The sequence below is a fragment of the Aphelocoma coerulescens genome, chromosome 2, assembly GCF_041296385.1.
Source record: "Aphelocoma coerulescens isolate FSJ_1873_10779 chromosome 2, UR_Acoe_1.0, whole genome shotgun sequence".
NCBI lineage: Eukaryota > Metazoa > Chordata > Aves > Passeriformes > Corvidae > Aphelocoma > Aphelocoma coerulescens.
Genome location: NC_091015.1, coordinates 80,236,550 through 80,524,907, shown reverse-complemented (window position 1 = coordinate 80,524,907; position 288,358 = coordinate 80,236,550). Strand labels below are relative to the sequence as shown.

General features: G+C 41.7%; 2 protein-coding genes and 4 long non-coding RNA genes across 12 annotated transcripts; 3 read left to right on the top strand and 3 right to left on the bottom strand.

Annotated features, from left to right (window-relative positions):
* Positions 1 to 11,823: 11,823 nt before the first annotated feature.
* Positions 11,824 to 17,155, bottom strand: FOXF2 (forkhead box F2). Its single transcript, XM_069005882.1, is given in 3 exon segments — positions 11,824 to 11,990; positions 15,948 to 17,130; positions 17,132 to 17,155. Coding segments are annotated over 3 exon segments (1,374 nt in total).
* A 15,582-nt stretch (positions 17,156 to 32,737) lies between these two features.
* LOC138105794 (uncharacterized) lies at positions 32,738 to 43,298 on the top strand. Of its 3 annotated transcripts, none has more exons than XR_011148693.1 (5): positions 32,738 to 32,901; positions 38,045 to 38,172; positions 38,268 to 38,438; positions 39,172 to 39,300; positions 40,712 to 43,298. It is a non-coding gene; the product is annotated as an uncharacterized lncRNA (long non-coding RNA). The 3 variants fall into 3 exon arrangements; XR_011148692.1 differs by lacking the exon at positions 38,045 to 38,172 and adding an exon at positions 34,180 to 34,204; XR_011148694.1 differs by lacking the exon at positions 38,045 to 38,172.
* A 7,952-nt stretch (positions 43,299 to 51,250) lies between these two features.
* On the bottom strand, positions 51,251 to 53,696 carry FOXQ1 (forkhead box Q1). The gene has a single exon (XM_069005881.1). It carries the CDS (start codon positions 52,893 to 52,895, stop codon positions 51,663 to 51,665), a length of 1,233 nt encoding a protein of 410 aa, XP_068861982.1. The 5' UTR covers positions 52,896 to 53,696; the 3' UTR covers positions 51,251 to 51,662.
* Positions 53,697 to 74,550: 20,854 nt separating this feature from the next.
* LOC138106889 (uncharacterized) lies at positions 74,551 to 96,298 on the top strand. Its single transcript, XR_011149182.1, has 3 exons — positions 74,551 to 74,717; positions 93,418 to 93,552; positions 93,862 to 96,298. It is a non-coding gene; the product is annotated as an uncharacterized lncRNA (long non-coding RNA).
* A 31,413-nt stretch (positions 96,299 to 127,711) lies between these two features.
* Positions 127,712 to 265,144, top strand: LOC138106887 (uncharacterized). Of its 4 annotated transcripts, XR_011149178.1 has the most exons (7): positions 127,712 to 127,796; positions 166,244 to 166,362; positions 222,469 to 222,552; positions 226,287 to 232,851; positions 233,239 to 233,380; positions 263,142 to 263,228; positions 264,977 to 265,144. It is a non-coding gene; the product is annotated as an uncharacterized lncRNA (long non-coding RNA). The 4 variants fall into 4 exon arrangements; XR_011149179.1 differs by lacking the exons at positions 263,142 to 263,228; positions 264,977 to 265,144 and adding an exon at positions 257,886 to 258,012; XR_011149176.1 differs by lacking the exons at positions 263,142 to 263,228; positions 264,977 to 265,144 and adding an exon at positions 253,235 to 255,123.
* LOC138106888 (uncharacterized) lies at positions 188,907 to 196,937 on the bottom strand. Of its 2 annotated transcripts, none has more exons than XR_011149180.1 (3): positions 196,896 to 196,937; positions 193,480 to 193,645; positions 188,907 to 189,408 (listed from the first exon to the last, which is right to left on the bottom strand). It is a non-coding gene; the product is annotated as an uncharacterized lncRNA (long non-coding RNA). The 2 variants fall into 2 exon arrangements; XR_011149181.1 differs by lacking the exon at positions 196,896 to 196,937 and adding an exon at positions 195,332 to 195,593.
* Positions 265,145 to 288,358: the final 23,214 nt, after the last annotated feature.

Below are 288,358 nucleotides of genomic sequence, written 5' to 3'. Positions count from 1 at the left end.
GTTACCTCTCAGGACTAAGTGGATGTCATACTTTCCCCAGACTTATTTTCCAGGCAATTTTGGGTCTGCAAAATGTAGAACTGCAAGTCAAAAAGGAAAAAAACATGTCAGCTGTGAAAAGCTTGTTCACATCAACATACCACAGCCCCAAATTATGATGAGAGCCAATATCCATCTGCCAACGTCAATGTGGCCCCTCCATGGCCAATGTGCCTGCTGCTTTCCCATGCCTCTGCAGCCTCTCCATGGACACCCCTTCCCTGTGCTCTCCATCATTTCACATTGGGACCACGCCTTTCAGACTAGATCTTTGGTTTCAAATCCCCACGTCTCCTCAGTTTGCTGAGCCGGTTCGGACCTTGGCTGGAAGTTCCCCACTCTTGGGAGCTCTGTAACCAGACAATGCATCCAGTGACGCAGTTTGGCCTTTTCAAAACAAAATAGGGTTTAAAAATCAACAGGAACACATTGCTTCGATAACTGGGTTAAGATAACAAAAGAAGGCCTGCACGCGTGAATATGGCTTAAGCTTCATTCTTCCCTTCCAGATTTTGGTCAAGTTCCGTATCATCTTGGCACCTCTGCTCTTGGGCTGGGAGAGGCAGGACACAACTCTCTGTTTTTCTGTCTGAAATGGTGTTAGACTGGAATGTCTGGCAGCTCTGGGTCTGGGTGGGGGCTGGTGACATGCCAGCTCGTGGGCCAAACAGGCCAGTGCTGGGATGATCAGCTGCTTCCCAATGCCCTGGGGTGGTGTGCACTATTTCTGGAGGAATCTTAGAACCTCCATTATTTAATTTCCTGTGCATTTCCTCCTACCCACCTCCTTTGTTTTGCGCTGTACAGAAAATAACAGCAAGGAAAGACACAGTGACATATAACAATTTTTTTTTTTAAATTTTCTTTGGATTCTTCATGTTTGCTGGTTTTCTTTCTTATTCTCATCTCTTCTTACTGGGTTCTCCAGATCACTGCTACTGCATTAACATGTGCATTCAGTAACAAAGTACTGGTATCTGCAAGTATATAGTGTTTCCAGTGCATTGGACAAGGTGATTTTATAAATGAAATTGTTATTGAAAATACTAGCTTATTATATTTATAATATGGTGTCTGATCAGACTGTAAACTTCTCGAAACACTTTTAGCAGGTTTTTCTTTCAGTTAGGCTAAGTCTGCCCAAGTAATCAGCCAAAACTAACAAAGCTGTTGCTTGATTTCTTAGTTTGCACCGGTGTAACTAAGATGAGAAGAAGTTTATTCATGGACTTGAAATGCACTGCATACACTCTGGGAATGGATCTTGCAATTGCATCTATGTATTTCCATCCTGATTTCTGTACCAAAAAATATAAAAAATCTGAACCAAACAAGTAAAAATCACCAAACCAAAATTCCAGCATTCCACATCCTTCTATTAATGAACTTTGATAAGATCTTGGTTAAGTGTTTACTAAAGAAATTAAGGCTCTCACATGATGAGAAGCCATAAACCAAAAGCTATCTAAGAAATTGGAGGCAAGAGACACCAAAAAATAGCAAACTTTTGTGTCTGAAAAAGTGTTGGCACAGAAGTGTCAAGGTCTAATGTTGTTTAACAAATGTATTGGCAGCCTGGAGAGGGGAATGGTAATAAGGAAGTGAAATTGATGAAGTTATTTATTTTAGTTGAAGCCTGGTGCTTCACTGAGGGCAACATGTCAGTGAGACTTCAGCAAAGCAGGCAAAGGCCCAATACAATGGCAGATAAAGCTAAATTATTGGCACATTCAAAATAAGATATAGTAGAGGGGCAGGCAAAATATTCATGTGACTTGGAACACTTGATACGAGCTCTGAAAAAAGACTTGGGTCCTACTGAAAGCAGCTTGATAGAAACTTCTGCTCCCTGTGGAGAGTGGTGGTAACTACACAGCCTCACTTTAGAAGCCAGCAGTGCAATTTTGTCTATTACTTGTTGTTCAGGATTTGGCATCTTGGCCAGGTTTCATCTCCCTTAACCACAGAGCAGACATCTTCACCTGAGCCTGTCATCTGAGCTCTTTTATAGCCAATGGAGAGAAGTGTGCATGCAGAGGCTGAGTTATGTTCTTCTAAAAAATACACCTCCAAGAGATCCCATCACTCTTCCTCAGATGCCTATTTTGACTTTTTCTGTAAAAGGTGTTTTGTCAACTGGTATTAATATGTATGCTATAGAAAAATGCAGTCTCCTGCCCAAGCAGTTTTCATTTTCTGTGATGTGGGAATTAAAAGGATCACAGTAAGATGCTAGGGACTAGGATATCTGGAGATGGTGGTGAGCTGCCTCAGGAAGGGGACAAGTGCAGATGTGATAAAATCACTTAAAAATAATAAAAACCTAATTAAGATGAATCAAGAGCTTCTGTCTTGGCATTTAAGACAAAACAAACATAGACAAAGTGCACAGAAAGAAATGTGTCTGTAAAATACTGACTAGCAGCTTCTGGTATCCCCCAGCACAGGATGCTAGAGAGGCCGAGAGCTGAGTTCAAATCTGAGTGCAAATCTCACCCCTCAGAGGGGTTGGTGTGGACACATACTTGCCTGCTGCAAGATTTCTTGCATCTCCTGAAGCACCTGGGGCTGGTGGAATAGGTTGAGCAGGTTGAATGTCTTATATGTGTGCAGCATTCACCGATGGGCTCAGAAAAGAAATCAATGCTGAGTTCAGTCGGAAGTTCTTAGACTGCGAAGTGGATATCTTGGGAAATGAGTGCCCCAGCAAAATGATGTGTGATGACTTTGTCCTTGAAACAAGGAAGGACATTCAGGATGTAGATCACACCCTCCAGGGACACTTCACAAGGAGCAAGCAGGGGATGTTAGGCTGTTAATGCTTTGTTTAAGTCCACCAATTTTCTGTTCCTCTTTCAAACACAGGATCCTAGACCATGTGGGCTTTGAGACTGGACTGATGAGGAGCTTGACATGATCCCACCTGAAAGAACATGTAAGCATGTGCACTTCATGGACAGATAGGTTTTTTGTAGGCTTCTACCTATAACACTGCTTGTGTCTGTAAGGCCATGAGAGAGTTGTCAGGTCCTCTTTCTGGTGGAAAAAAGTGACCTTGTGAATGACAGCTGTGCAGGCAAGAGGCAAATTTATTAACATCTCCACAGAGCAGACTATGCAGAACAGATGCTGTAAGTGGGGGCTTTCCCAGCTCTGGGGGGTCTTCTGTCTGCTCTCCCTGTGTTCAAGTGCCTCCTGAAGTGCTGAGCTTGGAACTTTTGCTAACGACATGTTTCTTCTTCTGTTTTTATTTTACTCTGCATTCAAAGGACTAAATAGTGAGAAAGGGCTCTGGCTGCTTCAAACAGTGTACAGGAAATGAACAAGCTGTATAGCATGTTTGCCAGCACACGGCCCTTTTTGGCATACTCAGAGTCTATCTGGACTATGGATTTGTCTAATTTTTAGCCATTACTAACCAACCATCAAAGGCTTTTCCCTATAGAAGGAGAGCCATGTTTTGTTGTGGTGCATGCTCCTGACTAATAAATATGTCCTGAAATGCCCCTTGATGGGATGGTCTGTTTCACATGACCATCTGTTTTCTGTTTCTCACCCTTGGAGTGTGGCTCCTGCCTGGGGACCCTGGGGGTACTTAAATCCAGAATCAACTATGGGCAGGTGGAAACCACTCAGATGTCTGCACTTCTGCACTTCTCTTAGATACATCCCTGGAGAGGCAGCCAACCCAGCCAGTGGTGGTTGAAAAGGAAGACAGGACTCTCCTGGAACTGACAAATGTCAGCTGCTTACAGTAGCTGCTCTTCTACTCAGTGAGAACACGGAATTTTGATCACATTTCCCTCCAAGTCTGAAGGATGGGGCCAAGAAGGATCTAACCAAACACAGCACTGGCAAGTAAAAGAACTAGCCCACTTCTACTGGGCTAAATCAAATGTTTGTCCTTCTCTTGCTCCTCCCTACGTCTCCTGTGGGTCTGATGGGCTGAGTTGCTACAAGTCTGCCCTCATCTATTCTGACCATCTTCTCTCTTGACCCCTTCCTTCAGAAATTGAGTTAGAGGAAACTGGTATTTCCTTTAGTGAGTGGGAACATAGAGACTGATAATTCAGAATCAGCAGGCTACAGTTAAAAAAAAAAGGTTTTGGGAAAACTAGTTCTTCTCTTCAGATTTGGAAAACAAGTACATGTGGATGTCTTCTACTGAGGGATGTCTTTAAACCCTGGTCCTACAGCAGGACTGCAGTGCAAGCAATTAATCAGTAACAATAAGGAGGAAATCAGTGGGGAAAAGTAGAAGAAATTTCAAGGGCTTGCAGAGGTCTGCATATCTGGTGTTATAATGCTAGAACAGAAATAGTAGTGTATGAATCACCACAGTCATTCCTTGCCTCCATGGTTTTGGTAACAAAGGCCATTTTCTGAAGTAGTATGGGAGCAAGGTTTGTGTCCCAGGATTGAAATAAACTCATTTGGCAGGCAGAGAAATCTGGGGTAATCAACAGGCATGGAAAGGTGAGAGGGGACAGCAAAAGAAGGTTAAAAAGATGAGAGTTTGAAGGCTAAAGCATGCTGGGGGAATACCTCCTGCACTCTGTTGGCCAGGTAAGGCTCTTGCTGCTGCCACCTTCCTGGATATTCACCTCTGTTACCATCACAAACACATGGACACCAGGCGTAAAGTGTTCCAGCTGAGACCCATCCTTGTCCTCATTATGGTCTTCCTGAAGGTAAGCACAGAGCTGTGCTCCTTTCCTTTCCTGGGTGCAAGTTCAGGCTTCACTCTGGAGGCTGCAGTGGGCTGCAGTGTGCCAGATGCATTTCCCAGCATGTTGGCAGGGCTGAGCATTTGCCATCTTTGGGGAAGCCTGAAATGGCACATATCCAGGGATAAAGTAGTCTTCTGAAATTCAGACTATTGGTTGATTTCCAAGGAAAAAATAATGCTTTTAGAAAGAAGAAATTTGAAGGACTACCATCTCTGCATGTCTCTCCATACTGCCTACTGCTGGAAGTTTGAGCAAGGCTGGACTGCTTCCCATGTGCCTGTGTCTTAGATAGGCTTCACCAAACAGTTTCTACTGCTTTATTGACAGAGCCTCTGAGCCTGCTGAGTAACTTGGCTGCATCCTGCACTCTGGTAGTGCTTGTTCAGACTACTTTGGACACCTTCAATGGGTAGTCAAGCCAGAATCCTCCTACCCCCTGCTTCTCTGCTGCCCTGGAACAAGCTTGTTTGTTTACCAGAGGTCACTTATCTTGAGCTATTCCTTTTTTCCTATCTACTTCTCCTAGCTGCCTCACACTAAGCAAAACCAATATACTGATGTACTGAATGTTCCCACTTCCCAGTGCAGCTTTGTTTCTGCTTTAGAAAGGAAAAAGGCATACACTGCAATGAAAGGAGTTTCTCATAAAATCCTTCCAAAGAAGTATATGAGGAGTGGAACTTGATGTCTATTTTTTAAGGGACCTAATAATTCTGCCTTTCATTATGACACAGTGGACTGTCCCATGGTGGCTGCAGAAGCTACTCCTGTTCTTCCACCTCTTTTCTCGATGATTACCCCAGCTTGGTAACATTCACATCGCACCCGGGAATCTTCACCCTCTCTATTACCTCTCTGCTGGTTAAGTCACCTGGAATCAAAGTACACTCCTCCAGTGCTTTTCTGATGTTTTTTGTTCCTCCCTGGTGAACAACTCTGCTCTCCCTTCATTAATGGCCAAGAGACCATCTGGCATTACCAGCGTTAAGAGACCATATGCCGAAGGGGAAGTGGAAGAACCTGGAAACATTTTTTAATTTGTCTTTAATTTGAGCCTGTTGAAGGCTCTTTATTCCTTTTTTTAAAAAGAGCGAATCCTTTTGCTGACTCTAACCTTCACTGCATCTTCCCCCTCCCATTTTTCATATTCTCACCAGCACAAAGGATGAGAAGCACTATCCTGTAACCAAATAACTTTCTCTAAGCCAGCAGAAAATGTTCTGCAAGCCACCAGGGGTCAACAAATCTCTGGCAAGGGAAGATACAGATAAAAAACCCCACAAAAAAAAACATTAATTCAAGAAGGCCCAAAGCCTGATTTCAAGGTCGTGATTCCATAAATAAGGCTGTCCAGGAACTTATAGTATTGATCATGCTTTAGAACCAGTTTCTAACATTCAGCTATCTCACAAGGAAAAGCTGCAGCCCTTTAACACAAGGATTTCCAAGGCACAGACACTGCCCTGTTTAGTTTCAATCAGCTTTGGGGAGCTGATACCACTTTAAAGTTGGTTGTATTGGTGCAGCTTACATCTGTACATGTATAAATGAGGGATTACAGTGATGGAGTGTCCATAAACACCAGTTATGCAGTTTGAACTAAATCACACTTTTCATCGTATCAGAAAATTGTTGTGCATGGGACCCAGTCTCAAAGAGTAACTTTAAACTAGTTTGAGAGATTTTTCATCAAGTAAAATGTGTTTGGTATATGTCAATTGGGACAGGTATAAACCAATCCAAAGAGGATCTCTGAAAATGAGATAAGATTGTGTACAGAAGGGATTTCAGTAGCTCAGCTAAATCAGTTATAAAACTTCTAATTTAAACTAATGCTACCTATATTTGGACAGTAAGAATTAATGGGCTGCAACTCTACTGCAAGGAAAATGTTACCAGTGGGGATCCAGTCCAAGAAATCCTGTTCCTCAGAAGCAGCACAGTCTCTCTGAATTACCCTAAAAACACCAAACTACCTGTGAACTCGGTGGTACTTTGCACACCACCACAAATTCATTTTGCAATGCTTAAAATAATCGATGTAATGCAGTTAGCATTTCTCCATAATCTCCTAAATAAATCTAAATCCACTGTTAAAATATCTCTAATTTCCAGCTGCAGTTTGGTAGCCGTCTCCCAACATATTTTAAAACCTCCTCCTCCTCCCTGCATATTTCTTTTTAGAAAAGACCAGTGGAGAAGCCAACAGATTTCTATAAATCACTGTTGGATGAAAACAAGCATAAAAAGGAGGCTTGAAGTTGTTTAATATTACAGATGTTTTGGAGCTCTATTCAGTAGTTGGCAAGGCACATGAAGCTGCTCTGAATTCTTTATAATCTAGACACAAAGATCATTGAACTCTGAAAGAACCTCTGGGCTTTTATTCAAAAATATGTTGGCTTCTATTTACCTCTTTCTTCATTTGTATCTATCAAATGGCTCAATATATAAATAAAGCCCGGGTGTTCTTATTAGCTAAGGCAGTATTTCATGCAGATTAATGCCAGCAGGTTTTGTAAAATACATCTCTATTCAAAGCTGGAGTATGTTTTGAATTAATTTTCATCCTGTGTATGAATCAGGTATATTCTACTCCTTTTCTTATACAGACCTCAGCTGCAGCACATAGGAGGAACCTCTAGTGTTTAATTCTAGTCCCATCATCCTTCTTCAGCAAAGCACTTTTAACTCTAAGCGTCTGCATAATCCCATTGACTTTAATGGGAGTACTCACGTGCTCAGGTATATTAAAATTATAATTGAAAACAGCACCTTGCTTTCTCGGGGCCTAAGTGACATACCTAGCATTTTATTGAATAGTCTTATTTAAATATTACCTCATGTATATGTTATGAGCAAATCTTTCTAGTTCAATAAAATCAGGCTTATTGTTATTGAGTTAAAAAAAAAAATCTTTACATTTCTTTGCCTCCAAAGCAAGCTAAAAGTCTCACACTAAACTTAAAATATTGTGTTGGCTAAAAGTACTTTTGCCAGCTGAGCCAAAACGCAGCAAGATATTCATCTAATGTTGGTCTTAATAGAATAATGGGCAAGAAGATTTAATGGGATTGATAAATTTATTTTTTTAAAGAATGCTTTGGTCCACTACCAGCTAGAAATTCAACATCCCGCATAAGATATCTCAGCATTTGGCTAATTTTACCAATGTTAAAATGATTGCTCAAATGATCCCAGCTTTCAAGTAGTTGAGTGGGGTTTCTTTCTCTGTAATATAAACACCCTCACAAGCAAAATCCCTCCACTGAGGCAGTAAGACTGTGATGAAACCAGAGAATGGAGAAAATATATATATAAGATTATAGTGGATCACACGCAAACTGTTTGAGGCGCTCCAGAGTGATTTCATTCCCATCCCACGGAGACTCTGCCTAGCGTGTTCTAATAATGGAAATGTTTGGATTAGTCTATGTTCAATCCATTTACCTCAGCACCTCACCAAAAGCAAGCTATGCCATCAGTCTAGATGACTAATTATTTGTAATTTACTTGTAGCTTTCTCGTAGCTGTGGCAGTCCGAGGTCATTAGGGAGGCACGGTTTGCATTACTGATGCATTAGACCGACTGATCTGGCTGGGAAAGCTAATGCAGCTTTCTGGATATGCAAGCTGTTCACTGGGATAGACCAGAAGTCTACCTAGAAGTTCTCTGCTCTCATCCTCCTTCAAGTCCACCTGAAAGGACAAAGTAATTGTGGGGGCTGAAGCCCTGGGCTGAAAGTCAGCGGTGACTTTGTTTTCAGACACAGCAGAGGTGTGTGACTGTTGTTAGGTGCTACTTGGGCTATAGCACAGCTAAAGGGAAAAAAAACTATCACTTAGGCTTCTTACAATCCGCATATAGAGAAAAAAGCAGTCAGGGACATGTTAGGAGGCAAGGAATGCAGAAACAAAGAGGAAGAGAATAGAGTATTGTCAAAGAAAAGAGCAGTAACTGAGAGCTGCAGAGACACAGGTCTTCCCATATTTTATAACAACTGGTGCTCATTTCAGCATAGCAGCTACAGGTTTCCCTACAAGGTGAGAAGCAAATGCATGCATGGGTCTACCTTCTTGAACTTTTTCACAATGCTGAGACTAAATATACACATCTAGATTTCTGGGTTTGTTATAATGCTAGAAATTTCAGCTTTCTCTGATACTTTCTCTGATACTGTAAGTCCCCAGAAGTCTCAGAGATGAGTGCTGCGTTGCTACTGCTGTGATTAGAAGGCTTAGTGTGCTGGTTCTCTAACAGAGAACTTCTTTTTCTGAAATGTGAAGTATTTGGGTATGTTCAATGGCTCTTAACAAATGTTAAAAGACGCAGGGAATTTTTAACTCTATGGCTAAAATGTAAATACCTTGTTCTCACAGTGGCATAGCTCTTGGTCATGACTCTCACTGGCTCTGCGGCCACTGGAGTTCTTTAGACTAAACAAGGGCTGAATTCCTAGGGTAGAAGGTACAGCAATAAAATCAAATATCAAAACAAAATCAGATCAAATTAACTTAAAAATCTGTCCACTTTTTTCCTCCCTGTCATTTAAGTCACCCTTAAATTCAGAAGAAAGATGTTGAGCTCGTTTTGCTGGCAGCACCCAGAAACATATTGATGTCTAAAGAGTACTGCTTCTGAAACGTCCCTTGTTTGAGAATTTTTAAGGGGAGAAAAGGGAACCTTAATAGTCTTAAATCACCAAGGGAGAACACAGAAACCCAAAAACAAAGGATGCCCGAGCAAATCCTTCCCCTTTCTTAGGAGAAGAGCCACTGAGAGCACTACTCACGTCTTATGGTATATAACAGCACCCAGAAAATTGGGAAAATAATAATAATAATAACAATTCAAAAAAATTCACTGTGACAACATTGTGCGAGGCTGCGGAGCTGAGGAGCTGGCGGAGCCCGGCGGCCGGGGCGCGCTGCAGTGCGGGGCCGCTGGAGGGCACTGGCGCCCCGCGCCCGGCCGCCGGCAGGGAAAGGCAGTTTTTTTCTCTTTGAGGTCCTGTCATTCCTGTGTAAACAAGTTACGTTCAAGTGTTTAGGATATAAATTACGACCATGCAGGCTTGCCTCGGAAAGAATGTAAACACAGCACTGTGGTCGGAGCAAACTCTGAAACTGACTTTATAATTTATCACAGGCCCTGAGAAGCTCAGGGAAGAAAAGGGCATGTCTGAGCATAAATACGTATTTAAAAGATGAAGAGTTTTATCTCTATGCATAATTACATAGATATAATTTATATATATATGTGTGTGTGTGTGTGAGTGCGTGCACGCATATATATACACACACACACATATGTGTGCGCACATGCACAGAGCATTTTGCTGAATCTCTCTCCGCCTTTTTCAGCGCTCGGGCCCGGGGCAGGGCAGAGTCGGGGGTCGGGGCGCGTTGGGGTACGGGGACGACTCTGTCCCCGCCCGACGGGCCGGGCTGCGCGAGGGGTGGTGGCCGTGCCGAGCTGCCCCCGGGCCGGGCCGGGCCGGGCCCTGCGGGGTGGTTTGGGAGCGCACCCGCCGGCCGTGGGGCTGGCGCGGCCGTGGGCTCTGCAGGACGCGCGGCCGAGCAGCTCCTGGCGCCCGGCTCCGACTCCTGGCCGCTCGCCATCCACGGGGCACGGCGGCATCGTGAGGACAGGAGATGCTTTGCCTGGGGTACTTCGGGGGCCCCTTTTAGTTTTCTTTTGTACCTTTTTTTTCCTTTCCCCCCTTCGGCCCCGTTCGCTGCCCACACCTCTGTCAATGCTTCCCCCACACCTTCTCAAGCCACGGTTTTATCACGGATCCTCTCGCCGCCCACCTGTGACATGTCCAACCCAGCACTGCACGGGGGCTCCTGCCCCCACACCTGGCAAAGTCCCGTGGGGGCACAAAGCGACTCCGAGGGGGCTGTGGGGAAAGGCGACACGGGGACACCCGGACGCATCCCTAAAGAACGGGGCGGGCGTTTCAGACCTCGAGGCGCCCTCGAAGAGAGGATCATGAAGTCGGAATCCTCCGGCTTTTGCGTCCTCTGCCTCGGTTATTTCAAAGTCTATCCAGCAGCGGTGAAAAGCAGGGTGGGAAGTGGGTGACGGCGGGACGTGCAGCCCAGAGACCACGGCACTGGCCTCCTCGAGTCAACCTCTCGCTCCCCTCCTCCGACTGGAGGATTTGGGGTTGCATCTTTAACTGTCTCGGATGCTGGGATGGAAGAGTTTTCTCAGAAGGAGGCAAGGGAAAATAAGCGCCTGTCCAGTGATAGTCGTTTATATACATTTTATTGGAAAAAAAGAAATTTACATCAAAATATTTTGGCAAACTGTAAAAAGTATACATAAGTGCAAATATATTCTCCTTTTAAAGCAATAGTGTGTGAGTATACACGAGATTTATTTAAAATAATTTTTTTTAAAAATACTGTGGTAGAAAACAACTTTTGTAAAAATAAAAAACAAACGTTGTATTGCTGCAATACTGGAAAAAAAAATTGAACTTTTCTTACAGTCTATACACGAAAGGGCTAAACAATACTGTTTTAATAATATCAATCGGTCGGTGCTGAAGTCCATACAAAGTGTCCTTGGTGGGGCTCGGGGAGAGAGCACAACAGAAAAAGTAAATTTCCCACTAACGCAGTAACAGAAGGGGGAGTCCTCGCAGGTGCTGAGACATTTATTTTTCTTATGCAAAGACACTTTCTCGTATAAAAATATATCGAATTGTTCCCTTTCCCAAAGCTCGGTTCTTTAGGAGATCACAGAAAGGCGGTTTATGATTAAGGTGGTCAGACTTGGCATGAGGACACTTATGTCCCCCCTAACCCAAAACATCACGCAAGGCGTTTTTCTTTTAGTAAGGTCTTTGGAGCATTATATCGGCTGTACGTGTCCTTCAGGGTGTGGAGCGGGACCGAAAACACTGCTTCCTTAGGCAAATTTGCTAAGTGACTCGTGTACTATCAATTCTATCAGAGTGCACATTATATTTAATCTGTGTGGGTCCGTCTACACCTCGGCTCTGTTCAGTGACACCTGATTGTCTCTGTTGGGGCGCTGCCTTCACATCACGCAGGGCTTGATGTCTTGACAGACGCTTTGGTGGTGGTGATGGTGGTAGTAAGATCCACTAGCAGACGGGTGAAACGAAGAAATGCCATTAAAATTGAGGACAAAATCTTTCCTGTCACACACCGGGGAGGGATGGTGCTGGTAGCGAGGCAGTCCCACTGCAAGAGAAGAAAATAACAAGAGCTGCTCAGAAGTCGGAGTGCTTAACCAGGGTGGAGCAGCCCTTCCTCCCTCACCCGCAGGAAGGAGAAGCTGCCTGCACAGAGCTGGCACACCACTCCCTTTACCCCCGGTCTCGGCTCCCCCTGCAAGGTTTGATAACCTCTCTTTGGCTTTCCTGGAAGCGGACTTGGACATTCCCCCGGGGGCAGAGTCTGATCCGCTGCAGGGCAGAGGCACCTGGGGTCCCATTGCCCCGAGCGAGGAGGAGAAGTGGATTCCCCGGAGTCCCTCACCGCCCGCAGGTAGGCTCGGGGCTGCACCCGTGTTCGCACGAGTCCCCGAGCCTGCTCTGCGAGGAGGTTCTAGACTACAGCGCGGTGTGGCACGCAGGCTGAGGACAGGACGGCATGCGGAGGTGGAAGCTCACGGACACGTGCCCGGCCGCATCCCGGGCACACGGACATCCCTGAGCATCCCTCCTGCGTGGGCACACACGCACTGCTGTCTGTCTACCCTCTGCCTGGGAACTTAGCAACGTGGAGGGGTAGTTCAGCCCTCTGTGTGGGGGGTAGATGAGGGAGTGTGTGTTTCGTGCGTGTGTGCGAGAGAGAGAGAGAAGGAGGAGACGGTGCCACTTGTGTGTTTTCCTGCGTGCACCACAGCCATTTGAACCTGATTGCCACCTTCCCTTGCTCTTCCCGATCCCTACCCGGTTCCTGGGAGCATTTTGCTTCTAGCTTGAGCGGCTGCAGGTTGGATTCCAATCACGATCCATGTGTGTGTTGATACAGTATATATTTATTTATGTGTGTGTGTGTAAGAGCGTTCACGCCTTTTCACGTGTGCGCTTTCCTAAACATAAGATACACCCTACGGTTCGTCAACAACAAGCCAAGTACATCCGTGGCATCGACATGCAAATGACCTTGCAAATTTCCATTGTAATTTCCCACAGCCTAAGGCAGCCTTTCGGGGGCCGCAGGGGAAACGTCACCCCACCCCCAACACAGAGCCTTAGGACAGTGCTGGGATCTTTGGTCTGGCACGATTCCTACTGGATCCGACGGGGAGGGGAGCATTGCCCGAGCAAGGCCTGCAGGGTAGAGCCAGAGAGGGTTTTGGTTTGGCGTGTGGATGTCAAACTCGGCTAGCGGGATCCTGTCAAATATGACCGAGGGTCAAGGGGAAAAAAAAAAAAAAAAAAAAAAAGCGAGGAGAAAAAAAAATCAAAAGAAAGAGATGGAGAGTGAGGAGGTAGGAGGGGGAAAAAAAAGCGGGGGGGGGGGGGGGGGAAGAAAAAGAAAAAAACTGGAGGGAAACGTCCCCGGTTTTCCTCAGGATGACGGAGCCGAACCCTTTGGCGGCGTCGGCCGGCGGCGCGCACAGCCCGTTCTCCTCCGGCATTGTCCCCTCCTTCACCCCGCAGAGCTCACTTTATAAAAGTGATTATTTCGCTGGATTTCCTCGGCTTTCTAATAACCCTGCTGGTATGCTCACCATAAACTGGGGCACTTTATTACAATCCTGATTCAATCATTTAGCAGGATTTAATAGTCTGCGAAAAAAATCCGGCTCCCCCCGCCCCCCAGCTTCAAAATCCTTTTAGCAGAACCCAGCCTCCTGTTTCTAATTTTTACCTCTCTTATTCTTGGGTCTGATAGAAATTCACGGTTTTAAGTCCTCCCTGACGCTGTCATGGGCAGAGGATTATTGACCGATCAACACCGATTGCCACGCAATTTGCTTTGCATTTAACTAAGAGAAAGGAAAAGGCGAATTTCACTTGCTACTGCTTTAGTGGGGAGAGGAGGAGAAAGATTATTGCTGGCTATAAGTACAAATAAAAGAGCTCGGATCCTTTTTCCCCTTCTCCTTTCACTCTTCTGAAATATTTGTGCCACAGAGATTTTACGTATCGTGCACAAATAAGGATTGGATCCACTCAAAAATTTAAAAATAAAAAAAATAAAGGGTTTGGTTTGAATTTTTTTTCAGTTAATCAAGGACTGGGTATGGCTTTCACTAAAGTCCTGGGCCCAGATACGGAAAAACAAGCGGAAAAACACCGTTTTGCACAGTGGTGGCATTAAATCTGAGCTGCTGGAAACGGACGCTCGTGGTTGGCATTAAGACAGCGTCCAGCGGTCCGTATGCGTCTGTACCCGTCCTTGAACAAAAACAATTCGGATTTAAACCGCCCAGGCCTCGGAAACCTCAGTGGAACTCCGGGAGGACCAGCACCCTTGCTCTCTCTCTCCCTCTGCTTTTCGTCTTGAAGAGGTATTCTCGAGCTGCTTCTGGATGAAAATTTCTCTTCCAGGAATCAGCTTTCTTACCTCAGGTGTCTGGCAGGAGGAGGGGGCAGCTGCCTCCCAGTCCTGCTCCCCGGGCCAGTCCCACTCCTGCACCACTCGTGGCCTCACAGGCCCTGCGTGGCGGACTGTGTGGCCACAAATAGTCAAACAAGCAGCGGAAAAAAAATCCAAAGAAAGAAAAAGAAAAAAAGAAAAAAAAATCCAAGCAAAAACAACAAAGCAAAGCAGAAATTCCTAATGGAGAAGGTACGTAGTTCGGCGGGGGATGCCCTTGTGAACCCGCCGGCCTCACGCCCCGGCCCTAAAAAGCACGTGGAAGGACTCCCTATGTCTCCGAAAAGTTGGTTTAAACCTCAGCAGCAGAGCCCTGTGGGCACAGTGGAGCCCACCTGGGGATGCATCTCGTCCCCTCTCTCCTCTGCGCCGAAACGCCGGTAAGACGGCGACCCGCTTTGCAGTCGCCTCTCCCCAGAAGGCACATCAGGGTTATTCAGGGTTTGGGTTTTTTGTTTTTAAGAGAGCAAAGTTTGCAATTGCTTTCTTTCCCCTGACAGCCCACGTCCCTTCTGCGGTGATGGCAAAGCGACTTGCACGGCGGCCCGCCCTCCCCACGGCGACAGCGGGCTCCGGGGAGGCCAGGGCAGGCTGCGGCGCTCGCAGAAGGACATGAGAGTGATTGGCAGGCGCCTTGGGAGGGGGCGGGAGGGGACCCTGAGCTGAGGGTCGCCTGTATTTGTTACTTGTTGAAATTCCCATAAAATTGAACAAGACCCCGCTCTCATAGGGGTTAAGTCAGGCTAAAATCCTCTTCGGTGTGGTCCAGCCCAGACTGTCTTTGTTTGCTTAACCTCTGGGACCCACGTTTAAAAGGGCTATTTGGAAAAATTCCCCGTAAGAGCCCAACATCTTTTACCCATTTTTGTGCTCGGATTTTTCTGAGCAGACATTGTCTGTAATCACCGGCCGGGGAGGGGGTGAGGGGGTGGGAGACAGCGACCAGAAAACTCTTTCCCTCTGGTTGCAGAAATATACTCGATCCGCTTTAATCTCCCTAGCATTTTTTAAGATAAGCGGGTGGTTTTGGTGTTAGAGGTTGTTTTTTGTTTTGTTTTGTTTTGGTTTTTTTTTTAATTCCCTTTTTTTCCCCCGTAGGGTATAGAGGGCAATATCTGATGCCTTTATTTGATTACTCCCGCGGCGCGTCTCCGCGGAGCGCGGTTTACCGGGGCGGCGGCGATGCCCGGCGGCGCTCCCCGCGAAGCGAAGCCGCAGCACGGGGCGGAGGGGCCAAACCCGCTGCCGCCGCCGCGCACATGTCGCTGGCACCGGGAGGGGGACGCGCGAGCCGGGACAGAGCGGGGACGGAGCCGGGCTTTCCTCGGAGTGCTCCCTCTTGGCACTGGGCAAGCAGGAGGGATGCTCGCAGCCGTGCCCACAGCCGCCCCCCTCAAACAGTCCCCCTGTCCCGAAACAGAACAGCTCCAACCCACGCGTATTTTTTTCCCTCTCGCAGACAATGCACCTCTTTTTTCCGACACTGTGGTGGTCCGGGCTTCCCCGCGCGAAACCTTTGTAGCCGGCGAAAACCCCCTCCGGCGCCGCGCTCCCCGCCGCCCCCGCCGCCCCTCCGCGCCCTACCTGAGAGGTCATCGCGGGGGCTCTGGTGCAGGTATCCCTGCTCCAGGGAGTAGGAGGGCACGCTGGAGTGGATGCCGGAGGAGGCGGCATTGGCGGCGGGGAGGCCCTGCTGCTTTATGTAGGGCGAGGCTCCCGAGGCTGTCCAGTGAGCCGAAGGGCTCGTGTAGGGCGAGTGACACTCGATGGCGCTCGCCATAGCCGGCGAGGAGGGCACGGGGCTGCTGCTGCTGTCGGGGCCGTAGTCCCCGTTGGCAGTCACCGGGCAGCTGGCCATGTAGGTCGAGCCGGGGTTGGGAGACATGTGTGGGACGTGGTGGCCGCCGCTGAGTCCCTCGTAGCCGCTGGCCATGGCGTTGGGCACCATGTCGAGGTTGTAGCCGCTGGAGTGGCAGGCGAGGGAGGCGGGGGGCGCCTGGAAGTCGAAGCCCTGCGGGAGGATGGAGGCGCCGAAGCCCAGCCCGTTCATCATGCGGTACATGGGCTTCAGCGCCTGGCATTTCCTCCTGAAGCCGCGGGGCCGCCGTCGGAAGGAGCCCTCCTCGAACATGAACTCGCTGGCCGGGTCGATGGTCCAGTAGTGGCCCTTGCCCGGGCGGCCCAGGCCCTTGGGCAGCTTGATGAAGCACTCGTTGAGGGAGAGGTTGTGGCGCACGGAGTTCTTCCAGCCCTGATAGGAGCCGCGAAAGAAGGGGAAGCGGGCCTGCAGGAACTGGTAGATCTCGCTGAGGGTTAGGCGCTTGGAGGGCGAGCTCTGGATGGCCATGACGATGAGGGCGATGTAAGAGTAGGGGGGCTTCTCCGGCCGCCGCAGCCCCGAACTGGCCTTCTTGCTCTTGGAGGACGCCGCCGCCGCCGAGGAGGAGGAGGAGGAGGTGGAGGTGGAGGAAGAGGAGGTGGAGGTCTCCAGGGCGGAGGAAGGCGGCCGGCTCATCTGGAGAGCTCCGGGAGCCGGGCTGCAGGAGCGGAGAGGGACGGGGGGCTCCAGCCGCTGCTGCCCGCTCTCGGTGGTCATCTGGCGGAGGGAGGGGAATGGGGCAGGGTGGGGTGAGGCTTGGAGGGAAAGGGGGGGAGCCGGGCGGGGTGGGTACCGGGGCGGGAGGTGCCCTGAAGGGGGGGGGGGGGGGGGGGGGGGCTGTGGGAGCCGCTGTCCTCCGGGCACCTCCTCAGCGCGGCGGGCGGCGGTGGGGCTGCGGCAGCGCCCTGCGCATCCCTCCCCACGGTCCCTTGCGCAATGGCTCCTCTGCTTTCCGCCGGAGCCAGGCACTGGGCGGGATGGACCGGCCCGGCCCCGGCCCCGGCCCTGGTCCGGCCCCCTCCCTCCCTGCGCCGCGCCGCCCGCGGAGGCTCCGCTCAGCGCCGCTCCGCTTCCTCCTCTGCCCCCCACCTGGGGACCATCCCGCTGCCTAATCCGGCAAGAAGAGGAAGCGCAAGAGCCTGCCCCCCGCCCCCCAATCTCTTCCGCACTGTTACTCTTTCATATATACTTTTTTTTTTTTTTTTTGCGTAAAAGGCACAGCGCGATCGCCTATCAGTTCCTTCAATCTTGCTATTATTTTTTTCCCTTTCCCCGCAGACCCCCCTAAATCCGGCCGAGAAATCAGCAGAGATAGAGAGAGGGAGAGGGGGAGCGAGAGGGGGGAGAAAGAGACCACCCCTTTTCCAGCTGGCCTCTGTCCACCCGTCATCTGGGCAAGAGGCGCTGCTGCTGCTTCTGCTGCTGCTGCCGCTGCTGCTGCGGCACCAGTCCCGGCTCGCTCCCGCTGCCGGCCTCGCACTGGTCCCTCTTACCGCCTTCCCGGGGTTCCCTCGGCCCCACAGGCACCGCTTTGCTCTCTGCTCCCGACACGGCCCCGAGGCGACGCGAGCGGCTGCCAGCCCTTAGTTCCGCCGGTGCGTCCCGGGACACACGGGCGCTGATCCGCTCGGGTGCGGGTGTAGATGGGTGTGAGGGGGTCGCCCACCCTGCGGAGCCCGAGGCAGCAGTGTTTACTGCTCCTCAAGCCTGCAAGACATCTGGTTTTTAAGGCTTTTCGCTCCCCCTTGCCACCTCCCATGGCCCTGTAAAATGTCATTCATTTAATAGAGCAGCAGGGGTAGAGTCCGAGGACCAGGGATGCGCCCTCCCTCCACGCCCCGGGGACGTTCCCCCCGTGCAGCGGGTGGGTCACGCGTGGCTCCGGTGGTTGCCGGAGGAAACGGGGCGCCGGAGGGGGCAGGCCGGCGGAGGCACAGGCCTGCTCACGAATGATGGAGGAGGCTCCAGAATCAAACTGGAGACTCAAGGAGGACGGCGGCAGGACAAGAGGCAGAGCAGACAGGGATGCTGGAGCACAGGAACGGGGGTGGGAAGGACGCGAGCAGAGCGGGACGCCGTGTCAGCGTGCCTGCAGTGCTCTGTGTGTGTCTGTGTGTCCGTCTGTCTCCAGTGCAGCTCCGTGCTGAGAGCTCGCTGGTGGGTACGGGCAAGGAGGGGGTGGGGCTGGTCCCAGACAGTGACCTGCAGTTGAGTGGAAGCAGGCTTTTTCCATCAAACTCTGCCTGGATACCACACACAGAGCCCAAGTGTCAGTTTACTGCCCTGAGCCCGGCTCCTTTTCCCTAAGCTCCACAGTAATTAGACAAAGAAAACCTAAATTAACTGAACAGGCGTCGACAGCTTCCTCCAGATCACCACTGCTACATACATGGGAATGTGTCCGAAAATGGCTTGATTGTATCTGAGGATAAGCTAAGAAAAACACTACCAAGCCCGGCAATGTTTACGACACATTTTTAATAGAAAAAATAATCGCTCGGTCCATAGACCATGTTTACCTTTCCCGAGGCATCGATTTAAATTGTTCCCATAACTAAAAAAAAAAAAAAAAAGAAAAAGAAAAATAAGAAGGAAGATAATTGAATTTTATCTGTCTATCTATCTATCTATCTATCTATCTTCTTACTTCTTATCCTTTTTTTTCTTCTGTTGTTCCCTGGAAAGGCAGGGAGGCCGATGTGCGATTCCTGATCTCGTTGTAACGACTTATTCTGCCTTTTTTTTTTTTTTTTTTTTTTTTAATATCCGTGATTTTCTATATAAACATCTTTCCTTGCTCTAGATAGGCGAGGGAGGGTGCTTTTTCACCTTCCTCGGCGGGATGTCTGTCTAAATGTCATCTTCAGGTGACGCGTCCAAATAATCTCTGCGATCTTTAGGAGACCAAAGGAATTAAAGGCAAGGGGAAGGATCGTTGCCTGTAAATCACTCTATCCTGCCCCCGATTCAGACAGTTCGTTTCGATCATCACTTTTAGTCGAGCGGGAAAAATCGTTTACTCCCAACACAAGATGTCACGATGTACCAGAGTGTCACTGGTTTCTCCGCGGTGCGAGACAGGACAGACAATGAAGCGAAGCCGGGAAAGGCAGCCGTGTGGCAGAGCCGCGTGCTGCTTCAATCCTGACTCGACACAGTTCTGATACGAGAATCGGGGTTAACACATTCCATCTTCTACCTGTAAGCAACGTCCTCTTCCTCAGCAGATACTTGTTTGAAACACACCATTTAAAAGTCTCCAAGACGTGATCCTGATACTTTAAAAAATGATTTAAATTGCCTGTGATTAAACAGAAGTACATTTGCTGTTTTGTGGAGATGTTTATTTTGGTTGGTGTATCCATTTCTGAGCTGATCCTAGTTTCGGAGCACAACTGGTTTGTTTTACCAAAGTATACGGAAATTAAACTTTTTGGCAGATTTGGTTACTCAGATGTTGTTGTATAATCATAGTTTTTATTCTAGGAAATCTCTTCATTATTGCGGTTTCAGTTTCATGTTCATAACACAGTACCCTCTGCTTCGTGAGCTAAATGAAATAAGTTAGACTAAACCAGTTAAGAAAATGGGAGACAAATATGAAAGATAAATGTTTACGGTTATCTTGGAGTCCCTTCCCCCCCCCCTCCCTTTTTGTTCTTTTTCTGATCTTTTCCTCCGTTTTTTAACTGCGTGCTTCAGGCTCTTTCCTCTCCTCTGAGGTTCTGCAGATGAGAAGCGTTTTTTCAATTAAAGCCGAGACTGAAACTTAAACAAATCCCTCCAGTATTGTAAAAGTGCGTTTCCTTAAGCCCTGGAGGACTTTCCTCCAACTGTCAGTTCCAGGGTGCCTGGATTTAGATCTCGATCTACAGCGACTGACAGAGATCCCTTTCCGCATGAGGGGCATGCGGGCATTTTAACGAGCTGGAAGGAGCCTTGCGGCCGCCGGGGAGCGCCCAATTCCCTGCCCCGGCGGCCCGGGGCGACCACCTGGAGGGTGTGGAGGGGGGCAATCGCACCGCGGCGGAGGGAGCAGAAAGGCCGGGATGGGAAGGGACTCTCAGCGGTCTTGTCCCGTCCTTTGTGCTGCTCCCGGGACCTCTTGACATCTCGGGACCTCTGGCAGTAGCCGTGCGATCCCGCTGTTTGTTTAGAGAGGTTTTTCCGCTTTTTTTTTAACGCCCCCCCTTCCTTTTTTTTTTTTTTTTTTTCTTTGCATACGCAATGGGCAGCAGGCGTGACTCTTTTTATAGACATCTCCCTGAAGGCTGCCATCAGGACCCTTCTCCGCAGGTCCTGTTGAAGGGTCGGTCTCTCCTTTCCCGAAGCAAAGGGAAGATGATCACGACAATCCGAGGTGTTGAGACACCTCCCATCTCAAGGGCAGACAAGGACATTCCGTGCAAACGCACTGCATTTTCCCATGTGGAAAAACCCAAAACATCAGCCCAACTCCAAAAGCTCCAGACAGGCTCCTTGCACAGAACGGGCGCTTCTCGTAGCGTTTTACAGGGGATCACCTGGGGTATCGCTACATGGATTTGGCTGGCTTTCCGTGAAATACCTTAAGAAATCTTTCGGCAGTGTCTGAACATGGGAGAAAGCTAAGCCTGGCACAGGACATCTACATGAATGTGGTAATCGTAAAATCGTAGGGCCGCACCTTTCCCATTCCTCCCTGCTACACAACTCTCAGGGCCGGGACAGCTTTGTTCAGTGCCCGAGGACGGAGAGAAAGACCAGGCGGGAAACAAAGTTTGGGCGAGAAGCCAGCCGAAGAGCAGAATCTATTTGCCTTTAGGGAGCTGTGTTCCAGGGGAAAATCGGCCTCAGCAGGTGGGAGAAGAGGCTCCACTCAACTCTCACACGCTGGACCCGCAGGACCCTGGCTCCTGGGGGCGTCCCGCAGGGAGCCGGGACTCCACGGGCCTCAAGGGCCGGAGGACCCCGCGGAGGGGAAGTGCAAGCATTGAACACCGGCGACGAGAAATATCCGCCCCCCGCCGCCCACCTCATCCTCCCCCTCCGGACAGGTCTTGCTTTCACAGAGGTTTGGTCTCTTCAGCGGGCTGAAAAAGAGTTTCTCAGCGTTTAGACTTTCCGGGGGACACCTACGCCTAAGATTTTGTTGCATTGTTAACCCCCCAGCCCTGCCTCTCCAAGATCTCCTGCATCCCCTGCATCCCACCCCAGCCTCATCACTGCCCGGGAGCCGTATCAGACAGACACCCTTCGAGTCTGAGGTGTCCGCATTCCGTCTGAGCTCCCTAAACCCAGGATTCAGCCAAGTTGAATTCCACCAAGTTGCGAGGCTGTTCCAGGGGTACCGCCGGTGGTCTGCTGGGTCCCAGGGACCAGCTTGTCCCGCAAGCCCTTCTGTGCTTTCCCCGCCATCCCAGGATGGTGGGACACGGGAGAAAGGGGGCCCCCAGATGCAGGGTAAAGCAGGGGCTCCGACTGATGGAGGGGACCTGGCCGCCCTGCAAATAACGTGGGTGTTTCTGCCCGCCGGGACTGCTCGGACACCGCGGTGAATAAACCTGCACAGAGACACGCTCCGCGTGTAGTAACAGCGCTGGTTTTGTGACAGCCCCGAAGTACTTCCACCGAGTGTTTTTGTGCGTAGACTTTGCGTTTCCTATACCAGATGACAATGTTAAAGGTTTTATCCCCTCCCATCTCTGCACAGCTCCAACTGAACTTCCCGGAGCATCAAAATAAACCCCCTACAGCGGTCAGGATATAGGTCACCTCTCTAAAAGGAAACACAACCCTTCCAAAAATATAAAACATCTTTGACGTAGAAAAAAAAAAATACTCTTTTGTCTCCGAGCATCCTCTGTCGGTGTAAATAAAACGTGACAGGCGCGGGGTAAAATAAGAAGCGGGATGTTTCGAGATCAGAGGAGAGGTGAGGTCCCGGCGCAATGCGGGCAGCCGGGCGGCGGCAGCAGAGCAGGCGGCTCCGGGCAGGTGGAGGCTCTGCCGCGCTCCCGGGAAAGAGGCAGGCTGAGGGCTCGGGCAGACCTCCGAAGGAAGGCTGCAAAAGACACGGGTGCGGGATGCGATACCCTCCACCCCTTCACATCCTGCTCGGTTCCCAGTGGTAAAGGTCGCGCAAGTGCCAACAGCGCCAGTGCAAAAAGTGTAGGGAGCAGCCCTTGTAGGGATTCATCGTGTCTCTGCAAGGCTGTAGGGAAAGGCCCCCCCCGTCTCCCGATCCTGCTCTGCATACCCTGTTGACAGCCGCGAATAAGGGCAAACACGCTTTGGCCCGAGATCTGAACACACGGCACCTTTTTGACTGGCTTCTCCCCCGCCCAAGTTTACATTCCGATCAAATGAGATTTCTAACTTTACACATTGTCAATAATTTTCATACATGCGCCGACCTTAATTACTTTCCATACCATTTGCAGCAGACAAATAGTTTCAGTGGGGCGAGGGAGCCAGCGGTGCCCCCGGCCCTGGCAGAGGGCTGCGCTTTTCTCCCTGCTCCCCGCCGCCCCCCAGGAACTCCCCCCTCACGCCGAGCCCTCCGGCCGCCGCCGCCCCCGGCGGGCCGGTATCCTCTTCCCGCAGAAATCCGCGTGAAAAGCTCCGCGGGACGCCCCCGGCGCCAGACAGCGGGGCCCTTCGGGTGGGCAGGAGGGGGGGAGCCCTCGCGGGGGCTGGCTGGGACGGCAGGCGTATCGGCAGCATCCGAGGGGGTGTGAGGGTGTTTTAATTTCGGAGGAAGAAGGGTTCGGAGCGATGCGCGCAGCCACCAAGGCGGCCCCTCCGGGCGACCCTGCGAGCCCCTCACCCGCGGCGCGGCGGTGCCCGTGGGCCACGGAGAGCGGCTCGCCCGCAGCCCCGGCCCCGCTGCTGGGGAAGGCACTAATCAGGAGCAGGTTTCCCCGCTCTCTCCTTTCCTCCTCGCCGCCTACCCCCCGTGCCCCCCTCTCCTTTCGTGAGAGGTTTGCATTAATTTTTAAGTAAAGCCCATAAAACATAACGACCCACTCAAAGGTAGGGCAGAGTTACTGAGTGCCGGATTATTACATGATTTACGAACATAGTTTGGAAAAAAGTAATAATCCAAGATCGCACCTCAGGAGAGAGCCTGCTAGGGCCGGGCACGGCTGCTGTGGCCGCGGTCCCGCTACCTCCCGCCTCGGCGACCCTCAGCAGGACCGGTTCGAGGTGCGGGAGCAGGAAACCATAAAACCGATTTTAAACTTTTTAAATTTTAGTATTTTTTGTTTGTTTGTTTGTTTTGGGTGTGCTTGGATTTACAGGATCCAAGCATCTCCTCTCCTCTCCCCCCTCCAAACACACCTTTTTACACCGATACCTCCAAAGCCCCGTGTCTGCTACGATCCCCCCCGCCACCAGATCAAAGGGGAAGGGGGGAGCAATAGTGCCTCCAGGGTCCATGTCCTCCCCACACCCATCACCCTTTCTCGCTTTCCCTCCTCTATCCGGGAGGCTTTTATTGATGAGCTGCCTCCGAGCCCCCGCACGAAATGTCCCTGAAGGGTTTAGACAATTCATCAGCCATCACTTTCGGTATCTGCTTCCTCCCTTTCAAATACAATCCTCGCACACCACGCTGGGAGGGGAGGGGAGCGGACTTGAGACCAGAACAGCTACATAATCAATGTCAAAATTATACCACTGACCTTGCGGCTCATGAAGTGCCGGCCAAAAAAGCCCTCCTCACGATTTATTTTTCATTTTTAATTTTTTTTTTTCTAACTTTCACTCTCACACCATTTACACCATTACTGCTTACTTTCCCAAATTCATTAGGGCTTTGCAGCTTGGCAGATCCAGCTCCTCCACCGCACTAGAGGAGCAGAAAAAGGAAAATACAAAGTGAGGTTTCAAAACGATGTCCTTGCAGGCTGTCCACCTCCTCCCCGCAGTGTGTCCGGGCGGGGAGGGAGGGACCGGGGGACCGCCGGGGCACCCGACCTGCCTCGGGAGGGGACCCCCGGCCCCGCGGCGGCGGCCCGGCCTCTCCGCTGGGTGGCGCTGGGATCCTGGGAATGGGGGCTCGGGCGTCCCTCCCCTGCCGGGACAGGGCGACCGTGGACCCCTGCAGCCCCCAGCCCACTGCTCCCAGCCTCGCCCCCGCTGGGCACCTTCACACAACAGCTCCTGAGCCCCACCGTTTTAAAGATATGTTTTAAAGATATTTTTTTGCCCCCTATTCAGATGAATTACGCCACTCCATGGAGAGGAAGAGCAGGGACCCCTCCTATTTCCAGTGCCCCCTTGTTTGGCTCTCATGTCATCCCTACCGATAACGCCAGCCATGCCTGCTTTTTGCCACGAAAATAAATTCCCAAGCTGACAGGCGGAGAGGGGCGGCCCCCACCCGGGTCCCGGTCCTTCTAGCCGCCAGGCTGGGTTTAAACATCCCACATCACTCCAGAAGTGAAAACTCTCGCCTCGGATTTGTCCCAGGGCAGAGTAATATCCTCTGCTTATAAAGACCTGCTATGTCTTTTAAACACGAGACTGACATCACACATACGCTGTATGTTCGTCTTTATTAAAACTGAGAGAAATTTTTATTGTTTGGACCGAAGGGAGACGAAGGGTGAGATTTGTTGGGAGGAATGGTGCGGGTTATGTGGACCTAAGCAAACCTCTTACTCTGGGTCTGGGTGGTGAGCAGGGAGCCTGGGGCTCCTTCTGCCATCGCCAAAGGGGGAATCTGGATGCCAGGCACCCTGGGCAGTGCACGGCCTGGGCAAAGGCTGCTTCTTCCCCGAGCTCTCTCAGGGGCAGCCTGGCACTGACTCTGGCTGGAAGGAAAAAACGCTTGTGACTGCTTGGGTGCAAAAAGCCATTTGAACGGCACCAGAGAAGAGGTAAAAAAATGTCCAAGTCAATGAAGTCATGAAGGCATTTTACTACACTGCTGCAAACCCAGACAGCCTTTAAAGCTGCATGTGACATGCAAAGCAATGGCTCTTTTCCAGCACTAGATATAGTTAAATTCCCTTCTCTTCCTTCTCTTCAGTCTTCAGAAAAACAAAAAGGCAAATAAAAATAGGATAAAATGGATTTGAGGAACAAATTTTCTTTACTCTTTCTTTATTTCCTTTCCCTTGTCTTCAATCTTCCTCATGAAGAGAAAAGAAATGAAAAGAAAATACTTTCATCTTCCCACCCTGCTTGAGGGCTGCTGATGAGGGAGCCTGTAGATGATGAAGACAGACCTCCCAGAAGCAAAGCAGGGTCTGTATCAGAAGGGGCAGCAGAGTGGGCACCCACAGGCATGCTGACTGAGGGAAAATGTCAGGCTGAGTGATACAAGGAGGTGGGCAGAGGTGTGGGAAGGAGGTCTGGCCAGCAGACCTCAGGATGGAGGGTTAGCTCTCATGGTCAGAACCTGGCTCCATCTCTAGCTGTCACCCCAGAAACCCAGTATCATTCACAAAAGATGCTAGGAGGGCAAATTAATGCTCTGGGAGTTTACAGCTTTCTGGATCTCATCACAGTGCTTCCCAAGCCATGTCCAAGGAAATACACTCTACTCACCATGTAGAGGAGTCCTCTCCTAGTTGTTTGTCCAGCCACAGGGCAATGCAGCTATGGAGAGCAGCGGGAAATGACAGATGCTCTTGTAGCACAACAAATACTCAGTGGGGGAAATTGCTTGGAGTCTCTGATTCAGTCTGCACATGAAAACAGATCTCTGTCCTGTCCCCCCTTTTCCAGAGACTCTGCATTGGAACAACCAACCTTCATGGGATTGAGGTTTAGTTTCCTGCATTCTGGGAAGACATTAGCTAAAGCATCTTATGGTTAACCATGCATGTGATTATTTCAACATATCAGACATACTGGCTGGGAGGCTCTGAAGATATCTAAGAGAGAGCCAAGAAATAAGTGAAACAACAGCCATGAAGAGGATGAGAGGTAGAGATTTCCCCCAAGGAAGGCAGCTCTGCTGCGCCATGTACAGAGGATAGAAAGTCCTGTACTTACTCAAGTCCACTTATTCAAATTCTGCTTAATTTTAATTCGGCTTTTCCCCTCCTTCTACTACTAACTGTTCTATTCTTTCTGTTCTCATGAAAGTGACAGAAAGAAAAGAAAAATAAGCCCCATAGGCCTTAACAGAGAAGGAGCATATCTGTTTGACAGAAAACATCATATCTTTTGCTCTCCAAATTGAATCTTATTACAAACTCACTCCAAGAAACATCAGACCCAAGAGGACATGGCCTTGTCTCCGGGATAGAAGAATGCTAGTGAAGCAACTGATTGGGAGATGAATCCATTGCCAAAGTTGTCCTGCCAGTAACTAATTTATTCTCCAAAGCATAACTTATTCCAGCTCTTGAAATGTGCAGCGTGGATCCAAGGGGAAATTGGCTCACAGGAGGCAGCAGGTTCAAGTCTCTGAGCTGCACACAGAAACATGGATCTGGTGCTGAGGGTGAAGACATGTCATTTTCTTTAAAAACTTGAGCACTTGTATCACTCTGGCACATTCATCCCACCAGAACATCTGGGTGTAGAAATACCTAGCAGTGATATTTGTGCACATCCGGATTGTATTTCAAGGGCTTTCTTTTCAACCTCTCTCTAATTTTATCTTAAAGTTATTTGTTCTCAGAGACTGGACCTACCCCTACAAAGAGGCACATTCCCAGCTGAAAGTCATGAGCAACAGGATTGTTATCAATTACTATGCTCCTAAATGGAAAACCATAAAAGATTTTATATATACTGATGTAAACACGTATGTCTGCACGCACACACAACTTCTACCTTTGTATCTTTATACAGGCATACATACAGCATATACCTAAAATACTTGTATAAATTCACCAGCAAGTGCAGTCCAGACAGGCTAGCTATGTGTTAAAGGAACAAGTGCCATGTACAATTATCTTTCTTTCCCTGATGTTCCCCTCAGCTGTGGCTCACTCCAAATCCAACAGAACTACTGAGTAATGTCAGAGTGACCAACACCGAGGTGAAATCTTAGCTCTCCCATTTTGATAATGGTATTTATGCATGAGGTGGGCCTGATATGACTGCATTTGTCTCGGCAGACTGGATGCATTGGTGATCTCTGCTACAGGTGAATAAGATGTGGCAGCATAAGTATTTTCTGCGTAAGTGAATGGGTGATGACTTTGGTTTACAGGGTTGGAGGGATGTGATAGAAACTTGCCTGGTTTGTGCCTTGATCACCTTCTCCATGCATACTCTTGCCTTTTGAGACTTCCATGTTTTGATGGAACAGAGGAATTCTCAGATCTGAAGGACTTTTTTAATCTTGACATTCATTTTCTGTTGCCATCTGAGTGGATCACTAAGTACCTTGAATTGCTGACAAATTGCCTGCTGCCCCTGGGTAGATCTAGTGAAGAAGGAAGCCCAACAGCAGACGGAGGGAGGAGAGATCAAAGACTAAGAAAAGAGTGAACTTACCAAAATGGAGAGCAAGGAAAGGTGTAAAAGCCTAGGTGACCAAAGAAGCCAGTGATAAAACTAAACCTCAATTCTAAAACCAGAGCAATCTTGATGGACAGGATAATAGGATTGTTTCTTATCCTATTGACCTTGACTTTCTGGTCAGTCCTGCTGCAATAAACAAGGAGTAATCCAGATAAGTTAATGAAGCTGTGTTGGCGCTAGTATGGTATATAGAGCTTATTGAAGCCAATGGAAATTTTACTGGAACATGAGTAAAGGCAGGAAAAAAAAAAAGAAAAAGAAAGCAGAAAGCTTTCCTCCATTTTGCATATTATTTATACAGCAGAATTAATCAGTAGTAATATCTCAGTGTGACTGGAACAATGCAGGCGCATTGAAAAGAGTGGAAGTGGTGGGGTTATTTTTGGGCTCCTGCCATTGGGTGCAGTCCATTTCTGAGGCTGTGAGCTGGTTCCCCATGAAACCACCATGAAAGGGTGTTCGATTGGCCTTGCTGTCAGGAGTTGGGGTGGAGTTTGAAGTAGCTGACGAGTGCATTAGAAAAAATAAATATAACTGGAATGCTTGGGAAGTTACCTCATCCAGAGCTAGAAAATAATTTGGACTGCTGCAAGAAGGAATATTTGAAAAAAGATTATTCAGTAGGGAAATTCTTGGATTGGCTAATAATCCCCAGTGCTGAGCATATTTTTCTCTATTTCTGTAATTATATTATTGCCAGCTACTGTGGGACAATTGACAAATAACATCTGGTCACAAAGCCTGTTCAGGGTGACGGAAAAATCACTATAGCAGCAATTAAAATGCTTAGAGCCAAAGAATAAAACAGCATGCAGCAATCAAGTGAAACAGAGCATACTCTACAGTCAACAGTTTTTCTCCCTCAGTTTTAAACACAGCAGTGCCAGCCCTGGTTGTAACAGACTCAGACTCACTGCTTTCTCAAGTGGCTCCTGCAGACTCTCTTGACACATTAAACTAACCAGCACTTTTGCATCAAATTCTGCTTGATCCTAGATGGAGCTTCATGCATCCACAGTTGTTCTGTTAAGAAATACATGCTTCAGTCTCTTTGATATTTATATTTAGCAAGCTGAAAATACGTTTGTTCGTTTGTTCATTTCTGGGTTTCATTCTTTGCTGTCCCTCTCTTTTCTTGATTTCTTTCTTTTTTATTTTTTTAAGTGTGTGAATGGGGAGTGAAAAGAGGCCAGTGACAATTGCTTTCAGTTTGTCTTATTTCTGAACACCTTATGCATATGCTTAATTTATAAGTTAGCAGATAACTTGTGCGTAAAAATAAATATCTCACAGTTACCCCTGTAGATATATATAACTCTATACGTAACACATATGAAGAAACATGAGTGGATGTTTACAACTAAAGCCATATGATTTTTTCAGTTTACAGGAACTGTTTCAAAGATCTGTTCAATAGCTGAGGTGTATACATCAGTAGAATGATTACCTTTAAACTTTTGAAACAATATTTCAGCAACAATTTCCTTGTCTACAACTTTACAAGGCTGTAAATAGCCCCCGTGTGCATAATGAATTCTGACATCATAGGCCAGGCCTCTTATACACAGCAGGTTTTCCAGAACTTTTATGAGTAAGTTACACCTTGAGGCAAAACTAAACCCCCCAATTTCTATTATAAATGTTACAATAAAATGTTCCTTTGAGTTTTCCTAGAGCTCAATGTTCCGTCTTTCTTCCCGTTCCAAGTCATTCTTTCTGTGCCGTACACGGATTTGATACATGAAAAATGTGTTTTGCTGCAGACATATTGGATATTAGGTATTGTTACAAGGTGTTTTTTTATGTCTAGGCTTGCAGGACCAACGTAACAAGGTGATAAAGAACAAAATCTCTTGCTCTTACAGTACTGTACTCACGGCTGTTGCTGTTCCTACATGATCCATTTGTGGTGATTTTATTTATCCAAGTGCTGGGTGTAACAAAGCCCCAGTATGTCACAAGCAAGGACTGGGAGGAGAAGGAGTCAAATGATTTTTTCAAAAGATTGAATAGAGACAGGCAGAGATAGGCTTGCAATGAGACTATTCCTTGTAGCCTGACTGTGTTTCTCTTTACCCACTACTGTGGTGAGCCCACCTAACAGTGCTGTTCTAGGTTCCCTCATGTTCCACCACAAAGCTGATGCAGCTGTAAAGCTCTTTCTTTCTCCTCAGTTTTCCCACAGTAAGTCCAGGCTTTAAAGACACAAACAAATTGAACTAGATAAAATACTGATGCATGCAATCTCCTTTTAATCACTAGAGCCATTCCCAGCAGCTAAAAGTGATCCTGGTTTTAGAAAATGAAGGAACATCCCTTCTGTCCGCTTCATCATCACTGGGCAAGTCACTTCAACATAGATTTCTGAGCAGTAGACTAGCTAAAGGGTGGGGACAGTTGAATTAGCCAAGAAAGCACTTCCAAAAATGCAAGAAGACTGCATGCCTAGGTGAAAAATGCAAATGGTATCACACCCTCACTGTGTAGCATCCCTTCACAGAAAGGATTTAGTGTGCAGTGTGACCAACACCTGACTGTGCACAGGAGAAAGAATCCTAGGCAAGATGAACTGAAGGTATTTATACAGTCAGATGCTTACTGAATGTGTGCTGCTGTCAAATAGCCATGCAAACAATGCCATTCCTGCTTTTCACCCTAATTTCCCCTTCACTTTCAATCCTGTGTCTGCACTTACATTTCTGGTATCCCCTGGTATGAATTACCATATTCCACACTGAGACTGCATATCTAAGGCAGAAGAGCTTGATTTGCATGCTCCCGCTGTGCCTCCAGGTTGAAAAGCTGTGGACAATGTGGAGCTACTTTTTCTTTGGATTCCATTTCACCTTGGTCTGTGGAAAAGCAGAGTTCTCAGGTAAGAGGATCAAGGCAAGTGGAGGCAGCACCACTTCTCAGTGATAGTGCTGCTAGGGCAGAAAAATTCACTGCAAATCTCTGTCAGGAAACAGCTTTTTTAGCAAGCTGATACTCTTCTCCTTTTACAGACCCATCAAACGAACATCAAAATGATGACAGAGTTTTCCTTGGCCCATTTCCTATGGCAGCAAAGCATCTTCCCAGTGTTGCCCCTCCACCTCTCCAGCACACTGTAAGTCTCATTGTTGCTGAAATAGGTTATCTAGAGGTCAGTAGGCTAACAGGGTGTTTGGATTTCCTAAAATTGTGCCTGTCCTTAAACGTGGCAAATTGGATTGTTTACACACCACTCCGTGAGCCTGGACTGCACACTAAAAGCTGCATACAATGCTGCTATTTCTGCTTCCCTGCTCCCTTCCCCCTCAGCGTAGGTATTTTGGCTTTCCGTGGGGGGGCTCATTAAGGTTCATAAAACACAGTAAAGAACCTGGCTGGAGACACTTGTAATTCTACAGGTCCACCATGTGGGATATGCAATAAAAAAAATTGCATGGCTGGGAAGAGATGTCCTCAATGAAAGGCTTAATTGAAAGCAGCCCTGATGGTCAAAGTGGTATCAAGAGGAAGGAACTACCATGACACTAAGGTTTGAATTTGTTTCCTCTGACATTGATTTCCTGTATGGCTTTGAGCAGCAAGGCACTTAATTTCTTCAGAGCTCTGTTTCCTACCCATAAAATGGGGATAAGAAGATTGCTTTTGTTTTATTGCATTTTGTCTTACCTATTTGGACTGTGAGTCCTTCAGCACAGAACCTGTCTTTAGCTAGCTAACACTATCCATGTGGGTGGCTGTTTAAGGTGCCAGCATTACACTGTCAAAAGACAGTCAATATCTCTCTTGTCTTCTGAAATTTTGAGGTTCAAGAGGGTTTTATTATGAAGTGCAGGAGTGGGTGTTACATTCTGCTCTTCTTCCTAGATCAGCAAAAAAGCCCCTTTGCAAGAGCTCACTTGAATTATTGAGGGCCCTCTTGGGACTTCATTAAGAACTACTTTGTTCCTATTTACCCCAGTGTACTTCCAATGAGATAATTTCACTGTCTTCACAGGTATTTTACCTTCTGCTTTTTCTCAATAAAAATATATTCATAAAAGAGAGACTTAATTCATATTCTAAATTGGAAGCTTTCCATTAATGTCAACAGCTTTGAACTGAGTATGAGAAACAAGGAAGAACCTCCAACAATAATTTTTTACTTCCAAAGTAGCAATAATAATAAAAAATTCCCAGTTCTGGTTGAGGGAGTGACATTTCTATGGCTTTTTACTCTTCTTAAACACAATATTCAAATTAAATCTTAAGTTTGGCTGCTGTTCACTGAAAATACAGCATAGCATGAACACTTAATACTCCTACTACGTTTTCTTGCCCATTTGTATCATGCGGATATTATTAGAAATCACACAATGCTTACACATTGACAATAAAACATTATATGTAAGACAGGCCTTAGGTGCATGGTGAAATTTTGGGCCAGAAGAGGACAGTTTTAGAGAGGCTGAAAAATCACACGAATTTTCAAAACTTTTATGTCTACCTCAAGGGTACAGAAAGTTAAGGAACTCTTACCGGAATATTAAAATATATATAACAAACTGAACTTATAAAGTATATATCACTCTTTTTGTCATGGCTTCATATTGTCTCCCTCCTTCTGTGCATGCCTGGCACCCATCCTGGAAACCACCACTGGGCTGAGCAGCAACTAGTGTGAGGGATCCATCCACGTGTAGAAAAAGTAGACAAAACAACAGAGTAGAACCCATTCCAATAACTAATGCCCATCACACCACTTCCAATTGTGCCTGTGTCAGACAGCTGCAGGAGAGATACCATGGCACTAAGAACTACACTGGGGACAACAAGACTAACATCCACCCCAAACCCATGCTTGTAGAAGTATGAGAGACCACCTGAAGGATGACCAGCACGTGCCTGCTGCTCTGAGGGAATGTGATGCCAGGCTGAATGCTGCAAATACTCCGAGCCTGAGCAGCACAGTTCTTTTCAATATACTGCTGATTAAGGCAACCATAAAAGCGAGGGTGGCCCATAGGTTGAGGTAGTGGTGATAATTGGGTGTTTTCTGTGGCTTGCACACAGGAAGGTTGCTGTAGCACTTGCTTTTTAGAACAACTAAATATTTGATGAGTAGCTGTAGTGTGAGTTGTTCCAATCCCTCTTGGGAAAGCTGGGAGAGAAAGAAGAAAAGGAGTTGAAACCTTTAGCAGAAAGCAATCCGATGTATGCTTGAACCTTATTGTTGTTTGGCTTTTGTAACCTGTGGGTTAGTTCTTGGTATCTTTGAAGCTAAAGTTGTGTGATTCTTTACCAATGTGCTGTTAATCAAAAGCAATTGAGGCAGAGGGCATGGATAAGGCAAGCTGTGATTTTGTATATGAGCCTGTGAATGACTTTTTCTAGAAGAAAAGGCAGAAGGTGTCATGAGTGCAGTGTCTAAGATACTGAGAGATGAGAGGTCATTGGTGGTCAGAGAAGTTGTTGATGATCAGTGGCAGGCTTCTGAAGGGCACAGAAATGGTCCTCAGATTGCTTCCCCTGTTGATCTGTGCAGTAGGAAGTGCTTAAGTTGGAGACATCATGGGAAGGTGAATTGCGATAGAATTTCTCTGACTGCTTTTTCTTCTCTCAATAGAGAGGAGCCACAGCCAGGTGTGACCTTACCTAAATGGGAAATAAGTTTGGGGCTTCCAGGAGTCACAGCTCCTGTCACTGCCATAAATAGAGAGATAGGTAGGTGCCAGAGGGGAATGTGTGGCTGAGCAAAGGGACTGGATGGAGTTACTCTGTGTCTGCTGGTCATGAACTTTGTGTGCTTTGAGAAGGAAGAAGTAAAAGATGATGTCCAGTTGGTTAAGCAGGGAGAAAGCATTTCTAGACAGAAGTAGGCTTGAAAAGACTTTTGTTGAGAGTCCACCAATAAATGAGTGTCCCTACACCTGTTGAGGGTGGAATAAAAGCCATCCGAGAAACAGGACTGAGAATAATAGGGCAGTGAAGCAAGTACTTGGGATCTCTCTACACTAATGCTAAGGCTGTGGCAAATAAAACAAAAAGTATCCAAAGCCTTAGACCATAGCCAAAGATAAGTTATAAGAGGTATTGCAGAAACTTGGCAGATGGATTCTATGACTGCTCTATCAGAAAAAAATTGCTGTGGAAGGGAGACAGGGAAACAAAAGAGAAGGATTGCAGTACATGCCAAGAATTTTAGACTTTCTCCAGAGAAGAAGAGATGAGTACCTACTTTAATGGATGCTTCTGGGAAATAAAAGTAAAGGTCCATAAGCCTTCGGAGGTCACAAAATTGAATGGAGGGGTTAGAGAAGAATCTGGTTTTGAGTAAATACTAGAAGGATTTAAAAGGCAATCCATGGAGGAGTTTTTAATAAAAAAATACTATAGGACAAAACTAGTCAAAATTTTGGAGTGTGCTGAGAATATTTAACTTAAAAAAGTTAAAAAGTAAAAGAAGATGCTCTTTCTGACTTTTATTTGAAGCTGACAAAGGATCTGAAGTTCTGAGGTAATTTAAGTGAAGAGGATTACCTGAAATAGCTTGAAAATGGTGGTGGTAAAGCACCTGAGCTCCAAGGACGGGAATATATTAAAGCAATGGAGGGGGACAATAGACTTGAAAAAAGCTGCCCTCACCAGGCTGCTTAATGGGACCTTAACAAGGTATCTGGCTTCTAAATCAAAGAAAGGTAATGAGTTTTAGCTGGTTTGGTCCCCACTTGTGTGTTCCTTTTCAGTCCCAAGTCTCTATTTCTCTCTTATTCTCCCAGTTCTGTGTACAATTACATGTACTGTTCATAATCTTGAGGTATTTAGTGCTTCCCATACACATAAACATCCAAGGTTAAATACAGAATTCTACAAATAACCTTCACCAAGTCCTTCAATTATTGAGAAAGGCAGAGGGGTGGGGAAGGAAAGGTAAATAATGATTTCCTTCTAGTTAGGAACACAGCCTGAATAATTTATCTTGGTGTACTTAATACATAGCCCATTAAAGTGACTTCAGAAGATCCTCTAGTCTGTCACTGCCAGTGTGCTGTTCTCTGGGAGTGGAGAACAGAGGAGTCTCCAGGTGTGTCCTGGTGTTATCTTAAAAGACACCTGCAGGCTGCAGTGTTGCCTTGATTATCTGCACACCTCTACAAAGGCCCTGCTTTGCTTTTGTTCTTAATGGTGTGCCGATCACCAGTTGTAGAAACTGGAGTCAAGAGAAAGTCAGCAACCTGGCTCCAGGCTAAGACAATACTAGTTAGACACTTCGATTGGAGTTGCTAAGGCTAATGGTGGAGAAAGAATAATGTGGGTGTTTTGTCAGTTCTAATAGTAATGTGCCTCTTCCTATCTAGATCTAAGAGACACAACGTTTGTAAGGGCTGCTGATCTTTCTGTTGAAAGATAAACCCATCTTGGCTTAGAAAGTGCCTTTTCCTACAAGTACCTACAACTTCCCTCATATTAAAAGATGTTTAGCTTTGTGTCCAAGAAGTAATATCAAATTCTGTCTTATCCTTTCATTTGAAAGCATGTGTCTCAAGAATAGAATGAGCGCCAAATATGTTCTGTAGGAATAGTTCCTCCTTTTGTAAGGGTGGATGATAGAAAAGGGAAAGTTTTGAATCTGAGATTTACAGTCTGTGTAGAAAAGGGTTAGCATGTCCGGGGACTGTTGCTGAAGAAGAAGACAGGCTCTTAGGAAAGGCAAATTGACACGCTAATTACTTGGGTAGGGGGAAGAGAAGAATCTCTTCTTAATTGGGGTTTATGTGGGTGTGAAGTTTTTTGGTCTGATCCTTGGTTGCAAAGTGACTTTGCCTAGTGCATGACACAGATATCACACTTGCTGGGTCAGATTTGGGCATCACAGAACCAGAAGATGGGGCACCTCCAGTGCCTCTATGGAGGTGGGCTCTGGGGCAAGTCCTTGGTAGATTCAGTCCCCAGACCTACTGCAGGCATAATTCAAGGCATGCAGACCAGTACCTCCTTGTGTTACTGATCTCTGCTCTGCTGAGTTCCTACTAAAAGGATTTAGAAACAGAGTTTGGATGCTTTGGCAGGACCCTTGGCCGTTCAGAGCTATGAGTCCTTCTATCTAGAAAGCAGTTAACAAGAAGAAATTGTGCCCTACTGAGAGGTGCCCACTCTTAGCGTTGACCTGATTAATTAACCAGACAGTGTGTCTGTGGAAGGACTAAGTGTGTGTTGGAGAAACACTGTGCAGCTCTTGGTTGATGCTGGGCTTAGGGCTACAAACTAGGCTGACAGAGCTGTGGGCTAAAGGAGAATTATGAGCCTGGAGAGACCAAGGGTGCTCTGCCAGTCCTGGGTGGTGTTACTGTCAGAGGAGGACCTGGAGATGTGGATGTTGCAAACAAGTTCAAGGCACAGAAACCAAGCAAAATTCCAGGTTAGTCTGCTCACAGGGACTGTCCTCAGTGGCAAGGAGACTTCTCTGGGATATATTAAACTTTTTCATTTTTTCTGGAAGAAAAAAAGCACCTGGATCCTGCAAGACTCATTTAATGGTTGTTAAGTTTTTAGGAAAACTTAACAATTAACAACTGGGCCGTGTCCACATTCACCCCTCATTTCAAGACTCTGTAGATTTCTGTTGTATTCTGAGGTGATTTTTCTCCCCCACCCATCTGTTGACTCTGGGTGAATTATGTTTAACTCCTGCAGAGCAGCACTTCTACAGTGAGATATTTTTGAACCTGATCCTGCAGACTGTTCCCTGTCAAGTCAATTCAAAGTCTTTGTTTTGCTTCTTATGCAGGAGTCTTACGTTTCCTAGGTCAATATATATGGCTATATGTGGGAGAATTTTTTTATTTTATTTCTTTTTGCTCATAGTATCTCCCCACTGAGTTGTGTGCCCTCCACAGTCCTTTAATCTGCCTGGAGGAAGTGAACAAGTAGAGTCCTCGCCTGCAGCTTTACAGATAAACTGTCTCACTAGGGTGTCCGCTCTTATCCAAAGGGACTTCCTGATGGATAGAGCTAGACTTACAGCTGAGGACTCTATTCCCATGTTACAGATGTAATTTTCCTCTTGTAACAGTACAGCTGGTCATGTGTTTTGCATTTTTCTTGACATAAAAGTGCCTAGGGATAGATATATCCACTTGTATCTGAACTGCTTCAGATGCTGCCTGCAACTCTTTCTAGGGCTGTCTGCATAGGTCAATGTTTCCAGAAGCGAAACACCTAGAAAGAATTCAAACCTATATTTGGGAATCTGAATTGATGGCCAGCATTTTTTTTTTTTCCCCTGGAAGGATGTCAAACAGATGCTACCACCACCAAAATCATTGCCAGCTTTGATTTCTCAGCTCTGACAGGAACATATGCCTGCTTTAATTTGCTCTATGGTTCCAGTCCTTTAGTTCCACAGAAGCAAAAAAGGGAACATGGAAAATACTCAATGTCTGATCCAAAGCATGTTGAAATGTATGCAAATCACTATCGTGGGCTTTGGATCATGTCCTAAGTAAACTGATTCTTGGATTTTCACCTCTGGTCATAATGACCCTTTGTTTTGCCTTTTTAATGATAAATGATTATGTTATAAAAAGACTTATGTAATTTCTGGCATGGTTAGGCATCATAAGCGAGGTGTGTAATCTTAGAAATGCTCTAGCTAGTTTCTTGGGTTGTGTAAGAAATAATTATGGAATCTCGCTGAGTCTTGCTTTATTATTATACAGCTCCAGGCTCTTACCCCCAGTGGCTTTACATGCTTGTTAATATTTAGCTATCTTGTAGCTTGGGTAATTTGTAATGAGCTTTTTTTTGTTGTTGGTACTGAGCTAATATTAAAAAAAAGCAGTTGTTGGGGGAAAGGGGGAAAAAGTGTGATGGATGATTTGTTCTTCTGAAAGTGCTTCTCATTGTTTTAATACCTTTTGGCTCATTCACAGATACAAATATGAAATAGAAAGCTCTTCCAAAGCCTTCCTTTGGTGCTTCTCTAGCTAATCAGGAACACACAGCACCGCTTCTTCTCAGCAGATTGGGCAGTGGTGGGCACGAAGGTTTGACATGAAGAATACTTCTGTATAAAATATAGGTCACTCTTAAAGATGGTGGTTTTGCCTACTAAGACTAAAGCTCTTAGACAAAGACTGTTAAAACAGAGGAGGTCTTCTGACTATAGAAAGTATTCAGTCTCGTAGAAAGGACACAGAGAATTTGGCCAACCTTTGCTGTGAAAAAGATGGACACAATAGCTCTTGTTCCTGATGTTTTTGCCCCATCCTGCATAACCATTAAATCTTTGCCAGCTCTAGTCAAAACCCAAGAAATTTCTAGTTACTTATTCAAGACATCTGCAGTCTGTCTTTAGGGTCAGAAGAACAGATCAAAACCAGGAAACTTTTGTGTAGAATTGGAGTTAGTCTTTGGCAGGCCAGTGCCTCTGCTTACATATGTGATAGATGAGGTTTCAAGAATGGAATGTGCTACTTACTCCTGGTATGGATGGAGTGGTGGGGGATCGCCTGGTGGGGTTTCAAGCATGACTTATTGTTAACCTCACCCTCTTCCACCGGCTTTTGTGGTCTTCACAGGGACCTGAGGACAGTGTGTGCTGCATGATCTACACGCTGCTTACTCAAAGGAACAGAGCTACACAGCCTAATACTGATGATGTACATAGGTCCAATCTTACCTACCAAAGCTGGAGTACATCTGGCTTTTTGATATACAGCAATTTTAATGGCGAAAAAGAAAAGCTTCAGGTAGGCTCTGAAACAGCACTTACCGCACAGGAGTGCTGCTTTGATTTTTCTAATGAAAAACAAGTCTCACCAGATTGAGCTGCACTCGGAGAAAACAGCAGCAACCAGTAAAGATATTTTGTTCATGACTACTGGTTCACTTGTGTTTGGACAATATGGGTCCATGGTATACTCAGTTCTCAAATTCTGCCTGTGGTTGGAGGCCTCCGCCCCCCTGTACACTTGCCCACCACCTCTACTTTGCAAAGCAAGGTACAGTAAAAGTAGAATAAGGTTCACAAGTATGATCAGGATAAGGGATGAATTTATTATAATTCTGCAAGAGATTTCCCCTAAGTGGATTCAATGCAGGTCTGAAGTTGTGAGTGAAGAGCTTAGGGAAATTTTCTCCCAGATGACTACTACTGTTGATCCTGTGGCATCTTATCAAGAGGCACTTTCAAAACAAAATAGCAAGAGGTGCTCCTTCACATGACACGAATCTGACTGTGAAATTGAATTGAAAAAGTTGGCATGGGCTCAAAAAAGTGACAGGACAGATTTGCTAAAGAAAAGTTTTTTCAGGGCTATTAAACAAAAAAATTCTGTTTTGATTTAGGAATATCCTAATCTTCATGCAGAAGTAGGAAATATTTTGGGACTGTTAACCTGCTGCTGACCATTTCCTAAGCTATGGAGAATAGGTGTACTGGAGGCAAGACCTTGGGCAAACCAAATTTTCTCTTTGATATAGGACAGGCAGATTTTCGTATCGGACATATCTGAAGGGATTTTGGAATTACATGATGTCCTATGAAAAGATGCATAACAATCCTCACAATCTGGCTTGGTGCTCTTCATGATATTTTTCCACCAATTACAGGTCAGTTGGAGAGCTCTATATAGGTTGGTTCTAAGTTTGGATTTTTAGTAAGATATGTTTAAGCTGCATGGAATGTGCTGGAGTTCTCCTGGACAAAGCAGCCAGGGAAGAAGTAAATCACTTGGCAGGGTATGCTGGTGGTAGTCCAGCAAGCCTGTCTGCCCTGCTTGGGTCTTTCAGCATCCCATATGGGTACAGGCTGGGAGATGTCGCCAGAACTCACTGGTTCAAGTGAAGCTTTTGGGCCCCTGGGGTGGTGAACAGCATAGTGTCCCTTTCATTTGTGGTGCAGATGCATGCTACTGTCCAGAAAGAGACATTCCCTTGCTTTCCCACATCAAAAGGATGGATTCCTTTTCTCTATAGTGTGCGGGTCTTTCTCTGATTGCAGAATCAGAAACTGGCTCTACAAGTCTTTTCATACAAAACCTTTATTTTTCATGCTCCCATTTGCATCAGTGAAACTTCGAGGTGTAAGACCTGTTTGTTTCTTAGCTTTGAGCCCTGTGTTCATAGTGCAAATGTGGCCAAATGTAATCCATATTTCTACTCTGTCATATTATACAGCTTTTCACCAAGACACACTTGTTATTTCAGTGAATACCAATATGCATTTATCTCTGCAGCCATAAAAAATGTTCTTTTTATGTGTGTAAATGGTAAATTGCCAAATAATTGAGGATTTTATTTGTAGATAAAATTTTGATGTATTATTCAGATTGCATATTGAGTGGCCCTTTGCTATCAGTTTTAGCAGATGATATCCATAAAAATTTTTTTTCTGCTTATTTTGTGCCGAGTTACTAAGTAAAGCAGATACTGGAGTAAATCAAGCAAATGAAAAGCAGTACTATGTTTGACAGTGTTGATCAGGTCTTTGAAAAATAAACCAAATTAAAGTTGAAATGTGAATAATTTCAAATAAGATTTTTTTTTCCTTCCTGATTGAAAATCAGATTCTGGTTTTGTTCTCACTATAACTTAATTTTAATAAAAAAATATGAATTCTAGTTAAATATTGAGGTTTCCTGTATGTTCAGTCTGTAGAACTAATAGAGTAAGGAGAGAGCCTTATGCAAGCAGGGCCACCAGTCAAGCTTCTCTACCAGTCTGTACACATAAACATCTTGGAGTTCAGGTATGTTTTCAGCCTGATCTGGATGATCAACACTGTATGATTATCATACATCAGGGCAACTTGAACAGTAGTTGAGTTTACATGATAGCAAATGATGATAACATATCTATGCATTGATGGGCAGAAGGGAACCCCAGGGCTCAGAGCTACACATGGTGATAAGAGTGTTTAGGTTGGAAGCTTATAAACCTCTAGACTTGTGACTGATACGGTGTCAGGCAGAGCTGCAGCAAGGCCTTCAGGAGACTAAGTTGTTTCCTCCTCCTTTCCCAGGCTCCTTCCAGTTGCTGCTGAGTTTTCCAGTTGATCGTCCTGAGAGGCAGCAGGGATTGGCAGGGCTTGGCCAAAGCTTCTATCTCTGCAGACATCCTGTGGAGTAGTTTTGGTTGGAAGAACATGAATCCATGACTCTTGGGACCTCAGGATTGTCTCCAAGGTCCCAGTTCTCATAGATGTGGGAGCAATTTTACCCTACTTTACTAAAGAATAATGTGTCCTTGTCCATGAGTATCCGACTAACTCCTGCCTATCATGATCCTCCCTGAAGAATTAGTGTGTATTTTGAAGGCTTAAGGGATTTTGTTCTGCCCATTAAGGGGATGTGCCCTTGCAAGACCTGGTCTGTCAGACATTCCAGGTGTTGCTCATTGATTTCACCTCCCACTGGAGTGAAAATGCTTCTTCTATCTAAGGTAAGGATGGCATTGTTTGTAGTTCTGGATGGAATTGTATGAGATGGAATTGTCTGTTGCATGCTTAGAACCTCAGAAGAGCTGGATGCTACCTGGTCCGTGGCAAGCTGAGTACCCTGAAATCCCATTGGATCATCAAAACTTACAGCAGCTGTGGCCTTAAGGTTCTTTGAAATAAGTTGAAGATCAAGGAAAACAGTTATTATGCAAGTAATCAGCCTGTTCAGTGTCTTAAGATCGCAAATATGGCTCTTATAAGGCAAGGTTAGAGAAATGCACTGAAAAAAAATGAAAATACACAACAAACTATCAGATGAAAATGAGTTTCATGATTTTTTGGCTTTATGCAAAAATAAGTCTTTTGCTCAAAAAACAGTTTGATCTCAGTGTTTGAACGTTCTAATTTGAACACCTATTTGGCCTTTTAATAATGCAGGGGACACAAAAATACCCCTTCATGCTTCTGGTTGCTCAATTTGGCTGGGGTTTCCCATTACCTTCTCTCCCAGACTATTTATAGAATAGCAATTAAGATTAATGTATAGCTGCTCACATTTAGTTCCTGGCTCAGCTGGGTTTTGAGCCACTCCCAACAAGAGCTGAATGACTGAGATATTTAATGTCCATGAGAACTCCTGCTGAAATCAGCTGGAGCCATCTGTCATGTAGATAGATATATGCATATCTTGAAAATACATGGACCTTTTTTATTTTTTCTCCACTGTGAAATGAAATTTTGAGGCTGAAGTCAAACAGAACATACTTCTCAGTCAATATATGGAAATATGTTTTCAGTTTTTCTCAGTCTGTTCTTGCCGTTGAATGGGAAATTTATCAAATAAATAGGAGGGAGCTCATTACGTGCATCCATTCCTAACCCAGCCCTTTTGAGGGGAAATAGCCATACAATTGAAGTGTTTTACAGATTTTATGAAGTGATGAAATACAATGATTGGTTTGTGAGATTTTCTTTATTGTCTGCAAGCTTTTTTGGCTTGTATTATGAGCTCAGATGTGACTGGTTATCAGTAGAAACTGGTATCACTGACTGGTATCGGTGTAGGTATGGTCTGAGGGCTGCATGCGCCACTTCGAGGAATGTACTCTAGTAATAAGTGTACAGCACCAACCTTCTTTTTGTGATGGAGATCCCTGTGATAGTCCTGTGCTGCACTTTGTGTAGTGGTGGCTGATAGATCCAGGCTGTTGGCACAACCCCTGATCATAGGATGTTACTTGCTGGCCTTCTATCAGAGGATGTGGATGGATGGTGCTTACAAAAGCAACCAACCAAAAGAAATTGAACTCAAGCAGTGTTCAATCCTGTTTTGCAAGCAATTAAATAAGAATGAATAGGATGATATGGTTTTGTCAGACCTCATCACATCTGGGAGACCTGTAGGCACCAGCCTGTTAAGCCAGACTTCTTGTCCTGGTAAAGAAGAGCAGAACTGTGCCAAAGGGAAGGGTCCCACGGCTTAGATTATTATCTGAGTTAGATTCAAGTCTGGGTGCATGTGACTCCTCAGAAATTGCAAAACCTCATTTCTTAAAGGATACTATGACAGGCTGTGCAAGTCTGCAAAGAGTCCTGCTTTTCAATTGCAGTGTCCCCTGTATTAGAATAGATTCTGGTAAAGTAACAACTGCCTGTGTTGCTAATAAAGCTAACCACCAGAAGTACTCCAAATGTAAAAAAAAATACGTCTTAGTTTACTACAGGTTTATATACATCCTGACACCAATCTGGCTGAAAAGAATTAAAGACTTTAGTTCTCCTGTGTACATGCACATCTATAATACTATGACTTAAATATTTAAAGCATACATTCTTTCCCAGAGATTCTTCTTCTGACTTGGAATAAACCTCCTAACTTCCACTGAATCAGGGCCCTGAGAACAATTTTCCTTTTAATTGCACAAGACAGTTGCCTTTCCAAACAACTAGTTATATTGGATGATGCAGGAATCCTATAGGAGGAAAAAGATTGTGGTACTTTAATTTAAATAGTTCACTACAATGATATGTGCACTGAATTAAAGGGTGCTAAAATAATGGTGTACAATGGTCCAGTTTTTAATTTATTTGCTTTAAAATGTTTTATTGTAGGGGCTTTTTTTAATGTAATACACATATATGTGAAAATAATTACTTATTGCTAATACCACACTGGGACCTGAATAAAAAGGCTTTTATGGTGTCTTAGAGTAAGACAGTAAACTGCAGCTTTGGTTAATTAGCACAAGCACTAGCCCTAGAACTATATCCCATGCTCTTCTCTGTTATACTGATTGACTCCTCCAACTAACGGGCCTTTGGCACCCCTGCAGTATTCCCAAACCTGTGGGTGACCTGATTGACTTCTAGCTGCTTCAGCTGTTTCCCAGTTTAAGGAGTCATCTAGGCCCTGTAGGAAACCCCAGCATAATTCCCCAACATTTAAATCAAGCTATGAAAATGTATACCTTTCACTTTCTTTTCACACAGAGGGTCTCTTGGTCTTGAGATTTCAGTTGTACAAGGAACAAAAAGGTGTCTAACATAAATCTTCCTGATGCAAACATTAATAGAAGTTTGGGTAATCTTACAGTCCTTGCTCTGGTTCTTTGCAGTGGAGAGGAAGATACTATAATTACAAGACGATAGTAGGTGCTGAGTGTGTCAAGTCCCCTGCTCAGATTTGAACCTCCCATCTGTGGTGCTAGAAATAATAATGCAAAGAGGAAATTCTCCCTTGTAGCCATTGGTAACAGTATGGGATAGGGAAAACTTAATCCCAGCAAAGAATAAAGCTAATCTCCTTTGTATGGAATAAAGAAATTGGGAGAAGTCCTTAGTTCCTGTGAAATGGGAAAATTCTAACCTGAATTTTCCTTGGGAGCTCTAACAAGTATTTTATCTTGCCAGCTGTGGAAGACCAAAGAATTGCCCAATGTCCTGAGGAAATGGCACAGCCAGTGCTATACTTTAATTTTGTTTTGGCCAAGGTCTCAGCAGTGACTTTGCTACAGGATGAGTGGGCTTTGGTTTAGGAGCTCTGACCATGCAAAATACAGTTTATATGCTTTATCCTCTCAATTTAGGATCTGGAAGAGATGCTGTTTGTAAGAGACTTGGGGCAGGTCCTCTTAGCAGAGGATGCTAAGGCATCAGAAGAATCTATGGCAAGTTCTGTCTTTTTGTGCTCAGTGTTTTGTAGACTAGATTGGAGGGCAAAATTGTTTCTGTTTCCTTAAGGATAGCTTTGGATAAGGGCAAGTAAGATAAGGGAGCAGAGGGAAGTGAAAAGGGTAAGGCTGTTTCTCTGACTGAACGAGGTTGCTTAGATGTTACACTGAGGGGTTTTTTTGTGGTTATTGCTGAGAAGGTTGAGTAATTGCAGTCTGTACTCTGCTGTCATATGTTAGCCTGGCTGCTTTGAATATAATTTATAACTCCTTTGTCCTTTTTTAACCTGCTTCTTCTGGAACTGGGGGGTGTGGGAAGAACCTGACATGACTCCAGTTATTGTGACACACAAAGCTATGCCTTCACCATGTTCTTACGATTAGTCAGAAAGAGATGATCCAGAGAAGTTCAGAGAAACACAGAAATGACTTGGGGGCTTCCTGGACTGACTTACGAGGAAAAAATTGGGAAAGTTGCTGTTGTACATCTGTACAGTTCTGCTAAATGATTAATGGGGAATGTGATGATAACATACAACTAATTGAGGCTTGCGTATGCCAAAGAGAGGGGAATTACTTTGGTGTTGTATGAGGATGAGTACTGGGCACATGATACTTTATTGAAGATGGCTGCATGAAGTGCCCAGCAGTTGTTTGATGGTGAAAGAGAATTGCATTAGACTCTTGTTTTAAGAATGATACCAAAAAATCTGCTATCACCTGCTTATGCGACTTACGGTTTTCTTTGTGAGATGAGCTATCTTTGTAGGGTTCCTTCTTCATTGCTTAAGTTGCTTTAAACAGAGCTACTAAATACTGCCTTGCTTCATATGTTATTAAAAATAAACAAATAAACTGCACTGGAGAGAAAGTGAACTGGGCAATTCCAGAAGACTTTCATGTTCACATCTTTACACATTCTTATTAGAAATCTTGTGGAAATATTTCTGTAGAAAGATGCTGTGATTTTCAACAGTAAATGCTGTGGAAGGAACTGAAATAGACAGTTTGGTGTCATAGATCTGGTTTGAAAGACCATAGGTAATCTCTGAGGTTTTACAGACAATTGTCTTTTCAAAGACTAAAGTAAGATTGACAACTTCTACTTGGAATGTTGAAGTTCATCTGCCTGCTTGTAACAGCTCCTGAATAAAGTAATAGGCCAGGAAATTGGAGTCCCATGTTTCTGCTGAAATGTTAGGATCTTTAAGGCAGGTACCTGAAAGAGCTACTAAATAAAAAAATGAATTTCACAGAAGCAGTATTGTTGAAGAGTCTTCCCAGTGAGGTATCCTGGGACGTCTCATGGGGCCACAGAATGACTGCAGTTAAGCTCAGTTTGGCTCAGGTATGTTATTCGTTAACACTGTTTCTCTACAGTGGACTAAAACCACTTCAGCAGTATTAAGGATAAACATGAAATACACTATTTATGTGAAGGGTTATTAGCTGACTGTCAGATGTTATTGGAATTACACTCCAGTACCAAATAATTACTTAAAATAATAACAGCAATTCAAACACAGCTAAAATAAACCCATTGGACCCTAAACCACCTAAATATACTTATTAAAACATTTATTAACACATACTGCTTATAAACATGTACTCCATGAGTAGTTATGATCAGGAAGCAACTACAGCAGAATTTGGAAAACTAGGTATCACCTATTTTGCCTATTTTTCCCCTCTTATGTGTTTTCCTACCTTGTGGTTCTGGGTCCCACATACTCTGCTCAAGACCTTGTACTGAAGAGTTGTATTACTCCATCTTGAATGTTCTCTGCTATTAAGGAGGGGAAAGAACCCACAAAAACATTGTTTTTCCCCATAGCAAAGGAGGCTATTAGTGTGCCATGCTGCTTGAAAGAGCTCTGAAATTTTGAAACAGGCCATAACAAGGAAAACAATAGCATGGTGCAAGAGCACAAATGTGTAATGACAGTGTGTTCTCTCAAGCCTTCCTCATACTCTCTCCCTCTGGCTCTGGAAAAGAAGACAAGGGCCTAGTCCATCCAGATGTGTGGAGGTATAACTTCCTGAAGGCAAAAGCAATGTTTAGCTCCTATGCAGGGCTGGAGACTATGAATTAGTAGCTTTCTGAAGCTATCAATATGTTTGGATGTTTAGAAAGGACTAGGTGCTCTGTAGCCATCTGTCTGACTTTATGATGGGGTATTTGCACTCCGTAGATGTCTTTTCTGAAGCTGGTTTTGAGACTTCTGAGAGTCAATGAGGATAGAAAAATCCAGTCAAGTGGAAAAAGCTTCCTCTTCAGGATGTAAACAAAAGATGGAACCATATCCACCCCATCATTAAAGAGCTGCTGTGGTGCTCAGCAAAGTTGCAACAAGCACTCTTGCCAAAATCACAACTTAGTGCTGTGAATTTGGCTGGAGGTAGATTTCAACTTTGCTTTCATCTGCTTCAGACTTAAAAGGCCAAAAGCCTGGCACAACAAAGGGACTGACTCTCCTGCTTGTTATTAAGTTAAACACCTCCCCTAGCCCAGCGAAGAGTTGTGCAAAATCTGGACTTTGGTGAGAAGCACTACCCTCCTATGTAGGGGTGCGGTTGTTCTTGCTCTTGTGTAGGAAGTTTCACCTTCTTAAGGCACGGTGTAAAAAATGAAGGGCCTATCGATCTGAGTCCCTCGTATGTGCCTTTTCTGGGGTGAAATTTCTTTTTCCTAAGGGTCCTCTGTGCCTGAAACATCCAGCCCTTAAGAATCCCCTTCTAGAAAAAGGATTTGGGGTAGCAAAAACCTGCAACTTCCCAGGAAAAAATTCCATCCAACTTCTTTCAGTCTTCTCAGCATCTAGTGTGATACCAAGGGCTGCACTTTTTTGCTTAGAAGCTTTCACTAAAGATCTGCATTGAACTGAATTTTGTAGCTAGCACTGCTGTGCTGAGATGGCTGTTGAATAAAATGACTGATTTCAGGGGATTCCTTCCTGAGTAGCATTATGGATACTGACGGGCTGCTTATGCCACCTTATGAGTCATTTGGAAGGCAAGCTGAAAGCCAATTTCAGGTTTCATCAGATCTGGTTGGTGAAAATTTGGGTTATTTCATCTGATGGGAAAGTAACAATCAAAATGCTCTCCTGCTGGCATGCCTCCACTGAGATACAGGAGTTTTGCCTCTACTACAAAGGAGAATAGGCACAGTATTTTTATATTGCCCTGCTGCATGGACTCTATGTACTATATGCAAGCTGTTATCTACAGAGCACTTTTGCAAGCTTATTTATTCTACGAGTTCATGTTTGGCAGCCATTAATTCCTGAAGTGCACAAACTCCTGCTTAAACATCTCCTTTGTATTAATTTGATCTTATTCCACTAAGATGAAGTTTATGCAGTTCTGCTGCTCAGCAGGTTAAAATTTGAAGAGATTTAGGAAAGTGGTTAGGACTGACATTATCCAGGTAACCATTTTAATCACTCTCTGCCACAGCTGGGGCAGGATATGGAGAAGCTGCTGAAAATATTTTATGAATATAAAATATTCATAAACTTTAAAGCAAGTTAAAACATTCAGAGCCTAAAAGAGATGAAAGAGTTATGGTGGTGGGGGGTTTGGGGGGGAGGGGAGGGGAGGGGAGGGGGAGTCTCAGGAACAAAAAATATATTTATTTGGACAGCCAAATCTCTCCTCAGAAAAGCACTTAAAACCAGAGCCCAGTCTGAATCTGAATTTATGTGCAATTCTGCTTAGGCTGGTGTTTCCAGCAGGCATATGAAGAAACTGCAGCAGGGTTGGAGCAGCCAGCATGGGATGTTTTCAGGTCCTCTCACATGCTGATAGAGATTTGTTTTGCTCCCTGTTCCTGCCAGGCTTTCTGTGCTATTGACCTAATTTTTGCCTGTGCAGTGTGCAAAAATCCCTCAAGTATCACAAACTACACCCATTCAACAAACATGCTGTGGGTGTTGCAGACACTGGTAGGGCTGAAAGGCCATGGCGCCAAAGTGTTGGCTTGCTGCTGATGTGTCAAATATCACAAGTCAAAAGGCTTTGTCTCTCTTCTGTCATCCTGATTTATTAGACGTTAAAAAAGACAAAGTACCCAGACATACAAACATGGCTGTTTTGGGAAGGTCTGTGAAATGGTTAATGCGCTTGTTCCACACAAAAACGTAAAGTGTCGGTTCTCTGATTACCTGCTGCTGGAAAGTGTTTGGACAGGTGCTGTGTTTCAGCAGCCGTCTGTCACAGCTGACAGCTCGGATTTATGGCTGTGCACCAGGGCCGGCCGTCCCCCTTGGCCGAGTCCGCTGCGAGTCCCGGGCGGAGGCGGCGGGCTGCTCCCTGTCGCCGCTGTGCCCGCGCGGCGGGGCTGCGTGCGGTGCCTCTGCCGTGTGCGCCGGGCGAGGTGACAGCACCCACACAGCCGGCTTTTTCCTCCCCACGCGTTCATTCGCTCGGAAGCGCCGGCGAGGTCTGAAAAGTAGCGCGAGTGGGGCAAATTCCACCCAAAGGTCAACAGGGATTCGTCCTTTGCCTCATCTTAGGAGGATGATGCTCAAGCACAAGGAGGCGGAGAAGACCCTACCTTTCAGCAAGAGAAAGCCTCACAGCCTCGCCGCCGAGAGGGCTCAGGACAGCAGGCAATACCTGCCCCCCGCCCCCATCGCCCCGCACCGGGAACCACTGAAATCCTCATCTCGACCGTCTGAGGAAATCCAAACAAGAGCTAGGAAAGGACCGCGAGGACACAGATATCCCTGCTACTGTAGTGTTGACATACTCTCTCGATGCGTCCAAAAATCGAGTTTCATAGAAGATAAATATGTAATAGAATACCTATTAACAAGGGATATCTCGAGCTCTGCCGTCTTTCTTCTTTTTTTTTTCCTTTTTTCTTCTTTTTTTTTCTTTTTTAACGTACTTATTTTCTAAAAGTAAAAAGCTCAATGTCATCCTATTAAGCATACGTTTACACACAAATCATCCCTACTCACACTTAAATACATCCGATTAAAATACACTCTTGTGGCTATAATAACAAATTCCACTTCCCATCAAGATGCCTTTAACATACCCTGAAATACGACCTTTACAGATCGACAGAAGCAAAAGATACTAGGACATGTGAACTCCTATAAAAAAGAAATGGTAAAATACAAGCCAGAGGAAAGAGCAGATTACAGAAGGGTAGATTAATATTTGCACAGAGCCTTGAAGGCAGAATGATGTCGAAATAGTGCGTGTGTATGTATGTGTGTGTGTGCATGCGCGTGTGTACATAAAAAGCAATTCCTTCAAAGGTTGGATTACTTCATACATTAGTCACTAATCTCTCGCAATGTTCTGATGGATGTTATGGTCTGAGCTAAACACACCGTGAAATCTGCTTGAGCTGTATTGAAACAAATCGCTGGTTTCGGCCGCCGATTGTTCTGTTTGAAGCTTTCCTTTCACAACACACCTTTGCTATTCGGAATAATTTTTGCGCATAGGGTAGAAGCTAGTCAGTGGCTGAATCTCGGCGCTGAGGGAAAAAGAGGTGGGAGAGAAACTCCAAGGTCAGACATATGTCTAATTAGAAAGAAGAACATTCAGCGCCCAAAATTCTCCTTGTCATCGTTTGTTTAGGTAACCTGTGCTTACAGAAGACTTTAAGAGCCCGCCGATTTTCAACAAACAACCGAACCAACGAACCCCGAATGATCATTTCAGCTTTTGCATAAACTCTTCGAGTTCGGGGGCGGCACTGATTTGTGATTCAGTAGCACAGGCAGTTAGCCCCCCAACCTTTCCTTTTTCCGACTTAGCCTTTCTGAGGCTTTGCTGTTCACTTTTGACAGTACAAATCAGCCTTAACATAACGCCCGTAGGGAGACGGCAACGCGTGTAAACTTTCTATTACCAGCAGATACTCCCCAGCCTTCACCCCGCTGAGGATTCGCCCGCCGTAGGTGTTAGCGGGGATGCCTCCACCAGAAGCAGCCGGTGCCTGGTAATGCCTACGACCTTCCTGAAGCGAGTTTTCCTTGGACCGAGAGATGACAGCAGGATTACATGTCGTCTGCTGTCCTTCGTAGAAAAAAAAATAAAAAAAAAAAAAGAGAGGAAAAAAAAGGCAGGCAGATGTACACAGGATTTTCACAGGCTGCCCCTACATCAGGCAGCTTGCCTGCAAATGGCCAGCATTTCTGCAGGGCTGAGTCCCGACGGGAAAATCTGATTTGACTCGAGGAATTGCAGAGGACTTTCATACCTGGCGGCAGCCCAAGAGGAGAATCTCTCATCTCCCGTGACTAAAATAAGGCGGGTCCATAGGTGGCACCTCTACCCGCCGGCGGGGATGCGGATGAAAGGGCAGGCAGCCCTGCTGCCCCCGTGGCCCTAGCCAAGCTTCTCGGCCAAGGCTGTCCCACAACAGGCTTCCCTCCCTCACGCCAGCACAGACATCACGCTCTTCTCCTTATTACCGCCTTTATTTAGGGGGCAGTTTTTATTCGGGGGAAAGGAGAAAGGAAAAAAAAATGGAAAAACATGGTGGCCGAGCGTCAATAAAATGCACACGTACATATATTACATACAAACACAAAAATAAAATATGAAAAAAATTACTCTTCTTTTTCCAGTAGCAGTGGTCTTGGCCATAAATGTAGAACTCCAGCCAGTACAGGAGACAACATCTGACATTTCCTTGAGCCTTTTCCCCTCTCCCGCCCCCTCCAATAATTAATTAAAAAAAGCTGCACTCTCTTTGTGTTAAAAACACTACTTTTATAAATAATTTAATATCCTCCCTTCCCACGAAATGCTAGTTGCCGGACAGGAGAAAAGGTTTCTTTTGGCACAGTGATGCATTGCTTTGCAGTACAGACCTACGGCTCCACAGCAGACCCCGGCCCCCTCCCCTACTCTCTCCCTGCTGGTTCCCGGCAGGCTCCCCGGGCCCCCTCCCTCCTCCCCGCCCTCCCAAGCGCACAGCGCATCCCCCAGCGGCCGCCACCGCGCCCCTCCGCGGGGCACCTCCGCTCTGCTGGCCAAGGCTTCGGTAGCAGGACATGTGGGGACAAGAGAGGGGGATAGAAAAGGGATGGCGAGGGACTGGCTTAAGTCAAGTAGTCTCAACGAACAGTAAGAAGCACTTGAGGCTCATGGCTATGTCCAAACTGACAGTTGTTTGATTTTTTCTTTTTTTTCCCTTTTTTTTTTTTCTTTCTTTTTTTTTTTTTTTTTGGCTTAAGTTAAACCCACTGTCATTTCACTAAGGCACAGTCACCGAGGCTTTTGCTTGGAGGCTGTGGTCGCCTCTGGAGTTAAAGTGCGGGATCCAGAGCCTCCTCCTTTCCCCCTCCACGCCTCCCCGAGCAGGTCCCTCGCAGGGGAGGAGGGGGGCTCCATTAAGCCAGAGGGGTCTCCACGGCGTACGGCTGGAACGAGGCCGATCCCTCCGCTGCCGGCGGCAGTGGCCCTGCGAGCCGGAGGGCCCCGTAGAGCGGGGAGGCGGGCGGCAGCCCCCGCCCGCCCTTGGGGAGGCCGGCCTGGAACAGCGGCGCCCGGGGCCGCTCCGCCAGCGGCGACGGCTCCCCCGGGGCCAGCGAGGGCCGCCCGCCCCCCAGCAGCAGCGGCGGTGACGGCTCTCCCAGCCCGTAGGCGCAGAGCTGCAGGAGGCCCCCGCCGTAGAGGGCGGCGGCGGCGGCGGGCGGGGGCTGCGCGGCAGGTGGGTAGGGGAGCAGCGGGTAGGGGCCGGGCAGCAGGTGCGGGGGCGCGGGCGGCGCCGGCCACAGGAGGCGGGCGTGCGGTGTCGGCGGCGGCTGCGGGGCGGCGCGGGGTCCTGCCGGCCGCTGCAGGAGGCTCTCGATGGCGAAGGAGCTGGAGAACTTGGCGGCGCCGCCGCCCGCCGGCCTCGCCCCGCCGCCCCCCGCTGCTGCCTCCTTGGCTCCCGGCACGCAGTGACAGGGCGAGGAGGCGCAGCAGCACCGCGGGGAAGCGCCGGGGGACGCGGCGCCCGCTCCGGCCGCCTCCTGCGGCACTTGCGGCGGGGCGCCGCCGGCGGGGCGGGCGGGCTGCGGCGGCGGGGCGGCGCGGCTGAGGCGCTTGCGGCGGCGGCGGAAGACGCCGTCGGCGAAGGTGTACTCGCTGCTGGGGTTCAGCATCCAGTAGTTGTCCTTGCCCCAGGGCCGCGCCGGGTCGCGCAGCACCTTGACGAAGCAGTCGTTGAGGGAGAGGTTGTGGCGCACCGAATTGCGCCAGCCGGTGTAGGCGCCGCGGAAGAAGGGGAAGCGGCTCATCAGGTAGTCGTTGATCTCGGCCAGGGTCAGGCGGCCGCCGGCCGAGTCGCGGATAGCCATAGCGATCAGCGCGATGTAGGAGTATGGCGGTTTCGGCCGCCGCGTGTAGGGTTTCCCCTTGGCGCTCTCGGCCGGCGGCGGTGGCGGGGGCTGCGGCGTGGGGGGCGGCGGCGGGGGATGCCCCGGCCGCCCGGCCCCGCCGCCCGGGCTGTTGGCCGCGCAGTCACCGTCCGAGCCCAGCTCGCTCTCAGCCGGAGCAGGGGAGAGCGAGCCGCTGCCTTCCTGGTCGCTGCCGGCGCCCAGCTTGTCCTCATAGTGCTGCGAGAACACCTCCAGCTTCATGGCGGCGGCGCCGGCCCCCCCGCACCCCGCGGCTTCGCTGGGCGGGCGCGACCCCCGCCCCTCGGCGCGGCCTGAAGGGAGGCGGGAGGCAGCGAGGCGACCCAGGGGCTTTCTGTGCCCTCGCCGGCTTGGACAGCTCCGCAGCGGCAGGCGAGACCGTCAGGGCAGGGCAGCGGGGCTCGGCGCCCTCCTCAGCCCGCCGGCCCGGGGTCGCAGGCAGGGGCTGGCCGCTTCGCGGCCGGTGGGCGCCGGGGACGGGCGGCGGTGCCCTGCAGCCCTCGGGACGGGGGATTCCTCCGGGCTTTCACCTCCTTCTCCCCGACCTGGGCGCTCGCTCTCCTTTCGCCCCCTTTTTGTCCTTCTCGCTCTTTACTCTCGCTGCTCCATGGGGCCGAAGGAGAGGGGCGAGGCGGCCCCCGTGGAGCCGGTGCGGGATGAGGGCGGTCGGCTGCCGGAGCCGGCACTTCTCCGTGTCCGCCCGAGCTCGGTCCTCCTCGGGGGCGCTGCCGCTGTTACCGTTCGGCGCTCCCCGGGCGCGGGGAGAAGCTCTCGAGGGCTGTCGGGGTTACTCCGCTCTCTCCGGCTTCGACCCCTGTCAGTGCCGGGACGCCGGGCTGGCTCCTCGCTGCGAGGCGAGCAGGAGACGAGTTATTAGGGTTATTAGTGTTATTGTCATTATCTCTCCCTTCCCCTGTGGTTCTGTGTCTCTCCACCACTTTCAGACCAGCCCATTATAACGCCGGCGAGAGGCGGAGCCAGGACAAAGATCTGAAAGGGTGGTGGGTGGAGAAGCAAGGTAGCAAAGGTGGGTATGCCTTAATAAGCCGTATCAGAGCCGTAATTAGCCAAGATGACAGCAAGGTCTTGTTGGAAAGTTATTTTACGAAACTTGTTTGTATTTTCTCCTGCCAGGTCCCTCCCCTTCCCGGGTATTTCGAACGAAGCCGCAGTTCGGCGCGATTAAGCAGAGCCGGCCCTCCTCCCAGGTGTAAAATGCAGAATGACTTATAGGTGGCAGAGCTGAACCTGTTACGCGCGGTGATTTATTTTAATAGTGCCGTATAAAGCAACAAGTTGTAATATGACAGCTCAACAACCTGTTGGAAAATAGTACACGACTTCGCAGTTGTGAATTCCTAATGATTTATGTAGCCTGACAAAATAGTTTCAGTCCTGGTCTCTCTTTCCTTCTGTCATAAGCACACCTGGTGCAGAGGTAGAATGGGAACAGGTAGGCAATGCTTTGGAGTTTTGCTATGAGAGAGTTAGTCAAAGCCTTAACCTTAGTTCTATGTGTGCTACTGTTTCTGTAGCAGCATTGCTTGTCCTCTTCTGGATGGTGTGTTTGTAACCTCTGTCTTACAACTGCCACTCTCTAGTAAAATCATATATTGTGTAGGTTTTGGTTTGTTTGGTTTTTTTTAAATTGTAACTTTAATTTTTTAATCACCATGAATCTGTAAATTTCCCATAAAACTTGAGACAAAGTATTCTGTAATTTTACCTAGGCACTTTTCTTTCTAGAAAAATTAGTCATCATTTTTGGGTTTATTTTTAGGTTTAAGTTGTCTTAAGGTCTTGCCTTCCTTCAGAGTTGTTGTTTTTTTTTTTTTTCTCCTTAAAAATTATGCTAGATTGAACAACTCAACGAAGAGAGCTAGCTGGTAGTAGCTTCTCTGAAAACTCCTGTTCTGCTCACTGTTCAAAGTCAATTGCAAAATGCTATTTGACTTCATATGGCAGTAGCGCTGGCGTCTGCAAAACAGTAACAAAAACATCAGCAGAAATCCAGTGTGGTGCTTATGTTTTATTTTTTCATATGTATGCTTCGAATTTTGTGTCCTGGAGTAAGAGTTGGATTGCTCCATATTTTCCAAAACCAGTCTTTCTAAATCTTATTTTAGAATAAATACATAATGCAGAGTCACTCTGGTTAGGGCTATTCCGTTGTGGTCTGGCTCTCAAGGAGTATTGGAGAGGAAGATGAAACAAGACAGGTTTAAAAGGCTGAGAGGAGAAACAAACAGCCCTACTTTCTATCTTGATCTCTCTTGAATAGAATATATGTTCCCACACACACACCTGCATTTTGTTTCAAAGCTTTGCCATTTCTTCTGTCTGCGTGAGTCTTACATGGTGAATAGTGAAGAGTGAGAAGTTCTTCTGTCCCTCTGTTTGCATTCTTGACAACTTTAATAGAAATAACAATACACTGAATGTCTCACTATTCTCACAAAAGCTGTACCAGTTAAGAAAAGCAGGCAATTCGGAAAGACAAAAATAAGAGGAGGGAGACCTCTCTTGGTTCCTTGTTGTTGTTGTCTCCATGTAATGTAAACTGAAATCTTTCAATAAAGTGTTGTCCTAGCTGTAGGTGCCAATGTTTGTGTTTAAGGGTATGGGAAAAAGGTATCATTCCTTCCAAAACTCATATTTTCTACGATGATGCCAATGGCAAGGGTAGGTTTTTTCCTCTTCCTGCTTTTGTTGTAAATAGCAGTGAAGTAGCGATGATTTGCTAGCTTGCCTTTGATGTTTATTTTATTACCGTTCCACTATTCGTGTGGAAAATGTACACATTGTCTCTTATCTTTATTCAAAGAACTTAAAAAGTCATTCAAATGCTGTAGGTAAACAGGTCAGACATAACAGAAGCTTTTTCACAGCCATACTTCAAGACCAGGAGTGGATGGCAAAGCTGGTTTTGCAAGATTTAAGAGGGGACAGAAGCTTGTACTCAAAATAATACAAAGATAGCTATTAATGGCTGGGAGCAGGGAATCTTTCAAAGATCAGCACTGATTCTTGCTGTGGCTCAAGGCCCCTCTGCTATCTCTGAGCCAGCGCCTGTTGTAAACTGTCCCTTGAAATCTCTGGTGGCTCTTACCTGAGAAAATATATGAAGCTGCTTATGAAAGGTCCGTGAAGGGTTTAAATAGAGCCTTCCGGGCCTGAGTGAGAGCAATATCAAGCCCGTTGCTAACGCTGCCCATGAAACACAAGCAGAGTTGTAAGAAGTGGTGAAATAATCCAACTGCTCCATCTCTCACCACTGAGAGTATATGTAACCTCAAGTCTTTTCCTGCTATAGTTTTTTAAAAGGCGCAGTATCGCCTTCAGGTTTATAAAGATTAACACAATTATCGGAAAAACTGATTCTGTTAAGTAAACTTCACATCAAAAGCACTTTGATGTGCTGTATTATAGCAAAGCCAAACACCCCACCCCCATCACCCCAAGAAAAACCTCCAAAAACCTCCAGTGAAGCAATGTAAAAAAAATCTAATTCTTTGTTCTAAAGTGAAATGTCTCTTCCTCTTTAGATCAGCAGAGCAGGACTTTTTTTGATGTATGATCCCCTCTTTTCCTACCCAAAACAGTACCCAGTCAATGACAAACGGAGAAATGTAAATGGTTGCTTGAAAATCACACAGTCAACTTTGCTTCCCATTTTCTCTAGTATTTTACTCATTTAATTCAGAAGTAGTGTGCCAATGGGTATTTGGAGATAAGGTAGTATAGTCCTTTGCAGTTTGCTCAAGCTACCAATTACAAAAATATTCCTTACTAAATGTAGCAAAATGCTACCCTGTCTGGTGATTGTGAGTGTATTTTTGGTTGATCCAGTTATGTTGTCTCCATGGTATTTTAAACCATGGAGACATGGGTTTTTCAGTTCAGCAAACATTGTGCAAAGGTGTGTCACGATATGTTCTTGGTTTAAATGTTTAAAAAAAATTATTTCTTCTAATTTCTTTTTCACCCAGTGCTTTCCTACTTATCTTTTCCGTCTTCTGTCTCTCCAGACCACTAACTATAGATTAGAGAGGGTTTTCAGTTAAGGTCATGTAAGAACAACTGGTCAATAAAGGTCTCTGTGGTGACTGGGAAAGTCCCATAGTTAGTGGTAGGCAAGCTTATTTGTGCATCTGAGATGTCCAGCACACCAGCTGGACAAAGTGCTCCATCATCTCTTCTCCTCCTCCTGTGGCAAGCTGCAGGAGTGCACTGCCTTGCCAGGAATGATCAAACTGGACAATGCAATACACTTCGTGAGAAACAATAGACCAGTTCAAAGAGTTTGCTCTGGATGGGCTGCTTGCAGCAGGAGATGTGCCTAGCATGCATAAATGAACTACAGTCTGTGAAGGTTGGCTAATTGCACTATGTATATTTTTATAGCTGAAGGAAATCCAGCTAGAGACCGATCTGTAAGAAAGGAGGCTAGTGGAAATTCCTTTAGACCTTGAGAGGAAGAGTTTGATCACTGAAGCAGAATGCATGTCTGCGTGAATTCCCTCATTGGGAAAGATTGGCACTTTTTCACAAGGACAGCCATTCCCTGTGGGTAGAGATTTTTTCATGTCTTTGGCAGGTACTGAGCTGAATTTACAACGGGGAGTTCCATTTCAACTTTGTTTCATGCAGTCTTTATTTCCTTGGGAGACGTTTCTCAGAATGAAATTTTCCCATGCTGAGAGCTTAGTATCACTTCCTCTCTGTGCCCACTTCATGTTCCATAAAAAAAGTCTGCTTCTAAGCAAATTTTTTTCTCCAGAGCCCTGGATTGTGACAGAATGGGCAGGGACAGATTTTCTCCTGTGAAGGAAGTGACATTATTGCTCTTGTTACTAATGCTTAGTACTGGAGAAAAAATTCCAGATTCTTACACCATCCTGGTCACAGAGAAATCTCAGAGCTCTCCATTTTACAGGTGACAAGGAGTGGAGTCCTGCTGAAAATAATTTGGTAAGTCAGTTGTAACCCTGTCTGTGGAACTGAGCTCTCTGGAGCCCTTGTCCTGCACTGTCCCCACTGAGGTATATCCACCACAAGGGCTCACTGGAAAGCGCTGTACCATTTAGCAAGGAGCTGTCAAAATAGAGGTTGCTCTGTCCCAAGACTCAGGTAATTTATAGCTAGTTCTTTCTTTTTACTAGTGCTGTGTTAAGCCTCCAGGGCTTGAATGAGGTTCCACACTGGTATAAGGTGAACCTCTCTGGAATATATTGCCGGTTTGCAGTCTGAGAAATACGTGACATAAAAGAGTGCAGGGTGAGGTTAGATCAACACAGTATTTACGACATATTTTGTGATGTCTTAATTCAGTAACTGTCCCCATAGGCTTTTCTCATGGCTGATTACCTGGTTTCATGTAACTGCACCAAGGGAGAGAAAATCCAAATGGTGATGGGCTTACAGGCTTGTGGATCTCTTCAAGGAAATTTTTCTTACAGTAAGAAAGCAACTGGCATTGGAAGGCAGAACATGTATTGATAATCCTGGGTACAATTGTCAGGACAAAATTGCTTGCTAAGGGACAAGCTCCACCGCAATTAGAAGTTACGCTGTGTTATGCCTGCTACGAAGTTATGATGCAGAAGCCATTTGGTGAAATTCTGTGGCTCTCTGCCAAGCATAGTGAATGGTTTTTGCTACTGGTGCCAAACAAACTTAAAAAGAAACCATCATAGCTTGTTATTGCTGGTGCCAGACCAAATATCTCTTGGCATCAAACTTGGTATTGATGCCAGAGGCTTGCTATCACTGGCCCGTGATATGAGGAAACACCAGCTGAGCTGTTACAATAGCCTCTCACTGCCTTCAAGTCCATGCATTGACAGAGTAGAGTGAAAAACTTTGTGAGAGAACTACAGCAAAATTAACCCAAGGATGAAGGGCTTTGGATATGTGATGGAGACTCATTGAACTTTGCTAGCCCTTGCTGGAGTACACCTAAGCCAACTCAAAACCACATATATTTTACATGGGTAAACAGTGACTAGAGATAGGAAGGATAAGTTTCAATTCAACGAAGTTAAAGTACTATTTATGGCACCATGAATCAACAAATTAATCACTTTGCCAATAATATTCCAGTTGAACAGCAATAAGTGTTTAACATTCTTACTTCTGGGTTGGATTTCTTTTGTTGTTTCTTTGTTTTCAAAAAGCTATTTCTGGGTGAAATCACATGATTTATATAAGCATTAGCCAAATCTATAAATAAATAATGGTGTGAAAACCTTCCTGATTTTTATTTTTTCCAAGACCAAGTGAAATGCATTATAATGGAGTTATTCGGGAGCAGGCTGTTCACAGTGAGACTTTCCTGTGGTAGGCAGGATTTGGCAGTATTACTCCTAAATTGTACCTATCTTGCGCATTTTCTGTCCTCCATTTGCTGTGTTCCCTTTTCCTTCTCTGCAACCCCCTGGACAGCTCCAGAACCATTGGTATCTTTGAAAATCTGGTCCATGCTGCTGTTGGCTTACTCCTGGAACAGGGAGCACAGTTACAGCAAGGGTACATCCACTGCAGTACCTCAGGGGTGGGAGATGGGGATTTATGTCCTGCAAACTGGTTCCAGAAATCGGGTATATTTTCACCACTTTTCAGAGGGCAGAGAAATGAAGTAAAAGCTTGGGGAGCTGGTCCTTCTGTTGCTGCAGATGTAATAAAATCATTAATTTTTGAGTTGCATGCACTGTGTACTTGGTTTCCAGTTCCTAGGTGAGTTCTTAAGGGATTAGCTGAGTTTCAGTCTCTTTAAGGTGTGAATAAACATCCTGTTGCCTCACACCCATGAAATTTCTTCCCTACAGATGTCAAAGTGCTTTGTGCAGAGTGTTGCTATTTTGGTTCTCTTAAGTAAAGGTTCACAGGTTTTGCATGTCTTGGCCGAACTTACATGATCTAAGATGGGAATAGGACATGGGTTTCCTAATTCCTACACTACTGCTCTACTTACTAACCCTGTTGTTTCCCTGAACCTTTACATATACTTTAGTAGATTAATAATTAACCTCCAAGTGGGGCACTTTGAAGCAAATGTAAAATGAAACCAAACACTTGTCATGGTTTTTAGTCATACCAGATTTGCAAGTAGGGTGTGTTTAAATGATGCAGGTAGATAAAGTCTTGTTAATTTAGATTAGAGTAGAAGTCAGTGCCTTATCAAAGCAAGTGACTAATTAGGAAAACTATTACCTTTTGGAAAAGAAACAGTTGAACTATCACTCAAAATTACTTTAACTAATTGAACTGTACTAGTATTTAGAATAAAGGCTCATGCAACTGCTGGGAAAGGAGAAAGACAGAGAGCTTTTCCCAGGGACTGCCAGTGTTCTGTTGATTTTTTTTATTAATAATTTTGCTTTTAGAAAGTTAACAGTACTTGTCATCACTGTGTAAACATGGGCAAGGGAGGAGAGTCCCATGAGTCATCAGGGAGCCAAACATACAGAATCTAAGCGAAGAGCTGGAGCATTTGTACTAAATACACTGCCTTAATTCTCTTCACCTTCCCAGGCCAACATTGCTCCTGAGTGGTTTGAAATGATGAAGTGACTCTCAGGTCTGTAATAACAGACACTGGGCATTTGGGAACCTGCAAGGGTGGAAACACTAGGGCAAATTCATGGTGTGAAAAGAAAGATTACGATCAGACTGTATTTATGTTCAGACAGATACATGCAATTGTGAAGAATCATTAAATAACTGTTAACCACACCTGCACAGAGCCTCTGGCAATGCTGGCTTATACAGAATCTCAAGAACTGCCATGTGCCTGACATCATACCTTTGCAAGGAGAGAAAAGTCCTGGGTGTTAGGCCAAGACTGGTAAGTAAAACATATTCCACAGCCTTGCACCAGTTCAATGTCTGCAAGTGATTTTCTGGTGTGTCACACCCAGTATCTTCTGCCCTGTAAACCTGTCAGTAGTCCTGATTTGTTTGCTTATGACCAGGTCTTACTAAGCATCTCCAAATCTGCTTTAATGCAATGGCTCCTTCTCTCTAAGTCAGCAAGGACCGTGAGGAGGGAGTAAGTATGTATGCACAGAGGGAGTCTAGCACAAACAGGATCTTAACTTCTCTGGGATTGTAATTGCTGCTGTGACACACAGCTGCTTCTTTGGGTTTCTTTTTATGTGGATCATTTTCCCTTTTAAAAGTATTGCTAAGTTTTGACATTTTTTCATCGTGGAAATGACATTTCAGAACCTTTTTATTTTTACTGTAAAAAATAAATAAATGGAAGTGTATGGGGGAGGGAACCAAGCAGGGTAAAGGTAGCAGAGGAAAGGGAAAAGGGAGCAAAGCTGAGATGAAGATGGGGAGAAAGTTGGAGTAGAGAGCTCCAACTGAGAACCCATTGCAGTGCAGTTCTACCTAGACTGTAGAAAGTTTTCAGGATGCCCAACAATCTCCAATTCTTCTGCTTCTGCTGGTGGAATTTTTGGACTGCTCACCTCTACAGCTTTCCTCAGGCTAGGGAGTTCTCTGGCTTTTCGTTTCCCATGGTGCTTTTGGAAGCAATTGTCTTTCATCTGCATTTTCTCTCTTGGAGTATACTTTTCCAGTCTTTCACGGCTAGGGGTGGTTGAGGAGTGGAGGGGATTTTTTTGTGGTTGATTTTGGTTTTGTTTTATTTTAAACTGAATAAAAATCATTAAAAATGTGAAAGTGAAAGTTGAACATCAGTGTGTAATTCCTAAAGGGACTGGGGTGCATCAGTTTGAAAGTTCTTTCTACTTGCAATTTCTGTACAAAATATTTCCTCTTATTTTTTTTCCTAGTGAAAACCTCTAGCAGCTGTGAAGAATAGGAGATTATGAAAGAGAAACAGAGCATGACTGATACACAGTGGGATTCAAAGATTTGCAGACTTCAGTATTCATATCTGAGAAGTGTCAGCTCTGGCACCTGACACTGATGGATCAGGCAATGGAGATATTTACTCATCCCTTACAAGAGTCCTTATTCATAACTTGATTTATTTATGCCATGAAGGTTTGGAAGGCAGTCCATTTCATGTTCTCCATTTGACACGCAGTCAGTGCCAAGAAGCTTAGCAAGGCCCAGCACAGATTAAAGCTTTTTTAAAGAGTTATCAAAGTGTTGTGGGAAAAATGGCCTCCTCCAGTGCTACTTTAAAAAATAGTCATCTCTGTGAGTAAGTCTTGGTGACTTGGACAGAGTTTATTTTGAAGGCAGGATGTGACACCTGGTACCCTCTTACCCCTGCTTTGGCCTTTAAATGTACTATCATTAAAGGTTGGCCCCTTGAGGAAAATAGGTGTAGTCAGGTGCAGAGGCAAACTGAATAGGTGGGGCTTTCACTCCAGTGGGCCTGAAATCAAACCTTCAAAACTTTGGCCAGGCTCATGACTATTCCCAGTTGAGAGTTTAATTAAATGGTGTTGGATATGACAGTTAAACGTGGAAACTGTATTCTATTATACTGGCTTGTGTTGCTGAAAGAAATAGAGCCGTGCTTCTTGATTGAAGAGACAGAGTCAAGTGAATAATTCGCAACAAATAATTAGTCTAAATGTTTCTAAATGATTCTTACAGAATCTGAGTATGGTTGAGAAAGATCCCTATTTATTAGTGCCATAGGACTCCCTTTCACAAGGGGAAAGTTTATTTATATAAGATGAATGAGTTAAAGTATAGACTTGCAAGTTCTTCTTGAGTCATCAGACCCAGAAAACATGTATTTGATATTAAGGTTAGTACAATCTTTCAAACAAAAACATTTATAAGTGTGCTTTAACTGATGGGTATATGATGACTGACATTCCAAAACCTCTTCTGTGCACACCTACGCTGGCATACTTTTATACATAGGAGTAATCCTAATTAATTTGGGAAAATTACTCTTGTGCATGAATGTATTCATTAGTATTTGAAACACCACGGTATGGTGAGTCTTCTAGATACAATCTTGATCATACACTTAAAGGTGCCCACAGTGTCCCATCCAGTCTTTAGGGCTACCTTAGTGCTAGTAAAAACAGGCCAGTTCCCAGTCCTTCCCCTGAGGGCTTTAGCATGGCTAAATTCTCTTCCTTACTAAGAAGTGGCCTCATCTGTGCTGTCTAGAGGGAGCTGTCCTTTGTCTGTGTTATCTCTTGAATAGAGGCCTCTGTGTGGCATGAGAAAGTACTGGGTTACAGGGGACAGCCCATGTCAGGAAGCTTGTTGCTAGTTAAATAGCGTGGACAATCGCAGACCAGCTCTTGAGTGCAGGTCCTGGCTCTTTTTAGTTTGCAAGGACAAAATGTAACTTAAATGAATATTTGTGTTCACTTTACACCTTGAAGCTTTGAGGAGGTATTATTGCTCTCACCTCCTTTTTACAGCAGGAAAGAGCCAGCGCTGTTGTTCCCTGCAGCAGTGTACTTTTGAGGGTGTATTGGCTGGGTTTCTCTCCCAGTGATGTTGAAGAGTTTTGCCCAAGAACATTGCAGGGAAACAGTCTTTCTCAGTGTGTTGTGAGTCTTCCCTTTCAGAAGTAAGATTTGATGCAGCCTAAGCAATTTTTTTTTTTTTTAATAAACACTGTTTCAGTTTGTTATAAGGAAACTATTGGCTAGGGTATTAAAGAATTGGAAATTTCTAGCACTAAGAAGAGTGGTTTTATTTTAAACAGTGGAGAACATTGATAATTTCATAGTCAGCAAGAAAATAAAGCCAAAGAACCAAAGACACAATAGTGTGTTTGAACTGAAAATTTGTAACTTTGAAGATTTCTAAATACGTAGATTCTGCTTTGCAGATAATGGGTTTTCAGTGCTGCTGCCTGAAATTTTAAATGCCTGCATGTATTGTCACACCAGGGAATTGTTGTAATCTCATCCCAAAACAAGTGACTGTAGTACATGAAGTGATTTTCACCCTGTAGTACCTATTTCTGTTAGCTGAAAGGAAGCCTAAGGCTTCCCAGGTGACCACCTGGCATGTATTACAGAGCTCTGAAAAGTATTTAAGGTGAATTCCAGGCTGTCTGTCTTCTCTTAGGAAGCACCTAAAATGAAGGTGCTACAGTTTTTAATGGTTGAGATACTCTGCTCATTTATTAAGATTATTTATGCAGAGATTATTTATGCAAGGTAATTGATTGTGAAAAGAAAAGCTACTTTCGTCATTAAATCAAACTTCATCCTGTGATAGGATAGGATTTAACATATTGAGCTAGACAAAAAGATCGTATAAGGTGAGAAGGATTGCCCCTCAAAATTTATTTGCTGCTTAAAAGCTGCACACTGTGTTCCACCTCGAGCACTGCAGGTATTTTCTTCCTTTACCTGGCTGCCACTCACTTATCCTCCTTTCTGATGCGACTCGTGCAGAAGAACGTTTCCTATTAGGCTATTTTGTAACATCTTTCTGTGAAATGCTTGAACATTAGTGCTTGCTCCAGGAAAAGGTGAGTAAAGACGTGTTTTTATGTGTCCTGATAGCTGCCTTGCTTCATCAATACTGAAAAGGATGTCTTTATTGACACTGAGTGCTTTCCAAAAGTGTTCTTTCCACCATTACTGATGTGTTGCTTAACAGAGCCAGCTTAAGCTTGCCACACTGAGTTTTGTGTTGTTTGTGTTGCATTGGTTGGTTACCTCTTTCTGTTAACTTTCCACGCACAATTTAATTAAGTTGTGAATAATGGGATGTGTTATCAGATAGTATGGCATTATTAACTTCAGTGAAGTGTTGTGTGATGAACCAGCTAAAGATCTGGACAATAATTTATACATTCTTCACATTTAACTGTCAGTGCATTTTGAATGAAGATAGATACCAGCATGTGTGATTGCAACCCTGCTGCTGAAAGAGGTGTGTCTGTTTATGCCAGTGAAGTGCTTGACTGTTGGTATAAATATAGTGGCATGGTAATTACTGGCTACAGATACAATGAAGATCAAACTCTTTTTTTTTTTTCCCATCCAGAATGCTTTTGTTATCCTGGAAGTATGCTTCCTGTCTTTTCATATAGAGAGTATGACATTTCAGAGTTAGAAAACTGAGTAAAGCAAGTCATAATGACTAATTTCTGCAAATATTTTTCTATGTATTAACTGCCCACGCGCTGTGAACAGTGTTCTCAGGTGCCCTTCTATACAAGTTATTCATTACTTTAGCTAAAAAACCACAGTAACTAAAAGGACCCCTTTATAATGTCTGTAGTGTGCATACTTGCTATTGGTATAAGCAAAATGGTATGGTTTCTTTTCTCTAATTAGATAACTTGTGGAACAAATTAATCTAATGCACATGTGAATAACAGGGAAAATTAGAAATATGCCAACAATATCTGGTTTTAAAGTTGTTTTTCTTGTGTATCTGAAAATTTAGGTAGTCTAGTCTGATTTCTTAGTAAAGCAAATAAAATGTACATATCAATAGAAATCAAACTGCTCACAAATGTTTTCAGATGGAAGTTGGCTTTCAACAGCAAATGGTAATGCAAAGTTTTCTTGGTCTTTTCAGCTCATACTTCTGGCTGAAAGGTGTATGCAGTGTGACACAACATGTTGTGACTCCTCAGAAAAATGTTGCAATACATATTGGTCAAAGTATGTAGTGTTTCAGAGCAGTGCATAATTTGTGATTGCAACAATCTCAAATAGAATACAAGCAATGAGAGCACATAAAAGATGTTCAGTGTTTCCATCTCATTCATAATTTTGACTCAGCAGTTCCAGCTGACTATTAGTAGTTTCTCCAACCAGCCTGGATTGGCTAAGGGAGTTCACTTTAACATACTGAAGTGTTTTCATTAAACTTGCCCTGTGCAAAAGTGGCTTTCTAAATTGGATTCACTGAACTCATCTTGGTGCCTTTGCTATTGTCTATTGCATCAGGAAACAAAATAAGCAAGAAAAAAAGTGGTAAAAAATATTATTTAAACTGGAAGTGAGACAGAATTCATTAAAAGGAGAATATGGACCATGCTCATTATAGGATTTGCTAATGCTCATGAGTTCTTCCAGCTAAATTTAATGTATGCAAATCATTATTTATGAGCAGTTATTATCAACAATACTAGTAACTTCAATAGTACTAATAATAGCTATCTGGACTAATTAACTGTTTTAAATTGAATTTTGTAATATTTGCAAGTTTTCTTACTTTTATGGGAACTAAATAAATCAGCCCCATTGCTTAACACAAAACTCCATTTCATACAGGACAATTCTGGTTTTGGAGACATGTTTTGAAGCAGAATAAAGTGGTGGTTAAGAAAGTTCCCACTCGTGCCAACAAAATAGATAGAGGAATAATTATTGTTCAACATAAATTAATTGAGCATGTTTTCTCTGTTAGTATGAAACCGATTCATTCTAGTGAAGTGCAAAAGGCCCACGTGAGAGTTTTGTACTGGAAACACTGTGTTTAGATGTTTCCAAATGGTGTGAGAGAATGCTGCTCTTGTGTTGGTTCTTTTCTGTTTTTCTGGTTAGAAAGAAAATTATTTTATGATCTATAGGCAGTTGTTTGGGGTTTTTTTATTATTCTTTCCTGTTTGTGAGGGGAAAAAAAAAAAGAGAAGAAAAATTTTGACATAGCTATAAACAGAAAGTAGAAGGCAAGTTGATGGGAGCACAGAAAAGGGGATCTCCTAGCTTTTACAATGACCTATTGAAAATGGTTTAAGGATGGCAATATTGTGTGTTAGTCTCCAGATTCCATGGCATCTTGTTCTGTTTGGGCAGTGAGGTACCATGCATACGAACCCTGTGTAACGCATAAAAATAAGTGTGAATGATAGCGATGCAGATAATATTGCTTCTTATAAATAATAATTAATGCTAATTAATGTTGACTCTATATGTTGTGGCTTGGATGAAACTCTGGCAGGAATTGGCAACCATGCTGATATGAAATCTCCACCCACAAAGATCTGCTGAAAGAGCAGTATCTGGTGTAAGGGGATCTGCCCTTTTAAGTGCAAAGAATACAATGTTTTTCTAATTGTTTTTCCCTTTTGCAGAAAAAACAAGCTTGTAGCTTTAGAGTCAGTCTGCATGCACATGTCTCCAGAAGCTACAGAGGTGGGACAAATGCAAGATCAGATTGTGTTCCTTATGTAAGCTTATAAACAGTGTTGCATGTTCACTGGAAATAGCACATGTAGTGCAATGTTCTCCAATAGTACCGGTGCTATCCCATGTGAAGATGTAGATGCCGACACGTTTGTTGAGGACAGGCAATGCCCTTTCCCGAATTGGGTGGGAGGCTGCAGAGCCCTGCTGCTGTGTGGCTGTTCCACAAGAGGCAGGAAGGCAGGCTACCCAAACTGGTGCCGATAGGGAGGCTGACGCCTCCTCACTAGGCTTTGGTAAATCAGTATCTGCATGTGTGCCCGCACATACGCATGCTATTTTCCCTCTGCCACTTCCCTCCCACTCTGAGCTGCCTTCCTCCCCACACTGCCCTTGAGTCAAGAGGTCAGTGCTACCACTTCTTTTTTCACCAGTCACACTTTTCCTTCTGTATTTTATCCTATGGTTGTTACTTTCCTTCTTTCCAGTGGAGGGGGCAGCAAGAGCCATTCAGCTGATTTAATGTTTTTCTGGGAAGGAAAGGATAATACTTAAAAAAGCAGGATGCCTTCAGACAAAATGTGATTTTCAATCAAAATTCTTTTTCTTAAGGGAGGGGATTTTTCTTACAAGGGAGAGAATTTGCCCCAACAAAGCAGTTTTACCTGCATTCCTCTGAGGCACTGGAGTCTGTATGCTGTCGATGTCAGGGAGAATCAGGGACTGAATGACCAGTTGCCATCATAAGATAGTCCAGCTTCCCAGAGGGAGAGAAAAAGAAAGGGGTTGCATGTGGTTAGAAAACAAGAAGGAAAAGGAGAGGAGGAAGTGCCTGGTTGTTCCTGTCTTGGTGGGGAGCACTGCAGGGTCCCTGGTGACTGTGTGACCAGCATACACCCTTGCCGAGAGCTGTAGACCAGGACATTTGCAAGAGCAGCTCTGTGTCTGCAGCAGCTGCCTTTTGGGGGATGTATGCTAGGGAAGAACTGGGCCTGTGGAGCTGTATCAACTGGCATTTCCAAGGTGAGATATTCTGTTTTCTTGTTTGTTTATTTGCTTCCCACTGGGGGATCAGTTATATGTTGAGATGACTTGACTTGGTACACACCTCCTTAGCAAATACGTTGATTCAACATTTAGAGGATCATGTTTCTCTGTGGTGCAGAGTTATTTAATACAATATTTATGGTAGGCTGATGACACTTGTGATGGTGAAAAAGAAGAAGTTGTGTACTTTTTAAAGAATGTGTTAAACCAGTTCTGTCAAAATAGAGATAATAAATACCAGTAATTGTTTAGTCAGTTGAAAAGGAATAATTCCCCCCATTTTTTGAAACACAGTAGGTAACGTTTTGGCTGAATGTTTATGAAGAACCTGTACTTACCTCTACATTTCTGAAGCTGAGCATAGAGTACTGTACTTGTTTTGTATGATTCTGGAATCTGAAAAACTGGACTATTTCCCTGGTCATGACAAAGAATGTCTGCACATAATAGACTAAATTTAAATGTTCAGATTTCATCTGCTAAACTACTCTGGCAGGAGTGAAATGCTAAGATAGCAGAGGTAAACTACACCTTCCTTCTTAAGCTGAGGAAGCTGGTAGGAAGGTGGGCAGGGACCAGGGAGATGGCACAGGTTCTGCCAGTTTGGTGGAAGCTTGTTAGTGGAAATCCTAACAGACCAGCTTGAGACTGATGTTTCTTAACATTTTCCTTAATGCCTTGGGTGTAGAAGGTTGGAACTGACTGATGAAATTCTCTGCTGACACAAAACAAGGAGGCATTGTCAAGGTAGAGATAATGTCCAGTTCTTCCCATATAGGGAGTGTGAGGGCAGGAGCAATGAAAACTGACTAAACGTTTAATAGCTGAGGGCTTCTGCTTTTAGTGGAAATGGTTCTTCACTAGAAGACAATGCAGCACGAGGTGGGAAAGAAAGTGGCAGAGAAAGATTTGCATGGGCTAATTGACTACAGAATAACTGAGCTTCTGATGCAATCTGGGAAACCAAATGGAAACAGAGTGGTCATTAATGGATTAGGTTTGCAATTAGGAGGTTACTAAAAATGAGATTCTGTTATAGTCTTATAGCTCAAGTAGGAAGAGCAGCCAACTTAACTGGACCTTCATGAACTGATGAGGAGGGCTCTTGATTCAGAAGTTAACAGTATCAGGGGGTAGTATAATGACAAAAGGCTAACACAGACCTTATTTTCAATCAAAAAGGCATCTGTGCTTTATTTAGCTCTATAGTGCGTATAGAAAGGGAAATTACTGTAGACATTGCTGATTAAAAGTTTGAAATCCAATAAATTTTAATATTGAATGATGATGATGTACCACTTTATTCATCTTAATTTTCATTAATTTCCCCATGTATGACATATTTTAGACTTTATGGAACTCATTATTTATAATTGGTCTTGTGTCAACAAGCAGCAAAGATCAGCCTGTCTGCCTTTACTGACAGTTGGCTTAATTTAGTAGTAGTACTTAGCAGTTATGTAGTGCTTTAAAATTTCAAATATTAGCTAATTAGTCATCACACCAATTGCTTTGAATATTATCAGCCTTCTATAAAGATGAGTAAATAGCTGTTATCCATATTTCAGAGATGAGGAAATGCAGACACAGATGGGCTGGTTATGTCCCTGTGCATATTTATATATAGGTATTTCAAAGGCACATATCATTTCAAGGTCCAACAAGTCTATCTGCTTGTTAGACCTGATTTGGTGTCCACTGGAGCCAATGGAAGTCGTTCTAGCAGCTTCAAAGAGTTCCCTTGCTGCCTAATTGAATTACCCTGCAAAATCCAGTTTCCAAATATTACCCTAGCTGGTATGGTACACTTTGAGATGGCTTGTGATGAAAAGTACATCTGCCCTGGTGGTCAGAACCCTTACTGTGGCTGTAGGGGACAAACAAGCACCAAAAATGATGAAGTTTGCTCAGCACCCAGTGAGTGAGTCCTAGAGGTGAGACTCCATGAGGGCTCTGTTTTCTAGGAAAATAATTTAAGAGCTTGAAAATATTGATTATAAAATGATGAGATTTTTCATGTGTTCCTAAGCAAGTATCACCTGTTGATTTTTGGAAGAAGTAGCCAGGTATTTTGACAGTCCCAACATATATTTCTCAGTCTGTATTTCTCATCAGATGACTTTAAAAACCTATCCCTACAGTTCAGTGCTATGTGGGAGTTAAAACTTAGATAGATACATCTGTTGACCTTTTCCTGAAAACTCTAAAACTCAGCAACATTATTTTTTTATATTGCTTTTCAAAACCTGAAGTTCTATGGAGAAGAAAAAAGGAAAAGGAAGGGAAAAAAAATCTTAAAGATCATAGAAATCCGTAATGAAGTGGCCAGCAGCTCTGTAGTGTCACCTAAATGTGACATACCTAGTCAAAGTTTGACCAGTTATGTGCAGTCTTATAAATCAGTTGTGTTCCTTGAAAGATGGAAATAACTCTTCACAAATTCAGGATTGTATTGTCATGTGTATTAATTGAGAGTTCTCATTCCTTGAGCATTTCCGATGCTTTACGTAAGAATTGTTTCTGCAAATGTTCCTGCCCTTAAACTTTTTTTTTTTTGTTAGGACTTGTGACAGCATAAAACGAGAGTAAACCATACAGAAAATGCGCTTTTATAAAAATATATTATTGAATTCCTTTTGATGTTAACATTTACTTGATCCTAGTAGTCAATAATGCAGAATAGCCCAAGCTTTGAAAGATGAGCTTAGAGTGGGAAAGCAGCAAAGACAGCATTTTCTTCTCTGTCCTGCCACATGCTGCTAAATATGTGCTTCTTTTGCCTGCCTTCACAGCCAGGAATATCTCTCTATATGGGGAATATCACAGTAATAAGAACATACAGAACAATCCTCTCTCTGGGTGTAAGCCCTATGCTGTGCTCCCCAACAAAGCTTTTTATGTTTGTTAATTGCTACTCAGCAGCAATTGGGAAATGACAGATGCTGAAAGGAAGACCCCTCCTTAAACTTATTTCCGTAAAGAAAAAATGATGAGAAAGAGAGTCGTGTTCCTCCACGTGCCCCAAGGTGTCAGATATTATTGGGGCATTGCACTCAAACCAGTGTGTTTACAGCAGATCAAAAGGTGAAATGAGCCAGAGATGAAGGCTGCTGAGCCAAAGCCCCCCTGCTGCTGGCATGTTGACTGCACGTGTTGTCAGGTTTTACACTCAGCAGTGTGGGATCAATACTAATGCAGTAATGTGATAGCTGTAGTGCTCAGTTTCTGTTTTCAGGTAACCTTCAGCATGTGAGGGGTTGTTTCTTTCTCACCTCGTGAATCTTAGAATAGAATAGTAGAATACAATAGAATCATAGAACGCCTTGGGTTGGAAGGACCTTAAAGATCATCTAGTTTTTTAACCCTGCTGCCATAGGCAGGAACACCTTCCACTAGACCAGGTAGCTCAAAGCTCCAACCAACCTGGCCTTGAATACTTCCAGGGATGGGGCATCCACAACTTCACTGGGCAATCTGTTCCAGTGCTTCACCACCCTCTTAGTAAAGAATTTTTCCCTAGTATCTAATCTAAACCTGCTCTCTTTCAGTTTGAAGCCATTCCCCCTTGTCCTGTCACTACATGCTCTTGTAGAAAGTCCGTCTCCATCTGTCTTGTAGCTGCCTTCAGGTACTGGAAGGCTGCAATTAGGTCACCCCAAAGCCTTCTCTAGGCTGAACAATCTGAATTCTCTTAGGCTTTACTCATAGGAGAGGTGCTCCATCTCTGTGGTCATCTTCATGGCTCTCCTCGGAACTCACTCCAGCAGCTCCACGTCCTTCCTGTGCTGGGGCCCCAGAGCTGAATGCAGTGCTCCAGGTGGGGTCTCACCAGAGCAGAGCAGAGGGGCAGAATCCCCTCCCTCTCCCTGCTGCCCACGTTGCTTTGGATGCAGCCCAGGACACCATTGCCTTTCTGGGCTGCAAGCACACGTTGCTGGGTCATGCCCAGCCTCTCATCCACCAGCACCCCCAAGTCCTTCTCACAAGGGCTGCTCTCCATCTGTTCATCCCCCAGCTTGTGTCACTACCGGGGTTGCCTCGACCCAGGTGCAGCACCTTGTACCTGGCCTGGTTAAACCACAAGGTTCCCATGAGCCCACTTCTTGAGCTTGTCCTAGTCCCTCTGGATGACATCCTGTCCTTCAGGTGTGTCAACCACACCACCAAGCTTGGTGTCATCTGCAAACTTGTTGAGGGTGCACTTGATCCCACTGACTATGTCATTAATGAAGATATTAAGCAGTAGTGGTCCCAATACGGACCTAAGGGACACCACTTGTCACTGATGTCCTTTGGGACTCTGGGCCATTGACCACAACCCTCTGGATTCAACTGGGCAGCCAATTCCTTATCCAACTAACACTCTACCTGTTGAATCCATCTCTCTCCAATTTAGAGATGAATCCTCATTAGCTACACCTCCCAAAAAAGAAATCTGAATTGGACCCAGGGTCTGTATGGCCACTGGCACCAGCTTCCAGCACAGGAGCAGAGGAGGGCCTGGATCTCCTCACCAGGAGGGCTGCTTGCTCTCCAGAGCAGCTTCTTTCCCTGTTTTCCCTTACTTCTGGCTATGATGTTCCTGTTTCTTGGTTGGTGTTCCAGAGGAGACCATGCAGTGGAAATTCAGTATGGAAGATGTTTTACTTTGTGTTTGACAGAGGAGTGGCAGCTATGGTCTGGCTATGCTGGCAGTTTTATTGGCTGTTTTGCCACTTCTAACCCTGTTCTCCTTGTTCTCAGCCCTGGAGGGGAGATACCCCTTAATTCTTTTAGGTCCACTCAATTCCCAAATTTCTCCAGATACCTTTACATTCTTTCCTTACAGCTCATATCTGTTTAAGTATTTTTGTCTGATTGGCTTAGGAATAATTTAGATCCAGGTTTCATTTCCTCAGTCCACCATTCTGCCTTTTTTTAGCTGTGTGGGGTTTGTTCCTCCTCCTCCTGTGTTTTCTTATTAGCAATATTGTTGCTTTTTGCATGAAGGGTATTTAGGCAGTCAGTCTCAGTCCTGTCACCGAGACACAATATGCGTTTCAGACACCAGAACCTCCTTCCAGAGTTCCCCTCTCCCCTCGTGTTCCTGTCCCTGTGATAAATAGATTTGTTCAGACAGAGCATCAGAATTGCAGTGGTGAGACAATTTTTAGTTTGGCAATGTGATGGCGTATGGATGATCTAAGGGAAAAGCATGGCTTTGGAACATGGCTAAGGTTCAAGAATCTGTTTCTTAAACCTGGCTTCCTGTTTCTCCCACTCCTTGAGTTGAGCACAAAGCCTAACTCTGTGCCCCACTTTTCCAACAACCTGAGGATAATGGTAAGGATTCACGTTTCACAATGCTTGGAATGAAAGTACAATACAAATGGCTCCTTTTCCAAATGAAAAGGAGATCTAAATCATCTGATCCTTCTATGGCCAGTTTTAGATCCTTCTATGGCAAATTTTATGCCATTAAAAACCATTGAAATTAGGTTTATTTTTACTATGAAATCAAAGTCACATCATGAATTGTAGGGAGGTGCATGAAAAGTCAGGTGCAGTTCTTGCCCTGGCATACTGTGAAGTTAACAAGATTGGTTTTTGAAAAAATTGGCTATTACTCCAAATTGTGCAAAAACTGTTAATGGATAATAATTTCTGGGTTTCTTTGGAATGAAACTTGCTGAGGGCAGTCTCAGGCTGTCTTCTGTAGTCAAGCAAATTTCTTATTAAGAAAATGAATAGGAGTTTATTGAAATTACTAGATTGGAGTCATCAGTTCTTTCTTTTCTGGTAGTCCTTCAATTCCTCTCCTCACAGTGCCGGAAGCCATACTTAAGTTTCATGAATCTACATATGCAGAGAGAGAAATGAGATTATTGTGCTAAAGATCACTGTCTCCATAGAACACAAAGAAATCTTACACACATACACATACTCTGAGATGAATATGCATAAAGAAAGATGATGGCTTTCTGTGAATTAGCGTAGCTTAATTGAAGTCAATCAAACTGCTAATTTGATTTAGTCAAACAGTACTAATTTACACCAGCAGCTGAGATTTTGGCCCGTACTGGTTTAATTTTATACTAATCTGTTTATAGCTTTCAAATATTTGGAGCCAGTTGATTGCTAAACTGTTTATTGGGTGTGGTTCCAGGATTACAACAGTAATTATTTTACTGAAGCCCTTTATTTTCAAAAATGCATGTTTCAAATTTACATAATAGGACTAGACAATGACTAAGGGGCAAATTATACCAAGATTATTGCAGGCACTTACGCATGTGTTATGTTTTTATGACTCAGAATGGAGCTTGTTTGTGTTCCACCTTTGGACAGAGGTCTCTTTGGGGGGGGGAACCAACATGGTAGAGTGCAGAATTACAAAAGAGTCTCAGCCTGTGGAATTCTGTGCCAAGACACGATGCTAGACGATAAAATATTTCTTAAGTGTGAAGGTGGGGGACTGGGTTATGAAATGCCAAACGGTTTTCCACGGCTCTGCTCCCTCCATGTGGTGTTTATTACATCCTTAGAGCTGAGGCCTTCAGTGATAATCCTCACTGCAAAACACTTCTCTTTGCTACCTGATATCAAGTTCTGGCACAGGGGCATTCAGAATGGTATTTTGGATGGTGTTTGCCTGGAATTGCCCACTACGAGTGCCTTTCCCCATGCCAGAGGATGGTGTTGATAAGGACAGTGGCATGGTGCTTTAAACAAGCTCTGAAATGTTGTTTTTCCTCATTTTCCTTTGATTTGCTCCACAGAATAATTTGCATCCATTTGATACTGAGGAAAGCTGCCAGCAATCTTGTCTGAAGAGCCATCACAGCAAGAAGAGTTTCAGTTCAGCACAGTTCCCTGTGCCTGCGTCGGGATTGATGGATCCCAGTGCTCCGCCCTGTGTGGTCTTCCACTTCCCCGTGGAGCCTTGTCAGTCAGTGAGCCAGTGAGTTGTTACTGGGTTTGATGGGCACTGATGGTGGGAGGACACTTCAGTATAGGACTGATACTTGAATAAACCTGTTCAGCCTGGTTGTTGGTAGGATCTGCAGTCTGAAGGTGAAAGGCTTTAGACTCTTACCTTTCGAGCTGTGCAGCTTCTCTCCTGGCTTCTTGGTGTTTACAATAATTACCTTAATGAAACAGATCATCATCTGCTTGCTGTCATCAAGTGTGCAAAATGTTTGTTGGAGAGTTCAGGACTCCAAGATTTGTTTTCTTGCAGCCAGAAAAGAAATTAATGAAAACATTGCTCTAATAATCCCCATCCCTGACCTCTTTAATGCATCCTCAAAACCAAATGCATATAAATAATTACCTGGGTTTTGTAAACAGATCTAAGTAGAAAGATACAACCCACTTTGGGTTCACCAACTCTGACAGCACTTCTTAAAAAAAGAAGTGTCTGTGAAACAACTTACTGTAACTCTTACAAGTTTGCAAAATGACCTCAATCTTCACAAATGCTTGTTAAAGGATTTTCTAAAAAGAGCAGCAACACCTGGAGACTCATTTATCACTGTCTCTGCCTACTGGCAATCCCACCTACACGCTGAAGAATGACTGCTAACATAATATTTATGCAATAAACCAGCTGAAATGTGTAAAAAGAAAAGTCTTCTGTAGGGATCGTAGAGATTAAAGAAGTATTTGAAGTCACTGGTTATTTTTTACTGCTTGATAAACAGGGAGGATTCTTTTGGTTTCATGGCACAGTTCTTTTGAAAAGAAAAAACTTCTTGGTATTCATTCTGACATAGGAAAGCCACCTAAGACCAAGAAGATTTTCTTATTATGAAAAAGTTCTTTTTTCCCCCTCATCTTCATGATTATAAACTATAGTTTAATCTTCTATAACTCAACTATGGAGCAGGGCCACTGAAAATTTCTTGAAGCCATTTGCTGTCTCTCAAGCCTCTTCAGTAATATCCAAAGGTATCCACCATGCAAATACCAGCCTCATCAATCTTAGTCATATTAAACTTCTCTAACTGAAATATGGTGTGAAGACTTCACCTAAGACCCAGGTGTTTAAATTGTCCACTATCAGAGGTGCAAGGCTTATAGAGGATCAAAGCCACAGACAGAACTGAAACCCTGGAGGTGCATTTAGTAAGCACAGGGTCAGCCTGAAACCTACAGAACTGAGTGAAATGATCTTGTGTTAACTTCAGTCAGTCCAGTAGCTTTGATTATGAGTGACAATTGGGTTTGTAGAATACTTCTTTCTGCTTGCAAGCATAAGGCCTCTCTCTCTAGGCTTCTGTCTCTCCTGTTCAGTGGCCCAGTGCATTGAAATTCAGGAATGTTCATGGAACCCAAATTTTATCTTAAATCTCTGGGTCATCAAGCTGTGGAACTCTTAAACAATGAGTACTGTTAGTACAAATATACAGTAGCTATGCTGGTCAGCTAAATGGGGACTACCACCTAGGATCACATTGGCCAGTCTAGAAAAAAAAGGACTTTCTCTTCAGATCTAAGAAGCTGGTCAGCACAGGACTATCACTTTAAAGTCATGTATGATAACTCTGTTGGGTCAAGCATTCATGCCCAGTGCAAGTACATGGATTGTACAAAGGAGGAGCAGTTTGTATGCAAATGGTCAGCAAAAAATGGTTCTGTCAGAGCAGAGGGAACAGCCACCAAAGATGAGCTGAGGGACAGAGTCCTCATGGCCTCATGAAAGAGTTTGTGACTGAGCACGCAGCAGCTATGCAAGCATGTTGTAGTCAGCAAGGCCACTTACTGAATGGCATGATCCTTCCTCTGTATATTCTTCTTGCTCACCAGCTTTGTTCTAATAGAATGCAAAGACCCCAATAAAACTAAAACAAAGCACAATAACAAAAGCAAACAAAGAAACCTGCCAGGACACACAGAAGTAACATGTTAGATCTTTGCATCAAGGTTTTGACCAGGGTTAGTTTGCCCTTTAGTTGTGTCACTTTAGCACTGTTTGTTAGTGAAGAACACCACCAAGTCACTACCTGATGTAAGTAAGTGTCTGGGAAATACTTCTTCAGAATAAAACCTTGCAGCTTGTAGTGGATCACATGTGTGAACATGAGTTGGGAATGCTGTTTAAAGAGGAAAAATAAAAATAATTGCCATCCTGGGACAGGAATACAGCTGACAAGACATGAAGTAATCTGCTTCACTCAATGCTGATAAGGAATCAGCTGGAGCACTTGAACTGATTTTGGGCTGTGCTTTCCTAATAGGATGTGAGCTCATTAGAGAGAATCCAGAGTGAAAAAGGGAATGATCAAAAATCTGCAAAATCTAATAGTAAGAAGAGATTGGGCCAAAACCCCTAATTCATTCAAAGAATGGAGCATTTCAAAGGGAGAGAGAGTTTAATAAGGGTCCTCAAATATATAAAAAGCTCTGCCAAAGAGGGGACCAATTGGAATATAATTTTATCTTGTATAATCCTACTCTGTTCATATCAGGCTCTAATAGCATTTTTTTAAATGGTAGAGTAGGAATTTAGGAATAATAATAATTTTATTTAGGAATACTTTGTAGCAATAAGGATAGTGATTGCCTGGAGTAGTAGCAGAGTTTCTGTAAGTGGAAAGAAATAGTTTAGAAAAGGTGGGTAAATATCTTTGAAGAAGGATGTAGGAGCAGATGCTTTTGCCTTGGAGCACCAAAAAGAAAAAGTTCATTAGTTTGGTTTTAGGGCTGCTTTTGCTACTATTTTATGGGAAAACTAAACAACAGAGAAGATAACAAGACTGCCAAAGATGCATTTCTAACACAGTGCCATGTTTATAGACAGCCTCATCATCATGTTACATGATGGCAATCCACACAGACCTATCCCTCTGATGCACCCAGCTGTCTATCGGGGCTGGTAAAGGAGGAATATGGCAGGGTGGTGCCTGGCACAGCACAGAAGATGTGGTTTGGGTTAGTCTCAGTATGTTGTAGCTCAGCCAGTTTTGTCTAGATCATCTCCATGTGGTGTAGCTCAAGGAATTTTCTTTTTCCTTGTAAGAAAATAGATAAGGATTTGATTGAAACTGGTGGAGGAGAGATTGACTAGATACTGGCCACATGTGCATGAAATGCTACTTCCAAGTGCTACTAGGAACTCGTGTTAAATGCATAGAACCATCAATTTAATGCTTAGTGTCAGCAACTAAGGGAAAGGCAGAACCTGAAACTAAGCAGCCTTAGAAACTTACCCTCACTTCTTTTTTATTGCAAGATTAGGAATAAGGAGAGGAAGAAAAAGGTGATAGAAGTTAGGTTTTGATTAAAACAGAAAGAATTGAAAATTTACTGGAAAAAAAGGTTTAATAGAAATCTATTTGAGTTTTCATTTTCAGATAATAACAGCAAATTGACTGAACATGGAAAATGTTATGTCATATTCCTCAGGACCTGTGGGGGCAGGTACTTCAGTATACTCCATTATCCATTGGAATTGAAGTTTCTGGACAAATGTTTCTGCCCTATGGTGCCCTATGATGTGCCACCAGAAGGTGAGATCATGAGGTGTTACCAGAGAAGGAGCCTGGCCAGCCAGTCTGATTGATAAAGCAGAATGCATACAAGTACCAGGAAGTATAACCATAAAGTTCTATGTCAATAAGTCAAAATTTTTAGTATTCAGATGTAAGTTGGAAGGTTTTTTGAAAGATGTTATTTCCTGTAAGGAAAACAATTCTCAGGTCAGCTCAAATGGATAAGAAAAAGTGAAGATAATGTGGCTGGCTTGTAGGGCAAAAGGCTTCTCCTGCGTGTGTGACTAACTGTTTTTCTCTGGGAGACAGTAAAATGGGCACAGGGGGCACAGTGCTGCACAACCGTTGTCAGCTGTTCTGTTTCTCTTGAAAAACATACAGGGGTGAGAGTGAGCTGTTAATTTTTTCACATTTCTAAATCATTCTGTATCGTGCACTACTGATACTGGAAATAACTATGTATCACCCTTAGACCTCTACTTTGCTATGCTGAAGAGATGCATTTGTCTGGCCTAACAGAAAATGCCAGATGGGTCACACCCATTACAGGGGATCCTGTGGAAGGTTAACCCTGGCCAGCAGCCCAACCCTCACCCTGCCTCTTGCTCGTTCCTCTCTTTTGTGTGATAGGAAGAAAAAGAAAGAATGTGAAGAGACTTGCAGATTGAGGTAATGATAGCTGAACATGGAAAGCAAAAGCCGAGTGTGCAATCAAAGGGAAAAGAGGAATTTATTCCTTACTTCCCATCCAAGCACCTCAGCATGAGTAATAGTTGCTTGAGAAGGTAAGTGCTGTGATAGCCAATGACCCCCTTCCTGCTCCTTTTCCCTGAGTTTTTAGATGCTGACCACGGTGCCATATGTAGGGAATATCCCTTTGTTCATTTGGTGTCCTGTCTACATCCCCTCCCAACCTTGTTCCCACTCTCAGCCTACTTGCTGTGTGGGGAAGAGAGTAAAGCTTTGATGCTGTAGGCACAGCCATCGCAGTGCTGCACATGCAAAAGTGTGGCACCACAAGAGTAGCTGTGAAGGAAGTTAACTCCATCCCAACCAGAACCAGAACGGATCCTAAGAAGAACACTGGTCCTGTGGCTATGTACGTCCTTGCAGTGTTTGCATCAATGTTTCAGTTGTTTGGTATCATAGTTATAGCTTTTAATTTTTTTCTTTTTTTGATGAGGTGTGGGTGGAGAGGCCTTGAATGCGTGCTAAAGATCTATTCACTACGAGTTCAGTATACAAAATGTATTTGCGGGACGCTCCAAATGTGATGAAATGGCAGAGACAAAAGAAAACCTGCTGCAGAACTTGTCCTTTAAATAAACAGTTGGGAAATGCCAGATACTGAAACACTCTTGGTTTCTTCAGAGATTAGAATAACTTTTTAAAATTAAGAGATTTGTTTTGGGTTTTTTTCAATAAGGAAACAGTTTGTCTTGCAATTCTCTGTGTGCAAAAGGAGAAGGGAGCTTAGTTTTAACCTCAGTTTCTGTAGCAACACTGCTAGCTTTTCAAATTGGTTGAGCTCTGAACATGATGAAATGCAATTATCCAAAGGGAAGCAAAAGTGTTCCAGGAAAGGTGGTGTGTGTATGTTTCTAATCCTATGGCAGAATGGAGTTGAACTCAGCATTAAACACCAGCAATATCATGATGTTATCCTCTATAATTAAGTGGTTAGGGTGCTAAATGTAAGGATCTACTTTTTTGTTACTGTTTTAGCCTCTCTAAAACAACTTCACTGTGGGGCTGAGATAAACCAATTTATCATATTGTGCCAAAAATAAGCAGAAACAGCCATATTTTCCTGGAAAGGCAGGTTTTGGTAAAACATCAGAGCATTTCAAATGCGTTTTTTCTCTCATTTTTCCGTTAATCTTTCTGTGAAGGTATATCATGTATTGTAGCTTTTGCCTAGAGTTTTTGAAAACCCATTATAAAAGAAGAAAAAATTCAATAAAATCTGAGACTTACACATAGAGGGCAGAAAAAAGGCTGGTGGATACTTAAGGAGCTAATGTAGGACATTTCTGCTCTGCCACAAGCTTCACCTGTGAGTTTAGTCAGGGAATTTAATTTTCCTGTGCCTCCGTGCTCAATCTGTAGATGGGATAAGAGCTTTGTTTCCTCACGATCATCTACCTGAATGTTTCATGGGGTGATGACTAGAAAATCTCATTTGTCCCCCTGAAACTGCTACATTGCACATAGATACGTAAACAGTGGAAATATTTGAAGAATGTACTCACCTATGTGACAAAATGGGATTCTTCTTTTAGAGCAATTTCAGTTTGATAATAGGTCTTTTTTTTTTTTTAATTGCATGATTTACAATTTGCAGCAGCAACAGTGGGTATTCTCAGGCCATTATTTCTGATGGAAGTATAAATGGGGATATAATTTTAATTTCATAATGAAATGATGACAGATAGACATAAACATATAGTAACACAGTAAAAGTTCCCACAGAATTGTAAGTCAAGTGTCATCTAGAAGAGGCCAGGAGAGTGAGCTACCATGTTATTACAGGCAGACCAGGTAATGACACAGATAATTAAGACTGACTAACTTTATTCATTATATGATTTTTGCTGCAATGCTGATAAGATTGCCAAAGTTTAAACCAGTGGGACTCAGATTTTCTGTGCCAGCTGAGATGGATTTTTGTTGTAATTTTTTTAACATTTGGTAAAAAATGATTCAACCATTTCTGAGAATGAAGTAAGGAGGAAAATACACTGCTTTTGAGCAAAGACTTGAATCTTAACTTGGAAAACTGGCCTGGTCTGACATATGTGTTTAATTGACCTTGTAGGAAGACCAGATAGAAGAACAGGGATGAAGACAACCTGCAGTTGGACGTGAAAGTTAGAGAGCCTGAAGACAAAAGCATGGACAGAAAAGTTCTTAAAAATTTGACCAAGCCAAACTTGTCCTAGTCCTCTGTTATCCTTCAGTGGCTGCATAACGTGCCTGCAGAGAAGTGCCTTGATCAGCTCATACTGAGGACAGCAACCAGCCATCAGTTATCCATAACTCCCTGCTAAAATTGCAAAGGTTTGAGCTGCAGGCTGCAGAAACAGAACAGATCTGTGGGGTAAAAGTTCAGAAGTTCATATCATGTCTCCAGAAGCACAGCCTGTACAAAGAGAGGAATGTACCAAAAAATAAAAGTTAAAAGTATGGAGGGTTGCAAAGTTAAGTGTTGGAGAGGTAGGGGATCTTTGAGCAAGGGTTGTCAGCACAGTGCTACAGCAGTACCAAGACATATGTGTGTTCTGAAGTAATTTCTAATCCCATGACTGCATGCTGTTCTCTTCTAGTGAGTGTCCATCACATGAGACAAGGTGTGTAGAGGTCCATGGAATGGAATGCTTCCCTGGAGTGGTCCCTATGGCAATAGCAGATAAGCTTTAAACATAGGAAATCTTGCAAAAACATAGAAAAAAATGTTTATGAGCGGGGAATGCCACATTAGGGGGCAATTTTCAGATACACCAGTATTTCAGCTCTGGTCTATATGATGGATATAGAACAACTCTTCCTTTCTCAAAGGAAAGGTGTTTTGTGACTATAAATCCATCAACATTTGGTTGCTGCTTTTTTTCTTTTCTCCTTGGAAAGCCCTTAGATGCTCTAATGAAAAATATGACACAGAAGCCTATTAATCCATTAATGAATGCTGGTTTAGTGTTGTTCTAAGAGGTTGTGCTGGCAATTCTGGGTACTGAATGAGGCAGAAGTCCTTGGGAAAATCAGCTATCATGTCACTGCAGAACGGAGATGTGCAAGGAAGGCTGACATTAATTTGCATGAGCAACCATTAAGCCTGATGCTCTCAATCCTATTAATTTTTGCACCTTCATCTTTTCTTTAATGCATTTTATCATTTGTGGTAGGGAGGTTACGAGAAGTTTTCAACATGACATTGTTGTGTGACAATTGAATGAAACCCTAAAAAGTTCTCCTCGTGGTTAGGATTAATAGAATAATATTAATATAGCCTGCAAGGGTTCCAGCTCTGGCTAAATTCAAGTTTCAATTGCATGTGATGGGGAGGTGGGGAGTGGACTTTTGGAGCACCTCTACAGATCCCACCTGTTTCATGTAGTGGTTTTGTGTTGTGTTATGTTATGCCATGTATTAGGTGCCTATTTGGTTGTAACTCACCCATTGGTGGATTCCCATCTGTGTATGTGAGATCAGAATAGACCTTCTCAGAAAGCTTAGAAAAGCCACCCAAAGGCTGTCCCTTTACACATTGCCTTTATTACTGCAGCTTGCTCCGATGGCTTGTGCTGTGCACAGTGGAAAAACAGTGAAAGTCAGTCCTTCTCTCAAAGATTTCTTCTTGTCAAGCAAAAGACAAAGGACAACAGGTGGACACAGATCAGAAAGTAAAGAGCAGAGGACAGCTGTGGAGAAAAGACAATGAGGTAGCCCTTGCAAATGTTAGAGAGATCTTCTTAGAAAAATGCAGCAATGTGAGAAAGCCCTGAATTATTGGTTTGGAAACCTACCAAGTACAATGGTGGAGTCTGGTCTCCTGGGCTAATGGCAGGCAGAGCCATTCTGCATGAGGGTGATGAGAAATCTCTGGTGAAGCTTTCACAGCCTGCTAGTAGCTTTCTTCATGAAAAAGAAAAGGTCTCTGAGAGAAACAGCTTCTCTTCCATTTAATTTTGGAATTACTTGATCTTGCTGCAGCAGGCTAAATCCTTCTGCTGGCATGAAACATGTAATAGTGGCACTGCTTTTCAGGAGCAATGATACGACAGACATTGAACACTGTTGGTTTTGAGGCAGTGCACCACTGAATTGTGTTCCAAGAGGAATGAAGAAGTGTTTGCAAAAAGGTGGCAAGCAAGAAAAAAAAAAGAAGAAAATATATGAAAAAGGAACAAACATAGATAATGCGGAAGGTGTTATGAGAAAAAGGAGTGTGTCAGATCTTCAAAGAGTACCATGCTTTGTGGAAGATTAGCTTCTGGAGGTAACAGAGGTGTAGAACATTTCATTTTATTTACTTTGATGTCTTTCATTCATGTAGAAAAATGTTGATTCTTCCCCTTTTAATTGAACTACCTTTGTAAAAAATACAGGATTAAGTTACAAAAATAAGGTCTATTGTAGTCAAACAAGTTTTGCAGACACAAACATTACTCAGAAGCTTGCAAAACCTGGAACTGTGAACGATTCATATGTCTAAGTGAAGACCTTTGCAGTATCTCTTTTGCCTTCTGAGTACAGTTTCGACTCCTCTGCATGGTTTTAATGTGATTATCCTGCAGACAGAAAAGTCTCTTTGGTCATTGTCTCAAGTGATGATGAATTTATTTTTTTTGACCAATCATCCACTCTGTCTTCTCTGAAATATTTGTATTATAAATAATTTTAATGAGCATTAGCTTTAGCAGTCAGCCCTGTGCTGCATGGGTTGCTTGGAATCCTAGGCCTTTTCCTGTAGCCCCAAATATTCCTTTACTGTTCCTCTGTTTTGCATAGCCTGAGTGAATCAGGCCCATGTCAGTTACTAGGCACACAGCGCTTACCAAAGTCAAGGTGATTTAGTTTTCTATATTCTAGATTCCGAGATTAGCATCTTTTTCTGCACCAAGGAAGACTGGCAGGTATTTGTAAATATATTAAATTGAGTTGACCCTGCTTCTGTTCCATAGAAATCAGTGGCCAATCCCATGACTTTCACGTACTCAGATGCTCCTTATGGAAAAGTTTGTGTTTGATTTACTTCTGTGTCCCATACACTGTCTCGAGCAAAGACAACATTAGAGCTGCTGCAAGTGACTTATATCTCCCATCTGCCTGTGGAGTTACCAGAACTACCAGAGCTGCCAAAAGTCATAACTCTCATGAGAATGGGTGTGGGCTTGGGGGCTCAAAGGGTGAAACTGAGAGCATGTATTAATTGTTTCATAAGCAGTCTCAAAAATTTCACGTAGAAGATGGCCAGACTTTCCTTCCTCCTTCTTCAGTGCTTGCTATCACTGACCTGTGTTCTGTTGTGCACGTATTCATTTGTTTCTTTAGCACATTCTTTCATCAGCTTGGCATACACCCTAGCTTCTGGAGCACTGCAAAAATTACCTGTTAAAGTGGCTGTAGGAGGAGAGCTGAGGCAAATAGGTTTGTGCTCCTGTTTGAGGCTGAAACAGAAGAGGGTAGAGGAGGGAAGGAGATTTAATAAAAATTAAGCCTGATTTTAATAAATGTTAAAATACATTTTAATTAATTGTAATGTGAGAGAATGGGAAGTGAGAAAGCATAATTTCTTTGTTTAACTTCTTGTGCTTTTAAATTGGTACACTGAATTCTATGTGTACAATCTTTAGTATCATTTTTAAAAAAATGTATCAAACTGGATAAATGTGTCACATTGCCATGACAGGTATAACCAGGCTATTATTTTGCATTAGAATTAACTGGAGTAGTCATAGGTAAGAAGAAAGTTCAAGATCTGGGAGCAGAGCTAAACAGAAGAATGGAAGGAGGGACCTCATATGACGATGCAAGAGAGAAGAGGCAGGGGAATTATGAATTTGTCCGTCCACAGCGATGATCTCACACTTTCCCTAATAATGCATGTAATGTGTCTTTGTTTTTCACTTCAAATATGTCATTGCTAACAATAGGATGAACGTGGTATCAGTCAGCAGGGTTGGACGGGTTTTTTTGCTCACCATACTTTCCACCAACGCATCTTTGCATATGGCTTATTTTGTAGGAACATGGGGAATGAAACATTCTGGATCTAATTCACCCCAACTATAAATCTGGTTGACATTAAGTGATTTACAGCATGGGTGTTCTTCATTCAGTATAGCTACTGGAAGGAAATTATTTGTTTATTTTAGACTTATTTTTCTAAAAAATGCAACAACCTTATCCTGACGGGGAGGTAAAGCACGATTCTCTACCCACTTAAGTCAAATGCCTGGTTTGCTTTTAGTGGGTACTAACTTGGATTTAATTTCTTAGAGGAAGAAATTCCTTGGTAACCTAGGTTTGTTCATTGGTTTGCTCAGAGGAAAGTTTTTTTCAAAAAGAAGTGCTGTCTGCTTTCCTTGTCTAATGTGCTCTATCTCTAAGCAGCTCTTTAATTTCAACCATCTGTTCTTCTGCCACTACATCAACAGACAAGGGGAGGAAATGACTTCAGATTTTCAGCTATATGTATTTTTTGATTAGTATGTCTGTGTAAGCAGCTATTAAAAGCAAGAAAGAATATAGAAATGTAGCAAGATACTAATACGATTTAACTAGGTCATCAAAAGAGATGAGTTTTCCCTTAGCCACAAAACTACCTAGAAGTCCTGTTTCATTTTACAAGGAAAGAAAAGAAGTGCAAGTTGCTTCTGGAGACATTAATGGCCCATATATGAAGAATAGGTCTAAAGAAATTTATTTATACCTAGTAAGGTGGTAGGTACTTGCACAACAGAAACTTCAGCTGATGTTAGAATATTTCATACATGCTTCTTACCTTCTGAGAGGTTATTTGATTACTATTACCACATTAGATAGTCTCCTTTTATTATTTACATGTACAAGCACATGTGTAGAATCCCATGCTGCCCAGAAGGAGAAAGTAAGTGGAATTAAATGAGTGTGTGAGCTCTATGAACTGTCGGGATGTGCAGTGGCACCTCTTGCTTCCTTGGGCAGTAAGCTCTCCTAGCACTTACTCAGTGCATAAGTCAAGCAATCAAGACTTTGTCTCCCCCCTTGAGTATCTTCTGAAGTCACTAGCTTATAATTTATACCTGACTTTTGAAAATTCATTAATTCATCTAGTTAGTTCACTGGAGTAATGCATTCACTGGCTATTCTCCTTTATGTACAGCAGGGATGAGTGTTTGAAAAATCAGTCTTAGACAGGCTAAGACCTCTTTATCTCAGCCAGATTTCTGCCTGGAAATGCAGCAGCCCTTCCTGGTGCTGCATGCCCACTCTCCACATTGACTCTAGTGATGGTTACAGGTAGTTAATTTGGGGGACTGTGTTAGGAAGCAAATTTATGGGTTTGAACTGATGTGTAAAAACTAAATTTTATCTGAGTTTATTTGAGAAGGTCAACAGGTTTTCCTGCCTGACCCATAGACCAGTCTACTGTTCATCATCTGTTTCTTCTGAGGAAAATGCAAGTTAAACAACAGCTGTGATTACTGTTAGTATTCCCTATTAGACTTGTGAATTTGCTGGTTTTGCTCATGGATCTGTGGGGAGAAACAAGAAGACAGAAGACTGTACTATTTCTGGGTACCTTACAAAAATCTTTGGAGTTCACTAAGACTTACTCACTAAGTCTTTGGAGGTGAAGTAAGGTGAACCTCACAGACCAATGACTTGCATACACAATTAAGGTAAAGTGTTTGCAGCCAAAAATAAAGGGTGTCGTCTGTGGTGGCTAGCACAATATACCAATATACATGTAGAGTCAGTTTTGGAGATGAGCAACCAGAACAGTCGCTGAAGGCCCTGAAACCTGAGGACATCCCTTCAGGTTGAGTTAAGAAATTATAAGTCATCTAATGTGGGAATGAAAAGAAGGGTAGCCTAGCCTCTGCCTAGAGCCCCGACAGGTAAATGGCTCTGCATAAATGTCTGGATCAATTAAATTGCTTAACAATAACTATTGTGGCATTGCTGCTTTTGTTAGGCTAGAGTCAGTTGTTACAGTAATGAGCATCACATACGGTTTTAAATCCTGACATTATAAATTACCTCTGGTAGCAGCCTCAGGCTCAATCCAAAGTGGGACTTTGATGCTGCAACACTGAGTGTTATATTGCCGAGCTTTTATGTGGCTGGCCCAAGGTAAGCAGACACCTCTCTTAAGTGCCTTGGCCCCATACAGGCATGTGGGAAGAGTGAGGTGCATCAGGATCAAGTGCTCAGCTTTCTATTAGGAAATGCTGAGGATACTGTGGGATCTTCACCAGCACGTAGCTACCTGTTACACCCTTTATTCCAAAAACAGAGCTTGTCTCTCTCTTTTTCTAAAACATGGCAGAAGAGTAGGTGGGGGTGGCCTTTTGAAGAGGAGCCTAGCGATTAAAGCACTCCCCCAGGTTGTGGGAAATCTCTCTCAGTTATTGCTTTTGCCTGAGGGAACTCAAACTCACCTCCCAGAGAGTTTCCTAAATAGTGTGTCTATCTGCTCTCTGCAGTGCAGATACTGACCCTGCTGTGGGATTAAAGAGAACTGAAAGTGAACTGAAAGAAAATAAGAAAGTGCTTCCAAGGAGCACAGTGACTCTCTCTCCAAGGGCTGTTTCAGTCAAAACGCCTTTGCTGTGCATAAAGTAGGAACCTGACTTCAAAATTTTCTTTTCCCTGTTATAAGAGGAAAGCAAGGGCTTTCCATTGCAGCGAGTGAAACAACTCCAGTGAGAAAAAAAGGAGAAGAGTATATCCTTCAGAAGCTGGGGGGCTTTCAAAGTAGATGCTTAATGTGCATTTGAACTCTCTAGGGTGTGGTGGTGGTAGGCAAGTTTATTCCATGCTAGCAGGGTAATCTGAGAATTGGACTAGGAATGGTATGGTGTCTGTATCTAGAAAGAAAACAGTAGCTGCTAATGTGTGTTATGTGGTGCCTGATGTGTAGGGATGCCCTGCAGACTCTTGATGGATCAAAGCAGTGAGGAAAGAGGAACAAAAGAATGACCAATTTTTGGATTTTGGTTGATTTAAGTGGGAGATACTCAGTGCTGTTGAGGCTGGGGTGCCTTGTGGCACGAGGAAAAGCAGAGCTTTAGGTGTCCTGAAAACTGAAAGTTCCTGTATAGAGGCACCTGTACAATACAGGTAGCAGCTGAAATGGAAGTTATGGATCCACTCGAATGTGGGTGGAATTTAGGCATTTTGGTCCTTTTTGGGTCTATATTCTAGTCCTGTATCTGGTAATTTTAGTTACCTTTTCTACTGTGTAAACAAAACCACTATGTCATGAGTAAATTTGTCCCATGATATTTGGGGCACGTAAAGCAGTGTAAGCTACCAATTGCTCATGATGCATTTCTACACACACTCTGGAGCTCTCAGAGCAGCCAGTGTTGGCAGTGGTAAATGTGAACACAACAAGTGTAGATGGACATGTCTTTGGGCAGTTTTAGGATGATTTCAGTTGTTTGTAATTCAGTCGGCTTTCAGCTCAAAGTCCACTGGAAATTGTACCAAGCTGGTGCTATGAATTTAGCATTCTGTCCTCATCACCCGTCTATGTTAAAGCATTACCACTTCTTTCATTCCAGTGTCTGAATGCAATCAAAGTGAAGGTAGTGACATCTCCAAAGAGAATGGGCTGGTCACTGTATTTAATTTTGAATACTGTAATAGACAGGACCAAATGGCAAAGGTTAAATCCACACCTTTGGCTCTGTCCATATGTCATTATGAGATGATCTGTCATCAGGTGTTTTACTTCCTAGGAGAAATTTAGATCATGTTCCAAATATCAGTGCTACCTGGAAGAAATATTTCTTCATTAGCAGCAACTAGAAATTTGTACTGATGACAAGATGAAGCCTTTAAACTGCCTTTAAAGCATAGCTGGAAAACAATCCTTTACAGGTAGGGCTAAGCAAAAATAAGAATGGTTTCTCCTTGTGAAAATTTACATTTAGTCAGAGCAGAGGCAAAATAATTATTCCGTTCTCAAGGAACAAAACGATCCAGGAAATGACATTTCAAAATGCTGTGTTGCTGGTAAAGACATTACAATTTCTCAGGTTCTGAAATGACACAAAGAAGTTGTAGCACACTCATCTGTGTGGAATCCAGCTGACTAAATGTCTGATCTTATGATGAAGGCAACTTCACCTGAGTATGTGTCCTGGTTCTAGCCAGGACAGGGTTAATTTTTGCAGTAGCCAGGAGGGACATGGCTAAGACCCAGAAGTTATTCTGTACCACCTCACATCATTTTCCAGGGATGGGGGAAGTTGTTCTTCCCAGGTCGGCATAGCATGGTGGAGGGAGCAGTTGAGTATTGTCTAATTTTTGGGGAGTTTCTGTGTGAATTGTTCATTTCTGTTATTAATACTGTTGCTCTTACTGCTCATTTTCCTAGGCCATTGCTGTCTCCAGTAAATTGTTCTTATTTTAACCCATGATCTTTACCTTTTGTGCCTCCAGTTCTCTTCTCTGTCCCACCCCAGGGGGAGGCAGAAGGGGAAGGGGGAGCATGTGAGTGGTGCTTGGTATGGAGAGTCTCAGTGGGAGCACTAAACTGGGGAGTATCATTCATAAACCACAACAGTATGTCACTCTGGCATCTCTTTTAGTCACTGTACAGAAAGACTCATTTCTACAATGACATTCATTTCATGTTAAGCAAACTTTTAAATAGGTCAGATGAATCACACTCTGGAAATGTAGTTGTCCAAAGTGGTCTGAGATGGATCCTACCTTATACATACTCGCTGCTATCCCATAGCCAAGGAGAAGTACCTCTCCTTTGGTGTAGGTGCTGTTATGGCTCCAATAGCTCAGTCAGAGGGAGGGCCTATGTTTCCTAGTTGGAAGTGTTAGCTGACCAGAATTACAGATAACTGCAGTTACAGATGAGATAGTAACTACAAAGTCATCTTCTCTTAGTAAAACACTCCTAAAACCACCACAATCCTGCCCACCCCATCAACCTCACCATACTAATTGTCAGACTATAGGCCACTAAAGAAGATTCTGTTCAAACTGTTGCTCTTTGCATTCCCTGCTGGGTCACACCACTTTTTGGTTTGTTTGTTTTTTTTTTTCCCTTCTTTTTAAGGGACAACAGCAAGTACAAGTGAGGTGGTTCTGATAGAAATTTTGTGAGAAACTATCATTCATGCTAAAATTTATAAAAATTAAAAAAAAAACAAACTTGGCAATTGTCCAAATACTCTTAGGAAGAGAAGAAATAAAAAGGGTAATGTGATTTCACAAATCGTTGTTCAGCTGAAGCCAGCATTCTGGACTTGAAGTTTTTTGTTTCCCACCAAAATTATTAGACATACACTACCTTGGATCCTCTTGTGATAAAGACTCAAACTTGCTTCTTTCAGGTGATTCTTACATTTCCAAGTTAGTGAACAGCTTCCAGGCACATGCTTGCATTTGCATGAATCTTTGATAACTATAATTAACAAATATATTTGAAGTATAGGGTAACTTCAACAAATGCCCTACAAGTTCTGTTAGCTTCTTTTAACCAAAAAATTGTTTTTAATGGTTGGATCTTCTTTAATATAATTTTGTTTATGAGCTTATAAGTAAAGTGTGAATGCATGTTGGGCAGTAACAAGTTTATGGTTATGCCTTACATCCTTGGAATGGTAGCTTTATGTTCACTTGAATTAAGACCTTGGATTAGGATAAGTATTTTAATGATCTCCATGCTGATAATATACAGACAATTACAGTGATGCTTCTTGTCCACACTACATAGTCAGGAATATTCAGGTATGAATTTAGCAGTGGGGAGACTCCCACCTCCTGACATCGTAAACAAGCAGGTAAAAATCAACCAAATTGGGTAGTTCAGGCTAGCCAAGGCTGTATGTAGACTACTCTTGATCAAGTGCATCATTATTAAAAATAATAAAACACAAATGCATTTTTAGGAGATTCTTGTATGGGAAAGCCTTTGGACATTTCAAAAAATACAACCAAAACCAAGAATTTTGTTTTCCATTAAAAACTGCAGAGTACCCTATTGAAATTGGAAACTGGCAAGAGAGCAAGAAATGCCTACTAAACAACTAACAAAGCACAAGAGACAGAGCAATCACCCACAATTGGTTAGATTTCACTACATGCCCAGTGCTCCTGACATCAGAGTGAGATTTTTCACAACAACAGTGGGAGAAAGATCAAGCTCAAAATGAACTGTAGGAAAGGTCTCAGTGAGGGAATAAGGGCAGCAGTGCTCTCAGCTGTGCTTGCACAGATTGAACTAAAAGATGCCCTTCTCTGAGCCAACAGTAACTGGAATAAAGATATTACCACTTCTTAGAGTTTAAACTTCCTTTTGCTGGAGGAGGATGATGATATGGGAGCCCTCTGTGTTGATGTTTAGACCTAGGCTGAAGACTGAGATCTGTATTTGAAATATCTTGTGGTGTAAAAGAATTCTGTACCATCTCTTTATGGTTTCCCTTGATGTTCTCCTCTTTGTACATATTCTGGCAAACTCTTCTTATCTCAGCCAAAAGGTGATCAAAATAAGCTTTGATTTTTTTTAAGGGAGTTCTTTTCAAATCTGCAGAGTTGATAAAAATGCTGGGTTTTTAAAAGGGTTGGCACAGTGGAGATCTAACTATCTTTTGGGGTGGATTGAAAGGGAGCTAAACTGCTCAAAAAATCTTGTGTTACTTTTAAAATGTCTGCAATTCTTCCTCAGGCTTGTAAATCCTCATTTATGTAAACCACAGTCTTTTGTGGTGAAACTGTTCTCTAAAAGAGTTTTTCAGCTTTGCAATACACTGTTTCTCTCTCAGTTGTTTTGGGTAAGGATATGGTCTGAATTACCATGCTATCAAAAAACACACCCACAAACAGCTTTCACTTCCAGCAATCATAAACTGCATAGTTTTTCCTATTTTGGCAGGCAGTACCTTCACAACATTGCATACTAGATCAGATCAAAGCTAAAAAACCCCATTGCTGCCATGAAATGAAAAGGAACAGATATCACAAAGCTTGCATTTGTTCAATTCAGAAGGGAGAATAAAGATTCCAAATGAATTGGAGAATAAAAGCATGATCATTAAGAAGGGTGGCCTTTGGTGTGGTCACCTCAGTTAAGATTCAGTCTAACAGAACGTTGTTGTTGCCTCTACTTGTTCTGTAATGGCCCCACCCTATTCATTTCTGTAAGAGAATGGATCAAAGTGTTCTTGAAGATAGACAAAGTTTATAAAAACAGAAAACTCATTTTCTCATACGTTCTTTGGTGCCTGAGGCAAAGGTATTGATTGTAAGGCAACCGAAACAAGCTAAGCTATTCTTGCCTCCTGTATGCTTGAATACTTGTAATTGTGCAATATGCAGTGAAAAAAAACAGAATGACGCACAAAATGCAGTACAAATGAGAGACAAAAGGAGATGAATTGTTTAAATAAGGCAAGGCTGTGAAACCAAGATTCAGATGGGATTCCATCTCGTCGATGCTTCACGGAAAGGATAAAAAATCATTAACTTGCTTGGTGGTTTTGTCTTAACTGTCAGTTCATATGGCAACTCTATACTGTATAAATAGAAGTATGTTTGGTTTGGATTTTTTTTAATGTGAAAAGTCAATGCACTTTGCACAGGCCCATTAACTTGTTTATTACAAAACTGGCTTGTGCTAGATCCAGGTGTAGAATGTTAAGGAGAAAATGAAAAGGATCTTTCGTAATAGAGTGTGATTCTTTTGCTCTGCTTGGGGCCAGTGTGAATCTCTTAGGCAGGACTGACGGCTCAAAGAGGGACTTTGGTGATTTTGAGGACTCTAAATAAATAGGTTCTCTGTGTTGGGTAATGGTATTTCCCATGAGGAGGTGTTGTTCAAGGCTGTTTGCAAATCACTTAAAATATATGGGGCTGATCCATGATGTATGTATTGCCTAATCCTTAATTGATTTTTGCAGTTCTGTCTCTGTTTGCCTGCACACCATCTTAACTGTAGCAGCACGTGTCTCCTGCTCGTCTTATGTCCACAGGACTGGTTTGTGGACAGCCTGTCAGACACGTTTGGCGGTCCGCTAACCTCCTCCGTTTGTCCAGGCATGCTCAGGTCTGCGTGTTTCAGCTGTGTCAGCACCTCTGGGTGCTGGTTTGCTGCTTGTATGGTCAAGAAGCTGGTTTTGAAGAGGGCTTTGAGGTCACCCTCTGTGGTGTGAATTGTATACACATGGTGGACAGACCTGTCCAGAGATGAAAGTGCTTCTCCAGGGATATCTTATTCTGTTTGAGGGAGTGGAATTAAGTTCTGCGTGTGTGAGATGCCCTGATACTGGTGTAGCTGTATCCTTGCTGGGATTGGTGTGCTTCTGTTGCTGGTTTTCTGGTACTGACCAACAGTAAAGAGACTTGCACTGCTGTGGTAGCATAGAGGAACCACAGTGAGGGAATAAATACTGTTTACAGCCCACTGAAGGCTTCTCTTTAATCCTAACACAGCAGAGAGCAGTAAGAGCGGAAGGAGGAACAAGGCTTGCAACTTGTGCAAGGAAATGTTCATTACCAAACCTCTCCAGCTCATTACCAAGTCTCTCCAGCCCCTCCCTTGGATTCACCTGGACATGTGCTTCTTCAGTAAGATAAATTATGTTCACTTTCCAATGTGATGACTTTGGGGTAAGGGGGAAAAAAAGTCAAATCAGATATGTTCTTTTTTTTTTTAATTAAGTCATCTGTATTTGAAGGTGGTGACAACTCAGCTTCAGGCTCCTGTTGTTCATCCCGTACTCTGGGAAAAGTTCCAGTCTGATTTTAGCTTTGCACATAACAGAAAGTTTGCATTGGTTTCCTAGGCCTATAATAAATTGTGAATTCTGTCATCAGCTCTAATGGTATAATGAAATTTCAACAGTTACATAATGTGCAATGTTCTTGTCTCCTAAGGTCCCCAGCTGAATGGCCAGCTACTGCTGGGGAAGATGAGAGCTCCATACAACGTGGAAATGTTCCTTTGGATGAGAGTGGATTTGCTGTTGCTGAGAATTCCTATTATGCCTCAAGGGTCCCTGCCCTGCTGTTTGTTTTCCCTAGCAATGTGAATTCTGCCACGTCAGTGCAGATCATTAAGATTTCAGTGCTGGTATCCTGCCTGTAGATAAATTTAAGGCACTGTGGTTCAGAGACCCACCAGTCCCACTGGTTCAATCTTCCACACCTCTATCTCTGCTGTAGTTAACTTTGCCAATGCTATGACCGCTGTTCTCCACTCCTCCCTGGTCACTGAATGTGCAGGGAATGCTGACTTAAGTGTTGCTGGGTGTAACGGGAAGAATGTGCAACTTAATTGTTCATGACCATGGACATGAGGAGCAGCCCTTTCCAAGCTTTTGGGGGTGGATTGCTTTACACCCTTGAATAAGAAGCCTAAATTCTCCCTGCAGATCTCATGCATAGAATGAGTCCTCCCTTTCTTAAATCCATCAGTAATATTTATCTTCACATATATGATTTTAGTGAGCACCCAGTCAAACTCTGGAATAAATAATCTATTGCATTTTATGGTCTTGTGTTTCCCAGCCATGTCACTGAATTAATCTTGTCATTGAGTTTTTAATATAACAGGCTGATTGGAGTTTGCATCTTGATGCTTTCACTATTAACAGTATTAGGCTGTTATTCACTATTCTCTCTTTCAGTTTTGTCACCTCATGGCACTGTGAAAGGCAATCTAAAGCTGACTAATGAGAAGTTCTTCCTGCATAGGTGGATGTACCTATATATTCCACTTCTCTGGAGCATCTCAGGAGATACAGAGAAGATGATCACAGCCTTACACTCCAGTGGTGCTCAGATGCTGGAGTAGCAGTAACTTTACCAGCTGTTCAAGTGACTTAATCCTGCGTTGTGAATCAAGCCACAAAATTCAATAGCTGCAATGAAAATATAAAGGCCTTTCTATCCTCTTACCTCTCTCCTGCAGCTAAGAATCAAAACTATTCTTGTGTTGACATTTCTTAAGGTTGTCTCTGCATTTCATTGCTGACGTTTGATGAAATCTCTTTGGATTTGTGAAAATCATCTAGTCAACACTGCATTACTGCTTATTAGGACAAGCAGCAGGTAACATGGATAGATAAAGCATCCAAACTGTAGTGCATGAAAACTAGGAATGTTTCAGCCATCGGAGCTTCTGCCTCAGTTTATGGGCACCAAGGACAGGATTAAGTCAAGATTTGCCATTGTAACAACATTGCCAGGAAACATTTATTGCCGCAAGGAATAAAGAGTGTAACACAAGTGTCCTTCATCTGAAAAAATGAAGAACCTCTTTTTCTGACGGAGATGGCTGTAAACTTTGATGATCTTAGTTTGCAGCCATTTTGTGCCCTTTTCTGATTATCCTGTTTTTAATACAGTAGTACCTAGAAACACTGAATAGCGTTCTGGATCTCATTGTGCTGGATACTGTATAGAAGGTAAAGAAAACCCCAACACCAGAAGGTAATAAATTTAAACCTTAAAGTATCTTTCAGCTGCTGATTGATAGACTTCTAGAACTCTGGTTTTGTCACCTTCCGTTTTTATACTTTCTATAGGAGACGTTCTAGCAAGAAATTCACAGTTTTCATTTAAAGAAACTTGATCTGTGGAGTTTCTGATGGGTGGTGCAATTCCTGTTGGATCCTGTCAAATTTGTGGGTGCAAAACACCTTCCTCAGTTAAATCTTTGCTGACTAGGTCTTCTCCATTTTTTCCCTTGCCATCTGGAAAGTGCTGTGCATGATGCTCAGTCAGAAGAAAATGCACTTTTTTCTCTAACACTTGGTAGGGAGCTGGAAACAAGAAACTTTTGTTGCCAGAAGCTGTGTTCTCTGTGGGGGTGGCTCAGATGGCACTGAATAAACTCAGAGACTTAAAAATGAAAAGTATGTATGAAAATTCTTATTGATGGTAAGTAATTAATCCTACCTCTAGGGAAACTAAGCAAATTAGCTTTAAGAACAGGAAAATAGGATTCTCTGAATGGCCCTTGGAGTTTGTTTTTGTGAAGAGATTAATTTGTCCATTCCATAGTAATTCTTCTTCAGCTTACATAATACCTGGTTCCTAGGAATCAAGACTTTATGGAAAAAGGCATATCCCTTCTGTACAGTTTTTTAATTTCTTGGTCTTGTTAGATAGGGAATAAAGTCTTGGGGCAATAGACAAAGAGACTGTAGGTGTCTAACTAGCATTAATGATCAATCTCTTACTTAGCCTGAGACCACAGCCCAATGACCAGTCAGCTCGTGTAGCTCCAAATCAGATGGAACATGCACTGCTGCTTGTGCAGGCTAACAGATGAGCACTGGGAAGGGAACACAGGGGTTTTGGGATTGTAAAGGAAAGCTGTTTGACGTGGGGGGTGTGGGGCATACATCTGCAGGAGACTCAGCTACATCAGTTGTGTTGCTCATGGAACAGCTCATTGACCTTATGCCTATTAGTTCCCTAATTCTCCACCCGCTTCTGTGAGGGCTCAAGGAACAATAGAGAAAATATCAACTTAGTGAATCACTGTTGACTGTGTCCTCCACATTTCCCTTATTTGGGCAGCCATTTTTGCTCAGGTATGTTGAACATCCATAAAGTGGCCAGGTACTCAGCCCTCAGACACTCAGACAGGTGCCTCAAAAGACGTTCAGGAGAATTACTCCAAGGTTCCTGAACTAGATTTTTAAATAAGTCTAAAGAATTTGGATGTGGGATGTGGGATTTGGGACCAAACTTCCTTAGGCTTTATTCTCTAAAGGCAAGATATTCAAATAAACTTGACCAAATTAGGATAATTAGAGTCCTTCATCTTACCCTTGCAGCATATCTATTATACTTGTCTGGTGAGTCTACTATTCAACCGCATCAGGGATCTTTGTTAATTTAGTGGGAATAAAGGATATCATCAGTATCTATGCTGAGAAGGTTGTGTTTACCATCAACATGCCCAATAGATGTGCAGATGTTAGCCTGATGTGAAATTATAGTTAGACTTCGCCTTCCACTTGGCCGGTTCATTAACCCATGTCTTACAGGCCTTTGTGACTGCATTTGGCATGGGGTTAGAGATTTCAAGATGCGCTGGTGTTTGTTTACAGTAAGTGTTTGGGATAACATACCAAAGAGAGAGAAGTATAATTTGTGCTTTGGTTTACTTACAGACTTGTAGCTTTTACATGCCCTTTAGGTACAACTGCTCTCGTGGATACCATGAAGCCTCACCTCTCACTGATATATTTGGGACAAAATCCTGTGTCAAGTGATGCAGCATTGCCAGACAGCTGTCACAGTGGAAGAACTAGGTAAACTTGGATTCCTTTGATTTTTTGCTGAGTTACCTAACAGCCTTAAGAACCTTAGAGCCTGCAGTTCACTGGACCATCACTTTTGTCTCTTTCTGCAGCAGGACTTGCAGAAGTAAGAGGACTGCTTGTTTTCCTCATTTGTCGTTATTCCCACATCTGACTGACAGAGAAGGAATGCACAGTGAAGTGCCAAATTGGACAAAGCACAACAGCCAAACCAAACCTCCCAAAACTTCCCCAGTTCTATTCTCCATGTTTGTCTTTGGAGGAGTATATGAATGAACTACATTGTTGACTTTCCACTCAACTCTTTTTCAGTGGATTATATTTGAAAAGGTTTTCTGGAAGAGATACTTCTATTTTGTTTAATTGTTTGTGTCATTCTCATTTTGTTCATCCAATGCCAACATCTCATCCAGATCCAACAAGAGGCTAATAAACAAATCCTGACTGTTCTGTGGCAAAAGCTCCAAGATGAGCAAAATCCAAGGAAGTCTTGAAACTATTAGCAGTGTTTAACTGTGGTTTCAACACCTTTTTCAGTTGAGAAAATTGACTGAGATTGCATGATGGTTTGTGAGAAACTATGATATTAGTAGTTTGCAACTGACTACATAGCTTTGAGGAGGAAAAGACAGATCACCTCACCTAACTGCTCATCTCTGAATATTTGCCCAGGTGGATATTATATGAAACACAGAGGTGTTATATGGATTTTTTTTTCATCCCCAAAAAGGTGTTTTTTCACTAGTGGCATGGTTACTCACAGGTATTGAAGCAGTATTTTAGAACATCATCTAAAGATAGATTATCCATCAGATTAATGAAAAGGCTGAGGGTATAAAACCTCTCTGTTACTTTGAAATGCCATCTTACAAGACACTAGCAGCTATGCCTTTTATACTATTTGGCTCCTTCATGTTGCTTTAGATTTGCAAAGATTTGGTCACAAAAAGCATCACTTGAGTTTCCGGAGCAAACTCTTCTCTGCCGTTCTCTTTCTTGCTACTGCCTTAATGAGCGTTTCTTCATGAGAGATCATTAGGTTTGTAAGCCAGATTGCTTCTGGTGTAACGAGGCAGTTACACCAGGAAGAGATTTGGGACATTTTAACTGTACTCAGTCACATGAGGCATGCAAAGACAGCCTTCCCACGCAGAGCATTTGCACAATGCTTTCCTGGAATTTGAGGTTGAAACACATCTTGCCTGTTGTGCTTCAGGCATTTCACCCAATGAGACAGAGCCCTGCCTGCTAGATCACATTAGCTGGGTTAGATCAGCAGTGACAGCCCTTCAGCTGTATTGCTGGGGCTTTGTCTTCATCTTGTACCTGCTGATTGTCATCCCGGACAAGTTATTGGTCCGCGTGTACTTTTGCTTGGCCAGATAAAATACTTTTATATTTTTTTGAGCAGCTGCTATGCTTTTAAATAGACCATTTGAGGATGTGCCAGGAAAATTGATTTAGAGAGTGTCTGAAATGGATTGTGAAGAAAATTCCTGAAATGCAATGGCTGCTGATAACTTGTGATGACAATTATCACTGTCTGAGTATTATTGCTGTGATCAGTTTTTACGTGGTCTATTAGGCTGAATGGATCTAATCAGTTTTTCCCCTAGGCACGTCTCCCAGGATTCCCTTTACTGACCCTTATTTGCCCTGGGTTGAACCAGGTTGCTGAAGGCCTGCTGTGTCCCCTTGCTTTTGTCCTTAATACTTGCAATACTAGAGCTGTTTGAATAGAAGTGTGTGTGGGGGGACTCATCCCCTTCCCTCCTTGGTGTGGAACTCAGCTTGGAAGCTCCCTAGAGGTTTTACCTCTTTGTTGTTGAGGTCACAGGGGAGCAAAGCAGTTGCTAGTTATCAGCTGCTTAAATCAGGACTGATCTGCAAAGTAAATGAGGATGAAGGCTCTTCATCTTTCCAAGAAGTGGAGCACTACTGTTTTGGGTTTTTTTTTGATAGACTTCATCCATAGTTTGAAAGCTGTCATTGATTTATCACTTTTTTTTTTTCATTGCACCTATTCAGAGCTCTGGGAAACCATGCCCTGGGGGATTTCTTTTCCACTGTGTTCCCTCCTTGAGTATTTTAAACACATGCCTCCATTCCAAATAATCTAGTAGAGGGAATTTCATCTTCCTGGTTCCTCCCAAAGTCAAGTTCCATCTTTGCCCTTTTGTTGTCAGGTGCTGAAACAAAATCTTTTCAGAGGCTGCCAGGCAACTGTTCCATTTGAGGCATACTTGGGGGAAGTAAGTGCCCAGGAAAGAGGTAAGTGGGTCGTGGGTCTAGAACTCATTCAACCCTCTTGATAGCTTTAAGTTATCTGAGTTATGTGAAAGCATGTGAGAGAATCACAACGCAATCTGCTGACCAATAGAGATGATAAATGATGAGGTGTTAATTTATCCAACACCTGATTTATTTATTTACTTGCTTAATCCCTGTAGAAGATACATTTTGGTGATAAATTAACCTTAAACCTTCCCGGGTATCTCCCTTGGTCAGTATCCATTAAATTTCTGGTGGTCACCATTATTTTTTACTCCCTTGTTAAAATCAGTGGAATGTCACACACCCCAAGGGATTGTTTGGTTTGGGGTTTTTTGTTTCTTTGTTTGGGTTTGGTTTTTTCTCCACTAGGTTGTGGCAAGAAAAATAGTATAGATTACTACATCTCAGTGTTTTTAGCTGATCAGGTCCATGGATCCTACTTGTCTGCACAGCCCTCTTGCTAAAGTGTGTAGCTGGTTTGGTCAGACAGAATCCCTGTCCTTTATGTAAACTATACTTCAATAGAGTATTATTTTTGCTTATAAAATGCATGCAGTCACACAATTTATACTGGGTTTCATGCTCCACTTCCTAACATTCTCATCTCTTTCTTCCCAGTGACGCTATGAATTTGTTTGCTTTTTGGTTAGTTAAGCTTAAAACTATGAAACTCATAAGATTCTCTGCTTATACAGGCCTGTCTTTGGTTTTGCTTTTAGTTTTAGGAAAAAACCCAGCTGTAAACACCCATTGCAAACTGTGAAAAGCATAGGAATAGCTCTGCTATCCTGGAAAGAGGATGTACTCTTTCTTGAAGTGTTTTGTTAATGAGCTGGCTCATTAAATCTATCATTCAATATGATGAGGTTTAAGTGGATTTGCTTCTTGTGATATTTGGTCAGTATTTAAAGACGGAGAATTCCATTAAAAAGGGTTCTCTACTAAGCTATAGTTAGCAGGTGTACTTATGAGTCTGAGCTGCAGTCTAGGACTCTGAAAGACATTGGTAATGAATATTAACAGCTTCATTTGAAAAAATACATTTAATTGCACTCATAATCAGTGAGGGAAGAAACAGCCTACCTAATATTTAAGAATTGAAGACACGTGCTGGAGCGATTCATACCTCACTCATCAAAGGAAACACACAAGAAAAATAAGTAGAGGGAAAGAACAGCAAGTAGTCATCTTAATACAGGCTGCATTAAAATGTTGGTGTACAAGAGGTACACATGAACATTGCATGGCTATTTTTTTAAGACCCTAGGTCTTGGCTTTACCAGCTGAAAATACTTACTTGTTTTTAACATCAAGAATTACAGTTAAAAGGTGGCTTATATTTTGAGGTAGAATAGAGAAAAAAAAATGCTATAGTGTGACATTAGGATGATACTCCCGTGCAGCTTGTTCAGGGTAACTCCATACCCTGGCCTTTGCCGCCACATGCATCTCATCTCCCAGTAGTACTAGACTGGTATTATACCTCTCCACCTTTTGTCCTCCACTGCCTAGCTCCTCATCCTGGGCTCTGATCAGCTGGCTGTGATCTTTTTTCTTCCCTTGTGTTCGGTGTAGCATATTCCTTCTACCAGCTAACCTGATTCTGGTCAGGCCTTTTTGTTTACTACATTCCAACTCCATCTCTTTGCCCAAATGCAATTTCTCTGTCTCTCACTCTTCTGCTGTTTGTCTTCCTCCTCTATAGTTTGTTTTATTTGGGTGCTTCCCACCCTCCCCTTGTTTTTGTCCAAAAGCTGCTTCTTCCAAAAGCTGCCTGGCAACGAGCAACATGGATGATGGAGGATGCTGGATCTGATGCAATGCCTATCCATATTCCAAAGTAACCAGGACCTTCAGCTGTAGAGAAGAAGAAAAAGAAAGAAGAAAGAAAAAGAAAAAAATCATCTGTATTTTATGATGAAGGATTTTCAGTTATTCTTTGTGACAGGGTCATGAACAACCTGAACACAGTAGGGCTCCATTAGGTTGGAAGATGCTTGATGAAACTGCACTGGAGGGATATAATTATTCAGTGTGTTCAGCTAGCAGCTTTGCTAAAAATACAGGAAAGATAGAAGGCAAAATTAATTATGTAGAGCACAGTAAATCTTCTCTTACTCAACACCTCCATAGCCTATATATGGCTCCCTTTTTAGGATTCAGCGTGGGCTTATTGTAAAGCTTAATGGCTGAGTTACCCAATCATAATGAGCCACTGTGTGCAAGAGCTGAGCATGATAATGCACTCCTAATGTGTCTACAATGCAAGGCATTTTAATTCTGACATGAGTGCTGCAGGAAGACACGACAGTCTTCCACACAAACACATGGACAGACTTAGGTGGGTGGTAGTGCTGCTGGTGGAATAAAATTCCTCCCAGGTGGTAAAGTTTTTCTCACTAGTCCTAAATATAATATCTGAAAAACCTAACTTATATTTGCCTAGCTTTATAAAAGTGCCAGTCCTTATTTATATCAGAAAATATAATCACAGAATAATCTGAAGTGGAAGGCACCCAGAAGGATCATCGAGTCCAGCTCTCAAGTGACTAGCCCATACAGGGATTGAACCCACATCCTTGGCATCATTAGCACCATGCTCCAACCAACTGAGCTAATCTCAGGGTCCTGTTAAATACATTTTTATGCCCTTAGCAAAATACATAATTCTTTGCTCCTTTTTAGGGTCTCTCAGTGAAGAAAGTATTTCTGTTCCATTTACAAGCTAAAAACTGCAAACTTAAAACATGAGTCAATTCTCCAGAGTAAGTACTAAAGCACCTGTTTAATTTTTGTCATGCAGAGAGGCTTCTCAGATTTCAGTGTTGTGGGATCACTCTTGACTCCAGAACTACTCAGCTGTTTTACAGCAATTTGGCCCCTTTATGTTTGTGAGGATTCTACTTTTAACAGGTGCTTTCCAGTTCCCTCTTCCCAGGAGGAGCAGACATCTGTAGCACAGCTCTACCTTCTTTCCATATCTCTGGGCCACATCTCTCCTGGCACTCCTTTTGTGTCTTCTTTTCCTACCTGATCATTATCCTTCTGGGTCTCAGGCATTGGAGACAGCCAATGTAATACCAGGAAAAATTATTAGGGAAGTGGGATTAGGAGCTCATTCCCCCAGGTGTACAGGCCTAGAATAAAACCTGTTGCTGTTCAGCAGGGCTGGTCTAGCCTATGAGAGGTATTTCTTCTGTACTCACCACTTCAATATCCATGTGTTAGCAATCTGGATAAAGAGAGAGATGAGACACAGAGGAAGCTCAGGAGCGAAGAACTGACGCAGTTTCCTAAATCATGTGGTTGTGCCAAACCTGTTGGGTTGTTTAGACTGAGGCTTGCGGAACTGAGAGCTGAGATGGTGCTGGGAAGAACAGACACAGATCATTGTCTGTCTGGGTGCAGTTGTTGGCGCCATGCTTGGCTCTAGGAGTGACTTTTCTATCTCTTTGCTTTTCATGTACCTCTTTGCCTTTTTTCACAATTTTCTTCTGCCCAGCCATAAATACACTATTCTGGGGCAGGAGAGATACATGTTCTTTGACTTCTGAGCCTCTCAGGTTAGATCAGGCCTCTGTCCATCGCTTCTGGTTACTCCTTTGCCCTGTTGTAGCACCTATTGAGCAACATGTAAATACCTATACATTTGTAAAGGTCCTGTGTCCCTGCCTCACAGTTTATAGTGTAAAATGGGGGTGCGAGGGGATGCAAAGGGGATGGTGATTATCACCCAGTATGGTGAGCTTGCTGGAGGGAGGGCCTGTGGCCCAGGCCACACATAATGAAAGGTGTGTCTCCTTGTATGAGGGAACCCTCCTAGGCGGCATGAGGCTGATGTGACTACGGGTGTATCCCTCAGTAAATTTAATTCTGCATTCATCAGTTCAGTGCTGTTTACGTGCATGGCAAATATGTTCCTTCAGGAGGTGGGGGGAAAACATCCATGCTTACTGATAAAGAAGCACAGGACACTGTTGGCACAATGATATCTGAATCTATTTAGAAGTCCTATCATGCACTGTTGTAATAAGATAGTGGGAAGATAGTAATTTTGCACTTGGTGGAAAAACATATTGTAGAGCTTAATGAAATTTCATCATGCACTCTTAATTGATTTCAGCAAGGAAGGCCTTTATAAAGCAAATATTGCTATTAATCTAATTAGTGTTTCAGCTAGTATACTGAAATTATATTTGTATATCAATATATCAGACAAATATTTGTATGAGATAGGCATTTCAATGACTACGCAGCTGAAATGAACAAATTAATTTCTTTGATTATAAGGGCCTTGTTTCCTACAGGTGTACTTTGCAGTTCATTTTCTAGTGTGAATGCTTAAATTAGGCTGTTAAGTCCACAGTTAATCTGAAATAATTGGTTTTCATTTTCTCCCCAAGTGATCTGTGCAGTGGGAGAACTGAGCAATATTGCTTGTTGACTCTGCTGCCTGGTTTTCCTGAGGGCCATGCTAATGGATCTGTGTCACTGGGTCTGTGCAGAGAATGGTGAGAGCCTTTTGGAATGGGGTGTTGTCTGATACCATATTATCCTGTCTGGAAAAGATGAAGCTGAGTGCACAGCATGACATGCTCTCTTACCCTGTTCTTCTGACTGTCCAGCTTGTGAAATAATTTTTTGTCTTCTTTGAAGCAATCATGATGCTGTTAGGTGTTCATATAATTCCTAGATGGGGCCAGGATAAGGCTGAGACCTGAATGCCAAAAGCATTCCAGGGTTTGCTGCTTTGGCTAAGGTGTCCCTTTTCACCCATCTCAGCTGCTACTGGACAGCTTTCAGTGGGCATGAATACACAGAAAAATAATCATACACAGTCATAATCATACACATAGGTCCTCACTTGGTGGTTGTGTTGACCTCTGTGGAGCATACTAAGAGCTTCATTGAGACTGGAGTAGTTTGGTTCCAGGCCCATTCAAACCTGTGGCAAAGCTCTCAGTGGAGTGGAGGATCAGGCATAGAATCACCTTGAGTGCAATCCAGACCTTTGGATTATGCCCTATATAGTAATTAAGGACAGTTAGACTCTTCAGAACGCGATCCAAAACAGACAGCAGCCTCTGGATGTGCTAGGTACCAGCTAAAAGAAATACTGAGAAGATATGTCTGAAATGTTATCACTTTCTTGGACTAGGGAACAAGGCATAACACTCTAATCAAACATGATTCCAGGCACTCACCTGATATCCTGAAGAAATAGGTCTGGAGACATGAAGTGTCTCCTGCTGGTGGGTATTCACAGTTTTGGTCTGAAATTGCTGAACAAAACTCATTCCTCTCTCTTACACAGGTCTTTTGGTCAAATTTTTCTCATGTTTTGTATAACACCTTAGTGGCTAGACATCATCCAAGATCTGTCAGATCCAAGTCCAGTTTCCTACTTTGTTTGAGGTGTTCTTACTGTTGTCTCCTATCTTCAAGGGAAGTGTTGGAACGTTCTCCACTTTGCCTGCAAAAGCTATTCCACTAGTCAGGCAATAATTCAAAGGAGTCATTGAGGGTATGTAGGGAAGTTTGTCTGTGTACCCTCCTGATTAAGGAACTCACACAAGATGGAATATAGGATTTTGATCCCTGTTTCTAGGATTGTTCATGTACTTTATTGCTTAATGTAAAGCTCAGGAGGAAAGGCCACATCTCACTCAGGGCTCCCCTTCTTAGGTAAGTAAATTCATTCCAAGTCCCACCTTTGATACCCAAGTCCATTATCAGATCTTTAACAGTTTTGGAGTTCAAAGATTTTTCACAAGGCTGTGTCATCTTCCCTGTACCTCTGGCAGGTGTACCTCCTGGAAATTAATGGATTCCATCTTTGGACAGAAAGACTACCTAAATTTTTCTACCAAACTCAATTTTGAATCTTCCTTTGAGTTCTTTGTGAAGTCATTCACCTCAGAGGGCATTAACTGCTATGTTGAACTTTAGTGTAGTTATGGCAGTTCTCATGGATCCTCCATCATGACTCCATCATAGTATCATGTTCTTTCTTTTGTGTCTGGCAAGTAGTTGACAAATTCTGCCCAGCTATGGCATAAAAGAAACTGAAATGCTCTATTTCAGGTGGACAGAATTTAGGATCCACACTGCTTGTGACTGAAGTTACTGGCATCACAGAAATCTTATCCATACACTGGATAGGACTGTGTAAAGGGGAGTACCTGATGACAGCGTTGAATAGAAATTGGGATTAAAGTAAATGAATAGAAGGGATGAAAAGACAAATGTGAAGTGAACATATCTGTACAGGAGCCTAAAAAACCCAAGCTGTACTGGGACTTCCATTCCTTTTGCATTGTGACAGTTTATTTGTTATTTCTGCTGGGAAAGGTTAGAAATACAATTTTCAGGAGTGATGAAAATACAGGAATTTGTCTGTGTGATGAGACTCTTGCAGTGGTACAGTTACAGGTAGCAGTTGTTTGAGTTATCACTATGATAACTCTTTGCTCTGGTGTACATTATAGTAAACAGAGATGGCAACAGAGAAAATGTACATTAGCCATCAGATTTTGTGATAAGTTCTAACACCACAGACTGCTAAAAATAAAAAGTAATGTCAAATTACATTTATCTGTTGGTTTTGTTGCTACCCTCATTACAGCATGTGAAGCAAAAGGTAATATCAGCAGAAACTTGGAGTCACTGTTGTGGTAGGGATACAGATCTGCCATCATAGATGCTTTGAAGGATCTTCATTATGTTTCTTAAGAAAAAAAATCGCTGCTGTTGGAAAAAAGGGATGGAAATATTTTTCTAGTCTTACATTTTGTTGCTTTCATAAAAGCCTACATTTTGTCTTGAGGATATGGACCTTTAAATGGTGTAAACTACTGCCATTATTAAAAACACCTTCCTGGAAAGAATTCAGAGATGTTCAAGCCTATTCTTTTTTTTTCCCTGGCACAGTATTCTAATTAACTCTCAACCATTTCTTGAGTAATGTTTTTAAGGTCACTAGCTTGGCTGGGTATTTGGTAATAAAATTACACCCCATGTCTGCAATAGGACCACTAATTTAAAATAGCCATTTGATTCAAACTGACCTGTTTGCCAGCATAACTAATGAAGTGTCACTTTAATATTTAAAGTACTGTTCTTTCAAGGTAATTGCTATTTACTGGTAATTCTTCTTCATTTGATGGTTTATTAGGTACCTATAGGAATTTAAATTGGGCAACTGAAAAACTGTAATTGTCTAACTAGCGTAATTCTTTGCTATAAATAAGCCTGGACACCTGCTTAAGGAAGGTTTTCTGTTTCTGTTTTTAAGGAAGTTTTTTATTTCTGTTTTTTTTATACCATAAAAGAATGGGGAAGGTTGATTTGGAAAAGAGATTTTACCTATTAATAAGATATTAGGAAAGAGCCAACAGAAGGTGCTGACATCCAAAGGAATGCAAGGACTTGTTTTGGCTAATTCTGCACCCACCCACGTGGGCGTCAACATTCCACTTAAACGTGGCAGGACATTGCCTCTCCTTGTGTCAGGGGGGATAGATCTGGGGAAGGAGACACAGGGAAAACAGCCAGGAAAGAATTGATCTTAAAGGTAATTGCAGAAAAAGCATGAAACCAGTGTTCTCTTGGGGAAAAAAATTGTAGTTGGAAAAAAAGTAGCTGGTAAAATAAATACATCATTTGCTTGTTCCTTTTCTGTTCTAGCTTGTTATTGAATATCTTCTTTTGTTTTCAGTGCATCCTAAGGCTTTATTTTGTCCATAGAATATAGCTATATAAGTTAACCTTCTTGCTAAGAAGATGTGGAGTTTTGTCCTCCACAATCTGAAAAATGCATTAGAAAGGAGACAGCAAACACCTCTTTCTGAGAAATTCCTACTTTTGTTGATACTTGCCTCTTAACAAAAGCACTTTCTGAGTGAGCACTGCAGGTTGCACTCTTATTAACCTTTTCTTTCTTCCTACTTGAAACTGGTTCTTTTTTGTTAAAGCTCAAGTCCCCAGCTCAGTGTTCTTTAATAACTTTTAGGATTGTTTCTGTGACACAATTCTGTTTTGCTGTTAGCCTTCACCAGTAATAGCTGTTGAACAATGTTTAGATTACATGACCCTAAAAGCAAGAGTTCTTGTATCTGCCTTCATGCTTTCTTGCTATAATGTGAGTTTTTCAATTATTAGTGAATTTATCCTTTTCTTATCTGTAGATTGGGAGCTAAGAGGCAAAGCAGCCCATGTTTTATTAGCTTATGCAGATTTTTTTCATAAAGTGGGTATCTCCATTTCCCAGGATTAGGAGATGATTTCTTTTCCCATCTTAATTTCCAAAGGAAAAAAAAAATAGTTGGAAGTAGATCTTGCCATGGAAATGCCACACCTGGTACCTTATGTTTAGCCAATATAAAGTCAACCAAAAAGGAAGTACTTACAATGGGAGATGTTAGGTAACCCTAAATTTCGGTAGCTTTACCAGTACTTTTTTTTTCTGCTAGAATTTGAAGTTAAGAAAGATAGCAATGGTGTTCCTTCCTCCACAGATACAGCACATTAGGTTTGATTTGTGGCTTGTCCATGCTTGGGCAATGGGGACCATTGAAATATCTGTCTGCACCTGAATTCCAGTCCAGTGGTGTATCCAGTGGGTGGTGTGAAGATGCTATGTCATTTGCTCCTAGGTGCATCACCCTATGGAGATTTGCCAGGTGACTTCATCATCCCACTCAATCTTGCTACTGTATTCTATACTTTTGCAGCATGGAGACAGCACAATACCCTGGCAATCTGTGCGTGCATTAATGAAGTGTCTGCCCACAGTTTTTAACGTAGGGTTAGTAACAATGCTTGCTAGCATAATGCACTATTTAAATGGCCTGTGTGGTCTAATGTAGCTATGCAGGCTATATACCTGCATAAACCACAAATTATTTTGTCATGGTTGCTATACTTTGTGCAAGCATTTAATGAAAAGCACTGTTGCAATACATCAAATACTCATATTTTTTGTGACTGAAGAACTTAGTTCTTCGTTGCTGTGTTACTGTTTTGGTTCACAAGCTTCATGAGCTAATCTTGACACAACTGATCTATGACAGATCCAAGAAAAGCCCAGACACAGTACTTTTTTGTGGTCAGGCCCAGGAGAGGATTGAACCAGAATTCAGATTTGCTGCTGAGGCCTGTTATTATTTCAGACCCAGTACCTGAAAACTGATTCAAAAGTGGATGTTCTTACTGAAAAGTGCTGTTCTCAAAAACACAGATGAAACTCCCCTAGAAAGAGTGGTAGTCACCGCCTCTGGGCGTGTGCATATGTGAACGAGATGTGTGTTTGTGTACATGTTCATGCATGCATGTGAACACACATTGCTTTTGTGTGATGGGTCTCATGCTGACTCACAGCCAAAGCTGTGTACTTTTTAGTTTTCCAAATGTAGAAGCTTTTCTGTATGCTAATTGAAAACTCAGTGTGAAGAATTAAGAGAGTTTCTTTGCATTATTAAACTGTTTTTCCCCCTCTTCCTCATTCTTCTGCTTCAGGGAAACCCTCTTTCAGAGTAAGAGGGCAACAGGCATGTAAAGTGAACTGCTGTGAAAGGAGCCCATGATATCCAAAACTGTCGTGGTGTTTGTTTTTTCTCCTGTCATGGCATGAGCTCACAAAAGCCATTCTGAGCTCTTGAGGCTCTCTCTCTTCATTGACTTATCTTCTTTTATGTGTAGAGTCAAGAGGAAACCTTGTGAAGGCTTAAATAAATACCTACATTCAAACTGAAACCAAGCTAGCTTCCAACAGTCAGGGTTCCCATTATCTCATCTTGTTTCAGTCAAAACGCTGGTATGAAGCAATCCAGTGGTATCAGAGTAAACATCGTTGCATACAAATTTATACTCTGCCTTGCCCACAACAGTTCTGTGCTTGAATAAGGAGCTTCCCTGCCTTGAATGGATACTGTGTCTTGGAGTACTGAGTCAGTGTCGTTTCTCTCATGTAGGTGGTTTTATTGTCTGTGTAAGCTATGGGGGGAAGGTGCTGAGAAATATCACTTCTGTCCATCCTTGGTTGATATTATGTTCAGAGAAAGAAAAGTAGAAGGATATTCACTAGGGTGACAAATGCTAGCATGGAGAGCTGCTAGAAGATGGTTCACAGGAGCATATTCGTCTCATGATGAACAGTGCAAGTGGCAGTTTCTCTCTCGGGAGGGAGGGAGGGAGGGAGGGAGTGAGTTCATGAAGAAAATTTGTCTTTATCCTTCCTTTTTCTCTTATGGACACTTGGAGTTTTGTACCATTTCCCAGTGGCTTCCCTTTGTGTAATCTCATGTATCAGAGATCTGTGCAATCCTCTCTCACAACATGGAAGACTGGCACAGCTACATTCCTGCAGCATTTAGCTTCTGTTAAGTGGAAAGCTGAGACATGGCAGGCCTAGTCAACAGGAGGCTGCGTGAGGGATCTGCAGAGCATGGAGGCTGGTGTCAATGGATTTCTTGACAGTAGCTTCTAAGGAAAGTTTTTGCTCTGGGACTCATCCACAGGAGTCTCAATCCATGCTGGAAGAAGAGAGGATATGCTTGGTGTTTGGTGTTGGAAATTCTCCTGTGAAGCAGCTGTTGCCTTCTGCTTTCTAACTACTGTAAGGTCCTGAGATTCCCTATTCTGTTGCAGAGGGAATGAAAAGTTCTAAATATATTGGTAAGCCCTTGCTTAATTGTCATTTCTTTCCCCTAAGCACCTGGGCCCTTTTTCACAGGATTTCTATGCTTTGATTTCTCACCATGCCTCACACTTACAGGAGTTAATTGTGTGTCTCAGATGTTCAGCCAGTCTTTGGCTCCTGCCACCTCTCTCTAATCCTGCTCAGAAAGCAGTGCTTTTGAATGTCAGCTCCAGTTCCCCCTACTCAATATCAAATTAACTCAGCTTAAAAGATACTGAGATTTTTTGGCTTGTACACACAGCACCATCTCCCAAACCTGTGACACAGGCAAGTTTTCATTGCAGTGTTTGCTCACAGCAGGAGCATGTGAAAGGAGCGCGTTTTGAGAATGACTAAACATCAAAGTGGTTGTGCATGAGCTGTCCTGAGAAGCATAATGCTTATCCTGGAAGATGGAAGAAGTGTTTATGTTATGCTAATGGCCAGAGATCTCAGTTCACATTTAGTTTCCTCTCTACCACAATTAATAGAAATAGACATGAGAAACCTGTCTTATGCAGATACAGATTTGTTGATCTCTCTCTGCTTAATTACAGTAAAGAGAAGTCAGGAGTATCTGTGATTGTCCTTCCTCCCTGGCTGCACTCTATCATCTCTCAGAGAACTGCATTTTTGCAACTCCAGAGAGAAAAGGCTTTTTTTTTTCTTTACCCCTATGGGCTTGCCTAGGAAGATACCCATCTTTAATATGAAGCTTTGAAGCATTATTATGGTAATGTCAGGTAACTGCTCTTCAACGTAGATTGACAGCTAGCTATTAAATAAGGGTAGGGAAAAATGTGGCATCTGTGTAGTGAGTGATGCATGTGGTTATTTTAAAATGTTTTTTTATAAGCAGAGACACGGCAATTGCAGGTTTTCTTTGCCTTTTTGATTTAACAGCATTTCAGAGTCTTTTGCCAAACCACAAGTAAAAGCAACACTCAGATCAAACTGCAGTCTCAAAATATTTTCCTCACCCTGATTCAAGCATAAAGGATTTGATTTCTAATCAATTGCAAAATGGGCTGCTGGAAGACAGTATCTTTTCCATGTGCCCATTTGAGCCTCTGAAACAAGCAAAAATGTATACGTTTCTAAAGTCATTCAATTTCTGACCAGTTTTCACTAGGGTTTAAATTGACTGGTACCTGACAACTGTAATGGATTCATTTTCAATAACACGTTGAGCTCTGAATTGCTGCTCATTGGCACTGGCAAGGATACCATGATGAGCACACAGAGCTCAGTAAATGTGCTCCTTTTCACAGTCAAAATGACATGTTCTGCCAACCCAAAGAAAATTGCCAGCAGCAGAAAATAACATTTTCCTCCCTGCCATGGGTTTTGGGGCTAGAATCTTTTTCCCATGCCTGGTTAATATACTTATATATACTTATTTTTTCTTTTTTTTTTTTTTTCATGTAGCAAAAGGTATGACAAGGAACAGGACTGGACCATGGAAATGGTGGCCACCTGCAGACAGAATATTAAAAATGAGATAGTGAGAGTTGTTAGTGACATGCTTCCCTCCTTTGATTCCAGAAGACTTCTGTGAAGAGCCAGCTGCTGCTCACATATCACTTGCATATCCTTGTGTAAGTCTTCTAAGCATAAGAATGTAAATTCTGTACTCATTATTTGGCTAAGAAAATTGTGAACTCCTGAACCTTTTTCCCTTACCATTTGAACAGAATTTGACCTAAATATAAAAGTTGAAACTGGCATTAACTTTTTCTTCTCTATAGTTGAGGTCAAAAAAGGGAAGGCAAAAATATCAGAGTTATGGCTTGTTCTTGCAGCTTGTCCAGCCTGACAGGCTGATGGGAATGCCCGTCGGTCTCCCACCCAGCTCGCTCGTTCCTCGGGGCAAAATATGAAGCGGGTCTAACATGGTGTAACTTGCATTCCAACCAGCGAGCAATTGCTTACTAAAGTACTCCTGAAGTTGTTTGTTGAGTTTTCCTTGTTAGCAGCAACTTTAACAAAGCTTGCAAAGTCTCCTTTCAACTCTGTAAGTCACACCATTTCAAGTTCCACTGCAGAACAAAACAGGTATAAAAGCAACTTCAAGGGAGTCTCCCTTGATTTTTAGAGTGGGATTTGTTAGAGCATGGGAGTATAATGAAATATCACTGCATATGTTCACTGCCGGGTCTGGTTCAAGAGAATGACTCCTGAGAGATCTCAGGCCCATTGCAGACAAGACTTCTTTCTACAGGTTTCTTTGATTTTTTTTGGCATTGCCCATGGATGCGGCACACTCAAACACTTAAGAGATCCAAAGACAAGGAGTGTGTTGAGAGATTTTAAAAATGAAACAGATCAGAGAATTGGCTTTAGGGGTTTTTTCCCCTCAGGAAGAGAAGAGAAATATGACCATGATTAAAAAGTCATTATGAAAAAGTGATCAATCTTTAGTTGTGTCCACTGAGAAGAGGAAATACTGATTTTGTTAGCAACGAATTCAATTGAGAAGTAGTCATCTACTGAGAGATGTTTAAGCATTGCAACAGGCTACTTGCACAAGTAGTTGGTGCTCTCCCTTATGAGAGAATTTAAGGGGCAAGTTAGATAAACCTTTGCTTGGAATGGTCTAGGAATACATGTTTCTTTTTCCTGAAACTTCCTCAGTTTTGTTTTGGTCTGGTATTCCCATGGGCTTCAGCTTTAACCCTGTAACTTCTGAAAAGGAATCATCAACATATGCCAATAGAAAATTGCCCAAATAAATACCATTAACACAACAGGGCATTTAAAAGACCTCCCATGAATACTCATCCTTGTACAGTGGAAAGCATATCAATGTGTACCCACAATGCTTTAGAATGCCTCTAAAGTTTATTGGAAAATAAAGCAACGATGGTATCTAATCTCTTAAGCCTAACAGAGAATCTGTTCCTCTGCCTCAAATTGCAGGCATACCACGAAGCGCTGAGATTGGCATGAGCAGCACACATTTTTATTTGAGGGGAACATAAATCCTAAGTATCTTGTTTGTGTATAATTATTCTTGCCCTGAGGTTGCAGCATCTTGTGCGCACAGCTGCATTGTGAACATTTTTCCAAGTTTATTTAGCACTGAGTGCAAGTACTTTGCATGTCAGAGCTGGGAACGCTCCTGTTTCAGCTGACTCCACTCCTTTGGGGTGTTGTAGAGCGCTTAGGTGACTAAGCGAGAGGCGGTTGCACAAGCCTGGAGAGACAGGGAGCTTATTTAATCACGGTAGAGAAAGAGAGAGTAGGCGCCTGGGAGCAGACAGAGCTAATCTGCGAGGAGAAGCGAGAGTGAGCAAGCATGTCTTACCGAAAGGCTCGGGAGGTCAGTGCACTGCCGAAGCCAGTGCGCCTTTAACAGAGGATTGCTACATATTTCTCAGCTCACATATGTCCATACCTAAGAATCTAGCTAAGGGACTCAACTCAACACACACCAGCTAATGAGCTAAAACTGCATTCCAACAGGACAGTTTATTCCTTGTTTTCTTTTGCTCCTCACCCACCTCAACTTTAAAGAGATCAGCAAATGTATTGGTGGCAGTGGACTGTGATTTGATTAACCAAGTACGCTGGTGATTTCCTGTCCTCTTTAAATTGCTTTTTTCTTGTTAAATGGTGCAGAGGGCAAAGAGAACCTACTGTGTGGCAGGGATGCCATCTGCAAACAGAGATCTCAGCAGTAGCATAGGGATTTTTGAGGCTCTCTACCCTCAGTTTTACTGAGGATACAGTGGACAAGTTGAGGGGCTGGGATGTTACTTCACAGAATCAACCCGTACTGTCTGTGCTTTGTGGAAACAGACACAAGGTAAAGATGTGATCTCTGTGGTTCTGACTAAATGCCTGAAACAGAGCACTTCTGGAATGCCTATATGTATATTGTAGAATCATCTAGGCAGTCACATGTTATGGCCCTTTCAGCTTCCACTTTGTTTTTTTAATATTTCAGGAGTAATATTTTTGTAGTAAGTGATAAGTGAATTTTATTCTTCATTCAGCCCTTTTATAATTTGTTATTAATGGAAGTACACAATATGGCCAGACCAGGTGTACCCCTAGACCAGGTCAATATATAGTGGTGTATGTCCACTGCAGGCAAAAATGGCCAGTACAGAACGCAGGAAGGTGAGGACAAGGAAGAAATTCCAACTGTGTATATGCATCCTTAGTAATGCTGCTGGTTATGGTTTGTGTTCCTCTTTGTTTTCAGTCAGATGTGGGACATAACCTGTAAATGAACTCCATCTTTCACTCCCTTTTCAGTGTAGAGCTTTGAGGGAATCTCCTTTCTTTGTGTATATGTGTATAGCATGTGTCACTTCTTGACCTCCAACCTGCAGGCAGTCCAGGAATAGTGTAATTAATTTAGACTTGTTTGGGAAAAAAATTGATCATCATTAGATTTTATGAGGTGACTGATCTGTTGGATGATGATAAGGAGCCAAAATGATAGAACATCTCACAGAATGCCAGCAGGTCTCATCTGGAAGTTCAGGTGTGACTCCAGACATTTTTTGGGTACAACATATAGGTCGCAGTTGACCACAACTGACCTGCAGTTTAACATGCAATAACAAAACAGTCCAAATTACTGCCAGCCACGTGAGCAAGATACCATGTTCCAATATGGCTTTGGAAGTAGAGGGAGCAGTCAGACCTGTGTTGGAAGCAATGTTGTTAGAGCAGGTATGAAACTGACTCACAGTTCAAAGAGCTGAAATTCAGAATCTGACTTGTGGCTCATTTCAAACAGCAGCAGTTCCTTGTAAAAAAGAAATAAGGATGGCTACAACAGCAACAGGTGTGTAACATGCAGCTCTTTAAAATTCCCAACACAGTTTTCTGCAGGTGTCACTATTGGAAAATCCATTCCTGTTGCTTTTCTTCAGGGTATCAGAAGGACCAAGGAGGTAATTGTATAAAGCAATTGTCATAAACATTCAAACTAGATGAATCTCCATGTCAGGTTTTGTTACAGCCTTGCAAATTGGGCTAGGTTCTCTGAACTCTGCTAACCTTGGCAGATCTACAGGGAAAGCCTGCAAAATCCTTGAGTTCAAAGCAGACAAAATATATGACACCTTTTGAAAGTTTGGCTTTGAGCATTGAGTTTATTTGAACTTACATTAACCAAAGCCAATAAAAAACGGCTTGCATGAGCTCCCGCAAGGTGAAATTCCAGCAGAGAGAATGAGAATAGACAACCTGTTTGCCAAACACAGTTATTTTTATTTGTGTTAAAGGAAGAAATTCGACAGAATTTGAGTACTTTTATATTTGATTTAAAGTAGGAATAAGGAAGATTGTACCTTAAGGATATTATGTAAAAAATATTATCTCTCTGGGAAGATATCCCAGTCAACCTGGACTGTACCTATTAGATAGATAAAAGAGTCCTCTCTCTGGGCAGTTTGTATTTCATTTTGCTAATACCTGGGAATACTGAGGAAGAAAATAAAGCACAGAGGCAGAGATCAAAATATGAATAGCTGGTACCTATATTTTTAAAAAAATAAGTACATTAAACAGAAATAAAATCTGGCCAAAATTCATTGCAGTTTGCTGTGGCAGAATCAATCTGTGGACAACATCACACTTAAGTGAGGGGTGAGGTTTTACTAGGTAAGAAATGAGCTGAATAGCCAAGAGTCAGTGGTAGAAATAGATTCTATGGGTCCAGAATTAAAGTCTGGGTACCTGGGGAGTGAGAAGGATTCCTTTTTAAAATTATTTTTAGTAAAAACTCTGTCAAGGAAGATAGATGATAGATGAGTATGTCTACTGAGGTGCAACAGAGATGGCAAAGCAATCATGGACTAAGATGCTAAGGTGGTTGCTGACTGAGGAGGCACTTCACATAAACTTTCGGGCACGGCGTGTCACTGAGCGTATGTGCCGTAAATCACTGGGCTGAAGTTTCACGGGGAAATGGTGGGAGGGGTTTAAGTGAATATTTAAGGACATGGCAGAGAAGGTTGGGCAGGGGCTGTGTGTGTATTTCTCTGTCTGGAAACAATTACTGAAGGAGAAGATGAGGAATAGCTGAAGCGCAGGTACTGAAGCACACCTGACTTGTGAAAGACAGAAGTAAACAGTCTCATGTTACTGTAAGCCTTTAATGAGGTAAATAAGGAGAGATAATGAGTCAAATAACCAACCTAATAGAGCCACAGATATTCTGGGGAGTCTGATTGCTGAGGAAGTGCCAATGACCTCAAGAACTGGATTTGGTAGATACCAATCTTGCTTGTTAGAGGTCTGTCGTTATTGGAAGCTTTGACTTCCTGGATTATATAGGGGAACAAATAGCTAAATTCAGACATTTCTGAATGCAATAACCAGCAGGGTTCCTTACCAGTCACTGAGACAGCAGGAAGCAATACTTTTTTAGATCCGACACTGAGTTGTAGAATGAAGTAGAAAATAACCTTGCTTTGAGGGATTTCAGTTTCAATTAAAATGAAGGATAAACAAGTGCAGATCTATAGCTTAACTTTTCAGCTCTAGATGGATGGCATTTGATACGTTTAGGAAATTAGCTAAAGCCTGAAGAGCTCAAGAGGACTGAATTGTAAAGCAGAGCTGGTCCTTCTTTGAATCAAAGGTGCAAAAATTTTCTGGAATAGGCATGTCTTGTGAATTGAAAAACATGGAAGAAAAGTTATCAGATATGACTGAATAAGGAGTAGAAAAAAGAACAGGTCAGCAAAAAAAGCCACATGTAAGAGGTCAGGAGATATGTGGGTATAATGAGAATTGGCATGAGACAAGCTGAGTTTGATTCTGCAAAAGAAATTAAATAGCAAAAGGTCCTTCAGCCACTTAAATAAAAGGGAAAAAAGAAAGTAGTTTGTCATGGCCCAATAATTTATCAGATATTTTGTTTCCGTCTCAGTTAGGATGCTGATACTGAATATTCAGGCATAGCAGGTTTTTAGTGGCTATGAAAACCTGGAAAATGAAATGGCTTCAGCCAAAGTGGGAGAAACAACTCAAATCAAATATTGGAGAATGGCTGGACTATTGTCATCTTGGTATCTTGAAGGAACTGACCCATGTAACTGCAGGCTCGAGAACAATATTTTCAATAAAACTTAACAGAGGAAAAAAGCTCCTGTTCAGCTGCAGAATGTGAGTCTGTCTTTGACAAATGGGCAAGGATGGCCCTGTTGGGGTACAGGCTATTCATAGCAACTACTCTACTCTTTTAAAAGTAAAAATAGGACATAAGGTAGCAGAAAAAGGAAAGAAAACACAGGAGGCAAGATCAAGCATGATCTAGGTAAACCTAGTCACTTCAATAAAAGCACTGGCGTTTCTAGTCATGGAAATGCAGTCCTCCTTGCTTAGCTCCTAGCATGGTGTAGTGTGCGAAAATGAGAGACATGCTGAGTAGTGCCAGTAAAATTGTGACTAATAGGTAAGCTAAAGGGCAGATTTAAGTGAAAAAAGACCTTTCCAGCTGGAGGGAAGCTGTTATTGAAAGCTCTTCTTAATGATTGATTTTGGGACCAGTCTTCTGTGCTTGTTTTATTAGAGACTGTTGCCTAGAAAATGGAAGTGTGCTAGTGAAAGTAGTGAAACTAGCTGCAACAGAGTTGGGAGGTAATGGTAGAAGGACTAAACACCTGGACAACACAAGGCATAAAATGAGAGATGCAGAGAGAAATAGGTTTGAGATTAGTTATAATAAGTAAAAGTAAATGGAAGGCCCTTGCTAAAAAATTTAGTAACTGTGGGATTCACCTATCTGGAGTGGCTGAAGAGGAGGAAAACGCTGCTACACCTGAATGTCTCCAGTGCTCTGTGTGTGTCAGTGAAACAGCCATCCAGGTCCTGGAGTGGGGAAAGCAGGTTATTGTCAATGTGCACAGGTATAAATCCTACTTTGCTATGTTATGCTATGTTATCCAGTCTGAATCCTAGGGTGGGATAGAGGCCGAGGAATTTCTTTAATGACAGACATTTCTGATTTGTGTTCAAATATGAATGCAGCTCTTTGCATGCATTACTCACCCTGTTCCTTCTCCTTTGTTGCTGATCCTGGGATTTAGAAGAGACCTGTCCAATGTTTCTTAATCCAAAATTTGGTATAGACTCTCATTGGCAGGCTGTATTTTTAAGAAGCCTGCTTTGGAATGTCGGATCTTATCCTAACTGAAATCCTCTTACCTGTTACGGGATTTTTCAGACCAATTCACTCAGGATGTCTTGGCATGAGAAGGTGTACCACTGTTGCCAATGGAGAGGAGTTCCCTGGGCTCCAGCAAGACATAGATGAAGAGAAGTCAGCTTTAGTGCTGTAGCCATTCCTTTTCTCTGCTGCCCTCTCTTCTTCATAGGACTTTTTTTTGTTCCTTTCCAGTACTATCTGTCAAGATATGTGAGACTGATAATATCTAGAGTTTATCTTTTCAGTGTTTCATCACATTTTGAGATACAGGAATAGAAACTCTTTCTACCTCTATCTCTCTAACTGCTGGCAGCATAGTCCCTCCCCATGGGCTAAGACAGTGCTTTATACTTAGAGATTTACAACATCAGTTGCAAAACCAGATTCTGCCACATACTGGGAATTAGCTTCCATTTGCATCCCTTTTCCCTTGGATGTGGATGATGTGCAGCGTGGTAAATCTGGTCAAGGATCTGCAAAGATCTACTTCACTGCTGGTTTTCATTTTTGCTTTAGTGATTGATTATGTTCACCACAAACATTCTGTGTTTGAGCAAGAGTAGTTTTTTTAACAGGAAGATGAAAGGGATCAAGCCTGGCTTGTGGTGCTGTGTAACTTACTGCCATAATAGGCCTATGATGGAAGGGGAGAATTCTGAGTTAATTTCTGATCCTCTTGTGCTTTGGGAGAGGAGGGACATTTTCTGGTTTGAGAGATGGCTGAGATGGCACCTGAAAATGTCTGTCACTTTCTCTGTGTTTAGCAGCAGGCCTGTTTGTTCGCAGTCTGATCAGCTGCCATTGCATGCCGAGCAGGTACAGCTGAGAGGAATGCAGAGGATTTCAGTTGTTTGAGAAGAGGTGGGTGGGGGCCTTCAGAGTCCATGAATTCATTAAAATTCCATGTTGAGTTGCAGTGTAAATGCGTGGGCCTTAATATGCAGGGCTCCAACAGGTAAATACTCGAATCTTGGATACAAGACGTAGCAAGTTTTTACCTGCCCTTCATCCAAAAAGCTCACCAAGTACTCTATACCCACCCAAAAGGCAGTGCTCACCGCTACCTGAATATAATGCAAACTGATAGAAACAAGCACAGATTAGGGGCAGCAATCCTCCTTAAGATGGATATCTGCCACAAGAGTGTGCATTGTTTACACTTAAGAAAACTCAGAAGAAACCAGACACTCTTTACATTGCTGTTTTCTTTGAGCACACTTTACTTTGCTGACAGCATCCATTTGTGCTGTGCCTTGTATAAACCACTCTCAGTACCTCAAGCTGCTCTCTGAAACCCCAAAAGTCACAAAGCCTCCACTGGGCAAGTAATCTCATGGATCAGAAGCACAGAGAATAGGGTCAAAAGCTGCCTGCAGGCGTCCTGCCTTTGCACACTCCAGTTGAACCCTGTGAGGTAATTTGGCCCTTTTCAGGAGCAGTCTGCTCCATGTGCCATGATCCTCTCATACTGAAGCTGGTACCTTTGCTCAGAGCAATTTCACCATAGACCTGACTCCACAGCCACCAAGCCCAGGGCAGTGCTTCTTGCAGCAGGTGTGGGATGAGGGAGCCATGGTGCTCTCTGTCCTGTCTCATCATCCAGATGCAGCACAATAACTTGGAAATGAATTTGCCCTTCTGGCATGAAAAGCTGTGAGTGTGCAAAGGTGACTCCTGAACCCCCACAAAAAAGGAACTAGGCACCCTCAGGAGCTATGACTCTCATCTGGTTATCTGCAGCTGCAGTTCTCTGCAACTTGTGGGGTTTCTGGAGGGCTCGTTCTTCAGTCAGCGCTCCTCTTTCCCAGTTACTTGCTCCTTTCAGTGGACAAATCAACTGGGGGATATGAAACCACACAGCCTTAAATCTCTTTCATTTGTTTCTCTTTTTAAAAATAAAATGTTAAAAGAGAGCTGTGGTCACAGAAAAAAAAATAATTTCTCTACTGTAACAAGGGAATGAAAACATCTGTATGAAGAGAAAACACAGAAAGTAGAGAACTGTGTTATTCTTTGGAGAGAATGTTGGGATTAAGGTTTAAAAAAACTTTTTTCTTTTTAAGGCATCCAGTTTTTACAGGTCTCAGTTACTTCAGGGATCAGACATTTAAAAGATATTTTCTTGATCTGACTCTTTTGCAGGACCTGAGTATTTTGAAAGACTTCCTGCACATACATGCCAGTTATTTGATCTGATCATTGTTTTAATAAAACTGTTATTTAACTAACCACGAGTTAATTTCTTTGGCCCTTTGGGAGCCAGCCACAAATAGTAGCAAGTTATTGTGTAACCTGGCTAAAGCTGAGCTCCTTGTCTTCCTTGCCAACTCCCACCATTGACAAAACCACTTACAAATGGATTTTTTTTCTTAATGGAGTTAGACTATTATGAAAAAAAATCTTGTGAGATCCTTAAAAGTTGTCTTCATGTAACCTTTTTCTAATCCCTTTTAATCTGATTATTTTCTGCTTAAGGATGTAAGTAGATGCTCTGTAAGGACAGAAGGGATTGTCTAAGATCTGTTGTGTGAAACGATTGGCACAGAGAAACACTAACCATAACTGGAGTGTGCCTGGCCTATACTTCAGGGAGAGGATATTAGAAAGCTCACTGAATTTTTTTCCTTACAGTAACCTCCAAATTGGGATAACTTTCAAGGAATTTTCCAGGAGGGAAAAAAGTTACTCAAAATTAAAGCGTGCTTTATTTAAACTATTCCAGAAAATTTCAGAATTTTGGTTCAGGAGCGGGTAATTTTATTTTCACTGTGACATGAAGTGTTCCAAAACTTCCTTCTCTTTTACTAATGCAACTTTGAAACCAAAAAGATGGCTGTGCAGATAAGCCAGTGAGAGAAGAGCAATGTTTACTGGGAATGACTGTGTGAGACTATTAAGTTCCACAGTGATGTGTTAGTAAAATATGCCTGACATACAAAAGAGGCTGTATTTGTAGCAAACACATTCCCCTGCTCACAAGCGTTAGCTCCAGTTTACTGCTCGCTGAGTCAGAATGATTGTAGGCTACAGCTTGATTTCATTGGGACATCATAGCTCTTGCTCCCGTGACCTATTCTGGCTTAGATACTTAGTCTAAATTCATAATAAACTAATAGTTTCCAAAAAGATGAGACAGCTGTTGTGTGGTCTGCAAGTGGGTAGTGTAACACAGGAAACTGTGGCTTTGTTTTAAGGAGGACAAGGTGTGTAGAGTCACCAAGACTCCTTGTGAAACAGCCTTGCACGTGAGTACAGGCAAGTGCAAATGGAAGCACCTGGGAAAGAGAAGTGCTGAGCCAGGATGATGAAAGGGATGTTGGGGTGGGAGAAGGAGTCTGGAGGACAAGGATTTCAGATCAGCAGGCAACTGACCTCAGAGGCCTACCTAGGCTGGTGTCATAGCCAAAAGGATTAAGGCAGCCTTTGAATATAAAAAACAGGTAGGAGCAGTAAAGAGAGGCCTAAGTCTTGTTTTTACCTGGGTGAAGAGTGCTTCACTGGTGCAGACTACATGTAATGGGATGTCTTCTGCTGCAGCTCACATCCATAGAAATTTGAAAAACAGGCCAGGGCAGAGAAGACCAAGAAAAGACCTGTTGGGATGGGGAAGTGGGAAATACTAGGGAAAGATTTTTTCATGTTTCTCTGTGGTTGAAGTCATCTGGTAATCAAAAATTTTCAGAACAGTGTTAAAGTCTTCATCTCCAGAGATGGCCAAATGAAGACAAGGAGGTACTGCTTCTTTGTCACAAGCTGTTTCCCAGAGATATTTTGCAGTTGAACAGAGCATTTAAGCTTAGTCCAGTGACAACAGAGAAAACCTTCTCAATCTTTTATACAAAATGCCATTTGCAATAAATATTTTTGGCTCAAAAATATATCAGCTCTAGAGATGGAGCTGGTAAATTTATTTAGGCTAGCATTTTCAGGGTGCATCTTTTGCAAAAGTAGCCTGGAAGTATTTTCAAATAACTGCATAAGGCATTTACTGGCCTTGCAGCTGTCTCAGTCAGACACCGGAGAAAAGAGTTTTCTCTTACCTTTGGTCAAAGCTAGGCAGACCTGCCTGGTTCTGTGCAGTAAATGAAGCTGATCAAGGAAATGTGAAAGATCAATGCTATACAACTTGTCCCAATACTACTGGGCTTTAAGTAAACCATAAGCATTCCCTGGAATGGCTTATGAGTAGGCAAATGAAAAACAATTTAAGGGTGATAAAACTCTGTTGACATGAATACTGTTCAGGTGAACCACCTTGGACATATTTACAAACAGAAGCCAGCACCTATTTAACTTTATCCCAGGAGAATGAAGCTGTTCACACAGGAGGCTTTTCAAGTATGGAAGGTCTAATTCACTTACAGACTCTCCTGCCTGACAGCTGTCCTTGACAAAAAACCCTGTTTTTTCAAATCAGTTGGAGAAATTCTGCCTCTGTGAATGTTGCTGTTGAGCCTCAGTTGGGAGGGAGATTTTGAGAGCATCACTGCCTCTGCACACTGTTGTCTGGGGCCAGTGCAGGTGCTGAAAGGATCTGTGCCCTTGGACCTCTTCTCATCAGTGTCCTTGAAAGCTTTGTTTGGATTGAGAGGAAGAAGTAAGACGTTTTTGACAGACAGATTGTCTTTGTGAGAAGAAAGGAGCCAACCTTGTTGTACCTCTTTTTGAGGGTCTTCCAAGGGCTGCTGGGGGACCCGAAGCCTTTCCAGGTTTAGTATCACTTTTAGGTACTTCTTCTTTGTTACAGAAGTACAGAGAGCACAGTAGGAATGAAGATGTCCTTGCCAGGCCCTTCAGCTCTAAGAGAAGGCCCAGCACAGAGACAATGTCTGTAAGTTTTCTCTCTTAGCAGGGTAGAGCTGCCACTGGAGTTTCCCACTCTGACAAAAGTGAGGGTATTTTGTTTTTCAGCAGATTTCAATGCCCTGCTCTAATCTTCAAGTGAGGCTGCTTCTCCTGGGAGTGCAGTTCACACCAAAGAACTCCCTACACTGGGAACCATGGCTCTATTTTAGCGTTGTCTCTCTTACAGGTAGCATGATGGATGGGGGTAGATATTAGAGCCCTGTTTCGTGTATGTTGTTTCCCTGGGTGAAGATCTAGTGTAGCTTCACTGCTGCTGGGGAATGAGTCTACAACTCATATTCAGGTAAATGGGTTTGCCTCAGGATGCTTTCCCCTGAAAAAGGGCAGGATAATGAACACATACACAGTGGCCCATACATATTCCTTTCTGCAGCCATTGCTGTGATCTTACTCTTCTGTTCAGATAAATAACGTAGAATTCACCATCCTTTTAGGTATCATGAAAAATTAAAAACAACAAAAGCGTGGTCTCCTTGATATACAGAAATTGCCAGGATAATTTTTCCTCAGGGACAGGAATGACTGATGGGTGAAGTTTAAGATTAAAAGGGCAAGCACATTTTGGGCAATGAAGAAATTATTTTGTGTAGTAAAAAGAGCTGGCTTGTTTTCTTGGTTTTGGTCCTCCTTACCTCTGCTTATCAGTTCATTATTTTTTCTGTTCTGAAGGGATACAAAACCAACCCCTGGGGAGAAATACACCTTTTGAAAGAGAGCTAGAAATTGAAGTGAATGCAGAATTTGCAAATGCACCTACCATAAACTGTACTGGTGCACTGGAACAGGTTTGGGTATGGGGCATATTCAGAGGCCTTTAGGAACAAGTATAGAGAAATATACCCAGTAAATTACCCCACCATGGGGTACTGAAATGATATCTATGATTTCTAGGGGTTTTCTGAGGGTCTATTCCTTTCCTGCTAATAGCAGAGTCACACAGTGATCTCAGTACCTGAAAATCTTGACCTGAGGTAACAAGGTGGTCTTTTTATTTTAATCTTTACATCTCCTGTCCTCATGGTAAAGCATTTTTTTCTTGCAGACTTTATTTCCTCATCTATACAATGGGGATATTTACACCACTTCCCCAAACAGCTTGGACTAGTGTCCTAGAATAGTGCCAGTGTCCCAGCTGTGCAGGGATTAGAGTCCTGCTCACAGGCTGTGGCTGCTGCTGACCAAAACAGGGTCAGGCAGGGAGCTCTGGGCTGCTGATTTCTCATGATGCTCCCCTCTTCACCTCCTCCTGGGCTTCATCTGGGCCCACACCACCCATCTAGAGCCCTCTGGGACAAGTCCCTGACTACAGCCCTGACTTCATTGCCTCTGCTTATCACTCTCTCACTGAACTTGTCTTGGGCTTGGCTCACAAGTATGTTGATGCAGTCCAGCTTTGCTGCAGGCCTGCTGAAGTCACTGATTTGGAGAAATACAGTGAACAAAATTTTTAACAGGTTGCCTTATCATGCTGGCCAATACTTAGCAGAACAAATATTTTAAAGCAAATTTTATCTGCTAATGGCTGGCCACAAATAATTCTGATAGTACTATGTTCTGGACTCTTCTTGCTGTCCCTCTAGTGTTGGTGGCATACTCAGTCCAGAAGTTTCTTGTAAGAGCTAGTATACCCCATGCACAATACTAAACTTAGTGGAGAGACTGGAATTTTTTTGGCCTAACAGTGAAAACAATGCAGCCAGAGCTGTATAGCTGGTGATTTAAATCCCATGGCTTTGTTCATCTGCCCTGATTGGCTAGTAAACTTTTGGAGGATTTTTGTTAAAATTCTCTTTTTCTGACATTTTCCCCTTTGATTTGATGCATTCTGAAACCTACAAGAGACAGTAGGCAAAATATTTTTAGCATGACACAATTAGATATACCTAAATATACTAAAATATATATTTTTTTGTGGACAAATACATAAAAATATGTCACATGTATGTTGAAGGCATTTAAAAGATATATGCAATCTGAGATAGTAATTATAAATTGCATATAAACAGAGACACACACTTACTGATTTGCCTAACTGCCTGTTTGTGAGCATCTGTGCAAATTTAGAGGTGAAGAAAAGAATATTAATGTCAGCATGCATGTGAAGAGAAGATATGAAGGGTGTCATGCCAAAATGTGTTCCATATTTATTAATTTGTATTTTGCTCTATTTGGAAAAGAGTAGCTACAATGCACATATTAGATAGTTTATCTATAATCCCACTCTGCTGGTGTAACACTGGATCTGGGTGCATAGGTGGGTTTCTTGCTCAATTCTGCTACTTTAAGACACATCTTGGTAATTCTCCATAATTCCTCTTTGGATTTCAAATACTAAAGTACATGAGTGCTGATACAAAGAGTGTGTGCGTGTGTGTGTGTGTGTGTCCTGAAGTTTTGGTCTTGCGTACGGCATGGGGAGAAGGCAGAATCTGCAGATATGAGAAGGGTATGGGTCAGAATGCAGGAAGAAAGTGAGCTACTGTCTCTCTTCTAACTTAAGCCAGGCTGCTGTGAGCACAAGAGGCTGTATATGCAGATCAAGGTTACCAAGGGACATAGACACCTCTGGCTTAAGTTATTTTCCTTATTAAACTGGCAGTGGAAGAAGTAAGTGATGTAAAATTCTCTAGATCAACTCAAAAGCACTGAAATATCATCCATGCCCTAGAAAATTAAATTGGCTTTATGGTCAGACAATGCCCAGCAGTGTAATCCTGAGACACAAGAGGATTTGGATTGTAAAGTACCCAAATTAAAGGAGTGCTTATATTCTGGGAGTTTGATTCTTCCTACCACAAGTGGTGTTTGGTTCTGGGATTTTTGTTTGGACCTGCCTGTGCCTCTTACAAAACCAAAACAGGCAAGCTGTCATTTTTACAAAAGCCCAGATGTATTTTTACTTTTTGCAAAGACAAACAAATATCAGTACAAGGTATTTAAAAACATAGCTACTAAAATGTGTTGCAGTTCTGTCTGTTCGTTTCCCCCCTTTCTACATTTGCCTGCTTTTTTGTGCCGTTCAACTTGTTTGCTTGTAAAGTCTTCCTTGGAGCCACATTCGTGCAGACAGACTAAAACATTTTTTACTCTGAATGAATCCCCTGAGGTAAAATTTACTCAGATAATATCTTGGTTACTACCTAACCTGTTTGGGTTATTTTTGAACACTATAAAGCGGTAGCACCAACAAAGGAAAACTCTGCATGGTACATACCAGTAGCAGCTCAGTTCAAGTAACTTAAGATCTCTGCTTTTGCACAAAACACATCTTGTGGCTCTCTGTAGATGTCAGAAATTAGAAACTGAAATGTTTCAGGTGATCCCCCCAACTCCCCATCCAACATTTTTTTTCTTTATGCAAAAGCAAAAAACCCTTTTGATTTACCTGCTCACAGACATAACTGTTAGAGAATGCCAAGTGTACATAACAGCACAGATGTGAATGAACTGGACAAGCAGTGCTGAGTAATCACTCTATAACCAGCTGTGATTAGGCACAGGTCCCAAAGCAAAAGCCAGGCTCTGAACAGGCCTGACTTTTCTGGTTCAGATCAAAACCTCATGGCTCTTTGTTTCTATAAAGCATTGAAGCAAGTCCCCAGTTCTTCAGTTTGGAAAAAAATTCAGATTTGGATTCCAAACCTGTAGCCTAGCTTCATCTCTAATAAAGCTGATGTTCCACAGATTTGGATTTCCAGCCCTTTTTCCAAATGCCTGTTGTAAGACAGATGCTGTTCCAGCGGAGGCTGCCAACCTGGCAGCACTGCTCTTTCTGCTGTGTGCTGCACGTGGGCTGAGAACAGCAGCTCTGCTGACCAGCTCTGCCAGCACTTCCTGTTGGGGGAAAGGGGGGAAAGAGATAAGCAAGGATTTCCTTGCCTGATAGAGAAAATATATTTTTTACTATTTGCTGCTGCAAACTTAGGAGAGATCATAAATTAAATTTTATCTACTTAGGAAGTGCCAGACAGATCCTAAAATGGTGGGAAAGTTTTGAGAGGGAAAGCAGGTTAAAAGAAAAGCTATTGGGCATAAAAAAAGACCATGGGGAACAAGTTTGGACACATTAGTCAGAATGAATTGAATTATAGCCATGCAACTCTTAAAAAAAATAAATCTCTATTAACCTCTACAGACCTATTCCCTAAGAGGAATTTCTCTTTTCCAGAAGATTTTGGGTTGTGTTAGGAAGACTATAAAGCACAGTCTTGTCTGTCTCCTTTGTGGTGCTGAGGCCTTTATCCATCTGCTGGCAGACAAAGAACTCAAGGCCTGGGGAGCTCAAATGACTTGATGATGTTCATCTGCTGAGTCCTGCTGGGGTAGCAGGGGAGAGCCAGCTTCTCCTGCAGAGCTCTCTGAGGCCTCTGAGCAGCACCTCTCCTCCTCAGGGTCAGCATGGACACCTTTTCAAGCATCAAGCATGTTCTGTTGTGTAATGATGGTGATAATGAAGTTTTCAAGGAGAGCTGCTGTCTTGGCTCTGTGCTTGAACAGTGCTGGCAGGTTCAGGAGAAAATGGCTTGGTCCTGCAGCAAGAGAGGTGAGTAACAACTGGGTGCATGAGTAGCTGCATGCGATGGCAGGAGCTGGCCTGGCCAGATGTGAAGGCTTGTCAGCTGGGAAGAAGTTGGGCTTTCACTTTTTGGTGAGTTTTTTAAAAAAAGGGGGATTGATCCTGCTCTTGATTCAAGTAGTTTTTAACTTCCCTTGATTTAAAGGCTGGAGAGGCAGCACAGTGTATGTAAGGATTTAGAGTCAGCTTCAATTTCCTTTCTTTTTCATTGTATAAGGACTTTCTCAAATAAAATCAGGGAACAATTTGCACAGTAAGAAGCTGCTCCTCCAATAAGTTGCTGCTAAAGATAGGATAAACTCTACAGTTTTGAATATGAAAAGAAACCTCCAAGGATGAAGTGTGCTAAGAGAAATTCAGAGAAAATTTTAGCCCAGAGCATTTTTTAAAGCTACTTTATCTATCAAAACCTGTGAGCAGTAATCCCTCCTGGTCTGATGCTAGGGCTAGTTTTAAAATCTTGGCTATATCTGTTCCCTGTCAAATGTAAATAATTTTTTTCTTCTCATATATAGGTCCTTTTGCAAAGATTCTGTGCTGGTCTCCCCTCCAATTCTAAAGTTTTTGGGGTTTTTTTTCTTCTTAGGAGTCTAGATTAGAAGGACAAGAACCCACTTTTAGGATTGGAATGCTCTTAGGATTATTTCAGGGATTTGGAGAATTGTCAGAGTTCAAGCTGTTCCTACTTACTAATCTCTGTGTGAATTTAGGGAGTTAAATTTAGGTGCCCATCATAAAATATGGGAGTCAGCACTAGCCAACAGGATAATGACACCAATTTTTCAGGCACACTCAAGCTCTCTGAAGTTTCACAGAAGGTCTTGTTGAAGGTCTACAATGTGATTCAAAGCAGAAAATAAATTTTAAAAAAATAAAAAGTATTTCAGTTGATAAAGTGCTTGGTGTAAGCACCAAACTATTGTAATTTGCTGAACAATTAAGCTCTAGTTCTATAAAGCCAGTAAGTGTGGATGTGTTTTAAATGACCTTAGTAAGTGCTTACATGCCTTGCTTGTGTCTGTTGTTCAGTCAAGATCTTCTGGCTGTTTTGTGTGCTGAACCTGTGAATGCCCAATTCAGCAGATACCCTGACACTCTGTGTGTGTTCATGCCTTGCTTACTAGTCAAAATGGGCTGTTTTATTTAAAGCTGAATTAAATTGTATCAGTTTTGTTTATGCTTTCAGGAGCAGTCTGAGATACGTGCAGAGTGCATTACAGACGTTGACGTACTCCGTGTTTTTCTGTTCTTTTATTATTTCTATCTACCTAGATAAATTCAGAGTAAACTTCTCCTCCCTCTTGAGGAACTTGGGCAGTTCCTAAGATTACTGTGCCTTGCTTTAGCTGGGTGTGCCTTTAGTTTTTAATTAAGGCTGTTAAATAAACAAAACAACCAACAAACAATTCCCAAAGGGAAGTAAACCACAAGAACGATGTTGAAATGCTCATAAGAGCTGAACCCTGAGTCTCAGGAGATGCAATGTTATGGCCACGGCTCTGCCCTTGACTTCTCCTTTGGCTCTGAGTAAGAGGAGGTGTTTGTTCCTGAGCAAAGGGGGAAAGGTGGTTTAAGTTTCAGTGTAGGAAGCAGCAAAAGCTTCTCGATGCTGTTTCAGGTACAGATCATTACTGCCCTCCCAAAATCTGCAGGTGGGCATTGGCTTCTTTTTCTCAGTTTCTCATCTGGCAAAAGGAAATACTGCTACAAAAGTCCTGTAGGAAATACTTGGAAACACTGATGTTCTTCATTTCTGTGTTTTGGGAGGAACAGAAAAGTGTTCTCCCTGCCTTCTCCCCTTGCCCCTCTGCAACATCAGGTTAGGAGGCAGCACAGTGAGTAGGTGCCATGTTGAAAACAGCCAAGGAGAGGTGACTCCTCAGGCTCCCATTTCTCTATAGGTGGATCTGTGCCTCCCACCAGTCCCCCATGTGAAGAAAGAAATTCCCTAGGCTGAACTTGGGGTGTCTTATGCCCAGAGGGGGAATAAATCCCATTGAATTGATAACCTGAGTTTTGGTTGTTATTAGGCACACGGAAATAGTGCATCAGACCTGAGCACTTCTGAGGCTTGGTGGCAAAATCCTGGAATAAAGCGGTAGGCTAAAGTTTCCAACTTAATTGCATTTAATTAGTCTAACTTAAAAACTTAAACATGTTGCTAGGATGGATTTTCCTTTGTTTAGCTTCTTTTGGTGTGGCTTAACAAATTTTAACCGTCTAAAACTGACTCTTGGTTGGGGGGACCATAGGTGGTAGAGCACATATCCTTCGGTGGAATAATGAAGTGTTTACATTATGCAGTCCTATTGTGAGATCAATCAGGCTACAAGGCTGGATATATAAACAGAATCTGCAGGTGGTCCCTGCGTCTCCTTGCCCAGAAGACATGCTTTAATCCTCAGGAAGTAGGCAGAGTAGAGGTTCCAGGAGGCAACCAGCCCAAGCAAAATAAAAGAACAAAACCAGCCTGAACAATGCAACGCATGTCAAGCTCATAGCGCAATCACTGCAAATAGCAGCTGACAGGAAACTTCACGACAATTCACCCATCAGCTAAAATTGCCAGACTCGGGATCCTGGGATTAATGAGCATCTTACTCAGACAGTACAAGCATGAATGTCAGGCAGAAAGGGTGGGTGATGCATCTCATGTGGCCTCCAATTGGTTTGCTCCCTTTCCGGCTATTTCTTACCGGGCAAGTTCTCTTGTGGGAATCTCTTTCTCTGTGTTTTTGCATTTTCTCTGTTTTCCTCAGCTGCTATAGCCCCTAAGTATTTCTGCTCCTTGATGATGTAAGCAGAATGCTAATTACTGAGTTACTTGGGCTGCAGGGTGGGAGGCAAATGGAAGAATTGAGCATCCATATATGTTAGTACCTTTGGTGTGGGAATTGTGCTAATAACTCTCTGGCATATAAGCACTCAGGGGGTGTGAGCAAAAAAAAAAACATAGCTCAAGCTTGTTCAAGAATGACCTCTGAAAAGTTTCTAACAATGTTCTTGTAGGGCTCAGTGGAATGGAGGAAAGTTGCTGGAGTAAGGGCAGAAGGGTCTGACACAGTAAAAAGAGGTAGAAGGAGAAGATTTTGAGAGCAGAGAATAATGAAAGAAGTAAATGTCAGTTCAGAGGAAAAATAATAATACTAAAAAATCCCTAAACCCACATAGTTGGGTTGGCTTAAATGTAGTTTGCTATAGGGTTGTTTTAATTGAATTTGTGAAGCAGGGAAATGCCAACTGGGATGTTCTGCAGCAAAAAATAAGTAGTTTTCAAGCTGAAACATGGCACATAATGGAACAGAGTTGTCCACATGGGTGCATTCTCTTCCTCTTTTTGAAGAGGGCACCTAAATCAGTTGAGTCAGAAACTAATGAAGGGTAAAGCTCAAGATGTCTGGAACTCTCCTGTCTCTTTAGATTCTTATCTGACGTGTATTTAAGCCTTTGGAAAAGGGTTGCAACCTCATGAGATCTTGTTTTGTTCCCCACCCCCGAAGTGTTCACACATTTCCTGATTATGAAACAGCCAGTCATCCCTCAGGAATGGGTGGGTGGTGGGAGATGGGGAAAGCTTTATTTATTTATTTGTTTATTTATTTTAGAAATTTTGCATTTCATCCTGTCCAAAAGCATGAGTCAGGCATTTACAGTGTGTGGAAAAGGGAAAAACGTAAGTCAGCTCCTTTGCTGCTAAACTACTCCAGGTGAAATTACCTGGGAAGAGGTGGGCAGTTTTTCTGCTTGCGAAACGAGTCCATCTCAGCTCTGTGCAGGTGACCCTTTTATGGGCACAGAGAGCAAATGTTGCCCGTACACCCAGCAAGATCGAACTTGCCTGATTCCTGAGGCAGGATTTTTGTTGACAAACAAACTCTCCATCAAGACTTATTTCCACTTTCAGCTACTCTTGGATCTCTGCGTCTAGCCCCTTTTAATCTGTGTCTCCCTCCCTGCCTCAGTTTTATTGTATGCAGGACAAGAAGTACAATTGGAAGGTAATTTCCATGCAAAGTCTGTCCCCTCTTCCAGGGCAGCATTACATTTCTTCTCCTGTGCTAACCTATTATCACATTTAGCTATCAAGTAAAATTTGTTCTTTTCAAGCCATTTTAGAGGTTTGAAACCAGTGATCTCATTAATTTCTAGATCATATATTTTTGGGTTTGCTTCATTACATAGAACTTAGGGAAACCTTGCATGGATTAATCTGTGAATAGTAGGCATAATTGTGGGGGTGGTGGTGAAGTTTTTTGGGCAGGTTTTGCTGGGTTTTTTTCTGTATAAATTCTTGTCCTTGCTATTTATTTACTTACAGGAGCATTTATAGCATCTGAACAACCCTAGCCCAAAATCTCTATAGGACAAATCTTGAAGATGTTTTTGGTATTGTTTGTGGCCTTCTGCTCTAATCCTACAGAAGCGTTTGAATTTTCTTCTTTGTGAGCCAATTTGAAGAGACAGTAAAACTAAAAGATTGTAAAGCTAAGTTCATGCCCTTTCTTTGTGATCATTTTTGGGTTTTTTATTCTGCTGATCATGGAGACTCTATTTCACCTGTGTAAAAACTGGTATTAGTGTCATAGCCTATATTGAGCTGTGTTTCAGTTAATTTAAGCATTTCTGTTAGCCATTCTGACCAAAAAGGGGACTGTGTCAGATGAACAGGGTCTCTCAAAACAGTGCCTTTATGGGCATATCTAAAAATGATCAAGCTTAAAAAACTGTCTAATTGTCTCTAGAAGACTGTCCCTGTTGCTCACACTCCTCTCAAGAGAATTTGTATACAGCTCTTGCATAGTTTATGCTTGACTTTTCATTCCTGGTTATCCCAGAGCTGCTCAGTTGTTGTTGTTCTGATACAGAAGTTCTTTGATGTGTTTGGAATTAATCCATCAGTGGTGACATGGGAATATGTTCTCCTGAGCTAGTGATGTGAACATCATGTACATGCAGACACAAAAATGACAGCAGATTATTAACTGAGATCCTATCTTACCATCTGCCCTTCCCATTCATCATGGAGTAAGCTCCGAAGGAAGAGGAAGTGGTAGATTTAAGGATTTTCTTCAATGAGTTGTGCAGAGATGTTGTGCGTATCAGTGCTTGGAAGAAAGTGACAAGGGGGTGGCAGGAGAAGTCTACAAAAAGGTTTTCATGGAATAGACAGCACAAACTTAATTTATCATGGACTTTCCATGTTAAGAGTCAAGGCAAGCCGGTTGTGTGTGCCAAATGAGGAGGGTCAGGTGAGCATGGCGTGGGTGAAGCTGAGAAAGTGACCAAAGCAACTGTTCTGACAGATGTGGAGGGCAACTGAGATGGGAACAAAGGCTAGGCAAAATAGACGATGGAGTACAAAACAAAACATAGACTTGTGAAGGTTAGGCTTGGCAGGCTGCAGGGGTACAGACTAAACAAAACGAGGCATCATGTGGCCATGATGTGATTGGACTGTGAAGCACAAAGCTTTCAGCAGGCAAATCTGAATAAAAGGAGTAAGGCCATCAGAAAGTTAAATTGGATACCTGGAGCAGTGCTGGTACTGGTTTGCTTTTTTCAAGAGCTCAGAAATTATGATTTAGCCTTAGAAAACTAAAACTAGAGACAATGTACAATGAAACACTTTTCTGAACTGCTGAATTAAGTCTGATGTTTAAATAGCTTCACTTACGGGCTTCAGAGTAATTTGGAAAATTTTATTTTTCTTACCTCTTTTCTACTCCTTAACCATTGAATTCTGAAGATGCTTGGCTTGTCTTAGATTAACTCATCTGAAAACAGAGACATCACTCATCTCTTCCTTTTCTTCATGCCCTCCTGCTTTCATCTTAATTAAGACACAGAGCAGAGAGGCATTATTTCACACTATCTTCCCCAGCAAACAACCATTATACCAAAGCCATGCTAGTGTGAAGAGGGTATATTTGTTTTAGCAACATTTTTGTGCCTATGTACTTCTGTCATTCACTTAAAAAAGATTGGGATATCTCAGATCATGAGGAGCTACTTTGCCCAAAAGGCTACATGCAGCCCCTGGGTTTGCAATGTCTCTAAACCGCAGATTTCCAAAATCCAGAAGAATAACAAGTTGGGTGTATGTTGCTGTATGTTTGCCTTGTTCTTACATTCTTTCACAAATAACTGCCACTGGCTATGAGATGCAGTGCTCTGATATCCTATGCTATCAGATAGAAGATAGCAGCTGAATGTCATACAGCTTTTTTTCCCCATCTGTGCACACCTAATCCAAACACACCTGACCACGGAAGCATGTTAAGTAACATAACGTGTTTTTTTCAGAACAGTGCACTGAGGAAGTCCTCAGATTCTTCCCAACTCCTGTGTATCATGGAGAAAAAGATTATAGCAGTAGAAGGTGGGGGTAGTTTCAGTCTTAGCCCCTTTCTCCTCCCAAGCAACAAAAAGCTTCTCTCTAAGGCAAGATCATTCAGCAAGGCTTACAGGCACCATTTAGCTGCTCACGCAGGGGAGGGAAAGAAGCCAGTGTTCCTTGGAGTGTGATCCATGTAAGGAAGGACATACCTAATGTAGCAGGATGGTCCTGCAGCTTGGAAGTACCACCATGCAATGGAAGGTCCCCTTTCTAGTTTTTCATGGAGAAACCAGTTTGGGCTAAAGCCCTCCCTGGGACATGTAAATGGAGGCTGATCAGCTACTGGTAATAGGTCACTGTTACATACATAACCAGTTCATGGGGAAAAATGGTCAGGATTTGCCACTGCATCCTACAGGTGTGGAAACACAGACATGTGGAACTGAAATGGCTAACATGAGAGCACAGAACATATGAATGATGGAGCTCAGCTTCTCCTCTAGAGCAGTTGGCAAACCCCAAGTAAGTAGAGAGCTTTCAGTATGTAGAGAGCCGGAAACACCTATTGCTATTTGACCCATAATCAGTTTACTATTTTCTGCTTCTCAGGCAGACTGTTTATTTGTTTCAGCTGCTTTTCAGGATGACGAATTGTCTAAGAATGTGCTGGTATTTAGCAGGAAGGGGGGTTGTCTTGTAGCATGCCCAGCTACCTGAGAAGTACTGAAAATTGAACTGCATCACTGAGCTTGAACCTTACCCACGGCCTGATGAGCAAAAAAGAATTGAAGTGTTGAGTAGTGCCTGACCTTGCATCTGTAGGTGTTGCCTGTTGTATGACTGCATTGAAAGGGATGACCATGAATTAAATAAAGTCTGGTAACAGGGCTGGCTCAAAGAAATATCCTATCTCTCCGGATCCATAATTTTTAGAGTCTTCCTCACACTTATAATTTTAACTCTTGTAGTAATTTTGTTACCTAAATGATGATGGCTACTTGGGCAATGAGGTCTATGGCCCTTAGAAACATAAAAATTATTACTTGTGTAGAGAGATGTGAGTCAGGCTCTGTAAGTACAGTAAGATCTCTTTATATGTAAGTAGATATTATGAATTGCAATACAGAAACTAATTCTCCCAACAAAACTTTCTTGCTGAAGAACCAGGAAGAGAATGTATAAACAAAGGTTTACGTACAACCACTTAGATTTATGACTTCTGACTTCTCTGCCTTTCAGTCATACTGTGCTAGTGCCCCTTTTGCTTTGAGACCTAGTAGGTTTAGGGGAAGGAGCTATGACTTTATTAGGAGTGGAGGCTGTGATCAGTACAGGAGATGTCACTTAGAGTCACCACAACATAAAAGCACTCCTGCATCTGCTATGAAAAGAAAATAGACTCCCAGTGCTTTCTGTTCTTGTTTCTTCTGATTACAGCAGCCTCAAATCCTTTTCCATTTTGCAGGAAAGGGATTCTCCAGTGCAGAAGGTTATAATGGCTTCAGGGTATGCTGTATTAACTTTCTTCCATCATTCTCCCTGTAAACAGAGATTCCGAGTCAGCCTTAATCATGAGATGTACCTGGTTTGTCTCCAGCCCCTCCAGAGCACCCACAGAGCATGTAGGAACAGCCCAATGTTCTGTGTTTTCTTTGCCTTTAGATTGTGCCTGGTGTCAGGTCAGAAAACAGGAGGGATGACCCTTGGGGAAGGGTCCTCTGCCTGGACAGCAGCATGAACGCACTGAACGCTCTCCTGCTTGGGACATGCTGTCCAGGCAGGAGTCCTGCACAAGACTCCCAACGCAGAATTCCACTCAGCTGACCTGGAGTCAGTGGCTTCCAGAAAGGGTGCAAGATCTGGGTAAAGTTAGCTGTGGAAACTTGGAGACCATTAGTGTTACTTCTGGCTTTGTGACCTTGAAATGCAGGCTGTACATAGGACAGTGGAGTGGCCAGGAAATTATGGTGATCTCCCCCTTTTTCAAAGAAAGTGCCTGTCCAACAGAATAGTGATTTTCTCCAAAATTTCCTCTAAATTAAAATGAAAGGAGAAAGGAGGATTTTCCCTACAAGTCTTCTTTCACATGCCAAAGAAAAACAGATAAATATAACTTAGTTCAAAGAGGAGGCGAAAGATAACATATTTCAAAAGTCTTTTCGCTTTCCAGATTGTGACCATTACAGAGAGGTCAGTGCCAGTGGGGGTATTTCTGCCACTTTAAATTTGCATCCACACAAATAAGGTCTTGTGCTGCACCAGGTGATATGCTGGCCGCCTGTGTCATGTCCTAGCACAAGAATAGTTGTTTTCAGAAATATTTGGAACCTTAAGCTTTTGGAACAACTGATAATTGCTGGTTCAGACATTAAAGTCTTATTTCCATTACTTCTATATGGTAAAATTTTCTGAGAAGATCAGCAGTCTGAGAGAAAAGATAAACAGGTTCACCTGAGTGTGAGCAGTCCACAGGCAGATAAAATGTATGATTTTCATTAACCAAAGGAGCCAAATTAAGTGATATGGCCAGAGCTGGCTCAGGCTACATTTGGTTCCTGAACGTCAAAGTAACTATTTACAGCAGCATTGATTTAAGGTAGTTTTAATATGAGCTTATAATACACTATTTGACTTCCAGTTTCTTAAACCTGCTCTACTTTGATATGTGCTTAAAGTAATGTGAAAATGCAGGTCTGATGGTCATTATGATGATTTGCAACAACCTTGAACTATTGAGAACAGAGTATATGGAAAATGTGCAGTTTTTCTCTTGAAACTACTTCATCTTTTTCTGGTGTAACTACATTTTGTACTGCTTTCATCCTATTTGTACTCTGGCTCACTCTGGCAATAAGAAACCTTTTAAAAGTAATAAATACATAATAAGTTAAAACCAACAATTTTTTAAATGCACAGGTAATAACGTGACTAGAATCATTTGATTATCCTGTTCTTTCAGTCCCATTTGTTCCATTAGCAGTGTATTTTAGTGTACACCAAATAACGTGTTCTACTGTGTCACAGCCTACATGAGAGGGAAGGAAGAAGAAACTCACAAGATCTATCTGGTGTTTTTTATAAGCAGGAGCAGGTGTGCAGAAGCCTTTTTACAGCTAGGCAGATGTCATGAACTTTGTCAAGCTTCCTTCATGTGTTCTACCTGGGCTCAGGTTAATGTTCATGGCTGCTACCATTAAAGTACAAAGCAGCTCTTCTCTGTAAAGTAGATCAATCCATTAAATATGAATTAAAGAGAATACTTCAAGATAAGAGTCATTGAAACACCATGAATTTATTTCTTACTTGAACTGAATACAAAAGTGAAGGCCCCATTTAAAGATGGAGTAAAGCAAAAGCTAGCTATTCGCATTAAAATCCAACACACATCCCTCAAACCCTAACAAAAAAAACCCACCCCATGGATGTGCTGTGATTAAAAGAACACTTGTTACCCATTCTTTAGGTCTTAGTCTTGGGGTTAGAAAAGGTTGTTAGACTGTGTAAAGTCACTGAGATCACCACAGATATTTTAGATAAAATTCTCAAGTCCTTAACACTGAATTAGGATTGAAAAAAACAACCAAACAAAAAAGACCGAAAGACAACCTTTCCTTTCCTCTGTCTGTACTTCAAATATCTGCTAATTACAGGAAATAAAATCACCTTTTTTTCTCATAGGCAAGCTGGGTGTGGATTTTTCCAGATCGATCCTTGCTCTCTTGGCCACCAGCCAGGGTGGGGAGCATGCTTATTGCTGCACAGCACCCCAAGCTTCGCGCTGTGTTAAGAAGTTTTAATGAATGTTTAATGAATGCAATGAATGTAATGTGTGTAGCCTCTCCCAGTCTGAAGAGGATTGCTGTTGAGAGAAATCTCTACGTGAGCTAAGTGTGCCTTTGCATGCATAAGCATGATCTGCTCACCTTCTTTCAATCTATGTAAATGTGAAGTTGGACGTGTTATGGTGCTCTATAAAATTGATTTCAGATTGTCACATGTTGCCTCAGAATGACTGTCTCTGAAACAAATTATGCAAGTGTAAATTAATGTGACACCACTAACAGAACTGCACTGATCTACACCTGCACTGCTATGGCCTTAAATCATTTTTTTCCCTTGTTTTTTAAGGGTGGTTAAGCTTCTAGCCTCCTCTCCAGACAGATTTGCATGAAATTACCTTTAAAACATTAGATTATAAGGACTTGAGAAATCAGTTTAACAGTAGAACAGTGTGAAATTTCCATTACAATGGAGAAAATGTAAACATTTTATAGCTATTTTCATTACACAGATAGGTGTGGTTCTTATATTGCTGTTTCCCCGTGGGGGGAGGAAAAAGCTGCATGAGATTTTTAACTACAGAACTATGAACATGTGCAGTGAAATCAGTTGGGAGATTTGAAATCCATTTTTTCTTTTATCTTTAAACAAAGCAATTAAATTAAACACATGTACATTAATATAAAGCTAAAGTTACAATTATGATCATGAGAGTCTTTGAAATCAGTGGCAGAATTCCCATTCTGTAATGATGAAAGGCAACACTCAGGATAAAAAGTAGCAACAGGCGACTTGGCAAAAATCTCTGTTTTCCTCTTGGGACTCTAAGGGGAAGCAGCCTGAAAGTGTTATCACTCTACTGCAATGATGGATAAAAGGCACGCTTATGCTTGCAATAATATGATGACTGATTTTTCTTTTGGAAGTATTATAGAAAATTGTTCCTTATTACTGCCCCTTCTTCTCCCTGTTCCTTCCACCCTGGCTTTTGGGTTGGGTTTGGGGTCTTTTTGTCTTTTTTTTTTTTTTTCCCTCCATGAAAGATGTTCTGTATTTAATTTTTTTTAGAACTGTTGTACTTGTTGAGAAATTGATTGTTCTTTGGGAATTTGTAGCTTGTGAGATTCACAATCTTACTCTCTCAGATGGATCAGGCACTTTTGTCATTGCACAGAGTGCTATCTCCATATCCAAGGCCTAGTCTTATTGGGAAGCTTGATCAGGGCTACAGAAAAGAGATGAGAGCTGTTTTCTGGCTTTCTAAAATACAAGGATTCAATCTGCTCCTAGAGGTAGCTCTTTGCACTGACTAGAGAGGGAACCTGGACAGCTGGTTTAACCCAGACATCTTTTAAATGGTTAAATCCAGGTGAGATGAGTCTCACTATTAACCTCATCTGTATATCTGTCCCTGTATTCCAGAGGGAATCCATTTAGTTGAAAAGCAGACGTCTGTGGAGTGGGGAATGCAGTGGCTTGAGTCATGGGACATCTTCTGATCAGCAGATGTTTCCTTACTGAGATTTCATGTAGGTTTCTTGCAAAGAACCTTCAGTAGGATTGTAGCCGATTGTAGCCAGACTGATGATGCAGAGGGGAATGTGGATAAAAGTGACACAGCACTGGATTTCTTGGCTTACTGCCCAGGGAAGAGCCTCAGTAGCAGCCCTTTATTTGTGGTGTTTGGGTGAGTCAAACTAGACCAGTTTGATTTATTATTTGTTGCAAATTAACATCTACTCTGTGGTACCACCTTAAGGTCTGACCAGGTCAGGAACTCAGTGTGCTAATCATAAACATAAAGCAAATGACTTTCTTTGGTTCAAAGTCTCATTAGAAATTTTCAACAAATTCTTTCTTTGTGTTCCAGCTCTTCAGTGTGTGTTTACTCTTCAGGGATGTTTAGGAAAGCTGTGAGTGTTTAGCACAGATGATGAATGCAGAACCATGAGTATTCCCACCAGAAGCCAACCTCTAGGAGTTAATTCATCAGGGAAGAGAAGCATAACATTCCAGATGACCTGTATATATAGGCTGAATTACAAATACCAGCTAGTTACAGCAAATTGTCCACATGCTCTGTCTGAACAGGACAGGGAATACCCAGGTGTAAACCACAGCCTGTTTGTGGGCAGACCAGGGTAAGAGGCAAAACCTAATCTAAATTTCCACCCCATTTATCACTTGATTATTCATTCATCCTAGATCAAAAGGGGAGAATGGCCAGGCTTCAGTGCCCTCGAGTACTTGTTACTGGCTTTTTAGCATTAAAAGACACAAAGAAACTGGGCAATAAATGATAAAAGCCTTAAGACCACAACTTGCTGTCTGTTTCCCTGTCCAGGGAGACAGTGAAACTTTTTGGGCATTGGACAGAACATAACTCAAGGATTTTGGTAATTGTGGCAGAGCAACCCCTGAGAAAACCCTTGAGTTTTCTCAACTCCAGAATCAGGAAAGTAAAAGTTATGGTGAAGTTTTGGGATTGCAGAATGTTCTGTGTTTGATGTGCTGTCTAGGAGAGTGTGAGCAGTGATAGATACTGCTCTGCAGAGCCTAGTCCCTGAGCTTCCACCCCCTTACTTGGGAATGCATGTTCTCAGAAAGAAGTGCAGCATCATATGTAGGTTTCAGGAGAGTATGGTCTTTTAGGCAGTTATTATAGATTAGATGCCTTTATATATATAATATATGCATATATAATTTATGCATTTATGCTTGTTTGTCTATTTCCTCTCTCCCTCTCAATCTTACTATACCTTTTCTATGGTGTCTAGATTGCAGATCCAGTCTTTGGATTGAGTGTTGATCAGAATTTACTGTTTGGACTTGTAGCCTAATGCCATTACCCAGTTTTCCACCAGTCTTTTTGTTTTCAGAAAGAGTCGTGGTATACCATAGCTAGAACAGCCACTTGTATGAGATGTGTTTAGTGGAATGCATCTGTGAAGTAGTCCAAGGAGGATAGAATCATTCTACGATTGTATGAGCTGTTTTTGGTGGAGAGTACATCTCTGGAGTAGTCCAAGGATGATTAATACTCATTTACCACAGAGGGAAGTTAATTCTTTTGTGTATATCATAGCTGACCAAATGAAATAGTGTCAGTCTGTGTAAGTCCAGGGGATTGTTGTAGAGCTTGGAAAGCTATGGAACATGTAGAAGAGTTTGTGCCTTGAAGAAATCTATAGTATTTCTCCATCTCTTTCAAGCAGTTACAAACACTTCTGTCCTAGATGAATCTAGGCATAAACTATCAGTTTGCACAAAGATTTTAAGTTTTTACAAAGTCTTTAAAATCTCTGCAGCTGAAAATCAGAAGATGGATTTTCTACTAGGATAGCCAGTGTTAATATTTCTCTTTCTGTGGATGGTGAAATATTGCACACATAAACAGCTCATATTCTTAGGCTGAAGAGAAGTAGTTCCTCCACGTGGTCTTGCAATGTATGCTGTGAAACACTGATGCAACGTGCCTCCGGAACACATCATAGATGGTTAAGCAAGGACATTTCAGGCAGTGAATTTGGGCGTTTAAATGTCTATTCTTCATTTTCAATTACGATTTTCTGTGATATTTTCTTTTTGCTCTCTTGCATGGTACTCAGATACAAAACAGGACCTTTGTACATGAAGAGTAAATCCATGTACACATTCACACATGTGTATTATCCTTTCTCTTTTACAGAAAGCCAAACTAGAATACAAGCTAATTCAAGCAATGATGAGCCAGTTTCTCTGAAAACCTTCATAAATGTATACCTTGAAATAAGTATTGGATGCATTAGAGAAGTCTCTAATTAGACGTTGAAATTGGAGGCATTGCTGTCTTTTTTTCCCCCCCAGGACTGAGCAATTGAGTTTGAACTTTTTGTTCAAGGGTTTGAAATCTGGGAATTCAGACTCTTTTTCTGGTTTACTGTATGTGTTTACAGTTTTCCCTCTGGTTTGAGTTAATGAGAATGGCGTATCACCACCCACAGAACTGTACTTTGTAATAAGAAGGACCAGTTATTAGCTGTCATTTGAGTTAGTTTTCTATCTAGCCTGTGTTTCTGCCTACCCAGTAATTTTACACGTTGAACCAGCAGTGGAAATAATGCTGCCCTGCAACACTAAGTGTTTGCACTTTCTGGCACAATGCCACAATGCAAGGTCTGCTCTGTTTCTGACAACTGTGAGTGTTGTAAAGTCACATGTCATAATAAGCTGCCTAATGCCATGTCCAAGAAGGACTATACCACTATTTGATTTATTCAACATGACACAAAAAATGCAGGAGTTTTGCATTTAAAGATAATTTTTGCACACTCGTGAAAGAAGCACAGAGATCCGCATCTGCTCGCTGAGAAACCTTGGGGATCATCTGCATGCTCATGACTCATCCTGCTTGATATTAGACACTGTTTGTTTAAATTGCACAACATACTGATCCCACCGTGTACTGACTGTTTCCTTGTGTTATCCGTCTGGATCTGCTGTCATGCCTCTTCATGTATGCATATTGAACAGTGAAGCCAAGTGACACCAATTGCTAATTCCACCCTCTGGTTTGGCATGTCACTCCTATATTCTGGCTGTGCAAAAAAAAAAAAATGGTGTTAATTTCAGCCCATACCTTGTCAGCATGTTTAATGTTGTGGGTAAGCAGTTTGCGCTAGGACTTGATTTGGAGAAATTGTGTCTCGTTTCCTTGCAGACCGGGCACCTGAATATTCTGCTTACCTGCTATATTAAGAAAACTTTTCTCACAGTAATCATCAGTCTTGATTCTCAGCTGTGTTCTCAGTACCAGGAGCGATAGGGGACAGGAGGTGCAGCTCAGTGCTGAGCAGGGGCCTTCTGTCAAACCGCATGGCAGGCAAGTGTCTAAAGCTCAGACCAAGCCAAACCAAATTAAACCCCTGTGTCTAAAATGCCATTGAAGTTTCGGTGCCTGGAATCCATTGCCAAGCTGTGTAGTGAGGGTTTAAGTGAGCAGGCCAAAAACTACCCCTAGGTGCAGGAGGAACAGTAAGCCCACTGGAACTTGCGTGCTAGTGTTCAGCATTGACAAACTCCAGGTCATGCTGGCTCCAGTTGCTAAGGACCTATTTCAATATTCAAGTAGGCCAGTGGGTGTTTTTCTTTCTCTCTACTTTGGAATAAAACCAAGCCTTGTGGAAAGCATTTTTTCCCCCCTCTGAGTTGATGCTAGAAGTGTTACAATAATCCACATGCAACAAAGAAACACTATTGCATGAGAAACTACCCGTGAAACAAAGTCTTTGAGGTATTGAAACCTGATGGTATTGGCATGGAGAATCCAGAAAGTACCACTTCTTTTCCTTAGGTATTTGGTGTCCACTAGAAGATAATTAGAATTTTAACCATTGAGGGCATTGCATTTTCTGTGCTTGTGAGGATACATTTAGGATATCTTTGACAGACATCATGGTGTCTGTGCTACTATTACTATGTGTAACAGGCAAGGGAGCTTTGTGTACTGTAATCCTTGACTTAATTCAAATTGTACTCAGATTTTTTTTGAGTCACTTTGTGTTTTCTTTTTATTGTATACTTCGTCAGATGAGCATACAAAGCAGGAGGTTAATCCTCACTGCATCAGAGAACAGGCATTCTTCAGTCTGCTGCAAATGTTTGGGATCTAAGTCCAGCTCGAACATAAAGTGAAGCCCTCCAAAAGCCATGCAGGTTTTGCCAAAATGATTTTAATTGAAGTCCTCTACTTCTGCATTAAACTGTTCCAGATAGCAAACACAGCAATGTCTCCTTCAGATGACTCAGTCCAAGAGTGAAATTGTTTTCATGCCCAGAAAAAATTCTTGATGTCTGGTCATTAGCATAGTTCAAAGCTGGAGCTGTTCTATAGATATTTAGCATTTGGAGCAGTGCGTGGAACCAGTTGGGGATGAGAACGCAATGTACTTCCAAAAAAAAAATCTTTTTCTTAAGCAAAGGATAAGTTAATTACTGGGAATTTCTTTCTCAAATCCCAAGTGGTTTTTTTCTTTCTAATTAAAATTACAGCCTCTTTAAATCTCAGTATCAAAATGTTCATTAAAATGTCCATATCATTGAAATTTCTGACTCAAATGTCAGTTATCTGTGTTTGGATAAGCAATTCTTGGTTGGCAAAAAAGCATCTGTAGGCTGCTACAATTTGTTTTAAAGTTACTTGCTTGATAGAACAAGCTGATTAATACTTTCCTTGCTAGGGCCGTTCTTAATTTTCTTTGCTGCTATATAAATACGATACTGCTAATGCATTTATGTAATATGAATTGTATTTTTCAGTGGAACAGATATATGTGCAATGTGTAACTGTAATGATATCCAGCTTCTCTTTGGATTGGTTGTTTAAACAATAAAATAGTATCCCTCTTCACTGGCTTCACCTTGGTGAACCTGAGGTGGATTACAAGGCTGATGGTGAAGATGATGGCAACACTGAGGTTTATTATTAATTGGGTGGAAAAAGTCTGACAATTGGAAAATTGGATCCACATGACAGAGCTCTGGGTTGTTATGATGACCTTCTCAGGAGGTGTCCTGAAGCAGAAGGTCCTTTTGGGGACCTGCCTTGCAGACTGTAGGGCTCTTGCTGTCTCTGTCTCCCAAATACATATCCAGCCCTTCCCTGCCTTTCCTCAGGGAGCACACAAAGTGCCCAGCAGTTAGGGCAGAGTGGGCTTCCTGAAGAGCCCCTTCATATCTCCCAAGGGTGTGGGAACAGCCTGGCACAGGTGTGGTGGGGCTAAAGCAACCATGTAAATGCACTGGATGAGGGAACCTCTGTCTAGCTGTTGAGTTGGCATTCATTCATCCAGTACTACAGTATCCCACTTGAAACAATGGTTAGAGAGCAGCCTCCTTCCTCCATGTGGGTCCTGTGTGACCAAGCTGTTGCCAACATGTGGTGCTGAATACAGATGCTTTATCTCAATATGCCATTGCCTTTAGGCGAGTGACAGCTGCAGATGTACTTGGCTTATCTTCAAAAAGAATATCAGGGATTTACTTCATCATAGAATCATTTAGATTGGAAAATACCTTTAAGATCATGGAGTCCAACCATTTACCCAGCACTGCCAAGTCCAACACTAAACCATGTCTCTAAATGCCACATCCACACATCTTTTAATTACCTCCAGAGGTTGTGATTCCACCACTTACCTGGGCAGCCTGTTCCAGTGCTTGATAACCCTTCTAGTGTGATTAAAAGGGAAATTTATCCATGTGAGGAAAGTATGTTCTGGAATATTTCTCTGTTTGAAGTCTTTGGTCTCTGTTAGTGGTTTGCTGTGTGTTTGTCTCTTTACCACCTCAGTTTCCAATGAAGAGGATAAACAAACATCTGCCAGAAGTGCTTTAGGAATTGCTGATCCTGCTTAGATGACCTTTTGGAGTCTATTTCATCCCTGTGCTCTCTGATACTGTGACTTTCCAGGCTTACTCTTATAAGCTTCTAAAAATATTTGAAGATTAATGGTTAGCAATGAAATTGCTATTTCCACAGAGCATTAAAGCAGCAGTGATACAACAGGATTGAAAATTGCCAGCAACTTAGTGTATATTGAATTTAGAGAAAGTAAATTGCTTCTTGTAAACTTTACTGCCATGTAATTGTCTAACAACTTTAAAGAATGTCTCCTGAGAATGTAGAGTGTTTTTTTCCTTTTTCTCTGAGCTAAACTAAAACTTGTAGATAAATTGCACAATACTAGTTAAATAATGCAACAAACCCCCCTATTTTTATTAATTTTATGTAAATAGTAGAAGTCTTGCAGAAGCTGTCTTGCTTGCAATAGGAGTCACAGAAATAAAGTACAGAAATGCCTGCTCCTACTCAGCTGCCCTGGTTAATGCAGTCAGGGGACAATTCATTGGAAGGCAATAGGATCCCTTGCCATGGCTGAGGCAGAACTGTTTGTAGGTGGTTGCCCAAAAGTTGTGGCTTTTTTTCACGAAAGAGACTTGCTCTGTGTTACGTGACTTTGCTGCTCTTATCTGTGGTCCCCCACCCCACTGTTTAATTGGAGGTTTTCAGGTGAGGACACATTACCACATCCACAAAAAATGTTTTTCTGCCATGTGATCTGGTAGTCAGTCAATACCTTACTATCAGATAAAGCCTATCTGATTTGAGCATTTTATTCACTCTTGAATAAACATTTCTGATAATTTTTCTAATGGGAATAACTGAAAGAGTAAAGCTCAGTTACTGCCCTTTGGAGGCATGCCAGTTTAGAAGGCACCATTTATTTCCTTGCAGTTCTCCAGCAGGATACAGGCTGATTTTTTTGTGAAATCTTAGGGCAATTCTTGGCGGTTGCAGAGAAACTTTTCTGCTCTTTGTAGTTGGTCACTCTGGGCTTATCAAATGTGAGAAACAGGTGTTACTATGAATACTGTGAGGGTCGATGTGGGCAGAATTAGGTCACATTTTTAATGCCTTTGAACCAGGACTCTAGCCAAATCAGAGGAAATAAAAGGAAGTGGAAAGCATGTAGCAATGCTCTGCACATCAACTGGAAGTTCTGCTCTTCCACAGAGGCACCAACTGCTTATAACTCCAGGCTGGTTTCCAGGTCTCTTCCTCCTCGCGAGCAACACCACACTCCTCAGTGAATACTCCTGCTTTCATAGAAAGATAGTATTGACATGTCCAACAAAAGCCAGGGAAAGCAGCATCAGTGGCCCTAAACCTCTGAGAAACACCATCTACGCAGGTGAGCTTGCAGTAGGATGGGGATGAGACCCAGTTATAGAATCAGGCTGCTGTTTGCCCTGTCTGAGAAGCAGGGGCATTAGTTGTGCAGGCTGGAGCTCAACAAGCAGGAGTTGATGGGAAGAGAGATTTAAGCAGGATTTCCAAGCTGATACTGTGAATGGCCTTATCTTCTCTCCTCCTCCTCATATACATCACCACGAGATGTCAAGGATGCAGCAATCTCTCTGCTCTCCAAAGAGTGAGGAGGAGGGAATGTGTGCAAACTAAGGCCACCGAAGCAAGTTGTTAGAAGCATGGTTAGGCATGAGGGAACATTGTTTCATTAAAAAAAAAGAAAATGACAGTGTCAAATTTTATTTCTGATGGGAAAAATTCTATACAAAAAAGGGCTCTTTTTTTTTTTTCTGTTGAAGGAATCATTTGGAAATTTGTTGCTTTTTCTTCCTTCCTTTCTAATGTATGTTTCAAGGGATTTGTCCTTCTTTTGCCTTTTCTTTTGTTGTTTTTTGGGTTTTTTTAATAACCGTGGCAAAAGAATTTAAGGGAACAAAAGTACAATTTTCCACTTTTCTTACATATATCTATGTCTTTCCAACACCATTTTTCAGCAAGGGAGGGGAAAAAGGAGAGGAAATTTTTTCTTTAAAAATTCCCCTCTTTCAGGTCTCCTCTTTTAGCTACAATTTCTTTAGCTTTTGAAATATGGAAAAGCTTTCAAAGGGGAAAACCTTCTCTTTTTGGTAAGATTTGACAGAAAGCCTTTATCAATCTTTGGCTAGAATGACAAATATCATCATATAAGCCTATGCTTCCTTTTTTCTTTATGCATAGCAATTCTATCTGTGAGTCAGCTATTCTTTCAGCAGCATTGCATTAACAGATGTTGCCAGCCTTTTTGTGTTCATGGCAGAACTGCTCTCTTAATCTGATTTTCCTGGGACAATGGGCTAGTACAAGTATGGAAAGAAAGCAAATAGACAAATGTTTCAAATGGACATCAGTAAAAGCTATAGTGTTAACTGAACACAGAGTGCATTCTTTACTATTTACTGCAACTTGCATGCCATCCAACATCTTCCAGTCTTGATTCCTGTACAGATTCTGTATAATACCTGTAGTAAAATGCTTCCTTCTTCCATTCTAACAGTCAAGCTGCAGTTCTTTTTTTCTTTCTGCCTTTTTAGTGCTGGTATGATGCAATGAAGTGATAATTTCTCTAGCACAGTTAGAAGATATGTGGAAACACGTATGACAAATCCATTACACAGGACTGGAGACAGGAGTGAAGTGTTGACAAAGGGCAGGGCTTCACGACAGTGTTTGTGTTAGCTCATTCTGCTGCTGGTAAAATTTAGTTTGCCATTTCCATAAACTGGGGCTGAATCCAGGTTAGTGATTGCAATCAGGTTGGCTGGCATTAATGCTGAAGTATTGTCTTTAGAGAGATAGGCTGGGCTGATTGTTCCACGGGATGGTTAAATTCAGGTTGGATAAACAAAGAGCCCTAAGGCGAGACAAGAGTGCTTGTGTTCTTTTCTTCCTTTTTCTTTTTTATGTTTTCTATAAACTGTTGCAGCATTTTTTTAGCATGTTGAATGCTCCCATTATGAAAAAATGCCTGATCTCTGAATGAAACTACTGAAAAAAGAAGCACTATTCAAAGGACATCTTCAAAAGAGTAACAATGACTTTACAGATATTTATGCAAAGGTTCTTAGTGATACTTCTCATTCAAAAAATTTGAAATACTGTAAAATATATTGAACACATTAAATGTTCACACTAGAGGGTTTTGATCTCTCTTGCCTTCTCAGTGCACCTCTAGGTTTTCTGTACTCAGATTTTCTTGTCTGCTGAAAGGGTTAATGTTCTTTGTTAGCTTCTACAAAGTGATTTGAGATTGCCATGAGCACATTACACACACCAAGAGCACTAATCCAGCTAAAAATCCAAAATCTAAAATCTGCTAAAATCATTCAATAAGATTTTTAAGACTGTGTATAAACAGGTGGTGAAATAAAACGACTCCAGAAAAAGGCTTGTCTCTATTTTTGAGGGATTGCCTGGGAAATATTTTCCTTAATTGCTTTTCTTCAGTGAAAAGATTTCCAATATGTTTGTCTAACTCAGGCAGGTAGGAGAGATGGTGATCTTTCTCTTACAAATGGTTCTTTGAAAGGTGATAGATGTTCTACTGAGGGACAACTCAGATAGGAATCTGAAGTCACACAGCAGCTTTCCTCAGAGTGATGAAGTCTGCTTTTGTTAACTTTTGGATGCTTGCATAGTTCATCAGGTTGGGTCAAATGGATGTGTCTGATCTCTAGAAGTGAAGAAGCATCTGCCCTATGGTGACCAGAGGGTAACAGGGTCTCTAATCAGGTGAGAGAGTGCTGTGTCCTCCAACATCTGTAAACTCCAGGGCTCTCAGAGGAAGTTTACACAGAAGTTGCCTACACAGATATTTTTTCTCTTTTTCCCTGCCAGCTCCTTGGAAAAGCTTTGGAAGTATACCTGTGAAGCTGGTAATGCTGGCTTTCTGTTAGAACAGGTTTTTTCCCCCAAAAAATTTCCTTCTTCTCTTCTGCAGTTTAGTCTGCTCAAAGCCAGCAGTTTGCATGTGTGTGTGTGTGTAGTTGTGTCTCCCAAAGATACAACTAAGTGTAAAATATCTCCTTAACAGCCCCCTCCTACAAAAGACAGGTATGCCAGGGGTCAAAAGGGTCATCTGTTTGTTAGATTTCCTCCTCTCACCCCAAGCTGGAAATTTCCTGTGTTAGATTAGCCTACATATACATGCATATATACATAGTGAAGCTTATTTTTTATATATAGAGAGAGGGAGGTAAAAATATGTGCATACTTGTATATGTACGTGTATATGTGTCTGCATGTTTTTTAGCTAAACTATAGGCAGCCCTTGGTAGATGCAAACCAAACCCCATGACTTCCCAGACAGTCTTACAGGAATGCAAAGTCTGTTATGTATTAAGTGGATGGAGTAAAAGAGGTCACAGTTTATTGTTTGCTCTTGGGTTGCTTGCTCAGTTTTGCCAGGGTGGAGGAGAGCAGTTGAGGGAGAATTGAAGGGGAAGTAACTGGTAGAAAAGGTCCCTGGTAGCACATGAATTAAGGGTGAGCACCTTGGGATAGGTCTGTGAGTAGGGGAAATGATTTTTAGTTTGTTGTTTTTAGCAAAGAGGTGTAAGCTTCTGGAATATGCCATTCCTCACACCTGTTCTGGATCTCAGTTCTGTGTACATCGGGCTACTTGGAATCATTTTGTTCCCCAGTGTCACTGGCAGCACATGTCAGAGAGAGCATGATGACACACAGACCACAAGCACATCAAGCCCTTGTGATTACAGTGAGAGCAGCTGCCTTTGCCTCTGCCCAAGCACTGAGATCCAGGCATTCATCTGAGGGTGCCATGGCAAACATAAAGGGTGTGTTTAATGCCATACTAATTGCTTGAGAGAGCCAAAGGATTTTGCTGGGGGAGCTGAGCATGTGAAGAAACCCCACTCTGGTATGTGCCCTCCACCCAGTGCATCAGGAGGTTGTTTAGAAATCCTGAAGGAGGGGAAGGTGGGTTGCCTGAATCTGTGTAACATCTATAGTTTATCTGATGTTACTTGGACAGCAGGGTCAGATAGAAAGATGGGAAAGCACGAGTGGTAAATCATTGAACTCTGCTGTGCTGAAAAGAACATAGAATGAGCTTGTAAACATCTGTGTAAGAGTTTTTCTTAATATGAAGGCCTTCAATGAGCAGTTATACCTGAAGAATTTCATCAAAACCAGTAAAGCTGGACTGCTCTGGCTGAGATCAGAGTTTAGCTCATTTGCTGCTCCTGAGGTATATCAGCTGATTAGGAGTTACCAGAGGGGTGTGAGGGAGGTGATCAGGTGAGCAGTGACATGTGCCCCTTCCATCAGCACAGGACTCCTTTGCAAATATATTTTATTTAATTGCTGCAGGTTCAAAACAAGATGGGAATGGGGATGTGAGGTGGGGAAGCAGTGCTAGAAGCTGTGCTGTGTTCAGGGAGTTGTAGTAACCATATTTTCCCATTCAACATCTCAGGATAGAAGATACAAGAGATTTTCATTCCTGTGGTTGTACATGCATAGCCTTTCCTTTTAGGAAGGAGTAAGTAGGTAGTCCTTATTTTTTTATTGCCAGAGGGATTTGGAACTGAAGGAGGTACAAGATTTGTCTTGGCAATTTAACCCTTGTAGGAAGTAAAAATCCAACAGAAAATTCAAACTGCAAAGGTGGCTTTTCTGCCTTCTACCCTGCCACCCCCTTGAACTTCATTTGTTATTGGGGGAAGCTGGAATACCTCCTTCTGCCTCTCCAAAAGTCAGCATGCCCTGTACACAGAGCACCTGCAAACCCAAGAGCTTCTCTGTACTTGGGCTCAGGGGGGTCACCTGTAGCCAAAGGTGATGAGGGAAAAATACCCCATCACCTTTGAGCTCTGTCGTTGGTGTTTCTCACTCCTCCAGTTTGATCTGATATCCCTACTGGAGTGGGTGCTGCTGATAGCCAGAAGAGTTACCTTCCTCCTGCCCACTTTCACTGCAGAATGTGTCCAGTGAGATCCATTTTATCCCTTAAGTGAACAGGTCGAAGAGCATCTCTTCTGTGGCAAGAATATGGCAAAACCTCTCTGATTTGTCAGGTTATTTGGGAGTGTTGGCTAGGCTGCCACTTTTTAAGCAATATCTGGTATGTGAGACTTCTCCATAGCAGTTTACTTCAAAACACAAATGTTTTTCTTTTAACATAACATCGTGGTGGTGAAGAGGAAGATTAACCTGATTAAATCAGTCTGAGTAACACATAGCATCCCTTCTAAACTTTTACCAGTCAAAAGCTCTGTAACTCAGTTATCCCTGCTTTCATGACAAATTTAATGACATTAATTTCAAGTTATTCCTCATTTTCTGTGTAAATGAGAGAAGAATCAGAAAAACTTCCAGTAATATCTTACTAAGTGAGTAGAAGGTAATAAAATACAGTGGATAAATGCCTTCAAAAGAACAAGAAATTGCTTATTGGATTGCTTATTGGTCTGGAACAATCAATAGCCTAGCAGCTGCCAGTGTCTGAAAGTTGTATCCAGGTGTTTTAAGATACAAACAAAAGAACATTTCAGTTTGAATTGATGGACTGAACCCTGGAACAAACTGGGGATACACTAGTTCTTGATTCCTTCAAATCTAGATCAGAAATACTTCTAGAAAACATGAGTTAGTTAAAAGTAAACTTTTCATTTAATAGTAGTATGAAACATAATGATTTATGAGAGAGATTGAAAGTAGTGATCTAGAAGGTTTTTTAGACATAAGGGCTACGCATCTGTGAATGAAATCTCTTAAGTCTTGGGCAGGCCAAGCTAAACAAAATAAGAGGAAAATTATATTCAGCTTGAGAAGCGAAAAAATGAATTGTGTTATCCACATTCCCACTTACAATCTGTGCAGGTTCTGTTTCTTGTCTTTATCCAAGGCTATGGTGAGTAAAAATTTCTCATTGTAGTGTCTTGTACCACCCAGTAAATTCCCAGTTCTTATTCAGGGAATTTGAAACCAGAGGTGTAGCACTGGATAAGCAGCATATATCAAAGAGCAGGGCAAATTCTTTGCAATGACAGATACATTCTAGTTTAATATCAGACCAAATAGCAGTTAGTGGCAAGATAACTCTCCCAGCTCCTTACAAAAACCGTGGTTGATAACAGACCTCCACCCAGGGATTTTAAGCTGATCTTGGCTATCCAAACAAGGGCATGGACGGGAGACCACGTGAGAGGCCCTGGAGACTCACCATCTCTGCCGAGGTCTCCTTGCCCCTGCTTGTGTTGAGGAGAGCTGAGGGCATGCTTGTGCTTGCAAGTAGTCCTTCTTGACACCACAGCATCACTGTGGTGTTTGTTGCACTCAGGGGGCTCCTGGGGTGGCAGGACATGTGTGTACAGTAGGCTTTGGTCCAGTCAGCACCCCTCTCAAATCACGGAGTCACTCACCTCTAAGCCTTTACCTTTCCCATGATACGTGTAGACAACTGCAAGGATCTGGCAAATTCAATCTATTAGGAAGGAAAATTTTAAGCAGTGTACAGGAAAGCACCACTGCCCCACATCAGAGAAATGTAAACAGAGAATAAGCTTCAAGGTTTTTTAGTATGGGAAGCCTGGAGATATGAAACATCACTCAGTGACAACTACGAGTTGTTCATATGTAAGTGGGTTATTATAAGGCTGAAATGAGACTCCTGAGGCATCAAAATAACACCAAAAGCAATCTTGGAAAAGGTGGGAGTGGTGCTGTATGCTCTCATCACTTTCACAAAAAACACATCTTCAAGGAAGAGAATATATTAAAAATTGCTGAGCCTTTGGAAGGAAGCAAACGCCTCAGGAGAAATTTTAAAAATGGATCTCACTTGACAAGACAAAGTTGACTCTCCCACTTGACCCAAACAGGATATCACTATCTCAAATCATGTTACAGCACTGTGCTTTTCATAACCAACAATATTTGCAGCATACATTTACATTTACAGATGTCCCAGTTGCTGCCTGTATGCTCATCACCATAGTTCTGCTTTAATTACTTGTGGTGCAGACTTTAATGGGATCTCACCTGTTTGTCCCTGTAGAAAATTTTGCCTGTGGCTTTCACTCAGGACACTTGAAAGATCCTTTGAATCTGCCTTTGGGAGCTTGGAGTTCTAATTGCTGTGCTTTGAGTGGATTTACTGCAGGGTGGAGAACCACAGGTTTTAAAGGTGAAGGCATCCTCCACCTGCTTAAATTAAAATACACAAGATGTGGTAACTCAGGAGCAATTAATTTCAATAGTAATATTAGCTAGTTATTTCAGAATCAAATCTGGGGGGTGATGTGCATGTCAGATTGTGCAGCCATTCTTCATCAGGTCTGATGTGATACAAATTTTGCTGTAGCTTGGCTGACTTGCATGGACTGAAAATTTGGTCTGTGGCATCTCCTGTGGTTTCTCCTTTGAAGCTTCTGTAATACCTTTGCTCAGCTGTGCTGGTTGTTTGTGCTTTTTCTCTCATGTGCTTGCCACAGTCTTGCCTTTCCCTTATCTGAACAAGACAGAGTACTCTCATTGTAGGATAATGCTTGTGTACTTTACCAGTTCCAGGTTTTGATTTGCAGCAGTGGGACACCCGTAATGGCAAACAGAGATTTTGGCTGTGAAGGTGAGATGTGTTTGAATGAACAGCCCAGCTTACAGTTCAGATTCATTTAAGTGGAATCTTTTCCTCCCTGCCTCTTGTCCTACCATTATCACTCATGTAAGGAGGAGAGATTTTGCCTTCAGTAGTGGTAGTGAAGAGTCTGACTCCCTTACTCTCAGTAGGGAAAGGAGGGGTTTGCTTATCACTTCACCCCATCTACAAAGTCTGGCCTGCTAATGTTGTTGCTTATGAACTCAAGTGTGAGAATATATTTCACAGCTCATATAAGAGTTTGCTGCTTTGACTCTTGAGCTCTTGTGGCTGCTGGTGATGCAATCATCTTGGGAAGGTGCAGCTCCAGGCAGAGCAACTTTTCTTTGAACTCCTCCTGCTACAGCTATTAAAAATAGGTCAGGGTAGAGAAAAGTAGGTCTAGCTTTCAAAAATATATTAAGCTAATTTATCTTGCATTTTAGACTGATATATGTTCAAGGCAGCAGCGATAGAACCAGTCTCGTGAACAGTAACAATCTTATTCAAAACCAGTTGAATGTGCAAAATACACTTTCATACAACTGGTGGGAAGGGTTAGGAGTCTGATGTTTAATATATCTAGTTCCTTTTTTCATGTTACACCTCCCCAACACCCCAAAAAAGAAAAAAAAACCAAAAAAACCACAAAAACCAAAACCCCAATGGTCTGACTGCCAGCTTCTGCCTTTCTTTGATGAATTACTTTGTACAATAATAAATTAAAAAAGAAATCACACAATACCCAATCAAGATGAGCAGGTAAGCAGAGATTTAAGAGCTAAAAAGGAGAATTATCATAAGCTAAACCAATGCATGAAAATGGTAAATACTGGATGGTAGAGAAATCAACTGTTTGGAGCTACTGTCTGTATTATATTTAGGACATTGATTAGCCAGAATGATTTATGGATGATTTCTGTGAGACATGAACAAAAGAAGAGTTGAGTTCTTTATGTTGTGTCGTACTTTTTCCTGTGCCAGATCAGTGTCAAATAAATGAGCTCAGCTCAATTGATTTAATATGTGTTTGTGGAAGTTGTATCTTACTGTTCCTGTATGTTTTATATTGTTTCAATCCAAAAGCCCAGTTTTTTAAAAAAGCATCTCAGAAATGGGATCTAGATATTTTTGTTATGAGGCTTGTAAAAAACATGTGAGTTCCCATTTCAGAGGAAGATGCTGCAGGGTGGTGGAAGAGATTCCTGCTGGCTTCCATCTTGTTGTTTACTCATGCCAGTTAGAGCAAAAAAACCCATCAAAATTTCTGTCGTCTTAACTGGATTCAAAAACTTTCCCTTGTGGCCTTGTGTGTGCTTTTCCTGTGGTGGGATCTAGGACACAGGCACAGAGGGAAGAAGGAAGCCAGGAAATGAGTGCATGAGAAAGAGCTTCGTACTCTGGTCCCGAGGAGGTCATGTAGTTTGGGATGGCTTTAGCTGCGTTGTTTTGTGGTGCTGGGTTAGCACTGCCCACAGTCATGGGTGAAAAGGAGGAGTCTGTGAGGCCCTGATGAAAAGCCGGGTGACCCTTCTTTCTTCCAGAGGAATAGAAAATAAACCCCCTACAGAGTTCATAAAAAGTAAATACAGGTTTTCAGGGAATGGGCTCTTTGTTTATCCTGGTGCTGATACAAAGTTACTCTACCATGTTTGGTGGGTTTATCTCAGAGTGATGTGAACAGCCACGACAGCCCAGTTTGGGGCCATGTCAATATATCATTGATGCTTTCATAAATCACTTTCAGACTTGGTGTTACATTTGGATGCACTCAGATAACTTACAAAGCAGCCCTCTACTTGGCCATGCCCTTTGGACTGGTAATAAAAATATGTGTTCAGTAATTTCTAGTTTATCGCACTATTTTCCTTTCTAAGTTTACAGCAGTTGGTGTAAAAAACAAACCAAACAAATAAAAAACTAGTCCAAACACCCCTTCACCCTGTACAGCTACAGAACTTGTGTGGTTTTGGTGAGGATGTGTTTTGCTAGAAGCATAATCCAAAGGTACTTTCCAGAAATGTCGGCAACTGTTTGACGCATTGCTTTAATTTGTTGTGGCCATTATGGTTGCTGTGATTTTCTTGAAGCTCCCAAGGGATGACCCTGACCTGTGTTTGAGCATGGCCAGTTCAGGCATCTTTTTGGTAGGTCTGGCAGAATTAAACTTGCTGGCCCAAGGTGAAAGAGCTAATGCCTGTCTGCTCCTGCCACCAAGCTGGGGAAGTGCCCTGAAGAAAATCCAGGCTGGCTGCCACTCCTTCTTTTGTATGATGAGAATCTGGGGAAAGTAACAGCTGTTTCTGGGAGACTGTTCTTTTGTCCATCACCCCTGCATTGTGTGTGGTAATTCTACACCCCCACTTCCTGCCCACAGCAGCAGCCTTGGCTTTCCCAGACTCTAGCATAGGCAGGGGCAGAGTCTGCTGCCTTAAGCATCTTCCTTTATTACCTGGGCTGAGACAACATGCTCACTAATCCTCACCACACCACAGATGTCTTGAAATGACTTAGACAGGCTGTTTTGCTTCATGTGATTGTAACACAATCAGAAGCTTTGGTATCCCCAGGTCTTCTCTCTCACCTCACAAGGGGAGCAAAGAGGACACTCGTGTAATGACTAAGCTGTGGAAGGAGATAAACACAGGGGGTTTTATTCTTTTTTCAAACTGCTGGATTTCCCCAAAACATCATTGCACCTTGGATATCTGGGGAAGAGGGGAAAAAAACGGAGAGACAAGTTTCCTGCCAGTAATTATTTTACATAGTCTAAGCAGAGGAAAACTGGAAGGAGGGGAAGGCAGTGCAGAGAATGATCTCACTGAGGCAAAAACAAAATGCAGAAGCTACAGCTTTGCTTAGAGCCAGCTGGCCCCTTAGCTGGCCTGCTGTAGGGTTGTCTCCAGAGGAAAAGCAGTCTGTTGCTCTTCTCCCCTTTTATTTGAGAAAAAGCAAGTGGCTGAACGTTGGATGGCATGGCAGGGGCCTCATTTCCACTTTACAGTTTAATGAGTCCTGTCTGAGTGAGTCCAAGAACAGAAAAAGTATAACTCCTTCGTCTCACGTTGGCTGTGAAGTTTTGCTTCTCTGGGACTTTTCAGTGAACAATAAAATTATGAAACAGAGCTGAACTTACTGGTTCTTAATTGAGCAGATCTCCCCTGGAATGAGTGGGTTGTTTACTGCTTTGCAGCCTGCAGAATTTGATCCAGCATTTGTTTTTGGACTCAGTTTGAAAAAAAAATGGAAAGAAAAGGAAAACAAATATGAATTGTAGAATCAATTTTGAGCTGAATTCTGCTCCCTAGTGTTTTTTTTGCTTCTAGTGGATTGCAAACAAGCAAGGAAATTTTCCTCATGCAAGAAGTTCTCACCCAGCATAGCACTGCCTACCTGACTCCTCTCTTCTTCTCTCTCTGCAGCACCTCTTGTGCAGGATAGGAAAGAAGAAGGTGAAACTGATACATGGTGCGCTGGATACCAGTAGGGCTTGACTGCCAGGCAGGTCTTTCAGAGCCAATTCCACTGAGGTGGACAGATGATCTTGGGACACATGGAGATAACAATTTCCTAGTTTGGAATTGGGATTGGCTCTTTGTAACACTTAGGTATTACAATTTGTTGAGGATAAGAAAGACATGGCAGATGAATAGAACAGAATCGGGGAAAACAAAATTTACATGATCAAGCTAACACTAAATTTTGCACAGGAAAGCTCTTCTTTGCACTGAAAATACAGGTGAATGTGAGTCTGCCTGAAGCGGCTTGGTTTTGCTCTCATGACCATGGGAGTTAAAGTTCCCCATCAACTCAAGTAATCTAGAAAGTAGGAAGCAGATAATGGAACATTTTTGTCACCACTAAGGAGGGCTCCCATTAAATTGCTTGTAGGTCTTTGAATAGGCCAGTCAAAGCTTAAGCAACCCCCTGTTGTTTGACAACATCAGAGCTCAAACGCTGTGATTCTGGAGAACTCTGCTCTTTGAAAGAGGGGGATGTTTAATTACCTTTTGAAAGCTGGCAGCAAGACAGGATGCAAGGATGTTTTCTTTCCTTTGTGTCAGTTGAACAACTTGCTATTTTAGGACATGAGAGCAACTAACCTACTGCACTAGGGGAGACTGTCCCTTCCTCTGGCCTGCTGTTGGGAGAAAAGCAAAGGCAAGAGGATATTAGTGAAGGTGAGCTGGCTGCAGGAAGGAAGCCTTGACACAAGAAGGTTTGTGAAAAAGGAGGCAGAAGATCCTGATGCCTTTCTTAACATTGTATCAATGTGTCAATTTTGTTTGTCTTTAAATATGTACTTATTTATTGGCCTTGTTTTGCAGGAAGACATTGGTGCAGTTGCAGGAAATCATCTGCTGTCAGTTTAGTAAAATTTGCTTTCATCATCAAAAGAACTGGCAAACTGTTTGCAGGAGTTTTAATTTTTAAAATTGCATTGCATCTGCTCCCTCCCAGGGGCAGTCTTTCACAGTGCTGGTTTTATGCTCTTCAACTATATATATATATATATATATATATATTTTTTTTTTTTTTTTTTTTTTTTCCCAATGGTTTGGATTTGTGGCATCTAAACAAGCTAAACAGAAACTGTGCCTCAGGGAGAAACATCCTCTTAAGTAACTGAAAATAAACTTAGATGGCATGCTTTGTGTAATATACAAATTCAGCTGTGCACATGGTGGGAACAGAGCATTAGACATGGTACCTGCCACTGTATAGAGAACACAAACGTATGTGTAACATATGCTTGTGGTAAACATAAAAGAGATGTCTAAGAGGAAAAGGGTATTTGGTTTGGGTACCTCCAGCTAAACCTGGCCAAGAGGCCAAGTATCCCTCATTTTAATTTCATATACAGTACATGAAGTAAAAACAAGCACTTACTGGGCTAATTCTTCCTTCCGTAAGCATTCATAGGAATTTGATGTCGCCTTGGTGGAAAGGACTGGTTCACCAGTGCTCAGGGGTTATGGCTAAATGCAAATTCCAAAGCAGATTTGTCTCACCCAGGACATGCTGCCTGATCAGGAGGCACACCAGCTCAGTGAACAGGGAAGAGTTTGTGCCTACCAAGGGGCAGTAGGGCAAGTGCAGCCTTGTGCAGACTTGATGGTCTTAGGAAATGAATGCCTGTCTAGGAACAAAAATTGATGCTGTAGATGTATGCGATCTTTATCCTTGGTAGGATGTAAAAAACACCAGAGTGGAGGAGTCACATCTAGGTCTGACACTGGCATGGCTTTATCTCTCTATAATGGGCAAAATATATGGTCTCCCTTTACTCTGTTCTTAAACTATGTATTTGTCTGGGAAAGAGTTAAGTTTGTTCATAGTAACTTGCATGGTGTTCTCTTGGATGTGCGGAAAGGGGTTGAAAACACAGGAGTGCTTTAGTTATTGCTGAGCTGCACTTGCACAGCATCAAGGCCTTTTCTGCTTTGCCTTCTGCCCCAACAATGAGGAAGTTGGGAGAAGACACAGCTGGGGCCACTGACCCCAGCTGGCCAAAGGCCTATCCCAGTACCACACAGCACCACGCCCAACAACAAGGTCTTTCAGGAAAGGAAGAAGGAGGAGGAACATTCTGAGCTACAGCATTTGCTTTTCCAAGTAATTGTTATGTGTGATGGAGCCCTGCTCATCTGGAGATGGCTGATGGGAAGTAGTGAATGAATTTCTTATTTTGCTTTGCTTGTGGACACAGCTTTTGCTTTACCTAGTAAACTGTTTTTATCTCAACCCATGAGGTTTTGCCCTTTTACCCTTCCAATGCTCTTCCCCATTCCACAGTGGCTGTGTGTGGCTGAGCTGCCTGCTGGGTTTAAACCACAAGAAGCTGGTAGACCACAATGGTCACTGGCCTTTACTAACCTTCTGGAGATCTATTTACACAGGTAGCCCAGAGCTCTTGTGCCTTCAGTAGCCATTGTCTCTAGTGCTAATGGTTAGCTTTGCTGTGGCCAGGCAAAGCAAATGATTAAGGATTGAAGCAATATTAAGGAAGGTCAGCCATGCATCAGAGGTTCATCATCCTTCACTGTCACGTACACATGCAATGACCAGTCTCAGAAGCCCCAGGCATGATAGGTCTTGGCAGGCTGGACATAGCCACACCTGAGCTTGCTCAGCTGGGCTCCAAGGGCAGCCTGGAAACCCCTGCCCAAACAGCTGCTCATTAGGCTTGGAGGTGCTGAGTGTTCTTACTGAAAACTGTTCTGCTGACAGTCACATTGGCTGGTATGAAGGACTGGGTGGTTGGGTACTGTATATCCCTGAACTGGAAATGTGGCATTTGCGATACTTGGGTGATTAGATTTAATGCCACGTATTAGGCAGAGGAATATTGGCTAAGACAGGTAAGCAGTGCTAATTACATGCTGAAAGAATGCTGCAATCCAAATAGGTGGAAGCAGGCTCGTGTTATATCTCAAATCTGTTGTTGCTGCTCGGTGCTAGTGCGGATTGATCCTTTCTGGTACTGTGCAGCTTTGGCTTCACTCACCTGTGACAACGCAGCTCTCTTCACGTCCTCTGCAAATGTCACTGACAACAAAAAGAAAAATCTCAGCATCTGACTGTATATATTAGAACTCATATCAGGGGGTGGTGTAATTATGTAAGAGGAGCTGTCCTGTAGTACTTAAAACATTCTGTGTAATGCCTGTTCTGGATGTTACACACGAGTCTTCTATAAATCCTCACCCATTTTCCTCATCAGCTCAAGCCTAGCTGAACAGGAAGGTTTGCATCTTGGTTGCCCTGTGAACAAGGATATAACTCTCACCCCATCCTTGCTGGAAATTCTTGCATTATAATTTTTTTCTGACAAAGTGAACATGTAAAAAAAGTATTTTTTGCTTTGCCATGCACACTAGCAATTTTGTGATGACCATGTTTGACAACTAATTGGCTTCTAACCAAGAGTGAAAACAATAGACACCTATTTTCAGCTGGGAAAGCCACACTCAGTATGTTCCCTGGCCAAGATAAAGCATTGAAGCAGCGTGACACAAAGTGCTCCAAGCTCCTTCCATGGCTTTTCTTTTTTAACAGATCTGCTGATGAACTTGCCTTTTTTTCTCCTATGTCTCCTCTCTTCTAGGGCATTGACTATTACTGTGAAAGTATGTTTTCCTATAGTTAGGTTTTTCCTTTGCACTAGAACTAGTGCACTAGTATCTAAGTGCATGTTGCTTCCTGAGAACAGACATGTAGCTCTGTGTGTTACTAAAGGAGATGTGCTTACAGACTTGGTGAGAGGCTGGGAAGTCCTGACATGACGAAAAAATGTTGTTGGCTAGACTGAAAATGAAACCTTAGAAAAATGTTTGACATGGCTCTAGTTATTGTTTCCTTGGTGCATACTGTTGCTATGTTTAATATGTGGAAAATGGTGAGAATAAATCAGATTGCTAGACAGATTACTGATACTTGAAATGCTAGCTGCTCTAACTGACAGAAGAATGGTAACATATCTTTACACATGCCAGTAGCTAAAAGAGAACAGTCATTCAACATTTGAACTCTTGCAGAGATGTTTTCAAAAAATACTTCTCAGACATGACTGAAGCTGGAAAAGATTTTTCAAAATCTCTATTTGTGGAATAAATTGCATATGTTTATTCTAAGTTAGAGTACTTTATAGTCTTCCATTTTACCTATTCTTTGTAAATGCAGCAGTTTCTATTAAACTCAGTCCAGGCAGGATGTTTAAGTAGACGCAAAGTAGAAGCAAAAAACGAAGTTAAAGTGGTTCTTGCTCCAAAACATCTTTTGCCATACCTGTTTCAGTTTCTTTCCTCAGCAGAACAGTCCTGATAGGTCATTTTTTTCTCCTTTGCCCTCCCCACTTGCTTTGTCTTTGCCAGCGGTAACAGCACACAAAGCAGATACTTTTAAACCTTCAAGCTCACAAAGTTCTAGAAGTATTCATAGCCATGAGTCTCTTGGTGCTATACCAGCATCTTTCTGAGGAAGGAGGCATAGCAGAAGAGAAGGAGCTGTGTAAGGAGCTGTGTAAGGAGCTGGCCGGATGCTCCTGGCTCCCTGGCAGGTAGGGAGAGCATGCAGTGTCCCTGCATCCAGCTGTTTAAGATTGTTTATCCTGTGTTCCTGATGTTTTGTTTAGTCAGTGATGATGCATAAGATACAACTAGTTTTGACTTCCAGGTAGACAAAGTCCATGAAGCAACCAGGAGTCCCAAACATTTATTGCTGGCAGAATGCTAAATAAACAGTAGCAACACCTACCTGTGTGGGTGGCAATTAATCACATCAATCAACTAGATCAGCTAGCAAAGCTTTTTTTTTCCTTTTCTTTCCTTTTGTTCCTTGTCCCCTCCCACCTGCTTGTTTCCTGGTTGTTGCTCCTGCTGGTGGTAGAGCTGGGTTACGTAGGCCTTGTGTCACCTTGTCTCTGATGGCCTGACCATTTAATGCTCTCAGCCCAGTTTAGCAGGGGACTCTCAGCCTACCTTTGAGCATGGATTTCTTCTCTTCCTGTATTTCTTAGAGAGCTGAGCCCAAACTACTGCCTCTGGGCTTGTAGACTTATGTGTACTCTATCCATTTGAACAACCCCCCCTAGAAATTTTTGAATTCAGTGTTTTAGCTAAATTTGATGGAAGAATAGAATTTTCAAAGATAAGTTCCCACGGCTTTTCCAAAATAAATGTGCAGAGGAAAAAGTAATTTAGTCAAGGGGAAAAGTACCATCACAAACTCTTTTTCTATTAGGCACCTGTAATAAGCATGGAAGAAAGACTTTCTGAGATATGGGACCATGGGAAAACCATCCTTCAAAGCCTGGATAAGCACCAGTGGTAAATGCTTGAGACACACAAGTCTGTGGTTTTGTTTTGCCCTTCCCCCCCCCCCCTTTTTTTTTAATAGAAGTGTGATGGCAATTTATATCAAAGTTAAAAGCATTCTTTTTCTCAAAATTGGAGGAATATTTTTGTAGTCTTCCAGCTTTTCTTTTCTTTTTCATATTAGGTTTTAGGCAAAAACTTACCAATGTGAGTTGTTAAAGATTGGAAGAACTGGTGCTTGCAGAAAAGTGCGGAATCAGAGACAGTAAGTGGAGTGACTGGGGCAGCTGATAGAGAAGAAAAGGTAACCCACTGGAGGAACTGGATATGTCTTTGAACACCAGACTCTAGTTTTCCCAGAAGGTGAAAAAATCAAATAAAAAGAATCTTTATTTCTTGATGGATTGTTATTATAAAATGCCTGAAAATTTTATATGGAGGGAATAATTAAATATAAAAAAAATCACAAGACCAGGACAGTGCCCAGTTTTCTGTTTCAGGTTCCTTCATTTTTTACCTCATAATGGGATCCTAGGGCTGTTTTTTGTCACAATATCTATGCTGTCATTTTTCCTGGAGCTGAATTCAGCCCATTACTAAAATCAAGAATTTGGCTTTGTATGATCTGGTGGGATCAAGCTTCCTTTTCAGTAACCTTTTCTCTAGCCCTGAATCCATTTGCATGTTGTACCCCTAATGGAAGAGCAACCTAACAGGACTGGCATTTGAAGAAAAGAAAGTAAATAGTGTAAAAATGTCCTGAAGTTGTGCTCTCTTACTAAAAGGAATGCCTGTGCCATGCTAGATTAGTTTTCTTCTATCCCTGAATCCTTTCTCCAAAGATTTTAAATGTGGACATCTAAGGAAATAGTGCACGGAGAGGGCAAGTAGCAGTGATGCACTTCCAACCTCCTGTGATTTGTGGTTGTGAGATTTCTGAACCAGAGATTAAGCCTTTTTATAATTTATACAATACTATGAAAAACTCCAGCTGTAAAGGAATATCTTATTTGCATATTAAAATATTAATTAATTATCCCTGCAATTCTCCCATACTTGTCAGGGAAGAGCTGTTTTATCTCCCTGGTGATGGTAATCAATTACAGCATAATAGGCTAAGAAATACCAGAACCAGAATACCAGAAGAAAAAAAAACATGCAGGAAATGTGCAGGTGAGACATTTTTGGCACTGTATGTAGCTGGGCAGATAACAGTTTATTTCCATGCAGGCTACAAGTTGAGAGCAGTATTAACTTGCCTCTCTTGCATAAGCCTAGGCCAGTTTTGCAGTCGGTCTGCCGTGTGGGTACTCATAGAATGTAAAATTGTGGCATTATGTGGTCTTTGTGTGAAGCTGAAGGAAGTGAAGAGCTTCACTTGGTGGTTCAAGGTCAAATTTAGGCTGGAAGGCTTGAGGTGCATGTTCCTACCCGACATACAGCCCAGGGAGGGTTTCAGGCTACCCTAATCTTCATGACAGGTAATACACAGGTTGTCTTGAGGGGCAGCAGAAATTGTTTCTCAATAGCTCACAGGTTATTTTTGAAACTTAATCCATTTAATTTCTTTAATGGCTTAGGCAGCAATTGACACTGTGGAGCACTGTGGACTTGCAACACAGTATGCACTAGCTTTTAGTATATTAAATCAATCATTTTAATTCTGTCCTAAAATGGAATCCTTTTGCATCTTCCATGTTCATTACATAAGAAACAACCATAAACCATGACCTTAATCCTTGACCCCAGTGGAAAGCATATAGAATAAATCTCTCTCTTCATTGTGGTCCTTGGCAATAACAGGTTTAATGTAGTGAATTTAGAGTTTAAATTTATTCCTATATGAGTTATAACAAAGGCTGCACGTTTCTCAAAGTCTTGAAACTTCTCTACAAAAAAAGAATTTCCTAGATTAGAACAGCTGATCCAAAGCATAGGAACCTCTTTGTGTACTGTATAGGTTTCATAGTAGATCAAGTTAATGCTACAGGGAGAAGTAACATGGTCAGGTGAAGAGTGATGTAATAATAAAGACTAAAAGTATGAGATTCCAGGTTTTCATTTCTTCAGTGCTTTGTTAAAGTGTCAGTGGTTTTTCCAGTGATTTTAAAACTTTCAGTAATTTATTGTTCCATATCAAATCCCTAGCTTCCCTTGAATGGCAGTGGCCTAAGAATTCAGCATATTTTAGATTCAATTTGCTAACCAGAGTTTAAGTTAAAAAAACCCAAACCAACCAACCAACCAACAACAAAAAAAAACCAAAAAATGAAAAAATCTCCTAGAAGCCACTGTCTTAAGAACTATTTCAGTCACACAAGGGTGCAGCAGCTGGTTTGAAGGAGTATTGCAGCCATGTTTGGTAAAACACTTCCTGTCTTGGAATTTGTTGTCAGCAAAATTTCTAAATACACTTACATGACAATGCTTTAGCAGATTTTGTCCAACAACTCTGCAGTCTCTTCCTTACTTTGAAATTGAAGGTTACCAGAAACTGGCAGTGGTGAAGTTTGCCAGGTCAGCCTGCCTACTACTGAGTCCCCGACTTGCAGTTTCTTTCAAATACTTTGGGCTGGCACCTCCCTTTGCTCTTCACATCTATGTACTTTCTAAGGTCATTTGTCAGCTAAAGAATTTAGAGTCTCATGTCTGGAACACAGCATGCTGGGCTGCTGTACTGCTGAAGTAGCTTTTTGTGTACCCTTCTTTTTCCTCCCCAGATTAGATGATGTCGCTTCCACTACAAGGTTGATTCATTTCAGTGATTGGCAGGAAGGTGAACAAGAGACTTGAAAGCTTCAGAACAGAAATCCCTTTACTAAATCAGGCGTGTTCTGCTTTTTACAAAATTAGCTCCTCCAGTTCTATCAGGGATTAACGTTTTTTGTAACTCAGAAGATGGTGTACAAAAAAGAAATTCTTTGTGGTGCTGTTAACAGCTAGCAGTGCCGAAGTAGATTATGCCATTATTTGCTTAGAAGAAAAACAACACTTGCAATCTGACCTTAGTGAAGTATTTTTACTATGTGCAACTGTTGAAACATAAGATCAGAACCCATCTACATAAGTGGTAAAATGGCTAGCATTTGCATCTTCTACCAGTTAAGTACTACTTGTGAATTTTGTAACAGTTTTCTCTCCCTTAAATTCTAATAATTCAGTGAATTTCCATGTCAGAGTTTTGTCTTCTGATCTAGCAGCAGTATTTCTATGTGAATATAAATATGTTTTACTTATATGCACAGTGGAAAGCTAAGGGGGTGCAGCTTGGTCTGGATAATCAGTGAGAAATGTGCTGCTTTTTTGCTCTCTCCTCTTTCTCAGCTTGCCCTCCAGCACATCCAGCAAAAGTAACACTCCTTATAAGATTTCCAGGATGTGGGGCAGAAGTTTAATGCATATCTAGAGCCCCTTTAGGAGAAATAATTTTTAAGTGATGAAGCTCTACACAGCTGAGGAGCAAGGATCTTTTCAGTCTATCCATCTCTTTCTTTGCAGACTTGTAGAGAATCCTGAAGTCCATTCAGAGACCAAAGGGAGTGTGCTGTTGCTGGAAAAAGAGAGAAGGTTCAAAGACAAGGGGCTTCGTGGTGCTGTGATTCTGTATGAACACAAAGGTAAGCATCATCTTGGCATTACCCTTGAGTTTTTGTGTTCCCTGCTTGATCCTGTTGTTTGCTAGAACAGAGAAGGGGGAATATGCCCTCAAACAGTGGCATCCCAGTAAAGCGTTTCTCCTTAAACACCTTGTCTCCTGCCCACCATTTATTTCTTTTCTGCTTAAAATGTCCACATTTCTCTTTCTAGTGCATGTTTATATTTAGAAGGTGACATTTCATTGTGCCTTATATTTAATAATTTTGTCTCTAAATGGATGCAAGATAATTTGTATAGGAATACACTTGTTTCTGTTGTTTTGCTCTTTTATTGTTGGTTTTTTTTGTTTGTTTTTTTTTTTGTTGTTTTGTTTTGTTTTTGTTTTGTTTTGGTTTTGGTTTTTTTTGTTTTTTTACATAAACTAATCTGGGAATCATGTTCTTTGAAAAGGTTATTTTCAAAGTGTCCTTCTCAAGATATTTCAGGCCTTAATTTTGAAAATATCCCAGTGGACTTGCCTTCAGAATTTTTATTGCTCTCTCCCCCATGTGACAGTCATTCATGTGGACAAGTTTTCTGTGTTTTGCGAGTTCCTTTGCTTTTCAAGAAAGATGGAACAAGTAGTGGAGTAACAAGGAGTTAGTTTGTAATGTTTGCAGATGAGGAGTAAATTAGGAATTTCTGGTACTTGATGTTTGAGAAGGAATTGTGAGACTTCATTAAGCAATTAATTCTCTGATAGAAAGGTACTCTGGCTAGGTTTTGCTATGGGTACAATCTTCAAGCCTCAGTTTTATTATCTGCAACTGTTTTGATCTAATTTCTGAGAAAATACAGAGAAGACTCCTAATGACACAAACCCAAGGAAATATATCACTGAAATGAGAACATCAAGATTTCCATTTAGTCTGAAATGCCACCCAAAGATGCTTTTCCAAAGACTTTCTGGTTCTCTCTTGGAAACCTTACAAGCTTTTGTTTCCCCTCGGGACTTCTAGAATTTCCCTGTTTAGACTGGAGGGTCTCTGAAGCGGAGGCTGTTTTGATAAACTGTGTGTACAGCACCTTACACAATGGACCTCTGATCACAGCCTGCATCTCCACGTTATGGCAATGCAAATAAATATATGAACAACTGTCCCTTGAACAGGAAGGAAAATAAAAATCGGATTCCCCAGAGGGTTGACACATATATGGCAACCAGTGTCCTATCATAATAATGTTGTATTTGTTGAAATCCAAGATCTCATAGATGTTCAGCTTTCTTGGCATGGCAGAAGTACTCTCCCATTTTGTCCTATATTTTTGTGCAGAAGTTTTTGCTTGTTTGCTTTTTATCCTGTTTTGCCTGACACTAGGGGAGACTTTGTTTTACTAACATTTGTAGCCGTCACTTTGATCTGCAACAGAAAAGTTCAAGACTGGCTTCTTTGCCCATAGGGAAACAGATGAGATCAGAATATGCCAGTTTTAAAAACCTCAGTAGATTGGCTCTAGAATAAATAGTTATTGTTCCTTAGTTAATTGCAAATTACATCTTTATTTTTAACAAAAACACTATGTTTTCTACACATGATAATTCATTTGTGAAGGCTGGAGGCTGATTTCTATTTATTCCTGACACACATGAGATTCTTTGTTCCTTGTAAACAAAAGAAATATTATAGTTTCCAAAGTCTCATTTACTTCAAGTTTTTGTGCTTGCTTGTTTTCTAAAGTTCTTTTGTCATAGTGTTTGTTAACAAAATTGTCACTCGTGACAAGAACTTCCAAAAATGTGTAGTTATAGACCAGGGTAGTGTAATATCAGATTGGGTGTGGGTAAAGAAGGGTTCCCTTCTTTTCAGCAAGCGCTGTGCAACCGCACCAGCAATTGTGACTAAGCTGATTTCAGACCAGCTTCCCTCTTTCCTAAAAAGGGAGGAAGTGGATTCAAGGGCATTCTGGAGAATCAATGAGAGGAACACCAGAGGAGCAGATGAAGGCCGTGCTGATTCTCTCAGTGTCTCCTGCCACAGCACTTGTGACTGGGCAGAGAAGTGCTGGCAACTGTGCTTTGCTCTCAGTGTTCAGCCCTTGGAGCTGATGCTCCATCTCCTGGTCTGGGATTTTGCATCTCCTGGTCTGGGAAGGGCTCAAGTAAGAGTGTTTCTGTTACTTATTGAGTCTTCTGGTGGCTAAAACAAGTCTGGATATCAGTCTGAATGTGCTAAACCACCAGGCTCTTTGGTGGTAGCTGCAAGCGACTGGATATTGCAGCGCAGTTTAGGAAAAAGGTGTCTGTGTAGCCCGCTATAAAAACTGAATGTGCAAAACAGTGTGGTGGCTCAGCCATATCCCCTTGCACCCATCTGTGCTGACTTGGACCTGCAAGGCATTTCCCTGTTTCTACTTGTTTGCACTAGAAATGGAGGGAGAAGCCTGTCCACATTTCTTCCCCGCTACACTCTGACTGTTCCAGGGCGCCTGAAGTTTCACATGATAGATACCAATGGCCGGAGAAGGATCCTCCTCAGTGCCAGCTTTCCTCTTCCAGATATTTCTTCCTTGCTTCTCTGTGTGAAATAAGCAGTTTTCAGGAGTACAGAAAATTCTAGGGGCTATAAGGACTCAGCAGGTGCTGAGAAGAGTTTTAGAGAAATACTTATTTAAAGTTGAAAACAAATTTTCTTTGACCTTTTTCATGCCCTGTTTGTGCTTGTTTGCCACTGGTGTTCATGTTGGTGCAATTTGGGGCTGGGGGGTATAGGAGTGGTCACAGAATAATAATTAATTTGGAGTATTTACAGCAAGGCTTTTCATTAGCACCAGAGAAGTGACTGACTATAAGTGAGAACCTTAAGGCATCAGGAAAGCAAAACAAAACAGTTATGTCCAGTCAGAACAACTCCAGTTGTGAATTTAGCTTTTAACAATCCTTACAAAGTGTTCAGTCATTATTAAAAAAATGATGTAATAATAATATTAATAATAATAATTTTGCTTGAATAAGTATGAAAACTCTGGAGTAGGTGGCTGCCAACAGTAATGTCTTCTCTTTCATATTGTTCTTTCATCAAATGTTATCATATTGTGTATTAGCTGGTTACTGAGACAATCTGTGATTATAAACAAGAGTTTTTTTATCCCATCATAGGAAAAAAAAGGAAGTTATCCATAATTCTCTTCACGGTTTATGGACTATATAATGTGAAGTGGTTTAAGGCCTCTAAGACAGTACCTTCCCCCAAAGCATGTGCCAAAGGTTTAGATTTTTGTCGTGCTGGGAAACTACAGAACATACCCATGTAAGTTGTTCAGAAGAAGAAATACATCACTTTTCTTTGAAAGTACATTGTACTTGCTGGCAAACTTTGTCTTGAACAAACATTGTGAAACTTTGGTTTGGGCAGCCATTCAAGAATATCCCAAAACCCTGTTCACTGAGAAAGATTCCTGTAATTGTGCAGCAGTTTCTAGACCAATACAGTCTCTCTCAAGAATGAGGGTATTTATGAAGGTAGCTTTAAAAAATCTATCTCAAAACTCTAACTGTTCTAATTCTAAAATCCAGAAAACAAATAAGCCAGCTGTTAAGGAGTATGCCTGGCAGGTACCAGCGAGTTAGATGGTAGCGTGACTTTCACATGAACTTCCTGTAGATAATTCAGCCTTACAGCAAATCCTATAATTCTCTCCTCTTATCCATCTCAAATATTGCAATTATTGCAAATATGACTTGGGCATTTCATGAGGCATTAATCATCTTTATCAGATATTTGGCTTCAGAAATTATTTTGTAATGCTGTTTACTTTGTTACTCAGAGATGAGTTATTACAGAACAGTACTGTTGGGCATGGGAAAAGGCTGAAAGGAGGTGAAAGGCTTTATTCTTTGCATTAAGAAGCAATTGTAGAATGATTATGTGGCTAGGCGTGCACTTTCAAAGGCAGCTATGCCTATTCCTTGCCATCAGACAGTGAATAACGGTTCCATGGTTTGTTGCTACATTTGGTTTTCCATCCAATTCTGCTTCCCACCAAAGTCAGCACACCTGCAAGGTGTGGGAAAAGTAACACCCATCAGCCATCAGGTGAACTGAAAAAAAAGGAATACAACTTATAAGTTGGACTCTTGCATCCTGTGGTAGGTGCATATGCTGCTTATAAAAGATGATGAATCCAAATCCTGGGCTTGACTGGAGGCAGGTGCAGTATCCCAGTTGTTCAAATCCCAGCTAGGGTGTCTGCCCTGCTTGCAACTGCAAGGTTGCTTAATTGAATTTAATGAGGTTGTCCATGTGCAACACAGTTGGCAGGTAGTTGCCAGAAGCATCTGATGAGCTCTCCAGAAATTCTGCTCCATAGGGCTGGCTTTCTGTAACCAGCCGTGCGTCAGGCTATCGTGCAGCTTCTGTGTTGGAGGGTGTCACAAAACATTGTTTCCTGGGGGAAAACCAACCTAACTCTCTGCTCTTGAAACAAACTATTTAGCTGACTTGGAAGAGCTGTCTAGACCTCTGCCCAGACATCCAGATTTAAACTTGCAGTTCAGCATGTTACACGGCGTTAATATCTCCTGCAACACGTGGCGTGTCCTCTGAGTTTTGCTGGAATTGAGTAGAAGGGCATATTGCAGCCCAGCTGTGTTTAACATTACTTTTTACGTAGTGCTTATGGCTGAGGTGTCCAGCAATGAATTGGCCTCTAGGAGGGTGTGGTTTATCCTCCATAGCCACATAGTCCTCCAGCAGTGTATGGAAACCATGAACTAGACAGCAAAGCAGAATCAGCTTCTTCTTCAGCCTGCACTCCTTCTCTGCCCCTGCCCTACTCTGGCTGAGTCTCTGAAAAATTAATTCCCCAGCAATTCCTCCTCAGATGGAACTGGTACTAACAAATGTTAAAAATAAAAGGAGCCATTGTTCCAATCCTCTGGAGATTAGTTATTAACCTGTGTGATAGGTACAGGCTAGAAAACACAAGTGTTTTAAGGTTGACATGTGGTTAAACTGTGAATATGAAGTGGCGTGCTTTGGTTTTGCTTTTAAAAAAAAAAAATCAATTTTATCTAATCTTATTTCAGAGTTTAAGAGCAGCCACAGGGAAATGAGAAACATATGATCTGCAGCCCTGAATATTTTGTCACCTTAAAATAGAGATGGCTGGTTTCTACAGAATTTTTTGGTTTCAGGTTCGGGTGTCTTCAAACAAAGGAATTCTCATTTTCTCAGTTCCCTTCCTTTCTTGGTTTGTTATTAAAATAAAGTAAAATACATATAAACAGCTTTTACACTGCTCAAACAGTTCTGTATTGTTCAGAAAATGAGACCAGACTTGATGAATGGGCTTGGGAAACTGACAGACAGAGAAAAGCAAAGGCTGGTTTTGCTTGTGGGACATGAGCTGGCCCTGCAAATTTGAGACGAGCTTGCACTGCTTTTCTTACAATGAGTCTTGTAAAGCTTGGCTGATTCTTATAAAAAGTTTCTTTCTTGATATTCATGGAAGTTAAAGTATGGAGAGAAGGTTCTTTATTTTAAAAAGTGTTATATTAAAGCATGAAAAATCTGCAGTATTGAGAAGGCTCCTTCAGAATGGTGGAATGGGGTCTGGGCCTGGGGAAAATTCTCCTGTCTCTCATCTTTGGGACTGTCTTCTGTCACTTAAGCTTAGGGGTATGTCTTTCAGGATAATTCCAATCAGATGAGAATTACTGGAGAATCACTATGGTTTTAGTATATTGGCTGCTTTAGTCTCTGTTACAGAGGACCATGAGACTTAGTAAGCAGCCTGGGAATAGTTTCCTGTAAGAAACAGCATAGTTCTCTTGTCTACGTGTGCCTAGAGTCCTGCATTCGGGGATGATGAAGTAATTTCTGTCTCTGAGAAGAGATAAATGAATACCACGGCCAGAGGGAAAGAAGCATTCCAGAACTCGACTGTGAGAGGGATAGTTGCAGAATAAGGATGAAAAAGAATGCCTATGAATAGGAGGGTTTCTAAAGGAAGATATGGTTGTGCAAGAAATCTGCATATTGGGGAAAAGCAGATCATGCAGAGAAGCGTTCAAAGAAGCAGATATGGAAACAGAGCATGTGGATTCTGCTGGCAAAATAGAAACAACAAAGTTTCCCACTGCATCTATGTATATATTAAAGTATTTAAGACTACGACAAAGTCTGTTACAGAAGATGATAGGGGTGGTGTTTGCTTGTTTATAGGAGGAGAGTGAAAGCAGAGAGAAAAGAAGTGGGTGTGCTGGTGCCTCTCATTATTAGATAAATGGATCTTTTTCATTCTCTTTCTTGCTGCTTCTCCATTGCCAAATCATGTTGCATTTCTAGATTGTCTTGCATCCTTTGGTTGCTTCTAGCACGTCTTGCTAGTCTATCAAATATTTGCATGAATTCTCAGTGCAGTATTGCTGAAATGTCAATCCCCTGAGAAACTTGTGCCAGTAATGATTGCAAGCCAATTATCAAAACTAGAACCTTGCAAGACAAGTAATCATTCCCGGGACAACCTGAAAAGAAACCAACCCAAACTGAAATCCTGGCTTAACTTAATAATCACCCACCCTACAGTATACAGCCAAGAAAGGACTTCATACCTGTAGATTTCATTGGTAGTGAGGTGTCTAGAATTTAGGAATTCTACTTAACTTTATCACAAGGTTCATCACTTTGTGACAATTAATGTTGTAATCATATGCTAAGTTTTTATCCCTTATTTTATTAGCAAAATTGGGAATCACCGATAAATAAATATTTCCATAAAATATTTTTTCTTTTGAAGTTTTCCAATTGGAAAGCTGAAATTGGATATGTAAAATGGAACAAACATAAGTTGTTATAACAAAAATGGACATCAATTTAAGCCAGTTTTGGTGAGGTTTTTTGTTCAGTATTTAAGCAGGAAACGTCTGTACTTTCCATCTGGCTTCCTTCAACAGTTATATATGTTAGTAATCAAGTATTGTGACAGCTGAAATTCTATGAAAATCCTATCCATTCTCAACTGGAAGAATAATATCAGGTATTTCATAGAGCTTGAAAGGGTGATGTTTCCTTACAACAGCAGGATATAAGGGAGAGAACCAAAAGAGGAAAAATAAAGGAAATTTCTGCCCCCTCTTTGATGGAAAGTTGCACATGTTAGTCCTAGAAGAAGCAGAGCACAGGTAAACTTGCCAGATTCTTATGTCATCTTGGAACATTTCTTGTTCCCATTCTCTGCTTTCAGAAATTGAAATTTTTCAGACCCATTATTCTCAAATGAACAGAAACATTATTTTAAAGTGTGTTTATTATAAACTATGATTTTTTTTATTTTTATTTTTGCTTTTTCTTGCTTTTTTAATTTCTTGTTCCTCAGTGATCTGATCCTCCCTGCTCAGAAGTGTTCAGTGTTGGGGCACTCAAGTGGTTATAGAGAAGCAGCACTTGCCAGGAAGAGTCAGGTACCCAAAGGTGGTAGCACTGATTCAGAAAGTGGCTCTCCCTTGTGAGTCAGGATTCAAAAAGCCATTTTGTTGTTCTCCCTTTGGATGAAAAGAAGTTCCAGTGTTTAAATGCAGCTAGATACAACTAGCAGCGTAGCGCCCTTGAGGTGCAAGTGACTTATCTCTGTTTCAAAGGACTCAGACATCTTGCATGATGTGAAGATGAAATAGGCATTACAGAACTTACAGTGGGGTTAGCATAGATGATTACCACAAAAAGGCACATGAAAGTTACTGCTTCTCTTCCCCCTCCCTCCAGCCTCCTCCTACATTGCAAATAGCACATGAAGGTCACCTGCAGAACACTATGGCTGAGTTTGGGTTGGGTTTATTTTTTTATTTATTTGTTTTTCTGGATAGAAAAAGTAAACAAGGAAGAAACATTTTTGTCCATTGAGGGCAAAGGGGTTGAAATTCTTTTTTTTCTGCGTGTTGCTGCTTTTGGTTTTCAATTCCCACTGGCAAAATTCTGAGGTCTGGCTCCTACTTCTAAGCTCATGGTGAGCCCAAGTGTCCTTTCCAATATATTCTGCTTAGTAAAAGCTAAATGTCAAAGAACAAAGCTGTAGTGGAACTAGTTCATTCCTATTAATGAATTTTTATTTTTTTTTTTAGTGTTGAGTGACCGTTAGCCACCATTAGTTTTTTGCCTAATGTTTCTGATCATTTGTTAAGATCCACCTTGGTAGGTTACTTGACTTGTCTTACCCTGATTGCAGGTTAATTACCACTAGCTTATGTGGTTATGGAATCAGTTGCCCAACAGAACTTCAAATGTGCAGTCACTGCTGACATTTAAAAGCAGATTGAATAAATTAAAATGCCTTCTCCAGCTATTAACTGAATTCTGTCCTTAATTACTGAAATATTATTATAAAACTATTTTCCAAAAATAAAGGAAGATCTTGCTCTCCAGAACTGTTTTACTAAGAAGTAGCCAGATACAGAGGGAGGGCTGATGGACTGGACTGGACTGGAGTAAGGATGTTTTGTCAGCACTTGTTACCACCACATTGCTGAGTCTACATACACATAAACATAGGACATCTTGATAGCATTCTGTATGGGCCAGAGCTAGCAAGACCAGTATGAATGGGGCAGAATATTTGGCACATTCATCCTCTGCCTTGTTCTTTATGAAGCTGTGATTGACAAAACCAGGAGAATTTCCACTGAAGCCCGTGTGGTAAAAGATGAAGATGTGCTTGCCTCTGCGGAGTGGTCCTGGGCATGTGCAAATATTTCAGTCCTATTGACTGCTTGGTCATTATTCCTAATCCTCTGCAAAAACACCACTTCACTCTTTCCTTGAGATGTTGGCATTTGTTGGCTTTCTAAAAGTGGATGCATGGACTGGAGATGACCACTCTTCTAGGGAAAGCATGGTTAGTTGTGCAGTGGTTTCCCTGGCCTGCAATCCCTTCTTTTCCTGTAGGATATGTGTAAGCAGGTTGTGTCCTATTGTCAAAATGCAACTGCTCCCCTGAGGAGCTAAGGCCCCCTTGCTTTTCTACAGCAGCCATCATCCATGCTGCAGAGGGGAGGGATGCACAGCTGTGACCTGGACATGCATCATGTCCTTTGGAACATTTATTATGTTCTGGGCTGCTAAAGAGACAGCTGTAGCAATTTTTTCTAACATATCTGCCTGGCTTGGACATTTATGCTGTCCTTTTAGCTTTAAACATGTTTTCAGATGTAGGCCTTCCAACACACAATCTCAAGGGCAGGGTTTCTTAACTCTAAGCCTTCACAAGGTACAGTAGAGTCAACCAAATACTCATTACATCGGTGGTGGATATGATGTGCACAAGCTGAATGCAAAACCTACATTGACCCAGGCTGTAGATGATCTTTTATACTGTGTGCTCTTTGCAATAATTTGTATCAAATAGAGATGGAGAGTGGTTTCCTACTCCTGCTGTTAAAGGGGTAAAAACTCATGGGTATCATCATGAAGCATGCTGGAAAAGGGAAGATCCATGTCTGATTTCCATTTCTGTGTGATTCTCTGTTCTGTACTAACAAAAGGCACCATGAGCATGATGCCCAAAACTCTGGATATTTGGATCTAGTAAAACAGCACAAGAAGCAGCAGCCAGCACAGGTTTAGCTAAAAATTATGGAAGATGTAAACAGTGGGAGAAGCTTGTTGTAACACTGCGCAAGGAGCTTTTTCAAATGGAGAAAAAAATACCCAGCACTGTTCAGAAAAGGCTGCAAATAGTTAGAACTAATAAATAAAAACACCAAGAACTGCAGATTAATAACTCCTGATTCAATCGAGTGTGTTAGTCTAGTTCACCACTTTTAAGCGATCACTATTTATTTAGGAACCCATAATTTTAGGTACCCATAATTCAAAAGTTTCTGTGTCTGTATTGATGGGAATGCATGCAAGATGCTGCTCTCTAGGAGCAAAGACAAAAGCAGATCAAAGTTGCCAACTATGAGTGGCAGAAGTGGTTCAGGACTGTGTTTTTGGCTCCTGAAGAGGATTCCAATTCCGTCACTAGATTCTGGTAAAGATAAAATATCCCAATCCAGAACTGGCCTTGGTCTTCTTCTGCTGTATGGTCCTTAACATGATATAAACCCTCCCTACTATAGTTTAACCTAAGCTCCTGGATCAAAGACACTTTTGCAAGCTGCTGTTTCATTATACTCAGTGATGCTGAAGACCGACTTTGTGTCTGCTTTTCCATTTCTAGCTCCAGTCTATCAGGCCCCTAAATTTATTAAGAGAGGTAGTCCAATTATCACAGATATTTGGAAAGCATTCAAAAGCAATGGTCAGTGTCTAATTTTAGTGAATTCCTGACCTGGAGCTTTTGCTTTTAAAGTGAGGACATCACTTTATAGCCAGCTGTCATGAGGTGAAGAATCTGGTTCATGTAATTTAATAGTTTTGACCATGCAATCTTACCCTTTCTTTTTCTCAGAAAATTATCTTAAGTAGCCACGAAAAAATAGAATTAATTAATACTCAAAGGATGTTGATTTTTCAGTCTTCAGAACAGTATCCTGTTAATGAAAATAATGCCCAACCACAATTTCAAGAAATTTTGATACTCCAGGGTTCATAAATAACCAGAATTGTTAATTTTTTTAAAGGAAATAAAAATTATGGTAAAGGGCATGGGAAGGAAAACAAACCAAAAAAGAAAGGGTCTATCTAGGAATTCAGGTCAGAGAACAGTACATATTAGGCCAAAGACTAGGAAGGAGCAAGAGACTGAAAGGAATTAAAGGATATAAGAGAAAGGCCTGCATCAAAAAAAGGTTGGCATGGAAAAATACTAAGAAGGCCATGGACACCCAGAAGTTCTTTTGTAGTCCTGACTTTTGAAAAAGCATTTCTTGTGCTGAGCATCAGGTAGATTTTTTGACACATCAGTTTTCTGAGGAAAGTGTTTTATTCTATGTGCAGTCCTACTAGCAATTGTTTCTGGCATGCTTGGATCACCCTTCCTTTGCACTTTGGTTGGAATTGTTAGCTACCCCTATGCCACTGAGGGTAAGTTCAGTACATCAGTAATAAAGTCTAACATGCTCTTATACAGAGGAAGGATTAGATAGGCTCATCCACAGCTTCTTCTGTCTGTTACTCTGAATAGTTTTACCCTAACAAATATCTAAATCTTTTTATATCAACAGTAGTCAAGAAACAGTAACCCTAGTAACTTCTTCTGGCTCAAGACCTTTTTTCCAGTTTAAAAAAGTTCTCAGCATGTTGAAACACAGAAGAAGTGACTGTACAACAGAGCCCAAGGCTAACCTTTGTAGGCAAGTGTTAGCTTAGTCATAGAGAGACAGATTAGGAGAGAAAAAAATTGTAATTGGATGTGTTTTATTCAGTAATTTCACTTCGTTTTTAGAAGAAGGTTTCAGGCATAAAGGTAATGACAGCAATTTATTCCATTTATCCAATGAAATATTTCAGATTGTATTAATAGACTGAAGTGATGTTTACATGTGTAGTTTTAGGTATAGTTTCCTATGGAGACAAAATCGTTAGGTCAAGATTACATGTCAGGAGTTACTCTCCACCTAGATTCAGTCTACTGAGATGGACATTGCAAAAGCACAGGACTTGCATAATTGATAATGTGGGTTGGAATTTCTTCAGGAAACTGCCTTTTCGTTGGGATGACAAACTGGGACAGCCTCTTCTCTGGGGGATGGATAAGTTCTTGTTTGTCAAAACTAGTGTAACTTTTGTGAAATTGTCAGATTTGATTTCTTACTCAAAGAATGTTTGGGAAAATTTCTGATCTTGTTAAAGTGACTCCTTAGAATATTTTCAGGAAAAAAATGTAATTGTGAATTTAAATTGATCTCCCTTCTACCTAAACCAACGACAAAACAAAAAACTGAAACTGAAATGAGAAAATACAAATCTTTTGAACTGGGGGCGATGATGTTTTGCACTTCCCCCCCCCCCTTCCCTTTGACTTACTAATTCAGAAACTTGTTGAGGTTTTTAATTCCCCACGTTGTGAAAGAGGATACCCTTTCTTGAGTTTCATGATCTTTTAGGAAAAAGAAAATGTTGTTTTCTGTCCTCTGGCAGTGAGGGCATGGAACTTGTTTTCCATATGTAGCAATGCATTGTATGTAAAGCATGCATGTCTTTCACAATGTTGCCCATTCTGGTGTGTGGCCAATGTGTAGATACCTATCAGAGATTAGCTTAGGAAGAAATAGATGAGGAAATTTTATACAGACTCACATCTTCTCTTAGTTTATATGGGCTTTTTTTTCTTGTTATATTAAGGTTTGTTAACTGAAGACGTAGTTGTTCCGTCAGTGTTTGGAAAGGAATAGTCCTGTTCCCACCAAGGGTTGCACTGCACCAACTGTACAGTTTTCCTAGGACTTGACAAACTGTTAGAGCTCTGTGTGTTTAGATGAACCCCATAAAGTGTCTACATTTGCATAGGCAAATACCCATGCCAGTGGTACTTGCACAACACCTCACAGCTGTACACACAGGTAACCTGCCTGGCAGCTCCAGTGATCTCTTTGCTCGTGCAACAGCCACTTACTTACGTAGAGAATCCTGAACACTGAAGTTCCGTGTCGGAGCTGGTCCATAAAAGTCCATGGAAATGCATGTGAACCCCAGAAAGCAGTTTTCAGGGAGCCAGATTGAAGCCCTATGGAGTCTGCCTGGAGCATGGTGCCCTGTTGGATTGCAGCAGCAGCTCTTAGGAACCTGTACTAAGATCATTTCTTACAGCCTACCATTCAAAATCCAGAATGCTTCCAATTAACTTTGATGTCTGGAACAACACACTTTCATGTACTTTATTTCAAGCTGGAATTGCAAATCCAAATTACTGTGAATGCACTAAATGGTTTTGGAGCAGATTGACCAGAAAGTTCATGATCATATTGCAGCAGTGGAATGCGTGGTCATTCATGCTGGCAGCTCAGTGCCATTCTGCATGTGTAAATATAAAGGGAGGCAAAGGGAGTGCTTCTCAGCATTCTACCTTTATGTCCAGAGACACCCAAATATGCATCCTTTCACACCTCCAGAGCCTTCAACTTGTTTCTTTGGGGTGGAAATCATAGAATTATAGAATCGTTTGGGTTGGAAAGGACCTTAAAAATCATCTAGTTCCAGCCCCCCCTGCTATGAGCAGGGACACCTTTCATTGGACCAGGTTGCTAAAGTCCCCATCTAACCTGGCCTTGAACACTGCCAGGGATGGGGCATCCACAACTCCTCTGGGCAACCTGTTCCAGTGCCTCACCACCCTCACTGTAAATCATTTCTTCCTAAAATCTAATCTAAACCTGCCCTCTTCCAGTTTACAGCCATTGCCCCTTGGAACAATCTAGGTGCATAGGCCATAAGAAAGCAGCAAATGATGGGATGCTCCAAGCAAATCTCCTGCATCCCAGCGTAGGTGCAGACTCAACTAAATCTCTTTACAGCAGAAATACTTGTCACCTGACAAGTGGAGATTCTTCTGCTTTGAACCACTAAATATTATTCTCGCTAATTTTATTCCAGTTATCAAGCCTCTCTCTCAAGTATTACAGCCTCTCCAATTTCCTTTATGTTATTGAGTTCTCTCAGTATTCCCTTTCAGCATTGGATACTCCTATATCCCCTATATCTCCTTACCTGCCTTATAATTCTGCTAATCCACATCTTCCCTAGTTTAAAACAGCAAGCTCCTATATGCCACTATATCAGATGTTTTATAGGACTTGCCGTAAATCTGCCACATTTCCAAGAAAATCAGTTCTGAGAGAAAGATTAAAAGTCGTGGCCCCATTTTAATCAACCCAAGCTGTATTTTGTGCTATTTTCTGTCTACTTCCATGTGTTTGCATACAACAGCAGACAGACTTACAGGTCTGTAGGGGCCATCAAATTCCACCTTTCACTTTTTTTTTCTTTTTTGCTGTTCTCCTCTCATATGGTTTTGCTCTGTTTCCAGCATAGACACAGAGTATGGCAGAGGTATTTAAAAGAGGGGAAATCAGTAAGAGCTCAAATCCTGCAGGAGTTCTTTATGTGAATTTCCAAGGTATTCAGGAGGAGTTTGTTGTAGAAACCCTTTACAGGATACGGTTTGACATAAACAGTCTGTCAAGCTGGCAATTGCACCAACGTGTTCCTCACTGCAATAGTAATTCTCTACACAATGGCAACAAGGGTTTGTCTGTCCAAGTTTATTCTAAAAGCCTACAATATGGAGGGACCTAAAAGTTGGGGAATGGTTTTAGCTCTGATCTTGGTATCTCTAGGTTGCATACTGTGTCAGCAAATTGGAAATAATGTACATTTAGTAGCTTACTATGCCAACATTTTTAGAGAGTATCAAAGAAAGTTAAAAAAAAGTTAAGCAGGAGTTACCATAATTAATTATCATCACTCAAGAGACTTATGTGGGACTTGGGACAGAAGTGTGTGTGAGAATGTTAATAACAAAAACTTGTGGGCATCGTAGTGACCCAGCCAGCAGACACAGCAGGTGCCGGGGTGACAGTCCGGACCCTACGGTCACAGCCCTGGTCCTGGCCACGGGAATATACACAATTTTAGCACGAAGCAACGTGCATGAGGATTTCTGTATAACTGCAGTTCATTGCAGTTGTTGATGCTGCAGCTCAAATCAGCATTTATTTGACTAAAGGATGTTTAAGATGATGAAATGAGCTCTAATTATAATGTGCTGAAAGAGCTGCTGAAAAATTGTCTGCTTTCTGCTTTTAATTTAGCTGGAGGCATTGGAAAAGAAATCCAGCGGGTGGAAACAATTTCTTAAGTCACAGTAAAGGTTTCATATGTATTCTTCAGGAAACTTCCATGTCTTTTTTCATGTCTCAGGCCCTGTCCTAGTACAGCACAGCAATGTGCATTTGACCTCAACAATATGATAAATCTCAGTGAGATCAGAGGGGCACTTGAAAGTAAGCACACATCATAGGAATTTTGATCAAATTTGGAGCTAGGCAGGTCCAAGTATTAGACTTTGGATTCAGTCACTTTAAATTGTGTCAGGCAAACACATAGAAGGTAGGCTTCTTTCAACTTGTCCCTCTTTGTCCACAAGGCAGCAGTTCCCAGATAAATGCTCTACTCAGGTTCCTTTTGCCCATACTATTTTGTGTCTGTTCTGGGCTGTACTATTTCAGTATGCACACCATAAAACTGTACTGGATCTTTTTCTCTGAGCCACAGTACATCACAAATACTCATGTAGTTTGTTGTCCTCTCTCACTTCAAGCTTGCTTCTGCTACTGGTGCTTGCCATTTTTCTTTCAGAGTTTCATATCTTCCAGTGCTCTCACTGTCTTTTTCAGTGAGTCTTCCCTGTTTCATGTTCTTTCCAGGCTAGTGCCAACAATACATGTAATACACAGATTATTTCCTCTGATAGGTCATAAATTGCATTCACTCTCTTAGGATCCAGTCCTGCAGTGTCCTAAGCAGTGTTCAGGGGCGCATACAAAAGCATGCTATAAGGGAAAAGTCACATTGGTTCGTACAGGGCTTTTTTAATGATGAAACCAAACACCTGCATGGGTCCCTCTCCATCTGGTCCATCAGGAATGGCCTTGAATGGTCAGCCATCACAGAGCTTGAGGGTTTGGAGCAGGGTACCAACTCTTCACTGTTCCCACAGAGAAGACAATTTTGCCCTTCCGTGCAGAACTCAAGGTGCCCTTGTAGTGCTGAGCATGGCAGTCACTCTCCAAGAAGTTGCTCCTGAGCTATTTTCTCCATGGCTCAGCACTGAGCCTCCAAGAGCACAGCCAAAACACTCCCCCAGGAGGCTCTGAAGTTATGTTGGCACAGGCGGTGTTGTGGAGGGAGGACTGGGGAGAAAGTGGTTTGCTGAGCCAGAGGGTAGGAAAAGAGAAGGGGTTGGAGATGCAGGCCAATCCAGAAAAATGTGGGTACTTTCCACCAGAGAACTGGCATCTCACCAAAGGATCCTTGGGTCTGCTTGGAGAGGATATTACCCTTTCCATTCTTGCTGCAGGGTTCTTTGGCTCCTAGGTCATTTCCAGGGTTGTTATTACAAAGTAATATTCACAAGAACTGATCTGGGAGGTAAAAGAAAAATACCCCTTCATCTAGGTGTGTGACCCATGGTGAAGTTTAATCAGCTTTGTAAGGTATGTTTTGTATCCTTTTGTATTCTGTTTCAAATAAATAAAGCTTCAGATGAAAATAAGCCATTTAAAGAGACATTCTGGGTAGGTTTAGTTGTTTTTTTCTTCAATATTCTTTCTATTTATAGCTTTTTGTGAGAAATGGCCACTGTTTTGCCAAGCATTCAGTAGAGTTTTTAATTGTGCATACTGGCATTTTATGTAACTTTTTGGTTAACTGTTAGCAGGCATTTCTGATATTTTCAAAGAGGTGGATGCTGACTTACTGCAACTGGACTTGGTGTCTCTGAGTGTGTGTTGTGAGATCCCATTTTACTTGCTTTTCTTTAGGAGAGTGGGACAGAAATCAAACCAAATAAAATAATACTGAGAACATTTTGAGCAAGCTTGGATCCAGAGGGGGAATGTGATATTTGGGTTGTCAGTCTAAACACGGGCCAAGTGATCTTTTTCTAAATTTCGTTGAGTTCTTTTTACATAAAAAATACATCAAATACAATTATTCATGTTATATAAAAAATTAATTGGAATACATGACTTATTTTAAGCATAGAGACACATACCATTCAAGAGAATAAGCCCAAAAATTCATATTTGTATGTGCCCTAGACATCTGAATGATACTTTCTGGTCTGTGTGATCCCTGGAGCTGCTGTGCTCTGCACCTCTCTACCGCAGGTTGTGTGACTGTAGTGAGCTTTTTTTGTTTGCCAAGACTGCAAAAGCTGATTAGAGAGGGAGGTGTGTCTGCCCTGGAAGGACACCAGCAGGGATGTGATCCTTATGGTTCTGTGCAAGCCAATACAGAACTCTGGCCATTTTGTAGTAAAATATATTTTGCCTGTAAGTTTGGTAGTATACCTTGCATTTATGGTCACTTAGTGTCTCTAACTGTACTTAGGGGTATATTCTGTTGAGTTCTCATGTTATTTTATTCCTATATATTTGCAGTAACTGTCAACCACTGCCATTAATACTCTCTGAAAATAATTTGCAGGTTTGCCAGTTAGGTGCTGAACTTCAACCCCTTTTGTGCTCTGTGTATGAAGTATATCATTATAAGAAGCTTTCTTGAAATGTCTTCTCTGAAAATTTCAGACCATGTTTAATCTTGCTCACAGGTCCAGCACTGTAATTTCAAGTTTCTTGCAGTTTATAACTCTGCAATCCTTTTTTTGAAGAGCTGCTAACCAATTATTCTCCATCCTATGAGTGAAGAGTTGCATATTTGTACCAAAACCATAATACTTTGTTCTTCTCTCTACTAAATAAAATGCTGGTTTTGCAGAGCATTTCTCCAATTTTCCTACTGGCGTGCATATTAATAATAATAAAGCTGTGCCCCTAAATCAGCCTTAACCAAGTAATTTAATGAAGGTCAGGGTTGTTTAAAATGTAGTCACAGGAGTCCAAAGAAGTGAATAGATGCAGATGGTAAAGGGGAGAGCTGTAATACAATAATAGCTAAAATCATGTTAGTTCAAGCTGTGAAAATATTAATCCTCAGAATAATTAATCCTCAGAACGTTTGTACTATGGTTGTACAGTTCCACAAGCAAGTATTAAAAAGTGCATTATTATGCCAATAAACACAATAATAAGTCCTCTTTTGCTAATGATCTGAATACCCAGAATTAAATAATTTTGCAAATTAAGTGGTTTCTCAAAATGGCCAGCATGTATAATTGTATTTTTATAGAGGTGCATACACATCTACACTTTCTTTAAGAGTTATGGACCTTCATTCCCAGTAAAACTTTAATTAGTTTTGTTCCATGATTTCTATTCTTCTCTGAATACATGTATGGGTGATACATACAGTCAGTGGTTGGAAAAAAAATTAGAAGTCCCACTGGGTCTCATGTTCATGTCACTTCTCATTACGGGAAGTGACAGTGCATGTGTTTAAAAGTGCTGATGTGATCACCGGAGTGACTACTACAAATCAGCCTAATTCAGCTTTTCTAGAAAACCTGCATAAAATCTGGGTGTTTATCATAAGTGTGCCAGTTAAAATCAGTGCAGATAATTTCAGAATTGTAAGAATTCTTCAGGCACAGGCTCAAGGAATCTTTACACATTTTCTTTGTGTGTATTTTCATCTACAGTAGGCCAGCTATAAAAAAAGTACAGTGCACAGAGAATACAAAAACTAATGAGGAATATTAGACCAACTTGGCATGCTAATGTAATCCTTGCGGAAATTCCTCCCTTTCCTTTCCCCTCTTAATTTTTCAAGTACATCTTCTCATAATCTACACTGATTACTTGACTGCTGAGATACTATTAATTTCTCTTCTTTCCACAAGATTCCAAGAGTTTAAGGGTAGATACAGATAATATTTTTCCATATGCATAGAACAACCCACAAAACGGCACAATGCACATGTGATGTGATTTCTGCATCAAGCCCAGAGTGACTGCTTGAACTGTACCATCTTTTCAGGAAGTAAATCAGCCTCAACTTCAATATGCAAGTGATGGCAAGTCTGCTGCATCTATGTGCAAGCTGACCCAGAGGTTAGATTCTGATATGAATTTCTTCATCCTCAGTTTCAAAATGCAAACTGTAATTGTGCTTTTATTTTTTACAGCCTCTAATGCTAAAAAGATGTTTGCTACTGGAAATTTTTTAAAGTTTTCTTTAAGAGCTCACTTCATCAATTTTAGCATTGTCAAGCCATTTCCACACTTTTGTAACTCCTCAGAATAATATGGTTAGTACGCATGTGTAAAAATCCATTAGTTTGCTTCATTCAAAAGGAAAGAAAAAAAAAGAATTAAAATACTGAGTGATCTTCCCTGCCCCATGCAGCCCAGTGTCAATGGTCAGTCACAGTTCTGACACCAAATTTTACTCCTCTCAAGTAGAATCCCCTTAAAATTAGTTGTTACTTAATTTTGAAGCTCTGAATGCAAGCTCCCTGTCAGAGAATGTCTTCTAACAGCATCTGGGGTTAATCAAGTTATGTTCTATGCTCTGATCCTTACTTACAAGCCACTGATATATTTGTGTATTGCAAGGTCACTGCACATTTCATCTATGTTTGTGAAGATAAGTCAAAACAAAGGCCATAAAAGCAGAAAGTTTTATTAATTAGTAATTAGATTAATAAATGAACTGAGTAGAAACAATTCTTTAATTCTGCATGGAAGCTTTCTTTTAAAATATAGGATGGTTTCCTTACAGCAAAACCATAAGAAGAAAAATCAAAATAAATATGTGTTAATTATACTCCTAGACTTGCTTACATGTCAAAACTATTTTTTCAGTATTGCTTCATTGTTGAGGGTTAGTGTACTTCACCAGCAAGTGGCAGAACATGTCCTAAGTAGGGATTTTCCATTGCATGCCACAACTACAGACAATTGACATTTGATTATAATAACCAGCAAACTTTCATGAAATAAATGACACCTGAGTAAGCTTCATAACCATTTGCCTCGCCCTACCCTGGAATGTGTCTGTGCTGTGTGAAGGCTAGGAACAGTTCTGGTGATTGCAAGCAGAGTCATTTGAAGCCAGGGCAGCACAGGCTTTTCCTGAGATAGGTTGCACTGGATAGCTCACACACCACTTGCAGTAGATTTTAGAACTCCTTACTTGTGTGTAGTTCTGAGAACGCTCCCAGAAGCAAAATGGTAACCTATGCTGGGGGTCATACACTTGCATCCTAAAGTTTCTGTGTTTCCGGAGCTTGATTCAGCCATGTCTTGCATTTTTACCAGCTCTCCGTTTATGTCACTGAACACAAAGTGGAGGTGACACTGCCAAAGCAGAATAGTTTTGTAGAGAAGTGCAGGAATTGTGCCACTTGTTTTCGGTGCCTGTGGTTTGAGCAGCAGCAGGCAAAGCTGCCGGCCTGTGCGAACTCGTCACTTCGTTATGTAACACTCTCCTGTAACTTTGCTTGCTTCATGACCACGTCCAGCTAAACTGCTGAGAGCCCACAAACAGTGTGCCAGGAGCGTGTGGGTTGCAGGTGTCTCTGGCTATGACTAGTGATGTGTGAAACTGCAGTGCAGGAAAGATCCATAAAGGTACAACTTTCAGCGAGCGTGGTGGAACTCTATTCCCATAGACTGAGAGTTCTGCTTGAAAGACCCATCAGCAAACACACTTCTGCCACCTACATGGTGAGTAATGTGGAAGAAAAGTTTTCTTCATTCAAGGTGCAAAAAGTAATGACTGAGAAAACAGATTTTTACCATCTTGATGCTAGCTGGAATGAGATATGCTACTGTCACGCTATATAGTGGGACTTGTCACCTACATCATCCCCTCAGTACCCTCAAAACTACTCTACCTGTCCATCTCTCCTTCGCATTCACCTGCTGACCTTCTGGATCCTACTTCAGACTCAGGAGTACATCTACTCCTGAGTTGGGAAACCATCCTTCAACCCTTCTTGCTCTTCTTCCATTCTGAGGGGGAGGAAAAAATCCTGGCATCTGCCACCCAGTCCACTTGCATGTTGGGGTCACAGAGGAAGCATGAGCAGTGTCTGTAAGATGTTTCAAATAATTGTTGCATAATGTTGAGAACACTTTTGCAGTGTAAATGGATGATATTTATTGTGTTCCTAGGAATCCCATTTTTTGTGGCCCATTTTCAGTTTTGCAATATTTTAACAAAAGGTAATTAGACTGTGGAGCTTGTTCATCTTAAATGTAGCAACCAACTTAACAGTTCTGACATCTGAACTTTAGAGAACCCTTAAGAACTCTTTATTGCTTAGCTTAAAAAAAAGGCAAGGCCCAGCACAGAACAGATGTATAGTAATAAACTTATCTCATAATGTCAAATGATTAAACAGTGGATTCTTTTTTACATTTAAATATACAAGACTTTCCATTAAGGGACTTTGTTGACTCTGATAACAGTTTCACAACCATTAAGTTTATTTCTACAGCTATTTGTTAAAAGCCAATAGGGAAAATAATAGAAACTAATTGAAAAGCAAAGCAAACAGAGCAGAGCCTAGAATGTTTCAGTTAATAAGCAATAGAGATTGTATTGATTTCATTTTATAAACAACATTAATCCTCAATAACAATTAAAGTGTAGACAGGTTGCTTGTTTAAGTTATCAGATAAGATGGCCTACTCAGGTAGATATCTCGGGTAGTAATTTGAAAAGGATATGAGGATTCAAGAATCTATTGATCTATCCATCATGAGCCTGTGTCATGAGAAATGTTCTTGGCAAGGTGCAGTAGTTCCTAAAACCTCAAAGACTGGCAGTACAAAATTCCTGCTGCTGGAAAACATTGCAAGCCTGAATGAAAATGGTAACGTTTCAAAAGTAGCTTTATGTGTTTTCCCCATATTATAGAGATGACTGAAGTGAGGCATCAGGTCTTGTGTGCTCCTAGTTCAAAGACAGCGGAAGTGAATACACGTAGCCTCAAAGCAGGATCTGCATTCAAGGCTGTAGGAAGCTTTGGTCCTGGGTATCCTCTGCTGGCAGAAAACTGCAAAAGCTATTCCAGAGACACTTCTGCTCCCAAACCAGGAGCAGAATATCAACCCTCCTAGATGGTGGCTTAGAATTCCAAGGAAAGCTGGAAAAGAATTATGCAAATCTCTAAAAATACAAAGGAAAGGTTTGGGCATTTTACACAAAGGATAGCAATGCAATATTCACAGCTCAGGTGTTGACAGGTATTTATTTGCAGTTGCTCTGTGACTGTGTGCTTGGTGGTGACTGAACACTTCTTGAGGTATGTTGGTGTAGCTGGCTCTGGAGGTGATCCTTTTGTTTACCTGGTGGTGTGGCAGCAGCTGGGGAGAGCAGCAGGGCAGATTCGAGTGTGGCCAGGCTGCCCTCTTTTAGTGTAAGGGGAAGTCCAGAGGCTTACCTTGATTGCTGGTCCGTGCCGAAGACCTGGCTTTGGCCGAGGGCCTCCAGCACAGTCAGAGTAACTGGCAAATTGGTTCTTGTCTCATGCTTAAACCGCTTGTGTGTTCATGAATAAGCTGCTCTCTTCATCTCATGGTGGGCAGGACCTGATCCAGTGGCTTGCTCTCCAAATGCCTAATTGGCCACAGTCTGTGTGGAGAGGTTGCTTAACAGGCATGTGTTCAGTGCAGGGACCCCTGGTACAAACGCGACTGCTTGAGCTCAGGTTCCTCCTCTGCCACAGGGAACCTGGACCCTGTGTCTCGTTCAGTGATATTGGAAGTTGCTCAAAGCCCATCTAACCTGCCCTGAAACACTTTCAGGGATGGGGCATCCACAGCTCTTCTCTGGGTGAGCTCTTACAGTGTCTTTTCATCCTCACAGCTGTTCTGCTGAAATTGGGCTGATTTTTATGGACTAGTTCAACATCCATTAGATTAAAAAGGAAGGAAATTAAACTAAAGAAGGAGATTGAATGTGATTCTATGATCTCATGTTAATAACTCACATGGGAGAGAAGATACTTTGAGGTCAGTTCCTGTTTTATTAAACATACAGTACAGAAGTGTGAAATAGGCAGTAGAGAAGAGACTGACCCACTGATTACCTCTGTCCAGCTGAATGTCCAAGAGCACTCTCTCTGGCCAAGACAATATCTGGTTGTTCCAAGTAGTGTGGAATAGCTTTCATAGGAAAGAACATTGCTCCCAAACTGCCTTATGGGCTCTTCAGGGAATTAATTCAAATTCTTTTATGGTGAGGAGGAGAACGAAGCCCATTCCTCTGTGGCTATGGGTGAGGTCACTGGTTCAGAGCCAGGTGGACAAACCAGAAGTAACCCTCTCTTGCTGTATATTTTGAAAAACAGAATGAGCTCCTACCCACAACTGCATCAGAGTCTTACTTAAGCACCAGGTTTTGAAACTTCTGCAAGGTGTCCTGTGTCCTAGGAAAAGGTCGGATTTAAGACCAGGTCTTCTCAACAGCAGTTTCTCCTATCTGAGCTGAAATGTTGTCATTGGGATCAGGCTTATGACTCTGGAGAAGTAAAAGCAAATAAGGCCATGTTAGAAGCTTGTACTTTAGCATTCTTTGTTCAAGATAAGATGCACTGTACTGTATACAAATCACCTTTTAGAATGGAGCAGTACACTGCATATATTGGCATTCCTGGATTTTTAATATAATGGAATGGGTTGGGTTGGGAGGGACCCTAAAAATCATCTAGTTTCAAGCTCCCTGCAACAGACAGGAACACCTTCCACTAGAACAGGCCACTCAAAGTCCCATCCAGCCTGGCCTTGAACACTTCCAGCGATGGGCATCCACGGTTTCTGTGGGCAACCTGTTCCAGTGTCTCACCACCCTCACAGCAGAGAATTTCTTCTTATTATCTAATCTAAACCCACCCTCCTCCAGTTTAAACCCATTCCCTCTTGTCCCATCACTACAAGCCCTTGTCAAAAGTCCCTCTCCATCTCTCCTGTAGGTCTCCTTTAGGTACTGCACCACACAGCTTGGCATGATTGGCAAACTTGCTGAGGGTGCCCTTGATCCCCCTGTCTGTGTCACTGACAAAGATGTTGAACAGCAGTGGTCCCAGTACCAACCCCAAGGAACTCCAGTTGTCACAGATCTCTGCTTGGACCAGTGAGCCCCTGAAAACAACTCGAGTGCGACCATCCAGCCAATTCCTTATCCACTGAGTGGTCCATCTGTCAAATCCATGTCCCTCCAGTTCAGAGGCAAGGCTGTCATGTGGGACAGAGTCAATGCTTTGCACAAGTCCAGGTACATCATGTCTGTCACTCTTCCCTTATCCACCAGCACTCTAACCCCATCTTAGAAGGCCACCGGATTTGTCAGGCTTGATCTGCTCTTGCTGGCTGTCACCAGCCATCTCCTTATTTCCCTCATGCCTTAGCATGGTTTCCAGGCAGATCTGCTCCACGATCCTGCCAGGCACAGAGGTGAGACTGACCACCCTGTGGTTCCCTGGGTCTTACATTTTTCTCTTTTGAAAACTGATGACAACGTTTCCCTTTTTCCAATCAGTGGGAACTTCACTGGACTGCCACAACATCTCAAATATGATGGGTACTGGCTTAGTCACTTTCTTGGCCAGTTCCTTCAAGAACTGTGGATGTATCTTGTCACAAGTCCCATGGACTTGTGCACCTTAAGGTTTATTAGATACCCTCAAATCTGATCTTCTAAAGTGGATAATTTTTCATTCTCCCAGTCCCTGCCTTCGGGTTCTTCAATTTGGGCAGTGTGTCTGGACCACTTGCTGGTCAAGACTGAGGCCGTTTCCATATCCTGGGTAACCATGTCTTCTGTTTCCCTCTGGAGACGGACCACATTTTCCCAAATCTCCCTTTTATGTACCTATAGGAGCTTTTCTTGTTGACCTTAATGTCCCTGGCCAAATTTAATTTTATCAGAGCTTTAGCTTTCCTTACATGATGCTGGATAATATCTCTGTATTCCTCCCAGGCTACCTGTCCTTGCATCCACCCTTTATAGGTGGAAGCATATGTATGTATAACTAAAAAAATATTATATCATGATAATAAAATAATATTGAAATATAAGAAGAAGAGTAGATATGATTAATTAAAGAAATCAATACAGATCATTGGAAATAAGAGATGACTGAGAAACTGAACTAAGAAAATTTACATAAATGAACGCATTTACTCCAAGTACATTTCTGTTCATGATAAGTGTTTGGATGTAGCAGAGGAGACTAAAAAAGATGGCAACAAAAAGGAACCAGAAAACTGCCTGTCCTACGGCAGAAGCTTGCAGTTGCCTCAGGTAGAAATTTCCTGTTAACTTTTGTAGTCCTTGGAGAGTAGCCGACTGTCATCAATTCATGGTCAATATTTGAATAATGCTCTTTGGCAAGTCACACCATTTGCTATTTGCTCGATCAATGTATAATAGCCCAATGACTCAATATTATAAAACTCAATGACCTGTGAAACTTCAACATTTACATTTCTGTTAAAATCTCAAATAGTTCTTTATTAGTAGGAACTCAAGCTAAAATGCCAAAGAGATAAGCTTGATGACAATTATTAGCTACTTTTCTTAGTCATACTGAGACAAATTCTAGTGCTTTTACTAAAACTGAATACTATGAAATGAATGAAACTGCTCACAGGGAAAGACAAAACTCATCACATATTTGAGGGATTAGAAGATGTAGAGGTCAGAATCTGTCCCAGGCAACCCGTGTGAATTTTCTGGGTTTACTCACCCTGCTTACTATGGCATGTTGTAGCTGGCATAAATGGGCATAAATATTTATTGACTTGTAGTGGGAGTCCAATGTTTCACAGGAACTCTGTGCATGAACACTATTAATTATCCGGTTATCAAATGTCTGTGCAGTTTAGCAGGTTTTAGAGTGGTAAGTATATTATCAGATGAAATCCTGACCCCATTGAAAACAAAGTCAATCTCCCAAGGGACCATACCTCAGTCATGGTGGGGAACCTTCCATTCAGAGCCTCCTAAAGTCCTGCAGTTACAGCCCATTTTCCATATCCTCCCTGGCTCCTGGAAGCACAGGAGCAGAGCAGAGGCAGGGAGGACCAGGGCTGCTGCTGCTAGGCTGGAAGCTCACACAGATGCCGTGTCTCCATGCAGGGGTGCCAGCCTCTGCAAACACATTTCTGCTGACTGGGCACTCCCTGCATGTTCCTGTGCAAAGTCAAACCTGGAAACTTAAATTGCCACTGTAGATGACTTACATTGTTTAAAGGTATATGTTTGACTGTCCTGAACGCATTAAAAACACTGAGGTGGGCCATGTGGTCTGAAAAGCATATCAGGATCTTTGTCCTCGGGTGGTTACAGCTCCAGTTAACACTCCGAGGTGAGCGATGTCAGCACTTGAGTTCATTTCAGTGCAAGATCAAATGGGTGAAGCTAAACTATTTACTGTCAAACTCAGTTTGTAGACACCAAAGAGCAGGTAAAACAGAGATGCAAACAAATATCTGCCTCTCATCTGTTTTAATTCACAATCTCTAAGCTCAGACAGGTGCCGTGATGTTGTGAAGGTTCTGCATCAAACATGGGTACTGATTTGACCTCCTGGCTCAAGGTAGAAAGTTCAGATACTTTAATGCTTTAGTGTATCAGAGTTACATCTAGAGTGATAATTCTGTGTTGAAAAAGCAGACTTAGGTGCATTAGGACATTGCCACAAACTGAAATGCATCTTTTTTTTATTTCTTTCCTTTCCACTTTCCTTCAAGTGCAGCGGATTAAAGAATTGTCAACAAGCTAGCTCACAGACAAGTTTGCCAGAATAACCATTTGGACAAACATTCTTATTTATCTTTTCCTATTAAGAAAATGTCTATCAACATATCAGGACTGGGTTCAAATCACTTATAAGAAAAAGAGAAGCTCCTAGTAATAATCTGACCTAATTAATGGTGAGAGCTGATATAAGAAGTACTCTGCTGATCTTTGAGGCACAGCACCTGGAAGATTTAAGGAAAGAGAAAGCTAGCAGATGTGAGATAGTGAGAGAAACTCTCTGCTGACCAAGGCTGAGTTTCCAAGGCAGGTCAATGGGGCACATGGAGGTACCCAAGTGTGCAGTGGTCACAGCATGTAAGGTCCAGATTGGTGAGCCTCCACATTTGCTCCCATACCTTTGTGGAACAGGAACAGTTGATATAGGTGAGGCATTTCAAATAACACATGTGAGAGAAACATATTTTCTGGCTGCAGAAGGGAGGAGAAAGATAAGATGTATGACTCTCCCAGTACCTCTGAAGAGATTTTCTGACAATTTTGGCTGATCCTGACTGCACTGGCCATGGTATGACACCTCTGTTCCAGCAGCCCTGTGTGTCCCTGCCCTGGCACAATGGGCTCTGTTTACCTTGCACTGTATGAACACTCTATAAACATACAGTGTGTATGTAAGTGCAGGTTGTTACACGCACTTACTACTTGAAGCAACTCAGAGCAACTCTTGGGTCACTATTTGCATGAAGAATGTGTGTGGGTTTATCATTATGCAAAAGGTATCAGACACACCTGCTAGAACAAATGAAACATTTCTAGAAAAAACAAACCTGCCTTTTGCTGTAGTGAATATCTGGAGTCTGTTCTCTTGCACATTACACCATTGCACCACACTTGGAATGTCAATACTGCCTTGGGAAACTTTGTGCCACCCCATTTCGTTCAGCTCCTTAAAAAAATGCTCGGGAAACAAATTGAATCTGAAGCAACATGAAACAGGCTAAAGAGGGAAGAGAGAACACATCAAGTAAGGGAAAAAGAAAGGTTATGTCAACATAGTACAATGCTGCACAGAGCCAGCACATTAATATTCCTAAGCAGCACTGTACATTTGGAAGTAACAACATGAGGTAACTCCTTAAACTACCTCCATATGACAGGTGTTTGCTTGTCAGAGCTCAGTGGCAATGCAGTTTGGTATCATCATAGCAGTCCTCTGTCTCACATGGAGCTCGTGCTGTGTTTGTCCTGCCACATCTTTCTTTTAGTTGTTTCAATAGCTCAGTGTTGTTTTTGATGGGAAGTGACATGTTCAGGCTGCCTGTGAACCCAGGTTCTCTTGTCCAGGAGATGCAAGTGTCCCTGGCTCCCTGCTCCCTCTGAGGGCAGCCCTCAGCAGGAGCTCTGGAGCAGCTTCATTCTGCACCAAGGAACATACTGTGCTTTCCTTTCCCCTTTCCACATGAATGAAAGGGGATTGTCCCATTCTAAGAGTAAAAACATGCTTTGGAGGCTAAAGTTCAGTTTACCCTGCCTACCTTTTATTTATTCTGCTTGCACTGTATTAAATGCCGTCTAACTCACAGACTGTGGGTCTGTGAGGCTGTTGAGGCTTTTACAAAAGCTCTGTTAATTGTGCTATGTTGAATTAAAAAAAAATGAACTATAGATCTTATATGTAGAAAAAGAATGAACAGGGTTCTGCTCTTGAAAATAAGCAATGAAAAAGCCAACTCATGTAGGAGGCAAACAACAAATGTTGTTAATTATCCTAATTATTTGAAGCATGTGACCAAGAGACTACTTTAACACTGAAGTAACAGTGGCTATGAAATAAAAGGAATAGTGAAGCAGTGAATTCCAGCTTAGGGTAAAGTGCAGTAAATAACAATGTGTTAAATATATTAATACAAGAGATATAGAAAGAGTTCTGGCTTTTCTTATTGCTCAGTGTGTGTTGTTGGGCTCTACATTTGTGGTGCATGGATGAAAGAGGGTCTAATAATGGACATGAACATAATAGATAATTTACTCGCAGTGTTTCTTGTTGCAAAGGTAAGAATTAGCTCTGTATAACATTTGTGCATAACAGGTCTGAATTCTGTTTTCAGTGCTGTAAGAGAAATACACTTGCAGAGTCCTGAACCCACCACAGCAATCTCATGTTTCTCAGTCACTGCAACAGTAATGTGCCACATCATCTTGGTTTACTCACTTGCATCACTTGCTATCTACCTAAGCACACTTAGGTAGTTTTAGTTTTGCTTCCCTGTGCCCCTGCCCCCCATCTTAAACTGGGCTAGTGCTCAGACCTTTGGTGGAGAGAGAAAGACTTGAGTACAGTTTCTCAGCTTCTCCCTGGATTTAGTCATCATTGTGGACATGGTTAACCTGTGCTGTCAAACAACAAGGCTTTTTGCTCATGTCAGTGAAAGAGAGTGAACTAAGTGCCTTTATTCTTCACATCAGGCTGGTAAAATGCAATAGAAAGGGAGGGTGATGCTAGCAAGGTAAAGGAAAGAGTGCAGGCTTACTGCATGCATGTATCCCCTTACACCTGCACACAAACCATGACATGTATTTAGTGAAATCATGCTTCAGTTTCCTAGGGGCATGAATGAATGAATTGGCAGGGCAGCCAATAAGCCAAGTGAATATTTCAAGTCACTCCATTAAGGTCACTCACCAGTTTTGCATTTCTTGGCCAGTAGAGTGGTCTCTCAAACGAATTCGTGCTTCTATTTCATTTATAAACACCAAGACCAGGTCTTTCACCTGCTTTAAAGCATTTAAGTAATCCTGAAGAACTGAGCATGATTCTTTGCATGTTTTGTATCATCAAATCTGGCAACCTCCATCACTGACAATATGTATCCACATATGAAAATAATTAGCTGAATGTCTGTCGCCTTGCCTGAGAGGCAGTGTCATCTGCTCAGGAACTGGTTGGAAACACTAATGAAAGATGGAGATACTAGGAGAAATAAACAAGAATGAGAAGAAATATGCAGAGCTACAAAAAGAAATACTAGAGATGAACATAAGGAGAGCTATTCAAGCGATAGCTCTGACAAATCAAGTTCTTCTCATCCTCTTTATATATTACAAAAAGAGGCTACACAGTAAAATTGAAAGTATACACTTACAACCCACAGAATATGTCTTCTTTTCTTACTGTGCTTTTGTGGCCTGGCAGGTATCTCTTCTACTGGAGCATCTAGCTAGGAAAGCAAATTAACTATTCTTTTCTGTTTCTTACCCCTCAAAGCAGGAGATAAAAGAAGCAGGTGCACACAGCTTAGCTAGTTGCTGGTGGAGTTAGTGCAGTGTGTTTGCCCCTGAGGTTCCTGCCCATGACATTGCATTTTGCACAAAACCCATTGATGAATGGTATTCTGGAATGTCTAGGAAAGTCTGAAAGAATCACCGTGATTTTGTGAGACTGTTTAATGATGACTTCATCAGCCTACATTTCTCTGTAGAAAGCAAAAAAAAAAGGGTGGAAAGACAGAAGAAGGGAATCTTCCATTCTTCTTCCCTTGATAGAGTTCTTTGCATTTTCCAGCAGATGATACAAATAGTGGAAAATAGCTGAGTTCTTCCTTGCCAGGACAACTTCATGAAGTTTTAAATAGCATTTCTATTTCATTTATCTAGCTTAGATTCTTATGTACAGAGTCCTCAGTGGCTAAATGTCTCTCATCATCCATTATCTTAAAATTAAACATATGATCACTACAGGTTCACTCTGCACTTAGAAATGTGGTAATGGGGCTAGGAAGTTCTGATATAGTAATGTCCTCTGTTTAGATTACAAATAGCTTTTTAGCTTTGATTATAAATGAAAGGATTATACTGGGGCATCTTTGTGGATGTATCACTAATTTGACGATGGGTTGTTATATTTTAACTACTCTGCTTTTCCTCTTACACGACTTACCACTGGCTCCCCCTTAATAAATGTGAGAGATCTTCCACTTGGCCATTTTGGTTTTAGCATAAGTAGTCTCATTTACTAACACTATGTTAGTTTCTACAATATGTAGTTTCGTGTCTATGAATTTGAGGGGCGAACCAACATGGTCAACCTTTTTCATCACATGATAGAAGGATTTCTTTCTTTGCCTCTTCCCATCTTCTCTCCAAATGACACCCTCCTACTCTCTCTTGATGGAAACTTCTGTATCACTGTCTCAGGAAAAGGAAAATCCCAAGACACGTGTGTGTACAAACGCAAGTACCACAAGTACCTTTTCAAGAATGCTCTCAGGGACCTGTTCTTAATGCAGATCACACAGGCTGAAATCATCCTCTCTTTTAAGCTTAATTACATCCCTTATATAAGTGGAGCCAGCTGGAGGTTTTTTTCTAGCTTCTTCAATTCCTAGAAGGTTACTCTAGCACAGGGACTATCAGGTTACTGTTGCCAAGGGGTTTACAGCTGTGCTCATAGAGGATCATATACTATCAGTCATCTCATCTGTATCATCACATACAAACTTGGCTTCTTTTTTTAATTTTTTTTTTCTGACATGCTGTCCTCCACCATATGGGTGCTCCTGAAAGGAGAAAATTACTGGAAGTTGCCAAGGATAAGTTCTTATACTTAAAAAAATTCTCTATCTATTCTCTATCTGTTCTCAAAAATTCTCTCTATCTGCAGTGATAGGAGGTGGGGGATGAGGGTAGGGGTGAGGGGGGTTTTCTTCTGGCTGTGAGCCATCCCCTGTGTAAAAAACATCCTCATGGGGTAGGGTGTTTAGAGGAAGGAAATGCGTCTCATATTCCAGTTCTTTATTATGCCAGTCATGTTGGAGGACTTCTTTTGAGCTGTGGTAGGAAATCTCTCTTTTTCTACTCAACAGAGAGTGTTTAGACAATTTGAAGAACTCTTGTCTCCCTTCCTCTATTTGAGCTCAAGTCTTCAATTAGATGTAATTGAAAAAGGTAGAGTAAATGGCAGGTGCCTGCCTCTTTGGAAGGCATAATTATGACTAGCTTGCAGACTTGGAATTTTGATGACTGAATAAATAAAGAAGACAGATGTGTTTGTGTACACACTGGCATCAGTATTGACAGGATGACACAGGGACATTTGTAGCTCTGTAGTCTGTAGGATGAGGAGGAAAATGAGGGGTTTGGGCTGCTTTCCACCCCCTCTTACTTAGAAAATGAGCGTTTTTTCCATCTTCATGTCTGTGGATGAGGTGAATTTCTTTGTGCCTATGAAAGATAATAACAGTTGGAGTTAGAACTGAGGCATTGATTTGTTCTAGCTAGAGGCTTCCCATTCAACATATTCAATAAAAGATCTTATTTTATTTCTACTTCCAGTTTTACTCTATCTTCTTTATCTTGTCAGCATTCTACAGGTAAGAAATTACCTTGAATCTGAATAGAAATTGGACTGTGTTGCCAAGTAATCTTGTCTTCTAAATTCAAAGGTACTCCACAAAAGACAACAGCTGTGCAAAGGACTTCCATCTCCTTCAAAAGCACTATCATGGGCATGTTGCTGTGTGGCATTTGTATCAATCATTAAAAAAAAAATGACCAGGACAAGTATTTCTTGGAGTGGAACAATAGAATATTTAGGTAACCAAGCTCTTCACAAGGTCTTCATGCTCCCTCTGCCACGGCTTGCAGGTGATAATACTGGGACAGACAAACCAATTGAGACCAAGCTGTTATCTAATCTATAGCTTAACAAAGTATTGGTGCTTCTAAGACACTAACTACCTGTTCGTCATATATTGCTAACCTGCCTATCACTATTGTATCTGATATCAAAAAATGTTCTCAAAACCCTGTTTGGTCAGCAGTCCTCTTTTTTTTTTTCCATTGCCTTTTATGTTACAGATTAATGTAGTCATCTATTATATTGTGGTACTCTTTGCACACAATCATAGCATGATCACTGTTGAAAATGAGTCACCATTTTTGAATCTGCAGAGGCTCTAAGTGAAAGCTGTTGGGTATGTTCTTGACACACACCTTGACCTAAATTCAAGAATGATGTGTTAGTTTAGGATGATTTATTTTACATTTGCTGCAAAGACTTCATAAATGGTCTGACTTTGCTAGATCTACTCTGGTGCCATGTGGCAGGAGTTCTACTTTGCTGTGTATCACAACTCTCATCTTTCACTGATATGTAAACTTAAATAGTATGTTAATTATAATAGCCTGATGATTATGGAAGTTTTGTTGATGTATTCAGGGCTGAGAGATCTCAGCATAAGGACTGGTGACACTAAGAGTGTCTTTATTTGCTCATGAGTTGAGACTTTTTCCTCTGTTGTAAATACAGTTTCTCATGAACAGTATCTGAAAAAGACCATACAAAGGGTGGTTAGGATTGTGTAAGGAAACGGCTTTCCTCATCTATTTATCCTGCAAAAACCTCAGTTGCCAGGAATGTGCTTTTATTGCTCCACAGGGAATAATGAAAGAAAATAAAATAACTGAACTGAAAGTAAAATATCTAAGTGAATAAGAGAAAGAGATAAACCCACCTAACAGTGTCTCTTCTTACATTATGCTATTACAAAGTTTTTCAAGATTGTGGGTTTCTTTAATTCAGCTATTCCTCATAAGCTCACATTTCTGTTATGTTTCCCTCCTCGGTTCTGCTCACTGAAATAAATAATTTTGATAGCAGAGTATCTCTGATGTTGTGTACTCAGGTCCTTCAAATATAAAATACTTTCATACTTCCCTTTCTTTCAACCGAAACAAAGGCTCTAACCAGTGAGATATCTGGGTTCTAATCTCCATACCCACTAGTGTGGACTACTTTGTTGTGTTTTATAGACCTGCAAAGTCTCATCTGCCTTTACAGGCTTGCACAATGTGCATTGTTTTCTCCCTCAAAGCTATTTTGGCATATGTCCTGTTTCTAACACAGGTCTGTCATTATTCCTCAAACAGCTTTCCTCATGCCCTCTGCCAGTTTCACACCAAGTGTAGAAAGTTCTAAAGTGTACCAATATCCTGAGGTTTATTTTTGTGGAATTAAGCTCTCTTCTGCTTCTGTTGCTTTGTTCTTGCTCCTTATGGGAATTCTTCTGTCTGCGGTCATTTTAACAAGAGCTGTGCTGGTGCTGCCTGCTCAGTGGGTATCACGCAGGTCATTGCTGTGAGATCTTGGTTCTGCTCTTCACATGATACAGTAACCACACACTCCATGTGCTGTGGAATAAAAACCTAGAAGATGGGAGCATGCGCTTACAAAATTTCTGGTACTAATTCTTACTGCAAGCACTCCTCCTACTGCAAGCACTACAGCTAATATATAGCACTAATTTTTTACATAGGAACTGAGGAACAGCTGCATTTAATAAAAACAAATTAATTTTCTGTCTAAGGTTATCTTCCTGCTTTTACTGGTGTGAAGTAACCCTGGAAATTTCATTGCCAGAGGAGCTTTTCCTTATGATATGACTACGCACATAGTAGCAACGTGGCATTTTTATTTGTATCATTTATTCTTTCTCCCGTTTCCTCTCACAAATTAAAAGAAGATGACTCTCTCAATTTGCAAATAAAGCAACCTCTGTGTCACAAAGGCAACAGCACAGTTCTCTTTCTCATTGGTTGTATCTCTTCACAACCCTTGTTGCTACCAGGACTTCGGCTAAGCTTGATATAACAACAGTCTGAATCAAGGAAAATTGTGGTGTGAAGATAAAAAGGAATGCAAGGAAGGAGGAAAAGGACAAGCTGTTATTCAATTATCCTGTTTAATTTTAAAATTATTTTTCCTAATATTAAAAAAAAAGTCAACATTAGGTTTTTTCCTCCACTTGATCTGGTTAAGGAGAGAAAAAAAAGAAAATGGTTGCAAAAATAAAATCAGAAGTATTTAAAATATAAAGAATTGGGATACAGCGGTCAATGTGCATTCATCTATTGGGTGGAAGTTGCATATGTAGGGTCTACCCATGTTGTACACTCTGTAGAGCTGGGGACTGTGAGGGAGAGCTGAAGGGGAGATTTTACATGAGAAAGGAAACAAAATTAAGGTCTCATGCCATGATATCCATTGCAGCTGGTGTTCTGGATCTGATAGTCAGAAGTCACTCACTTTCATGAAAAATTCTGTATTTTTACAAAATATTTTGAAGAAAAATATTCTTATGTCAAAGTATATGTTAAAAGCTAAAGAAAATAGAAGTCGCTCTTTGGATAGCAAGGAAGCTTGAATCTTCAGGAGTTTGAACAACAGTGAAAACCCAGGTATATGAGCCACATCTTAAGAAATGGAGCAAAACTTCAGTAAAAAGATTGCAGTTGGGCTAAAAAATATGTTCTTTTATGTGGCATGTCCATTTGCCCTTAAAGTCCATTTTGGGCTGATGACTTGGACTGTTACATAAGAGTGGAGTGCACATGAGTACTGCTTGCTTTCCCAACAGATCTGGTCTGTGTGCACAGATAACACACATCTGTTCACAGACTCTGTGCCCAAAGATTGAGTTTCTGCCAGCAAAAACCCTCTGCTAGAGTGTTCATATCAGGTACACATCAAATGCACAAAAAATTTTCTTAAAAGTTAGAAGCATATATACAGAAACTATTTGGTAGTATCTCATCCAGAAGAAGTAAGGAAGTATTAAAAGATGAAAGCTCATTATACAATACATTGGAATGAGGAACATTTATAATTGTGCAACATGCACTGCAGTGAATAAGCATATTACAAACTGAATGTGACTGATATGACATAAATGATCATCAGTTTGAGTGCAATTTGGAACCTTGCCTGTTACACTTTTGATGAAACACTGGATTCTGATGATGTTCTTATGCTGTACAAATATATCCCCTATTATATGATATAAACTATGCATTGTTGTAGCTCATGTTACAAGAATGTGTGTCGTGCTCCAATAATTACTTTAAATTGTCATGGGAATTCAACATTTCTGTTGGAAGCCAGTGTAGTAATTCTCTCACATGTAATCATAAAATTATTCACCTGAAATATTTTCGTCTGCATGGCTTTTAGAACTCCTGCAAAAAGTTACCATTTTCAATGGGAAAAGTATATTAAACTTCTAATTAAACAAACAACAAGCAAATAGGGAAAGAGTGAGACAAATGTTTTGATATAATTATCAGTGAGCAGGAGAGAAAGTGGTCAGTCATTTCCTCCAAAATCCTGAACTGATGTGACTGTCACATGTATACAAGCATAGTGCCTCCAGTCACACTCAGGCACAAAGTCACTGGTTTTGTACACAGATATTTCGTGTTTCGGGGCTATTTCTCACTTCTACTACTTGCTAACTACCCACTCCTATACAATGTCCTGTTAAAGTCAGAACTTAACATAATGAGTAGTTGTTTCTTTAAACAAGGTTTTTAAATACCTGAAAAAGTCATGGATATCTGATGTAGAGAACATCTTTTATGTCCTTTGATTCACAGGGATGTTCTGCTTCTAGTACTTCTGGCATAGGCCTCCCACCTTTAAGGGTTAGTTGCCCATGTTTAGAAACAAACACGTAATTAATAATCCATGAAAGAGTCCTTTTCTGTTTCATGTGATCTGTTGAGTACACACGCCTATGCTTCAGTTGATATTAATTCCGTAGAATAGGAAAATCTTTGGATGGTTAACAAAGCTGTTACATTCTGAACCCAATTTCTATATTAAGATATTTTTGTAGGGTTGTTGTTCCCTCAGGTACTCTGCTGTGTTGCTGTTCTAGTTCTTGACAATCTCTGTCAAGATGCTTTCTTTCCTTTGCAAAGGGCAACACCTGGCACCTCACTGGCACCCAACATGCAGTGCTGTTTTTCTTTCAATATAGTTTCCCATCTCTTTGCTTCCTCTCAAGCTCACAGAAATTTAAACTCTGGTATTTTCATTGTGCACTCTGTTTTATTTCTGGGTTTGTTTTTTATTTTGTTTTATTTTATTTCCTGGAGTATTTTAACGAATTCTTATGAGTTTTCTCTGCTTCAGCCATTGGCATAGCACAGCACTGCCCTGACAATGTGTCCACAGTCATTTCCTGTTCCAAGTACTGCTGTATCTCATATTATATCGCTATGCATAACTCTTGCCAGGAAAAAGGGGTCTCAAATTGATTTTTCACAGAAAAACACTGATATATTTATTTGGTTTGCTACTACAAATATTCTTTCTCTAGGTTGTGACCGGGTGAATTCCAGGCCCATTGAGGCCAATGGAAATCCGTCTCTTGACTTCAGTGCAGACAGGATTTCCACCCAAATTTTTGCCTGTTTGGAGAATTAGAACTGACAGTGATTGTTGAAAAAAACCCTGGAACAACACAGCAATATAAAAAAATAATAATAAGATTCTGTCACTTCTGGTACTATCAAATAACTTTTCAGCACTGCGTGAAAGCAATTCAAACAGCTAAGCTTTGTGGTTTTGCTTGGCTTTTTTTTTAAATCATTACCTGTTGTTGTTTGTGTGACGATAGGATCAAGGAGACTTAGCCACAGATAAGAACCTCAGTGTTGTATAAACAGAGAAAGAAAACAGAGCCTCCTTCAGGCTTGCCAAGTAAGTGCTTACCAAGAGGTGAGGGAACATGGGAAAACAGTACATCTACACCAATGGTTGTTGTATGTTGGGCTGTGGAGCAGCACCTTGGGAGCCTCTTCCCAGGTTTTTCTGGGTGTGATGGCAGAGGAGAGTTTTAGGAGGTGCTTTGAATGACATAGACGAGCTCTGTGCTTGCAATGACAGATTTCACTTTCAAAACATGAAGAAAAGAGAAAGGTGTATGAAACACCTAGAAAGCATGTAGGGGATTATGAGCTGCTGCTTATGAGAAGAGCAGAGGTGAGGGAAAAGCAAGGTTGGGAAGTGCAGGAAGTGGCAAGGGCGGTAACAGCAGGACTGGAGAGGGCTGGGTGGCCTTTCCTCAGGAGAGGAAGCTGTCTCAATTCACCTCTCCCTTCTGTTATTGGCCTTAACGCATCTCTCTGGTGTTTCTAGAGTTGTTTGTATTCACAATCCGAAATTCAGAGGCTCAAATAACATAACTGTCCGTATCCAGATACTTTTCTCCCACCATCAGCAAGTACTTTTGAAACTGGATGCAGCCCAGCTGGATATAAGACGAGGACAGATTTTCTTGAAAGATTTCTCATACAGACAGCTTTTAGCTGGATTGGAAATATTTCAAAAGAAGCAATTTTTCATTCTATTTCAGCATTTCTTCATCCAGTTAAAGCCAGGAAGTGTAGATATAATAATTTTAAAAGAGAAGGGGACTGAAGCCTAATTCCAAAACTACAGTAACTGACACAATAGAAATGTGATAATTAGATTTCTTCTTTTTTAAGAGCAATGGGATTTTCATAAAATCTATGACATGAATGAAGACTCAAGCAGGCCACTCCTTTGCAAGCTATGGCTCATCTTTATTTAATATACATGGCTCCAAAGCAGATCCCTGCCCCTAAGTATTTTTAAACTTAAAGGCTCTTTGGAACCTGCATCCTCACCATGTTTTTTACATATATTGAGAGCATACAGTTCATCTAAAGGCAATTCTCACTAAAAGTACACCACAATTTGGAAGCACTGTAGTACCTGAGAAAGGTGACTCTGGAGAGTGTCCTCTTGGTGAAACCAGGACTCAGAGACTGCCTGTACTAGATACAGATGTGCTGCCCTCAGACACCATACACACAGCCCAGCCTCTGCCTTTATAACTGCTGAGTGGAGCCTGGAGATCAGAATAGGTGTCTGAAACACGGATTTTAATGCTGAGGCTTGTACCCCCTTCTATTTGACTGATATGAGGCAAATCTCTCTTTTTCATCTCAAGTTCACTTTCTTCTTTGGAATCAAGGTACACATCTGCCTCTGGTCCTTCAGATTTTCATGTGCTGTAATACTTTTTCTAAACCCTTGCTATATGAGCACTTTGCAGACACTCTTCATTGGACCTTATATTTTTCTGACAGTGGTGGGAAGAGGAGATAAATTTTGTTCTTGCGTGTGAACTTGGGCAAGTGTTATCGTGTACGTTCTTTTGACTGCTAACCATATTTCCTGCTGGCTTTGTTACCCACAGCAGTATGTAACTTTCCTTTCTTTGTCTCATTCAAACTCTTAAAAAAAAAAGAATCAATTCAGAAAGCAGTTATGGGTTCACAATTTCTAAATTTGCTGGTTTCCTTCTTTTTCCTTACCTCACTATCACTAGCAGATTCTTTAACTTTATGAGACTAAGCAATTACTTACCCATGCCATTCTGTAGATGCTCAACATGTCTTCAGTTTCCCAACATGAATAGTCCTGCTCTTTCTGAACACAGCATACTAAGAGTTAAAAAGGGGTGGTTCTGTGCTTATGCAGCACCTTGCTTGATATTACCATGGCTAGTACTGGACCAGGAACTGCTTTCCTGTCCCCCAGTTTGGTTTTGTAACCATGGCTTTCATCCTGATTGCAGTCAGTCAGAAATTTTTCCCTTGGGCTGTGGACTTACTTTGCTAGTATAACTACCAGGTAGGTGTGAAGATTTCTCAAAGAAAAAATAATTTTTAACTGAGATTATCGTGTGAACTTTTCTTAAAAACAAACAAATTATTTTGTTGCTCTGGAAGCATTTTCGTTAATATTTTCTACATTGTGAAATTTATCTGAAGTGACTGTTTCTTGAGAAAAAAAACAACAAGCAAAACCCAAACCAATAACAATAATTTTTGTCAAATTAGTGTTTTCTGACTGGGAAAGTTGCATGAAGGAATTCCCAAGTGGCTTCTTTACAAACTTATCAGTTTAGACTAGTACACATTAGAGAGCTGCTTTAAAAAGTTTCATTTCAGGACTCAGTAGTAATACAGGTTTTATTTAAAGCCTGATCCAAAACTTGTTGTTGTCAGCCACTCTCTGCATTTAGTGAACTTCACACTCAGAAAAATCAGAGCCATTGACAGCTATCAGTAGCTTCATGTGGCATCTATCAGTAGCATCATGTGGCACAATTTCTAAATTTGATGGAACCCATCAAATTTTCTCAGTTTTCCAGATGTTGAGCCTGAAGCAGACTGAAAGTGGAGGCACTTGCCCGAGGACATGCTTGTATGTCAGTGATGAGATCCTGAATAGCAGCAGCATCTCATCACTCGACTTTGGCCTACAGACTATAGGCTCTGAAGGCATTTATAAAATAACTATTTTCTCCCGTATGCATTTTCAAGTGGCTGTGCTTAGTGTTGACGACAGCCTCAGGGTCCCAACCCAGACCTGGAGTCTCTGCCTGAGTGGCTTAAGCCTTTAAAGCACAGTTCTCAGTCCCATGACTTCTTTTCAATGGAGTAACAGCACTTAAAACCCCGGCAACCCAATAGCTGTAACACAACCCACAGGCTGTTACACTCTCTCCGTGGGGTCACATCCTGAGCAGTTGTTCCAGCAAGAACACATTTCATGGTCCGTATTTCATCTAGACAAGGCTTTTAAAGTTAGATTGGCTCCCACCAAATTTAGTTTGTTACCCCAGACTTCCCTTGAAGGCTGAAATGCATATGCCTGCGCTATCAGCCTCACTTAAATTTGCCTTGCAGATCATTTTTTGGTAGCTGGGAAAAAGTAAATATAGTTGCGCTTTTTTCAAAATGTGTGTCTGGCAAAGATAGTAAAGAGTTTACAGTCAATTTGAAGTTCATAAGGTTCCTATCAGTAAAAATATCAAATATATTTCAAACCATGGCTTAAAATTGCAGCAGTCTTCTTTCACTGCTAGAGCTCCTGATGTCTCAAGCTATCAGTTGTCAGTTGGGACTGTATTTTGCTGTCAGAACTTGAATGAGTAACTTCCTTGAACAATTTAAATGTTATGCTTTCTGATATATAAGCAGTTCTGGAACATCTTAATTCTTCCAGCACTTCAACTTTTTACACCGTCCCTGCTCCATCAGACCAACGAGGAACAAATTTCCCAATACATATTTCGTTACTCTGAGCAATATTTTTATGTCTCCTTTGTCTGTCAGAGGCAGAACTCAACTAAAGAAACCCCCTCACCCTGCTTTACACAGACTCTTGTTATTGTCAACCTAGCACCCCTCTTCCCCAAAATTTCCTCCAGGCTCAAATCGTGTTCTTTGACTGGTTTTCCCATAGTCAAAGAATGCTGTCTCTGTTGAACTTAGTGCCTATTGTAGATCCAGGCAATCTAAACCCTTGCATGTTCTGGTATAATTCTTGTGTCCTGTAATTAACCCAAGTGCAGCTTGAGGAAATCCTGTCATAGGAAGTGCTACATATGACCAGAGCTGTTGGGCAGGATCATGGTAACCACTAGCTGGCAGAGTGTCTCAAGTTACAGGGGCCATCTCTTGCTGGGTTCCAACTTAAACAGCCTTGCTGCCTTTTGCTCCCACTCTTTTGTCATCTATCAATTTTCTCAGGTAGGTCCACTGGGTTCTCTTATTTGGGTAAATCTGAGCACATTTTCAAGGTCTGTTTATGTGCTGTCGAGTGTTCTGCCACAGGATAGCCACAACCTGGGCTCAGTTGCAAACAGGCATTTTTTTTTCCTTCTATTTGTATTCTCCGTCCAAGAATTGCCATGTCTCAGATCTCATTTTCCCACTGGTGTACAGCAGGCTTCGTCTTTTTGTGATGTGATCTCACTTCTTGCTGTCTGGATTAATTGAAATCTGAAAATCTACCAGCTGCTTCACTGTTGTCAGAAGCAAGAAGAGATTCTGATTGCTTTTTTTCCCCTCTCAGATTCAAAGAAGTTTTTATACCTTTTCCAGTTCAGAATAATCTCAGAGAGGCTCAGCCCCAGTGGAGCCTCTGGTGGGCCATTTTCCCACCATCGAATTGTCTTCTCTCTTTCATGTGTATAGCGCTCAAAGTCCAGTGAACATAGGTGCTTAAATTAGAACATGGAACAGATGAGCCCTTTATTGTATGTCTGGTTCTATCTGGCTGCCTGTAACAGGAGTTTGACAGAAGCTTGAAGATACCCTCATAGAAAACTAAAAGCACAAAGACAAAAGCCCCAGTAGGAAAAGAAATTATTTGAGCTCCATTCACTGAAGTCATGACAATCAGTCCAACCATTGGTGGTACCTGTGGAGTAGAAGTAATTTGGAGATGTCACAAAAACCCCCACAATGGTGAGCCTGGAAGACGTGCAGTTAGCACGTATGTGCTATGGATGTATGGTGTCTCAGTTACAATGGAGCCACTCTTTAGGAAAATGTATTTAAATTAACTTCATTGGAAAACAATGATTATCCTAGAGTGCTGCTGGATTTTACCTAGTGCAGTACATTGCCTGTCTCACTGCCATGGGGACACTCTCTGTAAGAAGCATCCTTTAAAATTACTGCAGAAGCTTAAGCCACAGAAGAACAGGAAGGGCTGACTTGTTCCAGTCCGTGGACAGCCCAGTGTCAGTGTGACCCAGCACTGTGTTGCCTTTGTTGCTTCTCGGGACAACGTTACCATTTTGACCCAATCCACAAAAAAACCTGCCCTGATCATGTATCCTGCATAATCCTTAGGCGCTCAGGAGAAGAAAGGGGCTTCCTTGCCTCTTTCCACTTCTGTACTTCTGTTGCTGTGGCTGTTTCATAAAAACCTGTGAGCTGCTGTTTTTCATCCCAGTTCTTGAATTTTGGATATGGCTGGCCGCAGCCAGGAGTGCAGTGTGGAAGAGGGGGAAAGCAGACTGGCATAAGAGGGCAAAAAAGTTCTGTGGCTCAGCCCGTTGTGTGTGAAAGGGAGGTCTAATACCCCTGAAGGGAATTACTCTTTTGAACTCTCTCTGGGGTAAGAGCAGCAACATGCTAGCCATCAGATAAGAGATGGAGCAGCCAGATACCTGCTCCTGCACCAGCATCAGCCTCCCAGCAGTCACGTGAAATCTCCTACTGGAATTTTCGCACATTTGCCCAGAAGAAACTGAAGATGATGTGCACAAAGCTCTGTTGATTACCACCATTAAAAGAGCTGTGGCAGCAAGCAAAACAGGCAGTTAATATTCAGCCTTCCCAGTCTGGAAGACCAAGGGACAGTGAGGAGAGTGGCTTGGGGAAAGCATCTTTGAAAAGTAACTCTATGTATGACACATCACACAGTTCATTTCTTCACATATGACCACTTCGACATTAACTTCATTGTCATGTGCATAGTTACACACTTGTGTTGCAGGTGTCCTACCCATGCCTAACTTCTAGTACCAAAACAGCTCTGGGACATGGTTCAACACACATCACAGTGTAACAGGCAATCATATTCCTCCTGGGGTGGAAAAAGTGAATTGCTACACAGTCTTCTCTCATTTATTTGCTCAATGAATATTGCAAAAATCCTACCAATTACGTCTCCTGGGGCAGATGCTTTTCTTTGACTTGTGTTGATGTGTTGCTGAAAGCCCAGTGTTGTTAACAATATGGCAGGGACAAGATTAATGAGATTCAGGTGTGCCCACTGTCTCCCTGAATTTCATGCCATCCCAGGTCTGGAGAGGAATAGGCTGTGGCAAGTAGAAAGGCTCGATCTCAAAGAAATGATAAGTGACAAAAGCCCAAGAATTAACCTTTGGGAAAGTGATTAATTTATAGGTGTATAAATGCTCTAGGATTTATTCCTGAATTTATGTAACTATTTCTACACCATCTGTTAAGTGATTTGTAATTGGCCAATAAATTCACCAGAATGTTCAAGTTAACTGCCAGCACGACTCTGGAATATGGGCAGCTCTGGAGCCCAAGAGAGAAGTGGACATAGGTTTTACAGGATGTTACATTTATCGTGCCATGGCCTTCCTAACCTGTAGAGTAAAATACAAAGTTTCAATCAAGTTAATGGAGAAATGCCATTGTTAAAAGCCTGCTTACTTGTTTATTTCATTACTGAACTCTGTTCCTGCTTCTCTTTTAATTTGTGTTTTGGTGGAGGCTGCACCGTACGTGCTTTTCCAACTGTAGGCACCTCACAGGCGCTCCAGCAAGCACATAGCAGCCATCCAAATGGGATGTTTAAGACTGAGAGCAGAGTGCCGTGGGGCACAGGACAAAGCTTTTCCCTCAGGCTGATGAAAGGCCCACCCTTGGCTTCTGCTGGAACGGTGTAACTCTTCTGGAAAGGAGAGCAGCAAAGATCAAAGGCAAAATAGTGCCAAAGAACAAAATTTACCAAAGATTCCTCACCCTGCCTAATTATCACATCACACTTTGAGTCAACATGCAAGGCTGCTGGTGCCAGCTGTGAAAAAGGCAATTAATAACTTTAAACCAAGCGTAGCTTCAGACTCAAGAAGGGAAGCTGTGAAGAGCTATGTACAAGTGACAGACCCACTGTTTTCATCCCTTGATGAGATGCTGGTGAAGCATGTAGAGCGGAAAATACCTTTCCGAGACTTTGAGAAACATGATAAAGTCTAGATGGATTTTAGAATGTCTCTGTTGCTCCGAAAAAGGTAGGGATGGCATTTCAAGAGGGCAAGGCAAGTACTGCTCATCCTCCAGGCTGGCATGCTGCACTGCAAGTGCTCTGGGGGAGTAGCAAGTGATTTGTGTTCTGCTATCCTTAGGTGAACTTCCCAGAAAGGATGTGTTGCTTTACTAGCACTCCAAAAAGAATTTAAGTTGTTTGCAACTAGTCTGATACTGGTGTTTGTCTGGGTTCAAAATTTCATCTCTGAGCCTGCAATGAGGTTGTCTTAAGAGGGCACTTTCTTGGCACTGGAAGGCTCAGAGAGGAAGACTATAGCTGGGGGAAGGCTGGGAGTCAAGGGTCTTCATCTTGGTGCCTGTCCTTGAAACAAGATCTCTATTTCATCTTTTTAGCATGTGAATAACCTGTTCCAGATACCTTGTTGTGCCTTCTCACACCACACACCTATCAGTGACAGGCTTGGCAGACAGAATGGTGTTCCCCAATACCTCATGCGTGGTTTGTGGAAAGCAAGATTTCATGATCAATTTTACTACATGTTAAAGACAAAAAATAAATGCCCAAGCATGTTTTATATATACATCCAGGAAGAAATCCATGGTATGTCTGAAGTTGTTTCAGAGCAACCTTGTTTTAATTTGAGATTTTGCTATAAAACAAACCTCCTTAAAAGCTGCATGTCATTATGTTTTGACTTAAAATTAAAGGAACATCGTAACTCCTTTTATTTTGCTAATATTCCAAAAATAAACATTTTTACTTATAAAGCTTTTAGGAAAATTCATTCCTGTTTACAGTCCCAGCACATGCACCATGCTGGTTCCAATTCTGTCAGCCAAGCAGCTGTGCTGCCATTAACGCTCTTTAGCAGCTGTGTTCTTTCTACTACCTGGGGACCTGTTAAAAAGCGTTTACAGAGTTTCGTGCAGACAGGTGTTCCTGAAAAAGCCATGCTGCCTGCAAAAGAATGCAATAAGAGCAACCTCTCTCCCAGCACCCTCGGATATTTCAGATATTTTATTTCAGCAATGAAAGAGAAAAGCAAATTATGAAGGTGCTCCACCCACCTACCACTTAGATAATTAAAACAAGGAAGTTGTATAAGTTGTACCCTTGCGAAGGTGTCCCCTGGCACGGCTGCTTCACTTTATTTCTACAGCACTTTCAAAAATGAACTGGAAAGGTTCTAATGAATAAGCCAACGCAGCAGTGATACTGTAGGTCCCAGCAGCTGCCTTTTTGTGCGGGCTAACACAACTGAAGTGTCTGCTTTCACACGTAGGTGCTTTGGAGACAGACACCACAGAACATTTGCTCTCAGTTTTGGAGACATAAACTCTCCTTTTGCTGGAAAAAGGTATACATATAATTAATTCTCTGTTGTATCTAAACACAAAAATATTTTGACTTATGTTAAAATCAATTCAGTTGCAGAACTGGATGTGACTGCTGTCTTGAGAAAAATAACTCAGGTTATACCTCAGCAGTAACTGTGAACTAAATGTCAGCATTCATGAATATCTTAGGCCAGCTCACCAAATTTTCAAATGTGCAGGATTTCCAGAAACAGCATAAAAAGAAGCTACCTGCCGACATTTTCATTTATCAAAGATCAAAGTTAGGTACTTCAACAAAAGTCAGTTACAGGCAATGCAGAAATGAGCTTGTTTGCTCACAGTCAGTGTGGCTTGCTGCTGTGCTATCAGCAAATTCTCTCTTTGATACTGGGAAATGAAGCTGTGGGATTTTTGTTTGTTCCTTAGTATTACTCTAAATCTTTAAGAGCCCATTGACGTCTGCAAGGGTTCCTTGAGAGCGTGATGAACATAACTAAATCCATGTTGTAACACCTCTGTTAATGCTCAAGTGCATTGTGCATTATGACTTGTATACTTTGTGGTTGCAGGGTGTCATTGTGAGTGGTCTGGCAGAGGCTGCCAGGTACAAGCAAACTGACAGAAAGCCTTCCAGTCAGGTTTGACTACCTGTAGCTGAGCTAACAATGTTTTGCAATGTCTGAGATAAGAAGCAGTCTCTGAGGAAAGGTTTTGTACCTACATGGTCCAAGTGCCTCGTGGAAGTCCTTAGCCTCTGCAGGGATCTCTCACGAACCTGGGGGGGACCCGTTGTACCTGACGAGCAGGAGGACAGATGTGAATGTTGCCAGACCCTTTCTGTAGAGATGGATGTAGGACATGCTGGTGACATGTCTGCACAAAGCAGGCACCTGGGTGAGCTCCAAGGCTCCTGATTTAGCCACCTCAGACCCCAGATGCAGCACTGCACTCTCAGACTCCTCAGCCATGTGGAGCACTTGTGTGGGAAATGGGGACCTTTGATCCAGGCCTCTGTCCTGGACCTGAGAGAGGTAAAATCTCAGAGACAAACATAGATGACATTACTGAAAACAGGTTTCGGGTCTGTTAGATAAGGGACCAGCAGAAACTTGGTGTTGTCTGGCTAGTCTGCCTCTTATTTTCAATTTCTAGCATTTGAAAAAAAATCGTAAGCAACTGTATATCTAATTGTCTAGCCCTCTCTGCTGGAAAAAAAGGAACCAATGGGGAAGGACAATTTGGCAGTCATCCAGGAATGGAACCTCTCTTCTTATCTGCATAAGACATAGAAACCATGGAAATCTTGATTGAAAGCAGCCTCTGGATTTCAGACCTCTGCTCTGATTTCACCACCAAAATCCAAATATTTATGTTATGGTTTAAGAAGGTAGTGTTGTACTTGTGCTGGTGCTGTATAATCTCCTCACTTCTAGTTTTCTGCCTGACAGCTCCTCTGAGGATTTCCTCTCTTCTTGTCAGGTCTGTCCTGTTTCCATCAGCTTTACAGTTTTTCTGGTTGGCTACAGTTAGATCCTCCATTTATGTGTATCTGGAGTTGGCATATGGCAATGCCAGTCTTCTCTTTGCAGACGGTGGGTACAACAAATGGAACACAGAAATTCAGGGAGAAAGGCAAAAATCATCACTTCACTTGCTTACTGAGTTATCTGCAACTGGAAAAGGACTCACACTGGCATAGCATCCCCTTGGACTAATTTTTTCTCCTTAACTTTACTTTCAGGGTTAAAATTTTTCAGTTAAAGAAAAATAAACAAAAGTGGCCAGCATTGCTCTCACAGATGTGACCAAAGGGGTTAAACCAGTAAAGGAAACAGGGCTGAAAGATTATCTTAAACTTCTTTCCTATTAAAACAATTCATTTCATATATTGCCACAATGCAACAACTTTATCTGAACTTCCTTTCAACCTCTATAAACATGTCCTTAAAATGAATGCTGTGAATTAATATTTGAAAAATAGTCTCTGTGTGACATTGGGCAACACTTTTTGAGTCGTAGTAGTAGTAGAACTTGCTTCAAAATGAAGCATTGCATTATGAGATCAAAGAGAATTTAGTTGGAAAATATGCCTAGTGTATGAACCAGCTGTAAACTTAATGTAATTTTTCTGTCTTTTAGTGAGCTTTGTTGCATAAAACTGTGGTTTGGACCTAACTCTGGGGCAAATAATCCATTGAAATAGTTTGAAAAAGTCTATTCAATAAGATAGGTAAGAAAAACTGTATTTTTTAATCTATGGTATACTGACGTGAATTGTAAAATCTTGTGTTAGGGAATATCCCTTTTTGAAACTCAGTCTCATTCTTTGGGAGGTGTAATGTTTTTTCAGGGAGTGATGAGAAAACAATGAATTGAGAGCCAAAGTGCCTGCTTTAGGCACCCACTCAGTGGAGTGACAAGAATTGGTGCTGTCATTCAGCAAGGACAGCATTGTTTTGTTACTGCTGGGATTATCTGCAGGAGGGCTCTGTGTGAGACTGTGAGAGAAGTTACAGAAGAGGAAGTTTGATATATGCATGACCTCAAAATGAATGAAGGAAAGTAAGATTGTGTATCTAGCCATTTTATTTCATTAACATTTAAAGCTCTTAAATTTGGATTTTCATTTGATTCCTGATACCATAATGCGAGCATGGATATACCTGCTGTGTTAGCTGGAGAAAAATATTCTGGGGAAACCATAGGTACAACAGAAAATTTAAGACTTGAGATCAAGGGACGGAGTATCAGGCTCCAGACCTTTCCCATGGCTTTTGCTCCCCATCTCTCAGCTTACTGCCCCTGTGTGGCTTCCCTCCCTTTCAAAGCTGTTTCATCACAGTCCAGGCAGATTTGGCTGCATGGGGATAAGCAGGGGGTTTATAGATTTTAAAATTGTTGCCTCATCGTCTGTAGTCCAGTTTCTTGTACCATAAATGGGTATCAGCAAATCACTGTGGGTGAGAAAGCACTTCAGTGTGTTTTGGGTTGGGAAAAAGAGGCAGACCTAGGGAAGACTTTTCCCCTGCCACCCAGGTACTAGCAGAAGGGCTGTGCTTCCACACAGTCACTCGTATTCCCAAACAGTGAGGAATTTTGGGTGCCCTTCTCGAAGTGCTGTTAGACAACAAGTTGCCACGGAGTAAGAGTCACTGCTTTCAGAAGACCTTCACGAGGAGGCCTCACACTGAAGGCTCAGCGGGGCAAGAACACTCCTCAGCGTGTGACAGCCATCCGTGTACAGGGATGCTCGGGTGCACCCAGGAGGATCAGCAAGCTTGGCCAAACCCTGTGCTGTGGGGTATGCCCAGCCCCTGCCCTGGAGGGATCTCTGCTGAGATAAGTGATTTTGCAATCGCCCAGCAGGACTCCCTGGAAAGGCAACCACTTCTTTGGTCACGGCGAGAAAAGACAGACCCACAATCCTTTAGGAGACCCTATGCAGATCCTTTGTAACCCATTGGTCTTCACCCATCCCCTGTATCCCTATAAAAGCAAGCCCTCTGCCCCTGTGGGACTCAGAGAGAGTTCTCATCCCTGGCTTTCCCTTTCACTGGAGGGGACCCACAATAAAGCTACCTCCGTGAGGAACCAGCCACACAAGCCTCTCGTCTCTCTCTGGTCTGGTTTGGCCTGGGGGTGCCCTGCAGAGCTGAGCTGGAATCACAAGCTGACAATCACTAAAGAGCTGACAGCCTCTGCACGGGCCCTCCTGCCACCAGCTGAGGGAAGACACCGGACCTCGGGAAGGCGATCCCTTTCGGGACCATCTCTCCGGACCGGTCACCTCTTCCTCGGTCAGAGCTACTGACCCCTCACCAGCTGTAATACTGTGCCAACAGCAAGCTCATCTTATTTCCAAATGAGGGCTGGGTCCCAGGGGGGGACCCCACGCCTCCCACCCCACTCCCCCTTCTCTACCTGTGTGTTCTTTTCTTTCCTGAGGGGATTTTATTTCTTCCTTCCCCTGGCAACAGCTCCATGGCAGTTTTAGCCTGCCAACAGCAGCAGGCAGCAAAAGCTTCGTACACCTTGAAACAATTTCTTTTGCAGGCCACAGTGTGGAATGAATCTGAGCAGCTGAGTTGCTGTCAGTGCAGAGGAGCTGAGTTCCTGCATGCTGCAGGGGCATGGATCTGCCTAAATCCCACTGACCTCAGCAGGAGATGGTTAAATGTCTGGTTAGGGTTTGGGGGAAAGCTGTGAAAGGCACACAAGAGAATGCAGACCTAAAGAGTGGGGATTTGGTGGTAAATTCTGAACTCCTGTGTTTTTGTAGTTAAAAAAAAAATCACCTTAAATGCCAAGGTGAAAGTTGTTGGGGTTTTTTTCTGTTTTGTATTTTTTGGGTTTGGGTTTTTCCTTTTTTTTCTCTCAATTGTACTTATTTTTAACACATCTTGATTTAGGAAAGACAACTTGTGCCTCAGGAAAGCCAGGTATCCAGAGGAGTAATTAGATCCCCAGACTCAGTTTGGAAAGTTCAGATGGCTGTTCTGGATGTCACCCCTCACTCAAAGGACAATTTAGTTGGTGACAGCAGTCTGGACCAATTGACCCAAATTTTTCTGTGCAGTGAAGTTTGCATTTGGACCTGTACAAACATAAAGGATGGAAACTAAAAAACAAGTTGCAATAACCCATATATTTTGACTATGTTATTGCACAGGACTGTGGCATGCAGTCATGGTTGGTGAGAGGAGGAAGAGGCTACCAGCATGATGGAAAAAATCCTACAAATTGTAGGAAAACTTACAGGATAAAGGCCTTGAATTGAAACATGAGGATTCAAATATAAAATACTTGAATATAAGCTATATAGAACAAGGTGGGGGTAACTTCATCTTCAACAGCCACCTAAATGTCTTACGTACAATATTTAAGGGCTAAAAGGGCTGTCAATATATTTGTCCCAAATTCCCTGTAGAAGGAGGCACCACAGCCTTGCCTGGCAGAAGCACTGAAAGAGTGTTGTTACTGTGCTATTACACAGCTGCCTTTTCTGTGTCCCCATCATAACTGATCTCCAAACCTGCCTGCCTGCATGCCTGCCTGCCAGGCATTCCCCCCTGGAAGATGATGGTACCTTCATGCTGGCACTTACCTGGAGAAGCTCATTCTAATTTTCTGCTTATCTGCCAGAGCAGTGTGATCAGACACGCCATTTGAAAGGTGTATTGGGGTTTCTAAGCCTCATGAAACAAGGGAGAGGTTAATCCAGGCAACCATCAGGCTGTAGTTGAAAATTGGCCTGCCTTCAGAGGATAAAAGAGCAGTGGGAGGGTCTCTTTAGGCAAACACAGCTATCTAGTGAACTGCTAAAGAAAAAAAAAAAACCTTGATCTTCAGGATGCAGAAAGAAAGAGCTTTCTGAACTTGGAGAATGTTGGTAAACAGGAGGTTGACAGCCAAACATTGGTGCCCCCCCACATCGAGGGAATGGGGACTGTGTTACATGGATGCATTCCAGTTGGAGGAGAGCTTTGCTATGCAGAGATGCTCTCGGGTCAGGTGCAGACAGCAGGATTGTTGCAAACCAGATAGGTAAGTCAGCTCCTCAGAGCTGGATTTCAAATGAAACCTAGGCTGGTTCATTATTGTGGGGTGGAACCAGGAATTTCCATGGCTTTGATCAAAATCCTGCAAAAGTAATGGTTGTGGAGATGGCTTGCTTTGAAGTTTTGAATCTGAATTTTGAGAGTATCCGAAATTCAAGCTTGAACAGGTTGAAATTTGTTTAAATAAAAACATTTGGGGGAAAAAAATAAAGAAAAATCCTAACTATGAACTCTCATGGAAACGAAGGTGTTTATTAAATACTCTTTCAAAATTGATGGAAAATGTAAATCATGTTTGGAATCATCTTGGTGAAAAGATGGTAACACTCTTAAAATGAAAAAGTTATAATATTTTCACTGAAGAGCAGACTGACTTTTACAAATTATGCTTTCCTTCTTTTTTGTTTTTTTTTTAATTATGTTAATTTCAGCAGAAAAAATACAATACAGACTCTCTTGTGTACCTGATAATGCAGTGGTGTGAGGAGCGAGGTTGGGAATTTTCTCCCTGTTTCCCAACTTGAAAAAGTCTCGAGAAAGATAAATAAGCTCTCATTTATTCCCTGAACCTTCCTCTGGGAAAATCTTTCAACTTTCCAAACATTTTTCTTCCATAAAAATTCTTTTGAGCCAAAATTCGAACTCCATATCAATCTCTAGTGCAAATGAAACATAAAATCACTTTGTACAAACACTGGTGATCAGAGACGGCTGACCTTAGCCCTACTCTGTTCCTTCTAGGGATTACTGTAGCTGCGGTTATTGAGGAGGTAGGAGAAATATTTTAATGGAACTCCAGATGTGGTTTGCATCTGTGTGTGTGTGTGTGTACATGCAAACGTTATATTTATGTGTGTATATGCATATCTATATAGGCACTATATAGACATGTGTGTGTGTATATAGGTGTACATATATAAAGTACATGGGTTTGTGTTTTCCAGAGTACTGGGAACCCATATCGAGACACTGACATTTGATTGCATCCTGTGAGACGAATAGTTTACGCATAGCTGAAGAACAGAGTCACTATTTAAGCTGTAAAATATTCTGGTTTGCGCCACTTTCATCTTGATAGACGTTAATGTAACTTTCTTTTGCCAAACTGAAGATAAACTGTTTGTCTTGCAGTCTCATTCCAAAATAGAGAAATTACTTAAGTGCCTCACCCCTAAAAGGAACAGTATGTGATGAAACAGAATATGCCTGAACTTATATTTAATTTTGCTGACAAATGTCTTTTGAGTGAGTGACTGTACCTCAGCTTCTTTTCCAGTCCTTTATTTTTATGAGGTTTTTTTAAATGCTGATCTTTCCACAGACTGGTGACACAATGACATTTCAAGATTGGAATTCGTCAGAACACGTTTGATGAAATATATTTAACAAAAATATGCTGCTTCTTGGATGCCAAAACATTTTGCAGAGGTGCTGGTGTTGATGAAGGGGGAGATTTCTGTATCCCAGGTTGAGGTCTCCTGTTATGTCTGATCTGTAAACTCGATCTCTCTAACTCAGAAATAGATGTTTCAACACAATTCCACACCCTTCCATTTTAAAAGTTTTTGTTTTCATTTCAAGACCATACGAAAAACTTGGAAACCTGCACAGTTTTGGAATGGACTTATTCCACTATCACTGAGCCAGCTCTTCTCGACACCTTCTCTCCCACGAATGACTTGTGCCAGGTTTCCAGAGATGGGTGTAGAGCTACAGCTGTAGTTTTTTTCCCCAGAAGTCACCTGTCATCCCGCTATAGCTTGAGCTTCCACAGACTTCTTTTTTTCCACTGAGTCAGGCTAAGGGCTGTGAGAGCAGACCACAAGCTCACACGCAGCCAGGGCTGTGACTTGGCTGGTTGGCTCTGGGCTGCTGTTCCAGCCATCCTGGCTGGTTTCAGCAGGGCAACCACTGTGGGCACATTTTTTAAACACAAACAAACAAACCAAAAAGAGTTTACAAATGTTTGCCTTCAAGTTCCTGCACAAGGGTAACTTAATTGAAACCCACACCTGGTTGAACAGGGTTAGGCTGTGCCAAAGAAAGCCTCTGTGCCTGTTTCATTTGAAACCAATGGAGGGAAGATAGCTCGTTAAGTCTGCGGTTTCCAGAAATGTCTCTGATGTGGAGTTAAACTTCTTATGTTTTGAACTCTTGTTTTGTTAAATGAGTGCAATGTTAGTTGTACAGCCTGAATTTTAATGACCTGTTTCTTGGTTTAAAAGATGGAGTCACATTTTCAACCTTTGAGGCTGTGGTTGGAGATTAGGTAGATAAGTTAAAAGCCTGACCAACTCCCCTAATTAGATTTTGGTTCTTGCAGTATATGCTGAACTTTATGGGTCATGTTTCCACACACTGAACTCTCAGTCCATTTCCCAGCACACCTTGAACTTAGAGTAAAACTTGAAATGTCTTATCAGAAATATTTTTTCTTTGGATTTCCTGGAAGTCCTGGACTTGACCTGCAGAAAAATACTTCTTTTTTTTCCCCCTTTTCTTTTCTCACAAAATTAATGCATCCTTTGAAATTGTGAATAGTTCTGAAAAGTGTCTCTCATGTTAGTCAAAGTAGTAACAGCAAATACTATGTTCTTCTTTGAAAAGCAGTAGACACTTCTATAACACTTCTTCCATAGAGGACCTCCTGTTGCCATTCTCAGAAATACACAAGGGGAAAATTCTCCAAGAGGTCATAACCCACCAACCATATCAGGAATCAAAAGTAAATGGTGCTTGGAGAGGTGGCCTTTGGAGAATGGAGCACTGGTACCTGTCTGACAGGCTCCTGATCCCCCAGACCATTTGCAAAAATGGGACTTGGGGTGACCAAAGTGCCATAGGAAAATGACCTGCAGAGCTTTGGGAGATGCATCCTTGGGGATGGTCTGTGCAAATGGTTTGACATTGGTGCTATAAAATTTAGTCTGGCAGATTCTATGGGTTTTAAAAGCCAGTCTAAACTACCTCACATGTGCACTCTGCAGCTGGTGGGCAGGAATCAAAGAGGAGCTTACAGGGGATGTCACTGAGATGAATGAAGAACATTAAGGCAAAAACATCCAACTCCACCTTCTCCGAGTAGAAATTTATCATTGTGCCTAGCTGTTACAGTGGGTGGTCTCTGTACTACTGATATGATGTAGCTGTTAGAAAGGTATTTCCATCCCTCATAATTTTCTAGCATTTACTTACCCTTGCTGTGACACTGCTATTGACTCTGAAGTTGTAATTATAACTAATAATTCAGTAATCCTGATGATATATTGCAACAAATTGACCAACAGTTACATAGGAAACAGTATTGTGGCAGTCACCAGGGACTGCCTGGCATTAGACAACTTTAATTAGAGATGACTAATACCTTACCCAGCCTCCGGGGTGCAGAGGATTTTAAGTGCTAAATGGTAACATTTCTGTTAATTTACATGACCTTAGGAAATGTCAGTTTGCTAATTGTTCAAATAAAGGAGTCTCCTTTTGCAAAAATAGCATAGTTTACAGAATGTGGAAGAAAATAATTTCAGCTGCTGTTAGATTTAGCTGAAACCACCAGCATCTTGAGTTGCCAAAATCAATCAGTTGCTTAGGGAGAAGAGGAAGTGCTTGCAGAAGTGTCTGGCTCCCCTATAGGCACTAAGTTGAAATTTCTTCTTCCTGTGTTCAGAAAATATTTTGAAATTCAAAATATGTGTGTAGCAATTTAAGTTGGTTACCCAAAGAAGAACTATGCACATGAACTGGAAAGGAAAACTATCCCTCCTCACTCCAGCCTCTGCAAGAATGATGTTTCTATTTTGGTGAAACATGTTGCGCATGTAATTTTTTTTCCCAATACAGTAGTGAGATGCAATATGACAAGATCTTGAGATTTATAGGCTACTTGTAAGGGATCTTTAAACTACTAATTAGGAAAAGACAGTCCTTATATTCTGTGTCCAACCTCAAAATACATATACATTTGCTTTAAAAAATGTGCAGTTTCCACAAGTGGGAATCACAGTTTGCAACAAACACCACAGGAGAGATCATCAGATACCTACCCATCTGTCATGTGGAGGGCTGCCATTCCAGGTATCACTGTGCTTTCCTCCACAGCACCTCTAATACATGCACTGCCATAATCCCTGTCTTCCTTTTGAATTACATTCCCATATTTAGCTCTACTACGAAACCAGCTCCTCTGTGGTGGCTTCAGGGCAGTGGAAGAAATGCATTCAATTACATACATAAACATAACCATGGAAAGTTAAAACGGGTTCAGCTTCTCCCATACCTTTCTTATCTTACTTGCTCCCTAAGCTTTGGAACAGGAGCCTTGTTTAAACATAAGTTAGCATAACACCCTAATTTTAAATATGGACCTGTAGGCAGCAGTATAACATAAGTGTTAATGCAATAACTTTGAATGCAGACCTTAGCTGAACCCTAGAGCCCTGGTGGTTCTGCAGTACAAATACAGTCATTCAGGGGTGATCCTTTGCTTGGATAAAATGCTTCCATTCAAAACTAACGATAGTGTTTGAATTAATTAAGTTATAACTTAAGTTTTTCCACGATGCTATCTTAAAACAATAACCTAGCAGTGGTACCCACAGCCTAATCAAAATCAGGCTTTGTGGTTTAGGTGATACACAAACACTTCTGTAGACCTGAGGTAAAAAATGTGGAGCATTCCTAAGGGAATTAAGAACCTCAAACTCACCTTCTGAAGCAGTCTTGCTACTTAGGAGCCGTTTTTTCCAAGTGTTTATTGCCCCTTTCAACAGTAGCAAAAGGTAAATGATAAATAGAGAGCTGCAAGTCATAGGTACGTATTTCAGCAAGCCTGAGGTACCAGTGCAAATGTCTGCAGCTATTCACACCTATGTACTTCTAGAAACCTGAGCCTAGATACCTCCCTAACTTAAAAAAACCATGGGAATTAATACCACAAAGCCTAATCACGAACAGAGAAATGTGAGCCAGAATACCTTCAGAAAACAATTTTCAAAGGTATGTTTTCCTCTCAAATTGTAAATAAGCTGCCTGGGAGAGTTTGTTATATGAGTTTAGTTACAGAAGTAACTTGATTCTAACAGGCATCTGTCTGTCTGCTTAGCTATGTTGTTTAGCAAACCCGTAGTTAGGCTCCTAAGCCACTGTTGAAAATTGTCTTTAGAGTTGCCCTGGAGCACTTATACTGTACCTGGGAAAGGAATGCACAAAGGAACAGAGCTGTTAAAAGCAGATACTTATAACAAAACAGGTCTTTCTATGTTAAAAGAAATCATACCTCTCGTGTAGTGTGCCTTCAAAATGTCAGAAGCATTTCTGTCTCCAGCAGTCCTGTGAAGTGAACAGAAGGCAGAAGGAAAGCCACCTAAAGGCTCAGGCTCACTTTGAGCTTTCCCTGGTAGAAATGGGTTTTGACTGCTGTCTTGTATAAATTAATTTAATGTCACTTGTGGTGGAAGGACATGTTGTCTCTTGATCTTATTGCTCACAGACACTTTTCTTTGTGTACCAGAGAGACAAGAAATCACAGCATTTAAAAGAAAGCGGCAGCAAGGATTCTCCCTCCTGCAACCACTCTTCAGCCACAGGAGTTTCTGTAAGTGCTGTTCTGCTTCCCCCCTCAGCTTCCCTGCACTGTCCTACAGTTCAGACCATCACTAGCACAACTGGATTGAAATGAGATTTTAATTAATCTGGTGGAATCAGGAAGAGGGCTTGAGCATGGTGTAAGATACACTTGAGAGATTTTTTTACTGTGTCTGAACCAAGCTTGAGTTAATCTTGAAGCTAATTTGAGATCAAAAGCACAGAGACTGTTTGAAATCTTATCTGAATCAGACTGCCAGATCATTTAAGGCAAATGTTAAATAAGATTGCTTCAATTACTCCAATCAGTCAATCTTGGTAACTGAGATTGAGTTCTTCAGTTCAGAGGCTGATCAGCTGCTGTTGGATTTGGGTAATAAATGGGGTAAATTAACTGGCATGTATTTCTTAATGCTGTAGCTGAGCATCGGGAAAGATAGCTCCTCCACATATGGACCACACCACAGCACAGACAGAGCTTGGGTTCACAAGTCCAGGTCTATTGTCTCCAGCATACAAAGGGCTCAGAGTGGGCATTTGAGTTTTGATATACTGTCAGTTTAGGCACAAAAAAAATTCTCACCTTTCCAGGAGCATTGTGTTTCTTAATAGACCATTAGATAAAAAAATACTGTTAACACTCTCTGTGAAAACTGAGTGGCCATAGGAGATGACCACGGCAATATGAGATAATTATTAAAAATGTTTTAACTGAACCCCTAGTACACTAAACTTCTGGCTGAAATCCAGACAAAATCAGCTCATTTAAAAACATACCTGTGCGTGAGGAGATTGGCTGTTTCATCTGCAGTGGTTTGTGTTAGAAGGTAGATATCAGCTATCAGATATCAGGTCATATGCACAGTATTTTGCAGATCTTTTTCCTAGGAGAGCTTTCTTTTCACTTCTCTTTTCATGATTGGTTTTGGCTTGCAGTTCCCATGGTTTACAGTTCAGGTTGGGCAGCTGGAACTCAAAACTCGAAATGTGGGGCCAGGTTTCTGGCCTCTGCTTTTCGGTGCCCACCCCAAGTAAGGTCCCTGGGTACACCCCAGACTGTAAAATCACTATCAAAGGGTTTGCTGCCTTAAAAATGAGTTGAAGCCTCTGACCAACTGCACAGGGAAAAGGGCTTTTACTTCTCCCTCTGGTTTTAAGCTGTTTAGGACATGTAACTCTTACATCTATCTTTCCTTTTGGTAATTCCCTCTCTTTTTTGGACCAGGAAGAACGTATACAGTTGTTTATGAAAAAATTATTTGTTTCAGAAAAAAAACCTTGTTGCTCTGAATTACAGATTTTCAGCTCCCAAAAATACAAACTTGTAATTCAAACTAGAACTAGGCATAAGTATCTTCTTTTCCCTTGCTATAAGTGCAGCTATTTCTGTACTCCAAAAGGAGACTCAGAGTAAGGCCAACAGATTCCTCGGGCAGGGTCTGAATTCAGGTAAAAGGCTGAGGCCCCAACCCACCAAGTCACCTCACATGTAAAAGAGGCCAGAGGAATCAATAACATATGTAATTTACAGCATGGCAGTAATAGTGGAATTTTATAGTGGCTTTCGGTTATAGCCTTGAAATTGATTTCTTTACCTTCTGTGTATTAAATATGCATAACGCTAGCTGGGAGCAAACCAAGTGATGTGCATTAGATCCCAGTACATCAAATGAGCCCCAGTGCAATGTTGCCACCCATTTATTTTGGGTGTCTATGGTAAATGGTAAGCTATATGGCTCAAATATGCTTGCCTCTCTTTCCACATATACCTCACAAGTTCACAAGACATAGCTTTAATATTATTAGTAAATTTTTATTTAAGAAAAAAAAAGAGGCAAATTCTTTGGTAAATATAATAAACATCTGGTTATGATTGGGGAAGAGATTGCTATTTGAAGTCATTCTGAGAGGCTGATAATGCTTCTCCTGAAACTGTCTACAAAATCCCCTCCCTCTTTTGCCCCAAGGCCTAAAAATATATCTTTATTTTCCCCTTTGATATCCTGACACTTTCTCTCAGGAAAGGTCTAGTAGGAAACAGTGCTTAAGATCCAAGGGAAAAGTTCTTATCTATTGCCTCAAACTACAGCTTTTACCTGCTTAACACCTGTAGTTTGATTGATAACACTTTACAAGATGCGATAAAGACACTTAATGCCATTAGCAATATTCCCACACTGGTAATCTTTGCTCAGAATTATATGTTCAGTCATTAGCAGTAGTAGTTTCTATTTTCAACTGCAAGCCAATTTATCGGGGTGTGCAAACTTTGCTGAGGACATGCAGTCCCAGCACAAATATGACCAAGCACATTCTTGTTTCATGATTAGATCTGTATGAAAATGAGGAGGCAGTGCCTGCAGCTGCTTTGTATTGTGAAGCAGCTGTGGACAAACCTGTTGCTGTGACAAGTGAGATAGCAGCTGGGAGATTTGGCGCACGAGCTCAGCATGAAAAAAATTCTTATTCCTGTCTGTGTCTTCTCAGATGTGATGTAGAGCCTGGTGAGATCCCACATGGATTTGCACACCGACCTTCAGACACCTTTGGGAAATGACAGATATTTTAGCAAAAACACAACCCTGTACATCTCGTTCTGCTGTTTTCATAGTTCACAGACCCAAATTTTGGAATGCCATGCTGGCTCAGAGATCCTGGTATTTCCCTGATCTGTCTTCTTGTGTAGTTACTGTTTGTTTTCACAAAATAAACATATGCATATGCTGCTCTGCAGTGGTGTGAATTAGTTTTCTCAGGTGCCAGGTAAAATATCTGAGATTCAAACTAATAAAAAGAAGCAAAGGAAAAATAGAAAGAAAACCAGAAAGCAGGATCATCTTAATGTCCCCTGGGGCTGTACAGTGTCAGCAGTGGGAAAAAAAAATGTCATCATGGCAGATCTGGGAGAGAGGGATAGGCCAACCCTGTAGGACATCCAGAAGTTGAGGGCTATCACTTGGACTGCTGACATTTAAGGGCAGTCCTGCCACATGAAGCATTTAAACCTACCAGTCTACAGAACAAGGCAAGGAAGGATCAGTTCCAGGTCCTCTGAACATGCCAGGCTTGCCTCTATTTTGGTCTTCTTCCAAAGCAGTGCTGCTCTCTGTGCCTCCATAGTGTCAAATCCCACCCTGAGAAAAATCTTTTCAACCACTGTGGTTTTCTGTAGAAGGACACATCACTCTGACTGGCTCCTGAGTTAAGATTATTGAAGAAACAAGTATTCCTACTCATTCCAGGTGAAATGTCAGGCGCCAGCTGGCTGAAGCTCTGTCCATGGAAGAAGGCAGAGGTCTCCTTCCCATCACTCTTTTGCAACACAAAAAAAATCTTCAGGGGGACACAAAGACAGACAATGTTTGTAAAGCTCTTCCTGACCACTCATTCTATGAGGAAGTGTTTTAAGACTTTTTTTGGTGTGTGGTATTTTTAAATAATAACATCAATGATCTTTGTAAATGACAGAAAGTGATGCCTTAAATACCTGTTCAAAAGCCACTGTATTATGATCTCATCAGCAGGATAGTTGTGCTTTTTAATTGTTCACTTCCATTGCAGAGAGTTGCTAATTAAAGATGTCATGTAGACCCACACAGGAAGGAAAGAATTTCACAAAATATCCTGTTTCCCACCCATCAGATGGGAATAGAGTGGGGGGAGAGAGAATGAATCAAAGGATGAGCACAAGAATATAAAGCTAAAGCTGCAATAGTGACAATAAGGGTTTGTTCTTTTCCACAGGAGCCTGTCCCAAGAAAGGATTCCTGATGGGACATTTCCTGTTCACATTACTGTCTTTCTCATGAGAATCCACTCTCAGACCCCATGCCTCCTTGTGGACTGTGACAGATGGTGGCATCCAACTGGACCCTGACTGAGCACAGTAAGGAAGACATGACATGAGACAGTACTAGGGGTGCTGGAGTGTGAGGCAAAATCCACAGGCAACACTCACATTACAAGAACTGCAGCAAGAATGAAAAATACTTCTGTGATTGCTTGTGGCTACTCCAGATGAAAATAATGCAACAAATCTCAAGAATGCAAAGATGCTTCAGGAGCTTTATGCTATTTTCTTTAATGCATAATAAATTATACCTATGGGGTCCTACTCCTATGGAAAGATTTCTTGAGAAGTGTTAAGCATATCTGACGGTTATCAAGAATGCTTAGGAATAATCAACATATATTTGATACCCTGTACAATTGCCCTTGGAATAGCTGTTCTGCCAGTGGCACTTTTGGTCTAAATTCCTACTCCCATCTGTCTTGAGGGTTTGAGAAAGCAATATATGCTAAGTAGATATGGTAAGGATGCTGTTCAGCTGGGCAGTGGCATGCTCCCTCACAGATGGATGCAGATGGTGGAAAATTGGGAGAGGGTGGATTTTTGAAAATAGCATCACATACTGAGGTTTCCAGTTTTGTCCCTAATGACACTGTCCAGAAAGCTGTGGCCTTCACAGGAGCGAAGACTTGGCCATGCACTTCTGCAACAACAGGTGTGCATTTTTTTTTGGGCCTCCAGTGGTCTGTTTGGAAGGAATTAGCAATGGCTAGAAAATACAGAATTTCTTTGGAATACAAAAATGAAAATAATCAAAGGCAATGTAGAACACAAACTTAAACAATTTTCTGTGAACCTGAGGTATTCAATACACTCATTGCACAATAGCAGCAACACAATTTAGCTGGTTTAAATACATTTAAATGCTCTCTATTACATCTGAAGAAACAATCCTGGGAGAACTAAAATGGAGAGATCTTACTCAGTAATCCTTCTTCCAGAATTACTCTCGCACCGCTGTTGTTCAGGAATAGCTGTAAAACAGCTGTTTTGTGATAGCACCCACTGGAGACAAGCCTGCATTGGCTAAAACCAAAGGGAATATCATACAGTTCCTTATCATATCTCCGAATAGCCCATCAAGATCATCTCAAAATGGAAGAGAAGTTGCCTATGGGTTGTGAGAGGTGAAAGCAAGCATTACTAAAGGGAAGTGCAAGGGATTATGTGCCTCACTGAAAAAATTCACTCATACACTCTTGTATTTGAGTATTTTCAGTTCCAAATCCTACTCAAGAAATGTGGTTTAATTTGCATTTTGGGGGTTTTTTTCCGTTTCCTTTTGACTAATTGCTACTTTTTACCTGAAATCACTGTTTATATCATTCAGTAGTTTATCACCAAGAACACCTGTGTGGGAACTGGAGGTGATAAGAAAATTTTCATTATATCACTGTTTTCTATTAGAAGGAGTGAGCATGTATAGAAGTTGCTATCTGTCTCCTGTTTAAGTAAGATAAGGGAATTATGAAGTGGGGTGTGTTCTACCTATGGTTAATTTGTAAAATCCCACCTGAGGAGATAAAAACTAGGAGGCTGTAAATTAAAGGCAAAAACAATATCTCAGAAATGTTCACTAAGGGATTTTATCATTCATTTTTGTTCCATAGAAAATCTTGTATTATTCTCTTATTTCTATAAAACTTGTTAATAGCCATGCCACAATAAGGTATCGCACTTGGAAATTGTGTTTGGGCACCTTCTGGTTTTCATACTGGATTATTGCTTGGAAGGATGTGTGGTTGAATACAGATGTAGGGAGAATCCTTACTATGATAGAGGGGTTTCGGGCAAACAAATTTTGAGGAATTGTGCTGAGCTAATATAAGGGTTCATCTCTGTAACTTCACCTCAAGTAGAGAGGAAAGAGGACTTGTCCTTTGAAAATACTCATTTGAAAACATCCTGAGCTGAGAATGACGCAATGAATGAAGGATGGACTTTGTGGACAGCACTGGCCTGGCAATCAGGATACCTGTCGTGTTTTCCCAGCTCCTCCTTTCCCTCACAGGCAAAAGGTGCCTAAATAGTGCTGTATTCAGAAGCCTCAGTTCTTTTGTGGATCTGTGCATTTCGTTCTTATTTTTGAGTTCCCTGATAGAATACCAATGCCACTATGCTTCTCACTTCTTTTAGACTGAAAGCTTCTAAACTGCTCTTGCCCTGTGCATATTCCTGTGACAGTGTAGGATTGATCTGCCTCACTCAGACTGATGTAGTTGAGTGCCTGTTGTCAATCCTTCACACACAGAGCTGAAAAGCATAGAAACACTGTTGTCTAACCCGAGGCATTCTCCTACCTCCATGTTTAGTATGCAAATATGGAGTCTGGCTTTTCGATCTGCTGAATGCCTAAAGCATCTTACTTCTCTTTGAAGAGTTGATTTTGCTTATCTTACTTTTTCGAAGCTTCTCAAATATCTGCTTTTCTCCTGCATACGAGGCAAGAATTCGCAATGGCATAATGCAGACCTCCTAGCAGGCTAACCCATCACTAGCTGGCTTGGAAGACCTTGCCAGTCTTGCTCTGCATTGGTCAAGATTTATCACTGAAACTACACTTCTTGACAGAGACTATACAGAAGTTGTTTCCCCTGATGCAAAACAACCAGGAAGGAGGCTTTTGTCTAGCTCAGAGATCTTGACTCTGCTTCACTGATCTCAAAACTGATATCAAAAAAAGCCCTGCCATCCTGCTGCTTTTTAGGGCTCTTCTCACAGCTCCCTTTGTTTCCAGTGTGAGTCCCTGTCTTCTGGTACCAAGACCAACCAGTAACCCTGGGTGAGCTCAGCTCTCTCTGCCCATGCCAGGCAGCCTCCATTGCTTGCAGCTGCCTTGCTACATGAAGGGACTTAAGTGTTGCTTCCATTGAACTGAAAAGACTGGACTTGGCAAACTCCTTGGCTTAATGAGGTCTGCAAACTGTCTTTGAATCCAAGACTCCCATGATGGTAATTGTTAGCACTTTTCAACACAGCAGTCTTTATATGGGGTAAAATATTCAAAAGTGCTTAAGTGAAGGTCAATAAAACCTAGCTATTAAAATAAATAAATAAATAAACCCCAGACCCATAATTAACAGATGTTTGTGGTCCTGCAATAAGTGAAAATATTTTAACAGCACTTTGGTAGAAACCAAATGCTGAAGTAACCCTTTGGTTAAAAAGCAGCATAGCTGTGTAGCCTGATGGGAAGGGCTCCCTCACGGAGAATAAAGGAGCCTCTGGGTTCAGGGAACAGCTTACTACACAGACAAATCAAAACAGAACCAAAAGGAGGGTGCTTGGAAGAGCTTCCACCTGCAGAGCTGTACCTTGGGGGAGCATCTTGTCTGCAGCAGGATAAGCTGCTGCTGTGGAGGCAGCTGGTTCAGGTGGTGACAGCTCACCTCATTTTCCTGTGAGCGGCTTCCATGGCTGGGGCACCACAAACAGGCAGCATGGAGAAAAGCTCCACAGCAGACTGGCTGCATGGAAAGCCACAGCCCAGAGATTCCTCCTTAAGCTGAGGCATGGTGAGTGGCATCTCCAGGGACAGGACGTGGCAGCTTCAAAGACCTCAGGAAACCAAAGTATTTGTCTCTTGCATGCTGGCTACTGAATAAGAAGGGGCAGAGCACCGTTTCTTCCTTTATGAAATCTAGCCTTTTAATTTCCTTTGCTTTTACTACATGTGTCCAGAAATGAAGTGTTTCATTTTGGGGGTCAGAAGGAGTTTTTCAGTGCACGTGAGGCTGTCCTCTTTTCGTTTAATGGAAAAAAAAATTAGGAGCAAGGGGAGAGAGGGAAGTTGCATCTGTTTAATGCAAGCTTCCAAAATATTTTGAGTTCAGCAGTCACAGTGAAAATAAATGCAATTATTCACGCAGCTCTACCCACTTTGCACACGGAAGCAGAGAGCTGATTCACAACTAAAGATATTTCATTTTAAGACATTCATTTACACAGGGAAGTAGCAAGATTGAGAATGGGAATATGTATTTTGGATTCAGGACCGCGGTTTGTGAATACGTGATCGAAATCGAGTACAAATCCCACTTAGATTTGAGTTCCTTCTCCTGGTAAAGTCTGCAGCTTGTGCATCGTATCTGATTGTTACTTGCCTTATTAGTAATAACCTGGTGTAGGCTGGAATAAAAGCTTTTCACAATAAACCCCAGCTCTACTGATCTGATATCTGACTAGCTTTGACACAAATATTAGACTGCTTTCTCCTGCAGGCTGTGGGGGTATAGTGTAAAATGAGAGCATCATTTGCCTTTAGGTTGAGCAAGTGAAACCCAATTTATGGCAACAAAAACTTTGGAGGCTAACTTGCTGTCTCATTTATCCTTCTAAACGTAAATGAAAATCACATGTAAAATTTTATTATTAAAACAACTGTCACTTTTGGTTATTTTAAGCCTGAACTCTGCCAAATGCAAATACAATAAATAATTTCAGAGAGAAAACTGGGTAAGCCAGCCCAAAATCTGCTTTTGTATTTTTTTTATAGAGATGCCAAGACTGTTTGATCAGCATGGGAGAGCAATTTGTTGACTCATGAACCTAACTCTCTCTGATTACTGCTTACATAGCACTTTGGAAAGGTTGGCCAAATACCTTCAAGTCAAGTACCTTGTTATTATGAGCATGAGTGCCAGTAACAAAGAAAAAATAGCCTACATGTCATTGAATAATAAATCATGGAGGCAAATAAATGGCTTTTCTAAGAAATGCTCTATTTACATTTTGTCACGTGACATGGCTTTGCTTATGCTCATGGACTTGATAACACTTAAAAGAATACTTCCTTTTCACTGCAGCATCATGGCATCAATCATCCCAGTGCAACTGCATATTCTGGGATCTGTTTGCAATCAGGCAAATGAAGCAACAAGGGAGATTTAGCGGTAAGACCAATTTTTAGCTGGAGTGCTGTAGATGTGTAGGTAAACATAGCTGGCCTTACTCAGCGGTCATAAACTACCTCCCTCACACGAGCCTTTGGCATAATTACTCATGCAGAACAGGTATTCATCCTCTCTAAGCACCACATAAATGAGGCCATGGTAAAGTTATGCAAAGGAATTATGTATCCAATCTGATAAGAAGTCCCTAATAATTGCTGGTATTTTCCATAATATTAGTTTAGGGCTAGAGCCACAAAAAAGGTTTAGGCATGTAAGCTCTGCCTAACTGCCTCGTAGGCATTTGTGGTCAATATTTAGATCCTCAAAACCCCTGTTCAGCTACTGCCTAACCCTAGAGGCGTCTGAAGTCTGCAAGTGCCTACGTCCCTGCCAGTAAAATTCCTGAGGTGCCCAAAGGTCTGCTCCTGGGCATGCCTGGGACTGCCTCTGCTTTTAGTTTCTTCTTTTTTATTTTCCTCTTCCCTTCCTGAGCTTAGTAAGTAGATATTCAGCTCATGTTTAACCCCTGATGGCATCCACCAATGAGAGCTCTGACAAATGCACTTTGAGAAGCTCCAATTGTCCCTTGACCCCAAAAAAGCCACCCCAAATATCCCACAACCCCAAAAAGTGGTGCAGCTGCTGGAAACAGTGTTTTGACCTCAGTCTAAGCTCTCCACAGTGACAGGACACCCGACATTAGGTCCTTTCTCTGCCAGAGAGGGGACACCCCTCCTTATTGCTGTGCTCCAAGCTAAAGGCAAGGATTGTTACCTAGTCTAGGGCGTCATGAGGGTTTCCCCAGATGAGGCTGATGCTCTTTGGCAGGGTGTAGACCTGCTTCTCTTGGCTGCATGAGGGACGTCGCTGGAGCTCTGCCCAGCTGGCAAGTGTTCCTGTGCCCTGCTGTCCAGCCAGCAGTTCTGTTTCCCTGTCCCAGTTAACACCCTGGGGTGCCAGGCACAGTGCCAGTTTCAGCAGGGAGGGCCTGGGAGCACTGCAGCTTTCTGCCTCCAGCCCGGTGATCCAGGCATTTGGCAGGAGTCTCAGGCTGTGCTTCCGGATGGCCAAACCACCCATCCCTGCTGCCAAGAAGGGGGAGGCCCTTCTCCCTCACCCCACAGTCACGAGCCCTGCCCTCTCTTGTGGCAGTTCTGGCATCACTGGACTCTGCTGAGGCAATTCAACTTCCTAAAATGCCAGAAAGATTCCCCCTCACACCCTTGGCAGGTGTAGCCTTCTGCAGGTTTAGTGAGTTAAGTCATTCCGTGAGGGATCCAGCCACCTTCAGAGCTGGCTGGGAGAAAGCCTCGTAAGCAGCCCTGCTGGTGGGGATGGGCTGGTGCCAGCTCCAGCAAAGGCTTTCTTCAGGCATCCCGGAAAACTAACCAAGAAGCCTAACTTTTTTCCTTTCTTTTTCAGGAAAGAAGTTCAGTGGGTGATCTGCAAAATCAGCCTGTGGCCATCTTGCACAGGAGCTGATGTTCACAAGAAGTGGCTAATGTAGGTCCCCTACACCAAAGGAAGGTGCAGGCCAACATGAGACCACTACTTTTTTGCCAGCAAGGTACTTCTAGTGTCTTTTTAACTGCCTTCAGATGGATCATGTGAGAGCAGGTGTGGAAATGTTCTCCAGAGTAATATGAATCAGGTGAATGCGATGGAAGCATTCACCCCTTCCTGCTTTTCACCCCATCAGATGAAATCTTGGAGATCAACAATAAAGCAAATGCCAAATGGAGCAGCTAGGAGAGTCAGCAGAAGGAAAGTGAGATAAAAAGTCAGAATATAGCTGGGGTTGGGAGGAAGAAGGAAGAGTCCATGGCTTTCCTGGTGTTTCCTGGATTTAGCACCCTGCTGCTTCACAGTAAGTGGCCATGTCCACTTCTTCAGTTAAAAAAAGTTCTAGAATCTCACAGAAGTTTTATTTGTGTTCTTCCTGTTGGGCTTTTAGGAAGGAGGCCTCACCCTGGTTGGGTATCGCTGGGCACCAGCATTTAACATTCCCAGGTGGAGTGCAAGTGATGCAGGCGTGCAGCTGCAATTTGCCTTTCTCAAAGTGCTAGGACTCCTTGGATTCAAGTTGCTGTACACAGGTAGGTGACTGCATAATTTCAAACCTGTTACTGATCCATCTTTTATTTTGGTGAAGAAAGAGCAGAAGAAATTTTTTCTGTGGCCATCCAGACTTGGATGCATTGTGCACACACAAACACATATACCTGCCTGTACAGTTTCCAGTTGTTGCGTGTATTCTTTGACCATGGTTGTACTGGTAGCAGCAGGAGGTGAATCCACAACTTCCCAACAGATAGCCCAATGTTAAATAGGTAGCAGAGGTTATGTTTGGATCAGAGGGTGTCTGATCACTGGAATGGGCTCCCCAGGGCAGTGGTCACAGCACCAAGCCTGCCAGAGTTCAAGAAGGGTTTGGACAATGCTCTCAGGCACATGGTGTTGTTCTTGCGGTATCCTGCGCAGGGCCAGGAGTTGGACTTCAATGATTCTTGTAAGTCCCTTCCAACTCAGGATGTTCTAGGATTCTAAGCAACTGGGGTAGTTGGCTGGCATGTCTGGTGAGGTTTGAGTTTGGGAGCAGAGTCATATGACATGATACAAGTGTAAGAAGGGCAGGACTTGCACTTCTCACCTGCGGGTGGCTCCGTTGTTTAATGCTAGCTCAACTATGTGGCATCTCTTATTTGGTCTCAAAAGTAAATATTTCAGTTCTTTGATTTTTCAGTATGTGACCACTTCATATGAATATCATGACCTGATAGATATGCTACAGAACAGCAGGATAATGTGCTTAATTCCTTTTCTGTCACGTGTATTTACCTTAAGATTTTCTGTTAGTGTTGAGTGCTGTACAACCCCCTCTGCATATCTGTGAATTCTTACATCACCAAAGGCAGAGTCCTAGTCACAAGGAGGAGCTTCCTGGTGATATAGAATTGCAAAGCATCATTAACAAGCAGTGTGTTATGTCCAGTGAGAAAACAAACAAAATGGTTTGCTGTTCAAGTGTCTGCTCCCTCCAGCTTCTGCCATGTGATGGGCTTTAAATGCCTGGCATGCTTTTGCTTTGCTTTCTCCATATCTCACCCAATTTCAAGCATGGTGTAAACCATGTTTTTTCTCAGTCAAAGAATTAAATACAGGTTAAATAAATAGTGTTGTCAGCTTCTGCTGTCTTGCAACAGCTTGAATTTGAGGCATGTATTATAGGAGGTCTCTGGTGTTGCTGCTCTCTCTCCTCTCTCAGCTCTGCTTCTTGGTCTGTGAGAAAATGTGTCCTCCTGGTAGTGCCATATTAGAAAGGAGGGGAGAGTGTTTCCTGTCTAGTGGAGCTATCATCAAGTTTCAGTCCAAATAAAGCTGAAAGGGTCTGTAGATTGGGAGGCTTTCCTGGTGAGATTTGCTCTGTACATTTGTTTTTATAGTACTATAGTTGCCAATCAAAGAAGCAAGCAAGGCACTGCTTAATCCAATGCAGACTAAACAGCAAGGGGACTGGTTATGGGAATTTGCTTACAAAGAGATTTCCTGTTCTGTTTGGAGGTCAGTCCCAGTAAAAATAAGATAGTAGGGGGATTTACTTGGTCCCTCAACATATAAGTGTACAAGTGATAATCCCAAGTTAGCATGTGAAGAACATGGGCAGGAATCTGAAAAGTACCCACAGAGACTTTTACTCGATTGTATTGAGGGGGACCCTTTCAAACTGACAAACACCTTAAGTTTGTCTTGGTTGTCTTACTTTTCAGACCATAACAAGGGTGTAGATCCTTGAAAGACAAATTATGGCAGGTTATTCTTTTGCAATCATACTGGCAAGTTTCTCTCTTAGGGATGAGCAAATCTGTTGCATGTTTTATGACCTCATTTTCTTTTGGTTGTCCTGAATTTTCATGTAAATGAGGGAGTAGTCACTCAAACAAAAGTCTCCAGGCATAATTTTAGAAATTAGTTAGAATATCAAATTGCTTCATCTGATGCAATCAGACTCTTCCAAATGGGAAGACTAGAGCAGGTTTGTCATTTGTGTTGCCTTGGGGAATTCCAGGATATATTTTATGTAATCACACCACCATATTATGGTGAAGTTAGAATGAAGCTGAGGTCAAGAGTTACAAACTTAGGACACCCCTGGGCAGCAGTGGCCAGTGCATAAAGAACAGCCTGGGAACATTTCCCTGAGGCAGTGAGAGTTTGTTCCTTCTGTTACTCTCCGAAGAAGTAGAACTGAAGCTGCTTTTCTAAAGGGGCTTTAAATGAACATCCTCATCCTTCCTATACTGCATAATACAAGTCCTGCTAGAGCAGCTTCAGGGATGGTCAGATTGCATTAAACATTTTTGCTTGGAAAATTCCTCTTTGGAAAATTAACCAGTGACCATTTCCATGAGTGTTAGCTGGTACAATGGGAGGGGCTGTTGCTGTCCAGCAGTGTGGTTAATGAGAGATACAGTTGTTTAGCTTATTACTCATTCACAGGCTTTCCCATTTCCTCTGAGGAAGGGAGAGGGGATGAGCTTTTCCACCACCTACTCCTGGCTGTGGAGTCTGGTAGTCCATCTGATAGTCCAGATGGCAACAGCACAGGCAAGAGCTACAAATAAAGGGCTGGACAAAGGGGAGAGCTGCAGTTCTTGGTGATTGGAGGCGTTGGTTATCTGGAGTTACTCCTGGCTATGAGTTAACATAGGGGAAGAACTTCACAGCACTGGTCAGTAAAATCATAAGGACCACAATTACAGCCACTGCCCTATCAAAGGGCTTTTACTTTCTTCTTTCATTTGGAAATAAATGTGCCAGCAAGCAGTTTTGAATTACTAGAGTCCAGTCAGAGTTCATCTGAGCCTACATCACAGGTGAAGCTTTCCTTTTTGGTCTACTACAGGCACGAGCAAGGCCCCTGCCAGTCCAGTCTGTTACTGGCTGCTCTCTGTCCTTTGTATTATGAAGCCCCATGAATTTTTCTTGTGCTGAATAATAGTATTTGGCCCTGCTCCTCTGTATATCCCTCTCCAAGCAGATGTTCTATATTCATTCTTAATGTATATCCTGGAAATTTCCTCCTACTCTCTGAATAACTTTTGGTTGTTCAGCCAAGTTAAGATTCATCCTTACATTTGCCATGGTTTTGTTCTCTAAGATGTCTATTCGCTTTCAGAAGTATACAGACACCTGTTTTTAGCTTTGATGCATTTCCGGCCTTCAGATCCATATATCCACATGGAAATGCTAATCAAGTTGAAAATCTGTAATTTAGTTCTTAAAATACAGACTTTTGATGAACAAATGCAGTTTATTGAGGTAAATCTAGTTGTTGCCTGTTGTGACAATAAAATTCCTTTCATATTTTGAGATTCCTTCAATATTTCAAGATTCATGCATTTAGACTTAAGCTGGAGTTGAGATCTGTGAGGATTCTTCATTTAGGGTGGGGGGTGTGACAGTTGTAGCAGATAATTTCTTTTCCAAAAACATATGTTTGCTTCTTTTTTGCAGCTCTGGCCAAAATCTTTGTCTGTACTTGCATGTACACCAAATTATCAAGCACGTGAGCTATATATTATACTCACTATTTCTGTGAGTCTCCTGGTGTAATGCCAAATCATGTGATACTTGTGTTGTGTTCATCTGCACTTTGTCTTAATAGTGACATGGATGGCAAAGCCAAACAAGAGCATCAAGAGAAGGTGTTCTAGTTTGACAATGAGGTCTGTGCTGCATTTCTTTATCTGGCAAATTGAATCATAATATCAAATTTTGCTCATATCAATTATCTTCTCTTGTATATGTTAACTTGGTCAGTAAGTGTCCCTTTCTCCAGTTATTTGCTTTACTAAATCTTCCATTTCTTTATTTGGATATGAGATATAGTGCTTCCTAGTTCTGGGTGTTAATCTTGTTGTCTAAATCAATCTCTTCTTATGACATTGATCTGTTTGGCATCTCTTGAAAGCATTCTGCAGATTTTATATTCTCATTCATCCTCACTTTGAGTTTCCTCATATGAGAACAATTACAGTTTTAGCTAAATACACAATGCTGTCATGTGGAAAGAGCTGTGACATATCAATATTGATTGCTGGTGGTGATTCTAACTGTACTAACTCAAATTTGTTAGTGTTTTCTATTTGAAATTGCTGCATTTATGCTTTGTGCACCAGCTTGTTGCAGTTAGCTTCCTTGGTGCTTCTTGGATTGACTGGTATTTTTTTGAAGTTAGAGCTTCAATTTTGCCACAAGTCAGTTAGAGTAATTTCCCATTTCCTCTATAAACTTAGATCCTGGAAAGATGATTCAAATTTCCCTCTACAGCACAGGTTGGCTAATCTGGTCGGTAGCAATTCTGCCCAGGGAGTTCCATGCATGGGTACGACTGTATGGCAGCATTGCTCTTCCAGTTATGTAGCAGGGCACCAGCCCCAGTTCCACCAGTCTTCCTAAATTCTGAGTCCACCCAGAACAGCTTGAAGCCCAAGAGGAGGTAAAAATAATAATTTCAGCCCAGAGACATGGCTGGGACCTCCACCTAACTCTGAGCTGAGAAAATAGAGGCACCACCACATCTGCCTCTTCCATGGGTGGGGAAGGCAAACACAAAGGTCATGGGAGGCACCTGCCCCACCTCGAAGGGCAAAGGGAGGTTTCTGAGGGGACATTTGAGGGCTCTTAGCAAGGCCAGTCCTAGTCAACTCTTTGAAGCAAAAGCTGACAGAGGTGTCACCTCCTCCCCAGGAGCAGTGCAGTCTCCCCAAGTGCCACACACCTCGCAAAGTGCTCTTTCCTTTAGTCCTCAATCTTTCCTCTTCTCTTATGTGGAAGCTGTTAGAGTGCACATTAAATGGGCTGCTTTTGTTTATTTCTCCCTCACTGCACAGTTGAACTTTGTCTTAAGTAAAATACAGTTCTGTGCAGACTAACAATAAAGCTGCAACCTCTGTACTCAATTTTTCCCTAAGTGGCACAGTCTCTAGGTCTTTACAGAATTTATTGTGCTTTATTCCGTAAAGAACATTTTTTGCTTTCAATGTTTTGTGTGCTTGCAGTAGGAAAATATTTCATATGATGTTTGGAAGCAAGAGTAGCTATGCAGTCTTTTTTAAAAAAAAACTCTTTTGATAATCTCCATAAGCTTTCTAATAGATTTACTTTGAAATTATTTTGGATTCACTATATGTTTCCTACAAATTAAAGCCGATACCAATCACGTGTTGTATTAAGTACTTATCTTCCCCAAAAATTTGGTTACTTTTTACTCACTGGCCTGTCAAAACAATGAATTAATTTCTTTGTTATCTGGATAACGATGGCCAGCCACAATGTATTTTGTTTTATTCTTTTGAAGTACTTTCTTAAAAGCTTACATTTCACTCTGAGGAAACTTTTTGTGAACTGGTAAACATCTGAATGTAACTAGGAAATTTTAAAAGAGTTTAGTATTGTCACTATTGTAAATTTTGTAACACACAGAACCAGAAACCTCAGTAAAACCCTGAAATTAAAGGAACATTAAAACCCAGCATGTTTTTCTGCATGTAATTTTTCACCATTCCCTGGAATATATCACTTTTAAAAGTGTCTAAAATAATGGCTTTGGCTACTAAAGAATGTTAGTGAACGCTCATATTAAAAGTTTGGTTCTTTTGATTAGAATTTTAGTTACACAAGGAAACAGGTAGAAATTTATGCAGAAGTAAGTGAAACCAACACTGTTGTTTAAAATGTAGTTGTAGAAAGTCAGACTTGTAAACGTGAATTCTCTGGTAATTTTCAACCTTCTGGAGTGGGAAGATTCAATAATAGCAAAATAGATGTTTTAAATATTACCTATGTCTAAGTACTAAAAATATGTGCCATGAAATGTGCCACACTGTCAGTATCATAATGCCATAAATAAGCTGCCTGTCAACAAAGAAATATTTTGTGATGTACTGTGTATCTTAATGTGCACATGATGCAAATGAGAAATAGAAGTTAATGAAATATGAATATTGTCCCAGAACAAAATAGGATGCTAAAGGGCAAAAAATTTTGGAACAGCTGTCCTGTGACACACAGTAATGAAAGGAGATTGGGGTTTTTTGTGGTTCAGCTCAACAGTTTCAAAAATTTCTCACTGTATTGTCAGAATATGCTCTGCTGCATATTTCTTGGCAAACTTTGTACGTGGATAACCCCGATCCTGCCAAGATGTTCTGAGACCTGCATTATCTTCCACATGGAAAGGGACAGTGAGAAGATTATCTTCTAAGTTTTAAAGGGGAGAAGTTAAAGGTATATAAAATAACAAGAGTTAGAAAGAATTTAAGTCTAGTTCTCCTGTTTGATCATTCATAACAGGAGGATTAGAGAACACAGCCATGAAAGGCAAGAAGTTTGAACAGCTAGAAGACTTTGTGTTAGTTCTTTTAAATACAATAGAAAAACTACATTTTGAAAATGAAGCCCTATTAGGTTGTCTTACCATTGAACTGTCAGACAGCAGTTAGTGTACTCTTAGAGATGGTCACACCATTTAAAAGCAAAATTAATGGGTCGGATATGTTATGAGTCAGACATTATCTGCTGAGCTGTTTGGACAGGGCTTTGGCAACAATTTCTTTGAAGAAAGCCTCTGATCATTATGGATAAACCTGTTGGAGGGAGGTAGCTGGGAAGAAGGTGATGTATGAGGCTCACCTCAACAGCCCTCATCAGCTGGGATAGCGTGGGATGTGAAACAGGATAAAGCAAGGCATATCCCATCAGTTGCTATGTGTGTCTGCCTCTCCTTTCTTGTAGGTTGGCAGGATATGCCAGAGGCGCATCAAGGGGCAACCCAAGTGTTCAAGGTCCCAGAAACCCTTACCAAACATGGCACCAAGACTGCCCAAAGGGCCCAGTCTGGCTCATGTTCCAGATCATGGGGTGGTGGAATGTTTCTCTGAGAAATTACAGATCATTGAGGTAGAAAGAGGGAACAGCTTTGCCTGCAGCAGCTTGTTCTGACTTCACAAGTCTTCAGGTCCTCTTTCCTCCCACTCGCCCATCAGAAGTGGTGTCTGAATCCCCCTAACTGCATTGTGGTGGAAGCTCCCAGAAGGTGTATTTTGCAACATTTATGGTGCCTCCATAGACCTTAGTGCTTCCAAGGAAGGAGCTCAGGGAGTTCAACATTTGGAGTCCCAGAAAATTTGAAGGTCAAACCACTTCAGAGAGACTGACAAGAAGGAAAGTAGGCAGAAGGTGCTACCTAATCCATTTTCAGGAGAAAATTTTATTGTACCTCTTTTCAGCTCCCTTCAGTTTAAGGGGATAAAACTGCTGAAGCACACCTCAGACTTCTCGGAAAAAAAAAAACCAAAACCTGACAGGACAAACTTATTTATAAATGATTGGAATAAAAGATATTTCAAACAAAAAAAAAAAAGATAGTAGCCAAAGGTACTTTCAGCCAATTTATCTGCAGACCATTTTCTGACCACAGTGAAAATGTATCACATCTGCTGTAAGCATTACAGTTTTTCAATATAATAGTTCTTTCATTATTCATTTTTAAGCTGAAAAGATATATTATGAATGGAACAAAGGACTCCTACCATTATACTTTAACAGTACTCCATACAATTCACCTCGGACTTATTTTAAGAAACTTCTGCCTTTCTATTAATTTAGGGTGTTATTTATTGTGAGGAATTACCCCTAATTTTAGGGAATAACTGTGTATGTAACCACAACATACAGAATTTTTTTGTGAAATTCTTCCTTTGTTTACAGTAGCATAACTCATACTAACCTCAGTTAATATGGAAAAGAAATCAAGACATTTTAGAACTCATATCTGGATTTGAGATCTAAGTTTAGTTGAGTGAAAGTCCTAACTTTTTCCTATTTTAACAATTTATTTTGAAGTTACTGCTTTTGATTGGAGCTATGAGTTCAAATACCTTTCAAAACTGTGAGCCAATGTGATATGCTTTAAGTCACAGAGTTAGAATCAGCCCTGAGGATGGCCCTGGGTCATTTTCTTATGTTGGTATCTTCCTATCTGAGCTTTCAAACCTTTCTCCTAACGTTTAAATACTAATTGATGGCTATGCAGGCATTTTCACACAAAAGAAGTCTAACAAAAAAGCAAAGAATGCCTTTTTAGGTGAGGCACTACTGGCTCACCTGGTATTCAATAAAGAAAAAAAGTGTAAATGTTACAAGATCGATAAAGATATATGCATATAAAAATGGAAAATGCACCTTCCCGCCCCTTCCTCAAAAGATAAAATGTTGTTCCATACATGAACACAAAAGCAAATAGAATCCTAATTACAGCACTTGTAGAAAGCAAATTACAATCCATTTTAGTTTTATCACTGATAGCAAATACCATTTTAATGTTCAAAACTACTAGCACCTTCTTTTTTATGTTAATCTTTACATCATGAAACAGTCCCAACCCCTGCTCCAATCCCTTTAGACAGGATGATCACCTGAATTTAGAGGTGGAGAAGTTGTGGCAGAAGCTGTGTTGGAGGAGGGCAGGACAATGCCAGGAAGGTGTCCTGGCTGGGTGGCCCCTTTCCTTCTCCTTACCCCAGAGCACAGGGCCTCCTTCACACACAGCTGGTTGTGTGTTCCTTACAGCTGGGCTGTAACACTAACAAGATTGCTGAAAAAGCCAAGTGGGCTTCCATAAATGGTATTTTGCCCTTTATCACAGCCCACAGTTCTTGTGGGCGTGGTAAAGCTCCTTTAAATATTTGGGCTTTGTTTCTGTTGCTAAATAAAATTTGTCCAAGGGAGTGTGTTTGCACACTGCCTTCTGAGCATCCATGCTTCCTAACTTTGAGTACGTTCCCTGGTTGTTTTGACCTATGCTGTATGGTGCTCTCTAAGGCAATACCTACTCCTGGCACTGGGAAAGCAGGGAGCAGAAATCAGTTTCAATAGGGAATACAGATAAGCCTGAAGCAAATCTAAATGCCTCTTGCCAGGACAGACCTTTGAGGTTCAGCAGATTCTGCACCCTCCAGCATCTCTGTGTCCTCATGAAACACATGCATCAGACTCACAAGATTGAAGTACCATTTTGGTGGGCCTGCACATTATTTCAGGCATACTGGATGAAAAACCCCACTAAAAGAGGATCTATGTCTTAGGGCCACCATTGCACAGTGCAAAGGACAAAGGTGGGGTGGTAGAAAGGACCAAGGCCAAATACCGCAGATTCAATCAGATTGTCCTCTAGGCCAGGAATATTCCCTGGGTCTGATTTATTTAGTAGTCTTAACTTAGCATTAGAATCCAGCACAAATAAGTTCTTCCTGCTTTATAGTTTTGCTGTAGCAATTGCTAATCCTTTTTTTTTCTGATTTCTTTAGACTTAAAATCCCTCTGCATCATGCCAGCAGACCTTCATAGAAATCCGGGGGAAAATTAGCCAGATTTAAAGTAAAACAACAGTATTATTATTACAAAGTTATTGTAATACTTTATTCAATATTAAATATTTAGTTAATATTTTTCAAATATTTAAATAACAACAAAGAGTCAAACTTAATTTCTCTTGCACTGGAATGAGAAAATATTCAAAATATTTTAAAATTTTTCTCTCTTTAATTTTTTTCTGTCATTTCCAGTGTAAGATCTCAGTTCAGAAATATATTCAAACCTCAGGAAAGCATATAGCAATTTCATTTTCTTAGCATGTAATTTAGAAATAACAATCTTTGTTCATCATTCAGGCAAAGCAAAGCTGTTCTGCCATTGATTTAAAGGTTGCAATGAATGCACATTGTCTTATAGAAAACTAGGAGTGTTGCAGATCTGAGGTTTCCTCCTATTAGCCAGAATGCACCTTGAGAGAAGCTGTTCCTGTGCTCATGGAATAGTTGCTGTTTCCAAAATAAGAGGTGCTCTTCTTCACCTTCTACCAAAGAGCAGAACTGCATCCAGCATGTAAATCTGCTGGCATCTTCACCTGGTCGTATGTCCATAGATATCCAAAAAGCACATGCACAGGCTTGGTCCTTATTGGAACCAATGAGTTACTCATGTGCATCTGAAGGTAATTGAGATTCTTTTCTGAGGGTTTGTTCTTAGGAGCCAAAAAGTTTTCATGATCTAATGGGACTTTGTAAAATAGGCTGGTGTTACAGAATTTTCTTGTCCTTTTGCCCAAAATAGCCCTGTAACTTCCTGAAACAAGTTTTCAGCATTTGGGGTTTAAACTGTGCCTCCCATTCCACTGCTGTACCAGAAATATAGGTTTGACTGCTCAATCTTTTGGTGCCCACAACATCTGGTTAATGAGGCCTCTGAGTGAGCTGCAGATAAATGCTGGGGACTTCATAGACCTGGGCCCAAAGAAATGTTAAAAGCTGCTTGAACCAGCGATTCAGGATATACTTTGAGGTTTGGCATTCTCATAAAGAACATTTCATGAACACAAAGAAACTTTGATGGAAATGTTTGGGAAGCCTGAAATATACTTTAATCAACTGTAGAAATTTATAAGGGAATAAAAGTAAGTGAAAGTCTGGGTCATACCACCAAAGATTCCAATTCTACACAATTCAGTCTTGAAATCTATTTGAAATAATGAGAAGCTCGTTATCTCTGAGGTAAACCTCCTGACATGAATCAGTGTGTAAATTTCAGTTGTTTTGATTACTTTTGTTCAGGTGGGGTTTCTGTTTGGATTTTTTTGGTTTTGTTATTGCTCTTTCTATTAATTATTGCTTCAAAAAGAAACAAACAAAAAGCTCAGACACATCAGTTCAAAAAAGCACAACACTAGATCTTTTTACTCTAAATCAGTTCAATGCTAACGTATTTCACAGACAGGAGCATGCTTAGGTCAAAACTGCTAAATCACATTAAGCATTAAAAGCAGTCTGTAATTCTACAATGAACAATACTAGCAATCGCAGTTTAACATCTGTGGAATATGAATAAGAAATATTTTATTTTTCTGCCAAAGAAAATGTGCAGGAAAATGAATTTCTCTTATGGAGACAAGAATTTTGAAATGAGAAGTGAAATGGCAAACTATTTCTCATTTTGGATTTTTTTTCCTTTAAATATGAACATTAAAAAAAATCAAGTAGGAAAGAGTTTGTACATGTTTCAAAAACCTCTGGCACAGCAGGTGTGTTCTTTGTTGATTAACTTTTTGAATGGGTCAATACCAAGTATCCTAAAGGTGGCCAGTTGAAAAAAGAAGAGGGCGTGTTAAGGCTCTTTCCAACCTTTAATGCAGAAATTCTTTGCTTTGTAGCTTCATTTCAAGATAATTATAAATATTTTTATAACAGTGCAATTATTCACTGCAAACTCTTAAACTCTCTTTTTCTACCACAAGTTATTGCATTTCCTACAAAAATTGTGAAGTAAAATCCTAGGGTTGATGTTTTGCAGGAAAGCACTGTGGCTGATCATGGTGTTGCCTTCTGGCCACAAGTTTTCAAAGGTTTGAAAAGTTTCAGCTTGACAAACCCAGCCTACGACATTTATACTCATTTCTCTGACCTGGACTTTTTGTAAATGGCAAATTTATTTATGTGCAGGGAAGGTGCTAGGGTAGATTAGGGGCTGTTTTCTGATTGCAATGTTTTTGTCTGCTATGATGTACTTCTACATTAAGCCCAGATGTTATGTAGTAGATTTAATGTAAATAAAATAAATGTGTTTCAGCTTGCCCAGTATTGGATTCCCTAAGCTCTGTGCAGATGTCTTGGCATAAAGAGCAAAATCCTTTTTTGTGAAATGCGGTCACAATGGATGTGATTTTCAGAAGTAAAACTATGTTTAGCTTTATTCTGGTGACTCTGAAGTCTATCAGAGACTTCCAACAGTTTCAGTGGAGGCAGAATAATTAGGTCAACAGAGATGGCTTCTGGTGGACTGATCTTAAAGCAGTAGCTGTATTCTGTAACCGGTCTAACCTTTCTGCCTTTGGTGAGAACTGGCTGTCATACTCTGAGTTGTCTGTCAGCAGTCTAAAGGCTGCTTATTTTGAGGAATATTCTGGGATACTTCAAAACAAAAAGTGCTGTACCAACTGCATTGTTTTGCTTTTGTCGTTTGTTAAAAAGAACTTTTAAGATAATGGCTACTGCTCATACCAACAAAACTTTTCCTGAAGCCATTGCCCAGTTATATGGTTCATTACACCTCATGCCCTCATGCATTCATCTTCGTGCCTGCATGGTACTGTTGTGTGTCGAGACCCCTTGGAAGTGTTTGAAAACAAGAACAAAAGCAATATTTCTTTGTGTTGGCTTCAAACATATCCCCAGTCAATGGAAGGCATAGGTGAGCACCAAGGCCAGCTGCTTCATTGCTGTGTATGCTCAGAGTTTCCTATGAACGAGTATGGGTCAAAAATAAAGCATCTTCTGGAATTTAATATCATGAAATTCTGATGCAAATGTCACTCCTGAAGAGCAAGGGTGCTATTCCCCGCATTTAACAAGCATCAGATGTCAGTGCTCATCCTCCATTCACAGAAAGCAAAGCAAAAGTGCATGTACTACCTTCCATACTCATCAATAAGGTTCTCAAAATCAGGGCTACACTGCGAGTAACATTTCAATGCTTTTTTGGTTTTTTTCTTAAGCTGTGGGGTTTTTTTGATGTCCATAAACTGGAAAGTATCAAAGTGTGTTTGTTAGGTTCCCTCCACACAAGCAGGGCAGCTCCTTTCACTCCTTCAGTAGAGGTTAGTGTTTTGAAAGCTGAAGACTATTAGGAGTCCTGGCTATACATGACTGGCTTGTGTGATGCCTGCTTGTACAATACATGGCTATAGAGTCAGCCAACTCCATCTTGCCCAGAATGTTTTCCAAGCACAGGTTGGATTAAAAAAAATAGGCTAACCTAATTTATAAAGCCTTTTACACACCGTGCTTTAGAGTTGCTCTCAATTCAGATTCTAATAATTTGAAACCCTGAAAAACACTGTGTGAAAACCATCTGAGGGGCTGAAATGCTTCGAGGTCTAGAGGTGCAACTTGGAAAGCTCGCTGCCCTTTTTTTCCCATTCTAAGGTGTTTGAACATTTCTGAAGGGGACTATTTTAAAATTCTTTTTCTTGCTACTCAAGCTTTCCTCGAAACTTGTGAGTCAGCAGCAATTCTGGAGAGCCTGGAAATGTATTCATAAATATGTAAATGTAATCTAGAAGAATGGGCATGTAAGACATGTTGCTAGCTAAAATAAGAACGAGGCAGAAATTTCCAATGTGCCAGTTTGAGAAAAATGTTGAAATAATGAATGGAAACTATGATTAGTTTTTAAATTATTATTTATAATTTTGATTAGAGTGTTTGCCTCTCTAGTTGCAGTTACAAAGGAGGATCCATTGAAGGTCTTTACTGTGTCCAGGGCTGTGCAGGTGAAATATGCATCCTATTTGGTAGTCTCTAGCCTAACCATAGCCTTTAAGACGTCTCTTCATGAAACACCAGTATTTTATACTAGAATACCTCTTAGAACCCATGGAGCTTCTAAAAAACCTAGCAGTTATGGAGTTATAACACAAAATTTTGAGCTTGACAGGTCTTAGTGTTCTGTTTCCACCAGCAAGAATTTCTACCTGCCCATGGTTTGTGAGCTGCTGACTGTCTAAATATTTGTGCCAAATAACTTATTCAGTGCTACTTACCTATTTCCTGTTTAAGGTCTAACCCTCTAAAATTATTCTTAGGGTTATGCTTGTTTTAATTTTAGCTCTCAAATGATAATAACCCAGGCAATTTGAATTAATACAAATTGACATTTTTTTCTCACACAGCCTCTATTTGTTTATTTATTTACTTATACAGAGGCCCCTAGTTTGTTTAAGTTAATACAAAATCAAATTGTTGCAGGGCAGACAGCTTGCTGTCCTGTTCTTGTGCTGCAGAACTCCCCACAGTGGCACTTGCAAGCTCAGGTTTCCCATTTTAACAGGTGCTGGGCAGACAACTGTGTTGTATGGAGTGAACTTTGCTCTGGCTGACTCCACCTGAACAGGGCAGAGGCTCTTTCCTTCTGCCCCTTCCCCTCTCCACAGTAAATCTCTGCCTGTCAGTTGTTGATAAGGAACTGTTGCAGGCTGTGCCATAGTGCCCCCCATGTAAGAAAGAGTTGGAAATGCCGGCACAGCGTAGTTCTCTCCTGTTGCTGTTAATAATGCTGCTCATCTGTTTAGCAGTGCTGCAGAGAGCCATTCAAAGTGCAAATCAGAGGAGAAGAGGGCATTTTGGTATTGTTTTAGTTTGTCTGGGTTCATATGATTCCAGTGGTCTTTGCAAGATCATTCAGGGACTGAGGCTGGGACATGAGGTGTGGTGCCATGCCCCCCTTGGAGACGTGGGCTCTGCCTTCTGGGAGCTCAGCTTCAGCATCCACCACCCACCAAAGCACTGTGAGAAGTACTTGGCACTAGACACATCCAATTCCCAGCAAAGCACTTCAGCATGTTCTGAAGCATTGGGTGAACAGGGAAAGAATATTAAGATTTTAGATGGGGTTGTGGGCTTTTTTGAATCAGGTTGTTGTTTTCTGTGTACTGTGTCCCTCTGTGAGCCAGAGAGACCTTTAGAGCTGCTGAGCACTCATTGCAAGAAAATTCAATAGGAGCAGCAAATGCAGGATGCTTTCAAAAATCAGACCTTTCCCAGAAAACAGCAAAAAAGTACTGGCATTTATGGATGCTGGTGTCCTTAATGAATAAAGCAGAAACTGGAAAAAAGAAATGTAGCAAACTCTACTCCTAATGTACCAACAGGGTATCTCTGGTTTCATCCAGGCACAAATAAGCATGAGAGGATACAAATTTCCTTGAAGCTGACCTAGGAGAGAAAATGGTTTATTATCATATTCAGGAAAAGTGGGTTTGAATGAGCTTCCATGAGCCGAATCATCATTTGGACTTTACTCAGGACCTGCTGAGTTCAGAGGAAGTCCAGCTGACTCTCACCAGGTCAGATTCACCTCTCATTAATATTAATGAGAGTTTTGCCTGGATGTAACTGGGAGCAGGTTCAGACACTATCACCTATAGGAAAACTCCCCCCCTCCCACATATCTATCATACTATAAATATAATATTAATATTGAATGGTTTAATTTCAGTGTATATTTCCCAGCTCTCAAACAATGGTCTTATAATAAAAAGCCCTAATAAGAGACATATGGTTTTGTAAATATATAAATAACATGCTTAAGTTCCTCTTCAGTTGTGTTACAAGACTTGTCCTTTACAGCAGCCCACCTTTCCAAGAATTTTTCCCAACTAATTGAAAAGAAGGGTGGGGTACAGCCCCAAAAGCATTTTGTCCACCATATTACAGTGCTTTCCTACATTTCAGTGGCAGATGTTGAGCTGTACTGGATACATTTCCCCAACAGCATCTGGCTGCCTGGCAGAACCTCCCAACTTGTTGCACTGACAGCTGTTAAGTCCCTTGGAGCTGCTTCATGCTCCAGTAGCAGCATGGCTTTGCTGTCTGTCTGAATAACTATGTTCACATGGATGCTGTATGCCTTGGATCCTTGTAGTTTACCTCTTGGTTGTTTTCTGGCTGTAGAAGTATAGATCCTTTGCTGGGATTCTTGGGCACCAATTGTAATGTAGGACATGTTCCAGCAGTCATCATGTACAGGCTGGAGTATCCTCTTTGTTAGGGACCTCTGCCTCAGCCCTATCAATGGTGTCTCTAAACACTAGTGCCAGCTTCCTTTCCTAACATCCACGTTGTCTGGAGAGAGGCACAACTCCTTACCCCAGCCCTGGGCAGCCACCTGGGTAGTCTTTGTTGGGATGCTGGGAAGCAGAGGTCAGTCTGAAACAGGGCTTGTCTAGGAACACAGCTAGAAGCACTGACAGCAGTAAAGGAAGGGTGGCAGCAGATTTTTTGAAAAGATCCACACACACCAGTATGTATGTATATTTATATTTGTGTGTGCAGTCATTGCTGTCGTTGAACTGTGCACTTCTCACGCTTCCTAAAAGCTTTGGGTCAGTTGAGCTGTTGTGTTGAGCAAAAAAGGAAGTAGAATTGGCTGAAATTTTCCACTTCAGACCTCTACTGGATTTTTTATCTTTGAAAGCTTCAGATGTGTGTTTCCAATTCCTCTTTCCTCACCACCTCTTGTTTGCAATGAGCTATAATGAGAGGGGATTAGTACAAGGACCAGAGGCACTTCTGGGTGCTGAAGGAAGGGTTAAGAGAGCTGAGGTTTTCGGGGGAAGGTGTAAGGGAGTTGGAAGCAGAGCAGTGTGGAGAAGAGCCAACAGAATTCTCCAGTAGAAGAAAAAAGTCATAATTTTTGCCAGTAACAACTGACGTGTTTTGCACCGTGTTTGGGAAGAGAGGCACATCGCAGGCAGCAGATAGGACGGGCTCTACCCCAGCAGTGCTGCTGTGCCCAAGCGGTTAAAACAAGAAAAACAAACTTCCTTCTTCAACCATTCAGCTGCCTCTGAACCCTGTTACAAACCCTGTGCACAGCAGCCTTGTTGAAATCTTGCTCTGACACAAGTTTCTACTTTGTCTTAAGTCCTCCAAAACTCCTAAAGTCTGCTTTATTTTATTTGAAAAGTTCCTCAATTCTGAGCCATTTCTTATGCAAACAATGTTTCCCAATAAAGTTTTGAAACTTCCCATGAAACACATCCTTCTAAAAGTATTCTGGTCATGTCCCTTGCCTTTGATGGAAAAAGGCAGTGTCTGATTTGGAATGTATTTGAGTGAACCCACATGCCGGTATTAATTGGCACAACCCCATTGAGCTGGCTCAGTTTGTTATAGAAAAATATCGTGGAAATTCACTGCCTTTACTTCTACAGATGTGTAGCACATAAACATCTACACATACATGTGTGTCAAATGGGGAATGGCTTTTGGAAGAAATCTGAATTTGCAAATATCACATTCAGTTCACTGTAACTTTCACATGTAATGTCGCCTCACTCTTTAATCTACTTAGTGTCATAAGCTTTGAATTTATGTCCAGTCTTGGCAGGTCAATGCCTGGTCCGTCTAATCCTACCTTTACGTTGGCCATTGCTACCTTGATAGAATAATGGCTGTGATTCTTTCCCGATCTTCTGTTGAGAAATTCTGGATAAAGCATGATGTGACTCAAATTTAGATCCCAACCACCCCTCCTGAGGAACAGGCAGAAATGTTTCTGAATTACATCATTTTATGAGCACTTACAGAGACAGAGCTTTGTAATCTGGAGGTCATCTTTTGTTGTCTCCAACACTGAAATAAACAGTTTTAAAACAATTATATGACTGGTTTTCTAGTTGAGAAAGAATAAAGCTATAACTGTGTTTTAGATAAAAATGATGTTGTTTTATCCTGTACAAACAAGCTGTATAGCAAGCAATGTTTTACTCAGAGTAAGTAGTCATTATCACTGAGAGCAGGAAAAAAGGTTGAATGTGGAGAAGTTCATTATACTAAAAGTGTGTTATTATATTTACAGAGCTATTGTATTTAATAATAAGAACGGTTTCTATCCCAGCAGGAGGGAATATATAAGTGTTCTAAATTGTGGTCAAAATGTGCAAGTGAATTGTTTTTTCCAAACGCACACAATTCTAGAGTCAGTCAGAAAATAAGAAAACAATTTTTTGTTGTTGTTGCATTTGATTTATTTTTTTGAATTTGCTTGATTATCAGAGGCATTTTAATTTTTGTTCTGATAAAAAATTGTTAGGAAAGAAATCATTCTTCAAAAACCCAATTATTTATGTAAGGAAAAAAAGTTTATGTTGGGGGATATTTGTAAGCTTATATTTTCTTTCCATGAAAAATAAAACCATCTGAATATTAATTAAAATAGCTTGATCATTAAAGTCCTCTAATCATTACCACAGACACTGGCTCTCATTCAGGAAAGTGTTTAAATAAATGCTGCTTTATATATTTCTGTCTCAGGGATTTTCCTAGGTTCTAGTATGTGTGCATAAGCATTCTTCCCAATTTCAGGTCCTCTCCTTGAATTGGCATTGGCAAACCCTGGTCTGCACACACAGACAAACGTGGGGTTTGTAATGCAGGTTCAGTTACAGCACACAATTCCTGTGTTCTGATTCTGCAACTCTTGACTCATGGAATATAAGACTGAGATATTTTCCTATTATGCAAAGTTGCACGTTTAACTCACTGTTGTTTTAACCCCCCTGGAAGCTTGAGACTGAAGTCTGTTTCCTTGCTGCTGCAGAAGCTTTGCTTTTCTATTGTGTGTGTGTCCTGGGTTGTTATTGTAGGGTTGTGATCTCGGGCTGTTTGGCTAGCTGTGTTTCTTTTTTAGCTTTAGTTCAGTGAAGCATTTGATCTGAAACAAAGTGAGCTATATGTGAACTGAATTTTTTTAAAAGCACAAATTTGGCACCTGGTATGACTATATCCATAATTTCTGGAAAATGTTTTTGACCTGCTATATCCATAACTTCTGGCTAAGTTATGGGACACAGAGACACATTTCCCACAGTCAGTTTGCTGGCCGCTGGGATTGCTTTGCTCCTCACTGAGCCCCGAAGTTGCAGCCCAAAATACATCTCTCGTGGGAGTATGAAAAAAACAAAGTAAAAAATAAACCTTGCCGTGCTGTATCAGCACAAACTGAAACCCTTGAGAGTGGATATTGAGAGTGCAACACTCGCGAGTGGAATCGCGTCATAAATGCACATGGAAATAAAAGGATGTGTCAGTGCGCTCCGTGCAGGCAGCAGCCCGAGAAATCCCTGCCAGAACAGGGTACCACATCCCCCGGCCTGGGGCTGGTTTGTCACGGCTGCTCCGGGGCACCGAGCGCCGCGGCGGCGTTTTGGGGAGGTCTCGGCTGACCCCTGGTGGCCACCGGGCTGCCCCCGCCCCTCCTGCCCTCCCCTGCATCCCTGCAGCTGCTCCGGGCATCCGCTTCCACTTCCCCGCTCCATCATCTCCGGCCGTTTTAGATCTCAGGCTCCCCCTGCATGAAAGGCGACTCAGAATCCTTGTGCAGCTTTTTGTCGTCCTGATGGAATCTTTGTTCGTTTGGTTTTGTTATTTTTTTTAATACTTAAAACTAAAAGGTCTCTATATACACAAAGAAAAAATATTTAACATTTAAAAGAAGCTCGTGTCTCCAAACTGTCACAGAAAAGGTAGCAATGCAACTACATGTCCACTTTTAAGAATCCCTATTGCATGAAATATATCTACACCTTCTCTCAGGTTTTCTTGGAAAAAGTAGAGCAGAAAGGCGTTTTTATTGCCTTTCAGCACACCTAAGGTTTTTGACTTTCCATACCCAAAGCTTTTCAGATTTTCAACAGGTATTTGGTTCAGTTTTTTATAAAACCACAAAAGAAACTCTGTCAGTGTAAATTCTTCAAAAGAAATTGATTTGTGAGAAGTTGAAATCAATGCAAGTTCATTGAAGCAGACAGACACTTGGTGCCTGGAAAAGGAGAAGGCAGAGAAATAGTTATAGAGAGGAAGAAGAAATTTAAAAAGAGAGGAAATATAGAACAAAGTAAGATGACTAATACACCTTAATACCAAGATTTCTTCTAGGGATGAATTCTGTGCAATCCTAAAGAAAGGATTTTATTCTCTTTTTTTGAGGGGCCAGGGCTTTTTTTCTGAGTCAGGAATGAATGGGTGTTATATAGAGTTGATATTATACAAATATGTCCAGATCCAGTCCTGCCTTGGTACACAGGACCTAAGCACATCTTTTGTGTGTATAACACTTGGTTTCAGTCTCACAAACATTAGTTTCAGTGGATTTGCCATATTACTTACATGATGTATGTATAAATGAAAGAAGAATTAGGTCTTTTGTTTGGGTTTGATTTTAATAGAGAAAATCTGTAGAACTAAACCAAACCCAGTGGAATGGTAGACTTGCATTTATGTGTCCTGCAAAAAGCATCTCCCCATTCCTTTTTTTTTTTTTAAATTTCCATTCAGGATTGCCAAGATACATCCAGTACATGCAAGGCAGCCTTCCTCATCTGAATCAGCAGCACCAGTTTGCTATGTCGCAGTCTCCTATTTTTGAAGGGACTTACTATAAAGGAAATCCCACAATCTTGTCTCACATACAAAGATAAGTAACATTCCTACTGGATTCATTATCAAAGAGATCAGTGAAGTTGTATTCTCATTTCTCCTTTCAATGTATTCCAAGATCTTTTCCTTTTTCTTGTTTCCAGTCTGAAAGTGTTGTATATTTTTCATGAGACCTTTCTGACCAACTCCCACTAAATCAGAAGGATGAAGTGAATATATCTGGCTTTGTTACAGCCTTCTCCTAGTGGGCCATTTGCAAAATGTTTGCGGCCTTTGAAAGGAGGACTCTGTACACATACCCACAGAGATGTAAGACTGTCCAAGAGAAGCAGCCAAAGCACAAAGCAGAGGTTAGAGAGCTTGACACAGTTTGTTTTGCCTTTTCAGTCATTCTTCATGCCCTCTCCACACTTCTCTTCATACCAAGTGCCTCTGCAGTAACGAACTCAACCAGTCATATCACAGAAACGTAATCCAGAATTTGGCCCAGAACTAAATCACTGAATTAGAAAGCTTTTTTATTGGCAGCTGTACCCCTACTGTTTTTTAAATTGTTTGCTTAAGAGATGGAGGCAGGCTCTCTCTCCCTGCAAATTATGGAGCTTCATTGTCTTCTTGAGGTGTAATTCACATGGAATAAGGATGAAACTGAGACCCTTTGGGTTCACCTCTGCAGGTATTCCAGCTGCTGGGTTCCAGCTTTGTCCCTGTAAAGGGGGTAGGCTCTTACGTCAGGTATCACTTATGCAATGTCATACTCACATTGCAGATATATGAAGGATATCTTTGGGCACTAAAAATCCTAGTTTTATGGCTTCTGCCTGTCCTATGAGTTTTGAAGAATTATAATCTTTGGGTTGTATTGCTGTGAATTGATTTTGCTTTATAAGGCAAGCTAAAGTCCATGTGTCATACCTTCCATTAGGCATGGATGACATGGCTGTGAACACCAGGCCATTTTATACCTCATGCAGACGAGGCTCTTTGCCTCAACCAAGTCCAAAGCTGCATTAACAGGATAGTTGAGGGATAGAGGATGTGGCTGCACATAAGACGACCTCCAGATCCTTGCTGGGTCTTACCAAAAATCATGTCTGATGCAGCTGTGGAGTGACAGACAGAACCAAAGATGACACAGATCTCTGTTTTAACCAAGTCTTCAAATAAAATCTTCAAAGAGCTCAACTTTTTTCTTGTTTGCTCTTGTAAGCAGCAAAAGCATCTTGGATCTTTAAAAAAATTCCAATTCAGCCATTATTAGGTGAGGATCTATGTAGCAGAGCATGAGGAAGTTCAGCCTTGGCTGACGAAGGTGTTTACTTCCTGGCCTTAAAAAGTGTGAGAAGTTGTACTCTCCCTGATGGTGTGCTGACGAATAAAGTTAATACAATTTTTAATATAAGATGCAACTAGTGGATCCAAATCTACTACTGATTTAAAATATGAAATAGATACTTACCTTATAAAGCTAGAAAGTTTTTTGTTGGTAGCCATGGCAATTTGCAGGTGTTAAATTAGCCACAATGGAACTTCTTAGTTCCCTGATGCAACAGGAACATTTTGAAACTTACCATGAAAAAATTATTAAAGCCCTGCAATATGGAGAGTATAAAGTTTAAAAAAGAATGGAGAGTGCAAAGTTTTATCTGTATTTCTATGAAATTTCATAAAATAGGATTTTACACTGCATAATACAACCTACTGCTTCAACTGAAATAAGGAACGTAGCTTGATATTTTCATTAAATACAAAGTATTTGTAGATACTGGTGGCAATTAGGTGTTGCGGATGCAGTCATCAGTTTGAAACTGAGCATATAAAATGGTATTTTAATAAAAAATACAGTCACCTTGGTACCTGAATCTACCCTTATTGTATTGCATGGCAGACACTCTTTGCATTAGACTGCAGTCACAAGTTAACAAGAAGGGAAATTTCAAGGCACAGAATTAGCTACAGGAAAGTTCTCCCATTATTGAATGAATGCAATAAAGACACAGCAAAATTTACAAGGAAAAATTTAATAAAATATTGACTATAAAGGCTACAACATTCTATGTCTGCTCCATAGCTTATATCCAAAACTGTACATGTTCAAAAGTCCATGCAAATCGGACTTAATTTACTTTGCTTCTATTTCCTTCTCAGGAATATAAAGTGAGCACAATAATTTTCCTTTATTTTATCTATAAATGGTTCCCTATATAGGAGCTTATTAAAAAGAAGGCAGGCTTAGGCTGTCCAGGATGTTAGAGTGATTATGTCTTGGCAGCTCAAGAAGAGGCTGAGTCCAAGGCCCTGACTGTTTGTTAGCATCTTGCCAACACCATGGATTCCTGTGATCAGATTAAGAAATGTATGGACAGTGACAAGTGGACTCTTTCCCAGCTCTATTTTTGTCATTGCTGCCAGCCTGACAGCTTTTGCTATGATATTAATCTTTGGCTGTGTAGAGAGCAATTGAAATTGCCATGCTGAGCTCTGCCAGGGATCCCCAAATTCTCTGTTAAGTTTCCATATTAAAAAAGTTACTTTCACTGCAAATATTTCTGTTGTGAAACAAGAGAGGGGGAAAGAGTGTTGCTAGGGAGGCTGTGCCTTCTGTCTTTTTTCCCAGGAAAAGCTCATAAGGTGTAGAGGACACAAATGGCTACTCTCCGATGGTTTTTAAGAGCATAAAGGTCCAATCCACAGACATAAGAATTAAGCTAATTTTATGTCACATCTCTTGGACCCACGATAAATTTAGCCAGATGTTGTTCACTAATTGGTAGGGTATTGATTTTTCTATTGCATTGCATGGCAGTTTATATAACTGGAATGGAAATGGTTCTGAAGAACCAAGTTTGTCAATTCCTATCTGTGCACAGAAACACTCTTCAGTGTGCAGCTGTTGTGGAGTCTCATCCTCAGGCAGGGAATTTATCAACACACCATAACCTGTTGATTATGTCCTTGTAGACACTTCAACCCCAAATGTCTGCAAACAGCAAATATGCATACACCTCTTGGGCATCTGAGAGCATACGTGTAAAGAGCTAAAAATCCATCCCAATTGCCCCAGACAGGTCGGGACAATGTTCCTATTGAAGGTTTACCCTGGGCTGTATCTTTTCCCATGATCACAGTTTTCTGGAGAAATGGCCCATCAGGGGACCTGCACCTAGTTAATACTATCACAGGAAGAAACTTGCCAACTCGAGATGGATAATGTGTTAGGGGTAATGGTAGCACTTCGTCTTCCATGGGCCCAGGTTTCAATGCCTTCTTCAAAAAAAAAAACCTTGGAAGTCAAAGGAAAGTTCAGGCCTGAGAGAGGTGCTCTGTTTGAAGCGTTTTGCAGTTTTACTTCTGCAATAGTTTATAGATGAACGGGGGAACAATGACAGGGGCAAAGTATATTACTTATGTGTAGAATGGTCCAACTGCTTCTGAACCTTATCTGCCATTTCCCTGCATCCTTGTTATCTTACAACCCATGGTGGTCCACAGTGAGTTTGCCTGTATCCTCAGCCACTAGATAAAGTGACTTTTAGTTACTTTAAAACCTGTGGTGTTGGTGTGCCAGCATTGTCAGTGACTCCAGGCAGTGATTAAACACAGAAGTATTTTTCCCTACATTTATGAAACATAAAGATATTTGTTTTGATTCCATCACTGTCACCTCATTAGGCACCAGGAAAGCTAGGTTATACATTGAATCAGTTTTGCACTTGGTTTTGTTTACTTTTCATAAATTAACATGGTAATTCACTGTAATAAAATTCTTCGTTTACACAAAGATATCAAAAGGCATCGTCCATTATTCTCCTTAATGTTACAGCTTTAGAATGTGCCGTGAAAAGCTCTGTTTATATTGCAGCTGGATGGAGCACTTACCACAGAGCGTCACATCCCAGATATGCTCTGCTGCTCTGCAGCAGAGAAATGCCAAATCATGAAGAAAAAAAAAAAGATCCCACACAACTACCACCACCCCAAAAAAATCACCATTAAAATTATCTCATCTCACTGAATTAATTATCCTAAACTCTGCCTATTTCCATTTGCATTCCTGTTTCTTGGCCTAGCAGGTAGCGGTGAGGTGCACTCCTACAGGCATGAGAAGGCTGAGTCCTGTTACCTGCAGTGGTCACAAGGACTGTTGACTGTCATTAGAGTAAGAACCATTGGCAGTGAAGGCAGCACAGAATTTGGACAGACTATGCACTTTTATCATTGCAAACAGCTGATCCTCTACCATCAAGGGCATGAAATGCTCTTCAGTCCCTCTGTGCTTTAGCAGATTTTGAATTCAGGGTGCCCTTCCCTACCAATCCAAAGTGGTTTTGTTCTCCACAGAGAAGATGGTTTGTACTGCCTCTAATTTCGGATGCTGTTTGGTGTTTGCAAACATGTTATTTCTTTCTGCTATGTAGCTTTGCTTTGGGGTTTAAGGCTATAGAAGAAAATATTGTTCACTTCTCACATGTGGAAGTGAATTACTGAGAGCAAAACAAAGCCTAGCTTAAGCTTCTGTTTCTTCTTTTCTCTCTCTTTCCTCTTTAAGGACTGTTTATGTTTGCATGACCTGCAGGGGAACTGGAAGTGCACTAGATCATCTAGCAAAGCACAAAACCTCCACAAGTATATGTGCTTTATTTGTGCCTCCTCTGAACTTTTTTTGGGGGAAAAAAAAAAAAGCAGGCAGAAAAAGGAAAGGATCTGATGGGTTAAAAATTCACTATTGTGCTTTACATCAGATAACATTCTGGCCTATATTTGCACCAGTCTCAGCTGATGTCATTGAATAGAGAACACAAGGCAAATGAGATCCAGCCATGCTTTGCCACAGCACACAACAAAAGCGCCCACAAGAAGAGATTTTTTTCTGGGCTTTCAACATTGATACTTTAAGAAACAGGAGGCATATTTTAGAAGACCATCTTTATGAACAAAATTTTTCAGAAGTTTTATGAGCATGTATGGAACACATACATTAAAAAATCTTGCAGGTTTAATTTTTGGGATTAAAGAATAAAAATTATGGCTCTTAGAAATAGGCTAATAATTAAACCTTTCATCTAAAATATACAAAACTCTTGTATCTTTGATGGATGACATGACGACAAAGAGTAATTGTTATTAACTTCTTACTATCACCCATTCAAGATAAGGGGCAATAAATTAACTGTGTTCTGGAAATCCACAACTTAGAGAAAGGTTTATCAGACCGTTTCCAGCATGTGGTTTGTAGAGCGCTGGGTGCAGGTCAGTTACTCGGGCTGGCACTCTTCTCCCAACACACAGGATTGCAGAGGCTGTAATGCAGGATGGATCCAGCTCCTGTGGTGGACAGAAGTGGGCACACACTAGATGTGGTGAGCTGACCTAAGTCCTGCAGAGGAGGTATCACTGCAGCCACTGCAGTTGCAGTGCAGGCAAGCATTGAGCTGCAAGGGGGAGGGCAATCACCACAAACTCATCCAAGATCTTCAGCCAAGTCAGGAAAAACACAGAACAAGAAGTATTGGGATATTAGGGAGTAACTGTACCCAGGGAAATCTCTCATCACAGCGAAGGGTTTAGTGGCTTGGCAGCATCTCCTTGTGGAAGAAGCCTTCCTACTCCATGGGTCATGTCCCCAGAAACACATTAGCAGGTGGCTGGGGCCGTTCTCCTCCACCCAGATGACCTCTTGCCTCTCTCCCGCCTCCTGAGAGACTCCTCTTGCCATGAGGGCTTCCCATTGGACTTGATCCCAAATCCACACAGTTTATGGAAAGGTTTCTACTAAGGTCAACTGCTTTGGTTTGAGTTAGTGCACAGAGACACTCTTGAATTTTGGGAGTTCAGAGTGGGGTCCTGAGGCTCCATCACATGTTGAGAGAGCCGAGGAGGATGGCAACAGGCGTGGCAGTGCCTGTGAAGAGTGGCTTGAACTTGTTCTTTACCTTCCCCCTCCTGCATTTTAGGGATTTTTATGGAAAACACATTTGTAATGTATTCAATTGCATCTATGCAGTGGAGAATTAGATTGGCATAAAGGTAAACAACTGGCAAATTATTCATAACTCTAAATCTGCCCGATGTCTCTTTGTTCCAAAACTTTAGAAATTAGAGACTGCTCACCAGATGTTATAAAAGAAATTACTAATTTAACTGCTAAACTGCTAAAAGGCTCACTCTAGTAATATTTTCTTGCAGAAAATGTCTGTGTCTTGTTAAATGTTTATTGAATACTGTAATTATATTGCATTTGCTGTTAAACGATATTGACATTTTTGAATAAAAAGGGGGGTTTTTTGTGTGTGTGGTTTTTTTTTTAATCCAGGCAGGATCTATAACATGAACATCTGGTTGCAACCTAATGTGTGGCATTGAGACAAAAAAAACCCCTCCCCACCCTCAAAGAAAAAAGTGTTCTGCCAATGTTTTTCTCCGTGTATTACTTTTTCAAAGTAGCTCCGGCTTTTGTCGCACCAGCTATGATTAAGTACCAGGACTTTCTCACTATCAGAAAATGTTTAAAGGCAAGTAACCAGCAAAGCTTCACCAAGCTGATGGCTGGTGAAATAAGGATATATTTAGCAATGAAACAGCTGTTTCTTGAGCAATAACCCAGCTGTTTGGCTTTGAAAATACCTGTTAGAGTTATTAATCATATTAAAAAGTAGAAAAAAAACCCCTGACTCTGGAAGGCATGAAACAGACATTTAATTTATTTTTTTTTTTTTTTTTTTAAATATAAAAGGTGGCTTTGTCACTATAATGAGTGCAAGGAAATAAAAGGGGCGAGTGGGGTTTGGAATATTTTAGAAGTATACAGGTATTAAAACAGATGCACTTAATATTCCTGCCGGCTGCCAGTCAAGTTTCTTATCATCACTTAATGGACTATGCTCTTGTAAAACTCTTGCAAAATGCTTTGTAGCATAGTCATTTCCCTATTCATTCCCTCCTCTAACTCTTTCTGTTTAATTACTGGAAGGGTTCAGATGTGATGTTGACTAACTGCACCACTCCACGTACATTTAATTTTTCCCATTTCCTATTGGGTAATGGAAGACAGAAATTTGGCTCCCTTCAGGCCTGGGACCTATCCATAACTCAAAGAATGTGATTTCCACTGGAGGCTAGAGTAAGGAATACGTATAAAATTCTACCATCTAACAGGAATGTTAAAGACAGACTTTCTTTCATAGGGTTTCCCTGTCATGCAGTAGATTTAATCAAGAGAACCAATTACAGTGTCCTGGACCCAAACAGATGTGAGACACAACTCAAGTATTTAAATTGCAACTTTTGCTATTCATAAAGCTGTTGCTGGCTGGGAACATCTTCAAAAGCAAAAGTTTTCTTGTATGTAGATAGGACCCAATCCTGGCTGCTGTATATGCATAAAATGTAATTCTAGTGGCTCCATTGTTATTCCAGGTGGTTCTACACTGCACAGCTGGAACCACTGCAAGAAGGACCTATGTATGTACAAAGCACATGTTTTTTTGGACAATGCATTAATTCACTAAGAAGTGGACAGATACATTTCTTTTGGCTAGGTTTTTGGATTTTCTGACTTAGGGTATTTCAATTTTCTTTTGCTTTACGTCTTTTTAAAGAAGAAGTAAACAGAATAAAATTCATATATGTTAAACCTCATAGACCTGAGCTACTTTTTTTTCAGCTGGAACTGAATATAGCAACAGTTTTAAAGCAGAATGCAATCTTCTGACCTGTTAAAATTACATGTTTCATTTACAGGAATCTGAATTGGAGAAGCTATACTTTTTTATTTAGAGCATCACTTTTTATAAAACCACCCGTATGAACAGAAATGTATCTGTCAACAATGCAGACAGCTCAGACTTCCATCACAGAACTAACTCATGCATTGAAGGCTACATGGACTATCATAGCTAAAATCTGCTCCCATTTATTGTGGTTTACATTTTTTGTATTAAGAGTAATCTGCCTGCTGTACTGCAGAATGACTTGAGGGTCTGGCACTGTTCCCTCCCAGACTCGTGATACAGGATGAATGTGCACACTTTTGCCCTGGGGCTGGACGTTCCCTTGCCTCACTGGATATTAAGCTTACCTTTCTCCTTGCAATCCTGTGACTTTGCCAGACTTGAGAAGGTTTTGGAAAGGAGGCAATTAATTAGGAGAGCACATCATGACCCCTTTTTTGGCCACCCCCAGCATTAACCTGTTAATGACACCATGACATCCAGAAAATAAATCACCAGCAGCTAAGCATATGCTAAAAATGTGTTTGGACTCAGTAAATATTATGCCAAGGTACCATGTGCACACACACACAAACAGCTCACAGAGACAAACCAGCACTAAGATAATTTTATATATCAATGAAATCATTCCTAGTTTGCAAAAGATGTTTTTGTTTTCAGATTCTCCATTTCCCCCAGAACAACACCATGACCTAGCTTGCACATGTATTTTTACTGCAAGGGTTTCTTGCAAATCAAATTGAGGACAAAACTTGCATTGCAGGCAACCAAATGCCCACATTATTTCAGGTATGTGAATGGGTGGAGTTTAAACCTGGTCCTGATCAGGATCAGGATGCCAAAGAGTTGTGGCTTATTCTGTAGTGATTTGTATATACTGGCATTGCAATACATCACTGAAGGCTAACAGAAATGACCCAGGGAAAAGGATTCCATAGAAAAGGTAGCAGCCAGTGAGGACTGAAGCCTGTCTCCATCACTTGCTGTGCTGCTCCACATCCCCTTTCAGGGTTCTATGGTTTCACCTGAGGCTGGGAGCCCCTGTGGCAGATGGGCTTTTGCAGTCATTACTGGGTGCCCTGGCAGGCTCAGTGTGAGTCTCCTGCTGGCTTCTGGAAAGGGCCTCAGCCTCAGAAATAGCAAAATTTGTCTTGAGGTGCCACCAACAGCAACAGGCCTGACATGTTGGCTGCTCATCCTTTTTCCCTCTCTCTTAGAGGAACATGAAATGCTGGTTATTTATAATTTAACACTGCATATCATTATTAAACATTATAACAATTACTGTACTATAATGCATTCATATTTTTCTAAGTTACAACTATATTCATAAACACATTCACACACACTATAGATGTGTAAAGTATATACAGAAAGATAAACAGAAAAACATTGCTAATATTATCTACCTAAAAAAGCCTTAAAGAAAAAAAAAAAAGAAAAAAAAATAAGTTAATTGCCTAAGTGTAATTTTTGAGGTAAAAAAAAAAAATCATTGTTTGTTTTTTCAGGCTGATCACTGTTGGCATGTAATTTTGCAGAACTTTGAAATATTTGTGCACTGATTTCTAATGCACAGCACTTGCCATTACCTTCCTTTTCAGTCATTGTTGCTGGCCCACTGAGAGCACTGCTTCTATTGCCTGGCTGGATTAGTGTCCTTGTGAAATATTTGTGATCACATCTCGGTTAATTACACTAGAATGGGAACACAATAGTCTCCAAACAGTGAGCATTTATTTTTAAGACTGGACTTAAGTACCGTTTATTAAATCACTGCTTCCTCATCCAAATTCTAACATTTTGTTAGTGTTCCTATTTATTTATTGACTTTAACAGAGCAAGGATACAAAGTTAGGTTTCAGGACACAAAGCTTTGTTTTATATACAGTTACTAAGTATAGCTGAATCTAAGGCAAAACATACTAGAAAGCAGAAGATGCCAACTGTTAGGAGCTTTTTTGCTTGGATAGTTTTCATTCAGAAATGTTTTTCTTTTCATGCAGAATTCAAACATGCTTGCTTGAGCAATGCCATCTGCAGGCTTTATAAAGATGGTGATTCTTTTCTTCTAGGTCTCCTTCCTTCAAAGACTTAAATCCATCCTGAATGTGTGCATCAACCAGCAAGACGTCTGTCTGCCTCCTGACTTCCCACTGCAGGTATAAAAGTACTGTCAAAAGTAGCCTGTCATGCATGAGACTCAGAAAAGAGAAAAAAATAGTCCTGTCCCTTACAGTCTCTGGGGACAACAATCCCCAAATGCCTTCAGAATCAGGAATCATAAAGAGGGACTCCTCTTGAACAGGGCAGATGACAGACAGGTTTCATGCCTCTTTCTCCCAGTAAGCCTGAACAACAAGGTCATTGACTGTCACCTTATAGTTCATCTCTTTCCACAGTTTAGCTTGATGCAATTGAGGATGTTTTATTACTTTGACCTGCAGAGTGATGTCATGTTCTAAATCTTGTCTATTTTTTCAACTATTTTAGTTACTGTAATAAAAGACAATACCTCTCTCTACATCTGGTCTTGGTTTTACCCTTAGATCATCACTGTTACAACACTACTTATAAAAAACAATGCATCGAAAAAATAATGTTCTTATTTTTAAAAAAAAAGACAACTTATCAAGTGCACATGAAATGTCAACATTTTTGCAATCTGTGAGTGCCATGAGCAAAAGCAGGATGTAGAAATGCTGGTGGTCTGATCCCTAATTGATTTAAAAGGCAATAAAGATAGATTGTTTCTTTTAAGACTCGGCACTTTCTTTTCCTAACTCATAATCCCTGCTCTGCTCTACTCAGTGCTAATCTCTCATAACACTGATAGTTCTACATGGATCTCACTCCTTGAAAAGTCCTTATAAGGCTTTGTATCTCCAAAACAGCTTTCTCTTAGTACCTACTTGTTCTTGGAAGAATCTTTTTTTCATGTCATGCAAAGCAGAAAATTAAAATCAATTCCTCTTTCTCAGCCATTATGTCTGCAAGCTAGAAGGATCAAGGCATAGATGATATATCATTAACTATATGAACATTGTATTGTTAGAAAGAGCAAATGATACACAATCCTTGAAGTCAATGGAAGGACCACTGGGAGCCCAAAGAGGGCTAAGCTGTTTATCCATTTTCAGTTGTTTTGTATATGCTGTAGTTGAAGTACTGAGAGATTATCTAAGGATAGAATTAAAATAAATCTGGGTTCCTTGGTTTAGGAACTTCAGGTGTGCATACTAAATCTGACTGAACATTAGCCCTGCCTCTGAAGGTTTAAATCATTCTGTGATTCTAAGTATCTTTTTACATCAAAGTGTCTCTTGCTGGTGAGTTACAAAACTTTCCATCGTGAGGGAAATCTACATCACAAGGATTGGTTTTGTACAGTAGTCTATAGGACAGAGGCCTGTGCACTAGCTTAATCAAATCCTACTTTGCTATTTTATTGTTCTTGCTCTGTACTGTAGAGCAGTTTTTTGATGTCTTTCAACCAAGCCAATTTCTTTCTGTAGCTTTGCATCTCCTCCTTTCTCTTGCTCCTTTTACTACATGCTGTCCATGCATACACAAAATGAGCACCACTTACAATTCTTCATTAGTAACATCTACACGTAGACAGTTACCCACCAGTTACATTCCTTCCTTATAGAAGCACAACTGTAGCCTTTAGGAAGCTAACTAAGCCTCATTTCTTTCTTTCGAGGCTTGGAAGGGCATAAATCATTGCAATGGGAGCTTGTAAAGACAACATTAGGCCAGTGTCAACATGATGTAACTATTTCATGAAAACTATCAGCCCTCAAACCATTATGCTTGCTGCTTGTTCTCTACTATTGCAAAGCTATGCTCGCTAAAATCTATGGAAAGCTATAAAAGTGCCTTTCACCTGATATTGTGATGTTTTCAGGTTCTGACATAGGAAGGTGGTCTCATGGTAACAGCATGGGACAGGAACACCTTTCTTCATTGCCTGCCCTCACACAGATTTTCTGCAGGACTTCAAACAAATCATCAGAGCAGGGGCAACAGAATGGACAGTGCAGATTGTTGATCAGAGGCCAGCATGTACAAACCTGCAAGGGTAAGAAATGAGTGAAATGAGGTAAAATTTTCTCTGCCTTGAGCACCTGCTCTCCTTGCCTTAAAGTAATGGGGTGTACTTTGCTGTTTCTAGATATTATATTTAAATATTTCATGGTTATATCACTATAGTAAAGGAATGTTTTCTAGATTGCACTGGGTCTTTCTATGAACTTCTAGAGATAAGCACATGTGCTTTTTCCTTGTCTTTTCCCCACCTCTCCTTTTTTTCAGGTCATCCAGGAAGTTCTCAAGAATCAAATCAAATTAGCATTTCACCATTGACAAAATGAGCCGTATTGTTATCAGACATTTACATAATTATTCACTGCTATTGTTCACATAAATATATACATGATCTTTTTTCTGCAGCACTTTCATAAATCTCCAGATGAGGTTGATTCCTTCTGCTGAGAGATTTAATTGTTCGTATATGTTTTCCATGGGAATGATGAAAGCCAGCTAGAATTACTGCTGAGTGAACTAGAGCAATCCTGGATTATGATGAATGGAAGTAGTGAATGATCAGTGACTGATGTAAGCAAAACATTACTGAGTTTGAAGCACCTATAATTAGAGGGACATGATATTTCAATTGAAAGTTGCCATGTCAAACATGGGACAAATACAATACTTGTCTTTTACTCCTGAAAGCTTTTGAGCAAGAAATTAGTTAATCACAAAATGGCATGTGGTTATTACACAGCAAGCTTGCATAACTGCATCAGAGCAGGTCTCATTTACATCAGGAACTAATTTAGCAAGTGACAGCTAAAACACTGGGAAACGTTCCTTTGGATCTTGAGCTGACCCTGGATACACAAAGTGCTGCAATCACATTAAAAAATTTTAGTCTTGTCACTAATGAAGAGTTAACCTTTTTTACTACAGCTTCTCATACCTGCTAGGCTCCTGTCTGAAATACCTCAGGAAACATTACTCTGGGTTCAGGCTGCCTGGAAATTCCTTGTTTGACTCATTTAATTTGAATCAATAGCTCATTTTTTTTAAATTTGTTTGCCCCATAGAAGATTTGGCTCACAGACTACAGGGTGATTACGTCAGGACATGTCAGGAGGCAGCTGGAAAGCTTACCTCTATGGATAGTATTTACAGAGCTGATGATTGTACTTAAAAGGATGCGACCCATATACAGGAAATCATGGAGATAAAGTAGCCCTGTTTTTCTAGTAAAACTCATTTCTAATGATATCTAGGAGTTTCTGAGACATAACTCAAAACTCAGTGTGAGCAAGAGGAGGTTGTAAAAGAAGAACATCACTTCTGGAGAAGAAACCAAGCAGGTCAAAAAAATTTGCTTTAATAAGAGGAGACAGAAAGCGGGCAGAATATTGGATTTTGGGGGCAAGACATCAGGGATGCAGATCTTTGCCTCCTGTACAAAGCAGTATGTATAAATCAGAGTCCTGGTGGCACACAGTGGACCTTAGGTTCACCTCAGTCCTCATTTCCTGAGGTTCTTTTGACACCATTGAAGTCTATTAAAGACAATCTTCTCTGGCAGTATTTCAAGAGAGAAGGGATATTATGAAATGCAGCAAGAGCAGAGAAAAATAAATGATCATCAGTAATGTCCTTTTAACACTGTGTTTGTAGAGGGGGAGTGTGAGCATGTGCACACATGTAAGTAATCTGGATTTAAACTGATTTTTAAATTAAATGCTGTCAGATGCACAAAATGAACAGAAAAAAAATGTTTCTATTCTGCATTGCCTGCATTTGAGTAAGTCTGGCTGGTAACAACCGTAAGTAAAGAAAAATAAGAGAAAAGCAATTCATATTGGTGCTGTTGCTTTAGGAGAAATAACTGGTAACTGGTTGTGGTGCTTCATACAGGCTTTGTTACATCTCTTTTCCTTTGGCTCTCTCTAAAGGGAAATAGATCAGGGCCAGCACACTGTATATATTAGCAGGTTAACATACTGGGCTATACTTGCACTTTATTGTAAATGTTTTTGGTACTTCTTCTAAGTCTGTGTTTACCTTGGGTATTTTCTTAGTTCACACATGTGAAATAACAGCTGGGACTTGCCAAAATATAGCAGTCAAGTGCTGTACATGTAGTAGCTTTAAAACTAACACAGGTGTCCTAGATCCCTTACGCAGAATAAACAGAAGCACACGATCAAGAGTGTGTCTAACTCCTCTCTTCTGGAAATGACGTGTCTTGAAATGCTTGATCTGACAATTGTGGCCTCTCAAGAAAGAAGTATCACAGACATGAAATGCTGTTGTTTTCTACAAACAAGTGCACTGTCTTTATTCTTTTAATATCGGTGCATTATCATCGTAACTTGGATCTATCTATTTCCACCCTTTCTTTTTCAAAGGAAAGGCAAGTACATTTAATGAGCTCAGTTCACTCCTGGGTCACACCAGAGCAGAAGGACAAGACCTCCATTGCTGGAAAGACCACCCAGAGAGGAGGAAGCTGTGCTTGCCCAGGAGGGAGGTAAGACAAGAAGGTCCCAGCAGTTTTCTTCCAGAGCCCAAGCCATGAGCACCAGCAGCCTCACGAGCAGGAGCCTTGGGGCCCTGGCCTTACAGAAGGGGTCTGTTTCTTTTCAGTGTGAGCACACCTCACTTCCTTCGTGCTGGCAAGGCTGTCTGTGAATAAAACAATACCATTGCATTGAGCTGCTCAGTGTTTTTATGGCTTCTTTTGTTTGTTGTCTCCATGATTTTACACTGCACCCCTCTTTCTATATCTGAAAGAGAAATAAAATAGGATAGAGTACTGCAATGGTAGCTAATACACACAGGGGAGGAACCTGCCATGGGTTTTTCCAGCTGTAGACAACTAGGACTGCATAAATATTCAAGAATCCCACTGATAATGCACAGGAGTAGCGGAAATTCAGGACAAAATTCAGGGAGGATGACATACACAAGCATCATAGTCCCATGGGAGCACTTGTGCCATCTTGTTGCCTGCATAATGGAATGGAAGTAGATAAACAAGCTCAGGTACATACACGAAAGAATAGCAGCAGGTTGCTTCTCCCAAAGAGGTACTGCTTTGCAGAGATGCCCTTAGAGTAGTGTCCAAAGTAAGGTAAGTGAAGACATTCACTTGGAAAGTTCACTCAAAAGGAAGTTGCATTCTTCACAGTAATTCCTTTGACCTACACTTTCTCATGAAAGAATGTGATTCATACTGTCTGTAAGAATAGAAATTAAGTCATTGGAAAAGAACCATCAACCCTCTGGAATCAATGTACTCAGTTTAAAAATCTGTGAGACTGGACAGAGGCTTCCAATACTACAAATATAACTAGCTTTGACAAATGCATCTGCATTATTAGTTCTAGCATACAAATTCCTATGGGTTGCTCTAATAAAAATAAAAGCAGAAAATTTATTCCTAATTACACCGTGAAAATGTTTTTCATAAAGAGTATAAAATATTATCTTAGTAAGGGTTATTTGTGTAAGTGCCCAATGCTAAAAGGCTTGTTTTCACTGCAGGGCTAATCTAAACTAAACATCAGATGTTGCCCATAGTTGCACTGGGTCTCTGTGCCTGAAGTTGTCTGCTTTTTCCAGCTGGATCAGTTGATCTGATGAAAGATATTGCTTCTCCTTAGAGCCTACCTTGCTGTTTTCATAGATATCATAAATCTTATTGAGTGTTTCATCCTGACCTTTCTGTAGAGGTAAAAGTGTCTTGGATTCAGATCTAGATTCCTGAATACTTTTCTTGTAGATAATGTGATACATTTAGTTTTCCACATTGTGCCTGGCCAGCACAGGATTAGCATGGCATTAATTGATTGCAGGAGGATCAAGTAAGTGGATTAGAGCTGCTCCACAACCAAGAAAGTTGATGATCCTGAAGGTAAAACTCCCTCAAAGGGGACATGAGATGAAGAAAAGAAAATTTAATGAACTGCTTTGAGAAATGGGAAAAGCCAGACTATGTCCTCGTTTCCCAGTGTATTCCAGTTATCTCTTGGGATAACTACATTTTAATAGAATGCCAACTTTCTTTTTAATATGATCCTTGAAATTTCTTTTAAGCCACCTAAAACATCATGGCTTTTTCCTTCATCAATCAAAACATATTTTTTTTAACTGTGGGATGTTTGTTCAGTAGAGTTCGCTGTTTTTCTTTCATTGATTTTCTTTTTAACATGCAGTTGTTGAAAACTTAATTTTGAGTTTAGTCAGCTTTGTTCAAGATCCATTGCTATTCCAAGTAGAATGTGTGGTATGTTTTCTGCAGTCCAGTGTAAGGGATGTAAGGCATGATGGATGATGTTTGGAATGGAAAGATGAATGAATACAGCCATTACCAAAGCTGCTCTCTTGATCTGAAAAGAGAAATCCATTTCTTTTTTATTTCTTGATAAGGAATTTACAGCAATGCTGTGTTGGAAAAAATTTCATCTGAAAACTAAATTTTTGTTTAGACTTAGGACTAAGACGAGTTTTGTGGATTTTGTGTTTTAAAAACCTTGTGAATATAAAAACATTTTAGAAGCATTGGTGGAGGGGATGCGTTCCTATTTTGACTTTATGGTTATTTATTAATCTTTCAATGTAAAATTGGCACTTCTTTCCCTGGAAAATTTTTCTCCTATCTGTATTAGTGTTGCCCACCCAATGTAAGTAAAAAGCATTGATTATTCCTACTTTTTTATTCCTGCCTAGAAAGGTCCATCAAGTCCTCAGTCACAGTGTCAGGTTGGGGCAGACATGGCAGACTGGCCAGGGTCAAAACCGCCTGACCTGGAGTGATGCAGTTCTGTAACACCAGCATGGCAACACATGGGGATCTATACACACAGTTTATTTTCTTCATGTTCCTTCTCAGTGTGGGTGTATTTGGCAATGAAAAGCATCATAACGTTTGAGAATGGAAGATACTAACAAAACAGTATCTTTCAACACCACATCCATTTGCATGCTTAATTTAAATACTGCAGTTTTCTGCCCAGTAACTTAATTAACATGGCATGAAATCAGCATGAAAACTGTGAGTCCCTGCTGTAAAGAAACTCAAATGTAGGATCTCTTCCACAGCAAAAATTGTTATAAATTAGTTTAAATTCTCAGCCAGCATGAACCTGCATAGCCCCCTGTTCCAGATGTGGCTTTACACCAGCTGAGATGTGGCCCAAATAACTTCCTGTCCTAATAGTGCCACAGGGCAAAGAAGAAATAACAGCCTGACAGGTAGGCAAAACAACAGGCCTCAGAGGTCCTGCAGCAAAAAAAACCAAAAAACATTCTTTCAAATAGTTTGAAGGCTAAAGATCTCAAAGGACCCTCATCCAACAGCATAATCGTGAAAATACAGTGACAAATAGGACAGTAAACTAACAGTTTCATGCTGAATTGTTGAGTGCAGGCAGATTTGGCCTCTGTAGCAGCAGATTAAGTTGTTAGCCAATATGATTATCTGTCTGATAGCATAGAAATCTCCCAGGGAACAAGTTGTGCCTGAACCACCACGCAAACCTTGACAGGTTCCACCCCACACACCTCTCCACTCGCATCCCCACTCTTTCCTCTTTCACTTTCCTGGTACTCATGGCCTGTGAGGGACAGGAATACATGGACTCTTTATTGCACACAAGGGAGTATCACAAAAATGTGGGAGCTTCCAGGGGTATGGCACTACTAGCTTGGTGGAGGACCTCTTTACGCTGTCACTGATTTTGGGGGGATTCACTGCTGCTCTCCAAGAGACAGGTCTCTAACCTTTTTGGATGTAGAGAAAAACATTGTCTGAATTCCCAACAGCTCAAAAAAAAAAAAAAAAGGATAAAAGAAAGGAACTCCATTTTTTAAGTCAAAGGGTTTTTTTTGTTTTACTTTCTTGCTTTCTCTCCAGCTGTGACTGAACCCCAGGGCTGCTGCTCTCTGAACAAGAGGCAGCAGCTGGGGCCAGCAAGGGAAACTGGGGTGAGCTGGGCCTCTCCTTTCTCTCCTCTTCCCTCTGTCTATCCATGCCTCCAGGCAGGGTATGGGGCAAGAAGCCCTCTGACAGACCCCACAGCTGCAGCGTGTCAGGGCAGAGGACTGGAGGAGGTGAGTGCAGAGCTGTGCATGCCAGCATCACGGGCACCACACAAATGGGACTGTAAGGTCTTGGCTGTGTGTCATCAGACGGGAGAACATGCTGCTTCCCAGAGGTGCTTTTGTCCACGGTAAGCCAAATGCCCTCTTTCAGAAAAGGCTTTCAGACACATACCCCCAAAAAGGAAAAAGGAAGTTTTGAAAGGTGGGATCTGAGGAGAGGAAGTGACTCATGGGCTCAAAGAGAGATGGGCAGGGAGTGACAGCCGGCCGAGGCAGCAGAAGCGATCCCCAACTGTGCCGAGTCGTGGGAATGGGGGTGAGGAAGGAGCCTGAGGCTGGATGTTGGCGTTTTCACTGAGTTTCAGGAACAGCAACAGTCCTACGCTTGCCTCCTGGGCATAGGATTTTTACTGCATCCCACCACAGACAGCTCTGAGGCTTAACAACAGGCCTGACTGCACTATGCCTGCACCTTGGAGGTGACTCCAGCTGCTGTCCCAGACAGCAGAGGTCTGTCAGGCCCCTTGGGGTGCCAGCCACTGTGCCAGTAGCCCCTGGCATGGCCACCCTGCCTTCCCCACCTGCATGGGCACACCACCACCTACCGCGGCATTCCAGCCCTGGATGCAGCCCTTCTGGGGATGGTCCCAGGGGAGGAAGGGTATCTGCAATTTGGGTGAAAAACATAGATTTTCGCCCTGTTTTTCCATTTTTCAAATAGCTATCTTTTGTCATATTAAAGAAGTAAGAACAGATGTAGATTGGTTTTTATGGGGTTTCATCAGAGATGTGACATGAGAGTCATGTCTGGGGGTTTTGCACTGGTCCCTTACAGAAAACTTTGTCAGGGTGGACTTAGTTTCCAGTGATGGGATGCCCTTTTTTACCTGATGTAGGAGTGAGCCTTTTTCCTTCATCCTCTTTTGCACCTTGCAATCTGTGTGCCCTCTGGTAGAGTGAGTTTTCTCTCCTAATGAGGAAGCTGTAGCGGTCAGGACTTTGTGAACACTAAACGAGGAATTTCCTGGCTTTCAAACAATTTCCCCCTTTAATGATGATGTTCTAATAATATCCTCTTTTTTTTTTAATTAACTGATCCCTCACGTGCAGAGTACTCAAATAATAAACTGGCTGCAATTCTGTGCTGTGTCTCCTAAAAGGAAGTGAACCAGAGATAACACGATGTTACCTTTTGTTCCTTCTATTTATTTTTTATTTAAGTATCTTTAATGAGTTATCCTATGGACCCAGTATGGTAGATCAGATAGAGTGCTCATTTTATTGTTGAATTAGACCCTTTTATTGTTGAGATCAGTAGCGTTACAGAACTCACTGGTGTAGTTGAGATGGGCACTGCAGGAATATTACCAATCCAAGTTTTACTGGCTTTTGCTTTATGGCATTGACCAGTCTATTTGTAGTGTGCATGTAAACAGAACTGCATATTAGTCAAGCACTTCAGGCATTGTTTAAAGCAACTCCTTCCCCAGAGCACTACAGAGCTAGAACTGGGAAATTGCTGAGGACATCGGAGTGAGACAAGTGGTAATATTTGCTGTAAAAGATGAAAATAATGCCCTACATTTACATCTGTAAAAGCTGTAGGCAATTACATTCTTGTGCACCTCCAGAACCAGGGCTGAACTTTGTTTTGAAAAATGTTGCAATTCAAACCTGTGACTATTCATCAAGGGAAAGATGTATACAGTATCACAGAATCATAGCGTGGTTTGACTTGGAAAGGACCTTAAAGATCATCTAGTCTCAACAGTGCTGCCATGGGCAGGGACACCTTGCACTAGACCAGGGGGCTCCCCAGTGATTACCTTAGCCACCAGCACTTATAAGGGAGTAAACACCAGCAATCATGAGAAGCAACCCCTGAGGCCGTCTCATAAACAACTTCACTTATGGTTAATGCACCTGATAGTGTTGAACAGATGCAGAAGTGGAGCTCAAAAGTACATTCCTAAATGATTATGTAGTGGATGGTATATGGCTGCCTACATAATTTCATTCTCACCTCTAAACGTGTATCTCTTGGCATGCTCAGGCTATTCTGGGTTGTATTCATAATTGTCAGGACCAAGTTTAAAAGACTCTTCTAATAGAGTTCTATGTGATTCACCCATCACTGTCCAGAACTTTTGCATCTATGCAGATTTTGGTGAATAAGCAATAAGTGTACTTCCTTGAAACCCAAAGACATCTTAATTCTTACTCAATTTTTTTTCATTGCCTACTCCAACAGGCCTTTACTTATATTTATGAGAGGTTTGGGGCTCCCTCTGGTGGTTTTTGAAAACCAGAAAGATTGAACAGAACATAAATCAAATAAACAATAGTTTTGTGCATAAGAAGTTGTTATAATTTGCACAAGGTCTCATGCCTAATTCCTCCTCTGTTTTTTACCCCACTTATTTTTGAGCTAGTTTTTTTTTTATAGAGGTCTTTTACTTTGGTGATTTATCTTGAGAGAGGAGAAATGCGAAGTGATGTATCAGAGAGCAACAAAGTAGGTAACTCAGCTAAGGGCCTGTGTTTTCATTAGTGGTTTCACAAAAAAACCCTGAATATGTCTGTTAGTTTTTCACCTATTTCTCCTACTAGTTCTTCAGCTCCTGCATTGGATTTGAAATTAATCCATAGCCATTTATTGTGAAAAAAATATGGTTAAATTATTTCATTTTTGGTGGCTACTGTGAAAATTAAGGATAGCAAAGATGGAGAGTCAGACCCCATTCTCAAATTTTCTTTTTCTCAATGTAGCATTTATGCCTGCAGGCTGAAAGTGAAACAAAAATAATAAAACATTGACCTCAACAACAGGATTCTCTTTCTCCCCAGACTCAAATACATGGGTATGCCTCTTGCTGGTGAAAAGAGAACTTGTACAGGAATGTTTGGCATTAATGCACAGTAAATTACGAACATACAGAACATGGAAGGTGAAAACTGCTCCTGATCATGCTCTGCTTCTGCCAAAGTCAGCGCTGTTTGCAAGCAGCCTGGCAGTGGGCTAGGATTTCAGTGCAGGTGTATGCATGGGGGCTATGGCCCAAACTCTGAGCTGCGATGCTCGGGTGCTGGTTATGCATCTGCTGTGTGACTGCTGCAGGAGTGTGTGGGCAGTCAGGTGACTGCCCAAGCACAGGAATGTCTCCAGGACAGTCCCCTCACCTTTTATTATCTACACTTTCTTTTTGGTTGGTTCTTTTTTTCCCAGAGCAATTGTATGATGATCTGGACAGGAAAGCAGGAAACTACCTTTGATCTCCAGGAGTCCAGAGGTATTGTGGTTATACTTCCTTTAGATTTTCCTGCCTTCTTAAATAGAAAAGCTTTTCTTGCCTCTTTTTTTTCCCCTAATACTTATAGGGAAGGAAAGAAGAGACAAAGACATAGAATTGAGAAAGGTCTACCTGGGCAAAGGTGCGTGGTTGTGTTCAAAATACTTCTAAATTATTGTAAATTCTTGGCTGAGTAACTTGATCCTTCTGTCCCATTTGATTAAAATTCAGGAAGCAAATCAGTTGCATTAAAATAACATGACTTCCACCTTTTTTATTTTGATTGTATTAGGTAGATATTATTGGATAATTTGGTCACTGGCCATAGGAAATTGCCATTTAACTTAATATTAGAGTCAAATTCAGAGTCAGAAGAAGGCTCCAAATCAGCCTGTGTCATGTAAAAGGGATGTGCAAAATCCTGGCCCCATGTCAAAAATGGCAATGATCCCATTTTTTTCCACAGAACCAGGATTTTTACCCAAGTGAGTTAACTAAAAGTCTTATTGTTCAACTTTATGTATATAATTCTGAAATCAGTTGGTAGATTCCATCAGGTGGCCCCCTTCTTCTCAGAATATTACAGGTGTTACTTACCTATTACAATTAGTAAATGTGGTTTTCTGGGGTGTTTTAAATTTATTTTTATTAATAATAACTTATTCCACCAAAGGATTTTGTTCAGTGTCGAAAGTCTCTGTCCTGAGTGCCAGCAAAGGGTTCAGTCCTTCAAGGTCCCATCCAGCAAGGCACTTAGGCATGTCCTTAATCTCAAACATGGGTCTAATCCCCAGGACTTCACCAAACAGAGGCTAAAGACTTCAGTAGCCTGCAGATGCGACCCCCAAGCCTCCTCTCCACTGGTCTTCTGCAGAGCTTCCATAGATTTGTTATAGTAGTATGGTAAGAATTAAGCCAATGGCATTTAAGGTATTGTTATAAAAATACTGCACAAAGATAAAACAAGCTGTATTGTACAGTGTATCAGTTTTCAAACCAGGCAAATGAAGTTTTCTGCACGCTTGAGCTCCTTTGTTTTTTCGTACAAAAGGGAACACTCTCATAGCATCTTACATGGTTTTGATTATAGCATTTGTGATTCTTTAAATATTTATTCTCCAGCAGCTAAGAAACTTGGTGAAGGGGAAATTTATAAACATTTATCATGGATTGAGTGTTCATGTGGAAAAAAAATGGGGCACTTCCTCCTATAGGGAAGAAGTACCTTTTCTTAAAATGTGTGTCCTCAGTTCAGCAGAGCATCTTCTTCAGGACAATTATTGAGAATATATCCAGCCTTACACAGATATCCAAGTTTCTGTAAAAGTTGTCTAGACTCCCCAAAATGCATAAAGTCGGCCCTGAATTGGTGCCTATTCCACATAGCTGCCCATGGATCATTTCAGTAGTATTAGATGTGCTATTCGGCATTCACAGCATGCAGCTCTCCAGAAGACAGGCGAGTAAATGCTCCCTTCACCACCTGAAAGATTTATTTGCTTTGGGGTGATTGGCAGCAGTGTCATGTAAAGCACCACAGGGAAAATTCCATTTGATTAAATAATTATCACATATGACCAAAAAATGTACCATTATGTGTGAACACAAATGTAAAGTCCCCAAATTCCCTCCACTTCCTCCCTTGCTCTGTTAATTTCTCTTTCAGAGGCAAGTGGCACAATTACTGACGTTAAACTAAAAGGGTTCCAGGATAGGGATGGTACTCAGAACTTAAAATACTATGTGCTGATTAAAATTTTTATAAAGCTTATTTAAAACAGCTTCCCTGAGAAGAAGTAGAAAGTGCATCATTCAATGGACCCCAAGTAGTTTTCAGCAAATTCAATCCCACAGAACATTTCCAAGGGAGAGGCAGGGACTGAAAAGGGATTGTTTCTGCCTCCTACTGCAAATAATTAGGGTCTCTTTTTGTGGCCCAGTTTTTCCAGGCTCTATCTGGGCAGATTTCCCAGTGACTTTAATGCAATTAGAACTGTTAAAAAGACTTGCAGGATGGCTTCCTTTCGTTTTCTGTCCAGTGAAACACAATGAAAATGGCGTGTACCTCATAAATAAATATGATCAACCACTAGAGGCATAGCCTGTGATTTAAGTGGGTGCCTGGGGTCAGGGCAGCACAGCTGGACACTGCTGGCTGCTTGCTGTGACATGGGATCATGCCTGCAACAGTATTATGGTAAAAACATGACTAAAAATATCATACCTGCTGATATTAAGATGGACAAATTGAAAAATTTAGGCCCTGCTGATGCCGGTGAAGAACCCACCATCTCTTCCCCACTTCCACTCATGGCCGCATATGTTTTTTGTGCTCCTGTGCCAGCCACCCTCTATAAAGACAGCTGAGGTAGTACATGGGTCTGGCTGAGGGGATGAGGGTCTCCTGTGATGCTGCAGTGCCACCCTCAGCTGACACTTGCAACATCAGTTGGATAGAGTGAAACAGGAGGACACTTGTAGGGATTCTTTATCTGGAGTGGTCTTTCTTGTTAAGTTTCTTTGCTTTATGAATTTTGTTCTTGTTTTAGATGGTTACTGTCAGGATGAAGGTCTGGCACAGCATCTTCTGTCAGCCTTTCCTCTGATTTTCAGAAAGAGATAGAATCTTCATTTGTGATTTTCAGTTCTTTATTTTCTGAAGTGCTTTGTCCAACTCAGTCTCCAGATACCTTCAAAATATCACTTTGTCCATAAAGGCTGTGCTAAAGGAAAAGTGATTCCTGCTTGATTGGGCAGTAATTTTGAATTCCAGGCAGATTTTTTCTAAAAGTGGCATCACTCCACCTTGGTCAGTATGTTTTGCTGGGATTACTCCAAACAAGCTTGACCTGTTGAAATGTAATGTTTCTCATACTAGTTTCCCAAACTAGTGAGGCTGTTGCTATTTCAGGTGGCTTAAAAATATGTGCACAGTTTGTACTTTGAATGTTTAATAAGCTTAAAACATGAAATATATAATGCAGCTTGAACTTTCTAGTGTTATTTCATCACCAAAAAAGCAAAGTCTTGAGGCTCAGCAATTGCCTTTGTCAGAATGTAAATTCCAGCATGTAATACCCAGGCTGTATGTTTCAGGAAATCAGTATTAACCTATTAGTATGCAGTTTTCCTTGGAGAAGAGCCATCTTCACACTGAGCCTGTATTCCTGCTTCAAACCTTCCTGTCACTGTTCCGTATCCACGACCCAGCCTAAGGCTGCCTTTGACGGTTCTCCAGCCATTTCCTGCATACTGCACTAGCACTAATTGAAAATTTGGGTGGCCTTGCTTATTTATTTTCCTGGAATGTAGTGGGTTATATTTTCATGGCACTTTCTCAGCAGTGCAACGTTTCAATTTCAAAACCACTGCAATATGAGGAAAAGTAACCCCCAAAATTGAAAAAATAACAATAAAAAGCAGCATATCTTTGATTAATTTTTACAGTAGTTCTTTTGTAAAAATATATAATGGAAAAAGAATTCAATGTTGCTTTTGTCTCTCCAGATCAGAGGCAAGAGAAGCAATTTAAATGCATGTACAAGATGATCACATGCAGACACAATGAGGCATGAAACTTTAAATGTACAGATGCCATGGAAATGAAAAGATAATATAAAGTGTGTTCTTTGCAAGTCTTGCAGAGTTCAATAGCTACATAATGTGTGTGGAGGGAAAAGAGAAACAGCCCCCCTGCACTCTCTAGGAAAATTCCAACTATGTCTGGATGTGCCATTGGCACTAGCGCTGTGCTTTGCCTCCCTGGATTTCTGCAGGAATGTAATTCCACAGCAGACATGGTTAATATGTCACTGTTACCTCCATGCTTGAAGATGCATGTGCTTGGGCATGAGTACCTGTTGTAAATTTCAAGTTCTGATTTAAAAAAATCTACCAATCCCATAGCAAAATTTCAAGTCTACATAATTCTCTTCTCTTCATGCCTGATTATTTTGTTTTATGGCAATTTTTTATTGTATGTGCAAAAACTAAAGGTTGGCACAATCCTGTTCATTTTTTTTAATACACTAAGTGCAACTACTGAAGTCTTTTGGGAATTATGTTTTGTTCCCAGAATTCAGGCATAAGGAAATGTTTAACAATAAATATGCAATTAAGGTGCTGATCTGTATCTCAGAAATTTTTTGGAGGAAGAGTGAACTGAAGATGGAGTCTATTTTTACCTACAGGCACACATCTTTAGGATTACCCAACTATTTGAATTTATAGATGTTTCAGAATGGAGATAAAACTGGATGTTGAAAGGAAAAGAAATTTGAGAAAACACAATGTCTCCCCTATTTCTGAGTTTTCAGGATGCCTTTTGGGGTTTTATCTATAACTCTGACATTTGGAGACTTTTTAGTCAAGCACCAAGAATTTCTTGTAATTTAGCAAAGTGACAAAATAAGCAGGGTGGGGGTTTTTGTTTGGTTGGTTTGTTGTGGGGTTTTATTGTGCGGTTTTATTTTGGGATTTTGTTGTTTGTTTTGTTGTTGGGGTTTTGGGGGGGGTTTTGATTTTTTAGCATAAGCAACCTCAAATCAAAATGTCAGCCCAAGCATTCATCCACATGTCCATTTCTTTCTTTGAAAAGTCAAGATCTCCCCACTGGGAAAGTTCAGATTTTAACTGGACCTTTCCAGCCTGTTCTGAAACCTATTTCCAAACTCCCTCATGATGCATTTCCAGTGAGAAAGCTGATTTTGGCTGTTAAAAAGTGCCCCAAGCTAAGGGTTGTGTAGCAATCGATCAAAGTGTATCTTGCAGGCGCATATTGTGCCTCCTTACAATTAACAGTGAGTTCTGGTTCATCTGAACATTACAAATTCCCTGAGGCAAAGGGCTGAGAGAATTGGGATTGTTCTGCCTGGAAAAAAGAAGGCTTGGGGGCAATCTAATTGCAGCCTTCCAGTATCTGAAAAGAACTTACAGGAAAGATGTGGCAACGCTCTTTACAAGAGCATGTAGTGACAGGACAACAGGGAATGGGTTCAAATTAAAATGTTTAGATTAGATAGTAGGAAAAAATTCTTTACAGTGGGAGTGGTAAGGCACTGGAACAGGTTGCCCAGGGAAGTTATGGATGCCCTATCCCTGGAAGGTTGCATGGGGCTCTGTGCAACCTGGTCTAGTTGAAGATGTCCCTGGCCTTGGCAGGAGAGTTGAAACTAGGTGATATTTAAGGTACCTTCCAACCCTAATCATTCCACAATTCTATGAAGGGTAACACAAGTGAGTAATTGAGCACTTTGCTTTTTTCTTTACAGCTGGTTAATTTTGCCTTGTAAATGAGAGCAGTAATCGATTGGGAAAGATGGGTTGAAATGGAAGAAGACGGTGCTCCTCCAGCCCTGTCTCTCCCACATGAGGGTTTCTCTACCTTGTTGAGGATACAGTCACACCATCAGCTTGGCATTTGGCACAACTGAGACACAGCACAGAACAGGAGGGATCATGTGGTAGTCACATGGGGCACTTTTAGAAGTGGGTTTGCTGCACACAGAGGTTGGATCTCCCACAATGCTGAACAACAATGTGATTGTCACATTCACAAATGACCACTATTAACTTCTCTAATTCTGATTTTGTATTTTTTTTCTGCAAATGCCTTTAAAGAAAACACTAGGATTTCTGTCAGATCACTACTGATGTTGTCTTTCACTGCAGCTGATAGCTTTGAGAAATGGACAAATGGAAAGGAAATTATTCTAGCCAGTTTTCACATGCCATCTTTTTTTTTTTTTGTGTGTGACTAGAAATACTTAACAATCAAAAAATAAATTGTTTAATGCTGCTGCTTGCTCATGACTGAATCATGACACAGGTCCTAAGTGGGCAGATGTATGGATATGAGTGTAGAAGGCTAGCCAGTACATAGCAAGAGCAAACACAAGCCTGATGTTGAAACTTAGAAGTTGCACAGAGCTTTAAGGCACTTTATGAATGTGCCTAGTACATCCTGCCTCTTAAGGAAAGACTGACTATAGCTCCAGGAATAGCATTGTTCCTGGAGGTGCTTTAGCCACTTCTTAAAGGCTTCCAATGAACAAGGTTCAGTGGATTCCCTAAACAATCTATACCAATATTTCATTGTCTTCAGTGTTACAGTTCTTCCTAATGCCTTTGTTATAGTGTCTCCTATTCATCACCCTGTCCCTCTTAACCACTGTGGTGCAACTTTTATCACACTTTCAGAAGCGGTTAAATATTTCCCACAAGCAGGATTTCGGCGTGCAAAACACTATTATTATAATCATTATTACTGTTGTTGTTATTGTTATTATTATTATTATATAATAGTTATGTAGAAACAAGACAGAATACTAATTCTAAATGTATTCAGATATTGACCAGATTTTAAAATGTGTGTCTCAAAGCATAAAGTGAATCAGGGTCTCAGGTACGAGCTGAACTGAACTGGGGACTGTATAAGGCTAAGTCCAACAGGCTACTTAATGTGCATGCATGAATTTAAGTAATTGAGCTCAGTAAAGTGAATAATAGACCTGAAAGTGTTTTCAAGTTAATGGGAACTCATAAGTGCTTTCTTGGATCACAGCCCAAGAGCTCAGCACATTGCAGGGCTAAATACAGATTTAACAGTCTAAATTTAGGCCTCTGTGTTTTAAAACTCTGGCTAACATTCTCCTCAGAATTTCTGTGGAAATTGCTGAAGATCTGAAGTCAAGGCCAAACACCTCTTAAGACTTCTGCATCTAAGAATAAATGTCACTAAGAAACACTACAGACTGGAACTGTAATTCATTAAAGTCAAATATTGTCATGTGTTTAACAGGTTTCAGATGAAGCTGTCTGATCTAGTACATATGATCATACATTTAAGGCACAGATCGAGATTCACACTTTAATGTTAATTGCTTGTCTGAGATACTGAAATATTTTTTGTCTCTAAAAGAACTTCATAGCTGTATCTAATTGATGTAAAATGCAACCTCTTGTTAACAGCATAGTTGTGATACTAACTTGAATGTAAATTATCTAAAATGTTAAGTTTTGAAAAAACAATTATACTTGGCCTAGATTATATAATTTATCAATATGCCTTTTACCATTCTTGTCCCCTTTTTCTGAGCCCTATTTTGTAATTTTCCTTTTCTTTTTCACCCTAGGAGACTTAAGGGATCAGGTGGTTGGAAGAAAGAAAAGAGCAAAGAAGAAGAGAGAGACAGATAGGGAAAATTATGAAGAAAGAAAAAAAGAAAAGTGTTGCAGTGACCGCTCTCTTCAGCCCAGCCAGCACCTGCGGTGTGCGGCAGGAGCAGGGAGCAGCCGAAGGCTCTTGGCTTTAAAGCTGCTCCTCTGAAATTCAGCGCTGCTCAGGGGAGCTGAAGCTCCAGGTGCCGTGGCTGTCAGCAACCCCGACGAGGGAGAGCATAGAAAGTTGCGGGGAGGCTTGGCCTTTGGATACAGTTTCAGGCTTATCGCCCAAAGGGAGTCCAAGAAACACAAGCACAGCTCAGACCTGTGCAACAACTTATAAAGGGAGGTGGTACAACAGGGGCGGCCTGACAGGGGACCAATAGGGGTCTTTGGGGACGGGATAGGGACAGGGATAGACATTTAGGCGGACCAATAGTCTCGAGGGGTGGAGGAAAAGGGGTCACATGCCGCAATCGGGCGTCGAGGTTTAGGGATTTCCAGGAGGGGAGGTATCCGAGGGGGCAGGGTCTCAGGGGATTGACAGGGACCGTATTAGGGTAATTAGGGAGGGCTTTGGTGACAGACACAGAACAGTCCAGAACTCCGGGAGGGGTTTGGGTGATTGGCAGGGAAGGAGCCAGAACAAGGGGAGGGGATAACCATTTTTGGGAGCACCGGGGGAGCTTGAATCTGGGACAGGCCAACTGGGAGTGGAAGTGGGGAAGGTAGGGACGAAGCATTAGTGTACAAAGAACATAAAAAAATACAGTAAAAGCATCGTATCACCACAGAAAAGCAAACAAGAAGGTATTTAGTAATAAATGGAATCTTCATTTGTAACATTAACACAAAAATTCCTGTATCTTTTCCTTTAAAATAAATACAGTTTTGCAGAGCCCCTGAATTTGAGGGAAACAACTTGGTTACATCAAAATGAGCCCAACTGATAGTTAAGTAACAGTTCTTTGTTACTCCAGGTGGTTTTTACTTGGACACATTAGGAAGTGTTGGCTGCTATTGGAGCAGAGATACACTCCCTTCCAGTGGAGGGGAGAGTGCTCAGGCAGCAATGAATGGTCCCATGGGTACAGCCCAATTCAGAGCAGGCGATCTGATCTCTGCCCTCACTCAACATGATTTCAGAAGTCTGAAAAAATATCTGATGAATAGCTTTTCCCTGCTTATTCCCAAAAGTATGGAAATTAAAGCAGTTGTGCCAGAGTTTGTTCTTGTGGAAAAGAGAAACAGAATCTCACCTGGAATTTGAGGGACAAAACCTGCCAAATAGCCTTTGAAGTGGGATTTTTTTTTTTTTCCTTTGAGAAAGAAATGTGGGAAATTTTTATGCTGGTTTAGATTTCAACTTCTCCCTTTCTATTGTTTTAAAATACACATAGTACAGAAAGGTTGGTCCCAAGATGTATTTAAACTGATGCAACTTGGTAGTGACACCCTTGACAGAGCTGTGGTATACAGCATTAAGTATTTTTAGCAGCACAAAGTAATTTAGTAATTTGTTTCATTGGTGCTGTTTAGAGAAATAATGCCTCTGGGTCAGTAGTGCACAGATTCCTTGGATAAGCCTTGACAGGGAAGAATTAGGGTGGTGTTAGCCAAGAAAGTAAAAGAGTGAGAGAATTTTGTGTACTGTTGGAAATGGTTGAAAGTGCAAAGACTATATTTTTTGTTTGATGTGGAAAAAGTGACTGTACATGTTCTGGAAGAAAACTCAAAATACTGTGTGCATTAATTTATATGTTGTTTCTCTTGAAGCATACCAGAAATCATCTGGGAGAAAACACTGATCAGTAAGTTGTTTCTTTTTCTCTCGCCTTTCAGTGAAGATAAATATATTTCACTTCGTAATGAAAGTCTCTGGCTTAAACTCCTGGATAATGGTCAAAATGCTGCCAAGGTCAAAGAATTTATTTCTGTACCTATGTATTAAAAAAAGAAATAGAACCATAAGATTTAAGTAGATCAGTTCCTGGATGTTGGTTTGACAACACAGATCCAGGTGATTTTCAATTTAGGAGGAAGCAGAAAGCAGCTGGTCTTGGGAGCAAAATATAATGCAGTATATCTTCTTGGAAACTGAAGTATCTGCATGAATTTTTCATAAAATCTATGGCAACTGCTAGAAACCAACATCTACAGGGATGTTCCATTGACAGATCAAGAAAATAAAGGGAAGTGGAACCAATGAGATGAAGAAAGGTTGTGCAGTAATTATAGATTTATTAGAGCAGGCAAGGATGGATTGGGCTTCTTGGCTCTGCTCCTGGTTCTACTGCCATGGCTTTGGCAGGTTACCAATCTCCAGCTCAGAAGATGCAACATGGTCATGGAAGCATCCCTCTTAATTTCAAACACGCTTAAAATCACTTACACATAGAAAAATAGGAGGAGCTGGTGAGTTACAGATCAGGTAAACTCAGTTTGTGGCAATTATGAAGCAAACCATCTGTATGCATTACAACACAGACAAATAATGATGAACATGGATTTGTCAAGAACAAATCCTATTAAACCAATAAGACCTCCTTTTACAATAAGGTAATAGATGTTATACAAAGGAGAGAAGTATTAAAAAGTCATATCTCTTCATTTTAGTAAAGCTTTAGACAATGTTTCTTGTGAATAAGCAAAGACAATATGGTCCAAACTGAAAACCCCATGGTGTCAGAAAAGGCAGAGCTGGGGAGGAATTAGAAAAATGAGGCCATTATCAAATGGAGAGATGTATTGAAAAAGGTTTCTCAAGGTATCCTGTGTCTGATACTCCTTATGAAACATCCAAAGAACAGAGTAGACATTAAGCTTAATGTATTTGAAGAGGACATGAAGAAGAGAGCAGATAGAAGAGTGTCAGAGAACAGAATTAGAATTCAGAGGGAATTTGTCAAATTGGTGTTGGGTTGGCTTTTTTTAAGAAAACCACAAAAGATCATATTCAATAGGTGCAATAGACATAGCATCATCAGTTCCCCAGATACAGGAAGGGGAAAAGTAAACAGGATTACAGTTGCCTAGAAAAAATGTAGAGTGAATCACAGGCTAAGCACGAGTCACCAACTGTTATGCTGTTGTAAAAAGGAAAATGCCATACAAATGGGGTAGAAACAGGAAAAGAGCCTGAAAAATAGGCAAAGCAATTACTTTGCTCTGCTACTCCGTGGTACAGCTTAAATTTTAGTGTTTGGGGTTTTTTTCAGAACTTTTTCACCTGAATAGTTCTTGGCTTGGGGAATTGCATTTCCAGAATAACACTGGGTGTCTGCAGAAGACTGCAGGAGAGTTCAAGCTTGATTACCAGTTCAGAAAAGATTAAATATCAGGATATTAATGGGACTGTTCGGAATAATGAGGAAAAGAAGATACAGGGCCTTTAAATATGGGAAAGACTGCTACAGGGAGGAAGCAAAGAGTCAATTCTCTGGGCCAGCAAAGACAGACCTTTCACTAATGGACTGAAATTGCAGTAGGGGATATAGTCAGAGCATACATTAGAAAAAAAGACCTCTAGTGATAAGGGTAGAGAAACACTGGGAAAGATTGCCTGAGGAGATGGCAAAAGCACCATACTGGGAAGCCTTTGAGAACAAGATTGAAAAAACAGTTATGTTACAACAAAACAGGAGTTGATCCTGTCTTGGGGCAAGGAAAAGGACTAGAAAGGGTGATTTCTTAATGTCATTTTCAACCTTATGCTTCTTAGCTTTTTTCTGTTCCTTGGATTTCCCTGGTTATAATATTCACCTCACAAATTTAAACAGAAGTAGGAAGAGATCTGGTTTGAATATCCACATGTCAAAAAAAAATCAGGCAATAGCTGTAAGCTTGAAGGCATTCAGAAAACAGTTCTGGAAAAGCACTTATACAGTGAAGAATCAAAGTTAATCCATACAGTTTGTCAAGAGAAGGTGAAGGAGTAAATCTGCTGCATTTTACAAACATCTTCAAAAGAAAGATATTTCGGTTAACAAAAACCAGGCTTGCAATGGACAGATGCTGCAGCTAGATGAATTTACCTTTTCAAACAACATTTACATTTCTATCAGTGTTTTTTTACACGTTAAGGTAGTGTGTTATGTGTTAGGGCAACTACTGATAAATCTTCAAAAGTGCAATGATGGACTTGCCATTTCTCCAAAAGAAATAAATAATAAATTTTATTCTTTGAAATAAAATTAGGATGCCTTTTAAAAAAACAGCTACAGAAAGACCTTGGTGTGGGAATGGCTGGAGGAAATTCTATAGCGTTCAATATTCAGGTTAGACAAGATGATCATAATAATCTCTCTGGCTTTCAAATCTGTTTACCCAACTTTGTAGAGAGATGTAATGTTTACAGATCACTGTCAAATCTGCATAAATGGATTACAAAAAGGCATGAATGAGCAATTACTCTTGTGACCTCTATGAGGTATAACACTTACTATTTACCAGGTCATTACATTACAAATTGTCACTTCTTTCCTCAGTTTTAACTGCATAGATTAATCTCTTTAACAGCATCTGGAGTTCCATAGAGTAATATATTTATATTAGCAGCATTATGTATGACAGCAAATATATACTATATATTATGGTATATACATCATAAGTCATATATATGTGACAGATATATATATATATTAACCACACTAGTTTTCTTCCTTTTGTTCTAAAGAGATATGTGGGGTGTGTTTCTTTTCTCCAGAGGGTCACGTCTGCAGTCAGTCACTGTCAGCTTTGTTCTGGAGTCACTGGAGGGGTAGGTGATGGTCACTAAACATCAGCTGGGGAAACCACCCACAGCAGATTTAACAAAGTGCACCACACAGGAAGTTCTTCATTGACAGTGTTATCCACGGCCCCTATAGATCATAAGACTCCTAGATGCTGCTTGTAGAAATAGGAGGATTTGCCTGCGTGGATGCCTGTGAAGAAACTACATATGCCTTTTATAAGGCTTCTGTTCCTGTAGGGTTTAGCCTGGTTCTGACAAACCAAGGACCACAATCTGCATAAAAACACTGCTCAGCAGCCTTTTAGAAACAGCAGCTTAAAGTCTCCAAAAGCTAGGTGATGTTTTCACAAGCAAAAGATCTGTTACCTTGTCCTCACTTGGGGGGTTAACATCAGGGAGGTTGACTCTTTTCAAGTTCAGATTCCCTCTTCTTAATGGTTCACCTATTTAGGGTCTTTTCACTTACAACAGAGATGAATATTCAATCAAATCTGCAACCAAACTTCAGTTTGGCGCTGAAATTTGTCACTTGAACTAAATCTGAACTCATGGTTGTTTATTATGAAACCTTCTGGAGAGACAGCTCCCTTTATGGACTCCCACAAAAGTCAATGGGCTTTCTGGGCACAGGTATCCACTCTCAGAGGGCACTGGGCTGGGGCCCAGGTATGAAGTGTGCTAGGTGGGGCCTTCTGCATCCGCCAAACCTCTCAAAAAGTGGTTTTATTTGGCACGTCTGATGACAGGCGTTCAAGGAGAAAATTCAAACAAGATGTCATGGAGGAAAAATATAATCTTGAAATGGGTGGCAAAAAGTTGCCCATTTTTTAAAATCTGATGCCAACTTTACTTTTCTTGGAGAACCAAGGAGGTCATTTTCTGTATTGGATCTCAGCAGAAAACTGCAGAGTTACTAGTTACAACTTTGGAAATAATTATAGCAAAGATAGGTACCATCTGCTTTTCTTTTTCCCCAGAGAGATACTGTGTAATGTTTTACAGAGAAGAGGAAAGAGTCAGAAAAGTATTGCTTATTCATGTGATGACATATTCCAGTCTACTAATTTAACCTGAGCAGCTTTAACCTATGAAAAAACAGTGAGGAAAATTGTGGGGTTTGGCCATAATGCTTTTTATGGTGCTTTAAGGTTTTATGGAAGGTAATTTGTTTTCCCATTAATGTCCTGCTTTGGGCTGGGTTGGCAAAACTGAGGAATGGATTCTTCCTTTCTGTTTTTTTTTTTTTTCCTCTCATTACTTTTCCTCTCCTTCCCAGTAAGATTTTGTATGAATTTTGCTTTTGCAACCAAGTATCGAACAATACCAGCAAAAAGTAAAAAAGGAGATCTCCTGACTCTTTCCATATGGAAAAGAACCTGTGTTCAGAGTCCCCCCAGGCAGACAACAAGTTTGGTAAAAAACATTTTTACTGGTTTATCACTAAAGGAGGACGGATTTGTGTTACTCGGGGCTGACAGCACTGCTTGAGTATTTGTGCCTGGGCTTTTGTCCACCACTCTTTCTTCTGCACCTCCCCTCACGGGATCACAGAATGGTTGGGGTTGGAGGCGACCTCTGGAGATCATTCAGTCCAACCCCCCTGCCAAGGCAGGTCACCTGGAGCAGGTGACACGGGAACATGTCCAGGTGGGTTTGGAATGACTCCAGAGAGGGAACTTGGGCAGCCTTCCTCACACCTCAGGCTGGGAGTCTCCACACTACCGCTGGGTGAGTTTCTGCCCATAGGGACAGTGCTCGGGAGTGGTTTTTTACCATTTATTACTGTCGTTCACAGAATCACAGACTCTGCTGAGTTGGAAGGGACCCGGAATAATCAACGAGTCCAACTCCCGGCCCTGCACATGACCATCCCCAAGAGTCACACCATGTGCCTGAGAGCATTGTCCAAATGCTTCTTGAACTCTCTCAGGCTTGGTGCTGTGAGCGCTGCCCTGGGGAGCCTGTTCCAGTGCCC

What these genes read in the sequence shown, in the direction of transcription:
- FOXQ1 (XM_069005881.1), bottom strand. Translation starts at nt 52,895, where the DNA reads ATGAAGCTGGAGGTGTTCTCGCAGCACTATGAGGACAAGCTGGGCGCC.